We start from the raw sequence: 262,128 nt of genomic DNA, 5'->3' as shown, positions 1-262,128 counted from the left end.
AGTACCAGCTCCTCTTTGTACATCTGGTAGAATTCAGCTGTGAGCCCGTCTGGACCTGGACTTTTTTTGGTTGGTAGGCTACTAATTGCTGCCTCAACTTCAGCCCTTGTTATTGGTCTGTTCAAGGTTTCAACTTCTTCCTGGTTTAGGCTTGGGAAGGTGCAAGTGTCCAGGAATTTATCCATTTCTTCCAGGTTTACTGGTTTATGTGCATAGAGTTGTTTGTAGTAATCTCTGATTGTAGTTTGTATTTCTGTGGAGTCAGTGGCGATATCCCCTTCATTGTTTTTTATTGCATCTATTTGATTCTTCTCCTTTTTTGTTTTTATTAATCTAGCTAGCGGTCTGTCTATTTTGTTGATCTTTTCAAAAACCAGCTCCTGGATTTATTAATTTTTTGAAGTGTTTTTTTCTGTCTCTATCTCCTTCATTTCTGCTCTGATCTTAGTTATTTCTTGTCTTCTGCTAGCTTTTGAGTTTTTTTGATCTTGCTCCTCTAACTCTTTCAATTTTGATGATAGGATGTCAATTTTAGATCTTTCCTCGCTTCTCTGGTGGGCATTTGTTGCTGTAAATTTCCCTCTAGCCACTGCTTTAAATGTGTCCTAGAGATTCTGGTACGTTGTTGTCTTCATTCTTGTTGGTTTCACAGAACATCTTTATTTCTGCCTTCACTTCATTGTTTATCCAGTCGACATTCAAGAGCCAGTTGTTCAGTTTCCATGAAGTTGTGTGGTCCTGAGTTAGTTTCTTAATTCTAATTTGATCTCACTGTGATCTGAGAGACTGTTTGTTATGATTTCTGTTCTTTTGCATTTGCTGAGGAGTGATTTACTTCCAATTATGTGGATTATGTTAAACAACCAAACCTAAGAATAATTGAAGATTCTTTCTTTCATCCTGACTTTGAATAACCTGATGACTATGTGCCTAGTTGATGATCTTTATGTGATAAATTTCCTGGGTGTCCTTTGAGCATCTGGATGTCTAGATCTCTAGCAAGGCCAGGAAAATTTTGTTAATTATTGCCTCAAATAAGTTTTCCAAACTTTTAGATTTCTCTTCTTTCTCATAAAGACCAATTATTCTTAAGTTTGGTTGTTTAACATAATCCCAAACTTCTTGGAAGCTTTGTTCATTTTTTAATTCTTTTTTCTTTGTCTTGGGTTAATTGGGTTAATTTGAAAGCCTTGTTTTTGAGCTCTGAAGTTCTTTCTTTTAGGTGTTCAATTCTATTGTTGAAACTTACCAGTGTATCTTGCATTTCTCCAAGTCTGTCTTTCATTTCCAGAAGTTGTGATTGTTTTTTATTTGTGTTATTTCTCTGGAGATTTTTTTTGTCCATATCCTGTATGATTTTTAACATTTCTTTAACTTGGTTTTCACTTTTTCTGGTGCCTCCTTGAATAGGTTAAAAACTGACCTTCTGAATTCTTTCTCTGGCAATTCAGAGATTTCTTCTTGGTTTGGATCCATTGCTGGTGAGCTAGAGTGATCTTTTGATAGTATTGAAGAACTTGCTTTGTCGTATTACCAGAATTGTTTTTCTGGTTCCTTCTCATTTGGGTAGACTATGTCAGAAGAAAGATTTGGGGCTCAAGGGCTGCTGTTCAGATTATTTCGTCCTATGGGGTGATACCTTGATGTGGTGCTCTCCTCCTTCCTCTAGGGATGGGGCTTCCTGAGAGCTGGATAGTGATTGTTATTGCTGTTGTGGGTCTAGCCACCTAATGGAGCTTGGGCTGGTACTGGGGGGGATCTCCAAAGAGTCCTGTGATGTGATCTGTCTTCAAGTCTCTCAGCCATGGATACCAGCACCTGTTCCAGTGGAGGTAGCATAGGAGTGAAGTGGACTCTTTGAGGGTCCTTGGTTGTAGTTTTGTTTCATGCACTGGCTTTCTCAAATGCTGGTTGTGCTAGCAGTGAAACTGTCACATGGACAGACTCAGGACCTCTGGTTTGCCAGGATGTTACAGGCAGTGGAATTAGCTGTTGTTTTCTCTTTTCTTGTAGCAGGTTTGTTCTTTTATAAGTTGCTGTAATGGCCTGAGTTGGTTGGGCTCCAGCCAGGAGGTGATGCTTTCAAGAGTGCATCAGCTGTGGTAGTATAGTGAGGATACAGGCTTGCCCTAAGGTTGCCTGCATAAGTATTTTGTTTTCTCAGGTGATGCGTGGGGCCATAGAGCCCCCAAGAGATAAAGTCTTTTGTCTTTGGCTATCAGGGCAGGTAGATAAAGACCATCAGGTGGGAGGAAGGTTAGGGATGTCCAAGCTTAGACTCCTTAGGTGGGGCTTGCTGCAGCAGCTGTGGGGGATGGAGATGTGGTTCTCAGGACAATGGAGTTATGTTCCCGGGGGGATTATGGCTGCCTCTGATGCATCATGTAGGTCACCAGGGAAATGGGGGAAAGTCTGCAGTGACAGGCCTCACTCAACTCTTCTGCAGCCAGCAAGCCCAGTCTCACTCCCTTTATGCCTCCTCACCCCCGACAACACCAAGTTTTTATCCTGGCAGCCAGTGATCAGGGCTGAGATTCCCCCCAGGCTACAAGCCTCCCCTGCTGGGAAAGCCAGCAGGGCTTTTAGGCCCCACCCCTCCCAGCCTGCCACTGCTTCTGTGCCCTATCTGCACTTTCCATTCATCTCCCTCCTCTGAATTCTGCACAGGAAAATTCATACTTGGTCAAAATTATTACAAAGCTCATCTGTAAATTTCCTTCTCTGTGTGGTCCTTCCCCAATTCCACTGGCAGCCTTCTCAAAGGACCCCAGTGAGATAAAGTCAGAAATGGCTTCCCTGGTGACTGGGAGTACCTACAGGGTTCTTTCTGCTGCTGCATCTACTTTTACATTTTGCTCAGCTCTCTAAATTGATTTCAGCTCTAGGTAAGGTGAAATCCCTCTCCTGTGATCTGGATTTTCAGGTTCCTCAGTGAGGATGTGTGTTGGGTGGTAGACTTTCCCCCTTCACACTCACCATTTTTCAGCTGTCTTAGAGTTTGTAGCCACAAGTCACATTTTCAAAGGGTCTGTGAATTTTTTCAGTGTTCTTGGTATGTTCCTGTGATAGTTCTTGAAGCAAAAGCTCATAATGTCTCCATATACTGTTCTGTTCATCTCAGTGGGAGCTGTAAGTTAGTCATGCCTCCTATCTGCCATTTTTTTCCTGGAGCCTGACTTTTTAAATACATCACTGAAAGCACGATCCATGAAATAAATAATTGATACATTAGTCTTTATTATAATTAAAAACTTCTGCTCTGTAAAAGATATCATCAAGAGAAAGAGAAGACAAGCTGCAGACTGGGAGAAAAATACTTGCAAAAGACATATCTGAAAAAGTATTGTTATTCAAAATATATACAGAACTCATATATTTTTGTTTTTGAGATGAGGTTTTGCTCTATTGCCCAGACTGGACTGCAGCCTTGAACTCCTGGGTTCAAGCAATCCTCCCACCTCAACCTACTGAGTAGCTAGGATGACAGGTGCATACCACCAAACCCAGCTAATTAAAAACATTTTTTTCTTTCATGGAGAGAGGATCTGTCTTTGTTGCCCAGGCTGCTGTTGAACTACTGGCCTCAAGTGATCCTCCCACCTCTGCCTCCCAAAGTGTTGAGATTACTGGCATGAGCCACCGTGCCCAGCCTAAAGAACTCTTAAAACTCAACAATAAGAAAATAGACAATCCCATTAAAAAATAAGAAAAAGACCTGATGAGATATCAAAGTAAAGAAGACATACAGATGAAAAATAAGTATATGAAAACACATTCAGCATCATATGTCATTAGGGAATTGCAAATTAAAACAACAAGATACCACTACACACCTATTAGAATGGCCAAAACCTGTAATACTGAAAATTCCAAATACTGGCAAGTATATGGAGCAAGAGGAACTCCCATTCATTGCTGGTACAAATGTAAAATGATACAGCCACTTTGGAAGATCAGCAGTTTTTTACAAAGCTATGCTCTTCCCATACAATCCAGCAATTGTACTCCTTGGTATTTTAAAAAAAGGAATTGAAAACTTATCTACACAAAAACCTGCATACAGATATTGATAACAGCTTTATTTATAATTGCTTTATTTATAAATTAAAACTTGGAAAAAAACCAAAAATGTCCTTTAGTAAATGAATGAATAAATACACTGTGATATATCCATTCAATGGAACATTATTCAGTGCTAAAAAGAATTGAGCTATCAAGTCATGAGAAGACAAAGAGGAAGCTTAAATGCATATTACCAAATGAAAAAAGCCAGGACTAGCGTGGTGGCTCACGCCTGTAATCCCAGCACTTTGGGAAGCTGAAGTGGGTGGATCACAAGGTCAAGAGATTGAGATCATCCTGTCCAACATGGTGAAACCCCGTCTCTACTAAAAATACAAAAAATAGCTGGGTGTGGTGGCACACACCTGTACTCCTAGCCACTTGGGAGGCTGAGGCAGGAGAATCACTTGAACCTGGGAAGTGGAGGTTACAGTGAGCCGAGATCATGCCAACACTCCAGCCTGGCAACAGATCGAGACTCCATCTCAAAAAAAGAGAAAAAAGCCAATCTGAAAAGGCTACATACTGTATGATTCCAACTATATGACAATCTGAAAAGGAAAAACTTGTAACAGTAAAAAAGATGAGTGGTTGACAAGGGTTGTGGGGAGGGATGTATAGATGCAGCACAGAGGATTATTACAGTAGTATTTTCATCAGTTTGGGCTGCTATTACAGAATACTACAGACCAGGTGGCTTAAGCAACAGAAATTGATTTCTCATAGTTCTAGAGGCCAGGGAATCCAAGATCAAGGTGCTAGCACAACTGGTATCTGGTGAGGGTTCACTTCCTAGTTTGCAGACAGCCATCTTCTCATTATATTCTCACATGGTGGAGAGAGAGAGATCATCTCTCTCCTATCTTTTCTTATATGGGCACTAGGGTACTAATTGCATTCATGAGAGCCATCTCCAAATATCATCACATTGGGGATTTAGCTTGCAACATATAAATTTTTGTGAGGGCGGGGGGATTGGTAAAGTAGGGGCAAACATTAAGTCCACAGCAGGCAGTCAAACTATTCTGTTTGATACTATGGTGGTAGATCATGTCATTATACATTTGTCAAAACTTACAGCCTGCACATATGAGTGAACCCTAAAGTAGGGACTTTGGGTGATGATTTGTCAATGTATATTCATCAGTTATAACAAATGTACTACTCTGGCATAGGATGTTAACCGTGTGGGAGAGGCTATGCATATGTGGGAGCAGGGAACATATAGGAACTTTGTACTTTCTGCTCAATTTTGCAATAAACCTAAAAGTGCTCTAAAAATAGTCTATTTTTAAAAAATTAAAGTAAGAATAAATATTTTATAATACATGGAACACAGCCACTCTCTTCTTTATATATGATGTACAATTATCTTCACACTACAGGGTTAAATAGTTGTAAAGGAGACAGTACAGTGCACAAAGCCTATATCTGACTTTGTGCAGAAAACAAGCCAACCCTGAATTATAAGATAACTTGCTGAAAACTGGCTTACTTGATGTTGAAAAATTGAGGTCCATTAATATCTCCCACCACATGCAAAGTTGAAGTACAATGGAATTTGATATGAAGGATGAAACTATTACAGAAAATGCAGAAGAATGGTGAATTAGGGGTAGAGAACAGCATCTTTAAAAAGATCATAAAAGCACAAACTTTAAGGATTAATATACTTAATATCGATGTCATATATCAAAATTAAGGACTTTCATCCAAGGAAAAACACAATGGAAAAAGAGATAGATGACAACTAGAAGAAAATACTTACAATGTTTAAAACTGGCAAAGAATTAATATCCACAACATACAGAACACTACTTGCACATCAAAAAATTTTGGAAAGGATGTGAAAGTAGGTAAATAAAAGGCATCATTTTTCTCCTATTTTATTCTATTTTCTCTCCCCATATTCTTCACAATAAACATTGTTTTTGCCCGTGCATCCTAGAAAATTGTTAAAATTGTGGCATTTTTACTGTTTCACATTTTCTTTTCTTTCCTTTGTTGTTTTTTACTTATTTATTTATTTTTATTTTTTTGAGACTGGGTCTCTGTTGCCCAGGCTGGAATGTAGTGGTGCAATCTTGGCTCACTGTGACCTTGACCTCCCAGGTTCAGGCAATCCTTCCACCTCAGCCTCCCAAGCAGCTAGAACCATAGGCGTGGGCCACCATGCCTAGCTAATTTTCATATTTTTGGTAGAGACAGGGTTTTACTATGTTGCTCAGGCTAGTCTGGCACTCCTGGCCCCAGCAATCCACCCTCCTTGGCCTCCCAAAGTACTGGGATTACAGGTGTGAGCCACCGTGCCCGGCCTATCTTACATTTCTAGGCTACTTTAAAAAAATTCTCTTTTAACACTAAATCAGTGAAACTTCCACATGAAGACAAACTGCTAGAGAAATTCAAGATCTTTAGGTTGTAAATTTAAAATGCCATATTATAAAACACTGTTGAGCAAAAGATTCTTGTGTTATTTGGTTATTGGTCATTACGAATTTGAATCAGGGCACAAAGCTTTTTGTGCTATGATATACAGAACAGAGCACAGATGCTTGAAAGGATTAACGCAGCACAAAACAATGTCCATTACTGCCCACTGAAAAATGAGCCACGTTCTTTTACCATAAACAAGTGACTTTTTGAAAGCTAAAAACTTAATGCCTACCGTGAACTAAATTTGCTAAGTAAGAATGATTAGATGGCTGAAAACTTTAGTATGTACTATATTTATAATAAATCCTTCAGCCATCTGACTCCAGTGATTTTCCACTCTCACTCTTCTCCCTTCTTCTCCACCCTCAATTCCCGCACACACTCAGATTAAATGTTTCTTAGAACCATGCTACTTACAGAGTGGGACCACCAGCAGCAGCAGCAGCCGCAGCAGCCACTTCTTGCTAGAAATGCAAAACCTCAGGTCCTACTGAATCAGTCTGCTTCAATAAAAACTCTGGTGACTCATGTACACATTAAAGTTTGAGATCCCCAGATCTCCCTTTTGAAACTATTTATCATTCTGCAGGGGTTCCCAAACCCAGGCTGCAGACTGGTACCGGTCTGTGGCCTGCTAAGAACCAAGCCGCACTGCAGGAGGTGAGCACTGAGCAAGAGAGCAGCGGTTCCGTTAGATTCTCATAGGAGCAGGAGCCTTATTGTGAACTGCGCATGGGAGGAATCTAGGTTGCAGGATGTGTGCTCCTTTATAATCCCTCTAATGCCTACTGATCTGAGGTGGAACAGTTTCACCCCAAAAACATCCTCCCCAAATCCCCTGTCTGTGTAAAAATGGTCTTCCATGGAACAAGTCCTTGGTGCCAAAAGGTTGGGGTCTCCAGTCTCACTATGTTGTGCAGGCTGGAATGCAGTGGCTATCCACAAGCTGGATGATTGTGCACCTGATGAAAAGGGCTCAAAAACAAGGCATTTTTGCCTAATAATCCTTTGGAAGTGACTTAAAAGAGGGTCAATCACGTATGCTTTCATATACATCGTCTGTCCAACTACTTCTTCCTGGACACGCATATTAAGATAATTAGCTGGCAGAATATTCTTTGCCTGAGCTAAACCCAGAGATCTTTTAAACACTTGCTGACTCACAGAACCTGGCACTCTGGGCTTCGCTGCTGCTACCTGGTGAAGAGGAGGGGTACGAGCTCTAGGAGGCCGTCGGTCACGTCTAAACTATCAAGCCGACAGGACTAGGAGCCGAACACCCCTTTTGGTCATGCACTGCCGACTCTCATTTTTAAGATTCACGACAGATTGTTCGGTTTCTCACAGGCGTCTTCCTTTCGTGCACCAAGAGGGAAGAGCAGCGGCGGCCTCAGCAGGGCGCTGGGGTTGCGAGTCCAGCGGTGGGGCCGGGCGCCCTCCCTCCGCGCCCGCCGGGAGATGCGGACGCTCGCTCCCGGCTCCCCGCTGTGACTCCCGATGCGAGCTCAGGGAGACTCGCTTCTCCTATTCCTCGAGCGCTCGCCGCACTTTCTAACATCTCAGAAATATGACCCTTGTCACAGACTTTCGTGATCGTGCACTTTAAAGAAAAGCCAGAATGAAAAAATTTGTCCGAATGAATTTGTCAGTTTAATGTGACGTCCTGGAGGGAAAGGACCATGTCTTTCTCATCCCAGCTACTACAGCACCCAGCAGTCGACCTGGCGCTCAGTATTTCCCTAAGCATCAAAACAAGAATGACCAAAGAAACAGAAAAATGAATGCATGTAGAAACAAGAAATGAATGCATGAAAGAGTGAAGAAAAGAAAGGGCCAGGCGCAGTGGCTTACACGTGTAATCCTAGCACTTTGGGAGGCCGAGGCAGGAGGATTGCTTGAGTCCAGGAGTTCAAGGTTGCACTGATCCATGATCGCAGCTCTGCCCTCCAGCTTGGGCGACAGAGTGAGACCCCGTCTAAAAAAAAACAAAACAAACAAAAAACCCCACAAAAAGAAACAAAAAAAGACAGGATCCCCCAGAGGGCCGCGAGTGCCGGGTGCCGCCGCCCGGGGCCGGTGCGCAGGGTGTGTGGGCCACTTTGTCTTAGCGCCCACCGTCGGACTCCCTCTGTAAGGCGCTTCTCCGGCAGACACCCCAACCCTAAGCGGGCCGCACAGCCTCGTTGGGCCCTTAGTAGGAGAGCGTGAGGGCTGCGGGCTGGTGCCCAGACAGGTGCAGCCGTCCCACGCTTGGCGTCATCCTGCGGCTCCCAGGCCGCGCCATGCCTCGAGGCATGGAGGCGCTGGACCTGCCGGTGCGGAACTGCGCCTCGGGCCTGTCCTGGGGCCATACCACAGCTCAGTGCCCCAGGTCGCCCCTTGGTGCGCCCCACGCCTCGCTGGGGGCCCCACCGCGGCCCCCTTTCGGGACTGCTTACTTCCTCGGCTCTTACAGCGCGCGCGCGTGCCTTGGTTCCATTCCTTACGGCCCCCACCCCGCCTCCGCGTCACCGCCCCCAGTCTCCCGGGGCGCGGGGAGGCTGGTCGGCTGACGGGTGGAATAAGGGCCCTAAGTGGGAAAGCTCCGGTTCTGGGTGGGAGGCGGCGGGGCGGGGCGGGGCGGGGCCTTGGGGGCGGGGCGCGAGCGCCTGGCCACGCGCCGCATCCTGCTCGGAGCGCACAGAGCAGCCTTTCAGACGCCCTAGCAGGGCCCGCCGCAGCCCGCCACCGCCGCGCCTGCTCTTGGTCCGGAGTCTGCGCGCACTGCACGGCCGGTAGGAAGAGTAAGAGAAGGGGGACCCGCTTAGAAGGGCTCCAACTTCAGCGGACGCGTTCCGGCGAGGGCGGAATGAGTCTGCTGTGAACGATTTTTCCTGCTCGGAATCCCGAGACCCATGGAAAGTTTTGAAGGAGGAGGCGTGGCCCGGCAGCCTTATCGTTTTCCCCAGGCAAGGATTCCTGAGAGAGGATCAGGTGTTTTCAGGTTAACCGCCAGGTGAGGAGTCTGGGCTGCATCTTTCAGGATGCTGGACTCTGGAGAAATCCTCCTAAAGTCGATGGCTTTACTGTCCTAGACTAGAACTTGTTTGCTGCCTTGGGAATGCTTGTATTAACTGCTTCCAGTTAGTTAAATAAGGCTGGGCTGTGCCTTCCGGAACAAACAGGCCTTTCCCTCAGGTGGGAGGAGGGTTGTAGTGTGGCTAACCCCAGTTCCTCGGCCTTTATGAAAAGGCGCACAGTTCAGCCGGTTGACGCTGCTAGCGGGCTCCTCCTCTGTGGTCAAAGCTCCAGTTACCCCAGCACAGTTAAGAGAGGTTGTGAGTACAAAGAGGCCTTGGCTCCCTCATTCCCTGCTCTCCAAACAGATATATATATATATAAATCTGAAATATATGTGTATGTGTGAGTGTGTATGTGTGTCTGGTGTACAGTACTTATGGGAAACAAAAGTGTGTGTCATAAATTGAAAATAGAAGAAAAGGTTAGCACGAGAGAGGTGGGAGAGGTTTCTTATGGGTGTCAGGATGCCGATTCTGATATTTTATGTTGAAGGAACCAACTACATAGTTCTCCCCAGAAATGGGATGTGGGTTTCACACTCAGCAGCTGCTCACCACCTCTGTGATGTGATAACCAAAATCGGGCAAGTTTTGGGAAATTTGATAGCTTTCTCCTATTGAGTCAGAAGTTTCTTGAAACTTTAGCCCGTCTTCCTCTTCATACCTTAAGAGGAGTTAAACGTCCTCTGCCGTGAACTTTCCACAGGCACACCCTTCTCCTTTAGCAAGCCCTTCCTAGGTCAGTTTCTGTGGCCAGTACTCTAAAAACGACACATTTTCCATACAGAAGCCATCATAATACCAATTTTATTTAAGCTCCTGTAATAAAAACTGGGTGATTCCTAGTAAAGTGTTTGAGGTAGCCACATTTTTTTTCTGTGAGAGAGAAACTATCAAAAGTGTTGTTTTTAAAAATAGAGTAATAGATAGATATAAATATTTTAATGAAGCAAGTGAGAAGAACTGAGAGACATAGTTTGAGGAGAGGGGCACAGAATACAGAACTGAAAGTCAAGAATGATCATATTCAAAAGCTGATCTCTTTGACTAGGTCTCTGTCAGTGAAGCGAAACCTAGAACAAGACAATTTTAAAACTGGTGGAAAAAGAGATGGCTTTGTGACTATAGCTTTCAAAGTAAAAATAGTGGCCAAAGAAAACTCTTCTGTCCATAAAAAATTAAAAGTGGACTTCCCTGAAGCTGGGCTGTTTTCTTTAGCTAAGGCCTAGAATCTAAGTTCCTTTTTTTTTTTGGAGATGGAGTCTCATTCTGTTGCCCAGGCTGGAGTGCAGTGGTGCAATCTCGGCTCACTGCAACATCTGCCTCCTGGGTTCAAGCGATTCTCCCACCTCAGTCTCCCAGGTAGCTGGGATTACAGGTGTGCCTCACCACACCCAGCTAGTTTTTTGTATTTTAGAAGAGACAGGGTTTTACTGTGTTGCCCAGGCTGGTCTCGATCTCTTGACCTTGTGATCCGCCTGCCTCGGGCTCCCAAAGTGCTGGGATTACAGGCATGAGCCACCTCGCCCAGCCAAGTCTAAGTTCCACGTGTCAGTTCTGAAGAATTAAATCAGTCTTTAGTGAGCTCTTATGTCATATGTTAAGGGGTTCATAGAAAAAAGTGCAGGCATACCTTGTTTTATTGTGCTTTGCTTTATCACACTTTGCTTTTTTTTTTTTTTTTTTTTTTTACAAATTGAAGGCTTGTGGCAACCTTGTATCCAGCAAGACTATGGCACCAATAGACCAATATGGCATTATTATTATATCTGTTATGGTGATCTGTGACCAGTGATCTTTGATGTTACTGCTGTAATTGTTTTGGGGTGCCATGAACTGTGCCCATATAAGACAGGGAACTCAATAAATGTTGTATGTGTTCTGACTTTTCCACCGACTAGCCATTCCCCTGTCTCTTTTCCTCTCCTCAACCCTCTTTATTCCCTGAGACACAACAATATTGAAATTAGCCCAATTAATAACCCTTCAGTGGTCTCTAAGTGTTTGAGTGCAAGGGACAATCACAGGTCTCTCACTTTAAAGTTAGAAATGATTAAGCTTAGTGAGGAAGGTATGTTGAAAGCCGAGGCAGACCAAAAGCTAGGCATTTTATGCCATTTAGCCAAGTTGTGAAAGCATATGAGAAGTACTTTTTTTTTTTTTTGAGACGGAGTCTCGCTCTGTCACCCAGACTGGAGTGCAATGGTGCAATCTCGGCTCACTGCAACCTCCATCTTCTGGGTTCAAGCGATCCTCTTGCCTCAACCTCCCGAGTACCTGGGACTATAGACACATGCCACCATGCCCAGCTAATTTTTTGTATTTTTTAGTAGAGATAGGGTTTCACCATGTTGGCCAGGATGGTCTTCATCTCTTGACCTTGTGATCCTCCCTCCTCAGCCTCCCAAAGTGCTGGGATTACAGGCATGAGCCACCGTACCTGGCTGAGAAGTTCTTGAAGGAAATTATAAGTGCTACTCCAGTGAACACACAAGTGATAAAGAAGCAAAACAGCCTTATTGCTGTTATGGAGAAAGTTTTAGAGGTCTGGATAGAAGATCAAACCAGCCCCAACATTTGCTAAGTCTAAAGCATAATCTAGAGCAAGGCCCAAACTCCCTTCAATTCTCTGAAGGCTGAGAGAGGGGGTGAAGCTGCAGAAGAACAGTTTCAAGCTAGTTGAGATTGGTTCATGAGCTTGAAGAAAGGAAGCCATCTCTATCACATATAAGTGCAAGGTAAAGCAGCAAGTGCTGATACAGAAGCTGCAGCAAGTTATTTGGAAGATCTAGCTAAGATCAGTGAGGAAGGAGGCTACTTTAAACAACACATTTTCAATGTAGACAAAACAGTCTTCTGTTGGAAGGAGATTTCCATCTAGGACTTTCCTAGGTAGAGAGGACAAGTCAGTATCTGATTTCAAAGCTTCAAAGAGCAGAATGACTCTAGTTAAGAACTAGTGCAGCTGGTAACTTTTAAATTGAAGCCAGTACTCATTTACCATTCCATAAATCCTAGGGCACTTAAGAATTATGTTAATCTACTCTACCTCTACTTTGTAAATGGAACAACAGAGCCTAGATGACAGTACATTTGTTTACAGCATGGTTTACCTTTTAAGCTCATGGTTGAGACCTACTGCTCACAAGATTCCTTTCAAAATATTAATGCTTATTGATAATACCTCTGGTCACCAAAAAGCTCTGATGGAGATGTACAAGGAGATGAATGTTGTTTTCATGTATGTCAACACAACATCCATTCTGCAGCCCATGGATCAAGGAGTAATTTCAACTTTCATGACTTATTATTTAACAACTACATTTTTTAAGATTATGGGTTGTCATAGAAAATTATTCATCTCATGAATCTGGGCAAAGTAAACCCTCTGGAAAGGATTCATCATTCTGGATGCCATTAAGAACATTCATGATTCATAGGAGGAGGTCAAAATATTAACATTGACAGGAGTTTGGAGGAAGTTGATTTTAACCCTCACGGATGGCTTTGAAGGGGTCCAGACTTCAGTAGAGGAAGTATTAGTCAGTGCAAAAGTAATTGTGGGTTTTGCTGTTACTTTTAATGGCAAAAAACACAATTACTTTTGCATCAATCTACTAACCATAGATGTGGAAATACCCAGAGTACTAGAAGAGAAGCCTAAAGATGTGACTGAATTGCTGCAATGTCATGATCAAGCTAGAATGGATGAGGAGCTATTTGTTATGGGTGAGCAAAGAAAGTGGTTTCTTGAGATGGAATCTACTCCTAGTGAAGATGCTATGAACACTGTTGAAATGGCAACAAATAATTTAGCGTATTCCATAAACATAGTTGATTAAAACAGCAGCAAGTTTTGAGAGGACTGTCTCCAGTTTTGAAAGAAGTTCTACTGTGGGTAAAATGCAATCAAACACCATTGCATGCAACAGAGAAATATTTTGTGAAAGGAACAGTTAATTGATATATCAAACTTCATTGTTGTCTTCCTTTAAGAAATTGTCCCAGCCACCCCAACCTTCAGCAACCACCACCCTGATTAGTCAGCAGCCATCAACAAGGAGGCAAGACCCTCCACCAGCAAAAAGATTACAGCTTACTGAAGGTTCAGATAATTGTTAGCATGTTTTAGTAATGAAGTACTTTTAAATTAAGGTTTTTTTAAAAGGACATAATGCTATTGCAGACTTAATAGACTATGGTATAGTGTAAACATAACTTTTATATGCACTGGGAAACCAAAAAATTTGTGTGACTTGCTTTACTATAATATTTGCTTTATTGTGGTGATCAGGAACCAGACTTGCAGTATTTCTGAGGTATGCCTGTAATTTTATTTCCAGATTTCATTTTATCAAACTGCAGTGTTCTGTTCAATATTAAATGTTTTAAAACTGTGTTTTCAGTTTGTTTATTTGTTTGCTTTGGCAATCATCTGAATTTTTTTTTCTCCCCTCTCTTCTCAGCCTGCCTATAGCTGAGCTTTCTACTCTGTTTTGAGCTTGGGCCTCAGCCCCTTTTATTCTGGTATGAGAGACTGTGTCCAGGGAATGTTGTCCATATTCCTTTTCCCCCAGCTGGGTGGGTTGTTTCCTTTCTTCTCTTTTGAAGGTTGGGTTTTGTTTTCTCCCCTTGAATACTTCTCTGTAGTTTCAGCCTAAAACATCTGCCAGGTAATAACTGGTAAGTCATGAGGCAGAATATTCTCAAAAATTGTCTTTGGTGTAATTCTAGAAGACCCACAATTTAAATGGTGGCCTTAAAAAAATCATACTACTTTAAACCAACTACAGGAATTTGGTAGAGATAGAATATAGGGATTCACCAACATGACAATGAGGCAGGCTTGTCCAAAATTAAGGCAACCTCAATGCTTTGAGGAAAAAATGATGAATTATTTCTTTATAACTTCTTTTCCTTAGGGAGGGTCATCACCTTGACTTTTATGAAGTTGGGCTCTTACTGAAAATGTTGAAGAAAGAAAAATGTTAGGAAATATCATAATTCCAGTCATTTTCCTCAGCTTTAATGGCATGTGGAATCCTTTATTGCTGAGAAATGGAGTTTCCCTTTCTTTATCTCTGCCTCAGAGAACTATTTCTTCAAGTTTCCAAAGGAGTGTGGCTTGTTTAGAAAAAGAACTTTAAAAATATGCAGCTGTAGTTCTGCTTTCCTGGTGTTCTGAGGCAGCCAAGTGGTGCTCAGAGGTGATTTTTAGGAACTTGGTGGCACGGTTGTCAGTAGGGAAACTACTGAAAAGTTGGCATGTGCATCTTTCAGGAGTGGCTCTAATGGAAAATGAAAAGCCCCTATGGCCTTCCTTCAGGGGGCGTCTTAGGATTAGAATGACCATGTCATTTATGTTCTGAGAGCTGTGCTGAGAAGGGAACCAAAGTTTTCTTCTTTGCCTTTTTTTCCCCTCAACTTCATTGAATTGAGGCCTAGCTACCCTACTCAGCTACCTCAAAACCTCAGTTGGCTAGTCATTTTTCTTTCTTCCTCTCTTGTGAGACTAGCAGATCACGAGGAAATTTGTTTATAGTAGGAACTGGAGACTGAAAAAATGATTTGTGAGTTGTTAGGATTGGTCCAAAGTCTTTCATTTATTGGACTGCCCCCGATGTCATCCTGGGGCCAACATAGTTATTACTATAGAAACATTGACTTTTAGTCACTGTATGTATCGCTCCTTCCACCCTCTACCCCAAACCAATCACACACAAAGTAAGGCAGGGAAATACCTGACTACCTGATACATATCAGACTCTTTCTTTTTGAAATAGCCCATTTTAACTCATAATGATAATTCAAGAATTTACATGTTAATTACCAAAAATGAAGAAAATGCGAAAAACTTGAAAAAGAAAATTAAGATTACCTATAATACTTCCTCACAGAGATTATAAAAATATCAAGTTTTTTTTGGCTGGTTCATGTTCTTCTAGACTTTAAAATGTCTACACACACATATAAACGTTTTTTTTTGTTTTCCAGCCTGGGTCTTGTTCTGTCACTCAGGCTGGAGTGCAGTGGCACAGTAATAGCTTATTGTAGCCTCAAACTTCCAGGCTTGAGCAATCCTTTTGCCTCAGCCCTCTAAGTAGCTGGGAATGCACGTCCCTGCCACCACTCCTGGCTAGCTTATTTATTATTCTTATTTGTAGAGATGGGGGTCTCCCTATGTTACACAGGCTGGTCTCAAATTCCTGGGCTCAAGGGATCCTCCTGCCTTAGCTTCCCAAAGCTCTGGGATTACAGGTCTGAGGCACCATGCCGAGCCTATGCTGATATTTCAGGTCTGAGGCACCATGCCTAGCCTATGCTGATTTTTGAAAAATAGCAGCATAGGCTGGGCATGGTGCCTCAGACCTGTAATCTCAATCTATTCTGTAACTGAAAAAATTACAATATGTCATAGACATCTTCAAGTCAGTGCAAAGTTACAAATAGGGCTGCAATTAACATTTTTGTAACTATCTTTCTAATTCATTATTTTAAAAATTGTATTATAGATCCATAGAAGCTTGATTCTTAAGTCACAGATACTTTTATAGATACTGCTCAAGTGCCAAAGTTTACATTTCTTTTAACAGTTTTTAAATCATTCCTCATAAATAAAAATTAAGATAGGTTTTTACCAATCTGATTGTTAGTAAATTTTTATTGATAAATGTTCACTGGCTTGTTCAGATCCATTGCCTGTAATATTGGATTGTCTCTTTCTTACTAATAGTCTGGAGCTCTCTACAGGTAATAATAGATAGTTAACTTTTGCCTGTGTAAACATATTGCATATTTTTTCCAAGTCTGTTTGTCTTTTAACTTTTTGAAGTCTTAAATTTTTATGTTAAGAGCTGTCAGTCATTTTTATATCTTCTAAATTTTTTTGTATTTAAAAAGGTACGTTACTGGGCATGGTGGCTCATGCCTGTAATCCCAGCATTCTGGGAGGCCGAGATGGGTGGATCACGAGGTCAGGAGTTAAAGACCAGCCTGGCCAACATAGTGAAACCTCATCTCTACTAAAAATATAAAAATTAGCCAGACGTGGTGGTGGGCGCCTGTGATCCCAGCTACTCAGGAGGCTGAGCCAGGAGAGCCGCTTGAAACTGGAAGGCAGAGGATACAATGAGCTGAGATCATGCCACTGCACTCCCGCCTGGGCAACAGAGTGAGACTCTGTCTCAAAAAAAGAAAAAAAAAAAAGCCATGTTAAATTATTTTTAAAAATCCTGTATCTTATACTACTATCAATTTTATTTTAAAAATATGTCTACATTTTATTTTTGTATTCAGTTTGAGAGAGTACTCTAATTTTCTCTTTCCCAAATGGATAGAAAATTATTATAATAAGAACTCATTGGATAATTTATTCTTTGGAATACTTTAGGAATAATGAGTAAAACAAAGCAGAGTTTCTATCATCAGCAACCAGGCAACTAAATTACCTACAGCTCGCTAATGTATGTTGACTAAGCAAGACTTACTTTTGAATATATTTTTAGTTCACTTTGTAATATTGATATTTTAGACTTTCTATTATTTTTGTTATTAATATTGTTGTTATAATTTGATCACAAAAGGTATTAACCAAGGAAAAGTTCATGTAGTCCAGGTTGATGTCTCATTATTGATTCATTTCTTTTTTCCAACAAATTTTCATCAAACACCTATTATGTGTTAGATACTGTGCTGTATGCTGGGCTATTTGATAATAAGCAAGACCCACCCTTCATTAGTCCCTTGTAGGAAAGACCAATAAAGATTGTGATTGTAATTATGAAGGAAATAAAGTTATGATAGAGGTGGTGGGGAAGGCCACATTAATAGAGTGGTCAGAGAGCCCTCTCTACAGAGGTATCATTTGTGCTGAGATGAAGGATGACAGGAAGGAACGAGACACACAAAGAGCTAGGGGAACCGCATCTGAGCTGGTTTCATATTTTTGCAGTTGCAAATTGTGTTGCTATAAACGTGTGCAAGTATCTTTTTTCATATAATGACTTTTTTTTTTTGAGACAGAGTCTCACACTGTCACACCGGCTGGAGTGCAGTGGCGCAATCTCCACTCACTGCACTCTGTGCCTCCCGAGCTCAAGTGATTCTCCTGCCTCAGCTTCCCGAGTAGCTGGGATTACAGTCATCTGCCACCAAGCCCGGCTAATATTTTTGTGTTTTTAGTAGAGATGGGGTTTCACTATGTTGGCCAGGCTGGTCTTGAACTCCTGACCTCATGATCTGCCGCCTTGGCCTCCCAAAGTGCTGGGATTACATGAGCCACCAAACCCGGCCCATATAATGACTTCTTTTCCTTTGGGTAGATACCCAGTAGTGGGATTACTGGATCAAGTAGTAGTTTTATTTTTAGTCCTTTAAGGAATCTCCACACTGTTTTTTCCATCGTGGTTATACTAGTTTATATTCCCATCAGCAGTGTAAAAGTGTTCCCTTTTCACTGCATCCCCACCAACATCTATTTTTTGAATTTTTGATTATGACTATTCTTGCAGGAGTGAGGTGGTATCACATTGTGGTTTTGATTTGCATTTCCCTCATCATTAGTGATGTTGAGCATTTTTTTCATGTTTGTTGGCCATTTGTGTATCTTTTTTTGAAAATTGTCTATTCATGTCCTTAGCCCACTTTTTTATGGGATTATTATTATTATTATTATTGCTGATTTGTTTGAGTTCCTTGTTGATTCTGGGTATCAGTCCGTCCTTTTTCAGATACGTAGATTATGAAGATTTTCTCCCACTCATTGGGTTGTCTGGTTGTCTATTTACGCTGCTGATTGTTTCTTTTGCTGTGCAGAACCGTTTTTTTTTTTTTTTTTTTTTTTGAAGACAGAGTTTTGCTCTTGTTGCCCAGGCTGGAGTGCAATGCAATGGCACGATCTCAGTTCATCGCAACTTCTGCGTTCCAGGTTCAAGTGCTTCTCCTGCCTCAGCCTTTCAAGTAGCTGAGATTACAGGCATGTGCCACCATGCCCAGCTAATTCTGTATTTTTAGTAGAGACGAGGTTTCTCCATGTTGGTCAGGCTGGTTTCAAACTCTCAACCTCAGGTGATCCACCCACTTTAGCCTCCCAAAGTGCTGGGATTACAGGTGTGAGCCACCACACCCAGCCCAGTTTCATTCTTCTACATGTGGCTTGCCAATTATTCCAGCACCATTTGTTGAATAAGATATCCTTTCCCCACTTTATGGTTTTGTTTGCTTTGTCAAAGATTAGTTTGCTGTAAGTATTTGGCTTTATTTCTGGGTTCTCTATTCTGTTCCATTGGTTTATATGCCTATTTTTATATCAGTACCATGCTGTTTTGGTGACTGTGGCCTTATGGTATAGTTTGAAGTCAGGTAATGTGATGCCTCCAGATTTGTCTTTTTGCTTAGTCTTGCTTTGACTATTCAGGCTCTTTTTTCGTTCCATATTAATTTTAGGATTTTCTTTCTAGTTCTGTGAAGAATGATGGTGATATTTTGATGGGATTTGAATTGAATTTATAGATTGCTTTTGGCAGTATGGTCATTTTGACAATATTGATTCTATCCACCCATGATCATGGGATGTGTTTCCATTTGTTTGTGTCATTTATAATTTATCTTAGCAGTGTTTTGTAGTTTTCCTTGTAGAGGTCTTTCACCTCCTTGGTTAAGTATATTCGTAAGTATTTTATTTTATTGCAGCTATTGTGAAAGGGGTTGAGTTCTTGATTTGATTCTCAGCTTGATCTGCAGCTGAAGCATTTGGGTGAATGTGTACAGATCACTAGTTTGAGCAGATGGGTGGAGGAACAGTTGGAGGGCAGCTTTGAGAGACCAATTAGACCTGTAGATGGAGCTTAAAAAAAAGGATTGCAAAAGAGAGATTTGCTGGATATGCAAATATGGAAACCCACATCATGTGGAGAGTATTTAAAGTCATAGCATTGGACAAGCTGTTCTAGAACAAAGGATGGAGACTAGAGGAACCCATACTGTGCCCCAAGGTACTCTGACATCAAGAGGAGGGAGGTGTCCTGGACACTGACAGAAGAGGCTGTCCCAAGGAGGCAGTGGTCAGCTGTGTCAAATGCTGCTGAGCCACTAAGCCTGAAAAGTGTTTGTTAGAATCTATAGCAAGAGATGGTTTACCCTGAGTGTTTTAATGGAGTGATAGAAATGGGAACCCAGTGTTTTGTTCTAGAGAATCTAAGTCAGCTTGAGGAGGTAAATGCTGTATTCATTCCATCAGATGGCTTTACTTTTTTTTTCTTCTCATTTTGTTAATGTGACCATGTAGAAGTTTCCTGAATGTATGGACTAGGATGGCTGTTTGCCAAAATGTCACACATTTTTAATTTTAATTTTATTTCAATTTTTCTTTTTGAGACAGAGTCTTGCTCTGTTGCACAGACTGGAATGCACTGGTGTGATGATGGCTCACTGCAGCCTCGACCTCCCCAGGCTTAAGTAATCCTCCCACCTCAGCCTCCCAAGTAGCTGGGACTACATGCCCAGCTAACTTTTTGTATTTTTGGTAGAGACGAGGTTTTGCCATATTGCCCAGGCTGGTCTCAATCCTGAGCTCAAATGATCTGCTGCCTCGGCCTCCCAAAGTGCTGGGATTACAGGCATGAACCACCACACTTGGCCATATTGAGTTATTTTATCCTTTGGTATTAATATGTTGCTTGCCTTCAACAAAATAGGAAGAAGAGAGGAATGGATACTGATAAAGTTATAGTTGACATGCAGAAAACTAAACAAATGGGGAAAAGGGTAATTAACTCCAGGAAAATAGTTCAGATGAGGAATAGTATAACATTACAGTATGTGAATAGCTCAACTATGAAGAGTTTTTGCATATTCACTTCATAAAATCTGAATGTTAATTTATCCAAAATTTGTATTAAAACTTTGTTAGGAAGATGAGTGGGGAGGCGAAAATAAATCTGTATTTTCCAATGGAGGATACGAATTGATAATATCTAAAATGAAAAAATAGTGGCGTAGGTATTATTTAGAAATTTTAAAGTAAATGACTTTTAAAAGACAGATAAAAGTAGTTGCACCTAAGGAACAGAAATCAGAGGTAGAATTTATTAAAAATTCATTTAAAATTATGTACAGGCCAGGCACAGTGTCTCACACCTATAATCCCAGCACTTTGGGAACCCAAGGTGGAGGGCTCATATGCGTCCAGGAGTTTGAGAGCAGCCTGGGAAACGTGGCAAGACCCCATCTCTACAAAAAATTTAAAAACTACCTGAGCATGGAAGCACATACCTACGGTCTCAGGTACTCTGGAGGCTGAGGCAGAAGGATTGCTTGAGCCCAGGATGTTAAGGCTCCAATGAGCCATGATTGCATCACTGCACTCTAGTCTGGGTGACAAGAGTGAGATCCTATCTCAAAAAAAGAAAAGAAAAATACCGTTATGTACATTATTAAATTTGTTTGGGGGAAATAAAGATGGTGGGGAATTAGGTGAGACCAGATCGTACAGAGCCACACAGATTCGGGTTGCTGGTATGGGGACCTGGGAGGCTGGTTTTACCACTCACTGTAATGAGGATACAGAATGAAGGATGGATTTGGGAAGTGGTTTGCCCTGCCTACCCTGCCTCATCCTCTGAAGCTGGTAAGATATATTTGTGAATAAAAAAAAGAAAATTCTGGCCGGTCTCAGTGGCTCACACCTGTAATCCCAACATTTTGGGAGGCCAAGGTGGGCAGATCACCTGAAGTGAGGAGTTCAGACCAGTCTGGCCAAAATGGCGAACCCCTGTCACTAGTAAAAATTAAAAAATTAGCTGGACGTGGTGGCAGGCACCTGTAGTCCTAGCTACTCTGGTGGTTGAGGCAGGATAATCGCTTGAATCTGCAAGGTGGAGGTTGCAGTGAGTCAAGATCATACCACTGCACTCCAGCCTAGGTGACAGAAGGAGACTTCATCTCAAAAAAAAAAAACAAAAACAAAGTTCGTGTGCTGCTACACCAATATATGATACCTAAACAGATCTGGTAGGAAACATGATGCCTATTAAAATTATTTTCTATTTGTTTGTTGGGGTTAGGGAAACAAACATCAATTTCTTAAAGCTAACAAGTTTATAATATCAACTGGGACAACAAAGAACAAACTCAGCTAAGGTGTGGTCAGAGCTCTGAAACAATAAGGAAGTAGTTCCAAATGTTTTTTATAACTTTTTCCCATCAGTTAAAAGAACATCCACCCTCTTTAAATATGTATTCATTTACATATCATATGCAGAACCATATGTATGAAACAGATAAAATGAACATTTTGAGGAATGGGATAGATGAGGATATTAAAAATGAATTGCCAGTCTGGGCATGGTGGCTCACGCCTGTAATTCTAGCACTTTGGGAGGCCAAGGCCTGAGGCTTGCTTGAGGCCAAGAGTTCAAGACCAATCTGGCCAACATAGCAAGATCCCATCTCTATTTTTTTTTAATTAAAATAGAAAAAAAAATGAATTGCCAAATGCAGCAACTTCATATTATGACTTCATAGTGTCATTAGCAAATATCTTATGGTACTATATATACTTAGAGCCATACACCTCATGGAGCAATCATAGTTTTCTTGATAAATCTGCTTTTTCTCCCCAGCTTCTTTTCAGATCAGATATGCTTTTCACATTTTATTTAAAAACCCATGGTTAACAAAATTTAGAGTGTTAGCCCTCCTATTTTTTTATATTAATTTGGGCTTACATTAGTTTTACAATAAACCTAATTTTTTGCAATAATTCTTTTTATTTTTAATTTTGTGGGTACATTGTAGGTGTAATATGGGATTACATATTACATATTGTAGGTATAATATGGGATTACACCTACAATGGAGATGTTTTGATACAGGCATGCAATGCATTATAATCACATCATGGAGAATGGGGTATCCATTCCCTTAAGCATTTATCCTTTGTATTACACACAGTCCAATTATACTCTTTAATTATTTTTAAGTGTACAATTAAATTATTATTGACTATATTCACCCTGATGTGCTATCAAATACTAGGTCTTATTCATTCTTTTTCTTTGTACCCATTAACCCATCCCTACTGCCCCTTCACCCACCAGCTCTCTGCCACACTATTCTTCCCAGCCTCTGGTAACCATCCTTCTACTCCCTCTGTCCAACAAATGAATTGTTTTGATTTTTAGATCCTACATATAAGTGAGAACATACAATATTTATCTTTCTGTGCCTAGCTTATTTCACTTGTCATAATGATCAGTTCCATCAATGTTGTTGCAAATGACAGTATCTCATTTTTGTGACTGAATAGTACTCAATTGTGTGTATGTACCACATTGTCGTTATCCATTCATCTGCTGATGGACGTATAGATTGCTTCCAAATCTTAGCTACTGTGAACAGATCTGGAACAAACATGAGAGTGCAGATACCTCTTCGATATTACTGATTTCCTTTCTTTTGGGCATATACCTAGCAGTGGGATTGCTGGGTCATATGGTAGCTCTATTTTTAGTTTTTTGAGGAACCTCCAAACTGTTCTCCATAGTGATTGTACTAATTTACAATCCCACCAACAGTGTACGAGGGTTACCCTTTCTCAACATCCTCACCAGCATTTGCTATTGCTTGTCTTTTGAATACAAGCCATTTTAACTGGGGTGAGATGATATCTCATTATAGTTTTGATTTGCATTGCTGTAATGATCAGTGATGTTGAGTACATTTTCATATGCTGGTTTGCAATTCGTATGTCTGCTTTTGAGAAATGTCTATTCAAATCTTTTGCTCATTTTTGGATCAGATTATTAGGTTATTTTTTATAGGATTGTTTGAACTCCTTATATATTCTGGCTGTTAATCCCTTGTCAGATGGATAGCTTGCAAATGTTTTCTCCCTTTCTGTGGGTTGTCTTTTCACTTTGTTGATTGTTTTCTTTTCCGTGCAGAAGCTTTTTTTTTTTTGAGATGGAGTTTCGCTCTTGTTACCCAGGCTGGAGTGCAATGGCGCGATCTCGGCTCACCGCAACCTCCGTCTCCTGGATTCAGGCAATTCTCCTGCCTCAGCCTCCCGAGTAGCTGGGATTACAGGCACGTGCCACCATGCCAATTTTTTGTATTTTTTTAGTTGAGACGGGGTTTCACCATGTTGACCAGGATGGTCTCGATCTCTTGACCTCGTGATCCACCCGCCTCGGCCTCCCAAAGAAGCTTTTAAACTTGATTTGATTCCATTTGTTCATGTTTGCTTTGGTTGCCTGTGCTTGTGGGGTGTTTCTCAAGAAATTTTTGTCCTGGAGATTTTCCCCAATGTTTTCTTGTAGTAGTTTCATAGTTTGGGGTGTTAGATTAAAGTGTTTAATCCATTTTGATTTGTTTTTTATATGGTGATAGATAGGGGTTTAGTTTCATTCTTTTGCATATAGATATCCAGTTTCCCCAACACCATTTATTAAAGAGACTGTCTTTTCCCTAGTTTATGTTCTTGTCACCTTCGTCAAAAATGAGGTCACTGTAGGTGTATGGACTTGTTTCTGGGTTCTCTATTCTGTTCCATTGGTCTGTATATCTGTGTTTGTGCCAGTACCATGCTGTTTTGGTTAGTATAGCTACATGGTATAATTTGAAGTCAGATAATGTGATTCCTCCAGTTTTTTTTTTTTTTTTCTTTTTTCTACTGAGGATAACTTTGACTATTCTGGGTCCTTGTAGATTCCATATCAATTTTAGAGTTTTTTTTTTTCTATTTCTATGAAGAATGTCATTGGTATTTTGATAGAGATTGCATTGAATATGTAGATTGCTTTGTAGTATAGACATTTTAATGATACTGATTCTTTCAATTTATGAATGTGGAATATCTTTCCATTTTTTGGTGTCCTCTTCAATTTCTTTCATCAGTGTTTTATAGTTTTCATTTAGACCTCTTTCACTTCTTTGGTTAATTTCTAGATATTTAATTTTATTTGTGGCTATTGTAAATGGGATTACTTTTTAATTTTCTTTTTCAGATTGTTTGCTCTTGGCACATAGAAATGCTACTGATTTTTGTATGTTGATATTATATCCTGCAACTTTACTAAAATTGTTTATCAGTTCTAACTGTTTTTTAGTGGAATCTTTAGGTATTTTTCCAAATACAAGTTAATCTCATCTGCAAACAAGGATAATGTGACTTCTTCCTTTCCAATTTGGATACCTTTATATTGCTGTAGCCAGGACTTCTACTACTATGTTGAATAACAGTAGTGAAAGTGAGTATCCTTGTTGTGTTCCATATCTGAGAGGAAAGCCTTTCCGTTTTTGCCCATTCAGTATGATACTGGCTGTGGGTATGTTGTATATGGTTTTTATTATGTTGAGGTATATTCCTTCTATATCCAGTTTATTAAGAATTTGTATCATGAATCAATGTTGAATTTGATCAAATGCTTTTACAACATCAATTGAAAAGATTGTATTGTTTTTATTTTTCATTCTGTTAATATGATGCATCACATTGATTGATTTGCATATGTTGAACCATTCTTGCATGCCAGGGATAAATCCCACTTGGTCATGATGAATGATCTTTCTAATATATTGTTGAATTTGGTTTGCTAGTATTCATACATGTGTATAGTTTCCAAAATTCCTTTTGTTATTACTTTCTAGTTTTATTCTGCTGCAGTCAGAAAAGATACTTGATATTATTTCAATTTTATGAGTGTGAGGGTAGAACAAGTCTGCTGTTGATGAAATCCCTCATCTTTTGTTTGTCTGGGAAAATCTTTATTTCTCCTTCATGTCTGAGGAATATTTTCACCAGACCTGCTATTCTAGGGTAAAAGTTTTTTTTCTTCAGCACTTTCAATACATCATGCCTCTCTCTCTTGGCCTTTAAGGTTTCCACTGAAAAGTCTACTGCTAGATGTATTGATGTTCCATTGTATATTATTCTTTTCTCTTGCAACTTTTAGGATCCATTCTTTATCCTTGATCTTTAGGAGTCTGATTATTAAATGCCTTCTGGTAGTCTTCTTTGGATTAAATCTGCTTGGTGTTTTATAACCTTCTTGTATTTGGATATTGATATCTTTCTCCAAGTTTGGAAAGTTCTTTGTTATTATTCCTTTGAACTTTCTATTCCTAGATCTTTCTCTGCCTCCTCTTTAAGGCCAATAACTCTTAAATTTACCCTTTTGAGATGATTTTCTGGATCCTGTAGGCATGCTTCATTATTTTTTATTCTTTTGTCTCCTCTCACTGTGTATTTTCAAATAACCTGTCTTCAAGCTCACTAATTCTTTCTTCTGCTTGATCATTTCTGCCATTAAGAGAGTATGCTGGGTCAGACCCGAAGGCAGCACAGCACTGGGTCTTGCCCAAGGCCTGCTTTAACTACTCCCTGGCTACTGCCTATAGTCTGCTCAAGGCTCTGGGACTCTACAGTTAGCAGGCAGCAAAGCCAGCCAGGCCTATGTTCTTCCCTTCAGGATGGTGCATTCCCCCAAGTCTCTGGTGGGTTCAGAGGTGCTGTCCAAGACTCAGGGACTAGAATAAAAAACCTTAGACGTCTACCTAGTATTCTGTTGTATTGTGCCTGAGCTGGCACTCAAATTACAAAGTGCAGTTCTTCCCAGTCTTCCTTCCCCTTTCCAAAAGTAGAGGAGCCCTTCCCCATGGTCATCACCACCAGAGTCCCATGGGCAGTACTGCCAGACTACCACTGATGTTCTTTTAAGGCCCAAGGTCTCTTAAGTCAGCTTGTCATGAAGGCTGTCTGGCCTGGGACTCATCTTTCAGGGCAGTGGGCTCCCTTCTGGCCCAGGGAAGGTCCAGAAATGCCATCCAAGAGTCAGCTCTTAGATTTGAGGACTCCACTTATTGCTTAGCCCCCATAGCCAAGATGAACCTGAAGCCAGCAAGTCTCAGAGACTCACCTAAGGCCCTTGACGTAGTACCTGGGTGTCGCTGCTGCTTATTCAGTGCCCAAAGGCTCTTCAGTTAGCAGGTGATGAATGCTGCCAGGACTGGTCTTCCCTTCAGGGCAACAGGTTCCCTTCTGGCCCAGGGTGTGCCTAGAAGTGTTGTCCAGGAGCAAGGGACTGGAACAGAGCCCTCGGAACAGAGGCCTCATGACCCTGACCCATGCCCTATCCTGCTGTGTCTGAGCCAGTATCCAAGATGCAAGACAAAGCCCTCCCCACTCTTCTTTCTCCTCTTCGCAAGCAGAAGGAAGGGGTCTTTTTTGGAGCCACTAGTTGTGCAGCCTGGGGTTAGGGGCGAGGTGATGTCAGCACTCCTTTAGCTGCCCTGGCAACTTGGCAGATTGCCCGCCCCTCCAGTCCACTGTCTCTGGGCCCAGTACAGCACAAGGACTCACCTAAGAGTTGCTTAAATTGTGGCTTAAATTGCCTTTCAGATTCACTTAAGAGACCCAGAGCACTTTAGCCTGCAGTAGTGAAGTCTGTGGGAACTCAAGTTCCAACCACAGGGACCTGTGACTCCCCTCTGGCTAGTGCTGGTTTAAATGTTCCCTCCATGGGTGGGCATCAGCTGAATTTGGTCCAGTTTTCCTTTCTGTTCTAACAGGACAGCACCGAGTTTACTGCCTCATAATTGCTGTGCTCTCCCTCCCCCAGCATGCAGAGGCACTCTCTGTACCAGGTGGCCACTGCTGGGGGTGGGGGAAGGATGGGTCAGTGATTCAGAACTGTTTTTCTACCTCTTCAGTGCCTCTTTCAGCAATACAAAGTTAAAAGCTGGTAGTGTGAGTGCTCACCTGACTTTTGGTTCTTATGAAAGTACTTTGCTTACATAGATAGATGTTAAATTGGTGTCTTCGTAAGGGGATGATGATTGGAGCCCTCTCTTCCGCCATCTTGCTCCACCTCCTGGGCTTTTGCAAGAATCTTTATGTCCTTTGCCTATTTCGTAAGGGTTATTTCCACGAAAACTAGATGATAGATTCTAAAAATGCTTAAATTGGCCCACATAAACCATAACTGATAGGAATATGCTGAAAGTCAATGGGGGCATCACCATCAACCTCCGAATTTGGGAAGCTTGAACAATTTCCCCAGGATGCCTCACATACCTAAGTGAAACACAGGCACCTGATGTTTTGTTTTGTTTTGTTTCGTTTCCTTGAGATAGGATCTTACTCTGTTGTCCAGGCTGGAGTGCAGTGGCACAATCATAGCTCACTGCAGCCTTGAACTCTTAGGCTTAAGCGAATCTACTGCCTCTGCCTCCCGAGTAGCTGGGACTATAAGCATGCACCACCGCACTGGGCTAATTTTAAAAAGGTTTTGTAGAGACAGAGTCTCACTATATTGTCCAGGTTGGTCTTGAACTCTTGGCCTCAAGTGATCCTCCTGCCTCAGTCTTAAATCCCAAGTGTTGAGATTACAGATATGAGCCACTGTCCTGTCCTATCTGATGTTACTGATCAAGTGAGGGCACCTTAGGTATGATAGGTAATAATTCATATATTAAATCTTGGGAGATCTTAACTTCTTTGTTTTCTAAGTTAGCACAATTAGAAGCTCTAATACTTCCTTCTCACATACCAGTGAATGGTCTTGCATATGTCCTTGTGCACAAGGACCCCGCTTTGGAGACCACTGCAGCAGGGGATAAAAACAACTTTCAGGCCCCTTGTCAAGTAGGGTGAGGATCACATAAGCCAAAGGCAACAGCAGCCTGGGTTGGTCAGCTTATTTGCTGACAAAGTATCATCACTGAAACTGGTGTGTGTATTTTCCTGGGGCAAAGGTCAAGAGCCTTGTTCTGTTCTCATAGGGGTTTATGACCCCAGTAAGGTTAAGAATCACTGGTATCTTGTTTTGTTTTATTTGTTTCACAACTTCAGGCTTCCATAGACTCTTAGTCATTGGTTTGATAAAACTGAAATTGCCTTTGATCATATGACAGCCTTAAACTTAACCAATGTCACACACTTCTGATTATCTGTGGAGAGAGTAGGTTTTCTGAATGCCAATGTCACATAGTCCTGATTATCTGTGGAGAGAGTAGGTTTTCTTAATACCTGACAATAGCTTTGTTGTGCCTCTCTCCTGTTTTCTTACCACAGTACCAGTCTCAGCCTTCTTTTCTTTCATTTTCTATTCCAGTATCTCTAGCTTTTATTTAGCTCACTGTATGGGTGGCTCTCTATTCTAGTCCAGATCTTATTTTTATGCCTTCAAATACTGTGCTTTTTTTCTGATATTTTGGTCTTTAGTGGTGCCATTATTAAGCTTATAAAAAATCCAGATCATGCATTTCCTATGGTTTAATGAAACATAAATAATTCATAAGAGCTGTGATTGCTCTTATTTATTTCATGCAATTTCAATTACGTGACAGCCCTGTAGCTGATGGGTCAGTGTAATTTAGATCTTCATTGATTTCTGTTCCTTAAGTGGTTTTATGGTGCAGTTACTTTCACTTCCCCTGACTTATGTTAACACAAGTTAGCAGCTTTATGCTTTTCTTAAACTGTTGGTGATTTTCATTTGTGATGGAAGTTGCAGTATTTCTCCCATCTGCTGACCTATTTGTTTGTTTGTTTGTTTGTTTATTGTTGTTGTTGTTCTTTTTTGTTGCCCAGGCTGGAGTGCAGTGGCACATTCTCAGCTCACTGCAACCTCCACCTCCTAGATTCAAGCAATTCTTGTGCCTCAGCCTCCTGAGTCGCTGGGGTTACAGGTGTGTGCTACCACGCGCGGCTAATTTTGTATTTTTGGTAAAGACAGGATTTCGCCACGTTGGCCAGGCTGGTCTTGAACTCCTGTCTGTCCTCAAGTGATCTGCCCGCCTTGGCCTCCCAAAGTGCTGGGATTATAGGTGTGAGCCACCACCCCCAGCCTCTGCTGACCTAATTCTTGCTTATGAAGCTGTGGTTGTAGCTTAAGCCTCCTGTAAAACACCCATCAGAAGGTATATAGGGTAAATATGTATTAAATAAAAGGATGTTTTAGTCCTATGATATTGTCTTGTCTCTCTCTCTGCTTTTAAAATTTTTTTCTCTCTTCACTTTGCAGTGAATCATCCTAAGTGCCCATCAGTGACAGATTGGATAAAGAAAATGTGGTACTTATACACCATAGAATGCTATGTAGCCATAAACAAGAATGAGATCATGTCTTTTGTGGGCACATTTTTTATACAATTTTATTTTTGTTATAGCAATAAACTATCGTGTGTGTGTGTGTGTGTGTGTGTGTGTGTGTGTGTGTCTGTTTAATACCCTTCATCTACCAGGACAAACCTACAAATGGGGAAGAGGGAGGCAATAAAGAGCCCTTAGAAGAGTAAAGTTAAGAAAGTTTATATATTTATATTTTCCTTGAGATACTAGAATTTTTAAACCAAAATTTCATTATTGTTTCCTCCCAAATGTACATAGTATTTAAAACTTAAATTGGGCTTGTTAAAAAACAGCTATTTCATCATGCACCTTTATTATTCATTATCAAGTTTTTTCCCATACATTTCTATCATTTTATCATCAGGTGACTAGTACTAGCCTATGTATCACCAGTTGGTGCATGTACTCTTGAGGGAAATGTTTTTCCTGCTAGTTTTTTCATTTTTCATGTTTCACATTGCTAAAAGCATTACAACTTCTCTGTAAATACCCAAAGGAAACAATTATGGAAGGATAGATAGTATAAATCACGTAACACAATGAGTGATCTGACAGTCATTATCTGCTACTTTGACTTTTTTTTTCTTTTTGCCTGAGACTTCTTAACCAAGTTTCTTAGGGCAATGCTAACATCAGTTATCATTTCTTGAACACTTAGTGGCCACTCAGTCAAAGGAACCCAGCAGTCAGAAGAATTATTTGAAGGCTCTTGAAGCAATTAGGCTGCATCAAGTACTCTCTGTTTCCAGGGCACTCAGTGCATATTTCCAATATAACTCTTAACACATTGTATCATACTTTTATCTATTCACGTTTGCTCCTGGAAGGCAGGAAAATGTCCCCAGCAGAGCATGGCTCACAATTATTTATTTATTTATTTTTATATTTATGAACGAGACTGAGTCTTGCTCTGTCGTCCAGGCTGAAGTGCAGTGGTGCAATTTTGGCTCACTGCAATCTCTGCCTCCTGAGTTCAAGCAATTCTTGTGCCTCAGCCGCCTGAATGGCTGGGGTTGCAGGCATGCACCACCACACACGCCTGTAATTTCTGTTGTTGTTTTTTTGTATTTTTAATAGAGACGGGGTTTCACCATATTGGTCAGACTGGTCTCAAACTCCTGGCCCCAAGTGATCCACCCACCTTGACCTCCCAAAGTACTGGGGTTACAGGCATAAGCCACCATGCCTGGCCAGTATTCTTTAAGTATTTGATTAAATGCCTTATTTTGTACCACTGTTTCGAGAAAACAACTTCTTCCTCCTTCCGTTCAGCATTTCTCACCCAGAGGCTGTGTGTGTGTGTGTGTATGTGTGTGTGTGTTTAGGTGTAGGTTCTATGGCTTTATTCTCAAGGGCTTAAGAATTCAGTACACACCATTACATATGCTCTTTTTATTAAATGAAAAAGCATATTGTGAATCATCAGGAGGGATGCTTTAGCAACACTGATCCACTACAGTGGTGGTGGTTAACACTAAATTCATTATTGCTGAAATGTGCCCACAAGAGCTTCTTATAGGGATGTTCTCAGGAGGCCTGAAAGTCCATGTTTAGGGATGTTGCTCTCAGGCACAGTTAAGATGCACCTTTTTCTTGGAAATGCCTCCCTCAATGCACCCAGTCACGTAGTCACATGCCCCTGTAGCACTTACCGCACCGTCTATTATGACTCTTACAGGCTTTCCCACCAGCTCTCTCACCCCTCTCCCCAGAGTCAGAACTCTACTTCCATAATATTTACTTATTTTACAGCATTCACGGAGCTCTTTGATAATTATGCATTGACAAGTCTGTCTCTCCTACTAGACACTAAGAATGTGCAGTTCAGGGCTGTCCAGCCTTGTGTACCCAGCACAGTGCTTGCTCCATGGACTAAGTGCTCGTTAAGTTGGTCAGATTGAGTCAAGAGGTGACTGTGTCAGGCTTAGGACAAACACATGTTTAAGGTCTTCACATTCTCTTGAAATGAGACTCATTGTAGTGATTTGTTTTTCATTTCTTTCTTTCCGTTTTTTTTTTTTTGAGGTGGAGTCTTACTCTGTTGCCCAGGCTGGAGTGCAGTGGTGCCATATCGGCTCACTGCAATCTCTGCCTCCTAGGTTCAAATCATTCTCCAGCCTCAACCTCCCAAGTAGCTGGGATCACAGACATGTGCCACCACGCCTGGCTAATTTTTGTATTTTTAGTAGAAATGGGGTTTCACTATGTTGGTCAGGCTGGTCTCAAAATCCTGACCTTAGGTCTCAAAATCCCCACCTCTGCCTCGGAAAGTGCTGAGATTATAGGTGTGAGCCTCCATGCCCAGCTGCCTCTGGAACTTCTCACTGCCAACTTCAAGTTAGGGTTCCCATGACTCCCTCTTTGGGTTTGATTAATTTGCTAGAGAGGCTCACTGAACTCAGTAAAACACATTTACTGGTTTATTGTAAAGGATATTACAAGGGATACAGTGAAGACATACATAAGGTGAGCTATAAGGAAGGAATGCAGAGCTTCCGTGCCCTCCCCAGGTTCAACACCCTCCAGGAACTGCCATGTGTTCCACAAGCTCTCCCAACTCTGTCCTCTTGGGCCTTTTATGGAGACCATTGGATAGGCATGATTGACAATCATGTAGAAATGTGACTGACAAAAAGAATATGATTGAACACTAACAGACTGAGTGGAGAAACCCAGCAAGGCCTGTCTGTTCAGATCCTTCTGGCCTCTTTATGCAGCTTTCCTTCTTCCAGGGTTTGGGCAGGACCCCTTCTGAAATGGGAGTCTTGTGACCTACAATCGGACAGGGTAGGTCAGAGAATTTTTTTATGGCCGGCTCCTACACAGCAAGGTGGGGAAGATGCCTGTCTTTGGGACAAAAAGGAGCAGGTGAAAGGATATCAGGAGAAGGTCGGAGAGAGAGATTCTGTTTTCTGAGGCCTGCTCCTGAGGACTTAAGGTGCCTCAACATTATAACAAAGGCCATGAGAGTTATGAGCTAGTAGCTGTGGACAAAAACCCACATATATATACACGTCATGATATCATAGATGGTAAGCATGGTTATTTTCTAATGTGTCTAATTTCCAATATACTTCATCCTGTTTCTGTCTTTAGTCTGTTTCATGTCACTTGGTTTCCTCATGTGCTTAGTTATATTTAACTACCTGCTTGTCATTGTGTCTTATAAGTTAGTTGTTAGAGTGTAAAGTCTTAGGATGAACCTAAGACACAGAGTTCTGTGTGTATTTTCTGGGATATGAAGAACAGTTCCAGTGTGGGGCCTCCAGAACCAAGCAGGCTCACAGTTTGAAGTTCCCTGGCACACCCAGGTGTGAGGCTCAAAGGTTTATGAGCCTTATTTCATGATGGCCTGGTTTATGGGCATTCTTTATCAGGATGGGTCTATTTTAAAATTTCCTTTTTCTTTTCTTTGATTTGGAACCACTCTGGCCTTCTCTGTAGCCCTCTAAGTTTGAGGACAGGCAGTTTTGATGCCTTTGGGCCTAGAATCTTGGCTCTGTTGTTCCCCTTTCCTGAGGCCACAGAATGGAAGCTGAGTGTACTTGAATGGCAATTGGCTCTTACTTCTCTAGGTATCCCCCAAGATTGACCCAGGAGTTCTTGCTCTCTTTAACTCTTCAGTCTTTTAAAGGTAGTTCCTCACCCACTTCAAGAAGTATGTATTGTATCTAGGATTTTTCTTTTCCTTCCCTCTCTCCCTCTCTCCCTCTCTCCCTCCGTCCTTCTCTCCCTCCCTCTCTCTCTCTCTCCCCCTCCCTCTCTGCCTCTGTCCCACTCTCTCTTTTCCTCCTTCCCTCCTTCCCCTACTCTTTGTCTTCCCTCCTTCCCTCTCTCCTTTTATTCCTTCCTCCCCTCCTTTTCTCTCTCCTTCCCTTCTGTTCCTCTCTCGCTCTCTCCTTGTTTTCTCTCATTCTTTCCTCCTCCTTTCCTTCTTTTCCAGCAGGATAGTTCTGAATAACTTAGTCCACTAATCCTGGAAACAGGAGATCTAAAAATCTATTTAGAAATAGTAAATTATCAACAACTGACAAGAAGCCTTAAAATGGGTATCCCCTTTGGGGATTCTTTCAGACTTGTCAGTCAAGGCAGAGAACATAGAACATGAGTCAGTATAAAAATATGTCACTTACATATTTCCAGTAAAAAGATCCTTAAAAATGACCCATAATTATAAAACCTTTCCAAGAAATGAGTAACTTGAATGATTAGCCTAACTTACTAGAATTTATTCATTACACTTACCATCAAGATACTTCCTAAGGCAAGAAGCCAAACTTAAACTGGCTTAAGCCACAAAGGGTATTTGTTGGCTTGAATGGAAGACATGGGATGGATTACTTCAGGAACAGGTGGATCCAGAAATTCAAATATTACCATTAAGCATAGTATCTGTCTGTCTGATCTGTGTTAGCTGTAGTCTCTGGCAAGCTCTCCTTTGGTGGTGAGATGGGTTTTAGGAACTCCAGACTCACAGTCTATTCTCGAAGTCAATGATCTCCAAACTTTGTTGATTATGTACCCAGTAATAAAAGTTGAGCATAATAGTCCCAGTGTGTATATATTTCTTTATACATGATATGCTACTCAATACTACTTTTATATGTTATATAATATATATTCTTTGTTATGTTGTACATGCTGTAAGTTATATTGCTATGTTGTATGTATATTCTATGTTAATACTAGTTATGGTGTTCAATTTTTAGTTTTTAATGTAAAGAATGAAATAGAAATACTAATATTTTTTATACTCCCAATGGATCGTTTTCTACAACCCACTTTGGGACTATAATAACAGTCCTGTGAACCACGTCTCATTGGTTCTTTTTAGCCTAGCTTGAGTCATGTGTTCATTCCTGAATCCAGAGTCCTTGAAATAGTAAAAGCAAAATTTTATTAATATAAAGGGACAAATATCTGAGTAGGCTTAAATAGAGAGATGCTGTTTGTCTTTTTGAAGCTACGTATATTCTGGAATCATATAATCACTGATATTTTATCTAATAAAGGGATCATAGTCCTTCTCTCCAGTACAGCATCACAGAACAAAGATTCTCTGCTTCCATAACAATCTAATTCCATTAGTTTATACTAAGTTTCTGTAATGTCATACCTGGAGTATCATGAAAATGCCCTATCTGGTTTTTGTTCATATACTCACTCACACACACTCACACAAACATAAACATACATACTTTCTCCAGTGACAGATGAATGCTCTATGTTAAGGTGTAGGAATTGATGAGTCTTGCAAGTAAAATCCATTTTTTATAATTCTTAGCTGTTTTGTTTTTAATTTTTAATTTTTTTTTGAGAAAGAATCTTGCTCTGTCACCCAGGCTGGAGTGCAGTGGTGTGATCTTGGCTCACTGCAACCTCCACCTCCTGGGTTCAGGTGATTCTCCTGCCTCAGCCTCCCGAGTAGCTGAGATTACAGGGACTCACCACTACACCCAGCTAATTTTTGTATTTTAGTAGTGACAGAGTTTCACCATGTTGGTCAGGCTGGTCTCGAGCTCCTGACCTTAAATGATCTGCCCGCCTCGGCCTCCCAAGTGCTGGGAGTACAGACATGAGCCACTGCACCTGGCCGAGACTGGCCGTTTTGAACAAGTTTGGTAGCTGTCTGGAAAGGTAGGAGATAGAGGGTCTGGAATAATTTTTCAGATTTTTTTTTTGAGACAGAATCTCATTCTGTCACCCAGGCTGGAGTGTAATGGTGTGATCTCGGCTCACTGCAACCTCTGCCTCCCAAGTTCAAGTGGTTCTCCTGCCTCAGCCTCTTGAGTAGCTGGGATTACAGGTGGGCACCACCACCCCTGGCTATTTTTGTTGTTGTTGTTGTATTTTTAGTAGAGACAGTTGTATTTTTAGTAGAGTTGGTTAGGCTGATCTTGAACTCCTGACCTTATGATCCACCTGCCTTGGCCTCCCAAAGTGCTGGGATTACAGGCATGAGCCACCACACCCGGCCAATTTTTCAGATTTCTGAAGAGAAATGGAATTCCCTGGTTGGAGAGAGAATTCTGTTTAAACAGGTAAAGCAAGTGAATAGAAAGTATTTTTTTCATGAACTGAGGGACAGACTTTGCTGGGTATTTAAAATTGATCTTCTGTGGCAGAAATGCAATGGCACATGATGATTCTGAGATGAAAGAAGGATGTCTAAGGGAAGACCTGAAGTTTTACTTCATGAGTCCTTGTGAAAAATACCGAGCCAGACGCCAGATTCCATGGAAACTGGGTTTGCAGATTTTGAAGATAGTCATGGTCACTACACAGGTAACTTATATTATTTTCTCATTTGGTTTTTCCCTTACCCCCAGACAAACTCTTTTCATGTGTTCTGTACTTGACTTTTGATCTGAAAAGTTTACACTCAAGTTTATAAAACTAAAATTATATTGAATCTGGAGAGCAGAGGGTAGGTTGAAGTTCTGTTTAGAAGATGATCTTGTCTTACTAACAGATCCTGAGGTCCTCTGTGTACAGATTCTGTAAATACTGAATAAATGTAGATCTGTGGTGAGGGGTTTCTATATCTGAGTGGCGCACATTTGTGTTCTTGAAATCTCTTTATTAAATACACCTTATTCAATATACTTTCAAAATCCACGTTTTTGTCTTCAGACTTACCGAATCCTAAGTTTTTCTTTTATCATACCATTGTGCTCTATCTAAGTAAATACTGATCCCAGGCAGTATCAGGATTATACAAAAGCTACATTTGGACCTTTTATTTGTGTTCATATTGTTGAGCTCTTTATTACCGGTATCAAAACAGCCATCAGAGTTTTCCTCTAGTTTTGGGCCTGTATTGCTGAACCAGTATTGGGGAGGCTTCTCTGTAGGTCAGGGGTTCCTAACCCTGTTACACAGCAGGAGGTGAGTGTAGGCAACGGAGCAAAGCTTTATCTGTCTTTATAGCCACTCCCAATGGCTTGCAGTACTGCCTGAGCTCTGCCTCCTATCAGATCAATGGTGGCGTTAGGTTGTCATAGGAGCACAAACCCAATTGTTAACTGCACATGGGAAGGATCTAGGTTGTGTGCTCCTTATTACAATCTAATGCCTGATGATCTGTCACTGTCTCCCACCATCCCTAAATGAGACCTTCTAGTTGCAGGAAAATAAGCTCAGGGCCCACACTGATTCTACGTTATGGTGAGTTGTATAATTGTTTCATTATGTATTATAATCAAATAACAATAGAAATAAAATGCACAACAAATGTAATGTATTTGAATCATCCTGAAACCATTACCAGCCCCCTCTCCAGTCCATGAAAAACTTGTCTTCCACTAAACCAGTCCCTGTTGCCAACAAGGTTGGGGATCACTGCTGTAGTTAACTGTATTTGAAACACATGCCCTTTTAAACTGATTTGGGGGTATTTGGCTCTATTGGCAAATAATCATTCTGTTATCAGTGTAGAAGTGTGTAAAGATGTTATTTCTGGAACATAAAAATAAATACTTAAAAAATACCTTCATGTAGTTTTAGAAATGGGAGAAGATCCCTGCCATTACTAGAGTTGCTTCTTTATTCTGTGTCATAAAGAGGCTTCTCAGTGTATGACATGCCATATGTACCAACTCATCAAGTTTAGGGAAAGCAAGTTACTTCAAAAGAAACAATAAAGTTGAGATGCAAAGACATTTTAAAATGTGTATACTTATTATTAGTTTGTTTTCATTCTTGGATTTGAAGTTTTGATTTGGTAACCAGTAAAATAGATACATTGATACATTGTTAGTATTATTTGGAAGGAGAAGAAATAATGTCCCCTTTTGTCAGTTGGTTAATTTTAACTGTTTCCCAATTTCTTTTCTTGTTAAACCAACTTCCTTCAATTATTTGATCTATTAACATTACTAAAATTATAATTTACTCAGGCATAAAATATCATTGCCATCTATATTAGTGTGTTTTCCCATTGCTATAAAGAACTACCTGAGACTGGGTAATTTATGAAGAAAAGAGATTTAATTGACTCACAGTTCTGTAGGCTATACAGGAAGCATGGCTGGGGAGGTCTCAGGAAAATTACAATCATAGGGGAAGGTGAAGAGTAAGCAGGTACATCTTCATATGGCAGAGCACAGGAGAGAGCAAAGAGGAAGGTGATACACACTTTTAAATAACCAGATCTCGTGATAACTCACTCACTATCACGAGAACAGCAAGGGGGATGTCTACTCCCATGATCTAGTTAACCTCCTCCAACATTGGGGATTACAGTTTGACTTGAGATTTGGACAGAGACACAAATTTAAACCATATCACCATCTTTGACTTGCCTTCTTTTTCCCGATACCTTCTAAATCTTATTGATTCTTCCTTCAAAACTGCATTGATTTATGTTTTCCCACACTCACTATGTTCTCCCTAGCACAGACTCTGTAGTTAATTAAAAATAAATGGAAAGCATCTCATATTCTGGGCATTCTGTTTGGAATACAACTGTGACTGTATTACCAGTGCTGCTAACAGCTAATAGTTAGCTTGGTGTTTGCCACGTCCCAGGCACAATATATGTTTTGTGTACATCAACTTATTTCATCCTCATTACAACCCTGTGAGGTAGGTTCATTTATAATACCCTTTATATGGATGAAGAAACTGGAGCAAAGGGAGTTAAGTAATTTGCTTACAGTCCTTCAACTAGTAAGTGACAGAGCTAGGATTTGAGCCCGGACAGTCTGGCTCTGGCGTCTGTACTCTTCTCATACTGTTTCTATTCTAGATATAGGTCCTGTCTTTAGAGTTTGCGGTGTAGGAATATAAAGTTAGTTAGGCTGCTTCTAGCTTTGTCTTATGCCTACCTTTCTTATCGATGTACATTCAATGCTAATATCATCTTAATTTTTTGTAGAATAGCTTTCATTGTGTCACTCTCCTAGAAGGAAATTTCACCTCTTTAGTCTGGAATTCAGAGTTCCAATCTCCTTCAGCTTGTCTTTCCAACAAGTTTTCATCTACTGTTTCTTACCCAAATCCCAGCCAGAGAAGCCAACCCAGTGATGCTCGTCCACATCCTGTTTGTTCCTCCAAGTCCAGAGTGATTCTTTTTCTCCCTCATCTTTCAGGTACTATTTGAAGTTTCATCTCCCCTGCTGGGTCTTGCCTGACCATCTGGCACACGGTTTTCTTTGGTACATCTTCCTGTCTACATCACTAATTTTATTTTTTCTTATTTTTTCAAGATGGGAGGTCTCGCTGTGTCAGCCAGGTTGGAGTGCAGTGGCACTATCATAGCTCGAGTTTGAGCATTATTGCAACCTCGAACTCCTGGGCTCAAGAGATCTTCCCACCTCAGCCTCTTAAGCAGTTGGGACTATAGGGACATACCACTGCACCTAGCTTTTTTATTTTATATTTGTAGAGATGGCGTCTTGCTTTGTTGCTGGGACTGGACTTGAACTCCTGGCTTCAAACAGTCCTCCCACCTTGGCCTTCCAAAGTGCTGGGATTACAGGCATGAGCTACTGTGCCTTACCTACTAATTTTACTTTTAATAACAAAATATTTCTGGGACCTATGATTTACTTTTCATGTGGACATACCTTGTTTCCCCTAATAAAATTGGGAAGGATTAAACTTTTGTTTCCATATAGGATCATTCTAACAAATTTTGCTACTTGGGTGATATCTGATTGGAGCAGATGTTTTGATTACCTTTCCTTCCATAACAACTCACTTTTCTCTCCTTCTCTTTTTATGTCTTTTTGTGCTCCATCCTCAAGTCTAATGGGATGGGTATGAGGGTTGAGAAAAAAAATTTTTTTTAATTTCTACTCTGCATTCTGCAGTAATTTATAATCTTGAAGGAGGTGCCTATATTCTTTTGCTAGTTCTACTCTTTCCCTCCCATATACTTTGGACATAATTAGAGCAGTATCTTATTTTTACCTGGTACAGAATATTTTATCCTACATTGATTTCATAATAAGGTCTTAAATTCACAACCTTTGCCAGACTACACTTATAAGTAATTATTTTTCTGTCTTGTATCATACTTTCAGCAAACCTTAATGTCTAATTAGTGGGACTAGGATGCATTTTGCTGTCAACTCCTTTAAAAAAAAACCCAGTCATTTGGCCAATACCATCATCCCTTACTCTTGCTCTGCAGGGAGTGTTTGGTTCTGTCCTAGCAAGAAAGGCATTTTGCACTTTCCTCCACAGGGTTTGTCTCCTTAGGAGATGATTTGAAAATCCCAAACTTCCCCAGTGCTAGGCCATACATTTTGATCTTGGCTTGTTCTGTGACTAGAATGGAGGAAATTTCTTGCTCCTGATGCCAGATAGGGGAGATTCCAATCAGAGATTACAATGGAGTTCTCTCATTCCCAAAGCTGAGTTTCGATGAGCTTTGAGTTTAAATAAAGTTATGGCTTCAAATATCAGCAAACTATATACCACTTTCATGGTCAATTTGTTCATTCCCTAATTCACATTCTCTTTGTATTTCTTTAGCTTCACTACTAATGTGGGAGGAATGGGTCTAATATCCCTGCCTCTAGAGTTAAATTGGCATCATTTCAGTTTAAAAGGTTGTGGGACCAAGAGGTTGAGAGAACAAACAGACTAGAGTCAAACAGACCTGGGTCCAGATCCTTACCCTAACGCTTTCTGGATATTCCAACCTGGATAAATTACTTGACTTCAGATTGCATATGTATAGAATGGGATTATATTCATCAACTGATTGAATATTTGACACTGCGAAAGGCATTATTTCATTTCCTGAGTATATGATGGTAGGGAAAAAGGAAAAACATTCCTGTCCTTGCAGAGCCCTGTGTAATAGCTCCCTCACTGGGCATTGAGAATTAAGTGAAAAATAATAATTATAAATTTTAAGCACAATGCTTGGTTCTCAGCAGATAAGAGTTGTTATTCAATACCATGCAGTGTTGTTCTTGCCAACATTGTACCCTAGCTTGGCTTAGAGTAAGCACCCAGCAAACTTTGAAGAACTTCATTCATGTGTGGTATGTGTACCTGTTTTTTTCATATGTGTCAGTAGTTTTAATAAAATTTTGAAACAATCATGTATGTGTTGTTTTCCTGGTTGACATTTTAGCTTTCAAAGAGCAACGTGACATTTTCTGGTTTCTCCTACAGGTACCATTGGCAGACATCACATGCTTAGAAGAACTTATAACCTTCTGTTGCTTAATTTTCAGCACAAATTGGATGATGTGGGACTTCTTATCTGATGTTTTCCTTAGAATAGCTGGGTTTTAGCAGTTGCACAATCCTTTGACATGGTATTTGGGGAATGTGACATGGTGAGATTCAAATGCTGAACAGTAGCGTCTGTGTACATTCTCAAGTGATAGTTGCCTTTCCTAATTCTGAAAAGCTAGCACTTAAATTTTTTATAAGAAGCATCCCGAAGAACTTTTTCAGCAGAAGAAAGTTGTTTTTATAGCATAACAAAAAGGACTTAGGAATTAGACTTGGTTTCCATTCTGGTTAGGTGACTCAGGCAATTCAATGAGGCTAAATCTCAGTTTCCACATATGTAAAATGGAATAACAGTAGTAACATTTTCACAGACCACTTGGGGTAAATGAGACACTGCATGTAAAGCAGTTAGCACAGTACCTGGCACATAATAATTGCTGAAAATGGTGGCTATTTTTCCTAATTGTTTTGTATTTTTTTAAAAGTCAGACAACATATAAAAGCTAAAAAATAAAAACCACTAAAAAAATCTTATGCCTATATGTTGTTTGCATATGCAAATTAATATTAACTTTTACTTTATTATTTTTTTTTTTAGAGACAGGTCTTGCTTTATTGCCAAGACTGGCCTTGAACTCCTGGGCTTAGGTGATCCTTCCACGTTGGCTTCCCAAGTAACTGGGACTACAGCCACAGGCTGCCACACCCAGCTAAATTAACCTTAGTTTTATCTGAATTGTTCAGAATTGATATCTTGTATATTATTGTTCAGATGTATCATCTTGAACCATGGAATGACAACAAATAGCAGAACTGTCAGGGTCATCTAGTTATACCTGCTAATTTCACATAGGAAGAAAACAGTCCCCAAATTTGATGGCTTAGTTGAGTGAAGACTTGTAGCACATTTTCTAGTCTCATTGTTTTATAAGGCAGCTGAAGTGATCACTTAGGGAGGTGGGGAAAGGTGTGTGGGATGGGGCTTATAGAGATTTGACTACCATCACTGCCTGTGTGTGTATGTAAAAGAGACAGGATGCCAATGAGAGTGCATGTGTGTGAGAGAATGTGATTGCACGCTTGTATATGTGAGAGTGGATGCATGATGGGGTATGTGTGTAGCTCTGTTTGTAGTTTCCTAGGTTTTTTGTAAACTTTTGATACTGACTAATTTCCTCCCTTTATTGGGTACCAAGAAGAAAACTTTCACTTTCAGTGAAGAGAGCTCTTGGGTTCCTAAATTCTGCCAGAATACAGTGAAAGGGAGAATAAGTGGACATTTTTTTGGGACTAGGTAGATGCTTGGTGACAATGAATGGGTTTGACATTATATAAGTAAAGCATGCTCTGTTATTCTTTCACGTGCTTTGATACTGTAGAATTTGGTGAAAATTCTTGCAGAGCTGGGTTAGTTGAATTCCTTTGACAACTATTACCTCCTAGCCAGAGTAAGTATTTATGTAGACTACTGTCCAAAAAACACTTTTAAAAGCCATGTATAAAACATAGTTGTGATTTTTAAAAAAAATACTATCATTTCTAAATTTTAAATCAATACAATGAGTTATTGCTTTACTAAGTAATCAATTTTGAAAACAATTAATTTGAAATCTAAGTGTGAGAAAAATGGATTTAGACTTAGCTGATTGGGATTCTTTCTTTCTTTAACGAAAGGCCAGTAAGGTTACTAGTCATTGAGAGTGGTAATCTCTTCTAATTTTATGCTATTTTGAATTGCTGGTGTAGCTTGATGAGGTTATTCATCTTTAGGACTTGTATTTTCACATTGATGCTATTAGTATAAACCAAAAAAATTGATATTATTTTCTGATGTTTATAGGTGATGGTTGATGATAGTGAGACAACATTTGCCTCCCCTGATAAATGATATAATTCATGTATTTCTATTTTATTTCTTAGCTTGTTCGGTTTGGTTTAAGTAACCAGCTGGTGGTTGCTTTCAAAGAAGATAACACTGTTGCTTTTAAGCACTTGTTTTTGAAAGGATATTCTGGTACAGATGAAGATGACTACAGCTGCAGTGTATATACTCAAGAGGATGTCTATGAGAGCATTTTCTTTGCTATTAATCAGGCAAGTGTTTTGTTGTGAATGATCTATACTTTAACAATGTATTGATACTTGGCTTTGTCTTAACAAACACACAAAAATTAAACATATGTTAAAATATTCTAATGTAAGTTTTGCATAGTCTGCCAAAAAATGTATTTTGCTATTTCAGAAGCTATTTTCACACAAAAGGGTTTGCCTATTTTGACTTTTTAAAAAAGATCTGTCCTTTTAATTTATCACTTCATACCTACTGCTTTTGGAAAATTACCCCAGATCAAATAGCAAGAGTAGATTTTTAATCTCAGAAGGCTTGATGAAAGCTTAATATAAAAATCAAAGATTCTGGCCTTGATGTGGTGGCTCATGCCTGTAATCTCAGTACTCTGGGAGGCTGAAGTGGGTTGATTCTTTGAGTGTAGGAGTTTGAGACCAGTCTGGGCAACACATGAACCCTATCTCTACCAAAAAATATATATGTATATCAGGGATTCTATGGTCTTAATTGTGATGTTTTAGCATTAGTAACCCTAGCTGAATCTTAAGAATATGGAATATAAAATAGTTGTATCTAGACAGGTGTGAGAAAGCAGATTGGTAGACTTGAAGAAATAATTTAGGAAAGAGAAACCTTTCCTGTTCTTTTTCATTCCTTCAATAAATATTCAAGTATCTAATATGTAGCAGGTGCTATTCCAGACATTGTGGATGCAGCGGTAAATAAAACGACAAAACGCCTTCCTTTGTAGAGCTTAATTCTAGAAGGAAGAACTAGATAAAAAGGAGTGAAATATGCAGTATCAAATGTTGGCTCCCTGAAAACACCATGCAAAAAACATATTGATGAGCAAAGCTGAGCTTATTACTTACAGTGGTAAGGGAGATGCTATCTTGATCAGATGCCATATTGCCTTGGGTGAGGAGGGAGTTCTTCAGTGTGAGGGGAGCTTGATTAGAATTAAGTAAGGATGATAATAATAATAGCTTAGGACTGGTGGACATGGCAAGGTGAAGATTGGGGAGGCAGTTTCAAAGAATCTTGGAGTTGTTTTCAGACAAAATCTTCCAATTGATATCTATTTCCATGAGGTTTTTTTGGATGTTCCTGAGATAATACAGGAACTCTTATGGTCCAGGGCAAAAGTTTTCTGGAATAGTAAAGTCATATTAATGAAGACAGGGCTACTAAAGCCCTATTAGTTCAGAGAGCCAACAGTAAAACCATGTTAATGTAAGCTCAGGTAAGCTAATGTTTGTTCATGTTAGTCAATGATGTAAGCTGTGGAGTGTGGATGGCTCATGTCCTCAGTAGATGTTAGAAAGTAGTAACTGCTAAGGAGTAAAGCAGGGAAGGAGATGGGAAGTGCCTGCGTGTGGTGATGGATGTTTGTGATTTTCTTTATCTGTTTTTACTGCATTTATTTTATTTTAAATTGGCAGGACATAATTATATACATTCTATAGTTATGGAGTACCATGTGATGTTTTGATCTATGTTTGCAATTTTCCTTGGCTTGGGGAAGGAAGGCCTCATTGAGGTGCAAAATTGAGAGCTGAAGGAATGATTAAACCAAGCAGGTGTATATCTCCAGGCAGAGGGAACAGCTAGGGCCAGAGGCAGAAATATGTGTGGGAACTCCAGGAACTGCCTGGAGGCCAGTGCAGCTTTGTGGGGTGGAGCCAAGGGACTGGAGTAGGAGATGGGACCATAGAGATAAGGCAGGACCTTGGCTTTGGTTTAGTGAAGTGGGAGCCGTCCATCACCGTGTTTAGTTTCGAGTTCTGTGAGTCAGTGTCTTGCTAAACAACCTGAGAAGATTTCTTTGTAGTATTTCAAATTGGGAAGTTCTATCGAGGGCTGTGATGTAAATAATACAAAGTAGCTAAAAGTACATTCTATATGCTATAACCTCTGATCAAAGTTTTAAAAGGTCATATGTGCTTTTTATTTGACTATTTTTTAATAGTATTATCATCTAAAGGACATTGCCCTGGGGACCCTTGGTTATGGAGAAAATGAAGACAATAGAATCGGCTTAAAAGTCTGCAAGCAGTGTTACAAGAAAGGGAGCATGTTTCCTTCTAATGAGACACTGAATATTGACAACAACATAGAGCTCGGTAATGCAGTGATAATTTCATGATGTGCTTTTATTATCATCTGGTAAGAGCAAAAATGCCCTCCTGTGCTAGCAACCCACATGGAACAACTTTGCTTTGATGAGAGCTAACGTGTTAGGGGCTAGCACTTTAACATTGGCCTGCAGAGGGCTTTGGCTCGGGAAACTGTGAGGTTGTGGCGATGGGACAGGCCAGCATTTGTGAATCTCTTTGGAGCAACTCAACATTGTTGGTTTTGCTGTAAATGCACAGGTCCTGTGTTTTAGTTTTTGTTTTGTTTTTTCCCTATGAGGGAGTGATTAGGCTTTTTGAAAAAATGGTCTGTATGTGTTAAATGAAATAATATACGTAAAGATGCTTTGTACACTTGTTTTTATTATTTGTAAAATATAGAAATGCTCTTCAAAGGTGAATTGTGATTAATAACTCATTTTCTCTCTTAGGAGATCCCTTGGCAACAAGTTAATGGCTAATCAAGTTGAATTGTTTTGTACTATTTAGTTAACAATTTAGAGCATACCATATGTAAATGCGAGGTGTTTGACTTAAGACTTTTTTAAAAAATATATTGTTTTATTATTTTATTATATTGTTATTCACTCAACAAACCTCTGGTGTGTAGTCATCATGTCATGTCCAGAGCACTCAGTTTTATTGCTGGGGTTGCAAATTAATCAGTTGTGGCTCCTCAAGTACCAACAGTTCAGGAGTAGGGGTTCTAACAGCAGTTTAAATTTGGAATGGTTTTATTAAAATTAGAGCTTCACATTGATGAGTTCATTTGATTGTACTTCCTATAATCTGATCTTAAGGTGCCTTAATGACACAACAGGAGAGTACCCTATAAGACAGAGGTTTTAATTGTTTCTGTAGGCTGCCCACTCAGAATCTCTTGGTGAGTAAAATGTGTCATGTGCTCTTGACTCTGAAAGAAGCAACCCATGAGCCGGCACCATCAAGGACACGTGTGATATCTGGTTCCCATGGTGCTTTCAGAGAACATCTGGAGGAAAGTTGCCTGGTTCTGTAGCCAGCAACATTGAAATGTCACTTGTCACTTGTCTTATCTCCCTGGAAGCTGCTGCTAACCTGAGATCTATTTGGTAGTCCACCTACAGGGGCTAATCCTGTTTTAATCTTTTACCTGGGTGGTCAGCTATGCTCCTCCCTGTAGGTGATTCCAGTCAGTAACTGTGACAGGAGGACTTGTTCTGTTACCCTCTGTTTCAAGTAAGCTATCTGTCCCTTGCCCTTTTAAAAATAGGTGACTCAAATTGGATGTACCACACAGCAGTTTTGCAGTGATTCATTATTGTTTTCCTCGATTCATTTTTCTTGGAAAATCTATTAAAGAAATATGGCCAAAGTCAATCTCAGTAGCTAGATAGCACTGGCAATGCTGGAAAGCAGGATTATTTCCTGACCATTGGACAGTCTTTGCCTTGTTCATTTCTCTCAGAATATGGAATATGTTTAACTAAATGGACAGAGGTTGGTTATTATTTGACTTTATTATTATTATTATTTTGAGATGGAGTCTAACTCTGTCACCAAGCTGGAGTGCAATGGCACGATCCTGGCTCACTGCAACCTCTGCCACCCAGGCTCAAGTGATTCTCCTGCCTCAGCCTCCCAAGTAGCTGGGACTGCAGGCATGCACCACCACACCCAGCTAATTTTTATATATTTTTTAAAATTAGAGACGGGGTTTCACTATGTTGGCCAGGATGGTCTCAATCTCTTGACCTTGTGATCCACCCCCCTCGGCCTCCCAAAGTGCTGCGATTATAGGCCTAAGCCACCACACCCAGCCTGATTTGACTTTAAGAGAGATTGCTTAAATGTGTTAATTGTATGCTTTGACTTATTAAATGTAACTTGTCAAAGAGAATCTTCAGACATATCTAAAAGGTATAATGAAGATTCTTCGAATATATGATACTGGATTTTAGGCTCTCTTTCCTTGGATCCACTGAAGGCAGCCTGCAGATATAAATAGGATTGAGTTTGACGTCATTCATTTGGCACTCTAATTGATGTAGGTGAATTAGCAGAAGCTGTTCCAGATTAACTACTCATGAATTTTGCACTATCTTTACTATTAAGGGAATCTTCCCTCAGTGTTCTAAATGCAGATATCTGTCTATATGCCCAGGTTTTCTGGTGGGCTTATATTTAACTGCACAACTGATTGTGTAGATCAAATTAGTGTTTCCCTTAACTTATGCTAATGGGTATATCCCTCCTGGTTCTGCCTCTAGAACTACAGCTTTCCAGGTCAGCCTCATTGGGAGGACTGTTATGAATCCTGTTAAAAAATGTTTGTTTATTTGTTTTACAACATTTGGGTAACTAACATTTTAATATAGTGTTTCATTTTCTGTAATACAATTTTTGAATGTCTTATATTCTTCTTTTCCACATGTTCTTAGCATGAGACATTATGACCATTTCTTCATTTCTCCTGCTGTTTTAAGAACAGCAGGAATCTACCCCCGCTTCCCCCGCAAAAGGATTATTTCTTTGACTGGAATATTCTGTGAGATTCCTATTCATTTGAATTATGAGGCTGTTACTGTAGATATCAGTTTCTTCTGCTTGAAGTGTGATGTTTTACTTAGGGCTTTTGCTATCTTGAAAAAAACCCTCAAAACTCAGTTTTGTTGCCACGAGGTGCTTGATGGCCTCGGTAGCAATGACTGTAAGTGGAAGGTCAGCCAGACTTCAGAGAGTTCTGAATGAGTATTTGAACAAAGTATAACCCTATAATTACAAAGTAAGACAAAATTTGAACAACCAAACACTTTTATAAGGCAAATTTTACAAATAATATAAAATTAACTAACAGAATTCTGTCCAATTTCTGTGAATCTAAGATGCCAATTTTTTTAAAGACTCATCTGCTTTAGAGATGTTTAAAAGTGAGAAATGTTACATCTCAGAATGAATGAAATACAGGAGAAAAAGGCCTATGACAGTGCGTGGCATAGGGCTCTTGAACGTGTTTCTTCTTTCAGAATGTAGTTGTCTACTCAGATCAGTTTTACTTTTTTTTTTTTTTACTTCACCTTAGAATAAGAATGTTAGAGGTAGGAGGACTTTAAATATCATAGTTTGACCTTTACAGTTGAGGAAACTGATGCTTAGTCAAGGTAAGCAACTAGGTCATGTAATGATTTGTTGACAATAGCTCTTTGCTACTGAAAGACCAGCAACATGGGCATCAGCTGGGAGCTTATGAGAAATGCAGAATCTCAGGCCCCACCCTAGAGCCACTGAATCCAAAAGTGCTTCTTAGCAGCAAGTTCCCCAAGTGGTTCACACACATGAAATGTTTGAAGCACTGGTTCAGTGCTCTCCAACTAATGAGCTTTGACTTCACATAGACATCTTTTTTTTACTGACTTCATCCCATTCTCCACTGTTCGTCACAACCTCCTGCCTTCAGTGCCTTCTGGATCCAGCTAAGCAAGCTTTGTGCATCAATATCACATTACAAAAGCTGGCAGAATGCTTGCCTCTCCTGCCTTCTCACCTGGATCCACTCAGTCACCATTAGTCCCCAGCCTCCTCCATCCCTGTGCCCAGCACCCCAGTAGCTGATGCTTACTGGAGAAGTGTGCCAGATCAGAACACTCTCATCTTCCTGCCACCATGTCTTCAAAGCTCCTTGCATAACTTCCTTCCACTTCTTTTTACCCTTGTGTTACAAAGGAGCACAGAGGTGAGGCCACAGTTAAAACCCTCACCAGAGCAGTGGGACCACTCCTTTCAGTTTCAGAGGAGTCATGCCTTTTCTCTAGAAACGTATACCCAAATTTCCATCCCTAATCCAAACTTCCCTGAGCTCCATGCTCCTCATATATCCAACTGACTACCTGACAACTCCACTGTGTTGCCGAATAGGAATTTCAAAACCACTATGTCTAAAACAGAACATTTTAAACTTCCCCCATCTCCCTACGTACCCTGTGGCCCAACCTGTTTCTTTCTTAGACTTTCCAATTTTGAAAAATGATATCAACATTTTCATATCATACTGTAATATTCCCAGTTATTCAAGCCCTGTACTTGAAGTTGCCAGTTTCCCCATTTTCACTGCCGCCACTGTCATCCAAGCCACTACTTGCTTAGGTGGTGTCCCTGCTTCTGGTCTTGCCTCTACCAGCCCCTGCCCTGCCCTGCAGAAACCACAGTGGTAAATCAGGTCATATCTCTTCCTGGCTTAAAAATCATTAGTGGCTTCCCATCCCATTTAGAATAAAATCCACAAGTCCTTATAGAAACTAGCCCCTTGCCTGCCTCTCCAGACCCCTGTCTTTGTTTCTCTGTTGTAGCATCGTTTCTGTTTGTTGAGCAAGCCAGGCTCTTTCTTGCTTGGAGGGCTTAGTGCTTGATTTTTTTCCTATTTGGATCTATGCATAGCTGGTTCTTTTTCCTTTTAGGAAAAAGGTTTCAGTTCAAACATCTTTCCTACCTTGAGAGTCACTCCCTAACTATCTTTCCTAAGGTGGACTGTCCCTCTGTATTAGTCTACTCTCACATTACTAATAAAGACACACCCAAGACTGGGTAATTTATAAAAGAAAGAAGTTTAATTGACTCACAGTTCTGCATGGCTGGGAAGGTCTCAGGAAACTTAGAATCATGGTGGAAGGGAAAGCACACACATCCTTCTTCTGGTGGCAGGAAGGAGAAGTGCCAGACAAAGTGGGAAAAGCCCTTTATAAAACCTTCAGATCTCATGAGAACTCACCCATTATCACAAGGACAGCAGCATGGGGATAACTAGCCCCATAATTCAATTACCTCCTATGGGTCCCTCCCATGACATGTTGACATGTGGGGATTATGGGAACTACAAGGTGAGGTATGGGTGGGGACACAGCCAAACCATATAACCCTCCTAGTTATTCTCGTTTATTTCATCTTCACAGTACTTGTCACACTGTGAAATTATCTTGTATATATTTTTACTTATCGTTATCTCCCCCACTAGAATGTGAGCTCCATGAAGATGGTGACCATGTCTGTCTTGTTCATTGCTTTACCTTCAGTGCCTAGCACAGTGCCTGGCTTTCAGCAAATATTTACTGCATAAATGAATGAGTTGGGTATAGAGCCTGTGTCTTTGATGTTCTTCTGAAATACGTGCTCAGAGGTTAGCCTCCTCAGTGCACTGGCAGAACTCAGGCTCTAGAACCAAGCACAAGTAGATTTAACTTTTGGATATCCAGTAGCTAGCTGTGTGACTGAGGAAGGTTCTTGGCCTCTCTGGGCCTTGGTTTGTTCATTTGTGAAATGGCCATAATAGTACCTATCTCACAAGGTTTCTTTGAAGATTAAATGGGATGATGCATTAATTGAGAGAACATATAAAGTCCAGCACAGCATCTGGTTTAGAGTTTTTGCCATTTTTATCATTAGTCTTTTCCTAAAAAAAAGTTTCTTTTGACCAGCTGCCCTCACTGTACTAATTAAGGTCAGGAAGGCCAACGTTGTGTTGTTCCCTGACACTAATACTCCATCTACCAAACACAGGGAGACACAATCTCTGCAACTATCTTTTAAAAATATGTCTATTGAGTTGTCTGTTCAGCTCTGGGCCCTGTTTTTGGCTCAGGACATCTAATTTTCATTAAATATAAGTGTATCCCGTGTATCAGGACATATTTTGAATGCCAGGTAGATGCCAGGCCATGGGTGTTTAACAAGGTGCGACAAAATTGTGCTCTCAATCTCAGAGACCTCATACTCTAGTTGGAAGGATATAAGCAAATGAAGAGTTGCAGTTGTGGAATAACACTTTTAAATAACCGATGAGTTTGCCAACTTTCATGAACACCTACTAGGTGCCAGGCACCACATAAAGCCCCAGCTTTTCCATTTCAAAGTCAGCACGGAAGGGGCTGCAACAGCCTGGGTGAGGGCCACCCATGCTGGTTTCATACCAGTTGTGTCACTAGGTCTCTGTGGTCTTGGAAGGTGCTTGTCTTTAGAGCTCCTTGTTTCATGCCCTGTAAAACAAGGGTGTTAGCCCACACAATAATGAGACTAATTGTTATGTGAGGTTCTTGGAATCATTCTTCTATCATTTACAGCTCATAATTTGTTTTTTACTTGAATACAACCTGTGTTCCTTTTGTTTCTCTTTATTTTTTACTTTGAAAAAGTGCCAGACTACCAGAAAAGTTACAAAATAGCACAGAGATTTCTTGTATATGCTTCATCCAGATTTCGTCAATACTAACTAACATTTTATTACATTTGCTTGATCATTCTTTCTATGCATAAATATTTCTCCTGGAGATGCAGACATGCTGTTCCTTTGCCTCTAAATACTTCAGTGTGCATATCCCCAAAACAAGAATATTCCCCTACACAACCACTATACAGTGCTCAAAACAATGAGTTAACATTGAGACAATACTATAATCTACAAACCCTATTCACATTTCATAAATTTTGCTAATGTTCTTCATAGTAAAATAAAAACTGCACCCAACTCCAGGATCCTACTCAGGATAACATCTGGAATTTAGTTGTCATGTCTTTTCAGTCTAAAATTTCTTGGTTTTTATTTGTTTAACTTTTATGATCTTGATACATTTAAAGAGTAGAATGTCTCTCACATCGGGTTTTCTGTTTCTTCGTGACGAGATTGAGGTTATACTTTTTTTTTAGCAGGAATACCACCCAAGTGATGTCATGTGATTCTCAGTTCATTGTATCAGGAGGTACATGTCTGTTTATCTCATTACTGTGATGTAACTTTGATCACTTGGTTAATGTGGTGTCTACCAGGTTCTCCACTGTGAGGTTACTATTATTCTTTCTGAATAATTGGTAAGTATTTTCTGGGGAGATACTTTGAAACTCCCTAAGTAACCTGCTTCTTGTCACACTTTTGCCCACTAGTTTTAGCACCTAATTCTTGCCTGAAACAACCATTTCTTGTTCTTTCATTGCCCTAGATTGTGTGCACTTAGACCTTCAGGCTCTCTCCAAGGACCCTCCGGACTGGAAGAACTCATCATTCTTCATACTGGAATTTTATCGGTAAATACATATTAAAGTGTTATTCCCAGAGGTGAGGGTGGGAGAAGGAGAATAGTATAGTAAGATTATGACAAGTTATACCTTTCAATGTATTTTATTCAGGCTCTTACAGGTTGAAATCTCCTTTCATCTTAAAGGCGTTGACCTACAAACAATTCATTCCCGTGAGTTACCAGACTGCTATGTCTTCCAGAATACGGCAAGTATCTTAGTTTTACTGGCCACTTCCTTTTATTTTTCCCTACATATTTTGTTGATGCAGAGTATAAAACATACCAGCCTACAGTGTGTTAAATGCAGTCATGTTTAAAACAGATATAGTGATACAATATGGTACTTTTTTTTTTTTCTGACACATAGTCTCGCTCTATCACTCAGGCAGGAGTGCAGTGGCGCGATTTCAGCTCACTGCCATTTCTGCCTCCCAGATTCAAATGATTCTTATGCCTCAGTCTCCCAAGTAGGTGGTGTTACAGGCATGTGCCACCACGTCTGGCTAATTTTTTTGTACGTTTATTAATAGTAAAGGCAAGACAGGGTTTTGCCATGTTGGCCAGGCTAGTCTCAAACTCCTGGCCTTAAGTGATCTGCCTTCCTTGGCCTCCCAAAATACTGGGATAACAGGCATGAGCTACCATGTCCAGCCTCATTATGGTAGTGTTGATCCAGAGACCATTACTTCTGAAGATGAAGCAAGCCCTTTTCAACTTTCAAAAACTAAATTTCTACATTGTAAAGAAGAGTTTAAAAAATTGGCTCTCTACTCTCCTAATACATTTTTTTAAAATGTTTATGAAGGTGTTTTAAATGTCTGTAGTGTTCTTCCAAGCTTTAGAGGAAGGTCTTTGCGAATGTTGTAGCAAATGTTTTCAAACCTTGAGGCATAAACTGCTCCACTGACGTGAAGACCAGTTTGTAAAGGAGCAGTTGTTTCACTTTTTATTTTGGGAGGGGGTGTGTATAGTAGAAGAGACAGTTCACTCACTCCGTCGCCAGGCTGGAGCGCAGTGGCATGATCTCGGCTCACTGCAACCTCCACCTCCTGGGTTCAAGCAATGCTTCTGCCTCAGACTCCCGAGTAGCTGGGACTATAGGTGCATGCTACCACGCCTAGCTAATTTTTGTATTTTTAGTAGAGATGGGGTTTCACCATGTTGGCCAGGATGGTTTTGATCTCTTGATCTCATGATCCACCCACCTTGGCCTCCCAGAGCGCTGGGATTACAGGTGTGAGCCACCACCCAGCCAACAGTTCACTTCTATGGAGAGAGTAAGCTGCCTTCTCATTTTCATAGACTTTCTTTCTGTTTTTCTCTTCTTTCCTGTTTGTTAAGGGCTAAACTGGATGCCTAGCTGAAAGTTGTATATACTGTCATTTAGCAATTCAGAAGAATGTTTCATTCAACTATCAATAAATACTTAATGAGTCTTAACTATGCACCAGGCATTTTGCTATGCCCTAGAGGTACCCTCAGGAAAGCTTACAGCCTAGTGGCGGAAGAAGAAAAACAAGTAAATGAAATAACAGTAACTACAGATTGTGATATGTGTTAAGGAAGAATGTCTCCAGCTGCAAGCTCTCCGGAGTGGGTTGGCCAGAGGAGAACTGAGAGCATCTGCAGGGATGAGGAGAAAGGCGGGAGAGGAGCATGGAGCTTGGTCTGCAAGGATGAGGTCATTGATGACTTTGTCATGATATGGTCAGAAGTCTGGGTTTTAAAATACTGGCTTTTCATTTTTATTTTGTTATTTGGACTTCTATCTGCTTTGAGAAAAGCATTTTAAGGGCTCTCCTTGAGAAGACAGAGACCTTGAGTGCCAGTGCTAGTGGAGGTTTAGTCATAACTCACAGATATAGAAATGAGGATGGTATGGTTTAACTCTCAAATTTCTGGTTTGATTGTGTGATCTTCTTGGGCAAACTTGGCTTGTGTTCAGAGACCAGCAGGTGCACGTAGATTTGATCACCTATATATCCGGCTCTCCAAGCTCTGCCAGTGAACTTTTGGGTTTTCTTAATGTGTTCACCCTAATAAATATTTGGCATCTATCACTGATAAACTGTAAATATATTTTATTTACAGTTGATTTAAATGATTGATTTTAAATGATTGATTTAAATTCCATAAGGTAGAAGATTGAGTGCATATGGACATCTTAAGTTTAGCCTGCAGGCTTTTGTTCTTTCTGAAAGCATTATATGTAGCTCTGGAAACAGATAAAAAAATAAATTCAAGTCTAACAAAAACTAGAATTTCATAACCAAAGAACTAAATTGAAGGAAATGCTTTTATATTCAATTCAGAATAATAAATGAGATCATTGTGTTCTTTCAAAGATTGGTGAATTTGGGTTTTTATACCTGGGACTGGTTGTTTTGTTCTAGGATTTCTCTGAACCAGATATCTGAAATCCTGTATTTAGTAAAACTTCACATATTAGCCCTTTCAATCACATTTGTTTAATTAATAACAGAAAGTTGTGAAGAAATCCTGTGATGTGAACATTTTCAGTGGTATAATTCTCTTTGTTGCCTTATTTTATGTCTTTATGTTCCTTAGCCTCTAATTGTAGTTGTGTTTGTTTTTTACAATTTTGACTTAAGACCTTCATACTAGAGGACTGAGAGATTTATCATTACAATACTGGGGTATTCTGAATTTGATTATAAATTGACCTCTACTATTGAGTTTTATGCTTTCACATGTTTTGATGATTCTAATTATTGTTCTTTTGTTTCCAGTTTTAGTGCTCCCTCAAGCATTTCTCGAAAGGCTAGTCAACTGGTGAAAATTTCCTCAGCTTTTCTTGTCTGGGAAAGTCTTTATTTCTTCTTCATTTCTGAAGGATAGCATTTCTGGATATAGTATTCTTGACTGACAGTTTTTGTCTTTTTTTCCCTTTAAATCCTTTGAATATATCATCTCATTCTCTGCTGGCCTGCCTGGTTTCTGCTGAGAAATGTACTGATAGTCTAATGGAGATTCCATTATGTATGACTTGATGTTTTTCTCTTGCACCTTTTAGAATTGTCTGTCTTTGACTTTTGACAGTTTGATTATAATGGGACTCAGAGAGAATCTTTTTGGGGTGAATCTAACTGGGGATCTTTGAGCTTCCTGGATCTGGATGTCCATATCTCTCCCAAGACTTGAGAAGTTTTCAGCTGGGTTATTTCAAAAGACCTGTCTTCAAGATCAGATTTTTTTTTTTTTTTTTTCTGAAACAGAGTCTTAATCTATTGCCCAGGCTGGAGTGCAGTAGTGTGATCTCAGCTCACTGCAACCTCTGCCTCCTGGATTCAAGTGATTATCATGCCTCAGCCTCCCCAGTAGCTGGGATTACATGACCCTGCCACTGCACCCAGCTAATTTTGTATCTTCTATTAGAGATGGGGTTTCACCATGTTAGCCAGGCTGGTCTCGAACTCCTGACCTCAAATAATCTGCCCACCTTGGCCTTCCAAAGTGCTGGGATTACAGGTATGGCCACTGCACCCAGTCAAAAATTCTTTTTTCTTTCTTTGATGTAGTCTATTGTTGAAACTCTCAGTTGTAATTTTTTATTTTACTCATTGAGTTCTTCAGCTCCAAGGGTTTTGTTTGGTTCTTTTTTATGCTATTTATCTCTGTTGAATTTCTTCATCAAATCATAAATTATTTTTCTAGTTTTATTGAATTGTTTTCCTGTATTCTATTATATCTCACTGAGCTTTCTTAAGATCATTATTTTGAATTTCTTCTCAGGCATGTAATGAATATCCTTTCTTTTAGGGCCTGCTACTTGAGAATTATTGTATTCCTTTGGGTGTTGTGTTTTCTTGCCTTTTTGTGTTTCTTGTATCCCTACATTGTTGTCTATGCATCTAGTGAAATAGTTGTTCTTTCCAATTTTATAGAATAGTTCTCATAGGAAAATACTTTTTACTGTAGATGGGCCCTAGGGTGTTGGTTGGGTATAGTGCATTGGCTTTGGTTCTGGGAAAACTCAGCAGTGTGGTGTCCATGCAGTTTGTTCAGTTGTAATCCTTGTCACTGATGTCTGAGATTGGCTTAGTGGCCTAGGCTGAGAGAGTTTTTAACAGCAATAGCATAGTTTTGCTGAAGACAGGGATGCCAGACTGGTTGTCAGGCTGGACATGTGCATACATGATAAGCAGCAGGTTGTGTGGCAGACTCTTCAACTGGGTGGGGGCAATTGCTGGCTGTCAGGCCAGGTGTGCATGGTTGCAGTGGGCCAATAGGCTGTGAGCCTGGCTCTTCAGAGATGTGAGGTCGCTGCTGAACTGGCTGTCAGGCCTGTGGGGGTATGGAGAGGCAGCCAACTGTGTGGCAACTTCCTGCTGTGTAGTTCTGCCTGTTCCCAGGGTCAGGAGCAGGAAGGGGTTCTGGATAGATTCAGATGTCAGGGTCTCAGATGTTCCATTAGGTCTAGGCTCTGGGCAGCCAGGATCATGGTGTTGCAGGCACCTGTGAACATGGTAGAACAATGGCAGGACTTCAGGGATGGAGAGAGACAATAAGTACTGGCCCCAGGGCAGAACAGGGCAGATCTGTTTAGTGATATGGTTTCAAAATGATGTCATGCCATAGCAGCTTAGGTCACAGAGGTGAGGAGTGCACAATGTGGGCTTCCGCTCTGGGGCAGCATGGCTGCATGAACTCCCAGCGCCTCTTCAAACTGGATTCAAAGCCTGTGAGGACCGGAGGGCTCCCCTGTAGCAAGGACTGCTGGCATTCTGTGGCAGTAATGAGGACCACCGGGAGTCTCTAGCCTAACATTTTCCTCTCCGAAGAGATCCCACCTGGCTCTAAGCTGATCCTGACTGGGGAGACCGTGTGGCAGAGGCAGGGTGCCTTGCTCCCCTTTCTATGTTGCTGCCCTAGGCTTCCATGCTTCACAGGATTTTGCTGCTATCCTGGTGCTCTCCAGTGTACTTCTTCAATGATTTCAGTCAAAATATAGTTGTTTATTATTTTGGTCCCTTTGTGTGTGTGTGTGTGTGTGTGTGTGTGTGTGTGTGTGTGGTGGGGGGGTGCAGGAAATAAGTGTCAGGTAACTCTAGTCAGCCATTTTGCTGGCCTGTGTAATTCTCTTTGGATCAGCACACTGGATGCCGGTGATTTTTTTTTTTCAAAGCAGAGTTGATCTAACATATTATACTTTCTTCTGTGTTGTAACCTCTCTATACATTTGTGTCTCCAGATTATCTTTGACAATAAAGCTCACAGTGGCAAAATCAAAATCTATTTTGACAGTGATGCCAGAATTGAAGAATGTAAAGACTTGAACATATTTGGATCTAGTAAGTGTGCTATTTACTTGCCCATGGGGATTATAGATGACTTTTAACACTTTATTTTGGGGGTTAGGGTATTTAGTTTGTTTGCGTGGTAATAGGAAGAAAACTGCATCTTGAGCATTAGATTCTGTAAAGAATATCTTAAAGCTTTGTATTTTTGTTTAATTCAGCAAATATCTATTCTACACCTCTTAGAAGAGGTAGCATGACTCAGTGGTTAGGAACTTAGCTCTGGAGCCAGAATGCCTGGGTTTCGGTTCCAGTTCTGTTTACTGTGCCTGTGATCTTGGACAAATTACTTAACCTGTCTGTCTCAGTATCTTTCTGTGTCAAACGAGAGTAATAATAGTGCAGTTTGAGCATCCCAAATCAGAAAAATCTGAAATCCAAATGCTCTAAAATTTGAAATATTTGAGCACTGACATGACTGACGCTCAAAGGAGATGCTTACTGTAGCATTTTGGATTTTGAATTTTTGGATTTGGGATGCTCAACCAGTAAGTATAATGCAAATATTCTAAAATCAAAAGAAATCTGAAATACTTGTGGTCCCAGACCATTCTGGATAGGGTATACTTAGCCTAAACTTACCTTCCAGGATATTATTGAATATTAAATGAATTAGTGTATAAAGCAAAGCACTGAACACAAGTGTTGGCATATATTAATTGCTAGGCATTATGTGAAAAGGAAGAAAATGCTTTAGTGAGGGAGACTGACATGCTTATGAAATCTGTGATATGTTACGGAGAGAAGTAAGTGATATATATACAAAAAGTACGAGGAGAAAGAAAGCAAAAGTTTGAGTGGGGCAGAGTGAGAAATAAAATCTAGAAATGATTCTTGGAGAAGGTATGCTTTGATCTGAGCCTTGGACAGTGAGGAAGGGTCAGGGCCACCAGAGCCCAGAGAGCAACCACTGCAAATGCTGGGTCATTTACTCAGTCACTGCTCGGAAAACATCTCTTAATCGACGTGTTTAAAATGGTCTACTACTGAGCGTGGTGGCTTACACCTGTAACCCCGGAACTCTGGGAGGCTGAGGCGGGTGGATCACTTGAGGTCAGGAGTTCAAGATCAGCCTGATCAACATGATGAAACCCCATCTTTACTAAAAATACAAAACTTAGCCAGGCATGGTGGCACACACACCTGTAATCCCAGCTACTTGGGAGGCTGAGGCAGAACTGCTTGAACGTGGGAGGCGGAGACTGCAGTGAACTGAGATCACGCCACTGCACTTCAGCCTGGGGGACAGAGTTAGACTCTGTCTCAAAAATAAGTAAAATAGGCTGGGCAGAGTGGCTCACTCCTGTAATCCCAGCACTTTGGGAGGCCGAGGAGGGTGGATCACGTGAGGGAGGTCAGGAGTTTGAGAACAGCCTGGCCAACATTGTGAAACTTCATCTCTACTAAAAATACAAAAAATTAGCAGGGCATGGTAGCAGGTGCCTGTAATCCCAGCTACTTGGGAGGCTGAGGCAGGAGAATCACTTGAACCCTGGAGGCTAAGGTTGCAGTGAGCCAAAATCACACCATTGTACTCCAGCCTGGGCAACAAAAGTGAAACTCTGTCTCAAAATAAACAAATAAATAAAAATAAGTAAAATAAATAAATAAGATATAATGGGCTACCTATGGAATCTGTTCTGTTTGCTCAGTAACGATTGGGATGATGTAAATGATGGATGCTCAGTATTTTTTACTTTGTAAATTTTGTTTAAATGACTTTCCTTTCCTTTTGACCAGATGTAAAATAACTATGGCTCCTGTTTTAGATTTGTTGTAAACTATATTTGATTTGTGGCCGCCTGCTGCTTTTCAGTTGTATAATATGTCCTGATGATTTTGAAGTTTTGGTTTCAATAATTTCACCGACTGACTTAAGTCTCTGATTACAGTTTTGGTTTCTGTTAAAAAGTGGTTACTATTCCCCAGCATACACCACTTTCTTACAGACACACAGAGATCAGGGGCCTATTTTCCAAGTCCAAGTATAGGCTGCAATTTTCTGTGAAAAGAAACTAACCTTTGTCAAATATGTGATTTGGAATATCATTATAAAGGTCAGAATGGTGGAAATTTCCAAGCTAGTCAGTCAAATGCATTTCCAGAACAGTGAGTGTTTCCTTCTGCCTGCGGGACTCTTTGCAACATAAGGGGTTTTCCTTGCTTGTTCTCAGTAGAGAATATCTCTAGCCCCCTCCTGTGGCCAATGAGGAGAAACACAAGCTTCCTAGACCACTGGGATTTACATATTCTCCTACAGGTGTGTCTTAAGAAACCAGGTTCTATCACTAGGAGAATGTGAATTTAAAATAAAAATGATGTGATGTGAAAGCCTTAAAAAAAATGGATGTTTTTCTTTCTCTCTCTCTTTCTTTCTTTCTTCCTTCCTTCCTTCCTTTATCTTTCTCTTTCTTTCTTTCTTCTTTCTCTCTTTCCCTCCCTCCCTCCCTTCCTCCCTTCCTCCCTTCATTCTTTCCTGACGGAGTCTTGCTCTGTCCCCCAGGCTGGAGTGCAGTGTTGCAATCTCGGCTCACTGCAACCTCAGCCTCCCGGGTTCAAGCAATTCTCCTGCCTCAGCCTCCCGAGTAGCTGGATTACAGGCACGCATCACTAAGCCCAGCTATTTTTTTTTTTTTTTTTTTTTTTTTTTTTTTTTAGTAGAGAGGGGTTTTCACTATGTTGGCCAGGCTAGTCTTGAACTCCTGACCTCATAATCTGCCCACCTTGGTCTCCCAAAGTGCTGGAATTACAGGCATGAGCCACTGCACCCAGCCTGAATGTCCATTTTCACATACAAACCTCATGCTGCCTTTTGTGACTCCCAAGTCCTCTCTCCAAATGTGCCATGTCTTTATTTAACTTGGTTTCATAAATATAGCAGTTTGGAGATGAGGAACTTGGGGAGGAATTAGCAGGATTCCTCCTTGGCGGGATTCTCCATTGATGGGTGATATAGATGGTATTACAGGGAAAGGGTTTTAGTAAGTTTGGGAAGCCCTGGGCTAGAGTCCACAGACAGGCTAGTGGTGGTGCATGAAGGACTTTTCAGGGCCTTAGAGGGGCTCAGTGGTCTGTGGGACTCCCCTAAAAATGTTGACAGGGGCATCTTTCTGGACTAGTGTATTTTAAACCCAAGTTTGGAAATGTTCCTGTGGGATAACTTGGTTTCAATAGAGCACGAAAGCAATTGAGATGTTCATAAAGTACATATTTTTTAGCATACCAAACTAGTCTTCTCAGTAATTCAAAGAAAAACAGACTCCTATACTGGATTCTGTTAGGAGGGCTGGTTTCTGTTTCTAAGCCTGTTTGTTTTCCCATCTGTAAACAAGGTCCAATACAAGCTGTCTTCGAGATTTGTGTTCTAGTTATGTGTCAGAAAGGAAGGTACTAGATGCTGTCCTTGCATTTCATAAGATTTTCAGTCTTATCTTCTCAAGAGCTGCCTCTGTATCCTCTGCCCCATTCCATGGATCCAAGAAAAAAGAGAAAATCTTGCATTATGATAGAGCTAAGTTGTTTTCTTGGCCACCCATTAGATGACACCTCAAGATAATTCTCTTGAGTGTAAAATGGCTAAAGGTAAATATAAATAACTGGGCACTGTTCTAACAAGCGCTTCACGTGGACTGTTCCACCTGGTTCTCATGACAGCCCCAGAAACGAGTACACTTGTCCTCCCCATTTTGTAGCTGGGACATCTGAAGCTTATAAGATGAAATCATTTGCTCAGAGTATTGCATTTACCAGCTGGCTGTCTCTGCTCACCACCCACTGTAGCAGCTGCTTTGCCCTCAGACACTCATGCCAGTGTCACTCACATCTTTGCATTATTAAATCCAAGGCATATCTCTTCAACACCGTCTCTGCAGAGGTGTTGCTGTGGAGGACTCCAGCTGCAGCCTCTCCTCTGAAGGTTGCCTGTTCCTGGTTCTGTTTGCTTCTCTGGCCTTTCTGCTCCATCTCATTCCTGAGCTCATCTCCTTTTCTAATTCTCAAGCATCGCTCCCCACCCCCCACTCCTGTCCTTCCCAGTGGTCTCTCTGAGAGGACATCACACCCATTGCTTTAACTGCCACCAAATAGTCCTCTCTTGTCTTGAATATCCAGAGTGAACTTGGTTTACCAAAGACAGGAAACCAGGAATCCTTCTTGTTCTTCCTTATTCCCCAGATCCAGTTAGAGACCAGGCCGCGACTCTCCATCTCTTGCGATTCTGTGCCTCCTTTCACTCTGCTCAACTTAGCTCAGACCATCGTAAGTTCTAACTTAGATTATTCAATGGTCTTATGTGCTGCTCAGTTCTCTTCATTTATTTGTAAGTATGCTGAAGCATTATGCTAAGCACAGTTTCTGCATTTCGTTCAACACTACTGTCTTAGTCTGTTTTCTGTTACTTATAACAGAATGCCTGAAACTGGCTAATTTACAAAGAAAAGAAATGCATTTCTTTCAGTTCTGGAACCTAAGAAGTCCGAGGTCAGAGGACCACTTCTGATGAGGACCTTCTTCCTGTTTGGGACTCTCTGTGAAGTCCCCAGGCAGTGCAGGGCATCACATGGTGGGTGGGGCGGGGCGGAGGGTGGTGGTGAGCATACTAGTTCAAGTGTCTCTTCCTCCTCTTCTTCCTCCTCAAACCATTCTCTTGATAACTCATTAATTGATAGGTGGATTAATCCATTTATGAGGGCAGAGACCTCATGACCCAATCACCTCCTAAAGGCCCTCCCTCTCAATATTGTCACATTGGGGATTCAATTTCAACATGAGCTTTGGAGGAGACAAATAACTCAAACCATAGCAACTACTTATGGGCCCTGCTTTACAGAGCCAATCACTTGGTGTGGAAGATGGACACTGAATGATAAAATAGTAACCACTGTGTCTGCTATTATTATTTTCCTGAGGCTGTTTTAAGGGGTCTTTTCATATGAATTTGCATAATTTTCACAATAGCCCTATGATGTAGGTATTTTTAAATTCTACCCACTTTTCAGAGGAGGAAACTGTGGTGCAGGGGTTAAGCAACTTCCTCAAGGCTCTACAGCTTCTGAGTGAAGAGCTGAGATTCAGAACCAGGCTGTTGGGCTCCAGAGACTGTGTTCTTTCTCATTCTACACTGTCTCTGTGCACGTGCTGTGCTGCCTTTGTAGTTGTGATTACAAGGTCAGTGTCTGTGGTGCAGAGGAAAGTAAAGATGCTCTGGGTGTGTGTAGTAACCGAGAACCACGAAAGCATATAGGAGGGGGCTAAGAGAGATGAGAATTTAAGGAATTCTGTTCTGAGATGGGAGATTTTTCATTTGGAACTTGAGGCTGAAAATAAATAATCTGAACCATGTGTGTGGGAGAAGTGCTGTTCCAGGCAGATGGACCGGCATGTGCAAAGTCCCTGAGGCGAGAGCAGGAAAGAAGGAAGACCAGTGTGGCTGCAGGGTGGAGAAGGTGGGGGCCAGGCAGGAGAGGGCCGGGTTGGGATCTGAGACAGTATCCTGAAGTCTGAGAGAAACGAAGGTTAGTTTCATCTCCCTCCTGTACATTCCCCTTGCTGCTGTGTGCTCCAAACCAAAAATCTGATTACCACTCCCCTCCTTGCTTCCATTCCAAGAAGCGTTCTTCTCTACATACAGAGAAGGCTTGTAGAATTGCCTCTATGTCCTGGGGAAGTGCACAGTGAGGTTGAGAAGCAGAAGTGGGGATTCTGAGTGGTGGTGTTTTAATTTGTTTGTTCTCTTATTAATGGTGAACTTGATGTCTCTGCTTTTATGTGAAAGAATTCAGAGTATGTCAGGAGTTTTGCCTTTTTTTTTTTTTTTAAATGGAGCCCAAATGGCTCACTTTTTGTTGAATTCTATTTTATGGTAAATGTTTATATGTAAATTTGAGTACATTTATTAGCAGTTCACATGTTTTAAAATGTAGAGCTTTATATCAGGGAATGTTTTGCCTTATATATGTATATCTGAATGAATGCAGTGTGATTTGTTTCTGATATTTACCATTTTGTTTTAACAGTAGGCAAAACATTTTGAACTTTGAAAAAAAGTTTGAACTTCTTTTCACACTGCCATTTTGTTTGGCAATTATTTTCCGGTAAGGTGTGTTTAACATTTGAATTCTGTTTTTATTCCTCAGCTCAGAAAAATGCTCAGTATGTCCTGGCGTTTGATGCATTTGTCATTGTGATTTGCTTGGCATCTCTTATTCTGTGTACAAGATCCATTGTTCTTGCTCTAAGGTTACGGAAGGTAAGAGTGTGTTCACCTTCTCTTCCTGCCCTCTTGGCCCGCACCCTCAGTTTGCCCAAGCAGCGGACCACCGATGCTGTGCCACCTGCCTCTTTTGGAGCCCTTTCACTAAATTAGATTCCTCTGAGTAGTTGCCCCTATGAAGCATTCATCAGCCTGAGGTGTAGGAAGCGAGTAAAGGCTCTGAGTGTGTCAGGTGGGATCAGATAATTATCCTGCTTAAAACTGAGCTGGTAAGTACAGACACACAGTGGTGAACTCTCAGGCTTTTGAATGGTTCCAGAATAACGAGGTCCTCTTCAATTCAGGAATGATCTGAAGAACAGAGTAATAGCATGTGTGGGTTTCATCTTTTGTCTTCAAATCAGAGTTCGTTTTGACAGGGAGGCATGGTAAATGGATTATAATGAAGCATAAAGTACTTTATTCTGTGTTTAAAATAGTTTAGAATTCTCCTCTGAGTTTCATTTTGCCTTTTTACCCTCAGGGCTCTTAGGAATGTATACTTCTGCTCCCCACACATCTTATTCTGGTTTGTGGCATGTGTGCAAATGCACACTGGGGTCAGGGGAAATCGGAAGTCCACAGAGTACCATTTGTGGAGCAGGGACGTAGTCTGCATTTGACTTTCCGTAATCCTGACCTTTGTCAATGTCCTTTGTAAATATCCACCTCTCTTAAATGCTCCCCGATCGCCTTGATGTTCCGAATGCAAGGTTAAGGTCCTATCCCTGCCAAGGTGAGGGGCCTTATATTCAGAGCACACGCTCTGGAGCCGGCCTGCCTGGGCTTGGATCCTGGCTTAGCCTCTTGGTGCCTCAGTTCCCTCCTCTGGATCATAGACCTGCCAGAACCTGGTTCATTGGGTTGTCATTGGAATGAACGTGTTGATAATACGAAGAGTATTTGGAACGTACTGTGTTCTAGTTATGACAGGAGCCTGCTGGAGTTAGAGCATACGTATTTCATGTTTGAGGTAGCTTCACAGACAACTGAATGGTTACTCAGTTTACGGGGGAAAGTATGTGCTGTAACTTCCACCTTTGAGGTGGATCTGGCGAGTTGGAAACGCAATACCATGTCCTTTGACAGGTGAGAGCACTGTTTTGCACTTGCCTTCTCCTTCCAGAGGGCAGTGTGGTTTGTAAGAAACACTTCTTTAAATGTTTGCCGTAGAGATTTCTAAATTTCTTCCTGGAGAAGTACAAGCGGCGTGTGTGTGATGCCGACCAGTGGGAGTTCATCAACGGCTGGTACGTCCTGGTGATTATCAGCGACCTAATGACAATCATTGGCTCCATATTAAAAATGGAAATCAAAGCAAAGGTGAGGGAAGCCCATTTAAAGTCTTATTTTCTTCATCTTCTCGCGGGTGGCCACAGGCATCTTAAGACGTACGATCCTTTGGAGACCAGTTGATTCCTGTGTGTTCCCTTTTCTCACAGCAGCACAAGTGAGGCCTCTCCTGGCTTGGTTCCTCGTGAAGGGAAAGTAGGAAGCCGTGGAACAAAACTTGGCGATGGCTCCAGAATAGTGACTAAGCTTGAGAACACTGGTTATTTGGGCCTCATTTTTCTTTTTAAGTTGCAAAAGGAGCAGCTTACCCATAAACCAGTCCCTTCCCTGAACCTGCATGCCAGGAGCCTGTGGGGAGGATTTGTGACCATTGGGTGCTCCGATGGATGGGGTGAGGGCAGGAATGTCAGCGTGGCTGCTACAACCTGGCCCTTTGTACAACTTAGTTGATTTGATCTCCTAACTAAGCCTCGACGACTCCTTCACCGCACTGTTTTTCTGTCCACTCTCTGCTGTTTGCCAGAGGTCCCACCAGCCTTAACTCCTAACCCTAACGCACCCACTCTGCCCCAACCTGGCTCCGTCTGGCTTTTTCAGGCCTCTTTCTCTTTGGCCAACTGTGACCACAGCCTCCTCACCCGCCTTCCCATCTTCCGTTTCATATCCCTGAGATCCGTTTACACAGGGACTTTTCTGGAAATGTCTATCTGGCTATTATCATTCTTTCTACCTATTAGGGCCTACTTTGGGATGAAGTGGCCTCCCTCAGCATGGCCCCTGGGGTCATCACCATCCAGCTCTGCCTCCCGCTCCTGCCTCTGCTCTAACCCTGTCCCTCTAGGAGGTCTTGTCAGCATTGTGCCTTTGTTCAGCCTTTGTCCACTGACCTGTGACGCTTCCTCCCAGCCTGTCCTGCAGGCCCACCTTTGCTCTGGGGTGGAGTCTGTGGCGGTCTCTCTGTGATGAGCTAGGCATTGTGTCTTTCATTGCATTTAGCATATTATATGAGAATCAAGTTTGTGTTTTGTCTTTTCAACTAGCCCTAGATTTTCCTGAGAGCAGGAGCTGTGTTAGCAAATCATGTTGGAATTTTCTTTCAAAAGCAGCTGAATTGTATTGTTTGATACTTAACAAACACCGTTAATTTATGTCCTCGAATGCCTAGGTCAGTGATAAATGCAATTTCTATTTCGGAGTATTATTTGGAAAAAAAATTTAGTTCAACTAATTGAAATACTGAAAGAAAATGAGAAACACATTTGGAATTATATTCTCTGTTTTTCTTCTTCTTTTCTTTAAAGAACTCTTACTATCACCTATAGGGAGGCAGATAGTTCTTTTTTTATAAATTGGTTTAAAGTAAGGTTAATAAGCTAAGTGAAATCAAATATTTTACTCATTTGTCTCGTTTTCTTGTTTATTTATTTTTTCATTCCTTAGAATCTCACAAACTATGATCTGTGCAGCATTTTGCTTGGAACGTCTACGCTCTTTGTTTGGGTTGGAGTCATCAGATACCTGGGTTATTTCCAGGCATATAATGTAAGGATGTGGCACCGGGCAGTGCCACTGCACTTGAGACTCATTTATTCTTTGGGGTCTAGTAGCTACTTTTCCATTTCATCCGTCCTGTTAATTCTTTTTTTTTTCAGGTGCTGATTTTAACAATGCAGGCCTCACTGCCAAAAGTTCTTCGGTTTTGTGCTTGTGCTGGTATGATTTATCTGGGTTACACATTCTGTGGCTGGATTGTCTTAGGACCATACCATGACAAGGTATGTAGCACAAATTCTTCCTTCTGCACATGGGCACGTGGGACTCTTGATCATGGGTTTCTAGCACTCACTGGCTTCTTAATCTTCTCTATCACGTAACCTTGACATCAGTAAACACATATCTTTTTATCAGTTTTTCTTTTTTTCCTTTTCAGGATATAGAAGTGACTATAGGATATTGAACCAAGAACTGTACAAGACTAGAAAGCATGGATTATAGTTGTCTGGGACTGGCTTAAGGGGTCACATAGTTACCCAGTGATCATCAAATGGGAAATGTTTGGAGATGAAATCACTATATTAAAAATGAAAATTAAGTGAGGAAAATTCCTATTAAAAATTTCCAATTTAAAGTATTATGTTTTTCATCCAAGTTAATTGAGAAGAATGAAGATGGGCAGAGACGGCCTGGAACAACCATAGTAGGTTTATGATTGAAATAGTGACATGCCTTGTCTCTGCAGATGGTTTTGGTTACAGCATCATCTTTGTGCCTTATTAAAGATCAGTATCTGAATTCTAAACTATTACCAAACTTCAGTTAGCATTATAATCTCAGGGACATCAAAGTTATGCTAAGATGTTCTTGTTATAAAATGATACATTTGATTGGTAGATACATCAGGAAATGAAACTAGGTAAGCCTTGTTTTTAACCCAAAAAAGTAAAAGGAGTTATTTCATCTTATGGCTTTTCCTCCATGGGCCTGTGGCAGTTGGAACAATAGAAACAACAAAAATAGCAGCAGCTAACACTTACTGCTTGTGTGTTAGACACTCTGCTGGGCTTTTCTGTTTTCTTTCTTACTTACTCTCCACAACAGCCCAGGGTACTGTTTTCCTCACTTAGATGCTCTGCAAGAAGAAAAGAGGTTAAAAATGGCAAGTATTGCTTCCAAGTTTGTATACCAGTACAGCCTTAAGTTTTGACCTTGTTAGCACCATTAGCCAAAGAACATATGATAAAATCTGGTTTACAAACTGTTAACGAAGAGTAAGCTATACATTTTTAAGATTAATGTATAGCTTACTCTTCTATCAGAAGGTTTAAGATTAATGTGTAGCTTACTCTTTGTTATTAATGCATAGCTTACTCTTTGTTATTATTCTGATAGCTGTCCTATCAGAATAATGCCAGGTAACCGGGCACAGTTGGACTTTCTCCTTTTCAAGTGTCACATTTAATATGTCTAGAGAGAATTACTGTTTTTCCTATTTGAGATATTATATAATTAACAAAGTGACAACCTCTGGGTTAGTAGTAAATCTTGGTAATATTATTGCTCTTCAAATTCCATGTCACTGCTTTAAAGGTGACTCATGAGAAAAAATTATTCTTTGCTATGATATCTCTGATTTGGAGAACTTACTGTCAGAGCCTGGAAAAATATATTTTTCTTCCTTACTTGCCTCATGCTCTGAAAGCTTTTCCACCTCTTTGTCACTAGAGGGCAGTGTTGCACTGTGTGGAATAAATACTGTGCCTGAGGATTTGGCTTTAATTCACTGACCCCAAGGTCTCTGGACAAGTGGTCCCATCTCCTTTGCACCTCACCCCCATCTCCCCTACCTTATTATTATTCTGGAAGGTGCTCAGATAAGATTGCTTGAATTTTACTAGATGGCTACCATTCTCAAATGCTGTCTGTTAGGCATAGTGCCCAGGATTCTTCATCTCCCTTGTTGTGTTAACCCTTTCCTCCCCTTCTCTGTGAGGAAATCTGATGATCCTTTCACAGAATATAGGCACCTTAATATATTAAATAATATTCCTGAGATTACCCAGCTAGAAAATGGCAGAGATGGGATTCAAACCCAGGTCAGCCTGACTCCAGTACCTGTGCTTTGACCCATACTCTGTAAGGCTTTTCTTGGTATTATCTAAAACAGATCATTGCAGGAGAGCATTTAGTCTGACAAAAAACAGGCTTGTACTTGGAGATCAACCGTGATTGGACAGCCATGTAGTCAGTCTCATTCTCTCAATGATGTCAAGGTCACCTCGTGAAAAATGAGGTTACTTGTTTTGTGAGCCTGATTGCATTTCCATATGTTCAGTTTTGTCCTTTCAAAGGATCCAGGTGAAATTGGGATGTTCTGAACCAGCACCATCCAAGAAAAATGCAATTTTGGCTATAACTGAGAGCTTTGCCTATACTGTAAAATTTTCTAATATCCACATTAAGAAACAAAAAACTGATGAAATTAATTTCAATGATATATTGTAAGCCTAATATACCTAGAACATTATTTCAGCATGTATTCATTATAAAATATTGAAATATTTTACATTCCTTCATACTAGTCTTTTTGATCTGGTGGATATTTTATCCTCACGGCACATCTCAATTTGGACTAGCTACCTATTGGACGCTGGCTAGCCACATGTGGCTGGTGACTACCATTGTGGACATTGCAGCTCTAAACTTATGTCTGTCACTTAATATCAGCTTTCCCTTTATCCTCCCGCCCCTGGAGGAGTGGAGGGATAGGGGGTGTCTGTAGGGTTGCCGGTAGGTCCGTTTATGGCATCTCTCACCAGGCGGATATATTGGGGAAATGCACAGCTGAGTTAATTCACCGAATGTACAAGTCAGGGGAGAGAAAGAAAACGTTAGTCTGGTTTTGGAATTTTGTGTTTTTCTTCTCCATATTGCTGCCTCTTTGAATCTGAAGTTAGAATATTTTATTGCCCCTTGCATCCTTACCCCCAAATTAATCCAAGCTGTCAGCATGTTCAGGCTCTGCCAGTGTCTGAATCAGAGGACTTTCAGGATTACCCGAAGCCTTGAAAAGCTGAGCATTCCAAGCAGGCATTTTTGTAGGATTTTTAGAATCACAGCAATCTTGATCATGAAAGCTATTTTTTTCTTTAAAACAAAACAGCTAAAAAGAGACATCAGGAAAACTGTAATTCTATACTACTGTTTGACTGATAGCTGGGGTCTCATAACACTTCAGCTTCCTGTCTTCCTGTTAAGCATCTGATTGCAGGGTCTCAACGGTAAGAGAGTCAAGATACAAACAGTATCCTGCTGATGTGCGTTCCCAGCACTAATGGACTTTGGCGCAATGCCCTTTCGAAATGTCTGGACACCAAGGGCGAGAGACAGACTGTTAATGTTCTTCCAAACCTCATCTTGAATTATTAAACATTACTCTAATGTGGCTTTTACATTTCCAGAGGACTTTTTTGGTCTATGAGGAATAAATCCTAGCCTTGCTTTGTCCCCATTTTACAAATGAGAAGACCGAGGCTTGAAAAATTGTTGGACTTTGCTTGGTGCCGTGGGTCAAAGTTCAGCAGACTCTGCATTACATTTTCCTCCTTCCAAGGCCTCTGGTTTTAGCCAAGTACCTCACATTCAAAAGAACCATTAGCCAGCTAAAACATTTTGCCTAAAGTTTGCATGAGATTCTTGGCATCAGCTCTTAAAGCAAATATTTATGTCATTCTCTGACATAAGCCATTGCAGGTTATGTTTTCATTGAAATGAAAGGTTTTTGGCCCAACTGCAAAATTACCATTTGTGAAATGAATGGTTGGGTTCTTGCTGTGGTCCCAGAGAAGCTATGGGGACTGTTTATGGAAATAGCCATTTAATATGTATTAAATGTCTACCGTGCACCCAACATTGCTAGGTTCTTGTAGACCAAGTTCTTGGAAGGCAGGAACTATGGCTTGTTTCTCTTTACATTCCCAGTCTCCAGCTCAGTACATAGACCATAGCAGGTGCTGAACAAGTTTGTTGAACAAACAAAAAGCAATGAGAGAGAGAGAGAGAGCGAGTGAGAGTGTAATGCCTGCTTTCCAGGGGCTGTGATCTCTCAAAAATCAAAGGAATGCCCTACAAATGTGGTCCTTCTAGACTGGAAGCACATTAGGACCTTGAGTATTTTTAAGCTCAATTCTACTATGGCATTTGGCCACTGAAAGGGACTCTGATTCACAGCCACTTCTTGTACAAAATGGCAGGGTGTTACCAAACACCTAAAATTGACTGCGTATCTGTTTTAACTCTTTGGTGTGTTAAAATAATTCTCATGTTTACAAGAGGAGGAGGAGGTAAAATGGTTATGAATAATGTTAACGTTGAGACAGATATTGTGTCTAGCCTGATAAGTAACTAAACAGAAAATTAAGAAATGAATGTGACATGTACTGACCAACTAGCTATTTGCAGTTGAAACCTGAAGCACAGACAGTTGTGCTTGGAGTTATGGGTTCTTGCGACTAGAGAAAGGAGTTGACTGGATTCCAAAAGAAACTGAGAAATATGAATTATTAATGATGCTGTCAGAGTTGTAATTGACATCCATAGAAACCAACTTTAGTGTCAATGTTTTCAGCTTTAACTTCAATGTTTTAAGGCTAGTGTAGGGTATGGAAAATATTTACTCTGGCAACACCCCTGTTTTACTGTTAAATAATCTACATATTGTTAAATGATTTGTTCAATTGGATATTTCCTCTAGGTTTTTATGGAGAAGGACTTGAGTTCTTCAGAGTTTTTGCTGGTGCAGCAAAGCCATGAGTGCGATCCTTGTTTGGGGTGCATTTGTGGACCCTCTCCCTTGGCCACCAATTTGGCTTGCCTGGTCCAACCACGTGGCTTGGCTAGTAGTGTAAGGCGTGGTGTTTGTATCTAGTTGCAGGACAGGGAATTGTGTATAAAAATAATTAGAAGACCATCCGTAGTTCATTCTGTGATTCTTACCGATACAGAGTGCAGAGAAAGGACTAGAGATGCCAGGGCACTCTGTCTTGAAGTACACTCTGAATTAATTCTTGAACATTGGCTTAACTGGACACAGAGAAGAGAAGTATACAGCAGGTGAGGAGAATAAATTCCATGAGGGAAAAATGTAGGGATGGGCCTGGTGTTGGAGGAGATAAGCACAGCGTGTTAATATTGACAAGGAGGAGGCCGGACATGGTGGCTCATGCCTGTAATCCCAGCACTTTGGGAGGCTGAGGCGGGTGGATCACAAGGTCAGGAGTTCGAGACCAGCCTGGCCAATATAGTGAAACCCTGTCTCTATTAAAAATACAAAAATTAGCTGGATATGGTGGCACATGCCTGTAGTCCCAGCTACTCAGGAGGCTGAGGCAGGAGAATCACTTGAACCTTGGAGGCAGAGGTTGCAGTGAGCCAAGCCCATACCATTGCACTCCAGCTTGAGCGACAGAGTGAGACTCGGTCTCAGAAGAAAAGAAAAATTGACAAGGAGGAGATGTGATGAGGCTGCATGAAGGAGGAACTTACCACAACCTTCTTGGTTTGGACTTTTATTTTGCATCCAGACTTTGTATAATCTCAAGTCTGATGAGAAATCAGACAAGGGAGAAATGACCTGAAAGCCATCTTCTTCAAGTACAGGTTTTCCTGCAGCTTCAACTGGGGAGAGTGAAGAGATTAGAGTAAAAGAGACTTACTTGGAAGTTTCTGTAATAATTCAGAAATTTGTGTTGACATCACAGTAGAGTAGAAAGGGCAGATCGGAGAAACATGTGATAGGAACGGACAGGCCTTAGAAGACTGAAAGGGAGAAGAGTAATCAGTTCAACACAGAGTTCTAAGGACTTAATTATTTCGGAGTGGTTCTTTGGTAGGAAATTGGAATCACTGACAGAAATAGGGCAATTTAGAAAAAAACCTCATTTTTCTTTTTTTTTTTTGATTTAATAATATATTTTATTCAATGCAGTAAGTCCAAAATACTATCATTGCAACATTTAAGCAACATACAAATTATTAGTAATGTGTTTTATACATTCTTATTTTTGTACTAAATTTTTGGATTAGCATGTATTTTTTATTTACAGCATATGTCGATTCAGTCTAGACACATTTCAAAGGCTCAATATCTACATGTAGCTAGTGGCTACCGTATTGATAATGCACCATTAGACTAAGAGGAAAGCATTGAGTTTGTTCAGAATATTGAAATCATTCAATATTTGACTTCTTGGATAATCTTGCTTTTTTTTTTTTTTTTTTCTTTTAAAGCAAACGAGAGCTTTACAACTTGCAGAGAATGTTGCTTACTAAATTTGAGACAAAGTAGGTATGTGGGGAGTAAATACCTGCCATTATTGTAATGTGTACCGTTGAACAATGCTTTCTCATATACTACCCTTTTTGATCCTGGTCAAAGTTCTGGGAAATAGGGTGGAATGAAGTTCCATTTGCTTTTGAGGAAGCAGACCCAGAAAGTTCACTACATTCTTCTCTTTAGGCTCCTGGTATCATGATCCATTGGAGATCACAATTTGAGGTGCAGTTATCAAATAATGAGCAAGCCAAACTAGACAAAATATAATGTGTCCTAGCATTTTCTTGCCTTTTTACAAAAGCATCTGTTTTGTGGGTGTCTGAAAGGGCTCAGATTTGTCCCACATCTCCAGTTTTTTGTTTGTTTGGATCCAGCATAAAATGAGAACAAAGTTTTTTGTGCTTAGGAATATTTTGACTTATCCAAGGTGGCGACAGAAGGGATCCTCAGGATGCCACCCACGTCTCAAAGTCCAAAAACCATCTCACCTCCAATACTGTGATCCTTTGATAGGTCAAATATATATATCATTTCACCATAGATCTTTCATAGAACTTAGAAAGAACACCTAGCATATCATTTAGTGCTGAGCTAGGTGAAGAAGCAAGCAATGTTTTATTCTAAAGCGATTAATTTTTATGACGCTATCATTTTTCAAGGAACCCCCTAACAATAGTAACACCAGTATTTTTTTTTTTTTTAATTGCATTTTAGGTTTTGGGGTACATGTGAAAAACATGCAAGGTTGTTGCATAGGTGCATACGTGGCAGTGTGATTTGCTGCCTTCCTCCCCTTCACCCATATCTGGCATTTCTCCCCATGCTATCCCTCCCCAACTCCCCACCCCCTCGCTGTCCCCCCCACTCCCCCACAACAGACCCCCGTGTATAGTGCTCCCCTCCCTGTGTCCATGTGTTCTCCTTGTTCAACACCCGCCTATGAGTGAGAACATGTGGTGTTTGATTTTGTGTTCTTGTGTCAGTTTGCTGAGAATGATGGTTTCCAGGTTCATCCATGTCCCTACAAAGGACGCGAACTCCTCGTTTTTAATGGCTGCATAATATTCCATGGTGTATAAGTGCCACATTTTTCCTGTCCAGTCTATCATCGATGGGCATTTGGGTTGGTTCCAGGTCTTTGCTATTGTAAACTGTGCTGCAATGAACATTCGTGTGCATGTGTCCTTATAGTAGAACGATTTATAATCCTTTGGATATATGCCCAGTAATGGGATTGCTGGGTCAAATGGAATTTCTATTTCTAGGTCCTTGAGGAATCGCCACACTGTTTTCCACAATGGTTGAACTAATTTACACTCCCACCAACAGTGTAAAAGTGTTCCTATTTCTCCACATCCTCTCCAGCATCTGTTTTCTCCAGATTTTTTAATGATCGCCATTCTAACTGGCATGAGATGGTATCTCAATGTAGTTTTGATTTGCATTTCTCTAATGACCAGTGATGATGAGCATTTTTTCATATGCTTGTTGGCCTCATGTATGTCTTCTTTTGTAAAGTATCTGTTCATATCCTTCGCCCACTTTTGAATGGGCTTGTTTGTTTTTTTCTTGTAAATCTTTTTTAGCTCGTTGTAAATTCTGGATATCAGCCCTTTGTCAGATGGGTAGGCTGCAAAAATTTTTTCCCATTCTGTTGGTTGCCGATTCACTCTATTGACTGTTTCTTTTGCCGTGCAGAAGCTGTGGAGTTTGATTAGGTCCCATTTGTCTATTTTGGCTTTTGTTGCCAATGCTTTTGGTGTTTTAGTCATGAAGTCCTTGCCTACGCCTATGTCCTGAATGGTTTTGCCTAGGTTTCCTTCTAGTGAAAAAACCTCATTTTTCCGGTTAGGGTGGTAGAAAGTTTTGTTGACATTTCCAAGGAATGGTCTGTTACATAACAAATGTCAGCTGGGCGCCATGGCTCATGCCTGTAATCCAAGCAATTTGGGAGGCTGAGGTGGGCAGATCACCTGAGGCCAAGAGTTTGAGACCGGCCTGGCCAACATGGTGAAACCCTATCTCTACTAAAAATACAAAAACTAGCCGGGCTTAGTGGCACACACCTGTAGTCCCATCTATTTGGGAGGGTGAGGTATGAGAATCACTTGAATACCAGAGGCAGAGGTTGCAGTGAGCTGGGATTGCGCTGCACTCCAGCCTGGGCAGCAGAGTGAGACTCCATCTCAAAAAAAATAAAATAAACAAAAAACCCCACAAATGCTCTCTAAGTATAGAAAACATAAGAAGATGCTTATGTTAATTAGGAGAAAAACTGGGATCTAAATTGTTAGACGATATGACCACAAATATATAAAAAAATGCATCAGGGAAAACTGAGAGAATTGTCAAGAGATTAACTTTGAGAGTATAGAGAGGAGAGTGTGTGTGTGTGTGTGTGTGTGTGTGTGTGTGTGTGTGTGTTGCCCTGTCCCTCAGGCTGCAGTGTAGTAGCACAACCTTGGCTCACTGCACCCTGAACTTCCTGGATTCGAGATTCTCCCACCCCAGCCTCCCGAATAGCTGGGACTACAGACACACACCATGCCCAGATGATTTTTGTATTTTTTGTAGAGATCGGGTCTTGTAATCTTGCCCAGGCTGGTCTCAAACTCCTGGGCTCAAGTGATCCTCCAACCTTGGCCTCCCAAAGTGCCATGGGATTATAGGCATGAGCCACTGCACCTGGCTCAGAGGGGATTTTCGAATAATGTTTTCCTACTTCTTCTGGTGTTCTAGCATCTTAAAATAGATAAGTTACCGCTACTACAAATGACAAAAACAGTGTTAACAAAACAAGCTAACTGGATACTGTCGGCTTTTTAGAATACTCTATTTCAGAACCTAATTTTTATTTCTCCCTACAGTTTGAAAATCTGAACACAGTTGCTGAGTGTCTGTTTTCTCTGGTCAACGGTGATGACATGTTTGCAACCTTTGCCCAAATCCAGCAGAAGAGCATCTTGGTGTGGCTGTTCAGTCGTCTGTATTTATATTCCTTTATCAGCCTTTTTATATATATGATTCTCAGCCTTTTTATTGCACTTATTACGGATTCTTATGACACCATTAAGGTAAGTAATTATCAGTATTTGCTGCCAAAAAAAAAATCATTGCAAATTCTGTATAGATTATAGGAAAATACCATATTTTAAAAACTTACTTAAAATATTACAGTTCAGATTTTGAGGTAGACTTTTTAAAGGCCAGAGATGAATTTTAGGACATTGTCCCTGTTACCCACAGCACGGTGGATCGGTTTGGAGGGGTGGTGGGAAACAGAACGGAAATGGGGTAAGGATGGGTGGAAGGGGGTGAGTCAGGTAGTTGGGCTACTGGTCTCAGCCCTGACAGATAAACCTGCCAGTGTGGCTACCTGAAACTTGCGATAGAGTCCTAAGTTTCAGGGATGAGAGGTGACTGGCCCCCTCACAACTCTCAGATATTACTACAACTCACACTGGAAGATATGGCTACTGTCATGGCGCAGGTTTCCTTTAAATTTTGAAAACTAAGGCTTTTGTGACTGTTTAGCTTCTCCCTCCCCTCCCCTCCCTTCTCACCCTTCTCTTCCCCTTCCCTCCCCTCTCTTCCCTTCCCTTCCCTTCCCCTCCCTTCCCTTTCCTTTCTTGGAGTCTCACTCTGTTGTCCAGCCTGGAGTGCAATGGCATGATCTCTGCTCACTGCAACCTCTGCTTCCCAGGTTCAAGCGATTCTTCTGCCTCAGCCTCCTGAGTAGCTGGGATTACAGGTGCCAGCCACCATGCCTGGCTATTTTTTTTTGTATTTTTAGTGGAGACAGGGTTTCACTGTCTTGGTCAGGCTGGTCTTGAACTCCTGACCTCATGATCTGCCCATCTTGGCTTCCCAAAGTGCTGGGATTACAGGTGTGAGCCACCGTGCCCACCCTAGCTTCCTACTTTCTTAAGCTACCTGATAGGTTCTGTATCCTTTCAGACTAGGCCCATTTAACTGATTTGGGTGCTGGTATCATCTTTACAGCAGATGGTCATACTTAGAAAACCCTGCTTCAGGGTCAGTGACTGAAAAACCAGGGGTGCCTGCCTTTGTCAGGGCTGTTTTCTGCTTAACCACTTTCTCAGAATAATGCAGAAGAAAGCCAGTCCATTGGGAAAACTCCAGAATACCTTTTGAATGTGTGGGGAGATAAGGTTCAAGTGGGAATAGTAGTTGGCTCTCGTAGCAGGGCTTGCATGGAGAAGGAAGAGGTGCACAGTCCTGCTACAGAGGGGCAGGGGAGCCTCAGTGTTGAAGTGGGTTGTCTTATTAAGCATGAAGGGAGGGAGCCTTTGTGTCTTCTTGGAAAAATCTACTGTCTTCTGTCCCACTAAGTGACCAACTTCCACTAAAGTAGAGGAAATAGTGATTACTTCCCAGGCAGAGTCTACATTGCCAATGTGTATGTGGAGTGGGGAGGTCTTATCTAGTCTTGCTGTTAGCATTAAAGTTTAAGACTTTTTTTTTAAGAGAGAGGGTCTTGCTCTGTTGCCCAGGCTGGAAGACAGTGATGTGATCCTACCTCAATATAGCCTCCAACTCCTGGGCTCAGTCAATCCTCCTGCCTCAACCTCCAAAGTGGCTGGGACTACAGGTGCACACCGCCATACCCAGATAATTTTTGTATTTTTTGTAGAGATGGGGTCTCCCCATCTTGCCCAGGCTGGTCTCAAACCCCTGGGATCAAGCGATCCTCTCTCCTTGTCTTCTCAAAGTGCTGGGATTACAGGCACGAGCCATTGTACGCAGAGTAGACTTTTGACTTTTGATTATTTCCTTCATTACCTTTTTTAAACAAACCTTTCCTTGGGTCTCCTCTGCTTTCTTTCTGAAGTTTTTCTCTGGATTGTTCTCTGTTCCCACAGTGGCCCTGGCTCGGTGTTCTGGGACTGACAGATTGATTCATCATTGTTAATATCAGTTCTTGAATCTGAGATAGCAACGTGGGAGAGTTTTATTTTAGTAAAGGTGGGCTTGGTTTGTTGACAAAAGAGCAATTTCTCATGCTCTATAAATAAGGTAACGACATTGTGTACTTTCTAAAGAAATTCCAACAGAATGGGTTTCCGGAAACGGATTTGCAGGAATTCCTGAAGGAATGCAGTAGCAAAGAAGAGTATCAGAAAGAGTCCTCAGCCTTCCTGTCCTGCATCTGCTGTCGGAAGAGGTCAGTATCACGTTTAAGCTCCATGCTTCTGTAGTGGGCTGCTCTGTTGCCTTAAGAAAAAGCCCCTGCAATCGTGGGAAATAATTCATCTTTCTCTTCTTTCCTCCCACTGAAATTCGCTTTAGAAATGAATTGTTTCTTCTACAACAGGGTTGTGTAGAAAGCTACATGATGTGATTGTAATCTCTTAGGAATACTATAAGACTATTAAGAGAAGGCATAAATTATGTCCCTAAAGTCAAGAGGCTGAACTCTTAAGTGGCCCAAGTAAGAGGTCAAAGCTCTTATTTTTAGAGGGGGAACTCTGGGAATGTCAGAGGCATTTTCCCTTTTCACAGTATGTGGTTCAAGCAAGCTTTCTTGATCAGAGCAGGAAACCTCCCTGCGAGGAGGCTGTCCAAGTGCTTGGTTAGCAATGCACACCTGTAGCTCTTCCTTGCCCAGCTGTGCTTTGCCTGCTGTTCGTCAGGACATGTAGGGAAATGGTCTAGACCTCAGTGGACAAAGCATATTGCATAGTAATTTGTGGACTAGAATGGGGGTCAGGTGAAGACTATTTTTTTTTGATGTGCCTATGTTTGCTTTCATCTGAAGTCAGGGGTACCAGTTTGTAACTAAAAGTATACCCTACACATGTTTTTTCTTTTTGGAAGGATTCTTTAACCCATATTCCTGAAGGAAGCTAGGAGAACATAATTGCTATTTAAAACCACAGGATGTATTTTTCTGTTCATCAATTCATATAGCATCTTGGGACTTACAATGATGTGATTGAGCAGATCGAGAGGATGTCTGGTAAACAGAAAATGAGATCTGAGAAGAGCTGTTTTCAGAACCACACCTTATTTTCTCAGAGCACTAAATCATTGCTGTGAAAGCTGGGATTAAAGGAAATTAATTTTCTTAATAGGCAGTTGCCTCCTAGGAGGTACCTTGTGTAAGGAAAGTCTCTCAAAATCTCTTTTTTACTATAAGGGGGAAAAAACTTCATGGGAAAATGTAGTCATGAATTCTAAAACATAGCTGATAGGTCTTTGGTGTTTGTGACACACGAAGTCCTGGGAGGTTGTTAAACGTTTTCTCATGCAGCCCTATGGAACAAGTGAAAGATTTAAGGTGTGGACCCGAAGACTTTTGGGTAAGATTGGGTCTGAGCGGTGAGACACAAGGAGCAACAGCAGCAGACAGTTCGCCCTAAGGTGTGCTGAGGGTTGTTGCAAAGATGCATGGTGAGACAGAGGGTCTGCTCCTCATGAACAATGAAAGAATTCAAGGGAACAAGAGAATCTACCAAGGAGATCAGCTGCAGAACTAGGATGATGAAAGTTTTGAAGAAGAGAATATCAAAGAATAAAGACAGAAGTAGCTGTAACTATATTTGGCCAAATGATGGTCCCAGGTGAAGTCAGCTATGACAGTTTTAGTGGAATCATCAGACCAGCCTAGATCCCAGGACCCTGCAGAGTGAATGAAGGTCCTAGGCCCTGATGGAAGGAAATGGATTGTAATGGAACCTTGAGAAAAAGTGATGGCTTTGACTCCATCAAAAATTAAGTATAGCTTGATGTGTTTAAAAGCTAGGAATGGGGCTGGGTACAGTGGCTCACGCCTGTAGTCCCAGCACTTTGGGAGGCCAGGGCAGGAGGATCACTTGAGCTCAGGATTTTGAGACCAGCATGGGCAATGTAGTGAGACCCTGACTTTTTAAAAAATAAAATAAAAGCTAGGAACAGAAGAATGCACTGAAATTGAGGAAGGCTGTGAATGGAGGGTAAAGAGGAATATAAAGATTCAGTGCTGCAAAGATAGGTCTCTATGCCCCTGTCTGGTGACCATGACAAATGACACCTGCTATCCCAATGCTACTTCCTGTGGAGAATGGCTGTGGTCACTCCTCTTCAATAGAGCAATCCAACAACCAGCATACATTTGATCCTCCTTTGAGTTATTGACAGAGCCTCTAGCCTGAGCATCAGAACACCTGGGTTTTTCATTTTGGACACTGCCATTAACCAAGTGTGTCCTGTGACCTCTCCTAAACCTCTTGGATGGACCAGATGACCTCTGAAACCTCTTCCACTTCTAAAAGGATGTGGTTCTTTGGAGAGAGATGCTTGGTTGAACAGATGCAGAATTAACCTTTCTCTTCTTCTACTGCAGTGAAGGAGGAAAATTGGCTGTTCTAGTCATTGATAAGGCCTTGTTAGCCAAGGGACATGAAGATTTCTTTTTTTTTTTTTCAGAATCAAACCGATATACTTATTGAGTAAAACATAAATGTGACATGTTTTTCTTTTTTGAAAAATTTTACTTTAAGTTCTGGGATACGTGTGCTGAACGTGCAGGTTTGTTACATAGGCATACATGTGCCATGGTGGTTTGCTGCACCTGTCAACTTGTCACCTAGGTTTTAAGCTTCACATGCATTAGATATTTGTCCTAATCCTCTCCCTCCCCTTTCCCTTAGCCAAGAGGCCCCAGTGTAGGATGTTCCCCTCCCTGGGGGCACGGAGGTTCTTAAGAGACAGTTGACTCCTCACAGTGTTTCCAAAGCATCTACTCAAACCTTAAACAGCATACATTGTCCTTCTCTATTATCTGTTTACTTATTTATTCTGAACCTTGGTAAATAATCAGAATACGTTGCTTGTCTTAATTTTTCTTCCTCTTTTATGTTTCACTCAACATGTCTATAATCTGAGCCTAGAATACAGAGTATTCTTATTGCTCCTCAAAGATTTTCAATTATTGTGTTTTCTCTTTTCCCCTTTCCCTTTCTGTTACAGGAAAAGAAGTGATGATCACTTGCTACTTATTAACTAAAGTTCTTCTGCTAAGGATGATTAAAGTTCAGGCCTCCTTATTCAGTGGCTGGGCAGAGGAACCCCAAATGACTTGGAGCAGCAGTTCCAAAATAACTCTCTTATTTACTGTGGAGTGGGAAAGAGGACTTGTGGTTAGCCAGCTGACCATGACTGAAGTTCCAGATTTACTTTTTATAAACTTGAATGATGAAGAATGGACCATAGGCTACTACTGGGCATTAGTGCAATTGAACAGCAATAATAAAATTATCTATTAGTCTGTTAATCTATGACATGATCTTGGAATGGAAAAAGATCACGTTTCAGAGTGTGCAAAACAGTAGTGTTTAAATTAAGGCCATGTCATAAATATGTGTGTTTATTGTCAAATAAGGATTTGTTTTAAAGGTGATTCTTGGGTTTGAAGACATTTGTTAATTCATGATCTGTACAGAAATGAAGTTGGTTGCAATACCAATCTAGAGACTCCAAGTTGGTGAACTGTTAAACCATTTAAACATCACCCTTGGCCAGGCACAGTAGCTCACACCTGTAATCCCAGCACTTTGGGAAGCCTAGGCAGGCAGATCATTTGAGCTCAGGAGTTTGAGACCAGCCTGGGCAACATGGCAAAACACCATCTCTACAAAAAATTCAAAAATTAGCCGGGTGTGGTAGCAGACATCTGTAGTCCCAGCTATTTGGGAAGCTGAAGTAGGAGGATCACCTGAGCCCTACAGGTTGAGGCTGCCGTGAGCTGTGATTGTGCCAGTATCCTCCAGCCTGGGTGACAGAGTGAGACCCTGTCTCAAAAAAACAAAAAGATCACCCTTAAATAAACAAAAAGGCCTCATACTCATGCAGTGGACTTTTCTTGGCCTGTTTTCCTGTGTGTTTTCTTCAGCATGATATGAAGCAACTGTTGGCATAGCCAGTGGGAATCATTTGGCTGCCTCATCACTGTGCTGATGGTCGTTTGTACACACACGACATGTGGAAGTGACCTGCAGCAGTGGTCACTCATTTCAACAACTGAACTCCACTGTGTTGGGTATTTACCTTTGTCTAGCCAAGAAATATGGTATAGTTTCTCTAAATAAATTTATTTTTATCATTCCATATGGCACTATTACTATTTTATGCAGTGTCTCTAAACAACTTCCTAGTGAAAAATTCAGATCGCATCTCTCTTAACTACTTGGTCTCCAAAAGGGATTTCCCAATTTCTTAAAAGCAGTGAAGGAGATACAGAGCCTAGGACATAGAAGTTATTCAATACATATTTATGATGATAGCTTGAGAGATGAAGATCACTTCATGCATAGACTTATTTCATACTTGAGCTATCTCAGTGGTCACCTATTTAAAAGTTATTGGTAAAGAGGAGAATTTGAATTAAGCAGGACCCCCTTCCAGGGCTCTTCCTCTTTCTCCTTGGCCTCAGTCACCCCTCCCCACAATCCCCTACCCAGTTTTCCTCCTCCTGTCACCTTCCCCCTCCTTGCTCCGACTCCATTTCATATGCCTGTATCAAATCTAGGAAGGGAAAAATCATGCAGTTAATACCATTGAAGTTTGTTAAAAGAGTAAATGACTCATATCTACACACAGAAAATTCTGCTAAAAATTATCATTTTAAACTTTCTTTTTAGCAAAATATGTGAAGAGTTATGTTTGATTTTTAAACCAAGACACCATTAAACTCGTGGTTTGGGGGTAATTTGCATGACTCCAGAATCAGATATGTAATTGGACCACTTGTTAACTTCTGAGTATATTGTCATATACTTAGTTTTGTCTCTGAAAAGAATTGCTATTTTTTTTCTTTTTTTTTTAGAGGGAGTCTGGCGCTGTTGCCCAGGCTGGAGTGCAGTGGTTTGATCTTGGCTCACTGCAACCTCTGACTCTTGGGTTCAAGCAATTTCCCTGCCTCAGTCTTCTGAGTAGCTGGAACTACAGGCGCGCACCACCACGCCCGGCTAATTTTTAGTATTTTTTTAGTAGAGATGGGGTTTCACCATGTTGGCCAGGATGGTCTCAATCTCCTGACTTTGTGATCCGCCCACCTCAGCCTCCCAAAGTGGTGGGATTACAGGCGTGAGTCACTGAGCCTGGCCCAAGAATTGCTATTAAAAGTCTTTCACTTATTGTACAGCTGTGACTGCCATTTGAATAGAAGATTAATGATGGTCTTTCATGCGCATATCATTCTTTTATTGGCTTTCATGTTTTCTTTTATTTCTTTCTCTCCAGCTGGACAAAACCGTTTTAAGAAGAAAAATGTTTTTCAGGGTTACCCCACATCTATATCAAACATTGTTTTCTCCCTTTTTAATAATGTTACACAATTGTCACTTTACCAACTGTATTGTCTTTTTGGATTTTATTGAACAATATTGTCTTATAATTCTACTAATAGTCGCATCTGGGATAAATCATTTTCTCTCTTATCATTAGCCTCCACTTAGAGAGTTCTCTGTGAAAGTTAGGAGACACATCCTTTCTGCCTGCTGGTTTCATTCTGGCATCTCCAACCCTTGAATTCACTTCCTTGGCTAGTGGTGACACAGTCAAAACCATATGCAACATCTTGAAGCTTGTTCACTTAGGGTGGTGGGAGAGAGTGCGGGCGTAAGAGACATCTAGACAGACTTAAAGTTCCAGCTTAACAGCTGAGTGCGGTGGCTCATGCCTCTAACCCCAGCACTTTGGGAGGCTGAGGTGGGTGGATCATGAGGTCAAGAGGTCAAGATCAGCCTGGCCAACATGGTGAAACCCCATCTCTACTAAAAATACAAAAATTAGCTGGGCCTCTAACAGATGGTGGGCCTCTGTAATCCCAGCTAATCAGGAGGCTGAGGCAGGAGAATCGCCTGAGCCTGGGAGGCGGAGGTTGCAGTGAGCCGAGATGGTGCCACTGTACTCCAGTCTGGGTGACAAAGCAAGACTCTGTCTCAAATAAAACAAAACAAATAAACAAAAATCCAGCTTAACTTTCAGGCCTTGAACAAGTTACTTTCTTCCTCTAAGTGATGATAAACCTCAACCAAGACTGGCACTTAAGTCATGTAATTCATGCAGAGCCTGGCATTGAATTCATTTCTGAGCTGTTGTTTCCCTTTGATTTTCTCCCATGTTTGCAATAGTTTCCATGGAAGCATGGAATAATCCAGATACGAACGACTTTGCTTCTGCAACCTGTCTGCCTCCGCTGTCCTCCTCCTCCTACTACCTGAGTCTCCTTGGACAGGTCACACCATGCATCGATTTCCTTAACCATAAAATGGGGGGATTATGAGGATTAAATAAGTCAAATGTAAAGTGCATGGAATAGGGCGTGACTCCTAAGTGCTTAATAACTATTAGCTCTTCAAAAAAATGCCTTACTAACGTAGTCTACAAATGCACAAATCTAATTCATCTGGGCCAGCCAGGAAGATTTTTATCTTATAATGAGCTCACCGCACACTTCAGGTGGACTTCGTTCTAGTTAGAACTTTAGATGTACAAAAGTCTCCCATCCAGCCCTGTCCTGGAGGCAGTGATCAGTTCAGCCCTGAGAAGCTCACACTTAGCCATAGAGGAGCAGCAAGGAGAAGCAGCCTAAGTGCCTGGGGCACAGCTTTCAGTCCTGTTAGAAGAGAAAAGGTCTAGGAGGTGCACAAGCTGTCAAAAAGCCGCAGCCCTTCACCCTGGGTGAGACAGACCCTCAGTCCTCTACTAAGAGCCTAATCCCTTAACCAAACTTGTCAGAATGTGTGAAATTCAGGCCCACTTGCTTCTCAACCCATTGCTGATTCAAAGTGGTGAATGTAAAAGAGTGAGAGAGGGTAGTTAGGAAAAACTCCTCATGCAATTCCAGGCACTATCCCCCACTCCTGCTGAGGACCTATACCCCAACAATTCTAAGAAGGGTACACTGAAAGGGTACAGTGGAAGCCCACGCTTGGAATCGTGGGTTTATGAAAAGCACAATAGCCCAGCCTTTTGATTTAGGGGTAGCCAGTTGCTCTCTTGTCCCTGTAGACCTTCATGTAAAAACAGCCCAGCACTGTCATTGATGTTCAGGGGCCTTTCTAAAGTCATTGGGAAGGTATATTCAATAAACTACCGCCATGGTCTTGGCCACAGAGTTGTTTTTTGACAATATCAAGAGCTGTGATGTTTACAGGTATGATTCCAGATATCTGAACAATTCACTTGTGACAGCCACATATTGCAGTAACGTTAGATGAACAGACCTCATTTTACTGCTAAATCAGTTCCATCTTTATTTTCTTGTAACTTGGGCAAATTTTATTTTGCTTTGCTTCACTTGAAGTTTGAACATTTTAACCATGTAGTCCCTCCTTGTTCACAGAGAATATGTTTCAGGACCACCAGTAGAGGCCTTAAACGCTGAACAGTACTGAATCTCACATAGGTTAAGCATCCCTAATTCAAAAATCCAAAAGCTGAAATGCTCCAAAATCCGAAGCTTTGAGTGCCAACATGGCTCCACAAGTGGAAAGCTTCACAACTGACCTCATGTGATGGGTCGCAGTCAAAACTTTGTTTCATATACAAAATTATTTAAAATATTATATGAAATTACCTTCAAGCTATGTATATAAGGTATATATGAAACATAAATGAATTTCATGTTTAGACTTGGATCCCACGCCCAATATATCTCATTATGTATATGTTAAAACGCCAAAAGCTGAAAAAATCCAAAAGCTGAAACACGTCTAGTCCCAAGCATTTTGGATAAGGGATACTCAACCTTTATATATGGTGTCTTTTCCTATACATACATACCTATGATCAAGTGTAACTTATAAACTAGGCACAGTGAGAGATTAACAACAATAACAAAATAGAACAATTATAACAATATGCTGTATTAACAATAGTAAAATAGAACAATTAAAACAACACTATACTGTAATAAAAGTTATATAAATGTGGTCTCACAAAATATCTTACTATACTGTATTCACCCTTCTTATGATGTGAAATGACAAAATGTGTATGTGATGAGATGAAGTGAGGTGAGTGACACAGACATTGTGATGTAACATTAGGCCACTACTGACTTTCTGATGATATGTCAGAAGGGGGTCCCGGATCATTGAGCCATGAGCATATCAATGGTTAGGTGTCAGGAGCAGACGATGCTGATGACTAATGGATGGGGAGGGTCTCAGAATGGACACGCTGGACAAAGCGAGGATGCACGTGCCAGAATGGATGGGATGAGACAGCATGAGATTTCATCACACCACTCCAAATGGCAGACAACTTAAAGCTTATCAAGTATTTATTTCTGGAATTTTCCATTTAATATTTTCAGACCAATGGTTGATCTCTAGTAACTGAAACCACAGACAGTGGATAAGGGGCGCCTACTATATTGCAATGAGATTATGTTTTTCTCTACCAAATATCTAGAATTTCAGTTTGTAAAGCATGCATGAAGTAGCTCTTGGGTGAGGAGTGATGAGGATCTCACAGGCTAAACCCTAAGCACAGCATTCTGATATCAGGCACTTGAGGAAGGACAAGAGGCACAGGAACAGGAAACCAGTGTTTTCATGTCTTGATGCAGATGCTGACTGAGCACCTCTGCTTTTCTTCTTTCCACTTGAGATGTTCCAGGCTCTGGAGACTGCTGACATGCAGGCCAGCTCTGTGGCTATGTAATCTGTGCATTCTCAAAGACCCTTGTGCTTGGCTTAATGGTCCACCATCGGTCTTGAAATTCTTAATGTTTCTTGAACAAGGGACCCCACATTTTCATTTTTCAGTGGGCCCCACAAGTTATGTAGCTAATCTTGATGATGGGATTATATAACTCAGTGATTAAAGCATGATTTTTTAAAGAGAAGGCTAGGAACCCACGAATGTACTTTTAAATTTAATAAATTAATAAAAGAAAAACGAGAACCTGAGTTGGAATTGCTTTTTCAAAAAACAGACTTTATTTTTTAGAGCAACTTTTGGTTTACAGCAAAATTGAAAGGCAGGTACAGAGAGTTCTCATATCCCTCCTGCCCACACATGTGCACAGCCTCTGCCGTTAACAGCATCCCACACCAGAGTGTTATATTAGCTACGATCTAACCAGTGAGGCTGCACTGGCACATCATCACCACCCAACATCCATAGTTTACATTACTGTCATTCTTGGTGTTATACACTCTGGATTTGAACAAATGTATAACATGTATCCACCATTATAGCATCATACAAAGTAGCTTCACTGCCCTAAAATCCTCTCCTCTGCCTCACTACCCATTCCTCCCTCACCACCATCCCACGTCTGAACTCCTGGCAACCTCTAGTCTTTGTACTGCCTGTAGTTTTTCCTTTTCCAGAATGTCATATAGTTGAAATCCTATAGTGCGTTGCTTCTCCAGAGTGGCTTCTTTCACTTAGTGATATGCATTTATGTTTCTGCCTCCTCTTTTCCTGGATTTGCTTTTTAACAGGCATTTAGGTACACCATTTTCTTCTGTGCTCACAAATAAGTGACTGTGGAGCCACTTCCTACCGTACAAAGATGGAGATTAAACTTCGGTGGTTGGTGATATTGATCAAGGTTCCCACATTGTGCCTGCAGGCTGAGTGCTGAGCCGCTCTCCCTGGTCCCATGCCCCACCCTCCATCAGTGAAAAGCCTCAATTTCTGGCTTTCCATTTAATGTTTCCTCCTTCACAGAGACTTAGTTTAGGGTGGTTCACATTCTAAACTCAAGCATGTTTGCCCAGTTGCCATGTGACCTCCAGCCTTGTTAGGGAAAATACAACTCATGGTTATTTTACTGTGGGCTCATTTATAGTAAGTGCTGCTGCAAACCAGTGCGTGAAAGAGATGGCGAACGTTTCTCTTGCCATCTGTCTCTGCCAGAGAACCAGGGAGTCAATATGAAGCTAAATGAGTTACAGACAAGCATTTCCACACCACCTTACATAACAAGGACAGCAAAACTCTGACTTCTTAAAGACCTCCGGGAGCTATTGGCTATGGTGAATGGGAGAGACAATTTATTAGGGTGATGTATGTTTCTTAGTTTCTAATGATACATAAATTATCCCATGAGCCATGATACATATGGCTTAAAGAGAATTTTAAATGAAAGCAATTTTTTTTTCTAGCATCACTAATTGCCTAGCAGCAGTAAATTACTCATCCCTCATGGCCTATGGGCTGTGGTCATTACTCTCTTCTCGAGGTTGAGCAGATGTCCCCCAAGAGGAACGTTTGCTCTGAAAAAGTGAATTTATATCCTCACTTGTGAGCCTACCATGCTAGGTCTAGGGAGGGAGAGGGTATTAATCATGCCTTTCGGACGTAGCACTGTGTTTGTGCCTTCCTACATGTGTTATCTACAATGGCAGGACAGTGAGTTGAGTCTCAGCTCTTGGTTTGCCTTTGGGGGAAAATCAGAGGGCTGCTATCAATAATTAATCTCCTCTGGCTGGTTTGGGGGAAGGGTGGCATGGTTTGAAGGATAAACTTGGCTAATAAGCATGGAAGTTTCCTAGATGACAAGTTAAGCAAGGGAAGTGATAAGCAACATTAGTTTTGGGAAACACTAGATAACTACATGATATGTAGAAGGAAAGTGATGGTGCTATCAAGGACCATTAATTCAGCACATTTTTGTTGATTTCCACTACTGTGATAAATACTAGATATGCAAGGAATGAATGACACGAGTCCTGCCCTCACCAAGTTTGGTGTCTAGTGGGAGAGACGATCACAGGAAAAAACAAAGATAATACAAGGTCAGCCCAAGGTACTATATGAGAGCAGAATGGAGATAGCTTCTGCCTGCTTGTTGAGGAGACTAGGCAATGCCAGAACTTAGATTTGAAGAATATGTTGTATTTGACCAGGCGGCCATGGTGTGGGATGGAGGAAGGGCTCTCTGGACGTGGGTAACAATGGCAAAGGCCTGGACATCAGAGAGAGAGCCTGGTCAGTTAGGAAAATGATGCTTTGGCGTGGTCAGAGTATAGGCTGTATACAGGGGAAAATGATAGCCAGGACTAGAGAAGGAACAAGGCAAGGCCACAGGAGTATGTATGCCATGAGAAGGAGGGCTTTACATCTAAGAACTGCATGACCAGAGAGGGCAAAACTGTGGAGGATGGGCTGAGGTGGAGGGAGGCAAGCAGAGAAATCAGTCACAAAGCTGCTGTAATCATCCAGATTAAAGAGAGAGAGAGAAATGCCATTACCCTGTAATTAAACATGATCAAAACACGAGAAATGTGCCTTAAAATTATCTCTCAGAAATACACCAGATTGGTGTGTATGTGTACGTATATATGTATAAAATAAGTATTATATATTATGTGTGTATGTATTATATATGTATATGTGAGTATATACGTATGTATATATAAGTGTGTGTGTATATACATATACATATATATATGTTTTATCCATCTGTATATGCTGTTATCCTCTGGTATCCATGGACAATTGGTTCCAGGACCCCTATGGAAACCAAAATCCGTGAATATTCAAGTCCCTGATATATAAAATATTTGCAGCTAACTACACATATTTTCTCATATACTTTAAATCATCTTTATGTGACTTAAATACCTAAAATAGTTGTTATACTGTATTCAGGGAATAATGACAAGGAAAAATGTCTCTACATGTTTGTTACAGAGGCAACCATCCATTATTTTCTGTTGGTTGAATCCACGGATGTGAAACCCATGAATCTGGAGGATCAACTGTATATTTTCGTTTCTCAAAAGACTTTTCCGCTAATTACCCTGTCATTTTCTTAAGGGTTCATGCTTTTGAACTATGCATTTGGAGGGGAGGGTCTCCTTTTGTAGCCTATATTATTGAGAAATTTATATTTGTTAGGACGAATGGGTTGAATGTATATTTTCATCACATGCATATTGCTTCTTCTCACAATTTTAAGAAGCATATCCAAAAGTTTCTGTTTCTGCATCATCCCTTCCCCATAATTCGTATACCCACACACTCTGAGATGCTCTGACCTTGGCCACCAGCAGTTTTGTGTCTATTAAGTTGTCAAGATTTGGTGTAACCACTAACAAAATCAGCTTGACATCCGTATTCTGATGCTTACAGACTGCATAGGGACTTTATAAGGACTACATCCTACCCTCAGCCTCCCACCTGTGACCACAGTCAAGATTTGGGAGTGGGATCACAAAGGTTTAGAGCATGATGAGGCTGCCTGGGAAAGGAGGCTGTTGCAAGTAAATGCCAGGAGGTGCTTTGCCTCTGCCTCCCTTAAACTAGGGCAGTGTGTGGGGGTGGCCACGGGGAGACGGAAGGGAGGGTGAACTGATGGAGGGACTCTGAGACAGGACTGCTTCGTGCCCACTCCCACTACTGTCTTCATTTGGAGGGTGGTAGTAAATACAGCCATGTTGGAGGAATGTTTCTGGGCCAAGGTAACCTGAGACTGGGGGAACAGGCAAAGAGAGCAGCATGTCCCCCATCTCACAAGAAAAGGTGAAGCTGTATAAATGGCTGAGTGCGTGTAGAACTGATCTGCCTCCTTCCATCCAGACCCTGCAGAGATGGTCAGTAGTTTGTGTTGAGACCAATCCCAGTGATGCTCCTTCAGACTCTCCCAGCCCCAGTGACTGCACCCCACAAGGATCAGAGGTGGCAAGCTCCTAACATTTCCTTAATTAAAACCCATTTATGCTGGAAGTTGCAATTTTTTGAATTTTTGTGTGAGTGAAATATCAGACCTTGGCAATGACCTTGAGCAGCAGGATATAAATAACTCTTACATGCTTAGTGTTCCAATAATGGAACACTAGGCATAAGTGGGTTTAATGTATGAACCATATGAGGTACAGGGACAGAAAAACAATCATTAGGATTTTCCTCATTTCTCCAAGCCAGGTCAGGGGAGCCAGGCTGGACATTGATGGTGAGAGAACTCTCGCCATCCTGCAGGCTTACTACAAAGCAGAACACCCATCTCCAACCCTGAGGGGCACAGTGGGCAACCTGGCACAGACCCTGGAAGCTTCAGCTCTTGATAGCATGCTCAGGCAGCTAACCCACAGCCTTAAGGTGATTCACTCCAGCACAGTGACCCTGCATGACCAGCAAGGCCCGATGAGGGGAAGCCATCATTGTCCAAAGTCATTTCTGAACAATGAGCCACCAAGTCCTGGTTTGATCTCTGGGAAAAATGCATTTCAGCCCCAAGCCAGAATAACATGAAGACTGCTTCCCATATCTTATCTCTTGACAGCCAAGTTTCTTGAACAGCTTTTAAGGAAATATAGTAACAGTTGGAGGAAGGGGCGAGTGGATCGGTGATGATCCGTCTACTAGACTTTTATCTCCCTCACATAAATGGCTCCATGGCCCACCTGGAAAAGGTAAGCATAAGGAGAAGAGATGATAGGCAGATAAGGGAGGTTTAGGGTGGGGAGTTCACAATGACATGACTACACACCTCTCTCACTTTTCTCCAGGATGAGGGAGGTCCTGACTTTTAGCCTTTATGCAAAATACTCTTGTCAAAGTTTCCACATTTATGGAACTGTGATAAAAGAGCCGACATTTATTACCTTACATTAAAAATGAAGCAACTAAATAGGATAAAACCCACAGATATATATTTCTTCCCCACTGGCCTTTTCAAAAGTGGCAATCCATTTTCACAGCAGGCAGCTTAGAAGGTCAAGTTATTGGGACAAAAATGGGTAAAAGCCAGCTGAGCCAGTATCATCAACTGGTGTCATCCGGATAACTATTCAGCACCTTAGGACCATGTAGCCGAATAAATTCCAGATAGATTATAGAGTTAAATGTGAAAATTTAAGCCTATAAAAGAACTAGAAAAAAAATTACAGATAAACGTTGATCTGATCTCAGAAGTCAAGAAGGGTTTTCTGAGTTTAAAGCTGTACAGGCTGGACGTGGTGGCTCACGCCTGTGATCCCAGCACTTTGGGAGGCTGAGGCAGGTGGATCACCAGAGGTCAGGAGTTTGAGACCAGCCTGGCCAACATGACATGACGAAACCTTGTCTCTACTAAAAATACAAAAAAATTAGCCGGGTGTGATGGCGGGCACCTATAATCCCAGTAACTTGGGAGGCTGAGGCAGAAGAATAGCTTGAAGAAGAATTGCCTCCGAGAGGCGGAGTTTGCAGCACTTTGGCAGGCTGAGAAAGGAGGATCACTTGAACTCATGAGTTTGAGATCAGCCTGGGCAAGATGGTGAGACCCCTCTTCTCTACAAAAAAAATAAAATCGAAATTAGCCAGGCATGGTGGTCCACGCCTATAATCCCAGCTACTCAAGAGCTGTGACTGTGCCACTGAACTCCAGCCTGAGTGACAGAGTGAGATCTCGTCTCTTAAAATAAATACATACATAAAAACAAAAAGCAGACCGAGGAAAAAACCATTGCAGCATATATGACTGACTAAGCATCCATACTGTATTAAGGTATTAAGTACCATTACTAACTCCTGGAGCCCCTTCCGCTAGGACTGTTTTCTGTCTCTGTGTTTCATGTGCCTATCAAGGTTCCTGGTGAGTAGCAGGCCGTCAACGAATAACATATTTTTAAAAAGCTGTATTTGGTTGAATGCACACTATGTCCATGTATTATTGCCACTCATCTCAGCAAACATACAGATTATATAACAGGATCTCCATTTTACCAAAGAGAAGACTGAGCACAGAGTAAGTGGAGAACCTGGATTCAAATTCAAAGCTTCTGACTCTGAAGCTTTCTCCATTCTTCCCTTTCTGCTGCCTCCCTTCCAAATGAATGCTTATTGAATAGAATTGAATGGCAGAAAAAAATGTTTAGCCTGCTTAATGGGAAATGTGACTTCTATTTTCAAACCACACCTTGTTAAGCAACATTCCTTGAACTCAAACAATGCTGGTGTTCAATGGAAAATAATTTTTAAGTTGGTGGAGGAGTTGAAAGCCCCATAGAAGCTCCAGCTCTAGGCTGGGCGCGGTGGCTCATGCCTGTAATCCCGGCACTTTGGCAGGCTGAAGCAGGCGGATCATGAGGTCAGGAGTCCAAGACCAGCCTGACCAACATGGTGAAACCCTGTCTCTACTGCAAATACAAAAATTAGCCGGGCATAGTGGCGCGTGCTTGTAATCCCAGCTACTCAGGAGGCTGAGGCAGGAGAGTAGCTTGAATCTGGGAGCTGATATTGAACTACTGCACCGCTGCCTGGGTGACAGAGCAAGACTCCATCTCAAAAAAAAAAAAAAAAAAAAAAAGAAGCTCCAGCTCTAATACTAAATTGTTTAGTGATTTAGACAAGTTGTTAAGCTGCTCCAAGTCTCAGAATCCTTATCTGTAACACAGGGATAATAAAATTGAGAGTACGGAAAGGTTACATAATTTGTCCAAGGTTACACAGTAGTAACTGCCTGAGTGAGCAGCTTGTCTTTACAGCTGGGTAGTTCACAAGGTTGATGTAATATCTAGGAGAAAACGAATAAAAGCAAGCTTTGAAAAGGATAAACTGGACACATTTGGTGAATAGAAAGAAAAGTTAAATAATAAGCCTGTTTTTGTGCAAGAATTATGAAAATTAGTTTGATATGCACATCTCAAATTTCTGGGTGTGTTCTTCTTGACCTGCTATTTATTTTTAAATTTCTATAGCTTAAAATACACACTGGTAGCCTGACTATCCCCTCCCTTCTGCCCCCTTACAGTAAACCAGTCTGGCAGTACTGATCAATGAATCAAAGACAGCTTGCCCACAATTATAATCTTATCTAATTAGCTCTTAAAAAAAAGATAATTGCATTCACTGGGGTGGAGTTTCTGGCATGTACAATAATGAATCACCAAATCGTGATTTTTAAAAGATAGTTACCTCATAAAATCTGGACTCAGCCCCTCTTTCATCTCACTGGCTAGAAGCCAGGAGACTCAGTGTTAATAATATGTTTTAATACCACTTATGTACTTTTCATGATTTGATGCAGTATTTGATCATTGATGAAGTCAGCAGTTGGACATGCATCTCAATTACTGTACTTTTCAGAAGACACCCTTCATATTATCTCTCTAATTTACAGAATTTATTTTACTAAACTATTCAAGAGAAGGTTGCATATACGACTATGAAAGGGGTATAATACAAATATTATAAGGCATAAAGAGGATGTCTTATACTTCAGTGAGTATTTCCTAAGAACAAGAATAATCTCTTACGTAATCACAACACAATATTCAAATTCAGAAACTTTAATAATGATGCAATGCTTTTATCAAATCTGCAGCCCACAATCCAGCTCATCGATCGTCCCAACAATTCTCTTTATACCATTCTTTCCCCTCTCACACAGGATCCAATCCAGGGTCGCTATTGAAGTTAGTTGTACCTCTTTTGTTTCCTTTAATCTGGAACAGTCCCTCTGCCTTTCATTGTCTTTCATGACACTGAGATTTTTGAAGAATACTGGTCATGATTTTACACATAGCCCCTTAACCTGGATTGGAGTTTTCTCATGATTAGATTCAGGATATGCATTTTTTAGCAGGAATACCATAGAAGCACTGTGGTGTCATATCCAGAGGTACATGCATTGGTCTGCTCTCATTAGCGATATTTATTTTCATCCCAGTCACGGTGTTGTCCGGCTTCTCCATTGCCGTGGTGGAGCACAACCGGGGATGGCCACCTCGATCTCCTGTTGTGAGGAGCATAATTGATACGATGTCCTGGCTGATGCACTCAGATTCCATCTGCATGGGGACCACGCTTCCCACTGACTTCTTCTGGACAATGATTCTATTAGTATCCCAATTACTTTCTTTTATTTTGTTTTTGTTTCATGTTTTTTTAACTCTTATCAGCCACCCCAAGAATTCAGAATAGGGCCCAGTGCGGTGGCTCATGCCTGTAATCCCAGAACTTTGGGAGGCTGAGGTGGGAGGATTGCTTGAGCTCAGGAGTTTGAGACCAGCCTGGGCAAGAGGGCAAAACTCCGTTTCTACTAAAAATACAAAAATGAGCCAGCTGTGGTGGCGCATGCCTATAGTCCCAGCTACATGGGGGGATGGGGGCTGAGATGCTAGGATGGCTTGAGCTGGGGAAGCAGAGGCTGCAGCGAGCTGAGATTGCACCACTGCACTCCAGCATAGGCAACAGAGTGAGACCCTGTCTAAAACCATAGCAAGGCATGGCAAGACATTCTAGTCTCATGCTTGCAAGAAAAAAACATTTTTTACTAAAAAAAAACTAAGAAAAAATATTTATTACATTCAATACTTACACTAGTTTTTCTTCATATGTAGCATGTTCAGTGATACAGAAAGGTGAATGGTGAGAACTCTTTTAACCATTATATTTACTTATGTAAATATATAAATGATGGTAGTTTTACTCTTAAAGGTTAGGCAAAGTGTACAATAATTGGTAAGTGAGCTATTACAGGCATGTTTAAGAAGTGGTAGGTAAAGCTTTTAATACTAACAATCCATCATTGGAACATGGGTTCAAAATAAGAATAACACCCTACACTTACGTAGTAAAAACGTTTGCAAAAGGCTTTCACATATATTATTTAGTTTTATCCTCACAATAGCCCTGTGCTAGGTAGAGCAGGTATTGTTACTCCTACTATATTTATATATTTTGTTTTGTTTTATGTTTTCTAGCATATATATTCTACTATATATATATATATATATATATATATATGGTTACAAAACATAAAACAAAACAAAAAATGTATATATGGTAGGGATAGGGATGTATGGTAGGGATATATGGTGGGGATACATGGTAGGAATAACTATACACACACACACAGACACACACGAGATAATCATATTATTTCACAAATACAAAAATTAAAGAAAGCAAGCTAACTGAAATGCCCATGGATTGTAAAAGACGTATTTGAAACCTGGCATAAGAAATGCCTACTCTGTTTCTGAAACTACCTACTCTTAAGCCTGGAAATTTTTCTTTTATAATATTGAATATAATTGCTAATACACTAGAATCAGTATTTCCAACCTGCAGAAAACCCTCACTTAAATCTGCAATTCCTTTTGCTGCTCTTTGCAATTAGGATTTAATAAATAAAATAACACAAGTACTGAACATGAATCCTTTTCCTTTGATATTTCTGAACATTTTAAGCAGCTTTTAGAGTGCTATGGGGTTAACTAAAAAAGAAAAATGAGAACGAAACTTAGTAATTTTAGATATGATTTATTTAGGAGGTGGGATACGAAGGTGTTGTTATTTTTTTGCCTGTTAAAAATACTTCTCTAAATGTTGCAATGAAAGTTGTGAGAAAATGGTTTTACAGACAAAATCTTGCTTTTTAGCAAAGTAACTTTTTGAAGAATTATTCTATTTGTGGTGATTCCCTTTATCCCAAATAACACATTTTGTCTTACAGTATCTTTTGATGGACATTAATGGAGTTACACAGGCTTTCTTTTAGTATTTGTTCAGTATATATTTTTATTATGATGATTTAAATGTATCTCATTCAAGTAGCATGTAGCTGGATTTGTTGGTTCAATTGCAATATCTCTATTTGAACCCAGTTGTTTATTTTGCTTACATTTTTTGTGATTTCTGATATATTTGGATTTATTTCAATAATCCTAATTTGTGTTTTCCATAAATCATGTTTTTTTTTCTTATTTATTTGCCTCTTCCTTTCCTTCTGTTGGATTAATGGAGTTTGTTTCCTTCTATTTCTTTTATTTAGTATTTACTCTTAACCTCTACTTTCTACCTGACTTAGAAAAATTCAAAGTTAATAAAAAGTCTCTATGCTACTCTTCAATAATACAGGAATCTTAGACTTTTTGCCTTAGGCCATCCCTAATCTCCATTCACTCTCTCTTATATGTTTTTCTTGCCTAGTATTTTAGTTCCTTTTTTCATCTCCCTCCCTGATTAATTGTTATTTGACTTATTGTCTGGTACAGGCAATGTTTATTTGAACTTACTTATCTTTTATAGCTTATAAAAGTGAAAAATTTAAAACACGAGTTTACTCATGTTTTTACCATTTACCGTAGGAAAAATGCTTTTTATGCTTTTTGCACACGCTATTTCTTTTTGGATTTGATGTTATTCTTTCGTCAGTAGCTCTTTGAGTCTTTGTCTTCATCTCAAAAATCCTTACTTAACCTTTAGTTTTCAGTAATTCTTTACTTGAAAAGTAAGTTCTGGCCTGGCACAATTTCATGTATGTGAGGTTTTTTATTTTTTAAAAAACTGGGGATTCAAAATAAGCCTTCACAAACCTATGATCTTAAAAATATAAGATTTACTTATATGGGTTGCTGGCTCCAATGGTGAGCACCAAATGCCCCTGCCTCCCGTCTTTGCTACCTGCTGAGGATGCTGATATGTGAACTTTCTGGGAAATGAAATCTCTTTATGAAGTCTTTTTAGGATTCATATCCTTTGACCACTTCTTGATGGGGTTGTTTGTATTTTTCTTGTAAATATGTTCAAGTTCTTTGTAAATTCTGGATATTAGAACTTTATCAGATGGGTAGATTGCAAAAATGTTCTCCCATTCTGTAGGTTGCCTGTTCACTCTGATGATAGTTTCTTTTGCTGTGCAGAAGCTTTTTGATTTAATTAGATCCCATTTGTCAGTTTTGGCTTTTGTTGCAATTGCTTTTGGTGTTTTTGTCATGAAGTCTTTGCCCATGCCTAAGCCCTGAATGGCATTGCCTAGGTTTTCTTCTAGGGTTTTTATGGTTTTGGTTGCACTTAAGTCTCTAAACCACCTTGAGTTAATTTTTGTATAAGGTATAAGGAAGGGGTCCAGTTTCAGTTTTCTGCATATGACTGGCCAGTTTTGCCAGCACCATTTACTGATAGGAGTTCTTTTTTTATGCTGAACTATTTTCTTTTTAAAGTGTCTTGCTATATTTTTAATTTTTTTAACAAGATCAACTCACATGTGAACAAAAGATAAATACGCTATTTCCCAAATTAACCATTTAAACCTAATATATAGCCTGGCCTTTTACCTACCATTTGGGTGAAATATTGGACAGGTCTCATAAATATTCTAATTTTTATTAGATAGCTAGGCATCTCGTGATTATTTTTAGACAGAAAACAGTCTTGTTTCAGTAACTATAATGACCTACCTGGTATAATGATTAAATTTCTGAATTTCAGTCAAAGTTAAACCTCTCCTTCCAAGGTTTGAGTTTTTCAAGGCAGGAAACTGAAACGGGGAAGGGAGTCTGTGTCTTTCATTTTCTCCTCCTTGTCTGTGTCCCTCTAGTCAGTGGCCTTGGTTTCTAATTTCTCCATGGTCTAACCCAGGAGGTAACAGGACCAGGAGAAAAGGTATATTCTCATAAGGCTTGTACTGTCTGTCTGGTACAGGGGCTCTTTTAATATTCAGTTGCTGTCTCTTTCTCATAGGATGCTTTCCTGGGTTTCCCAGAGATAAACTCCTTCCCTCCCCTGACAATTACGATAAATTCCCATGAGTCAGCAATGCCTTACTTGTAGTTAATTGCACACTTCTCCAGTCCTGACCCTAGCCTCTTGTAGTTTTCACCTATGAATCACATTGCTCTCAAGGAGGCCTCTGCAGCAAAGTCCCCTTAAATCCAGCCTCAAGCTGATAGCACACTGTGTGAGTATTTTTTGGCTCATGAAAACATGAACAGCCTCTGTGCTGCCATGAATGAAAGTGTGGCATGCTCCCAACGTGACCTTTTTCTCCTCTCTGCTCGGCCATCTCAGGGCAACTTGAGCACAGCTCCTCATTCTAGTCCTTATGTTCGCCTAAACTCTAGGGCAGTGGCTCTCAAGCTTTAATGCTTATACCAGTCACCTGGGGAATATCGTTAAAATGCAGATTCTGATTCGGCAAATCTAGGTTGGGGACTGAGATTCTGCATTTCTAACAAGCCACCAGATGATGCCTATGCTGCTGCTCCACACACCACACTTTGAGCAGCAAGGCTCTGGGGCATATATGTCAGGTTTATTGAATGTTATGTTGTTGTTCTAATTTGCTTGAGATCTAGGGGAATCGCCCTTCTCTTTTGCTTTGGAGTGGGGGAGATAAAACATCTATTTCAGTTATATTATTCAAAGAAATTCCCTTGCTTGACCTTTTCCACTTGCATTCTTTTATACACCGGAGGGGACAGATTGCCAGTGCTGGAAGAAGTAGTTTTACAATCATTTATCATACTTGCACAAGTGTGGTCTAGCAGGTTATTTAAGAATACAGAGTCCTGGTATCTATTTTATTCTAGGCTTTTGGGACTTCATCCACAACTGAAATGGAAAAAAGCCATTAAAATAACTTATTATAATTATTTTATATTTTATAGTTTTTATAAAATTTTATTATGGAAATGAAAAACTAAACCCCAAAGTAGAGAGAATCATAACAAATACCAACTTTTAATGGGAAAATCAATGATTTTGAAAAAATATCATAATATAGAATATTTCCATCACCCCCAGAAGTTGTCTTGTGACCCTTTACAGTGAATCCCTGTCACTTTAATTTCTCTCACTGTACTTTAGTTTTGTTTATTCTAGAACTTCATATAATGGGTAAAGTTCTAGAACAACACACTAAGCACTCTTTTATGTCTGACTTCTTTCATTCATCTTAATGCTTTTGATATTTGTCCCAGCTATTGTGGTATTTATAGTCCATTACTTTTTTTAAATGGAGTAGCATTTCATTATGTAGTTGTACAATTTATTTATCCATTCCACTGTTGATGGACATGTGTGTTGTTTCCAGTTTTTCCCAATTACAAATAGAGCTGCTGTGAATGTTGCTATACAAGTCTTTTTATGGACATGTGTTTTCATTTCCCCTGAGTAAATAATTATGAGTAGAGTTACTAAGTCATAGAGTACTATGGTTAAATTTGTAAGGAACTGCCAAATAGGTCTTCAAAATGGTTGTACCATTCATTGACAATGTATGAGACTTCTAGATGGTTTATTTTCACCAACATTTGACATTCTTAGTCTTTTCAATTTTAGTCATTATAGTATATGTGAAGTGATATCTCATGGAAGTTTTAATTTGTATTTACCTGGTGACTTTTGATCATCTTTCCATGAGCCTATTAGCCATTCATTTACATTCTTTTTGTTAAGTGCCTGTTAAAGTATTTTGCCCACTTTTAAATTGGGTTATCTTTTTATTATTAATTTTTAGGAGATCTTTGTGTATTTCAGATACAAATCCTTTATCAAACGCATATAGAACAAATACTTTTTCCCACTCTATGGATTGCATTTTCATTTTTGTGATGATATCTTTTGAAGACCAGACATTGATAATTTTGAAGTCTCATTTATTAATTTTTTCCTTTTAGTGTTGTTTCTTATCTCATAAAATTTTGCCTATCTCATTATAGTCTCCTCTAACCTTTCTTCTAGAAATTTTATAATTTTATCTTTTGTGCATAGGTCTATGATTTGTCTCTAAAAATTTTTGGTATGAAGTTAAGGTGGAAGTTATCTAATTTTTCCATATAGATACCTAGTTGTTCAGGTACCATTTGTTGAAAGACTACGCTTTCTCTATTGAATTACGTTGGCTCCCGTGTTGAAAATCAATTGACTGTATATGTGGAAGTCTATTACTGGACTCTACTCTGTCCCATCGATCCACTTAACTAACCCTGCCTCAATATCACACTGTCTTGATTATTGTAATTTTATGGCCTTGAAATAAAGTAGTATGAATCCTCCAACTTTGATTTCTTTTTCAAAAATTTTTTGATCATTTTAGGTCCTTTGCTTTCTTCCTTTCTTTCTTTTTCTTGAGAGAGAAAACCATGGAATAAAGAAGTTTATTTTTACTTTTTATTTTATTTTTTAAAAATTATTATTTTTCAATTTTACTTTAAGTTCTGGGATACATGTGTTGAATGTACAGCTTTGTTACATGGGCATACATGTGCCATGGTGGTTTGCTGCACCTATAAACCTGTCATCTAGGTTTTAAGCCCCACATACATTAGGTATTTGTTTTAATGCTCTCCCTTTCCTTGCCGCCAACACCCCGACAGTCCCTGGTGTGTGATGTTCCCTTCCCTGTGCCCATATGTTCTCATTGTTCAACTCCTAATTATGAGTGAGAACATGAGATGTTTTGGTTTTCTGTTCCTGTGTTAGTTTGCTGAGGATGATGGTTTCCAGCTTAATCTATGTCCCTGCAAAGGGTCCTTTGCTTTCTTACATAAAATTAGAATCAGTTAGCCAATTTCTACAAAAAGGCCTGGTAGGGTTGTGATTAGATAGCATTGATTTTACAGATTGAATTGGGGAGATTAAAATCTTAACCCATCAACATGGTGTAGCTCTTTATGTATTGCCAATCAGGATGACTTTTTATTTCATTTAACATGTGCTAAATTATACCTGTGCTTTTTTGCACAGGTAGAATTTCCTGTAGAATGTTAAATAGAAGGAGTAAAAATAAACATCCTGGCTTTATTCCTGATCTTACATATAAAGTGTTCAATATTTTGCCTTTAGCCATGCTGTTAGTAGTAGGTATTTCATAGATGCCCTTTATCAAATTGAGAAAAATGTCTTCTACTTCTAATTTGCTAAGTTTTACTTTTATTTTAATTTTATTTTGAGATGGAGTCTCACTCTGTCGCCCAGGCTGGAGTGCAGTGGTGTGATCTCAGCTCACTGCAACCTCCACCTCCTGGGTTCAAGCAATTCTCTGCCTTAACCTCCCAAGTAACTGGGATTACAGGTGCCCACCACCACGCCTGGCTAATTTTTGTATTTTTAGTAGAGATGGAGTTTATCCATGTTGGCCAGGCTGGTCTTGAACTCCTGACCTCATGATCTGCCCGCCTCAGCCTCCCAAAGTGCTGGGATTACAGGCGTGAGCCACTATGCCTGGCCTATTTTTTATTTTTTTGAGGCAGGGTCTCGCTCTGTTGCCCAAGCTGGAATGCAGTAGCATGATCTTGGCTCACTGCAACCTCCACCTCCTGAACCCAGGTGATCCTCCCACCTTACCCTCCTGAGTAGCTGGGACTATAGGCATGTGCCACCATACTGGCTAATTTTTTATATGTTTTGTAGAGATGGGGTCTTGCCATGTTGCCCAGGCTGGTCTCGAACATCTGGACTCAAGCAGTGCACCCCCTCATCCTCCCAGAGTGCTGGGATTATAGGTAGATGTGAGCCACTGTGTCCAGCTGAGTTTTTGTTTTTGTTTTTAAATGAAAAAGAGGGCCAGCCATGGTGGCTCATGCCTATAATCCCAGCACTTTGGGAGGCTGAGGCAAGTGGATCACCTGAGGTCAGGAGTTCAAGACCAGCATGGCCAACATGGGAAAACCCCATCTCTACTAAAAATACAAAAATTAGCCAGGCATGGTGGTGGGTGCCTGTCATCCCAGCTACTCTGGAGGCTGAGGCAGGAGAATTGCTTGAACCTGGGAGGCAGAGGTTGCAGTGAGCTGAGATCCACCACTGTACTCCAGCATGGGCGACAGATTGAGACTCAGTCTCAAAAAACAAACAAACAAACAAAAAATGGGTGTCAGCTTTTGCCAACTGCATTTTCTGCATGAACTGAAATAGTCATATAATTTTTACTCTTATTCTATTAATCTGGTGAATTACTGAAATTTGATTTTTCAAAAGTTGAAACAACCATATATTCATGAGATAAATCTTAGTCATGATATATTATCTGCATATGTTGCTACATTTTATTTGCTAATTTTGGGGGGAATCTATTTCATAAGTTCATGAATGATGTTGCTCTATAATCTTCCTCTTTTATAATCTTCTAGTCAGGTTTTGCTATTAAAGCTATGTGGGCCTCATGAAACAGGTAGAGAAATTTTCCTTCCTATATTTTCTCAGAAAGTTTTTATAAGATAAATATGAGTTCCTTCTTAAATAGTTGATAGAATTCATGAGTGAAGCCATCTGGACTTAGAGTTCTGTTCATGACGTTTTAAATTGCACATTCAATTTCCTTGATAGGCATAGTGCTAGTCAGACATCTTACTGCTTTTTCTATCAGTTTTGGTGAGTCATGTTTTTAAAAGAATTTGTTGTTTTCATCAACTTGTCAAATTTACCTAATATTATTTTTTAACTTTTTGATGTGTGTAGGAACAATAATGATGTCCCCGTTTCATTGCTGATATTGACAATTTGTGGGGGTTTTTCCTTATCTTGACCAATCTCCTATGAGAATATCAGTTTTATCAGTCTCTCCAACAGGACAACTCTTGGTTTCCGTGATTTTCCCTGCCGTTTTCTCTTTCATTGCTTTCCATTGTTTTTTACTTTTCATTTTCTACTTTCTTTGGGTTGATTTTTGCTCTTCTTTTTTCTAGCTTTTAAGGCAGATATTTAGATCATTAATTTTTTCACATTATGTTTTTTCTAATATGGAGGGTACCTATGGCTTGACTTAGGATTTTTGTTTAACTTTAAAATTGATCTCTCTGGATATAGCCTCATCATAAGTAGAGAAGCAGCTGTATAACCAATTAAAACCATAAACCTCCTTTTAAGTACTGCTTTGGTTGCAGCCCCCCAAATTTTTATATGTAGTGTTTTCATTGTTATTCTGTTCAAAGTTTTTAAATTCTCTTGTGATTCCTTCTTTGATCCATGGGTTATTTATATGTGTGTCATCTAATTTCCAAATAATTGGGGATTTTAAAGATATCTTTTGTTGTTGGCATCTAATTTACTCTCATTTGGTCAGATAATAATTTAAATTATTTTAGATGTATTGAAACTTGCTTTATGATTCAAAATATGGTCTATCTTCACAATGGACTTTGGGGACTCATGAGGAAAGGGTGGGAATGGGGTGAGGGATAAAAGACTACCAACTGGGTTCAGTGTCTACTGCTGAGAGAAGGGTGCACTAAAATCTCACAAATCACCACTGAAGAACTTACTCATGTAACCAAATACCACTTGTTCCTGAAAAACCTATGGAGAATCAAAAATTTTAAAAATATATGGTCTACCTTAGTGAAGACAGACTTTTTATTTATATCTGTTGTGATAGAACTAGTATAGTAAAGGCAAATAACAATGACAGGTAAAAAGTATTTTTTATTTTTTCTTAGTGAAGATAGACCATATATTTTGAAGGTTCATTATTTGATGAGTTGACTATTTTATCATTATAAAATAATTGTTTTTTTTCCAGGTAATAAGCTCATTTAAAAAATTACTACAGTACATTATCTCTTTTTAATTTCCACTGCACTTGGAGGTAGGTACTATTATTCCATTTACAGTTATGGAGACTGAGTGAAATTGGCCAAGGTTGTATAACAAGTAAACATGGTAGAACATATAAAAGTTTTCAAACCTGAAGGCTGGGTGCAGTGGCTCACACCGGTAATCCCAGCACTTTGAAAGGCCGAGGTGGGTGAATCACGAGGTCAAGAGATCAAGACCATCCTGGCCAATATGATGAAACCCTGCCTCTGCTAAAAATACAAAAATTAGCTGGGTATGGTGATGTCTAATACAAAAATTAGACAGGAGAGCTTGATTCTCCTGTCCCAGCTATTCTGGAGGCTGAGACAGGAGAATCGCTTGAACCCACGAGGCGGAGGATACAGTGAGCCAGGACTGTGCCACTGCACTCCAGCCCAGGTGACAGAGCAAGACTCCACCTCAAAGAAAAATTTTTTTTTAAACCTGACAGTGAGTCTTAGAAGTCATGGGCACTTTATTTAAGTCCTATAAGATGTTTTATTTGTATTATTTTGTTTTTCACAACTTTTTACTTATATCTTTATTCCTACAAACATTAGTCATTATTTTCCTCACTCATATTCATACTTTTTACCTGTCATTGTTATTTGCCTTTATTATGCTAGTTCTATCACAACACAACATAATGAAAGTAAGCCATGTCTAAGTAATTTAAAACCTAATGTTGAACCTCCTAGAAAATCTTCTATTATAGCAAGATAATTTATCATGACATATCTTCTTGCTGATAAGTAATAACTAACTTCTTTCAAAGTGAAGTATAAAATTATGTGATTTACTTGTTATAATATGTATCTTTTATATTATATAGTCCTATTTAATCTTATTTTTTTTTATTTTGAACTGTATGACATTAAAGGCTGAAAACTTCTTAGCCCTTGGTCTTCCATTTTAAAGGCATCAACCGTCTATTTTAGAGGAACTAAGGGTTAAAGCTCAGATTTATACTTTTATAGTGCATTCATATTATCTTAGTCTCCTGTGTTAGTATTCAAATTACACAAAAACATTAAATATTAATCTGACCAGTGCCCCTCAAATCCAATTGAAAAAAAATCAATCCCGGAGATGAGAATGTTAGTGTCATATTACAGCTTTCTTTTGCAAAACAAGGAAAAAGGTTTAGTGCATAGAATGCAGAAAATTCTGGCAGGATTTATTTACAACTATTTCCTTTTTCTTTTTCAGGTTTACTAGAATAAATATTTGTGCAGCTGAACGTGTTGCTAGAAGCAGGTCCTTGATGGCTGCCTTAGGCAAAGCCAATACCTAGGCATAGCATGGCATCAGGCTTGGGAGAAGGTAGCGTTACACAAACTGCTATCATTGTCTACACTTGACTTCATCTTTCCCTGGGTGGACCCTCAGCACTCCATAGTTGTTGAACTCATGCAATCTCCATAATGTTCTCTTAAAGTATCTTGGTGAAGTGTGTATACATTTCTCAGGCTGCAAACAGGCAGGCAAACATACAACTATTTTTATAAAAGTGGATCTGAATTCTATCTTGAACCCCCTATTTCTCTCACTGACCAAATAATTTAGTCTTATGACTTTCCAGGTAAACTCAGGCAAATGCAGCAGTCTCAGTCATTTTAAGTTTATACTTAGGCTTCTGCTCCTTTCATTTTCTCCCCGTGTGGCCTCTAGGTTCTGAAGGGACTTTAAGGTGTTCAGGTGTTGGCGTAGAGTGGGTGGGTGATAAACACCTGGCTCACTACATTCCTTTGGGAGTGATTCTCCTTCCTCATCTTTGGATGCTGGCCTCTGTCCTTGCTGCATTCACTGCCCAGGTTTCCTTTTAGATATTTAGAAGCAAAGAACTGACTTGAGGGCTGTTCTCCATCACTCTGAGGCTCACAGGAAAACTGGATTCAGTCCCTTCTGTCTATTTCTGCTGTGTCACTACTTCACTACTGCTGCTCCCCATATCAGGATGGTATGAAGCACTTCCATTAATATTTTCTATCCAAGTCTCAGATGGAAAGCAGGGCACGGTACTCTATTTCAGGGGTCCCTAACCCCAGGGCCACAGACCAGTACCAGTCCACGGCCTGTTAGGAACAGGACTGCACAGCAGGAGGTGAGCAGTGGGCCAGTGAGTAAAGCTTCATCTGTATTTACAGCCACTCCCCATCACTCCTATTACCACCTGAGCTCCACCTCCTGTGAGATTAGCAGTGGCATTACTATAGATTCTCACAGAAGCCCAAACCCTATTGTGAACTGTGCATGCAAAGGATCTAGGTTGCGTGCTCCTTATGAGAATCTAATGTCTGACGATCTGTCACTGTCTCTCATCATCCCCAGATGGTACCATCTAGTTGAGGAAAAGCAGCTCAGGGCTCCCACTGATTCTACATTATGGTGAGATGTATAATTATTTCATTATATTTTATAAGGTAATAATAATAGAAATAAAGTGCACAGTAAATGCAGTGTGCTTGAATCATCCTGAAACCATCCACCTACCACCTTCATCCATGGAAAAATTCTCTTTCACAAAACTGGTCCCTGGTGCCAAAAAGGTTGGGGAACCTCTGCTCTATTTGTATCAGTCAGGATAGTCTACATTATGCTGTGGTAACAAATGCTTTCAAATCTCAGTGGCTTAGAAAGACGAAGGTTTATTTTTCACTTGCCTGGCTTTGCTGGGGGAGCTGATATTGCTGATATTAGGGTAGAGGAAAAAGAGAATAAAGTGAACCTTGTGCTGGCTAGAAAAGCTCACACTTTATTGGCCAAAGCAAGTCAAATGGGTAAGCCTGACATCAATAAGGGAGAGAAGTTGAATTCTCCTCTGGAAAAGGGCAGCTTATATTTTTAAATAATAATGCAATCTACCACTTTATTCCTGGGTTCTTAAACTTAAGGAGAGACCTAAGTGTCTCTAATAACTTAGCCTGAGGAGTGGTGAGGGGTCAGAAACATCATGCTCATGGCTTTCTGTGCTATCTCTTCTTCAATTCAAATTCTCCTCCCCAGGTCAGGAAACCCTATCTAACCTCCAGGGAGGGCGGTCTCATTCTTTATCTGCTCTCTTTTGATTGACTGTTTATGGACAAAACATTTATGTTTCACTTCTTTCTGCACTTAAGCCCTTTGAAGCTTCAGAGAACCCATATTTTGCAAATCATAAACCTTGGTGTTTAAATTAGTTTTTCTGCTATGAGTTTAAGAAAATCTATTTACAAGCTGAGAATTGATTTCTTTTGTTCTTTTTCATTTCTTTTCTTACTTTTTCTTTGAGACAGGGTCTTGCCGTGTCACCCAGGATGGAGTGCAGTGGTACAATCATGGCTTATTCTACCTCCCGAGCTCAAGCAATCCTCCCACCTCAGCCTCCCGAGTAGCTGGGACCACAGGTGCACATCACCATGCCTGGCTAATTTTTGTATGTTTTGTAGAGACTGGATTTTGCCATGTTGCCCAGACTGGTCTTGAACTCCTAGGCTCAAGCGATTGGCTCACCTTGGCCTCCCAAAGTTTTGCTTTCTGATTTTTCTTTTCAAAGTTTGTTGGGGTTTTTTTTTTTGTTGTTGTTTGTTTTTATGTCCACGCTTGATAAATGCTCTCAGAAAAATAGAGTCTCTTGGCTCAATGAGCTGAGGAGTCATGAGGGCAACAAGGAATGGTGGTAAAAGAAAACCTCAATTATTGTCTCCAAATAGAATTTCCTCAAAACTGGAAGGTAGGCAAAGTAGTTGTGAAAATAACTACTTTTTCACAAAAGTAGTTTTGTGATGGGAGCTCTAGGGCACTGTTGCCCTGACTGACTGTTCTAAAGTATGCTTACTGTAGTAGTGGTGGATTATCACTTTCCATCCCATAATCTCCAATGCTCTTTATAAAGGATTTGTAAAAGATTTACAATGCTAGCTTCCTATTTTCTGCTTGAAACTTCCCTTTGAGAATTACAATATTTGCCCACAGTGTTGCACTAGCGAAGCTCACAGGTGTGCTAAAATAATACTCAAGTGAATATACATGAAATTACAATGAACCAGAAACTGAGTAAAATAGAAAACTTACCTTAGATTCTGATTTTTTTTTGGGACAATTTACATTTAACAGAACCTCAAATTTCTATTTGGCTGTATACATTTTTCTTTATATGTATTTGTTTGAAAAGGCATGACTTAATTTACGGGAGTTCACTAAAATATTATATTTTAGAAATTTGTGATATAAATGTTTTATATATTAATTGCAGAAAATTTTGAAAATATGCAAAATAATACAGAAAATTAAAAATAACATATAATGTCACTGTCCCCAAATAACTACAGTTAACATATAGGGATATTTATTTGCAGTATTTTTTTCCTTCAAAGGAACACACGCTTTAAAAAAAGAAACAGAAACAGATTTGATTATATAGTTTTATATTCTTTTTATTAAAAAACTTAATTTGAAGTGATGAATATGTCCTATGTCATTACATATTCTTTGGAACATGCTTGTTACAGCTGCATAATAGTCTATCTGGCAGATGGCTGGTAATTTATTTGATCAACTTCCTATGGGACTTTTAGGTTTGGCTTTTATGTTCTTTTTAACATTTCAATTATATAAACAATACTGAAATGTTTACATTTGTAAAAATCTTGGTGTGCCTCCAATGGTGTCTGTAGGATACCTTTCTGGATGGCAAACTACTGGGTTAAATGGTATATTTTTGATATATCATAGTTCGTCACATCCAAGAACCTTATAAATTATAAGATGCATTATTATTTTATTTAACACTAAGAAAGAAAATACCAATTAAACACCACTTATATCTTTTGTTTTACAATTTGAAAGAGTTTTCTGGACTTATCGAAACATAAAATGAGTAGTATATTTTATGTTCGTGTATCCATAAAGTGGAAGCTGAAACTTTGGTGAAGGTATTCACTCCTAAACTTATTCATTCTTCTGAATCACTTGACGACTGCATGTGGTCCATGATCTGAGTGCCATAAGAAGCCTTGTGATGCTGCATTTTAAAAAATGTGCTTTATGAGGTCAGGAGATCCTGGCTAACGTGGTGAAACCCTGTCTCTACTAAAAATACAAAAGATTAGCCAGGCGTGGTGGCAAGTGCCTGTAGTCCCAGCTACTCAGGAGGCTGAGGCAGGAGAATCACTTGAACCCAGGAAGTAGAGGTTCCAGTGAGCCAAGATTGTGCCACTGCACTCCAGCCTGGTTGGACAGGGCGAGACTTCGTCTCAAAAGAAAAAAGAAAGAAAATGTGCTTTATGCATTCCTCCAGGATTTTCTTCCAATCACTGACAGCTATTCTTTAAAATTTGGTGCATAAGGTCAGGCAAGGACAATTAAGCCACAACTGCTGCCTGCCTGACAATGATCATAAAACACATGGTAATGTAGAGAGATTTAAACAGTTTTTTTTAAATTCTGAGAACGAATTAAATATGTTATACTGCATATTGCCCACCAGGAAAGTTTTACCAGTTTGTATTCCCACATGAAGTTACCTATTTCTCTTAAACTTTAGTCAGTACTGGGAATTTCTGTAATCCAAAGCCTTTGCAAATCTGATAGGTGGCAATTGACATCTCATTTTAATTTATACTTCCTTTACTGTTAGATCATTGGAACTTTATTTTCATATCATTTTGGTCATTTGTATTTCTTCTTCTGTTCATTGTTCATATTTCTGCCTTATTTTTCTGTAGTGATGTTAAGCTTTTAACTGTGAAGCTGAAAGAGCGCAATGTAACACGCGCATACTGGGGCTTTGGGAGCTAAAGGCACTCAACCCTAGATGCTGCTGTGGGGTTGGAGCCCAGAAATGCTCCCCATGACCTGCCTGTCTACACGCTCCACCTAGGGGTTTGAGCAGCGGGGCATTGAAGAAGTGAGCCACACTTCTGGGACGGGGGTAAGGGAGCCACACCCTGTGGCACACCCTGGGAGGGCGATAAGGGAACTTCTCTGGTTTCAGAAGTATTAGAAGCAAAACCCTGTCTCAAACAAACAAACAAATAAACAAACAAAAAACAGAATTAAATAGTGACAGGATGAATATCTAAGAAGTATTTTTATTTCTTCATATATAAAGTTATTTCATACTACATATGATACATGGTTTGCTCAATCTAAATGAACATATGTTGATTGTTATGTTTGTTTCTTTGTTATTTATGGACTATTTCCATAACTTTCAATTGAAGTTGCTCACATGCTACTGAGAGATACTCCACAGGGCCACCTACCTTTCTTGTACTCTCTTTGCCAGTGGTTTCTATGGAGTTAACTGTCTGCTCAGTCTTTTCTCAGAACTGTTACTTCAGGTACCACTTAAATATCTCACTTTACAGCTCCCATTCTACTTTCTCACACTATTCATCTGCTATAGGCATCATCTTTGCTGATTAGTACAGATGAGCAAAATTCAGCAGAGATTCAGTTCAGATACTTCACAAAGTTAAGAACAACAAATCTGTGAATTCCTGCCCATATGACTCAAGCCCCAAGCTGAGCTGGAGACAAAGGAACATGGCCTCTTTCCATAAATCCAGAGAGAAAGAAACCTTGCCTGAGTCCAACATTGCTTCTCTCACTGTGGCAGGAGGCAGTTTTGTTTGTTTGTTTGTTTTTTGAGACAGATTCTCACTCTGTCCCCCAGGCTGAGTGCAGTGGTGTGATCTCGGCTCGCTGCAACCTCTGCCTCCAGGTGCAAGCAATTCTCCTGCCTCAGCCTCCTGAGTAGCTGGGATAACAGGAGCATGCCACCATGCCCGACTAATTTTTTGTATTTTCAGTAGAGATAGCGTTTCACCATGTTGGCCAGGCTGGTATCAAACTTCTGGCCTTAAAGTGATCCACCCACCTCAGCCTCCCAAAGACCTGGGATTACAGGTGTGAGCCACCACATCTGTCCCCAATTGTTATTTCAGCCATCACAATTCCATTCTGTCAAGCACAGTGGAACACTCCTTTCACTCCCTTACAGAAACAATGTTATAACTCTTTGTGTTTCCAGGAACACAAAACACAACACTTGTATACAGGGAGCTGACCAACAAATGTTTGTTGAAAGTTTTGAATGACTTTCCAGCCAGTGATGTCTAAGACAAAGTATACCCTCAGCCTTCATCCTCGTCATTTTGATGTTAATTTTAATTTGGCTTTGGTAATAAAAACATTTTGGTAGAGAAGTGAGACACCACGGGCTGACCAAGGATTTGTAAGCGGTTCTGGTGGATAATCCCTGGGCTACCTTCTAAAAACTAGGATTTGGGAGTCACATCTTTCTTTTTAGTTATCCTTTGCTTCTTGTCTTTTCTTTCCTGGTTCTGTCCATAAGTTTTTTGTTTGTTTTGTTTTGTTTTTTGAGACAGAGTCTCACTCTATTGCCAGGCTGGAGTGCAATGGCGTGATCTTGGCTCACTGCAACTTTCCGCCTCCCTGGTTCAAGCGATCCTCCTTCCTCAGCCTCCCAAGTAGCTGGGATGACAGGCACATGCCGCCACACTTGGCTAATTTTTGTATTTTTAGAAGAGACGGGGTTTTACCATGTTGGCAAGGATGGTCTCAATCTCCTAACCTTGTGATCCACCCGCCTTAGCCTCCCAAAGTGCTGGGATTACAGGCATGAGCCACCGCACACAGCCCTTAAGTTTTTTTTTTTTTAATCACTGCTCTTACTCTCTGAATCTGTTTCTCTGTATTACTTTCTGGCCTTCCCCTCACATCTGACCCACGTTTGTTAAAAACTGTCTAGCTAGGCCAGGTATGGTGGTTCACACCTATAATTCCAGCACTTTTGGAGGCTGAGGCAGGTGGATCACGAGGTCAGGAGTTCAAGACCAGCCTGGCCAAGATGGTGAAACCCGTCTCTACTAAAAACACAAAAATTAGCTGGGCGTGGTGGTTGGTGCCTGTAATCTCAGCTACTGAGGAGGCCAAGGCAGGGAATTCCTTAAACCCAGGAGGTGGAGGTTGTAGTGAGCCTAGATCACACCACTGCAATCAAGCCTGGGTGACAGAGCAAGACTGTCTCAAACAAACAAACAAACAAACAAACAACCATCTAGCTAGAATGTCTCTCCTTTTGCAGCACAGCTCCTCATGCCCTCTTCACTTTTTAAGGATTCAGTTTCAACTCTGTGGAATTCCTGTTCTGCTTTGCAATTACCTCAACTTCAGAGAGTTCCCAAGGTACAACATAATGCAACATAATATGTTTCCAAAGTGCCTTTGTTAGCAAGTTGTTTGGATTCAGAACAGATTTTCCCAGCAAAAGGCTCTTAGTGGTGTTTACAGTTTAGCCTACAACTTACTCAACATACTACACATTTGATGAGTCAATTATTCACTAAATGCTGGTGGTTGAGTATTTCTGTGTTTACTGGGTTGCCTTTCAGCACCATGATGTTTGAGCTGAGCTGTTTACTCCCTTGACCGAGATTTTTTTTTTTTTTTTGAGACGGAGTCTCACTCTATCGCCCAGGCTGGAGTGCAATGGCACAATCTCCGCTCACCGCAACTTCCATGTCCTGGGTTCAAGTGATTCTCCTGCCTCAGCCTTCCGAGTAGCTGGGATTACAGGCATGCACCACCACACCCGGCTAATTTTTTGTATTTTTAGTAGAGATGGGGTTTCACCACGTTGGCCACTGAGCTCTTTCCATCATATGCAAGGCTTCTGCTTGTTCTGGTAAACACGTGATCTTTCCTTAGCCCTAGCTTTGCAAGTTGTACTTCTCTCAACACAGTTCAACTGCAAGACACTGCAAAAATTTTCCGAATATTCAGATGAAACAATAATTTTCACGTGCTGATAAAAACTTAGTTGTAGCCCTGTGGAGGTTTGAGACACAGTAGGCTATTATTGTCTATAGGATGAGACCCACTGGTAAGGGATGTAACCTTATTAAAACATCCTCTGCAGAGAGAACAGAATCTCTTTGATGGTAGGGGACAGATTATCTAACAGGTTGTTTGCAAGGATGTGGTTCCTAGCTGGCACACAGAAGGGCCCAGTAGTAATGTTGAATGCAAGATAAATGAATGAATGGATGGATGGATGGATGACAAGGGGTCACAGGAAGACATCTGGACACATCACTCTCTTTTTATTTATTTATTTTTTTAAATAGAGATGGGGTTTCACCATGTTGGCCAGGATGGTCTCATCTCTTGACTTTGTGAACCGCCCACCTCGGCTTCCCAAAGTGCTAGGATTACAGGCGTGAGCCACCACGTCCGGCCCCTGGACACATCACTCTCATTGCTTCTCAAGGGCTTGAAGCCTGAGTGGGAAGGACGTCACCTCACAGTATTTGCTTTTTGTAGGGTCACCAGGAAAGCACAACTTTGAACATTTCTGTGACTTCGTTATTGCTTTGCAGAATTTAGAGAGAACAACGCCTTCATGACATTTGTTTTACTTTGCATCTTTCTAATTTACTAAAGGTGGGTCAGTGGAGGTTTTATATTTCCACTTTGAAAAACAAAGCATTCAGGACTATTTGCCTCAGGAGGCCAAGAAATCTCTTAAAAGAAGCTTAAATATTTTTGGTTGCCTCTGGGGGCTGTCTGCACCCTGGGGTAGCTTTGCGTTTGAGTTCTCCAGTTGGGGTCGGGCCTGGCCTGGAGCCTGCCTCCCACGGGTGGTGGGTGTGGGCTGCACTTCCCGCAGCCCCTTCAAACAAATCTCTGAGGCCAGAGGGACAGAGGGACTGCGTTCTAATTCGGAGCTCCGAGGTATGGCTCCGAAAAGCTTGGGGTGCTAGCGGTCCTTTAGTGGGCGCCTCTCCCGCTCAGGGCGAACCACCCACCTGGGGACGATCCCAGGCAGGAATTCGTCAACAAGTGCGCGCAGCTCGCGGCCTTGCCGGTTGGGGGCGCTCTCCCGTGGGAACGTCGGACGCGCCCCGCAGGGCTGGGTAGGGCTGGGTAGGGCTGGGTAGGGCGGGGCAGGGCGGGGCAGCTGCCCCTCCGTCCCTCCCTCGCACCGCCAAACTTTCCTACTGTTCTGGCTGAGTCGCGGCGGCGCTGGAGAAGAGGCGCCTCGCCGCCCGCCCGCCGCGTCCTCCGCTGCTCCTCAGCTTGTCGAAACCCGGCGCCCGGTCACCCCGTCGCGCTTGGCCCCGAGGGCATGCAGCAGCCGCAGGGGACCCCGCTCCCGGGCTCGGCGGCGCGGGTGAGCGTGAGCGGTGAGTGAGGGTCCGGAGCGGGGACGGTTCCCGGAGCCGCAGTCGCTGGAGCGCGCGTTGGGAGGCCCGGGAGCAAGGGCGCCCGCGGGGCCCAGCCGACCGCTTTTCGGGGTTGCCTGGCGTGCAAGCCTGGGCTCCAGACCCACTCCAAACTCCTGGGACAGGCTCTCCCGGCGGGTGTGTGGCACAACCTACTCTTTTCCCACCTTTTTCCCCTCTAGGAGCAAAAAGCAATCTAGATGCAAAACCGGCGTTGCGTCCGTCTCCGCTGAGGGCCGGCGGGCTGGGCGCCGAGGCGAGGAGAGCGCGGCACGGGTTGCCTCTGCCCTTGCACAGGTGGTTCTTTCCAAACTCAGTCTCATTGCCGTCGATGGTGATTAGGAAACGGGGTTGGGATGTAACATTTTTCAGCCTCCAGTTACGTCTGGTATGGGGTGTGTCCGTTGGGGAACAGCTTGAACCGTGTCAGGCTTTTAAAGATTGGGGAACTAGTAACTAGCAACACTGTCAGGGTTGTTTGTTCAGGGTATGGCCCCCTCATCACTGTGACAAAAGTGCTTTGTTCTGTAGCAGAGTTACTTTATCGCTTTCCCTCAACAAGTTGCAGTTACACAAAATTGCTTAGAAATTCCTCAGGCATGTAATTTGAGGAGTGACTGTGAATATTGGAAACAATTTAGTCTTATTAAGGTAATCAATAAAATAGCCCTGAAAAGCATTTGCAGGTCAGTTTTTTTAAACTGAGTAATTTCCACGAAATATTTTCCCCTGTAATTTGTTATTGCCATTACAACGCATTTCTTCCTCCTGCTTTTCCTCCTAAAGTAGCATTACCTGGTCTTGGGATGACATTTAGAAATAAAGGACCTTCTCATGGTTCCGACTTAGTCTGTATCAGTCGGAGAATAAAGTAAATGTCCGTTACAAACAGACAATCTCCTCTTTGCAAATAGGTGATTATTCCATATACCCGCACAACGTTTCGTTAATGCATGAACTTTTGTATTGCTAAGAATTACTGGGTGTTCCAGTGATCTATCAATAGTTGCTAACCCTGCTTCCCAGGGACAAGTGGATCCGATATTGTTTAGCAGTCTGAGTCGGGTAAACAGTTTTCCTCCGTTTTGGACAGAACGATACAGTTAGAAACACACACCTTGGCTTCTTTAACCCCACGCGTGTCTAAACAAATTGGGCTGTTCTAAAAAGACCAGCAGGCAAACCCTACCACTGAGGGTTGTGTAATTGAGATAATCTTCCAGAGTCGTCTCTTGTGCCTTGAGACTGCAAGGACCTCGTTATCCTGTGGAGATCTGGGCGTCTAACCGTTTGGACAACACTTATATTGATTGTCACTACCATATAACTAGGAAAATAAGTCATTTTGGCAAAATTTTTTTACCTTTTTTTGTCTTCAGAATTCAAAACTTTGAGGTTTTGATTTAATGACAGATGGGACTCCTCTCATCTAAACCTTTCAAATGCATTTATCAACTACCAGACTCTTTTTAAAAAAAAAAATCAGATCAGACCTATTTTAGGTATCTCACCATTTTTCAAGATACTTGTTAGAACAGGCCTGTATATATTTTCTATGAATGGAGACTGAATTGAAAACATTAAAATATGAGATTGTTTTTCATGTGTGTACACTGGAATCTATTTGAGAAACTACATGTTAACTCTCTAATTTTTCTAAAACATGTGCACAGTGGAAAACATGCACACACAGCATTGTAGCCAGGCAGCACCCAGACACACACTCTCAGCATCACTTGTACACACATGCCTAAGGCTGGCTGCTGCTTCTCCAAGTTTCTCAGCCTGCTGCTGAGGAGTAGCAGTGCATGATAGCTTAAGACCAACCTCTTATTTCTTTGGTCTGGGGCAAGGGGAATCACTATAACTCAAATGGGAATTACTATAACTCAAATTACCCATTAGCTATTCTCCTTGGAGTATACATTCGTTCAAATGCTTTCTGGCCTGTGATTATACCCAGCAGAGTGGTTAAGTCTGATTGCAAGCTTCCAAATGGCAGAGACCAGGCCCAAGACATTATTAATGTGGCATAAAGGAAAGACCAGGGCTTTGCAGTCAGACCAGCTTTTGTTCCAGTCCAGGCTTTGTGACCTTGGGCACATAGCTTCACCTCTCTAAGCCTTAATTTCCTCATCTGTAAAAATGAAGATTATACCATCTTCCAAGATTGAAAGAGAAAGCACTGAGCATGGTCTCTCATGTACAGGATGTACTCCTTAAGTGTGGGTTGCCCTCTTTTCCTCCTAGATAAAAATTTAAGTATTGACATTTGTGTAAACATGGGTGCAAATAGTAAGCCTTAGGTGACTTAGAGATGTTATACACACTTTTCTTACTTGTTTTCTCTTTTCCTGGCCATGGGCCTTTTGCTCCTCCCTTCTTCATTCCTCCTGCAGGTACTGAGCCTCCCCCTTTCTGGCCTTGATGATCCTTTGTCCCTTATCCTGGATTCTATATTTGTGGAGGAGTCCTGCTATGGACGTAAGAGGTGGTGGTGGGCCTGGAGAGCTGTCTGCATATGTGCTGAGATTTTGTGCTTTTATAAACGGTGGACTAGAGGTACTTGGAGTACAGGGGTCTGTGTTTGAATCCTAGTCCCAGTTTTGTGAGTTCTTGTGACCCTGAATAGATTGTTATGTTTGAATAAGTTTTTTCATTTATATAATGGGGATAATAATTACTTTTCTACCTGTCTGCATGGGTTGTTGATGGAGTCCATTAACTTATGTATGTGAAAGAGCTTTGTACCCTGTGAAGAGCATATAAATGTTGGAATTAAAGAGGCAGGACATCCAGATGTGGGCTGCCCCAGGCAGGGGAGTTGGCGGTATCTCCATGAGCAGGGTTTAAGTGCTGAGGGGGCACTCCTGCAGTTCCTCCACATTCCTCCCTCCTGTCCTCTGACATCATACTGGACTTTGAGAAGGAAATCGAATCAAAGGTTGAGAAACTGCTCTGTGGGGAATATGAGAGGAAGATAAATTTCAGGACTGAGGTTACCCAACACTACATGATAGAAGGCACAGGGAAAACTTCCAGAGAAGCTTTAATTTCATCTTGGAATTACATGTACTGTTTGCATGTCTCTGTTCTTAGTGGACAAACACCAACAGCTGGCCACCCACCCCATGCATCAGGAGGAGAGTGCTGACGGCAGTGTTGGACAATGTATTGGGTCCACCTACGCCATCTTCACTCCACTGTGCCTTCTTGCTGACTTGGATCTCTAGTTCACTCTGCAAAGCTCTACACTGACCCAAGGCATTGCCCCCCACCCCTAAATTAAGCTAATTATTTAATTTGGTCTGAAAGGTGTTTATTGCTATCTGCCTGTCCTGGCAAGCCAGGGGGTAAGTACCCATTGAGAGGGAGGCTCTGACATCCTGGGTTGTACCCACCCTGCTCTTCATCACCCCCAGTCATATGTCCTCTATTCCTCTTCCCCTCCCTGCCTGGCCTCTTGTCGTATCTGTCTACAGCCTTGAACTCCTCCCTTGCCCATGACCCTGATACTGCCCTACTGTCATGAACCTTGTTACCCCTTCTTAGATGTAAATCATTTGTACACCTCAGGCTGGTCTAGACTGAGTGTCACTCTGGAAAGCAACCTGCCCAGCACAGCCTGCCCTACCCCTTCCTGAGGATGTTTAGCAGCCTCCCTAATTACTCATCAGCTAGTTCTGTGTCTGCACTGTTCCCTGGGACATTAAGCTGGAACTTCTCTACCCCTGGCCTTGACTCTGCCATATGCAGATTGACCAAGGTGTTATCAAGGGATGACTTGGCAGGTGGCAGGGCTAGGTTGGAGGGCACATTAGCCCCTCCATAAGTGCACTAGTTTGTCCAAAGGCCTTCCAAGCAAAGATGCAGTCTAAATAAAAGTAGCGTACTTGCTTTATAAATGCAGCTTTGAGGCAAGCCCTGGATCTCCCCTTTAAGCCAAGCTGTCCCAAAGCACATTCTCTGTAGAAATTCTGGAGCTGCCCCCAGACAGACTCAGGCCATGTAATTCAAAGATGGGCAGTGGAGTCTGTCAGCAGCATTCACTCCCTAAGAAGGTAGAAATCCAGACTTAAGGCTCAGAGCCATTGGCAGTGACTAGTTATAGAAGACCAAAGCAAGGGATCAGGTATAGAGTTTATTGGGAGCACATCAGTGAATTATTTACCCTTTGCCCTGCTTGATTTTTAATAAGTCAGTTATTTGAATGAGGGTAAGGAAGGCCTTTCTCTGGACAAAGACTATCACATGGGTCTGGTGAAGAGAAAATAAGTAGTATGATCATTTTCTATGTCTCTATGGTATTAGGATTGAAATCTCAATCTCTCCCTCTCTCCCTCCATCCTTCTCTCTCTCTCTCTCTATATATATATATATATATATACACACACACACACACACACACACACCATATACATCATTAGTCTTTATGCTGAGAGCAAGTTGTAGATGTTATTCTCCATCACTCTTAAACACTCCAGCATTAAACACAAAACCAAAAACAACACTCTGGGCTTCTGTGTAACCAGCATACACCCATCAAATCAGGAAATGGACATTGGCACAACACTGCTATCCAATCCACAGAGCCCATTCCTGTTTCATCAGTTATCCCCCAAATGTCTCTTCTACCTGTCTGATCTAGGATTCATGTTACATTTAGTTACCATGTCTCTTCTGGAATAGTTCTTCAGACTTTCCCTGTTCCTAAAGTCCTTGCAGTTGTATAGGTCCTACATGCTGTAGGATGACTCTCAACCTGGGTATATTGGGTATTTCCTCAGAACCTGACTGAGGTCATGTATTCTTGGCAGGAATCCTTCAGATATGAAACTCAGTTCTTCTCAGCTTCTCACAGCAAAAGGCACATGGTGCCATCCCATCCGACCACTGGCCTATTGACCTCAATCACCTGGTTATGTTGGTGTCTGCCAGATTTCTCCACCTTAAATTCACCATTTTTCCTTTGAAATGTATTGGTGTTTGTGGGGAAGTATTCTAAGGTTATGCAGATAGCCTGTTCCTCATTAAACCTCTACCTACAGACTTAATGTTTATTGATGACATCTGCCTGAATCAGCCACCTCTATGAATGTTGCCAAATGGTGATTCTTTTTTATTTTTTAAGGCAAGATCTCACTCTGTTGCTTAGGCTGGAATACAGTGGCATGATCTTGGCTAACTGCAGCCTCAACCTCCTGCGCTCTAGTGATCCTCCTGCCCCCCAAGTTGCTGGAACTACAGGTGTGCACCACCACGCCTGGTTATTATTATTATTTTTTTTGTATTTTTTGTAGAGATAGGGTTCACCATGGCACACAAGCTGGTCTTGAACCCCTGAGCTCAAGTGATCCACCTGCCTCGGCCTCCCAAAGTGCTGGGATTACAGGCATAAGCCCCCTCACCCAACCTCACATGGTGATTCTTTATTGCCATCACTCTTTCTACATTTGTTTGCAGGCGTTCTACTATAATGAAGAACTAACTTTCTTTTTCTGTCATGTTTTTATTTGGAAGTATTCATGGATTATTTATGTATTCAATAAGTTGAAGTCTCACGATTGTTTTTTTATTTTAATGCTCAAATTGTGCTCAATTTGGCCAGTGGAGACCCCTTGGAGCTGGCGCCTGTGTCCTTTTAACACATCCCTATCATTCATTGAGTATTTCCTTCCTGGCTTCACCAGATGATCTAGGCTCATCTTTTACTTTCCTTGATGTAGTTAGGCCTCCCTTTTAGTAGAGAATAGTATTTTTGTCTTATTTTTATTGTATATATTTAAGGCATACAACATGATATTTTCACGTATTTATCTTGATAAACATAAATATAATGAAGTGATTACTACAGTCAAGCAAATTGACATGCCCATCATCTCATATAGTTACCTTTCTTATGTTTGTGATAAGAGGACCTAAAATCTGCTTTCTTGGCAAATTAGCAAAACACAAGATTTATTACTTTTTTTGGAGACAGGGTCTCTCTGTCCTACAGGCTGGAGTGCAGTGGCGTGATCATAGCTCACTGCAGCCTCTGACTGCGAGGCTCAAGCAACCCTTTTGCCTCAGCCTCCCAAGTAACTTGGACTTTAGGTGCTCACCACCATGCCCAGCTAATTAAAAAATATTTTTTAGAGGAGGGGTCTCACTGTGTTGCCCAGGCTGGCCTCCAACTCCAGCCTTGAATCATCCGTCTGCCTTGGCATCACAAGTGCTGGGATTACTGGTGTGAGCTACCATGCTCAGCCTCAATACGGTATTAGTAACTGTACTCTGCACTACTTGTGTTGTATATTAGTGGAAGCAGGGAAAAAGGGAAGATGTAGATCAAAAGGTACAAAGTTGCAGTTATGTAGAATGAATAAGTTTTGAGATCTAATATACAATATGAGAATTGTATTTAGACATGAATACATAGAACGTTGATGTGCCCATTGTTACTGGGGTATTATTGCTTCTAGATCTCTCAGAGGACAGAGCTAGGAAATATATGTGTATATGTGTACACACATAACATTTATAAATTTTTCTGTATTAGGCTGTTTATTATACAATCATGATTCATACTAATACCTCCAATTTCAATCTAACACCCAAGGAGCTTTCTGTTCTACCTTTATATGTTTGTACATATCTTCTGTGCAGTTAGAAATCCTGCATCTCATTATCTTCAATATTTATGCTTATTTGCCTAAAGTAACCAGTCTTCGAAATGTGAAGGTCATCCTGCCTCCTCTGTGTCCACCACCTTTGCCACTGCCTCTTGTCCTTGGCTGCCAGGCCTGCTAGCCTGTGTCTCTAGGCAGCTTCATTGTCAGCCTCCAGTTCCTCTAGCTCACAGCTCTCTGGGGCTTCCCAGCCATAGTTCTAGTCTCCATGTACCTTCCCAACCCCAACCGCCCCTCTCCACCACCTCATATTGTATTCCCAGCTGCATGCTGATTGCTCTGTTCTGTGGAAGGAAGAAAAGACAAGGGAAAAGAAGAGAGAAGATAGGAATGGAAGGAAAGCAAAGATAGGAATAGTATATATATTTTAAACTCTTTCATTATGCATTGCCAAATTGCCTTCCCCCAAAGTCCTATCAGTTTACATTCTCACCAACATGTTGTGAGGGTACATTATCCCCACATTCTTTTCAACACTGAGTAGTAGCCACCTGTTTACATGTTGTCAGTCTAATAGCACTCCACTTTTACCTCTATTACAGCTCTGCCACACTTAACCCTGTATTACATATCTCATCTCACCCTCTAGGTTAGGATTTCTCAACCTTAGCACTACTGACATTTTGGACTAGATACTTCTCTGTTGTGGAGAGCTGGCCTGTGCATTGTATCATGTGCAGCAGCATTCCTGGCCTCTGCCCAGTAGATGCCAATAGTACCCCCAGTCATGAGTAATACAGATGCCTCCAGATAGTGCTAAGAATCCCTGGAAGGAGGAGAGGATTGGCCCTGGCTGCTCTAGATAATGAGTTCCTGGGGGAATTTTGCATCTTTATACATGTCTTCATATACTTCTGTCTTTGTCTTACATATGGTGAACAGTGAGGGAATGTTAGTTGGACAGGGTTGAGAAGAATAAAAGGTTAGGTAGAATCCACTACAACAGGACCAGTGGAACTTGTTCACTGTAAGTATGCAAGTCTCCACAAATGCAAATTCCAGGAGCATCCAACAGAGGGAAGTGAAAAGGAATGTCAACAAGGTTAACTTTCCATGGATTGCTAGCCGGTTATTATTTGTCTTTCTCAGTTCATTTCCACCCCAATTTTGTATAGACTGACAATGAGATCTGTGGCTGTGGCCTATTTCAACTGATACACTGGTTTTTTGTTGATGGGGAAAGTAAGATGCTTTAGGAGAAGGTGTTAATTAATGTCATTTAAAATTGTAGAGGTAAACTGAGTTTCTCTCTTCTGAGCTTTCTCCAAAACAGGCAAACTGACTAATGGTAATTTCTATGATGTATTTAGAGTTTTACTCTGATATTTTCATTTGATTATATGGATTTTCCCCCATAAACTCTTATAAAAAATTCTAAAGAGAGATGTGCTGCAAGATTTTTATTGACATTTACCACAATCATTATATTTCTTCTAGATTCAGTAAATGTTTGCAAAAGGCATTAATGTTATTATGGAGAACAAATCTACATCTGTCATTTATCTGGGGGTCAGGTGGCAGAGACTTTGCTTCCAAAAAGAGGCTCCAATGGTCAGTATTGTTTTAAAAAAAAAAAAAAAAAAAGCCCTGGACCAGAAGGATGAGAGCTGGTCAGGGTGAATCAATCCTCCATTTCTAGTTTTCCACTCTGTAAATGGAGAATGCTGCACTGCCCATCTCACTGAGGGATCAAATGGGGAAAGAGATGTAAACTTTGAAATTTGTTCACTGGTATGTCAGTGAATGTGTTTTGGTGGATTACTCCAAGATCCTGATGGAGTGGCTTAGAGGAAGTGTGGTAATATGGTAAGAATGTTAAACATTAGGTTTTCAGCCCGGCTGGCTAAACCCCCTTTTCCTGATTCTACACATTCATCTGGAACTCTGGGACTAAAAGGTAGTGAAAAACACTAGCTTGTGACTCTGACTAAGGTGGTACAATATTCTCTGTTGGGGCCCCCTTTTTCCAGCCTTTTGGGAACAAGCTTATCCTGGAGCTCAGTGAACTTTCTCTGAGTCCTCTAGACCTTGGAGTGGAGTGGGGCTTTACATTTGCTGCGTCATTCACTTTGTCCCAATAACAAGTTAGATCTTGTCTCCCTTTTACAAAAAATGGAAATTGAGGCTCTATTTCTCAGGCCCCACCGATAATAACAATAATTAAATTAGAACTATTTGTTAGGGGCTATTCCAGGTACCTCCTTTTAATCTCTTATCAGCCTTAGGAGGGAGTTACCCTCATTATCCCCATTTTGTAGATGAGGAAATTAAGATAGAGAAGTTAACTAACTTGTTGGTAAGCAAGGCTTTAGACTCAGGCTGGCTTGCTCCAGGGCTTTTTTGCATGTGAATATCCACTTTTTGCTAGCACCATTTGTTGAAGAGACTGTCTTTTCTTTGTTGTGAATTCTTGTGCCCTTGTCAAAGATCAGCTGATTATGTGTGTGTGTGTGGGTTTGTTTATGGGCTCTCTATTCTTTTCCATGGGTCTATGTGTCAGACTTTATGCAGTACCATACTACTATACATAGCTTTTTAGTATGTTTTAAAACCAGGAAGTGTGAAGTTTCCACCTTAGTTCTTCTTTCTTATGATTCTTTCAGCTATTCAGGGTCCTTTGTAGTTCCATATGAATTTTAGGATTTTAAAAAAATATTTCTGTTAAAAAATGCCACTCAGATTTTTATAGGGGTTGCATTGAATTTATAGATTGTTTTGGGTAGTATGGACGTTTTCACAGTCTTCTGATTCATGAACATGAAATGTATTAATCTTTGTTTGTGTCTTTAAAAATTTCTTTTATCAGTGTTTTATAGTTTTCAGTGTATAAGTCTTTTGCCTTTCTGGTTAAGTTTATTTCTCAGGGTTTTATTCTTTTTAATGCCATTGTGAATTTAATTGTATTCTTTATTTCCTTTTTGGATTGTTTGTTGTTAGTGCATAGAAATAAATGCAACTAATTTTTATATGTGCATTTTGTATCCTGCAACTTTACTGAATTAGTTTATGAGTTCTAATGGGTGGTTTGGTGGAGTCTTTGGTGATTTCTACAGATAAGATCATGTCGTTGATGAACAGAGATAATTTTACTTCTTCCTTTCCAATCTGTATGACTTTCATTTATTTATTCATTTTTCTTGCCTAATTGCTCTGGCGGGGACTTCCATAGAGACCTCTATGTCAAATAGAAGTGGTGAGAGTGGGCATCCTTGCCTTGTTCCTCATCTTGGAGCAAAAGCTTTCAGTTTTTCACCATTGAGTGTGATGTTAGCTGTAGGGGCCATGCTCTCGATATACTCAGCTCACCTGCTTATCTGCTAGTGTTTGGACCTGAATCCTGTGTTCTTCTGTCACACTGCATTGCCTCTCCTCTCCTCTCCCTCCTCTTCCCCCCTTCCACTCCTGCCTCCCTGGTTTGTTTCAAGCAACAGGAGAGTAAAAATGTCAGTGTCTTAAGCTTCGTCACTGCAGCACTGAGCTATACTCAGGCAGGGGGAAATTCTTTCTTGGACTATAGGTATTTTAGTGTAGTTACAGGATGATTTTGTCTCTGTTCCTTGTTAAATTGAGGTGGTAGAGCATGAACAGTTAATCTCCTGGAATGCCAGAAAAGTTCTGTTTCACCAAACTTTTTTGAAATTTTGAGTTATCTAACCTTTGGAAGTGCTGTCTGCCATTTATTGAGTACATCCTATGTACTAAGCATCTCGCTAAGCACTGTAGAAATATTGCTTTAATTTAGGCCTTCCAACAATCCTATACAGTTGTCATCATGATTGAGCCATTTTTAGAGAAGGAAAAGGTTCTGGCCAGATCGGCAGTGTGCCAAGTAAGAGCCACTGCTGAAAGTGATGCACCTGCATCTGACCCAGGTCCAGCTGATGCCGAAGCTTCCCCTCCTCTCCCCTTACCATCCTGCCCCTACTGTGACTCACAGCCTCCCATGCTTTCCTTCAGCATGTAGGTGACCCCAGAACTCCACAGGTCTGACTGTCCTTTCTCTATCCTCTGTTTTAAATGCCCACTCTAAAATGTCCTTTCTTTTCTTTGTTCTGACAAACATCCACTATTTAATGGACGAGTAGAAACAAGAAAACCAAAATAAGACCTACCGTTTAGAAGAATTGAAGACATTTAACAGGGGCCTAAAAATAATGAAGCCCTGCTGGAGTCAGTTCCGTGGTTGGTCCATGCTTTTACTTTCTGGGTGGGGCCTCCCAGAAGCCCTGACTTTGTCTTTGTCCCCTGGGAAGTCCTTCCTTGTTCTTTACCCTCTGTGGCCACATCTGAAGGGTGTGGAAAGTGTGTATTCCTTGTGGGAGAATGAACATGGGCCTTTCCAGGCCAAGCTATGGCTTCCCTGGCACTACAGTTCCTTATAAACTTGATAGACTTTTAGTCAGTTCGACAGGTCTGTTACCACATCCAAATCCCACTCTGAGTCATGCTCTTAAGCATGACTTATTTTCCAGCTTCTGTGCTTGGCTTATCTGTCTCTGCCTCTCTTCAGTAGTGTGTACTCTGAAGTTCTCTGAAGCATGGGCTTGGGTGGGAAGATGCACCCATACTCCAATCGTTACTGCAGGCCTGACTGCCATTGTCCTTTGCAACAGTTTACTGAGAGGCCTTTGAGATAGGCTGAGAGTGGTAATACTCTTTTCTGCTCTTTGGAGCTACACAGGCCAGTTGACTTTTCAGATCCTCCAAGGCCCTTGGTTTCTGGACACCATCCATTTGTTTCCACCTTTGCTTACATACTTGCAAACAAGTCTTGCCTGAGCTCTTCTCTTTCTTGTCTTGCTAGCTAAACACTGTAAAGAGCAGCCAAAACAGGCTCATGTTCTGGTTCTTCCAGCTCCTTCACCTAGAGCTGCAGACTTCTTGGGCAAAGAGGCTCCAAACTACAATGACTTGATGGAGACAGAAGTTAATTTTTCTTTCATATTAACAGTACTGAGGTGAGTTGTTCAGGTTCAGAGGGTTCCCTTCGTTTTGCTTCTCTGCCATCCACTGGGGCAATGCTTCCCAAACCCTCTGGTTGAATACAGGTATTCTTTACTTCTAATGAAGAAGTAATTTATTTCTGTCAAAGACCAATACTTTTGGTGTATACTCTTGTTCAGAGACAAATCCTCTGATCATGTACTCTTATCTCACAGAAATGTCAAATTGGTATAAACATTTATTTAAAAAAATTTTTTTAAATTACAATAAGTGTACATAATGATTTGATAAATGTACTATATAGTGATCAGATTGATCAGATCAGGGTAATTAAATTGCTATAAACTTTTCTAAGTGTTTATTCTCAATTTCTATACTTATTTTCTTGTTGATGGAAATGAGTCCATGGACTACTTGGATTTAGGCTGCCCAAAGGCTTTGCCTTGCTGAGTGTTCAAAGTGGATCACAGGCCTGTTTATGTTCCAACTTGCACGTAGGGAAAGGAGCACGGAGGAGGGCACCTTCATCATTTGGGCTGACCTGGCAGCAGCACGCTTTATTTATGCTCACATTCCATTGGCAAGAACTTAGTTATGCAGCCACCCTAGCCACAAGGAGGCTGGAAAACGGAGTGTCCAGTGGGCATCCTGGTGCCCAGCTATAAGCCCATTACTCTGTAAGTAAAGGAAAATGTGATTTAGCAGTCTATGCTGCAGAACGTAAAGCTAAATAATAATTCAAACAAAGAATTACAAAAGAAGTCATAGGGCAATATGCAATTATGGGGAAATGAGTTAGAACAGCTGTGAGTTTAGTGTCATACCACTCGTTGCAGGACTTCTTGGAAATGGAGCCTGGGGTCCTGCTGCTCCTTTAATGTAGCCTGAGGGTTGGGCCCGAGGTTAACAATGCAGAGTTCAAGTGAGAAGAGGCTAAGAACTATTCTCAGTGGGAAAGTTCAGAAACCCAGTACCCAGGTTTGGAGCAGTGTTTGAATTCACAAAGCTAAGTCCAGAGTGATTGGTCAGGAGCAGATTCAAAGGCAGGGAACACTGTAGTAGTCAGGACTTAATGGGGCCTCGGGCATGTGGGAAAAGAACAGTTTCTTACTCATGATTGTGCCCCTCATGTCTCCAATAGTCTACCCTGAGCCCAAGGAAAACACCAGAGAGAGGGAGAGTGAAGGGTCCCAGCCCATGTAGGTTGGACGGAGGCTTCCAGTTCCAGACCATCTTGCCAATTTGCCAATGCTTTACTACAAACAACCCTGGGGCCTGAAGTCACCATGATTTTTTCCTCTATTTTAAAATCCTGGTGTTTAAAGTTGAAACTTTTTTCCATATTGGGGCCCCATTGTCTTCAACAGCTGAATTGAGGGAGGTTGAAAATTCATTTGAGAGTGCATACATGCTGCCCTCATGGTGCCTTTCTTCTTGTTTTATCTCCAAGTCACACTGGGTTCCTGACATGCTAAGTGGTAGCTTAGCATGAAAGAGGGCATAAGGGGTGTTGGGGCTTGTGGTCATTATTTGGGGTCATCCACGTAAAGGAAATAATTTAAGCAATAATATTTTTGGTGGAAGAGAATTTAAAGGGACAAGAAGAGAGGGCTGAGAACCAAGTCTGGATGTGTCTGCAATTCAAGGCTGGTGGAAAAACAGGAGATAAGAATACTGAGGACATAAGGAAAAAACCAGGAGAGTGAAGTCACGGAGGTGGCAGGAAGGGAGTTTGAAGAAGGGAATAACTATTGTCAGCTTCCACAGTGGAACCATAGAAAATAAGGACTGGATATAGAAGATTTGGGAACTATCCAATAAAATTGAATACTTTAAAAAAATTTTGTGCCAGATTCTGTTTGTGGTTCAAAAATCAGAGAGACAGAAGGATACCAGCCCTAATCCTAACAAGTTTAGAAGTAAGGTTAAGACAAATATTTAATAAAATATGTTGAATGTCATGAGAGGTCACAAATATTTCTCAGCCTTTTTTTTTTCAAGTGTACCCTATACTTGCTTTCTTCTTCGGTATTGAACAATGATGACATTGTTCAACACAATTGTCATCAGGTTTCCAAATCCTCTTATATCCAACTAACTGAAAGTAATTAACTAACACATCGACTAAAGATTTGTTGTGCATCTACTACATGCCACTGTACTGGACATGAGGGGCACAATCATGACTAAGCAACTGTTCTTTTCCTTAAGAAGCTCGTGGTCCGGTGGTCAAGGCTGATACGTAAGCAGAGATTGCATATGCAGTGCAACATCAGGGAACTCCCCACCCACCCAGTGGCTGAAAGAGTCCGAATCTAGTAAATAAAAATCCACTTTAGGAGCATCAATGTAACATGTATAAAAGTTCCTGTTGTACAGATTACAGAGGTTCCAAAGATGAGGATTCCCTCTGATCTTCCCCAAGCTTGTTTATATTCAGATTGGGAGGAGCAGGTGGAGGAGCAGAAGTTAAGAATGCTACAATGAGATGAGGCTGTGGAATATGGAAGAGCTTATTCCTGAGTCCCCTTCTCAGTGCTCTGAACCCCCAAGCTGCTTTGTCTACTTAGGGACTATGTCCCCAGGGTCTAAAGATCATCCGCCATGATAGCAGTTCCACTAAGGCGGCAGGCAACAGAGCTTTTCTAAGAGCAACACTTATCCAGCATGCCCCGTCGCTGGCCAGTCATGGAAACACCACTGTGTAGGATGAACCATGGTGTACACCTAGGTGTAGCTCTGTAGCTACATTTGATTGCTTTTGCCTTGCATCGGGCTGCAGTGTCCCTTGGCTCAGGTTGTCATTACCTCACCCCTTGCCAGATAGCTTAAGAAAAGTCTATTGCTTCCTTCTCTGTAGTGTCTAAATTCAAATCTGGCTAATCCTTAGAATTAACACATGTATCCATATCATGTATGAAATTTCCATGGTACAAAAGGCTGGAATACAGTTAGAGTTGGAACTGATTCTGAATGACACTGAAGGATGTTTGTGAGGTAGACTTTAGTGTGCAGGAAACCATGGGTAGATCACTCATGTATTGAATCACTTACTGTCTGCAGAGAAATTTACTAGGATTTTGGCATTTGTGAGGGCACATTGAGGACATCAAAAGAATTGTGATACTGGTCCATGCTCTTGGGAATGTGATGTATTCCTCATTCTTTCTCTGAGAGTTGTTATATTTATAATTAGGAAATGTGTACTAAATCACTCTAAAATATTTAAGAAAGTCCATAACATGTATGACTTTTCAAATAACAGTTTATGATGTTGTTACAATGTACTTTAAAAGACAACTGTAGAGTTCCATGGGAAAGAGGTGATATACTCAATCTGGAACTGGAGCGGCAGGGAGGGGTACTATTTACAGAGTAAGGGCAGAGATCATAGAAACCAACAAGAGATGGTATAGTATCTCTGAGTTAGAAACAGCAGGGAGCGGTTAACACCTCTCAACCTGTAAGCTAGGGGAGGGAGAAGGGGAGGTTTCCTGTATGTAGAGGACTGCCTGACAGTGGTTACCCAGCCAACCTACAGCAACCTGGAGGGGAGGAGGCAGGAGAAATCAGTATCCAACCTTACCCTCCTCCCTCCTTCCCATCTCTTGATGTGCCTTTCATTGGCAGAAGCTGGAAAGCAAGGAAGCAGTCCCTAAGGGCCAGCCCTGTGGGATACAGTGTGGGGAGGGGAGCTGGAGGATGCACGTGATGAGATTAGGCCCGTGATGAGATTAGGCACAGCCTTCAAATGTGCATTATATTCATTTACACGACCTGGGTACCTTTACTACCAGACAAGGGTAGGAGAGGAAGGGAAGTAGAAGAGGAGGGGTATGAGGTATGAGCCTTCCTCTCCGGTGATGGACCTGCTTTCTGATCAAGGCATAGGATTCTTGAGGGCCTCCCTGGCTTGTTTGTTTAGCAGTAACAGTGCTTTTCTTTAGTATCTTTGAAGCCTTGATTAGAAGAACTCTTTCCCACTACAGCTGCATGCTTTAAACATATTATTTTCCTTCCTATGTAGAGTTTGAGGATTCAGACAGGCAGTAACCTGGGTGTGTATGATCTCCAGAAACAAGAAGGAGATGCCATAGGTCACTGTTAACCTGTTGCTGGCAACAGGATTGTTTAGAATAAACCATGTGGAGCAAGAGACTCCTGACTATCCTCAGGACTGGAGATGGGAGACAGGTCATGAAATGGAGTGAGAAAGGGAATACGGTACCACAGTTCGATTAGGACAAACAATTTAAACCAAAATTTTGTCTGTTGTGAATTTTACAATATAAAGAAATAGAACTTCCTTTTCATGGAAATTTGCCTTGGTTCATTTTCTGATGCTATTAAGCAGAATACCAAAGACTGGGTTATTTATAAAGAGAAGAAATGGACTTCTCAGAGTCTGGAGACAGGGAAGTCTAAGAGCATGGTACTGGCTTCTGGTAAGGGTCACCTCATGGTGGAAAAGTGGAAGGGAGAAGCGAGCATGTAAGACAGAGAGGAAATCTGGCCAGACTCATTCTTTTTGATCAGGAGCCCACTCCTGCGATAACAGATCCACTCACAATAACAGAGGTAATCCGTTAGTCCACCTCTTAAAAGTCCTACCTCTCAATACTACTGCACTGGGGATTAGGTTTCCAACACATGAACTTTGGGGGACATATTTATGCCATAGCAGAAGTCATTTGGTATAAACAAGCACTTTGAAATGTCTCAAAATATATTTTTGCATATGGCAAGGTCCTTTGTATAAGAAGAATATCTCTTTCAGCTATGAATGTTTGCACTTTAAAATTTGACATTCTTGACCAGGCATGGTGACTTACGCCGTAATCCCAGCACTTTCAGAGGCCGAGGCAGGTGGATCATCTGAGATCAGGAGATCGAGACCAGCCTAGCCAACATGGTGAATCCCGTCTCTACTAAAAATACAAAAATTAGTGGATGTGGTGGCGTGGGCCTGTAGTCCCAGCTACTCAGAAGGGTAAGGCAGGAGAATCATTTGAACTTGGGAGGTGGAGGTTGCAGTGAGCTGAGATTGCGCCACTGCACTCTAGGCTGGGTGACAGAGCTAGACTCCCTCTCAAAAAAAAAAAAAAAAAATTGGCATTCTCAACCCCTTCAAATAGTACAGCTACTGAAATGTGATTTTACAATGGTCTAAGGATTGTTTCCTGAATAATAGACCATGTGCAGTTATATATAAATATTAATTTTAAGTGTTTTGATTAGCATGTTTACTTTTTCTGTCCTTTTATGAGTCAAAGGACAAAATGTATCAGTCATCTTTATAGCCTAATGAGTTAGACAAAGATTAAAATTATATAATATATAAAGCAAACACAAGTAAAGATTTTTGTTATGTTTGGATAAACTAAGTCAAGGCATTTGCTGATCACATAAAATTCATGTGTCACCTTTTTAATTCAATTCTGTTATGTTTTCATGTTTGCTTTCCTGTTTAATCAAGAAGCTTAAGATAGTCTTCAGCCATCAGGAACATCTGGGGAACAATATCTTTGATTCTAGTTGTTTATTAAACAAGTCCTAGGGTAGAAGCTGTGTATATATACCAAGGCCTTCTATAAACCCCACTTGATTGGGAGACAACAGTAGGTGAGTCCCCTGACATGCCACAAGCTGTCCTCCCTGCTGAAGGCCTCCAAAACTTGAACTGACACAAGAACCAACCTGTTTATTCTGCTAAGCTCAGGCTGCAGTTTTTTCCTGGCATGTCACCATCTCTGAGCTGAAGATGACCTGAGACGCTTAAGCTTAACATTTGTATTAAGTATTTTCCCAAGCACACCCATTGTGTGCTTGCCTCTTTGTGGCTTCTCCTCTTGAAACCCCTACTGACCAGTGTACTATGGAGACTTTGTTGCTACATGAAACAGGATCTAGATCAGAGCAATTTTAGATGTCCAAGTTTAAGATTTCTAAAGAATTCTAAAGAGTTCTAAAGAGGCCAGGCGCCATGGCTCATGCCTGTAATCTCAGCACCTTGGGAGGCCGAAGTGGGTAAATCACTTGAGGTCAGGAGTTCTAGACCAGTCTGGCCAACATGGTGAAACCCCATCTCTACTAAAAATACAATAATTAGCTGGGCATGGTGGCAGGTGCCTGTAATTCCAGCTACGATGGAGGCTGAAGCCAGAGAATCACTTGAACCCAGGAGGCAGAGGCTGCAGTTAGCAGGGATCTTGCCACTGCATTCCAGCCTGGGTGACAGAGCAGAGACTCCTCTCAAAAAAAATAAATAAATTGTTCAAAAGAAATAGAGTAACCAAACTTTAGCAATGCTGAGGGTTTAGCTTTCTCCAGAGAAATGATCTAGAATATAAAGGTAGGAAAACAGAATTGTAGCCCTACCCTTAACAAGGGTAAAATAAACATATTCACTTTATCCAAGAATATCAGAGGCATCTCATTCTCAGTTACAGACAATATCTGTTTAAATTTAATCTTGAACAAATTGCTACTCCTCTGTTTATTTTACCACATCAAAGAGTAAAGTAACTGCTTATGAAATACCGGGGCTTTATTTATTTTTAAATTACTGTAGTGTAGTAGAGTCAATCACATACCTCCTCTTTAAAAATTATTTTTAATATTTGTTTATTTACAGAGCAGTCTTCTATATACAGAAAGATTGAGCAGATAGTACAGAGAGTTCCTATATTATACCCCCTCCCACATACAGTATCCCTTATTATTAAATCTTACATTACTGTGGTATATTTATTATATTAATGAACTGATAGGGATATGTTATTATTAACTAAAATCCTACTTTGTTTAGATTTCCTTAGTTCTTACCCCTGTCCTTTCGGTATTCTGGGATCCCACCCAGGATGCATATCCTATTTAGTCATTATGTCTCCTTAGGTTGCTCTTGGCTGTGACAGTTTTTCAGATTTTCCTTATTTTTGATGATCTTGACAGTTTTGAGAAGTACCGGTCAGAAATGTAGATTTGTTCCCCAGCTGGGATTTGTTCGATGTTTTTCTCATGATTAGCCTGGGGTTATGGGTTTTTGGGAGGAAGATCACAGAGTAAACTGCGATTTACTCTGTGATCTCCATCATGGAGTAACACATCAAGATTACAGACTAGCAACATGATTGATCACTGTTGATGCTGACATTCTCAACCCCTTCAAACAGTAAAGCTACTTACGGCCGGGTGTGGTGGCTCAGGCCTGTAATCCCAGCACTTTGGGAGGCTGAGGCGGGCAGATCATGAGGTCAGGTAATCGAGACCATCCTAGCTAACACGGTGAAACCCTGTCTCTACTAAAAATACAAAAAATAAAATAAAATTAGTTGGGCATGATGGCGTGCACCTGCAGTCCTAGCTACTTAAGAGGCTGAGGCAGAAGAATTGCTTGAACCTGGGAGGCGAAGATTGCAGTGAGCCTAAATTGCGCCACTGCACTCCAGCCTGGGTGACAGGGTGAGACTCTATCTAAAAAAAAAAAGAAAAAAAAGAAAAAGGAAACAGTAAAGCTTCTGAAATGTGATTATACAATGACCTAAGGATTATTTCCTGTATGATAGACATGTGCAGTTATATATAAATACTATTAATTTTAAGCATTTTGATTAGCATGTTTACTTTTACTTATCCTGAAGTAGTGTTTGTCAAGTTTCTCTGCGGAGACATCACTAACCCCCCCGCCCCATTTCCGTACTGTGCTCTTTGGAAAGAGGCCCCTGTGTGCAGCCTACATATAAAGAAGCTGTGCTCCCCCTCCTTTACAGTGGAATATCTATATTGTTTATTTGGTATTCTTCTGCCCAGGAGATTTGTCTCATCTTTCCATTTATTATTTTATTCAGTCATTTATATCAGAATGGACCCATGGATGTTGATTTTGTACTTTGGGTTATAATTCAGTACACTTCATTTTGTTGCTTGGGTTGTTCTAGCTTTGGCCATTAGGTCCCTATCTCTTTTGAAGTATTATTCAAAGAAGAATCGTTGTTTCTTGTGTTCATACTAACAGGGAGAGGTCTGTATTGTGGGACTGTCCTTCAGGCTGACCCTGACTGGTCTGCTCAGGTGAGCTGCTTTTCTGGAGGTAGGGAACCCACTCTTCATGCCTCTCAGCTTGCAGGACTTGGAACCAAGTCTACCCAGAGGAATGAATGAGTCGTGAGACCCAAATTAGATACTATACAGAAGAAGTACAAAGTAATAATGCTCAGTTTAAGTAAAGGTTAGGGGGCCTTTAGGCATGAGTGCACAAGAATATTTCATTTAATTCTACATTTAACAAGTATTTACTGAGTGCCTAATGTGTGCTGGGCACTGTTGCAGGCATCCTAACAACATACATTCTGCCTTCCTAAGCGTACCTTCTATTTGGGGAGAATGACCATAACACAAGTAGATAGTTGAGGTAGGGAGAAATGCTGTGGAGAAAAATAAAGCAGGGTAAATGGCTTAAGTGCAGCAGGGGGTGGGGTCATGTGGTGCTCTTTAGAGAGTGGCAGGGAAGGGATCTCTGAGGAAGTGAATTTGAGCAGGAATGAGGTAGAGAAATGAGCCCCCTGGGTATCTGGGGGAAAAGGCTTCTGGGCAGAAGGAATGGCAAGTGCAAAGGCCTTGAAACTAATGGCTAAAATGAACCTCCAGGATTTCATGTGGATTTAAATCTTCCATGCTATCCTGATTTTGCCATTAACATGAATTATTAAAAGGAATTCAGTGAACAGACTATGATTGCTTACCCAGGATTGGTTACTAGAGTACCAACTAACCTAACATCCAACTCCCATTTGGATGGGGTTTCCTGAGAGGAGAGGACCGTTCTACATTTGTGAACCATAGAGAAAGAAGATATGCACAGTATTGACTGACCATGTCTTTGATGCATCATACTTCTTCCTAGGAGGAAGAGGAAAGTGTTACTGAAAGCCAGCTAAAAGGCCAGGCAGCAACTTGTCTCGTAAGATGTAGCTAGAAATAAAAGCTGCTTGAGTGGTTTTCAGATGTCTTAATTTTCATAATTGTTTCCACATTCTGGGCTGCCTGGACGTTTTTTCGGGGAAGCAAGTTTGGAAGAGTCTAAATGAAAGCTTTGCTCATGAAGTTTTCATTTGGATTCCACATATAGACTTTCTAAACCATCATTTTATGAAGTCTTAAATTACTGAAGTTTGAAATTGTGGTAATTGCTCCAAAGTTTAGCATCTTTTGTTTCTAGGTTAGAACTATCAAACCTTCTAAACCTTTAGTAGAAAAACAAACAAACAAAAAACAGCTTGGGATTTGATAGAAGTAAAGTTTAGCAGTGTTAACCTGGTCCTGAAATTGACCATATTGTATCCTACTTACCATAAAAATTGAAAACATATTTTCAGAGAAGTGTCTTTTCTACCCTTCTCAGGATTATTTAAGAAAAAAAGAAAAGGCCAAAGGCTATTTAGAATGGCCCCAGTTTTTTATAGTATGGGGCAGTCTTTTGATGTGATTTGATCAGATCATTCTATTTTGGTAATTCTGTAACTATTGTATGTATAAATATAGTTCTTGGTTCTGTCTGGCATTTCAAATGCCCGTGGAGAGAAAGCTGTGTTGCAGATAAGAATGCAGGCTGTACAACGAGGCTGCCTGAATAGAATCTCTAGCTGTGTGACCTTAGACAAGGGTGCTTCAGTTTTCTCAATTGTAAAATGAGTGTAATAATAGTATCTACATCATTGTTGGGAGGATTCCATGAGATAATTTATGTAAAATGCTTAGTTCAGCACCTGGCACAGAATAAGCGCACTCAAATATTAATAATGAAAAATAGTAATAATAAAGTAGAGATATTAAGTAATGTACCTGAGAACAGTTAATAGGTGACAGAGCTCGCTAATTGTCATATTTAGTGATTGATGTGTAAGTCCGCAAAGGCACTTCACAGAAACTTTTCATTTTAGATATGGAAAGAGATAGTGTAGGGCAGAGATTCATTCTTTCATTCATTCAACAAATACTGATGCTGTAGAGGTGAGCATAATAGGCAAGTTCCCTGCTCTGTTGGAGTGGAATTGTCTAGGGGTGGGAGATGGACAATACATGCTTAAACACAAAAGAAAATATTGGGTCACAGGCAACTGGATAGCTCTGATGGAGGTAAACTAGGACTTTCTGAGAATGAGAGCTGCGGATCTATCTTGAATTGGTCAGAGAAGGTATCTTTGTGGAGGTAACATTTAGGCTAGGACTGAAGTAACTTATTAATTTGTTGAAAATTACAGAATCATGTTTTAATGGTTAAGAGAGGCCAGGAGATAATGAATCAGTCATTTGTTATAAGCTTGCTAAAAGTTTTTGGTAATTTCTAGCTAAGACAATATGGTGATCTGTAGATAGTATGTTATGTACTGGGGAGATCTGTGGTGATAGTATTAGGAAATGTTTTATAAGAGAATTGGTGAAAGCTATGCCCTGGTGTGGTCAGGGTTTAGCAAGCCAGGTTTTGGTTTATGTGAAGATTAAGTAGAAAACTATTTTATTTTTGTTGTCACTGAAAAACCCTAAAGTATGCTGTGCTGGTAAGAATAAACTGACCATATGCAAATCTTTGAGGCATTTCCTTTAAACATTAATTTTGATTTTTCAAAGCCATAATTGTAGAAGAAAGATAGAATACATTAAGTAGAATATATGCTCCGGATTAAAAGTCTTGATTTACTTATTACAGAAAATGTAGTAGGTGAAAAAAAATTGGAAAGAATTTTTAAAAAATGACTCACAGTTCCACCATTCTTAACTATTCATGTTTCGAGATTTTTTTCATTATCTTTTTCTATATCATTTAAAATTGTTAACACACACATAAATTTTTATATGTGTATTATATATTAAAGTAATGACATGTATATCATTTAAAATAGTTAACACACACACATAAACTTTTGTGTGTGTATTGTATATTAAAGTAATGACATGGGCCTTTTCTTATATTACTGCAACTTCATAATGAGTATGTATTTTATGGACTGTATAGAATACCATTCTGTGGAATCTTTTTCACCAATTTCCTATATGAAGTTTTTTGCTCTCATTCCGTTTCTCCCAAAAGTGCCAGGGTACGGCACTGCTTAGTGGTAGTTCTGGCTAATCATAGTTTTTCTGTGATAACTTTGTAAGACAAAATTGCTTCTCAGTCTCAGGGCAATTTTTGCTCAAAACACGTCTTAAACCATTTTGGTTTTGACAAGGGACAGTTGAATTGGGAAACTTTTGAAGTAAAAATCATTGAGGTTTTAGTGCTTGATATAATTAAAAATTCAACCAAACATAAGAAATAAAACTAAAATTTTAAGATCCCTTGAAAATAAAATTAGGAAAATTTGAGCAGTACTTTTGTAGTGTCTTAATTCCAGTGTCTTTGTGACATATTCATCTTTATATTTTTAATAAATTAGTCAAGGATAATCTGAATTTTAAAATTAGAAATGTGTTTCTCTTAGATATATAGAGCATGTAACAGTAAAATACATACATTATTTTTAATTAGAAAAGACACATAATAATTGTATTATTAAAATTTCCCATGTAGTGTCTTAGTCTGTTCCTGTTGTAATAACAAAAGTACTTTAGGTAATTAATAAATAAACAAATTTATTGCTCACTTTTCTGGAAGCTGGGAGATCCAAGATCAAAGCATCAGCAGATTTGGTGTCTGGTGAAGGCCTGGTCTCTGCTTCCAGAAGAGGGGCAAATACTGTGTCTTTGAATGGTAGTGTTGCAAAAAGAGTCTCGCAAGTTCCCTCAGGCCTCTTTCAACATGGTTGAAAGCTGTATTTCTCTTTAAATATTTAAATTGAATTTCACTAGATTAGTAACTTTGGATTTAACTCTCATATGCTGCTGGTAGAGTTAAAAATATGATCTCTTAGGCCAGGTACAGTGGCTCACACCTGTTATCTCTGCACTCTGGGAGGCTGAGATGGGCGGATCACCTGACATCAGGAGTTTGAGACCAGCCTGGCCAACATGGTGAAACCTCATCTCTACTAAAAACACAAAAATTAGCCAGGTGTAGTGGCACATGCCAGTAGTTCCAGCTACGTGGGAGGCTGAGGCAGGAGAATCACTTGAACCTGGGAGGCAGAGGTTGCAGTGAGTTGAGATTGCACCACTGCACTCCAGCCTGGGTGAGCAACGGAGCAAGACTCCATCTTGAAAAAAAAACAAACAACAACGACAACAACAAAAAGATATCTCTTAAGTGCAGTTTGACAAGATGTATCAGAAACCCTTAAATAGATTTATATCCTTTACTTCAATTTGAAATCTACGGGTTATTCCTAAAGAAATAATTGGCCAGGTATATAGAGATTAATGCACAAGATTGCAGCCTTGCTTATAAAAGTGAAATACAGGAAGCACCCCTAATGTCCAGTATTTAGTATTAATTAAGTAAGATGTGGTCTATTCATATAATAGAATATTGTGAAGCTATTAGAATTATACTTTCTGTATTTTTAATTTGGTAAAATTATGATATAGTATAAATATATGATATTTTATGAATTTATTTGATATTTACAGTTAAATATTGGTGACTGTCTGCGAAAGAGAGTAATTTTTATGTTGTCATTATGAAAATTGAGTCTTCCTTTCTTGTAATTGAAAGATACTGGAACCATTGTCTACTGTAATTGTCTTTTCTTGTAATTGAAAACCATTTGTGTTTCTTGTAATTGAAAGACCCTGGAACCATTTGAGACTACTCCCAGTTTTGTTTTTTAAGCTTATAAAATGATATTTACCTCCCATTTGCTGTGGCAGAAAAGCAATATCTAATTCATGCAAAAGTATTATTATACCATTAAAATGTAAATTAAAAAGAAGACTGAGATGTATTTCTATTTTGTACTACTTTTAATATTATTATTTGGTCTCCTTGATTCTGGTTGTGGGATTAGATTTTAGAATTTCTGGGAGCTTTAAAACCTGGGGACTTCTACTAAGCTTTTACTGTCATAGCCACTTCGTTCACCCCTAGAGAGCTGCTTAGTCCCTGTGCTGACTGAATCTCTGCTTCTCCAGAGAATAAATTGCAGCCTCATTCTCAGTGAGGGAGCAGATGGTCATTCTTCCCAGAAGCTAGAATCCTGACCTTAAACCCAATCTTCTTCCATAGAACCCTTCGTGGCTGTGACCATGTCACTGTGAGACAGAATACTTGGTTTTCCCCACCACATGTAGACAGATTGGCATCCGTGGGGCCTCCGCCCAGCCCTTCCTTGGCCAGGATCCCCCACTTTTGGGATTCAAGAGATCTTTTACTGAGAGGATTAGTGTCTTCCCTGTCTGCCTGATATCCCAGTTTGGGGTCTTCTTTCAGAAAAGTGTCCCAAGGACATGCCTTCACTTAGTAGGTATGTTCTTACATTGAGTTGGAGATCTGCCCCAATTCCAAATCTCAGTCTTGCCTATAGAGGCCCGATCCTCCACCAGCTACCGTGTTGAGCAAGTTCACATTGGTACAGTTTGGGTTAGGAAACTATATGGAAGAAGTGAACAGAAGGTAAAGGAGGAGGGTATTGGAACCAAAGTCTCCATCCCTGAATCATATGCTTAATAGATGAATATCAGAGTTGTCTCTTAAGGGGGATCAGGAGTGAAATCAGAAGTCATGGAAAATCGGTCTCTTGGAGAATCCATTTGGTTATGTGAATGGTAATTCAACTCCCATTGTCTTGGGAAGAATGTACCTGGAATTACCAACCTCCCCTTGATCAATGAACATATCCATAAACAAGAAATGAACTGGGAGCCAGGAGGAAGCATTAACATAATGTGTTGTAATTGTTACCAGTGCAGAGTGGATATTGCAGGGCTCAGCACATTTGCCCTGTTGATGCCTCCATGAGCATTCATTCATTCAGCCAGCCAGCCAACCAGTCAACAATTACCCCTCATGAGGCAGCCAGAGCAACGGAATCCTATGGTTATAATGGTGAACAAAATAGAGATATACCCTCCTAACCTGAGCAGCCCAGCATGGGAAACAATGAAAATGTGAGCTAAATGCTCTGGTAGAAGGTCAGAGGCTGGGTCCTAGAGCAAGGGACATTTGCACTGAGACCTTAAGTGATTGATGGGAGTTGCCAGAAGGGGCTTAGAAATAGCAATTGATGGTTTAGTGACTGATTTTACAAATGATATTTGTTTCTTCTTTAAATTTCTTTCTAGGATGTTCACTTCTTCTCCACAATGAATGAGTGTCACTATGATAAGCACATGGACTTTTTTTATAATAGGAGCAACACTGATACTGTTGATGAGTGGACAGGAACGAAACTTGTGATTGTTTTGTGTGTTGGGACATTTTTCTGCCTGTTTATTTTTTTTTCTAATTCTCTGGTCATTGCGGCAGTGATCAAAAACAGAAAGTTTCATTTCCCCTTCTACTACCTGTTGGCTAACTTAGCTGCTGCAGATTTCTTCGCTGGAATTGCCTATGTATTCCTGATGTTTAACACAGGCCCAGTTTCAAAAACTTTGACTGTCAACCGCTGGTTTCTCCGCCAGGGGCTTCTGGATACTAGCTTGACTGCCTCCCTGACCAACTTACTGGTTATTGCCGTGGAGAGGCACGTGTCAATCATGAGGATGCGGGTCCACAGCAACCTGACCAAAAAGAGGGTGACGCTGCTCATATTGCTTGTCTGGGCCATTGCCATTTTTATGGGGGCGGTCCCCACACTGGGCTGGAATTGCCTCTGCAACATCTCTGCCTGCTCTTCCCTGGCCCCCATTTACAGCAGGAGTTACCTTGTTTTCTGGACGGTGTCCAACCTCATGGCCTTCTTCATCATGGTTGTGGTGTACCTGCGGATCTACGTGTACGTCAAGAGGAAAACCAACGTCTTGTCTCCGCATACAAGTGGGTCCATCAGCCGCCGGAGGACACCCATGAAGCTAATGAAGACAGTGATGACTGTCTTAGGTAGGTAAGAGGAACCAAGCAAGCCATCATTCGTATTCATTCAGCAAATCTTTACTGAGCATCTATGATGTACCACGCACTTACTAGGCAGTAAGAATGCAGCAGTGAACAAGAACAAACATAAATCACCACCCATCTGGAGCTTACACTCTAATAAGGAAAGACAAAATAAGTATTCTAATGGGGGTAAACAAAATAAGTAAAATAAGATGAGTCTCCTGTGGAAAAATGAATCAGGTAAGGAAGGAAAAATAAAGCAGGGAAGGGAGCTGAGGAGTGCTAAGCAAAGCAGGTATTGTTAGCACTTTAAAAAGTGTTGTGAGGGATGCCTGGAACATGACTTTTGGGCAGAGCTGTGAAGGCAGTCAGGGAGTGAACCATACTGGTGTCTGGGGAAGGGTGTCCCAGGTAGGAGGAGTGGTAAGCACAGGAGCCCTGACCAGCAAGGATGCCACTGTGGCTGCATGGAGTGAGCAGGGGGAATAGGGAAAGATGAGGTCAGGGAGCTGATGGGGTAGGGGGTGGGCTACTCAGATAATGGTAGGGTTATGTGGTTATAAGGACTTCAGCTTTTTTCTTTTCTTTTCCTTTTAGTTTTTGAGACAAAGTCTCACTCTGTCTCCCAGGCTGGAGTACGGTGGCATGATCTCAGCTCACTGCAACCTCCACCTCCCGGGTTTAAGGAGTTCTCCTGCCTCAGCCTCCTGAGTAGCAGGGCTTACAGGCATGTGCCACCACACTGGCCAATTTTTGTATTTTTAGTAGAGACAGGGTCTCCCCATGTTGGCCAGGCTGTTCTCTAAGTGAGATGAGAAGCTATGGGAAGGTTTTAAACAAGGGACATAATCTGAGTTATATTTTAATGGTATCTTCCTGGCTACTGTTTTAAGAAACTGCTAAAACAGAAAAATTGTTTAACCTACTTATGCCTAATATTCCACTATTGGAACACTAAGCTTGTGGGAGTTGTTTGTATCCTACCGCTCAAGGTCATCACCAAGTTTTGATTTTTCACAAAAAAATTTGCAAGCTCTGGCATAAATGGGTTAATAGAGTATTTCAGTACTTGGGAGAGATCACCATGGCCAGATGGTAGTTGAAGGGGATGGTCAAATTCTGGATTTCTTTTTTTTTTGAGACTGTGCCTGGCTCTATCATCCGGGATATAGTGCAGTGGCACAATCTCAGCTCACTGCAACCTCTGCCTCCTGGGTTCAAGCAATCCTCCTACCTCAGCCTCCCAAGTGTCTGGGACTATAGGCCCATGCCACCAGGCCTGGCTAATTTTTGTATTTTTTGTAGGAACAGGATTTCACCATGTTGCCCAGGCTGGTCTTGATCTCCTGAGCTCAAGCCATCTGCCTGCCTTGGCCTCCCACAATACTAGGATTATAGGTATGAGCCACTGCACCTGGCCAGATTCTGGATATTTTTTAAAGGATTTACTGATGGATAAGGTAGAAGGGAAGATAAGAGGTGGAGGTGAAAGTGAGGAATGTCATTAACCAAGATGGGGAAGACTAAAGAGGAGGAGGTGTGAGGGGAAGATCAGGAGTTTGGTTTTGGACAAGATAAATTCAGGATCCTATTAAGACATCCAATGCTATTGAGTGGGCAGTTGGATGTATGAATCAGGAATCAAGATTTAGGTCTGGGCTGGAGATGTACATTTGAGAGTCCTAGGGGGGAAAATGGTATTTTAAATCACAGGACTGTATGAACTCACCATGAACATGAATGTGGATATGAAGGAGAAGAGGACCAAGGAAGGAGTGTCAGGGCAGGCACTGCAATGTAAGGAGGTCAGGAGGCAAGGGGCAGCCAGCAGAGGAGCCCTAGAAGGAATGGAAAACCCAGGAGACTCTGGGGAACTAGAAGCAAGAGAAGAAGGCAGTCGAGGAGAGGAAGCATTAGCAGTGTTGGTACCCCTGAGAAGTGGCATGAGACTGGGTGTTGCTGGCCTTACCAAAATGGTGGACTTGTGCTGATCTTGAGATGGTCAAATTTGGTGTAGCTAAGAGCCTGACTGGAGTAAAATTAAGAAAGAAAGGGAGAGCCTGGGCAATGTGGTGAAATCCCATCTCTACAAAAAAAAATGCTAAAATTAGCTTGCTGTGGTGGTGCATGCCTGTAGTCCCAGCTGCTTGGGTGGCTGAGGTGGGAGAATTGCTTGAACCCGGGAGGTTGAGGTTGAGTGAGCTGTGATCGCACCACTGCACTCCAACCTGATGACAGAGCAAGAGCCTGAAAAACAAAAACAAAAACAAAAACAAAAAAATAAGAAAGGGAAGAGAGAAAGACTGTGAGCCCTGTATCAAGAAGATATGTGGTTTGATAGAATTTTCCCTTTCTATTGTTTTCTGAGGTAGGTGGCCTACTGCCCCACCTCCCCAGTGCTAATTATGGGTTAAAGGTAGAATTTGTAATGTGTGGGCAAACAAGAACTTTTGTGGTTTCACAGACCTTGTCTTCTAAGGCAGAGAGGCCATTTCTCACTGTGTGTGGCTGCAGCAATGGGGACTGTTGCCGAGAGAGGTTCAAGAGTACACTTCTGTCCATTCCTGATGAGAAGGAATTATAAAATGAATTATCAGGCAGCAGTTCGTAGTGGAGGATATATAGTGAGTGTGTGTGTGGTGTGGTATAGAAACCCTCACAATGCCTCTAGGTCCTGCTAGTAAGATTTGGAGGTCAGCAGATATAGAGTGTGATTGTTAAAATAATTTCAAACTCAGGATTTATTTAACAAATATTTATATGATGCTTAATATGTGCCAAGCATTGTCCTAAGTGTTTTCACAAACATTAACTTATTTAATTTTCATGGAAACCCTGCGAGGTCAGTGCTACTATTATACCCATTTACCAGATGAAGAAACTGAGAGTTTAAGCCATGTATCCAGTCACTCAGATGTTAACCAAGACTCACTGTGCAGCTGGCCTCCAGAGTTCGCGTGTTTACCACCATACTCTGATTTATTGGACTTTTTACTGCCCATCTTTTTGTCCTGTCTTCTGCTTTGACACCATTGACACTTTAACAAGGAAATGGGCAAGAACAAGAAAGAGAGGGTTCACATTAATCAGCATTTCCACTCGACCTGGAGAAGATATTGATGTTTTTGATAAAGAATGAACTTCCGTACTTACAGATAGTGTCAATGAACTGTGCTTCTGTCCCTGCTTAACTTGTAGGCATAATCATTTGCTTGGCTATGTCTTAAGAAATTACCTGCCCGCTTAAAGAGAAAACTTTCTTTTCTCATCGTATTATAATACAGCATACAGCATGGTATAGACACAGATTCCAAAAGCCTAGGTGGAGAAACAGGTCTCTGCAAGACAGTCATGGTCACAGGCTTCAGTTTTGTATGTAACTGTCTGCAATAGTTATGCAAAGGGTTAAAAGAAAGGAGCTAGGAGGTTTTGGCAGGTGTGGTATTGGGTAAGAGGAAACCAGAATCGACAGTGAAATTGCCAAGTAGGAAAAGAGAAATCATGCAATTGAGATGAGACAACATTGGGGAATTGGTTAATGGAAGGAAGACAGTTTAGTGTCAGGGACCTAGGGAGATTCCTTAGTGGTAAGATAGAGGAACTGGTGGAAGACAGGAAGTTCAGGGGCAAGGGAAATGAAACTCAAGAGCTAGGTGGTGTCAGGCTTAAGACTCCTAGCTCCTGATTTCTCTGGTTAACAGAAAAATTTGGGTTTTACCCCCAATTCTTTCATTTTCTGCAAGGATGATCTGAAGTGCATCAGCTAATCTTTTCTTGGTTAGAATTCCTTATCAGGTGGCATAGGTCATCTTTAAGTTCTTTACAAGTTACAAAGTTGAATTATCCTATTATAACAGTAACCAAAGGTGGGAATGAAAAGGAAGAGCGGGGCGAGAGAGAGGAGAGAGAGAGATTGAGGGAGAGAATGTGAATCTTGTGGGACAGCAGCAAACACAATTCTGTGGATCAAAGCACAGAGCCTCTTTCCATAATAGCAGCAACTACCACAGTATCTTACTAGGGAGAAAGCCCCCAGTTCCCTATCTACTACCTGTAAGAATTCAGTTGCCAAAAACAGCCATCTCCCAAATGATAGTTTATTAGAAAAATCAACAGTGCTGGTATTAACCGTCATATAATCACTGGTTCTGATCATGTGGAGATGAATAGCTTAATAGTCATGTCTTTAATATTGCAGGATTTAAATATCTTTATGATAAAATGCTAAACCTTTCTATTTACTCCTTGATACATATTTTTAAGAAGCATTCAATTAAGATTAAATCTGGCCAGGTGTGGTGGCTCACGCCTGAAATCCCAGCACTTTGGGGAAGCTGAGGCAGGTGGATCACTTGAGGTCAGGAGTTTGAGACCAGCCTGGCCATCATGGTGAAACCCTGTCTCTACTAAAAATACAAAAATTAGCTGGGCATGGTGGTGGGCACCTGTAATTCCAGCTACTCAGGAGCCTGAGGCAGGAGAATGGTTGAAGCTGGGGGCGGATGTCACAGTGAGCCGAGATACCACACCTGTACTCCAGCCTGGGTGACAGAGTAAGATTCTGTATCAAAAAAAAAAAAAAAAAAAAGATTAAATCCTAAAGTTTCTTACAAACACTCTTCTTTTTTTTTTAAATTTATTTATTTTACTTTAGGTGCATACTATATCTGGCATTTCTCCCCGTTTTCCCTCCCCACCCCCCCCGCCCCCCGCTGTCTCTCCCCTACCCACCCCAACTGCCCCAGTATGTGATGCTCCTCTCCCTGAGTCCATGTGTTCTCGTTGTTCAAACACCCACCTATGAGTGAGAACATACGATGACAAACACTCTTCTTTTAAATATTAGAAAGTCACTAAGTACATATTAACTGTCTATTAAACACATGGTTGCATGAATTCAGTGAGCTTAATCTCATTTCAGAAGAGAAAAGGATGGACAGGGACTGTTGAGTATGGAGATGGCTTCTTAGTGGGCTAAGATGTAATCTGGAAGGATAGATGGGATTTGCATGGGCTGGAGAAAGACACATTCTAAGAGGGAGAAATTGCATACTCAGAAGTGTGATGGTAGAAACATTTAAAGCTTGTGCGTTGCCACGAGGAAGGCCCCACAGAGCACAAATACTTGCTATGGTGCAGTGGAAAATAACTCACCTGTGAACCGGCAAAGCTTAGTTGGCTATCCTCTCTTTGGAAGGAGAGTAGACCAGATAACCTTTGTGTTCCTTTGCAGCTTTAGGATTTTGGTTGAACACAAATGCTAACAGAGCGTAGGGATGCAGACTCTTTCCTTGAGGGTGGTGGTAGTAGTGATGATGGTGATGTGAATTTTCAATCTGTGCATGATTGGAAAGGCATCTAGGCATCATGTTCCCGTTTCAGCAGCCCTGAGGCAAAATGCTTGGTCACTTGAGTTAGAATGTATGAAGGGCCCTTTATGTAAAAAAAGTTGCTTATTCAATGTTCTCATTGAAAAGACATTGGAGACATGCTTTTCAAAGAGCACCAAGGCCCTGCCTAAGGAAGGGTTTTGAAATCCTATTTGTCAACACGCCTAATCAGCTACAGCAAACAAACACTCAAGAAACCCCACATGGAAACGTCTCATTTGTTGTCAAACAACACACCATGTGAACTGTGCACACACAAATGTTTTGTTGTTTCCCAGAAAACGGGCTGGACCTTCCTCTATTTTGCAATGTCTTAAAATACAAGAGAAAAGAAAGAGTGAAGGGATTTGCAAATCATTCTTTTGAAGTCTTCCATGAACCCTCCTGTCTTTTAGTGATGTTTTTCAAACTATTAAGTTTTGATGCACTGATGAGATTGTAAGCAATACTTTTTTAAATGACGTAAAACAAGAAAAGAAAATGTCAGAGTACATTGCATTTAACAGGTATCAGTACTGTTTTATAACTTTTCTTTGTGTGCCTGTGTGTATGCTGGGTTGTGATATAAAATGTATTTCTTAGGCCGGGCGTGGTGGTTCACGCCTGTAATCCCAGCACTCTGGGAGGCCGAGACGGGTGGATCACGAGGTTAAGAGATGGAGACCATTCCGGTCAACATGGTGAAACCCCATCTCTACTAAAAATACAAAAAATTAGCTGGGTATGGTGGCGCGCGCCTGTAGTCCCAGCTACTCAGGAGGCTGAGGCAGGAGAATTGCCTGAACCCAGGAGGCGGAGGTTGCGGTGAGCCGAGATCGCGCCATTGCACTCCAGCCTGGGTAACAAGAGCGAAACTCCGTCTCAAAAAAAAGAAAGAAAAAAAAAATGTATTTCTTATCCTGCGTTATTGTCAAGAACGTTTGAAAAACCATGATCTTTAGGGTCAAGATTTCTTTTTCTGCCAAAAAACACTGAACTCTTTTAAAATATAAAACCTTATCATTGTTAAGGGACTTAGAAAAGAGACTTAGGGTTTGTGGTAATTAAAACAGGGAGCTGATTGTTTTTCTTCTCACTTCTTCCTCCCTCCTCTCCACTTAGATTCATGCTAAATCATTCTCTTCCTTCTCTTAGGGGACAGAGGAAGGAGGCAAACTGGCAGTAAGCAAAGAAACAATAGCTCAAGTTCTCATGCTAGGAGGAAATGGGTGAAAATTAAGTACCATAAAGAGCCTTGCTAGAGTACTAATAATAATCATACATGATGTTTCTGCAGTACTGTGTCTTTTTCAGCGTTTTAATACACTGTTCTCTTTGGTCTCGTGGAAATCCTGCCAAGTAAGTAGTTAAGATATTATTATTCGATTTTCCTGCCACTCCCCTAGGTGTATCTTATACTCAAGCTATAATGAATTATTTATACGTCCCCATTTTGCCTCTCTAAGCCTTTGCAGATGTTAGGATACCTTTCTTCTAGTTCTGCCTGGGAAATTCTCATTCATCTTGTAAGACCTAACTCAAAGGTCTATCTTCTTTGAATCTCTCTTTGCCCTACTGGAGTAAATGTGATTACTGCCTCGCTTGGGTGGCCTGTCAGTCTTGTTCAGACAACAGTCAATGTACTTAATTGTTTACATGCCTTTATTTTGCAGTAGAGTGTACACACTTTGGAAGTCAGGGACTGTACCTTATTTATTTATCTGTCTTTGCCTATCTAACAGCTGGTACTCTCAGCTAGCACTCTGTCTGGCACACACTTGTTGAGATGTACTACAATGAATAAATGAGGAAATTGAGGCTGAGGGGAAGGTAAGCGGCTTTTCAAATGCTGGAGCTAAAAGCAGAACACGGGTTTCCTCACTTCCATCTTGGCCTTTGATGGGCTCTGGCTGGGACATGCCTGTGAGATAGACAAAGGCATGGGAATAAGTGAGAATCATGTTTTTTAGGTTTATTTTTTTTGAGACAGTCTCGCCCTGTCACCCAGGCTAGAGTGCAGTGGCATGGATCTCAGCTTACTGCCATCTACACCTCCTGGGTTCAAGTGCCTCAGCCTCCCGAATAGTTGGGATTATAGGTGTGCGCCACCACACCCAGCTACTTTTCTTATGTTTTTAGTAGAGACAGAGTTTCACCATGTTGCCCAAGCTGGTCTCAAACTCCTGGCCTCAAGTGATCTGCTCACCTTGGCCTAGGTGAGCAGTGCTAGGATTACAGGTATGAACCACTGTACCCAGCTGTTGTTTTATTTTATAATTTTATAATATGAGAAGCTGAGGTCTCTGAAAGTTAAGTGATAGTATTATCCTGGGAAGGAGAAAAGAAATGAGCATTTTTTGAATGCTTCTTGTGATGAGATCAGTGTGTTCCATGCTTTTAGGATTTTATTTTACTTAACCCTCATAACAACTCTATGCAAATCTATTTTTAAGACAAGGAAATTCAAGTGGACTTAGCCTCTTGCCCACAGACCCATATTGGTAAAATTATTAATAGTTAATATTCATTGTGGGCTATACATGGTTCTGAGTAATTTACGTGTTTTGTTTCACAGAATTCATGACAGCCCTTAAGGGAGGTTCTGTTATTACCAAATGAGGAAATTGGTAAAATTATTAATAGTTAATATTCATTGTGGGTTATACACGGTTCTGAGTAATTTACATGTTTTATTTCATTTAGTATTCATGACATCCCTTGAGGGAGGTTCTGTTATTACCAGATGAGGAAACCAAGGCCCGCAAAGATTCAATGTCTTGCTCAAGTTTAGTGGCAGAGCTGAGATTCCAACCCAGGAGATTGGCCCCACACTCTACTTTTCATGGTCAGTTAATAGCCTTTTGTAAGTGATGGGGCTGGAATGATGTGGACCCAAGTCATGAGGTTTATAACTTGTATCTCCCTGGGTTTCTATAAAGTTTATTTCTATAAAGTCACATGCTCTTTCAACATTTAGCTCTCCCTTGATCCAGATATTTTACTCTTTAAACTTTATGCTTATTAAAATCGTTGGTAAGAGTAGGGGCTTTGAAGTCAAGGGGGGAACTGGATTTAAATCCTAGCTTTGTCAAGTCCAGGTTGTGCACCCTTGAGCAATTCATCTAACTTGTTTGTGCCTCAGTTTTCCCATCTGTAAGAAGGATAATATTCGTATCTTTGGTGTGGTGAGGTTTTGAGGATTTAATGAGATAACTGACATACAGCACCTAGCATAATGTTTGGTACATAGTAAGTACTAAGTAAATATTAGCTACTCTTCTTAGACCTCAGTTTGTCTCTAAAGAACCATGCTTTGTATTCAAGCAGAATGCCCTTTTATGTCCAGTAATATTACCAAGTATCCTGGACACAGGCACTAGAAGCCTACTGTTGGTGCCATCATGATGGCAGATTTTATGAAATGGACAAGTAGCCAGGAGGAAGCTGACTGGGTGTGCTTTGCAGAGGCTGCCTTGACAGATGGCAAATGGTACCAGCTCTGTTACTGGAAACCCAGGACAGTCTGAACACATGGTCACAACAGAACTGAAAAGCTCTGTGCTTGCATCGCTAGTCCCCATAAACCACCCTCTCCCCCATGAAATTCTGTTAATGATTCCTGTCTCTGACAGATGATCTTTCCATTAATAATTCATTACACTGTTGCAACATTTATGAATAAAACATTATAAATGAGACCTTGGCCACCAAACATTAGCTTGACAAGAGTCCTGTGATACAGCACCAACATCTTGTGTATAGAGCTATGTTATAAGACGGTCCTCATAAGAAACTCCCCATCTTGCTAACAAATCCTTCAAGAGTAGCTAGTTCGTCAGCTGCTATTATCATCTTTGCTAGGATTGGAAAGTTTGCCCTGTGACTGAAAAGAATTGTGACGAAAACACAGACCTTTGGTATCGTTCATGGGCTTCATCAATGAACTGTTCTTGCTCCATTAAAAAAGAGACAAAGAAAAAAGTACATGTGCATAAGTTCGTGAGGAATTCTGAAACATTTGTTTTCAGCTTCTGTGGCCTTGTAGTTGCTTCTGCAACACAGAAGCCTGCTTTCAATGTTTACTGCCTGCATGCCTTAGTAATCAAATATCTGTTAAAAAAAAAGAATAAACCAACAGTTAAAGCTTTGCCTTAAGAAATGCTGAGTGAAACGAACAGATTGTTGGCACACAGGGGCTCTCTTGTTGCTGTGCAGAGAGTCATATCAGATGGAGAACGATTCTTTTCAGAGTTAAGCCATCCAGGCACCAGTACTCAGTACATTGAGTCCAGGGGTGTTCGGACTTTTGTCTTGAAACAGCTAGTCTCAAGAGCACCTTTGTTACAGATGATTCTCCTGTGTGCTTCATGGCATTGCTGCAAGGGCCTATGGGAGGGAGGTATTTGCTTTCAGGGCAGACCATCAGTGGATAGGTGCAAAAATGTAGTTGCCACTCTGTTGCTGCCTCTATGCTGCTGTTTGACACATCCCCTCCTGTTCTGAGGGGGAATGTAGGGGCTGAGATGACCTCTATGTCTGATGCTAGAAGGAAAACAGCTTTAAATTAAGAAAGAAAATCCCTCATATGGCACTCCATGCCATCTTGACACCTCTTCCAACACCACATTTCCAGCAGTCTGTCTTCTTTCCTCTGTCTCTGCCATATGTAGCCATTTGTTCCCTCAAGTCTGGCTCTTGGTTCTTTCTTTTTCCCCCATGCCACTGTTTCAGACACCACCCTTTGCAGTCAGTTCAGAAGTGCTTTTCCCAAATCAGTGTTCTTGTTTCCAATGTAACCACTGCCCTGCCCTCTTCCTTCTTCCATCTCCTCTGGTCTAGACCCTTCAGTTCTGTTACAGCAAATGCACTTGGCTTCTTTTATCCTCCTCTCATGCTCCCTTCTTCAGAACTTCTGTCTGGCTTTTCTTCTTTTTAGAAACCTGAAACCTTCCTCCTAAGCTGAAGCAAACAATTATTGAATATTTTCTGAGTGCAAGGTACAGAAACATGTCTCAAATTTGACCTCTTTGGAAAGAAGGTTTGGAGAGAAGTTCCAGTACCCAACTACATCCAACCCTCCTGCCAACACCCAGCCCCCTGGAAGGTTTTATGTTCCAGAACTCAGGAACGCCCTCCCTCTGGGCTTTGATTTTTGCCAAAGGAGAAATGTAGTCATCGTCTGTGACTCAGGAGTCACATCACCGGGCTAATGTAACATCTGGAATGGTGTGGTGTGTGCTGACCAATGGTAGAATTTTATCAAATTCCATGTTAACACTGTTTGTACTTTGAAAATTTCAACTGGGGACTACTGTGTTCAGTGTGTGGCTATGTCAAACATGGGTGGGAATTGGCAGTAAAGGGTGTTTGCTGGAATTATGCCCTATCGTGGACCTAGGGGTCAACACAGAAGCTGGGATAAAGGGTAGGGGAACCAAGAGTTGTTGGCTGGGGTCATCTTCCCTTGTGCACTGACAGTTGTCCCTCCAGCTCAGCCACCTGCTCTCGCTCATCACCAGATTGTTGTTAGCTCTGCAGAGTATGTGGTGGAAAGATCCCATTACCTCAAAGAATCAGTATCTGTTGAGAGATTTGACCAAGTTTACCTTGTAAATTACTGCAGCGTTGTGACTGGAGCTCTGGACTTTCTAGTTCTTGCCTCTTTTAGTGGGTTTCAACTTCTTGCCTTGGCAAAATATACCTGTCCTTGGATTCCTGAGTGACAGTGAATCACAACAGGGGTTGTTTTCATCAAGTCAGAGAATTCACTGCTCAGTGGTGAGCGTATTTTATTCTTTATGTTTTCTGAGCAAGAAGAGATTTCTGCATTTTATATTTTCTCATCATAAACATTTATTGACTACCTTGCTAGGTTTTAGGCAGTGCACTAACTATGAGGCATGGCCTCTACCCCGAAGGCATTGTGAATCTGTGCTTGCTGTAGTGTTTTATGGTTGTCAGGTGATGACCGAGGGTTATGAGTCAACGGTTGTGTCACATGAGAGATGACATGGAGGCTCATCTGTTCTGTATGGCTTTTCCTGTGTATGACTAATAGAGAACCCTATTTCCAGGCTTATCTGGGGAAATGAGAAACTTACTCAAAAGAGATGACTGAAGTCACAAGGAAATATACACAAGGGCCAAGTGAGGGGGCCTAGACTGGAAAATCCTGTGGGCTGGATGGTCCGTGGAGGCCTCTTCAATGAGGTAGAATATAAGCCTGATTTTAGTATAACAGGTGGAGAGGAAAGGGCAAGGCATTGCAGATAGGAGGCAAGGCAGGGCGGGAGATAGGCATACACATATACCTAAGGAGGTCACGCCAGGACCGTGGGTAGACAGGGGAGGCTGGGCGGACTTATTTCTGGAATGAGGAGTTGGAATAGTAATGACAATCTGGTTTGAGAGGCATACCGGAGCCAGAGAATGGAAGGCCTTGGATCCTAGGGTCCTGTGGACTTTATTGTCAAATATCTAACAGAGACCAGGCAGATAACATGGGTATGTGAATTGGGTGTGGAGTGGATATAAGGTAATAGGGAGGGGTGGTGCCTGTGGCTAACTAGACAGATCATGCCCTGTGTAAAGACATTCAGTTTCACTTTTTGTTAAAAGACCATGCAGGTCAAATTAAATAGGCCTGTGGCCAGTCTTCAGCCCACGGCTGAACTGCCTCATCTGGCAAGGAAGAGCTCATGTGGGATCTTGAGGGTTGAGAAGGTGGGAGTTGCAAAATGCAAAGCAGGGTTTTAGAAAGACGAGATGTGGGTTTGAGAGGGAGAGACACTTAGGAGACTGTGGGAGAGTCCCCGGGATCTGGGGATGGGAGGTAGCTCAGATGCCAGACAGAGGCAGAGCTGGTCCATCATGGTAGATGCTGCAGGAAGGCCTGTCAGGGGCTGCAGAGGAGGAGAAGAGAAGCAGGCCAGTGGGTTGTGAGCTTATGGAAATCTAGTGGGAGGCAGAGATGGAAGAAGCAGGAAGAGGGATCCATCATGGGAACTTAAATTCAGAGACAGGGTCAGGCAAGAGCAAGACCTAATCAAGCCTTGCCACTGTCCCCAAGGTCTTTGAGCTTTGCCCTTTCTCCTTCCCCAGCTGACCTCCCAGTATTTGCTTTCTTCATCTGGCATGATGCCACATCCTTACCATCCTAGCTTTTCACTAGGGCCTGTTCCTTCCAGCCAGGAGCTGGGAGCCATGAGCCTACTCTCATCCTTATTCTTGTTTTCCTATGTGCTTGATCACTCAAAAATGTAAGCTTTGACCTTAACTCCCCTTCTAACTACTGCTGTCTCTCCTTTATTAGCAGATTATTACTCTTTTTTTTTTCTTTTCTTAAATAGAGATGGGGTCTCCCAGTATTGCTCAGGCTGGTCTCAAACTCTTGGGCTCAAGCAATCCTTCCGCCTCAGTCTCCCAAAGTACTGGGATTATAGGCACAAGCCACCACACCCAGCAGATTTTTTTATTCTTGTTTATCTTCTTTTCTTAATACTTGAAACCATAGTAAGCTAGCTTCTTCCTATACTATTCTAAGAAGACTGTGTTTGATTAAGCCACCATTGTGTTCCTAGTTGCCAGATTCAGTGATCTACCTTAACCTTCCTGCTGTGCGGCTGCTTGTTTCATGCTCCCTTTGATAGTATCTTCCTCCTTCTCTGCTGCTTTTTCAGTCTCCCATTTGTGACCATTTCTGAAATGCCCTTTGTTCCTTCTCCTTTGGTCCCCCAAGTCCTTTCCAGGTGATCTTACTCCTGCAGCTTTAACCAACCCCTCCATGTGAACATTTCCCAAAGCAGACTCTCCATCCTTAGCCTCTCAGGAGATCCCAATCTCTGTTTCCAGCTACTGTCAGGTGCACACCTGGATGTCCTGGGGGCGCCACAAGCATCAGCTGTCCTGCAAACCTGCTTCACCTCTTATATAGGATCTCTACAATGGGTTCCATCTGCCTTGCTTTCCAAGCTGGAAAGCTTAGTAGTACCATCTCTCTCACCACCTATAACCAATTAATCACCAAACCTAAATTAGTCACCAAATCGGCTGGGCACAGTGGCTCACACCTGTAATCTCTACTTTGGGAGGCTGAGTGGGTGGATCACGAGGTTAAGAGATTGAGACCATTGTGGCCAACATGGTGAAACCCCATCTCTACTAAAAATACAATAATTAGCCAGGTGTGGTGGTTTGTGCTTGAATCCCAGATACTTGGGAGGCTGAGGCAGGAGAATCACTTAGGCCCAAGAGGGGGAAGTTGCAGTGATCCGGGATCGCACCACTGCACTCCAGCCTGGCGACAGAGCAAGACTCTGTCTCAAAAAAAAAAAAAAAGAAATAAATTAGGCACCACATCTGCTTCAGTGGTGTCTCAGATCCTACTACATGCCTTTAGACCACAACTTGCTGTGCATTGCTAATGGTCATCTCCTTCTGCATTCCCTCCTCCAGCTTTTTCCTGTTCCAGGCCTTACCCCACCACCAGCTGAAGCATTTTCTTAAAAAGCACAGTTAGCTCTGATCTTTTCTCGTCTGCTCTTGCAAACTGGATAAAGCCCAAATTAGTTGGGATTACAAGGCCGCTTTCCCAGTCTTGTTCCCAGCCTCCTTTTCCATGCACTCTCCCCACACGGCCCCTGCTTCTGTCATGCCAAGCTTCTCACTGTCCTGCACATGTGCAGTGACTGCTTGAGGCTCCTCCCGTTTTTTGTAGCATGGCAAACTCCGGTCCATCTTTCAAGATCCAACTCAAGAGTCTGCCTTCTCTATGATATTTTCTCTGACTCCCCAGGACAGAGTTAATTATCCAGTGCTTCTGTAGTATACTATTTGTATATTAAAAGAATTAACCCATAAAAGTAACCCACTCTATTAAAATTTATTTGCTAAGTGCCTCTATCTTTTACCAGACTGTGAGCTTCTCAGGGACAAGACTGTGTGTGTGTGTTTTCACTTGTGCAGTGCCTGACACACAGTGGACACTCAGTAAATGTTTATATAATGAGCCAATGAACATGCTTATTGGGTGGGCCCTGGGGTGGGAACTGGCAGTTAGTGGAGGGTTTGGTCACAAGAACAAAGGTCAGAGGGACCGGAAAGGAGAATGAAGAAGAGAATTGATGTTTATGAAGCACTTTGAATTGTCAGGCATTTTTATGTATAATTGTCTCATTTCTAATAACAGCTCATTTCTAATAACAGCCCTATGAAGAAAAAAGGATTTTAAAAAACTGATCACGACTTCGTGCCAGGCATTTATATATACTCTGTTTAATCCTCTTGGAAGTTGCTGCCGCCATTATTTTAAATATGAGGAAATGGAGGGTCAGAGAGATGGAAACCTGCCCTAGGTCATATGTCAAGGTGTGCTAAAGGCTGCCGCTGGCCCAGGGCATGCTTTCCTCACGGTGCTGGGAGCCACCATCTCAGCAGCACCACAGTGGTTGGGAGAGGCAGCCTGGGTGACAGTCAGTGGTTCCAGGCTGGTCTACCCAGACTGGCTCAGCCTGGGTCCTTGTACTGTTCATAACCCCAGGGACTGGATCTAGGTTGCCCAGGACCCCTCTTACTCTGCGCATCGGCCATGAATTGCTTCCTGGAATGCAGGCCTCCTGTGTCCTGGTTCTCCCCAGCAGTTATCTTGGCTCAAGCTGGGGGAAGCTGAAGAAGGTACTGAGTTAGCCTGGGTGTGGAATTGACTTTTGTGCGTGACCCTAAGGCATGAAAGATTTCTTTGGTGGGGTTGGGACTAGAGGTTAGGGGATCTCCAGAGTCCCTCTTGATCATTAGTTTTTTGTTTTGTTTTGTTTTCCTATTAAGGCAACATCTGGCTCTGTCACCCAGGCTGGAGTGCAGTAGCACAGTCTCGGCTCACTGCAAACTCTGCCCCTGCCAGGTTCGAGTGATCCTCCCACCTCAGCCTCCTGAGTAGATGGGACTACAGGCATGTACCACCATGTCCAGCTATTTTTTTTTTTTTTGGTAGAAATGGGGTTTCACCATGTTGTCCAGGCTGGTCTCAGTCTCCTGGTCTCAAGTGATCTTCCCATGTCAGCCTCCCAAAGTGCTGGGATTATAGGCGTGAACTACCACACCCAGCCAGAACTTTTCATACGAGTTAAATAACTCTTCCCTTGGAAGGTCTGTGTTTTCCTCCCCAGGATATGTTCCAAGCTCCTTGGTTCTAGGGCGTCTTACAATAGGCCTGATGTTCTATTGAAGGATCTCTAGACATTGTACTGTTGTTGAAGGATGCTCCAGAGGCGTCGTACTAAGTTTACTTCTGAGGGTCCATATGTTGCAAAATATGTAGCAGAGTTCCTAGGATCTGCATGACTGCTTAGACATCCCTTTGTGACTCCGGACATGTGGCAGACTTATGAATGTTATCTCAGAGTGGAGCTCAGTGCTTTCTGCTGGGACAGAGAGAACTAGTGAAGATGCTGAGGTTACACAGCAGACCCAGGTTGTTCTAGAGGCTCTAACTGAATCTGCATGCAGCTTAAAACTAAAACTGTGTCTTCTCAGTTGCATGGAGTAGATCCTCAGAAGATTGTCTTACAAGAGGTTAATGCTAATTTATGTGGTAATAACTGGACCCTTCTTCATTTGTTCCAACTTGGGAAGGAAATATTGTTTCTCTGCTTTAAGGCAACTTGCAGCTCGGATTGGAGAATATTTACCTTTCTTGATTCTTCTTTGCTGGCCTCTGCATGACAAGGGAATACATGGGGCCTCCTGGCTCAGGGAGGCTCTCTGAATGTGGTCTATAGGGACAGTGCCAAGAACCAACCACTGGATTCTGTACTTCTATCATTTGGAAGGGAAAGTGGCCAGCCTCAGGGCCCAGCAGGGGCATTCGGGGGTTCTTAAGTTGAAGGCTTTCTTGGCAGGACCTGCATTAAAGGTGAAGGAAGCCATATAAGATGGTGGCTGGCCACATCCAGATGGACAACACTTGTCCCTTTCAGCAGCCACTGTCTGAGCTCTGCAGTGGGTGGAAGCCTCAGGTGACTGGCGGGCTGTGGCCAGGCTCATTGAACAATTCAATGGAGGGAAGGAACTGGCTAAATCTGGGCATACTCATAAAGGCCCATACCTGCTGTTGAAGGTGGTGTTAAGAGAATGCTGCAGACAGACCAGAGTTAAGTAGCAGCTCCTAGATGACAGAGCAAAACTGCAGTTCCCACAAAAACATGGGCCCTAGAATAGTGCCCAGGAGCCACCAAGGAAGGGGCGGAACCCAGGCAGGAGATTCGAGGACCACAGATTCCACTTCCTTTGTCAGATGCTTAAGTCCACTTTGGGCTCTGTAGTTGTAATTCAGGGTCAGGGAAACCTGGCAGCAATTAATGGGGCCTGGCCATGAATGTAGGGTAGCTTGGGAATCAGGAAGGGTAGATACAACCTCTGGAGTGATGGTAAGTCCCTGAAAGACCTACAGGAGTTAGGGAGGGCCCTAGTGTCAGCAGAGCTAGAGTACCTGTCAGGCTACCCTGGGAACCCTAATTAGTGGAGCTAGGATATAAAGCAGATGCCCAGGTCACAGTCAGCGGGCACAGCTGAGGACTGGGGGGTCTTCAGATTCCCTGATCAGAGATGGCCTCGCTGTCTGGACCTGCTGATGGACTCCAACTGGCTTCAGGCACTTGGGTTTGGAAGTTTGCCAAAACAGAGCCAGCCAGACAATTCTTCACAGAAATGTGGTTTTAGGAGGTGGTGTGGTGCTTTGTATCAACATCACCAGGGCAACATGCCCAGCGTATGCATAAACTCTCCCTCTACTCCTACACACACATGCTGGTTTCTAATCTAGTGGTCCACTAGTAGAGCCCTGACATGCCTGTTTTGAAGAAACAACTGAATGCCCTTACCCTAGGCACAAACATTTCAGAAGCAAGAGTTACTATGAAAGCAGAGAGAAAGCAAAAGGAAGAATGGATTTAAAATACATTAAAATGTTAGAAGCTTTGGTAGGTGGTGACACATTGAGCCTGACGGGAGTAGCAAAAGGATGAATCCAGCTTCAGAGTTTTAAATTTGGATGACTAAAAGAACAAAGAAGATGGTGGGTTAAAAATGGAGGAAGCCCAATGAAATAGAGAAGTACAAAGTGGATTCTCTGATGTCCCCAGAGAACATAAGATAGAATTTCTTGTAAAGCTTTTCAAGATACCTCATCCCCTCCCATTTATAGGAGAATAAACTACAGGATATCCCCCTCAAAAATTTTCAGATAGCACATTAAAGCTCTTGTAGGACCTATTTAAAAAAATACGTTTCTTCTCTTCTGCTTGTATGTCATAAAAAGACTTTATAATTTTTTGTCACTGTCTTGTTCTTCTAGTTGTTAGGAATAAACTATTAGGTTGAAATTAGCCAGTTTGAATTTGGATGGGATCTCATTTGCTCTGACACAAATAACTCCTTTGTGGGTAATGAAAACAATTTAATGGTGTGGTCTGAAGGAGAAAACAATATTACTCAAGCTATTAACACCAGGGGACTTTTCACTGACCTCTTACAGTGACCTGCAAACCGTGCTTCCAGTATTACTGCACTCTTGAGGAAGCATGGAATGAAGTTTTGCCCAAAAAATATTTTAGAGAATGCTTCATATGGAAAGGCATAAAGAAAAGCAGAGAAATATAAGTAGCTATAAATGAGAAGGGAGAAGGGACTTGTAAAATTAGCCTGATGACAAAGTTTACTAGTTTCAAGCAGAATGTCACCAATCTGAATTGGACACAAGAGTCTATCACTATAGCATCATGAAAATAAAAAATTGTATGCAGTTCTGCAATATTGTGTTTTGAGACTCTCTAATAAGACTGGAACTTTCAAGGAAACACAAAGTAGACAGCATTTCTAACCTTAATTGGAGCAATGTGATTTGTCGTTCTCTACTGTCCCTTTATACAGCTGAAACATCTTTAAAATGCCCTTTTTAACATGAGAATTTGTCTGGAAAGTCTTTTTGATATCTTTTATAATCAATAAACTTACAATCCTGAATTTGTTTATTTTCTTACTGGACCTGTGGTACTGGGAAATTGATTGTAATATCAGACTAAAATTTGCTTACTTGAAGCTGAGGGAATTGGAGCCTACTCACCTTATTTAGAAATAAGCCCTCTTATGTGAAGCCTTGGTAAGAGTAATGACAGGATTGCGGCTGTGTGGAATTGGTAGAATGTGTCCTGTCGCTGTGTTTGTATACCTTGTTTGTATATATGGGTAGTATTCTTGTAACAAGCAAACTCTCAGAAACTTCCCAGTGGATAAAGTATCCTTTTCATAGCTTGGTGAATTCATTGCCCCTACTTTTTTCTAGAAATCTGATTTTTCCTCAAGTAAGCACATGTTGAGTTTTTCAAAGCCTACATTTTCTTTTCTTTTTATAAAACCTTGAATATATATTCTGGAGAGGTTTTCCTAAACCGTTCTGATTTCTAGTTTAGAGTGCATAAAAAGGTTTGAGCATAATTAAAAAGATTAATTGGTTTTGGTAATGATGGACCAACACAGTGCAGGATAAGAAACATACAATTTTTTCACTGCAGTTTTATTTTCTTTTCTAGTTCAAAAGGTGCTTATTACTGCTCCTGACTATAATCCTAGTCCCTTTCATGCTTGACAGATTTATAGTTTACACGGCCTTTTTACCTACCTGCTCTCTGAGTACTGTGGGAGGTGGAAGTGGGATAAAGTGTGGAATAAAGTCTGAGTGTTTGATTCTAGTTCTGCTTTCCAAGGAAGAAATTCAATTTCTCAACACCTCAGTTTCCTCATCTGTAAAAGTAATAATACAAAGTCCTCCTAGAGTATATTCTTATGAGTCAATGAAATACAGGTAGAATGCTAACAAGAAGCTTCAACAATTTATGTAATGGCCACTTGGACTTTATTTAGTAATTTAAAAATGTTTTTCAATATTCTTCCCATTGATTTAATTTATCCATCCAATAACCCTAAGCAGTAGAAGAACAAGTATTCTTAGCCTCATTTTATGGATCAGGAATAAATAAAGCCTGGAGAAGTGACCAGATTTGTTAATGTGAATATTGGGCCCAGAGCTCAGGATTTAAATAGTTTTACAAATATTGAAGTGTGTTGGCACCAGAATTTAAATGCAGTTTAAAATCTTCATTGTTTTTGTTATTGTTGATATAATTTGCTTGTTTCTAAAATGTACACATTGTAGAATTTATGATTTAGAAAGTGGAAGTCCCCCTTAGTTCTCTCTTTAGAGAACCAGTGTTAACAGGTTAATATGCTGTTTTGCAGACACTTTCCCTGCAAATAATAAAAGACTCCGGCGGGGCGGGGCAGATATGTGTGTGTACAGTACTCATACACAGAGTAATGATTTTTGTATAGAAATGTGTTAATAGTCATAATAGTTCTCCATCTTTTTTCACTTGACAACATATGAATATTTTTTCACGTCTCTGTAAACATATGTCTAATTCTCTTCAGTGGCTTTATAAGGTTACATCGTATTCCACACTGATTGATATTTTATAAGCTGTTTCTAATTTTTTGCCTTAAAATATCCCTGCAATGAGTGTCCTTTTATATACATATCCGAGTGTTCCTGGGTCTATTTTTGTGAATTGTATTTATTCAATAATTAGTAGGTCAAGAAAATACAAGTTTAAAATTTAGTTAAGCTATCTCTAAATTGTCTTCCAACAGATTGCATCAGTCTCCACTCCCACAAACAGTGCAGTAAATCTTTCACCTTATGCTTTCCATAAACATCAGGTTTCTATAATTCACATACCTTTAAATGAAACCTTTCTGCTGCAGCACAAGACATTTGAAAAGACAAGAGCTATCTGTCAACGCCTGTCAGCAAACCAAGGGCAGGAAGCATAGAAGAGTAAATTAAAGCTGACAGAGAAGTGAGCACATGTTAAGCTAGAAATTGAGATATCTGGCCTCCATTCTTATTCATGCATTCATATAACATTTCCTGAGGTCTGCAATGGGCCAGGCCCTCTTTAGACCCTGGGAACAGAGTGATGAGCAAGACAAAGTCCCTGCCTTCATGAGCTTGCATTCTAGTGTAGGTGAACCATCAACAAACACATTAGAACAGAATGTCAAGAATTGTTAAGACCTCTGATAACAAACTGGGGAGAGGGGTAAGGATGGCGGGATGAGGGTAGGGAGGCTACTTTAGACTGGGTGGTCATGGACTTCTTAAATAGAAACCCAAATGCAAAATAGACTGAGCCCACTGGCAACCTGGGAGAGCCCATCCAGGCAGAGGTGGCAACAGCTCTCCAAAAGGCCTGAGAAACAAACCAGCTTGATGGGTTCCAGGAATAGCCCCAAAGCTGCACTGACTTTTGATTTGCCAGAGAAGATAATTGGGCTACTTACTTTCTTTATAGATGCCATGTTTGGACAAATGAACTTGTGAAGCACTTAGGTCTCTTTAGAAGAGTGATGTTATTAGCATAGGGTAGGATTTTAACCACTAAAATCCATCAGCGAGTCTCTGCCAACACCCAGCAGGTGTGGTGTTACATGCAACCCCACAACTCAAGACCGTCCTTGTTGAAACTTATATCAGTGCAGAATAGACCCACTGCACCTCCAGCTTGGAAAAGTCTAGAATCAACACAGTCTCATGACTGGCAGGTCCTTCTTCCTGCTGTTTTGCCTTATAAGAACCCAGTTCATTAAATATGTTTTAATACCATTGGAGAGAAGAAATCAAAGTTGAAAAAAGAGGTTTGTTGGACGGTGGTCACAAAGAGAAACTTCCACTTACTAGGCCTGGGAAGTTTCTTGGGTATCTAAGAATGGTACACCACACCCTACTCAGGATTCCAGTATTGGCTGAGAGCAGGAGATGAGGCATAGCTGTGTGGAGGGCAAAAGAGGAGGGGACAAAAGAAGAAAGGCAGTTTTAAATGTGAAGGTGAAGGCAGGAGTTAGATTTTTTGCAGGCCAGAGCCTCCACAGGCATTGCACTTGTGGCTCAGTGCCGTCTTCACCCCAGGCTTGGTTGACTTTTAGCAGCATGAAGACCAAGGCGGAAGCTCACTTTCTCTTTGGTACTTAGTCCTCGTTCTTTCTGACCTCATCTTTTAAGAGGAGGATTGAAATTGCCTTGGCAGAAAGCTTACAGATACTGAAGCACTGCTTATCGGGTGGCTTTCATTTCCTGCACTCTAATTCTTCCATGTCTCAACATGTAGGGAATCTTTTTTTTTTCTTCTTTGCTCTCCTACGAGAGTCTTATTTAAGAAGGCTCAAACAAGAAAAACCTCCTTGTGAACAAAACAACACCCCTGGAAGACTTTGAAATTCATGCCAAATGTGATCTTGAACTTGAAATTCAAACATAGGACTGTTATGATTATCTTCTACTTCTGAAAAGAACTCCCAAGTCTACCTTCAGTTACCTACATAAAGAAAAAATGTGCTTACTTATAAGTACTTTAGCAGATAAATTGTTTTAAGAAGACAGTTTTAAATTTAAGAGTGCTATGAATAAGCAGACTGATGAAGTTTATAATTTGCACTAATACTTTTTCATTTTATCAAAATGAAAACTAATCTACTTAAGTGCATTTCTTTTAAAACATCTTTTTGAACCTATAACTTATGGAGCTAAAAGAAATGTAAGGAAGATGATTTCTGCTTGTTATTTGCATGATTAAAATTCAGCTTGCATAACCATACGTTATAGGTTTGTTTCAAACTCTGGGAACTTTTTGGCTTTTGACCAGCGGCTGAATTTCTTTAGTTTGGGGCTCTAAAATTATAGCAAATGATTGATCCAATAGTGGTGGTTATGACTTCTCTAGAAGGAACTGTGTATTTCAATTTCTTGCCCTATACTTAAATGTAGAATTTCACTCATTGTATTCACTGTACTTTTGATTCCAAAAACAGGAACCAACTCACCTCAGCTTAAGTGAAAAAGGAGAGGAACACTAGTGTCTCATAAAACCCAAGGGTGTGGGGATTACAATGCCTAAGGAACATCCTGGAACCAGGTGTTGCAAAGCCCTGTTTGTTATTCAGGAAATTATCTCTATTCACTTCTCATCTGAGTTTCTTTCCAAGTGCTACTTTTATTCTTCCTCTCTAAACTTTTTTTTTTTTGTCCTCCTTCTGTTTAGTTGTACAAAACATGGCAGCTAGTAGCTTCTAAGTGTATATATTGAGGTCTCTCTCTTTCTCTCATTTGCAAATTCTCTGGGAACAGACTCCATTGCTCCAGTCTGGAATCAGATGGCAACCCTTAGATCATTCAAGTCTGGCCAGAGATAGGGTCCAGGGTGGGAATTATGATCAGTCTATCTCAGGTGCTTTGAAGTTAACAATTTTGGTCAGGAGTGAAATTAGGTTTGTCAGGAGCCTCACCTGTGTAACCATATGAATGGAGGGATATGTTTGTGTAGCCACATGTGAGAGAGTTTGATTGAGACGAGTGTGCAGATAGAAGCAGTTACCATAGAAGGGGGAATCTTTGACTTGTAGGTGTCTATCTTATTTTTTATTTTTAGTTTCTCTAGTATAATATTGAATAGAAGGTGCCAATTTTAATCTCAAAGCATGAAGTTGTAATATTAAATTACCTGAAAGTATAGATGTAGACGCTTGAAGACTGACTAGAACCATTGAGAATTTCCTAGATGCTCACAAGGGTTTCATTTATTTTTCTTTTCCTCCAAACGACAAACTCCACAGTGAAAGGGACTCTCCAGATTTTTAGTTGTAATGAGTTGTTTTTGTTTCAAAATGTTTTTAATAATGAGTACAGCAAACCTTAGCTTTCACAAGGTGCCATTGGTTGTCCTTGTAAACCTCTCAAGTAAATAAAGATTTTCATGATTATGCTGTGTTTTAAGTAGGATTTAATATGTATCACAAAAACGGGAAATGGAGTTTCAGGAATTCGTTTTTGATCTGTGATCTAGAAAGAAAAGACCCCTCAATGAATACTTATTTTCGTTGCCAAAGGCTGGGTAACTGTTAAAAACTGAAGGGCTGGTTACCGTTTGAGGTAAAAGTTCTAACTGTTTCACAAGCAAATTCCAGTGAGCTTTGAAATATATTGTAGACATGAGGATCAAGGCTTTGGCTTGCTCAGAAGAAGGTCTACAGTGAATAAAACTTTTCTGTGTTTCTCTGTCTTCTTTGGTAAAAACTGACCATTGTTTTCAAGAAATGGGGTTTCCATTCTGGTAATCTTTGAGCAAAAGACTGTGTCCCTGACGAGGAATGCAATACTTAATTACACTACAAAATCCTGGCACAATGATGACTCCTTTGATTATATTTTTTTCTTAAACAAAATTATTGTTTTAAAGAGACATCTGCTTCACTTTGAAGAATATACAACTTAATCCCCTGTCAAAGTCTGAGGATGCCATTTGTTTTCACTGTTAGAGAATAAATTATTCCAAAAAGTTTCCTCATAAAATGGCATTTCTTTGGTCCTAAACATTCGCAAAATCTGAGGAAACATTTCCTTGTATCTTTATTATAAATTTGGTCCTTATGCATAGAAGTTATTTATGGAAGTAAATGGGTTCTGACTGATACTTCTAGATTGTTTCCTCTTTAGAGTTTGCAAGGAGCCTACTCATTCATCTGCTGTTGTTGGTTTTTGTTATTGTTAAAAGTCTAAGTTGTTTTTTTTTGGCTCATTTTTCATTTTATTTTATTTATTTTATTGCATTTTAGGTTTTGGGGTACATGTGAAGAACATGCAAGATTGTTGCATAGGTACACACATGGCAGTGTGATTTGCTGCCTTCCTCCCCATCACCTATATCTGGCATTTCTCCCCATGCTATCTCTCCCCAACTCCCCACCCCCTGCTGTCCCTCCCCTATTTCCCCGAGACAGACCCCAGTGTGTGATGCTCCCCTCCCTGTGTCCATGTGTTCTCATTGTTCAACACCCGCCTATGAGTGAGAACATGCGGTGTTTGATTTTCTGTTCTTGTGTCAGTTTGCTGAGAATGATGGTTTCCAGGTTCATCCATGTCCCTACAAAGGACATGAACTCATTGTTTTTTATGGCTGCATAGTATTCCGTGGTGTATCTGTGCCCATTTTCCCTGTCCAGTCTATCATCGATGGGCATTTGGGTTGGTTCCAGGTCTTTGCTATTGTAAATAGTGCTGCAGTGAATATTCATGTGCATGTGTCCTTATAGTAGAACGATTTATAATCCAAAGGATTATAATCCAGGAATGGGATTGCTGGGTCAAATGGAATTTCTCTTTCTAGGTCCTTGAGGAATCACCACACTGTCTTCCACAATGGTTGAACTAATTTACACTCCCACCAACAGTGTAAAAGTGTTCCTATTTCTCCACATCCTCTCCAGCATCTGTTGTCTCCAGATTTTTTTTTTTTTTTTTTTTTTTTTTTTTTTGAGATGGATGTTCGCTCTTGTTACCCAGGCTGGAGTGCAATGGCGTGATCTTGGCTCACCGCAACCTCCACCTCCTGGGTTCAGGTAATTCTCCTGCCTCAGCCTCCTGAGTAGCTGGGATTACAGGCACGCACCACTGTGCCCAGCTAATTTTTTTGTATTTTTAGTAGAGACGGGGGTCTCCAGATTTTTAAATGATCGCTATTCTAACTGGCATGAGATGGTATCTCAATGTAGTTTTGATTTGCATTTCTCTAATGACCAGTGATGATGAGCATTTTTCATATGTTTGTTGGCCTCATGTATGTCTTCTTTTGTAAAGTGTCTGTTCATATCCTTCGCCCACTTTTGAATGGGCTAATTTGTTTTTTTCTTATAAATCTGTTTTAGTTCTTTGTAGATTCTGGATATCAGCTGTTTGTCAGATGGGTAGATTGGAAAAATTTTTCCCATTCTGTTGGTTGCCAATTCACTCTAATGACTGTTTCTTTTGCCGTGCAGAAGGTGTGGAGTTTGATTAGGTCCCATTTGTCTATTTTGGCTTTTGCTGCCAATACTTTTGGTGTTTTGGTCATGAAATCCTTGCCTATGCCTATGTCCTGAGTGGTTTTGCCTAGATTTTTTTTCTAGGGTTTTTTTTTTTTAATTGCATTTTAGGTTTTGGGGTACATGTGGAGAACATGCAAGATTGTTGCATAGGTGCATATGTGGCAGTGTTATTTGCTGCCTTCCTCCCCTTCACCCATATGTGCCATTTCTCCCCATGCCATCCCTCCCCGACTCCCTACCCCCCGCTGTCCCTCCCCTATTTCCCCCCAACAGGCCCCAGTGTATAGTGCTCCCCTCCCTGTGTCCATGTGTTCTCATTGTTCAATACCCGTCTATGAGTGAGAACATGCAGTGTTTGATTTTTTGTTCCTGTGTCAGTTTGCTGAGAATGATGACTTCCAGGTTCATCCATGTCCCTACAAAGGACGCGAACTTACCGTTTTTTATGGCTGCATAATACTCCATGGTGTATATGTGCCACATTTTCCCTGTCCAGTCTATCATCGATGGGCATTTGGGTTGGTTCCAGGTCTTTGCTACTGTAAACTGTGCTGCAATGAACATTCGTGTGCATGTGTCTTTATAGTAGGGTGATTTATACTCCTTTGGATATATACCCAGTAATGGGATTGCTGGGTCAAATGGAATTTCTATTTCTAGATCCTTGAGGAATCGCCACACTGTCTTCCACAATGGTTGAACTAATTTACACTCCCACCAACAGTGTAAAAGTGTTCCTATTTCTCTACATCCTCTCCAGCATCTGTTGTCTCCAGATTTTTTAATGACTGCCATTCTAACTGGCGTGAGATGGTATCTCAATGTAGTTTTGATTTGCATTTCTCTGATGACCAGTGATGATGAGTATTTTTTCATGTGTTTGTTGGCCTCATGTATGTCTTCTTTTGTAAAGTATCTGTTCATATCCTTCGCCCATTTTTGAATGGGCTTGTTTGTTTTTTTCTTGTAAATCTGTTTTAGTTAGTTGTAAATTCTGGATATCAGCCCTTTGTCAGATGGGTAAGCTGCAAAAATTTTTTCCCATTCTGTTGGTTGCAATTCACTCTAATGATTGTTTCTTTTGCCATGCAGCAGCTGTGGAGTTTGATTAGGTCCCATTTGTCTATTTTGGCTTTTGTTGCCAATGCTTTTGGTGTTTTGATCATGAAGTCTTTGCCTATGCCTATGTCCTGAATGGTTTTGCCTAGGTTTTCTTCTAGGGTTTTTATGGTGTTAGGTCTTATGTTTAAGTCTTTAATTCATCTGGAGTTAATTTTAGTGTAAGGTGTCAGGAAGGGGTCCAGTTTCTGCTTTCTGCATATGGCTAGCCAGTTTTCCCAACACCACTTATTAAAGAGGGAATCCTTTCCCCATTGCTTGTTTTTGTCAGCTTTGTCAAAGATCGGATGGTTGTAGATTTGTTGTGTTGCCTCTGAGGCCTCTGTTCTGTTCCATTGGTCTATACCTCTGTTTTGGTACCAGTACCATGCTGTTTTGATTACTGTAGCCTTGTAGTATAGTTTGATGTCTGGTAGTGTGATGCCTCCCGCTTTGTTCTTTTTGCTTAGAATTGGCTTGGCTATGTGGGCTCTCTTTGGTTTCATATGAAGTTTAAGGTGGTTTTTTCCAGTTCTGTGAAGAAGGTCATTGGTAGCTTGATGGGGATAGCGTTCAATCTGTAAATTACTTTGGGCAGTATGTCTATTTTCACGATATTGATTCTTCCTAACCATGAACCTGGAATGTTTCTCCATCTGTTTGTGTCCTCTTATTTCCTTGAGCAGTGGTTTGTAGTTCTCCTTGAAGAGGTCCTTTACATTCCTTGTTAGTTGTATTCCTAGGTATTTTATTCTCTTTGTAGCAATTGTGAATGGCAGTTCATTCTTGCTTTGGCTCTCTTTAAGTCTGTTATTGGCGTATAGGAATGCTTGTGATTTTTGCACTAGATTTTGTATCCTGAGACTTTGCTGAAGTTGCTTATCAGTGTCAGGAGATTTTGGGCTGAGACGATGGGGTCTTCTAGATATACAATCATGTCGTCTGCAAATAGAGACAGTTTGACTTCCTCCTTTCCTAATTGAATACCCTTTATTTCTTTTTTTTTGCCTGATTGCTCTGGCTAGAACTTCCAGTACTATATTGAATAGGAGTGGTGAGAGAGGGCATCCTTGTTTAGTGCCAGATTTCAAAGGGAATGCTTCCAGTTTTTGCCCATTTAGTATGATATTGGCTGTTGGTTTGTCGTAAATAGCTTTTATTATTTTGAGATACGTTCCGTCGATACCTAGTTTATTGAGGGTTTTTAGCATAAAGGGCTGTTGAATTTTGTCGAAGGCCTTCTCTGCATCAATTGAGATAATCATGTGATTTTTGTCTTTGGTTCTGTTTACGTGGTGAATTACATTTATAGACTTGCGTATGTTGAACCAGACTTGCATCCCTGGGATAAATCCTACTTGATCATGGTGGATAAGCTTTTTGATGTGTTGTTGCAATCGGCTTGCCAGTATTTTATTGAAGATTTTTGCATCTATGTTCATCATGGATATTGGCCTATAGTTTTCTTTTCTTTTTGAGTCTCTGCTGGGTTTTGGTATGATGTGGGTCTCATAAAATGATTTGGGAAGGATTCCCTCTTTTTGGATTATTTAGAATAGTTTCAGTAGGAATGGTACCAGTTCCTCTTTGTATGTCTGGTAGAATTCGGCTGTGAACCCATCTGGACCTGGGCTTTTTTTGGGTGGTAGGCTTTTAATTGCTGCCTCGACTTCAGACCTTCTTCTAGGGTTTTTATGGTGTTGGGTCTTATGTTTAAGTCTTTAATTCATCTGGAGTTAATTTTAGTGTAAGGTGTCAGGAAGGGGTCCAGTTTCTGCTTTCTGCGCATGGCTAGCCAGTTTTCCCAACACCATTTATTAAGCAGGGAATCCTTTCCCCATTGCTTGTTTTTGTCAGGTTTGTCATAGATCAGATGGTTGTACATGTGTGGTGTTGCCTCCGAGGCCTCTGTTCTGTTCCATTGGTCTATATCTTTGTTTTGGTACCAGTACCATGCTGTTTTGATTACTGTAGCCTTGTAGTATAGTTTGAAGTCCGGTAGTGTGATGCCTCCCGCTTTGTTCTTTTTGCTTAGAATTGACTTGGCTATGTGGACTGTCTTTAGTTCCATATGAAGTTTAAGTTGGTTTTTTCCAGTTCTGTGATGAAGGTTATTGGTAGCTTGATGGGGATAGTGTTGAATCTGTAAATTACTTTGGGCAGTATGGCCATTTTCATGATATTGATTCTTCCAAACTATGAGCATGGAATGTTTCTCCATCTGTTTGTGTCCTCTCTTATTTCGTCGAGCAGTGGTTTGTAGTTCTCCTTGAAGAGGTCCTTTATGTTCCTTGTTAGTTGTATTCCTAGGTATTATATTCTCTTTGTAGCAATTGTGAATGGTAGTTCGTTCTTGATTTGGCTCTCTTTAAGTCTGTTATTGGTGTATAGAAATGCTTGTGATTTTTGCACATTGATTTTGTATCCTGAGACTTTACTGAAGTTGCTTATCAGCTTAAGGAGATTTGGGGCTGAGATGAAGTCTAAGTTTTTTTAAAGAAATTCTTAAGCTAGATATTGCTTTGTTAGAAATTTTTGGGTGATGATATTAAATTCTAAGACCAGCACATATTTGACAATTGTCACTTTATCTTTGTCAATTCCTATAGCCTGTGAAATTGCACTAATGATATTCATTTAGTTTTGGTGCTTTTGGTTTCTTCATTAACACTAATGCTAATAACAGCAAGCACTGGCCCGGCACGGTGGCTCATACCTATAATTCCAGCACTTTGGGAGGCCAAGGCAGGAGAACTGCCTGAGCCCAGGGTTTGAAACCAGCTGGAGAGGCCTCCATCTCTACAAATAAATAAATAAATAAGCCAGGCATGGTAGCACACACCTGTGGTCCCATCTACTTGGGAGGCAGAGGTGGGAGGAGTGCTTGAGTCCAGGAGTTCAAGGCTGAAGTGAGCTGTGATTTTGCCATTGTGCTCCAGTCTGGGCAACAGAGTGGCACCCTGTTTGAAAAATAAAATAAAAGCAAACACTTACATAATTGTATTTGCCAAGAGCTTAAATAAGCACTCTATAGATATTTACTTCTTTAATTCTTATATGAAGTATGTATTATCATCATTCCTATTCTAGGCAGAGAAGTTACATAACTTGCCCAAGGTCACACAGTAATTGGAAGAGCTAAGATTTGAGTGCACTTTGGTCCTAGGATGTGCACCTAACCTTTATGTCATATTGCAGTGTTGTCATCTTTATTTTATTTATTATTTATTTATTTAGAACAGGGTCTTGCTCTGTCATCCAGGCTGGAGTGCAGTGATCATAGCTCTCTGTAACCTTGAACTCCTGGGCTCAAGTGATCCTCCCTCCTCAGCTTCTCAAGTAACTAGGAATACAGATGTGTTCCACCATGCCCAGCTAATTGTTTCTACTATTGTGCAGAGACAGGTCTCATTATGTTGCTCAGGCTGGTGTTGAACCCTTGGCCTCAAGTGATCCTCCAGCATTGGCCTCTCAAAGTACTGAGATTACGGGCATGAGCTACCATACTCAGTCCACATTTATTAATTCAGCAAACATTATTGAGCTTAATCTAGGAGACCATAAAAAATCAGACATGTCTTTTCCCTTAAGGATCTATGGTCTGTGATGCAAAAAATTTGGAAAACAGATCATTATAAAAACACATAATACTAATTTTTATAATAAACACTGGGAGCTCTGGGAGCACACAGAAGATGCATATGATCCAGCCTTGAAGATCATGTGCTCGGTTTCCACACCAAATGCTATCTAAATGGTGCCAGTTTCTTGATCTATGAAAAGAGACTGTGATGACACCTACCTCAAAGTGTTGATGTGAGGATTAAATGACAGAATGCCTAAAAATGGTTTGAATGGAACCCTGCACAGTAAGTGTAAGCTACCATTTTCATGAGACAGAGCACTGAAACCTGCGGTGGTGTATGGGAACCTGGATTGTGGACCTATAAGGCATGTTGGAAGGCAAAGAGAGCTGCAGGGACAAAGCCCAGAAATGAAAGACAGCATGGCCAGTCTGGGGCACTGCAAATGACAAGACAGGAACAAAGGGTCAAAGGAGAGGTTAGAGGAGCGGGGAGGCAGGCGGGTCGGTCGGGGAGAAGTCATGAAGACCTGCCTATCCGGCTGTGTCCTTTGGCTGGAATTCTTTGAAGCAAGGAGGTAGCTCTGTCAGACTCATATTTAATATAAAGACCATTGACCACACTATGGAGAATGAATTAGAGTGGCTGAGACTGGAGACAAAAAGACCATTTGGCTATTAAAGTAATTGAGACTCAAGATGATAGTGGTCTGGTGTAATCACCATCAGAGGGATAGGATGGTTAGAAAGAAATGGATGGATTAGGGAGATAACTGAGGAGGCAGAACCAATGGTACTTACTGATTGTTCACATGTTTGGTGGGGAGAGGGAAGTCAAGGATGACATCCAAATTTCTAGCCTGGACAACTGGGTGCACAGCGATGCTCTTCACTGTAACTCAAAGCATGTTGCCCATGTATGAGTGCAGATTCTGTAATCGTTGAGAATGGGACCATGAGAAGATGGTGGAGTATACCATGCAAGAGGGTGATCTGTGAAAGAATCCACCATGGATCCCCATGTCAGTGCTGGCTGGCACAAATTTCTTAGCATTCATGCAGAGAGGCTAATGGCTAGCGTATTGGCACAGGGCTGTTAGCAACAGTGATCCTCACCCTCAGATACCTTTTGCCCCAAGGACCCCCTGCTTGTCTCCAACCCCCAAGGACTGCTTTTGTGGAAGGTGAGTACAGCTTATATCTCCAGGAGCTGGCTTGTGCTCGTTATGCCCCAATGCATGCTAGAACTGTGTTTTGCAGAGCTCTAGTGTCCTAAGGAGATGTTTTAATCACATCGCATTTTACCAGTACGAACCATAGGTGCCATCTAGTTAAACCACTTCACGATATTTCACAAGTAGGTGTCCTAGAAATGAATTATGTATAATCGAAGGATACCATTTCTGAATTGCATCATTTTTCTTACATCTCCAAATAACAGATACCCTGGTTTTTGTGCAAATAGGAACATAAATTTCTCTTCAGAGATGGAAACCATATACCCTTTGATTTTGCAATGGCCCAGAAAGAAGTGACATATAAAAGAAAGTGAAGTTTGATTACAATACACACAAACTTCTAGCCTTACTACCCTTCTGTTTCTTTATCTCATTACCACCATTAGTATTTCAGCCTTTCTTTTCAGTGTCAACAAACTTATGAATATTATTTATGTGTGGGCATGTAATAACATGTGTAATAAAGACTTGTGAATGCACTGTATTTTCATGTTTTATAATGAGAAACTTCTGCCTAAGTTTGGCTGTATATACACTCCTCTGTTGACTCTATCAGATTTGATGTCGTCTTGTTTTTCTTTTCTCTAGTGAGAAAAGACTCCACATTCTTGCTGGCCCCAGACTGGCTCAGAACCTGCAGGGAAGCATGCCTGCTGACCATGTGGGATCAGCCTAGGGGAATTTTCTTTCTTTAAATACTTAAGGTGTGATATTCATATCAAGTGTGGTTTTAAAATATTAAAGTGATAAAGTAAGGTTTTTCCCTTTAGTGATAAATTATTTTTTTCTTAAGAATATAAGGCTTTTGGATATACCAACTACACTGAGTGGATCATTATACAACATATATATGTATCAGAACATCTAACTGTAAACCATAAATATGTACAATTACAGTGTATCCATTTAAAACAAAAATAAATAACAGGATTTTAATTTGCAGGATGATATTAGCTTTCATTGTATTATTTGCTAATATTTACTTAGCTTCAGTCTTCTAATCTATAAAATGAGGCAATTAGAAAGGACAGAAATAACTGGTAAATTTCAGAACTGTGGTTTCATTTTGTTTTGGTTTTACTAAAAGGCTGTCTCAGCTTCAGAGAGAACTATGATTTTAAGATTTTGTTCTGATTTTCTAAATTAAATTTCAAATAAGTTATTATAGTTGATTGAAAATGAAATTCTTATTCTTCCCTATGACATAGCATATATTTGAGAAGAAAGGAACATGTCAGTTTTAAACACAACTTTAAGTTTCATTTTCTAGCCACCTTCAGAAGATTGGAAATATTTTATAAATGAGTGGTTTTATATTATACATGAATTTATATTTGTTAACTATTTGAATGTTTGATGACAAGTTTTATATGCTCAGCAAAATATGTGTGTGTGTGGGTGTGTGTGTGTGGGTGTTTAAAGACAGGGTCTCACTGTGTCACACAGGCTGGAATGCAGTGTCGCAATGATGATTCACTGAGGCCTTGACTTCCTGAACTCAAGCAATCCTCCCAGCTCAGCCTCCTGAGTAGCTGGAACTATAGGCGTGTGCCACCATGCCTGGCCAATTATTGTATTTTTTTGTGGAGACAGAGTTTTGCCATGTTGCCGAGGTTAGTCTTGAACTTCTGGGCTCAAGCAGTCTGCCCACCTTGGTCTCCCAAAGTGCTGGGATTACAGGCATGAGCCACCACACCCAGCCATGTAGAATGGGTTTCTAAGCAAAAATTTTAAAAAAAAAGTGATATTCATACAACACCAAGTAAATTAAACAAATTAACTCAATTTACATTTTGTGATAAGGTGGCTAAAGAGAATGCTCTAGAAAGTATGTAGTATGTGGATGTCAAGAAGGCCTTTGATAATTGGATGCAATATTCAGTTGACCAAGAACTGTGGGCAGGGTGCTAGAACAGTTAGGAGATTCATCAATAATTGAACAGTTACACCTGAAGATAAGACAAGATTGTTGTCAATCTAGCAAGAATCTTAAGGAGTGCCAGCGAAGTCTGCAGTTGGTCTGTATTTCTTGAGCAAAATAGTAATATTGGACTTGTAGAAGATATTTTAAAATTTGCACATAAGTGGTAAAATATGTGAGAAGAATAGCTAGTATGTAGGTTGGAGGTTCCAGATCTAAATAGCCATCAGTGGAGTAGAGTGATATGCCAAAACAAGCAAGAACAACATTTTAAGATAGTAGATATGCTCATTATTTAGATAAAACACACATACACACACATACACGTTTGCAAATCATAACTACACAAAGATGAGTAAGACCTTCTTGATAACAGTGCATGTTCTGGAAAAACAAAAGACTTAAGGGTTTCTAAGAACCAGAAATGCTGTGGGGTAGATGACATCATGCCAAGTGGTTGTCCAAAAAGGGAAATGCAATTGCAGACACGTGAATCAAAGGTGTAGAATCCACAGTTGGAGAACATATTGTTTTGCCTTCTTTGGACACAAGTCAGTCCATGATGCATCTTAAGGCCAATTCCGGCCATCATATTTTAAGAGGAATTTAGTCAGTGGAGTAGGCACCTGTAGGAAGGTAACTGGAGTTTTGAAGGATCCAGAACAGATGAAGGAATTGGGAAAGTATCACCAAAGAAGAGAAGAAATGGCATAGCAATTCTCTTAAAACATTTTAAGAATTGTTACCTGGAAAAGGAATCTTATTTCAGAGGTCTGGAATTAAAATTAGGACCAAGTAGAAGTTACAGAAAGAATATTTTAGCTCATTGTCAGAAGATTTTTCTAAAAATCGGAGCTACTCTCCAGTGGAGCTGGCAGCCTGGTGCAATGGGGTGAATTCCTTGTGGGAAGTGTTGGGTAGATATTGATGACCCTTGTGTGTAGTGCTGTTTAGGAGATTCCTTCTAGCCTTACTACCCTTCTATTTCTTTATCTCATTACCACCATTAGTATTTCAGCCTTTCTTACTCTTCTAGCCTTACTAGCATTGGAGGATAGATAGACACCCTCTAAGAATTCTTGCAAGTCTCAGAGTCTGTGATTCTACCGAAAAAAAGTTTATGAGATTTATTGCTAAGACTTTTTATAAGAATGGGATGATGACCTGATCTCATTTTAACTAGGCACAAACATCAAATACTTTAATTGCATGGGTATGTATTATAAATCATCTTGTACACACACATACAAAGAAAAGGAAAGCAGTCTTGCCAAAGGCCCCATGAAATACATTTGCTCTGGCTGGACTAACTAGAATTGCCAAGCAAACAAGATGATTCATTATAAAACCTCTGTTCAATAAAATAGACCCATAGGAACTGTAAAATTGATTTTCCAGGGTATAGTAACATCACTTCTGCTCATCTGTCTTCTCGTTTGCTATCGACTCCCGCCTGGTTACCTAAGGGTCAAATTCTACTCCATTAGTATTCAAAGGTCTTCTTGCACTTGGGCACATAGCTACCTGTATCTTCAGGTTATTCATTTATGCACTCATTTGATCATTTACTCATTAATAAATATTGATTAAATGCCTGTCTTATGACAAGCACTGTGCTACACACTGGAAATATGAAAGTAAACGTTACCAATGTATAGTCCCAATCCCTGATATCTATATGACCTAGTTGAGAAAGTGGACTTAAAATTAAAAATATATATTTGCATCATGGTTAGGCTGTAATAGAGGCATGCTGAATGGCTCAGTCTCAGCACACTACTTCTGCCATTCAGGTCTTTTTCACTTAGCTGCATCTGGACAGCTTTGTTATAAATGACTAAATTAATTTTTAAAAAGTCAACACCCTCTGGAATTACTTAGAAAAGAATAGCTAGTTTCTGCATCTCACTTATCTCTGGTTTCAAAGCATTTTTCCAGCTCTTCCCAACTCTTGAGTTTGATTCTGACCGTCTTTAAAGCTGGAGAGCAGTGTCAACCGCAAGAATGACTGACACGTAGAGCCTTACTCTGCACCAAGCACTGTTCTGGACACCTTGGGTATCATAAGTCATTTAGCCCTTTTGGCCACCCTTGCATCTGGGTATTCTTACTTATTATCTCCATGTGACAGACAAGGTAACTGAAGTACAGGTGGGCTAACAGGTTACATACACTTTGCCTAAGGTCACCCATAAGGAAGTGATAGATTTGGGATTTGAATCCAGCAATCTGGCTCTAGAAGCCACAATGCTGAAACACTGTGCCATATCACCCCTCTGACCAATGCTGTTCTAGATTTTCAAATGTCAGACCCTAAGAGGTCTTTTCTGGAGTAATAAAGCAAGCTAATGATCATGATGATGACCCAAGGCTTGATGGCTTATACCAATTCTCTTACTCAGTCCTTACCAATCCCAGGAGGGGGATTTATTGCCTCTGTTTTACAGATGAGGAAACGAGGCTTAGGGAGTATTACCCAAGTTTGCCTAACTAGTAAATCTTTTTCAGTGTATCTGTATCATTACGTAAAAATGCCAAGTGAGTCATTGTATATAATAATAAACACATTTGTTTCAGGAAAATAAAAAGGAATATGTTGAAACAGGAAGTTTTAATGTTTTTCCTAGTGGGTAGTGGAAAAGCCTAAAGGACATGAATATGAACTTTTTGTTATTTGAGTCTCATGATGTCTTTAGTCCACAGTTTAAGAGAGATGGTGTACCATGTTCCCATTACTGAATTTAGGGTGTTTGATTTCTCCCATATCCTCGACCAAAGCAGACGGTCTCTAATTCAAAGAAAGAAACATTTAAACTTTGATCTTTCTCAGCCTCTGTATTTATGTAGTTTAGAAGTTTCTTCACTGATTAACAGTTTACAAAATATTTATTGTTGTTTACACATTTCGACTTATTCATCTCTTTTATTTACTAGGATAGTACAAGTAACTTTTTAAATAGAAGATTCTTTCAAACTATGACATAATGTGGTTTCAATATATTTGATTTACCCAAATGTGGAAACCCATGGTCTGTAAGAAGAGCCTAACACTCTTCTGTTCAAAATTAGAGGAGAACCCCTAGCTGCCCAGCCACCTGCGATAACAGTTTCTTTGGGTGAAATGTGCATCGGAAGGTTACCCAGCTTGTTGTTATTATACCAAGGGATGGTGCCTGATCTCGAAGGTGTTTGCTGTATTTATATGTTATTGGCCAGAGGGGTAGAGGGACAAATTGAGAGTACTCTTTTTCCCTAATAATTCAATTCCTGCAACTCCTTCATGACCCTGCCCCTAAACCCTATCTTCTTCTTCATGTTGTCTTCAATTACCTCAACCTGTGATATCGTCTCTTAAGTTCCTGACTCATTCACCTATTCCATTAATACAATTTGTGTCATTTACTGCCTATGACAGTTATTTCTATGTGTATGCCCATTTTGACTTACTAGAGGGCAAACACTTGGAGGGAAGGTATTGTCTTTCAAACCATCTTGACTTCCCAACAGTTATTACAGAGATTTATAAATGAGTTGATGGTTGTAGGAAGAAACAAGAGAAAGCACGTTATAATTTTGTATCAGTGTTCCTAGGTGGGTAGGGGGCCTGTTTATGGCTGACAACACAGATTGGAACTGTGACTGTCCTTTCACGGGGCATCATGGTGGATCGGCAGTATAGCACTGTTAGTGCAGGCGGTCCTTGTGTTTGAGCTTGCTGCATGCTTTCTAGAACAAAGTGATAGAAACTCATTTCAGTCAAATTTTCAGTAGGAGCAGTGTCTTAATAGGGAACTGTGTTTCTACCTAAGGGCCTGAAATGTTCAGTATTTCTCTAATGGGAATTTTTACCAATACTCTATTTTATTGACTCTGAATTACCTATACAACATAAAGCAAGCATGTATCTCTAAAGTGTGTGTGTGTATATGTGTATGTATAGGTATCATACAGTGCAAAGAGGGTAATCAGTTACATGTTTTAAGATTTAATTTAGCTTATTTTATTTTTTTAGAGATGGAGTCCTGCTCTGTCACCCATGTGGGAATGCAGTGGCACAATCATAGCTCCCTACAGCTTCAAACTCCTGGGCTCAAGCCATTCTCTCACCTAAGCCTCCCGAGTAGCTAGGACGACAGGTGTGAGCCACTGCACCAGGCCAACTTATTTTCAAATACAGAGGCATAAGGGATATCTGGAGTGGTGGGAAGGACTGAGGGGTCTTGAAGAAATAACCAAAAGACCAGAGACAGACTAATTCTACTCCTTACTGGAACTGGCAGGGTCTTATACAAGGTGAGGTTCACTGTTTGAGAGGAGACTATTGGAACTTCTAAATATTAGCAAGGGTAAAAACGGTTTCAGTGGCCAAGATTTAAAAAACAAACAAACTACAAATTAAATTGCTCTAAGTCTGGAATTGCCTATAAAATAATCAACTATATATGGGTGAAATAGGCTTTCCTGAGTGACCTATGAGCCACATTTATCAGTGTGTTCATGATAGTGCCTTTTAAATTCCAAACAATCAACTTGCAAAGCTTGGGAACAGAATTGGCTATTGGGTAAATCCATAAGGTGGGTCTCCTGTGGCGCTGTGGCTTTGCTCTCACCTGGGGATAAGGTAAAAGTGATCAGGGTCGATTGCTTGAGAAATGTTCCATCTGAAAACAGTACAATGGAATGAGTCATTCTACATGATATCCTGTCAGGGAGCACATTTAATTTTCCATTGCATTACCTCTGTGTTTCCTTTCTGACATTTCAGCTCTCCTTTGCTACCTCTCTGAAAGTTGAACAACTACTTGGCATCTGGTCTGATCAGGTGTTGAGAATCCAAGCTGAAAAGAGCAGTGTTTCTGCCCTTGAGGTGCTCTCAGTCTAGCTGGCCAGATAGAGGGATAATTCACCGATGGTGTCTGATATGAAAGTAAGTGTGTAGAGTGTGCTGTGGAATGGGAATTCGCACACAGGTGACAAGTGAGCTGGCTTTCAAAGAATGAGGAGGAGGTCACCAGTCACTAATAGTGGTGGGGGAAGAACGTGAATGAGGGATGTTCTTCCTCATTCAGCTAATTTGCCTCTTTCCCTCCTCCCTTGGCCTGCCCTGTCTCTGGGTAGTGTGTTTATGTATCTAATTAACTAGAATGGGGATGTATTTATTTGGACAGAGGAAATATGATTACCAAGGGGTTCGGATACTCAATACTTGGCAAGTCCAGTTAAAAGCAGGTTGCCTTTTGAAGAGAATCAGAGCAAGAGAGATATCCTAGCTATGAGAACAGGCTGACCTTGACCAAGAAGTTTTCTCCCTGGGAATTGCATAGGGTCCTTCTTGACATCCCTGGCTCCAAGGACATTCTTTCTTCTGATATGTCATTGCCTTCAGTCAGATTTCAGTAAAGGTTTTACAGGTAAGGGACTATAATATCTCTGTATGGTGACTTCGGTTTAGGGCTTAACTCAAAGAGCAGCCTTCTCCCTTCGGATTTTTATGGGATGCCTTAATGGTATTGCCCGGTACTGCTTGCCCTGTCTGTCCTTGCTTTCCTTCCCTTGCTGTGTCTTACACATATTCTACTTACGTCCTGTGCCTTACTTGGCCGCTTTTTGCTTTCTTCCTTACTCTACTCCCATTCTCTCATATTCCTTCTGTCAAACTTTGAAAGTTTGCTCAGTACAAACTAAGAAAACATTTTCAAATAATGTTTCTTTTTCTGGATGCATATTTTATTCATCATAGTATGTTATTAACCAAATTGTGCCTTACCAATAATTTTTTTCTTAAGCATGAGCCTGACATGATCTTTTATAAGTTCCTATAGGCCCATGCCATTCATTATTTCCAAGTGACATTTCCCAGGAGCCTCCGGAGTGTATCAGAGATGAAGATACACTTTTTTTTCCCCAGCAGAAGGATCCTCCAATGGGATGGAAGCAGATATGGTCATCAAACTTTGAGACTGGCAGATGAGTTAGAGATCTGGGTTTGTATAAACTCTAGCACTTCCCACTTTCACCTGAGCATGAGAATCCCTCAGGGAATTTGGTAGACATTCAAATTCTTGGGCCCCATTCCAGATTCATGGAATCAGAATTCTAGAGGGGAACTAGATAGCACACCTTACATGGAAGGTACCTATAGATGAATTGAATGGGCAAAGTTCCCAATTTCAAGTTTACTTTCCAACTGGGGTAAAAGACAACAAGCAAATCAGTCCATCCACCAATCAACCAATAAGCAAAAAAAAAAAAAAAAAAAAAAAAAAAAAAATTGTAGAGAGGAATACAAGGAAATCAAGCAGAATAATATTTTAGGGAATGGCTGGGCTGGGTACTACTTTATGTGGCACAAAGGAAAACCTCTCCAAAGATATCCCCTTGTGGCTGAGACATAAACTATGAGAAGGAGCTGAGGAAGTCAGGAGCTAGGGATAGAGCTTATGTCCACCTTGTGTACCTGTGTCCTGAGGGTTAGCACTAACATTGGTTCCTGGTGGGGGTGCTTAATAAATACTTGTTGGATGATGCATGAAGTCCTTGGACAGCAATGTCATACCCATAACTGAACAATGGAATCAATGGAGTGCTCTTGAAGTTCGAAGGGATTACTAAATTAAGAGAGGTTGCTATCACAAATAGAATATTTGCAGAATTCCTGAGGAAAAAGAGAAAATGAAGTGTATAAAGGAGAACATGTGAGAAAAGAGGCCTGGGGGGCCATGGGTCAGCTAAGGAGCTGAGGAACGAGGAGAGGAAGAAAACAAGTCCATGCTTGCACCTCTGGCCTATGTCCTGCTATTCAAAGGGTAATCAGTAATTATTGCCATATTCTTGGGATTGAGCAGTGTGCTCTTACTTACATTGCTTTGTATATTACAAAGTAAACTTTTAAAAAGCCTTTAGAAAACAGAAATGGTGTTATATTATATCCCTTTGAAGAAAATGAGAGTAAATGCCAATTCTAACAAGCTTAGGGAAAAGTTAGATATGATCAGAAGTAACATATTTCAATAGAATTTGAATGGTGCTCTGAATCAGACCCCTGCCAAGTTAAGACTATAAATGATTGCCATTTGAATTTTTTCCCTTCGTGGCAGCAGAAAGCATAAAAAAGCAAAATGCATTATTGGAGAAGCTATTTAAGAATTAGCAGGGTACACTCACAGCAGAATATCTCTACATCTGTGTCTGTGTCCAAGGCTCACTTAGCCTGCTTTTAGTGAGGGTTTGGAATAGAAAATAAAAAGAGAGAGAGAGAGAGAGATAGAGGAATGTGTTTTCCTGTGTCCTAGTGCCAGTGTCCAGATCTCAGATGAAACTTTGTAACTGAGCTATAAATACTTGCTAAATAATTATTTCTTCTTCTCCCCCTTCCTCCCCTCCAGCCTCTCTTCTTTTAGTTTAGCTGTTTTTTGTTTGTTTTAATTTTCAGTAGTCATAATGGTCGTATGTTGTCCATCTTTTATGAGAGAGAATGAATTTTTAAAATTAGCCCATGTAGATATGAATTGTGTGTTCTCGGTGTCCCTGGATTTATTTAATCTATAAAACAATCTTCTGGCACCTACACCCATGGTAGAAAATGTCCTCTGAACACAAATGGTTGTCTCAAAGTCTTTCAGTGTGCCTTCTTCATGATGTCATTCTTCAGAGCTTGGTTGACTTTATTCAGTTGCAGTTCTTACCAGATCTGGTTATTTGCATTCTAAACCAACCATAAATTAGCAAACTGAATGGTCAGCACTGCCTGTTAGGGGCACAGGGACCACTGGTGTAGCTCCATCATGAGGGCACAAGTGAAGGGCAGCACTCCAGTGATAATGCCCACTCTGGGAGTAACATGCTCAAGGTGATGACAGTTTGTCAAGAAAAGACAGAGGTGTGATCAGTAGGCTCTACTTCTCAAGGATGGGAGGATATGCTTCTATTTGAAAGTTTTTTAAGCTTTGGTTATCTGGAAGATGGAGTCATATGGACCTTCATCCTCTGACAACCTCTTCCCCATAATACATAATCTGTAGTGACTTCCATCTCCCCCAGCTCCTGTTTTCAGAAGGGGACCAGCCAGAGTTGTGCTCTTGGAGAGAAGGGGAAAATTTGTGACTTTTGGCTCAGTGTACAGTACAGTATGTTGCCCTGTGCTTTTTGTGACTTAATATACAATTAATAGAACAAATTTTAAATTAATAATGCAGTAAAAAACTGCACATTGTACACAATTTTTATTGGTTCCACTTCAAGGATTATGTTGTGGTTTTACCATTGAATGACTCCCTCAGACTGTTGTGGTGCATTTTTCTATTTAGTAAACTGTGGATAAAATTAAGTGAAACTGCCATTAAAAGATTAATTGGGAAAGTCAGTTATGACTTTCGAGTTTCTCAACTTGTATCAATCTTACAGTGTTTCTTACTTTAGAAATCTAGTGCATGCAAATATATTTGTTCCCAAAATGGAAACGGGTAGTTTTAGTGAGGATGTATTACTTAAGAGAAAGACATGCTCATGGCAAAAAATTAAGACAATAATGAAAGATGTAAGGAAGAAGGTGAAAATCATTTGGATCACATTGCCTAAAGATTATGTCTGCTAGGATTTGCGGATATCTGATCTTTTCTAAGCACATGCATGCACAAATGCCTGCTTAATTTATTAATCAGTTTATTTAATGAATTAATTTAGCCAGAATGGAATCATACTATGCATAGTGTTTTGTAACCTTTTTTTTTTTGTTAAAGACAATATATGATAAACATCTTTCATATCAATATTATTTTCAATAGCTGCATAGTATGTCACTGTTTGGCTAAATCATAATTTTCAGGGGTGTTAGCTGCATTATAAAATTCCTAGATATAGCTGAGTTTACTAAATTTATAGATGTTCAGATTTTACAGTTTACTAAATTTAAGATTTAAAAAAAAAACAAGTTCTGGCAACCGTTCAAAGAAAATGTCAGCTAGAAAGGAAAAATAGTCTTGAAAACCTATGGTATTCTCAGAGTATTTCTGACCTAAAAGCTTAGATAAAGTTCTTGTTGAATATTTCTGATATGATTTCATCAAAAATAACAAATACTAGCATGATGAAATGAGTGAAATTCTTCAGACTACCTGTAAAAATCACATCTATCCTTAAGATATAGCTGTTGAGTGCTACTGACCTATAATACATATTATTTGTTGCTGTTATACATAATTTAAAAATATATGTGAGAGGCTATCCATTCGTCAATAATCTATGCTAAAATTTTGCAATCTAGTCCTTTTTCTTGTGCTCTCTGTATTGCCTCCTGTAACCTCTACAATCGTTTAGAAAGTTATAGGAGAGTTCTGTTAACTATTATCATGGACAACTACTTGATTGACTAAATATAAAAGAAGATTAAACTTCTTTCTCAAGAATTCTAAAATTATATTTAGAATTTGATTTAATAAGCATTTACTGAGTACCAACCATCTGTATGACTCTAAACTGAAAATGCAGAAAATAAATAGGTATATTGATATAGATATGACTGATGAGAAGCATGATTTCAAATTATATTGTGTATCAGATTTAACTGGGGCTCATATTAGTAAGGTAGAGTCTGTCATCCTGCTGAGATTTTTCCAATTCAGTAAAGCTACATCAGCAACCAGAAATAAAAACTCAAATACCTAGACCAGTCTAACTATTCCATGGCCATACTTGGAGAATTACTGACCTACATGAAAGAAGTAATAGAAATGTAAATTTTAAAAACACAAGGTAACCTTGAATGTCAAACTATGGAGGAAAAGCAATATAATTAGTGAGGAAATTCACTTTATGGATTCAGGACACCTACATTTATTTATTTGATTTCTTGTTGCCAAATTTTTATGTGTGTGTGTGTATACATATATGTGTATTTTATTGCATTTTAGGTTCTGGAGTACATGTAAAGAACATGCAGCGTTGTTGCATAGGTCCATACATGGCAATATGGTTTGCTGCCTCCATCCCCATCACTTATATCTGGCATTTCTCCCCATGTTATCCCTCCCCAACTCCCTACCCCCCACTGTCCCTCCCATAGTCCCCCCTAACAGACCTCAGTGTGTGATGCTCCCCTCCCTGTGTCCATGTGTTCTCATTGTTCAACACCCGCCTATGAGTGAGAACATGCAGTGCTTGATTCTCTGAATCAAGGTCAGTTTGCTGAGAACGATGGTTTCCAGGTTCATCCATGTTCCTACAAAGAACAAAAACTCATCGTTTTTTATGGCTGCATAGTATTCCATGGTATATATGTGCCACATTTTCCCTGTCTAGTCTATCATCAATGGGCATTTGGGTTGGTTCCAAGTCTTTGCTATTGTAAACAGTGCTGTAGTGAACATACTTGTGCATGTGTCCTTATATTAGAACGATTTATAATCCTTTGGATATATACCCAGTAATGGGATTGCTGGGTCAAATGGAATTTCTATTCTAGGTCCTTGAGGAATAACCACACTGTCTTCCACAATGGTTGAACTAATTTACACTTCCACCAATGGTGTAAAAGTGATCCCACTTCTCCACATCCTCTCCAGCATCTGTCTCCAGATTTTTTAATGATCGCTGTTTTAACTGGCGTGAGATAGTATCTCAATGTAGTTTTAATGTGCATTTCTCTAATGACCAGTGATAATGAGCAGTTTTTCATATGTTTGTTGGCCTTACATTTTTCTTCTTTTGAAAAGCATCTGTTCATATCCTTTGCCCGCTTTTGAATGGGTTTGTTTGTTTTAGTCTTGTAAATCTGTTTTAGTTCTTTGTAGATTTTGGATATAAGTCCTTTGTCAGATGAGTAGATTGCAAACATTTTTTCCCATTCTGTTGGTTGCCAGTTCACTCTAATGATTGTTTCTTTTGCTGTGCAGAAGTTCTGTAGTTTAATTAGATCCCATTTGTCTATTTTGGCTTTTGTTACCAATGCTTTTGGTGTTTTAGTCATGAAATCCTTGCCTATGCCTATATCCTGAATGGTTTTGCCTCAGTTTTCTTCTAAGGTTTTTATGGTGTTAGGTCTTATGTTTAAGTCTTTAATCCATCTGGAGTTAATTTTAGTGTAAGGTGTCAGGAAGGGGTCCAGTTTCTGCTTTCTGCGCATGGCTAGCCAGTTTTCCCAACACCATTTATTAAACAGGGAATGCTTTCCCCGTTGCTTGTTTTTGTCAGGTTTGTCAAAGATCAGATGGTTGTAGATGTGTGGCATTGCTTCTGAGGCCTCTGTTCTGTTCCATTGGTCTATATCTCTGTTTTGGTACCAGTACCATGCTGTTTTGTTACTGTAGCCTTGTAGTATAGTTTGAAGTCAGATAGCGTGATGCCGCCAGCTCTGTTCTTTTTGCTTAGAATTGACTTGGCTATGCGGGCTCTCTTTTGGTTCCATATGAAGTTTAAGGTGGTTTTTTCCAGTTCTGTGAAGAAGATCATTGGTAGCTTGATGGGGATAGCATTGAATCTATAAATTACTTTGGGGAGTATGGCCATTTCCACAATATTGATTCTTTCTAACCATGAGCATGGAATGTTTCTCCATCTGTTTGTGTCCTCTCTTATTTCCTTGTGCAGTGGTTTGTAGTTCTCCTCGAAGAGGTCCTTTACATCCTTTGTTAGTTGTATTCCTAGGTATTTTATTCTCTTTGTAGCAATTGTGAATGTTAGTTCGATCTTGATTTGGCTCTCTGTTTGTTATTGGTGTATAGGAATGCTTGTGATTTCTGCACATAGATTTTGTATACTGAGACTTTGCTGAAGTTGCTTATCAGCTTAAGGAGATTTTGGGCTGAGACACTAGGGTCTTCTAAATATACAATCATGTCGTCTGCAAACAGAGACAGTTTGACTTCCTCCTTTCCTAATTGAATACCCTTTATTTCTTTTTCTTGCCTGATTGCTCTGGCTAGAACTTCCAATACTATATTGAATAGGAGTGCTGAGAGAGGACATCCTTGTCTAGTGCCAGGTTTCAAAGGGAATGCTTCCAGTTTTTGCCCATTCAGTATGATATTGGCTGTGGGTTTGTCATAAATAGCTTTTATTATTTTGAGATACGTTCCATCGATATCTAGTTTATTGAGAATTTTTAGCATAGAGGGCTGTTGAATTTTGTCGAAGGCCTTCTCTGCATCTGTTGAGATAATCATGTGGTTTTTGTCTTTGATTCTGTGTATGTGGTGAATTACGTTTATAGACTTGTGTATGTTGAACCATCCTTGCATCCCCAGGATGAACCTACTTGATCATGATGGATAAGCTTTTTGATGTGCTGTTGCAATTGGTTTGCCAGTATTTTATTGAAGATTTTTGCATCTATGTTCATCATAGATATTGGCCTGAAGTTTTCTTTTCTTGTTGAGTCTCTGCCGGGTTTTGGTATCAGGATGATGTTGGTCTCATAAAATGAGTTGGGGAGGATTCCCTCTTTTTGGATTGTTTGGCATAGTTTTAGAAAGAGTGATACCAGCTCCTCTTTGTATGTCTGGTAGAATTCGGCTGTGAGCCCATCTGGACCTGGGCTTTTTTTGGTTGCTAAGCTATTAATTGCTGCCTCAACTTCAGCCCTTGTTACTGGACTATTCAGGGTTTTGACTTCTTCCTGGTTTAGGCTTGGGAGGGTGTAAGTGTCCAGAAATTTATCCGTTTCTTCCAGGTTTACTGGTTTATGTGCATAGGGTTGCTTGTAGTAATCTCTGATGGTGATTTGTATTTCTGTAATCTGTGGTGATATCCCCTTTATCGTTTTTTTATTGCATCTATTTGATTATTCTCTCTTTCCTTTTTAATGTATCTGACTAGTGATCTATTTTGTTGCTCTTTTGAAAAACGAGCTCCTGGATTTATTGACTTTTTGAAGGGTTTTTTGTGTCTCTATCTCCTTCAGCTCTGCTCTAATGTTCTTTATTCCTTGTCTTCTGCTAGCTTTTGAATTATTTTGATCTTGCTCCTCTAGCTCTTTCAATTTTGATGATAGGCTGTCAATTTTAGATCTTTCCTTGCTTCTCATGTGGGCATTTATTGCTATAAATTTCCCTCCAGACACTGCTTTAAATGTGTCCCAGAGATTCTGGTACATTGCGTCTTTGTTCTCACTGGTTTCGAAGAACATCTTTATTTCTGCCTTCATTTCATTGTTTATCCAGTTAACATTCAAGAGCCAGTTGTTCAGTTTCCATGAAGTTGTGTGGTTCTGCGTTAGTTTCTGAATTCTGAGTTCTAATTTGATTGCACTGTAGTCTGAGAGACTGTTTGTTATGATTTCCGTTCCTTTTCATTTGCTGAGGAGTGATTTACTTCCAATTATGTGGTCAATTTTAGAGTAGGTGTGATGTGGTGCTGAGAAGAATGTATATTCTGTGAATTTGGGGTGGAGAGTTCTGTAAATGTCTATTAGGTTTGCTTGATCCAGGTCTGAGTTCAAGTCCTGGATATGCTTGTTAATTTTCTGTCTCATTGATCTGTCTAATATTGACAGTGGAGTGTTAAAGTCTCCCACTATTATTGTGTGGGAGTCTAAGTCTCTTTGTAAGTCATTTAGAACTTGCTTTATGTATCTAGGTGCTCCTGTATTGGGCATATATATTTAGGATCGTTAGCTCTTCTTGTTGCATTGATTGTTTTACCATTATGTAATGCCCTTCTTTGTCTCTTTTGATCTTTGTTGGTTTAAAGTCTATTTTATCAGAGACTAGGATTGCCAACTCCTGCTTTTTTTTGCTCTCCATTCACTTGGTAGATCTTCCTTCATCCCTTTATTTTGAGCCTATATGTATCCTTGCATGTGAGATGGGTTTCCTGGATACAGCACACCCATGGGTTTTGACTTTTTATCCAATTTGCCAGTCTGTGTCTTTTGATTGGGACATTTAGCCCATTTACATTTAAGGTTATTATTGTTATGTGTGAATTTGATCCTGCCATTTGGATGCTAGCTGGATGTTTTGCCCATTAGTTGACAGTTTCTTCATTGTGTCGATGCTCTTTACCATTTGGTACGGTTTTGGAGTGGCTGGTACTGGTTGTTCCTTTCTATGTTTAGTGCTTCTTTCAGGAGCTCTAGTAAAGCAGGCCTGGTGGTGATGAAATCGCTAAGCAATTGCTTGTTCATAAAGGATTTTATTTCTCCTTCACTTATGAAGCTTAGTTTGGCTGGATATGAAATTCTAGGTTGAACGTTCTTTTCTTTAAGGATGCTGAATATTGTCCCTCACTCTCTTCTGACTTGTAGGGTTTCTGCTGAGAGATCTGCTGTGAGTCTGATGGGCTTCCCTTTGTGGGTAACCCGACCTTTCTCTCTGGCTGCCCTTAGCATTTTTTCCTTGATTTCAACCCTGGTGAATCTGCCTATTATGTGCCTTGGGGTTGCTCTTCTTGAAGAATATCTTTGTGGTGTTCTCTGTATTTCCTGGACTTGAATGTTTGCCTGCCTTGCTAGGTTGGGGAAGTTCTCCTGGATAATACCCTGAAGAGTGTTTTCCAGCTTGGATTCATTCTTTCTGTCACATTCAGGTACACCTATCAAGCGTAGATTAGGTCTTTTCACTTAATCCCATATTTCTTGGAGGCTTTGTTCATTTTCTTTTTACTCTTTTTTCTCTAATCTTGCCTTCTCATTTTATTTCATTGAGTTGATCTTCAATCTCTGATATCTTTTCTTCTGCTTACTCGAGTTGGCTGTTGAAACTTGTGTATGCTTCACGAAGTTCTGGTGTTGTTTTTTTCAGCTCCATCAATTCATTTATATTCCTCTCTAAGCTGTTTATTCTCGTTAACATTTTGTCGAACCTTTTTTCAATGTTCTTGGTTTCTTTGCATTGGGTTAGAACATGTTCTTTTAGCTCAGAGAAGTTTGTTATTACCCACCTTCTGAAGCCTGCTTCTATCAATTCATCAGACTCATTCTCTATCCAGCCTTGTTCCCTTGCTGGTGAGGAGTTGTGATCCCTTGGAGGAGGAGACGCATTCTGGTTTTGGGTGTTTTCATCCTTTTTGTGCTTGTTTCTTCCCATCTTTGTGGATTTATCTACTTGTGGTCCTTGTGGTTGGTGACTTTCAGATGGGGTCTCTGAGAGGACATCCTTTTTGTTGCTGATGAAGTTATTTCTTTCTGTTTCTTAGTTTTCCCTCTAACAGTCAGGCCTCTCTGCTGTAGGACTGCTGGAGGTCCACTCCAGACCCTGCTTGCCTGGGGATCACCTGCAGTGGCTGCAGAACAGTAAGGGTTGCTGTCAGTTTCTTCTTCTGTTATCTTTGTCCCAGAAGAATACCCACCAGATGTCAGCCTGAGCTCTCCTTTATGAGGTGTCTCTTTGGTTATACAGGGATCAGGAAGCTGCTTGAGGGGACAGTCTGTCCCTTATAGGAGCTCAAGTGCTGAGCTGTGAGCTCCATTGTTCTGTTCAGAGCTGCTGGGCAGGTACATTTAAGTCTACGGCAGCAGAACTCATAACCACCTATTTTTCCCAGGTACTCTGTCCCAGAAAGGTGGGTCTTTATTTATAAGTTCCTGTCATTCTGCTGCCTTTTTTCAGAGATGCCCTGCCCAGTGGGGAGGTAGCCTAGTCACAGTCTGCCAGCAGAGGCATTGCTGAGCTGCCATGTGCTCTATCCAGCTGCTGTGCAAACTTCCTTGCAGTTTTGTTTATAAGGATATAGTTAGAACTGCCTCAGTAATGGTGGTCTGCCTGAGTAATGGCGGACTGTCTCTGTAATGGCGGACTGCCTTGGTAATGACGGATTGCCTTGGTAATGGCGGACTGCTTCGGTAATTGTAGACTGCCTCAGTAATGGCAGACTGCCTCAGTAATGGTGGGGTGCCTCAGTGATAGTGGACTGCCTTGGTAGTGGTGGACTGCTTCGGTAATGGTGAACACCCTTCCCCCGACAGAGCTGGACTGTCCTGGGTCCAGCTGTGCTTGCTCTGAAACTCTCAGTCCAGAGCGTTTCAGATTACCAGACTTTGTAGGGGTGGGACCAGTGGAGCCAGATCACCTGGCTCCCTGTTTCAGCCCCCTTTTTTTCAGTTGAATGGGCGACTCTGTCTCCCAGGTGTTCCAGTCACCAGTTGAAACTGTGCCCGAATTTGTGTGAGTTTTTGTATGGAGACCCACTGCATCAACTGAAACAGCCACGCTGGAGACTCATGGCACTTTTCTGCCCAGGAATCTCCTGGTCTGTGGGCAGTAAAAATTTGTTTGGAAATATGGTGATCACTCACCATCTGCATTTTTCACTGGGAACTGCAATCCAGAGCTGTTCCTATTCGGCCATCTTGGATCCTCCCACTCATAACAATATTAACATTAAATGTAAATGGCCTAATGCCCCAATCAAAATATACAGACTAGCAAATGGTAAAAAGTCAAAACCCATCGGTGTGCTGTATTCAGGAGACCCATCTCACATGCAAAGACACACATAGACTCAAAATAAAGGGATGGAAGAAGATCTGCCAAGCAAACGGAGAGCAGAAAAAAGCAGGGGTTGCAGTTTTAGTCTCGGATAAAATCGACTTTAAACCAACAAAAATCAGAAGAGACAAAGAAGGACACTACATAATGGTGAAAGGATCAATACATCAAGAGGAGCTAACTATCCTAAGTATATATGCACCCGATACAGAAGTGCCCAGATACATAAAGCAAGTTCTAAATGATCTACAAAGAGACTCAGACTCTGCACAATAATAGTGGGAGACTTTAACACTCCATTGTCAATATTAGACAGATCAACGAGACAGAAAATCAACAAGGATATACAGGACTTGAATGCAGAACTGGAACAAGTGGACCTTATAGACATCTACGGAACTCTCCACCCCACAGCCACAGAATATACATTCTTCTTAGCTCCACATCTCACTCTAAAATTGACCACATAATTGGAAGTAAATCACTCCTCAGCAAATGCAAAAGAACGGAAATCATAACAAACAGTCTCTCAGAGCACAATGCAATCAAATTAGATCTCAGGATTAAGAAACTTAACTCAAAACTGCACAACTTCATGGAAACGGAACAACTGGCTCCTGAATGTTGACTGGATAAACAATGAAATGAAGGCAGAAATAAAGATGTTCTTTAAAACCAACAAGAATGAGGACACAATGTACCAGAATCTCTGGGACACATTTAAAGCAGTGTCTGGAGGGAAATTTATAGCAATAAATGCCTACATGAGAAATGAGGAAAGATCTAAAATTGACACCCTATTGTCAAAATTGAAAGAGCTAGAGGAAAAAGATAAAAAAAAATAAAAACTCAAAAGCTAGCAGGAGACAAGAAATAACTAAGATCAGAGCAGAAATGAAGGAGATAGAGACACAAAAAACCCTTCAAAAAAATCGATAAATCCAGTAGCTGGTTTTTCAAAAAGGTCAACAATATAGACGGACTGCTAGCCAGATTAATAAAAAGGAAAGAGAGAAGAATCAAATAGATGCAATAAAAAACAATAAAGGGGATATCACCACAGATTCCACAGAAATACAAACTACTATCAGAGATTGCTACAAACAACTCTATGCACATAAACCAGTAAACCTGGAAGAAATGGATAAATTAAAGGACACTTGCACCCTACCAAAACTAAACCAAACAATCCAAAAAGAGGGAATCCTCCCCAACTCATTTTATGAGGCCAACATTATTCTGATACCAAAACTCAGCAGAGACTCAACAGAAAAGAAAACTACAGGCAATCTCCATGATGAACATAGGTGAAAAAATATTCATTAAAATACTGGCAAACCGATTGCAACAGCACATCAAAAAGCTTATCCATCCTGATCAAGTAGGCTTCATCCCAGGAATTCAAGGCTGGTTCAACATAGGTAAGTCCATTAACGTAATCCACCACATAAATAGAATAGAACCAAAGACAAAAACCACATGATTATCTCAATAGATGCAGAGAAGCCTTTGACAAAATTTAACAGTCCTTTATGCTAAAACTCTCAATAAACTAGGTATTGATGGAACCTATCACAAAATAATAAAAGCTATTTACGACAAACCCACAGCCAATATCATACTGAATGGGCAAAAACTCTAAGAATTCCCTTTGAAATCTGGCACTAGACAAGGATGCCCTCTCTCACCACTCCTATTCAATATAGTATTGGAAGTTCTAGCCAGAGCAAATTGTCTCTATTTGTAGCTGATATGATTGTAACAGACAAACACCAATAACAGACAAACAAAGAGCCAAATCAAGAGTGAACTCCCATTCACAACTGCTACAAGAAGAATAAAATACCTAGGAACCACTGCTCAAGGAAATAAGAGAAGACACAAATAGATGGATAAACATTCCATGCTCATGGTTAGGAAGAATCAATATTGTGAAAATGGCCATACTCCCCAAAGTAATTTATAGATTTAATGCTATCCCCATCAAGCTACCAATGACCTTCTTCACAGAGCTGGAAAAAGCCACTTTAAACTTCATATGGAACCAAAAAAGAGCCCTCATAGCCAAGACAATCCTAAGCAAAAAGAACAAAGCTGGTGGCATCATACTGCTGGACTTCAAGCTATACTACAAGGCAACAGTAATCAAAACAGCATGGTACTGGCATCAAAACAGAGACATAGACCAATGGAACAGAACAGAGGCCTCTGGAGCAACACCACACATCTACAACCATCTGATCTTTGACAAATCTGACAAAAACAAGCAATGGGGAAAGGATCCCCTGTTTAATAAATGGTGTTGGGAAAATTGGCTAGCAATATGCAGAAAGCAGAAACTGGACCCCTTCCTGACACCTTACACTAAAATTAACTCCAGGTGGATTAAAGACTTAAACATAAGACCTAACACCATAAGAAACCCTAGAAGAAAACCTAGGCAAAACCATTCAGGAAATAGGCATAGGCAAGGATTTTGTGACTAAAACAGCAAAAGCAAGGGCAACAAAAGCCAAAATAGACAAATGGGATCTAATTAAACTTCAGAGCTTCTATACAGCAAAAGAAACATTAGAGCAAACCAGCAACCAACAGAATGGGAAAAAATGTTTGCAATCTACTCATCTGACAAAGGGCTAATATCCAGAATCTACAAAGTACTGAAACAGATTTACAAGAAAAAAACAAACCCATCCAAAAGTGGGCGAAGGATATGAATAGACACTTTTCAAAAGAAGACATATATGAAGCCAACAAACATATGGAAAAATGCTCATCATTGCAGATCATTAGAGAAATGCACATCAAAACCACATTGAGATACCATCTCACGCCAGTTAGGATGGCGATTGTTAAAAAATCTGGAGAGAACAGATCCTGGAGAGGATGTGGAGAAGTGGGACCACTTTTACACTGTTGGTGGGAGTGTAAATTAGTTCAACCATTGTGGAAGACAGTGTGGCGATTCCTCAAGGATCTAGAAATAGAAATTCCATTTGACCTGGCAATCCCATTACTGGGTATATACCCAAAGGACTTTAAATTGTTGTACTGTAAAGACACATGCACACACATGTTCATTGCAGCACTGTTTACAATAGCAAAGACCTGGAAGCAACCCAATTGCCCATCAATGATAGACTGGACAAAGAAAATGTGGCACATATATGCCATGGAATACTATGCAGTCATAAAAATTGATGAGTTTGAGTCCTTTGTAGGGACATGGATGAACCTGGAAACCATCATTCTCAGCAAACTGACACAAGAACAGAAAATCAAACACCACGTGTTCTCACTCATAGGCAGGTGTTGAACAATGGGAACACTTGGACACAAAGAGGGGAGCATCACACACTGGGGTCCGCTGTGGGGGACTACGGGAGTGATAGTGAGAGGGAGGGTGGGAGAGGAATAACGTGGGGAGAAATGTCAGATACAGGTGATGGGGGGATGGTGGCAACAAACCACCTTGCCATGAATGTACCTATGCAACAGTCTTGCATGATCTGCATATGTACCCTAGAATCTAAAGTACAATAAAAAAAAAAAAGGCTTGTATCAAAAAGACAGGAAATGACAGATGCTGGTGAGGATGTGGAGGAAGGGGAACCTTCATACACTGCTAATGGGAATGTAAGTTAGCATAACCATTATGGAGAAGTTTGGAGGTTCTTCAAAAAACTAAAAGTAAAACTTCCATATGATCCAGCAATTATACTACTGGGTATATATCCAAAAGAAAGGAAATAAATACATTGAAGAGATACTTGCTCTCCCGTGTTTATTTCAGTGCTATTCACAATAGCCAAAATATGGAGTCAACCTAAGTGCCCATCAATGGATGAATGAATAAAGAAAATGTAATATATATACACAATGGAATATTATTCAGCCATAAAAAAAGAATTAAATCCTGTCATTTGCAGCAACATGGATGGAACCAGAGGTCATTATGTTCAGTGAAATAAATCAAGCACAGAAAGACAAACATTGAATGTTTTCACTCATATGTGAAAGCTAAAAAGTAGCTCTCATGAAGGTAGAGAGTAGAATAGTGGTTACCAGAGGCCAGGAAGGGGAGGAGGAAGCAAGGGGGAATGGAAGGGAAAAACAGAAGATAAATGTGTTTATTACCACTGAACTATCTACTCAAAAATGGTAAAGATGGTAAACTGTATATTTTTTACCTCAGTAAAAAATAAATAAAATTTTAAAGACTAAAAAAAAAATTAGCTGGGCGTGGTGGGCGCCTATAATCCTAGCTACTTGGGAGGCTGAGACAGAAGAATCTTTTGAACCCAGGAGGTGGATGTTGCAGTGAGCCGAGATCATACCACTGCACTCCAGCCTGGGCAACAGAGCAAGACTCTGTCTCAAAAAAAAAAAAAAAACCATGGAGGCCCTGCAGAGAACATTAAATTCAGCCCTTGTGAAGACAGGCAGCGTACTCTTACATCATCTTGGGTATATCTTGCATGGAATCATTTAATCCTCTGTTTCCTTATCTTGCTATTCCCAGTGATGAGCACAGTGCCTGACACTTAACAAATGCCCACTGAATGTTAGAATTAAATATGGAATATCTGAGGGCATTCCTGTACTCCATCAAGGTCCCAGTTTCTGCTGGAGTCATGTGATATGCGTCGTAAGTTTTACCATAAGAGTCTCTCACATTGCAGTCTGCAGAGTATCCATGTTTGCCTTTCTCCTCAATTACTAGCACTGCATGTTGGCTGTGACTAAAGGAAGCTATGAGAGAACCCCACAACCATCAAATGTAAGAGCAGGCAGGACCCTTACGGACATTCTCATCCAATCCCAGTAACATGTAGATGAAGACACTGGAAGCAGAGAAACAGAATGGCCTTTTAAAACTCACACTCTAGTCCAGGATCTGGACTTGAATCAAGACTCCTTACTCCTTCATTCAGCAAACATTTATTAAGAACCACTAGGTATATGGCACTTGGCTAAGCACTGAGTAATCTAAGTTGAATAAGACACAAAAGACTTCTCTGCTGAGGGTGTCAGTCTAGCAGGATAGCAAGATGCATGCAGAAACAGGGCAGAGTGTGAGAAATTGTGTGCTCACACAAGTGTGGGCACACAGCAGCAACTGAAACACTCTCCCAGATCTGCTTAAAAGTTGCCTAAGAAGGACAGCAGAGGAAATAACCAACACTATCTGGGTAGTCAGAACTAACACTTTCTGAGTGCTTTCTGTGTTGGACACTTTCCCCATATTATCTCATTAAATTTTCCCAAAAATCCTGTTGGGTCATATCATTATGCTCATTCCATAGCTAAGAAATGGAGGCCCAGGAAGGTGATCTGATTTACCCTTAGTAATCTTAACCAGGATTTCAACTCAGGATCTGCTTGATTTCAAGCCTATGCTTGTTTTACTACAACAGGGATAAGGAGGTTTCATTTCAAGGCTGATTCTATTTGATTGCCAGAGACTGCTTGGAGCATTGTGCTGCAAGGGATTCTAGGTCATATCTGGGCCCAGAAACAATTAGTGTTGTGGTTTATTAACCACGAGTGTAGGGTGGGAAGTGGTAGCCCGTGTCAGGACCATGTCATTCCTGAGCTACACCATGTTGTAGTCCTTCCAGGCCCATCTCTGTAAGGCAGCATCGTTTCAACCCACTCCCCCAGTGCCTGCTACTTCATTCATATTCCTTTCCTCTGAGCTCAGAATGATATTTTGTGCCATCTGTTATGTCCGGAATCTTGTGTCCTAGTTAGGTCAACTTTCCTGTGCAATGTTCAATGCTGTAGTCCTTTCAAAATTGTTTAACCCCATCAGAGATGTCTCTTATACATTCCCCCAGGGCCCTGTTCTGTGCTAATGACAGTTTATGTGATTAAATATTACATGCCTACAGCCTAATATGTTAGCATTTCTAGGTGAGTTGCAACAGAGGCCTTCTGAATCCAAAGGAGTGACTTCAGCAGGAAGAACGTCCAATCTTTGGGAAGGTTAGTTGGGATCTGTCATTCTTTAAGATTATACCAGGCAAATAGCTGCTACTCTGTCAGTACACACAGCTGACCTCACACCTTTTCTTAGCTGCTACAGAGCCCTTGATATAATAGTTAGTGAAGTATTGAGGCATTGCTGTTTAGTACATACAACATTTAAAGTGGAATCTGGAGGTAGAGATGGTGTTTTCTTACATGGTTTATGACTTCCAGCTGTTGAATGTAGTTAAACACTAGAATTAGTCTAGGCAGTGGTTCTAGCTGGTATGCCTCTGCTTTAAATTTTATCTTTTATTGCCCTTGGTATCAAGATTTTCAGTTTTCCAAAGCTGGAAAGCTGGCCACAAATTTAAAACAGGTTTCTAAAACCAGTTGTTAGGGTCAAAATATCCAACAGTAGTAACAATAGTGTTAAATGAATCATTTGTGGAATGTTTAATTGCTCATCATCTATTTGAAGCATCTTAGTGTTCTATTTTATGCAGTAAAAATATGTCACATTTACTAAAGGTATATATTTTCATTCCTTTCACATATGTGACAATCTATTTTCTGTATTATTGGACTTCTGAAATGCCGTGGGTAACTGAATATGAATTTGACTGTACACCACATCTGAAAGTGTTATTTTTAAATTGTTAAACAAATTCTTTAATGTTGTAAGAGCATTTTCACTTGAGTATTCTGTTAATGTGTGACTTACACATTATAATGCTTCTAACCAAAAGTAGATGCTTACTTTGAAATTCTACTTTAAAAATTCCTTTTCAAATAAGAAGAATGCTTCCCTAGGATGAGGCCCACAAGCCTGATTTTTATGTAGAGTTATAATTTTCTATTTTAGTAAATCAGATGGCCCTGCGGCTTACTAGGTTAGTATTATTGCTTGTGCCCTGCTGCTTTTTCCTGGACTAGAAACAAAGAATAAGAGAGTGAACAGATTTAAAATATATCCTCCCATTTGATGAAATTAGTAGTCTATGTGCCAAAGTGAGAGTATTCTGCGTGAGTGATTGTTTTTATCATTGTGATGTTTTGTGTGCCACTCATGTCAACATTCTTTGATTAATTGCATGGGTAGATTTTTAAACAGATGGAAATATGGCTGCAAGCCTAAATAGAAGGAACAGAAAAGTTTCAGTGTTGAACAGGCCTTGTGTAACTGAGACCTTATCTGTCACCAAAACCCCAGGAGTGCTGAACCATCTTAAATACATTCCAGTGAAGGGTGCTTCCCCAGATGGGAGGGTGTTCTCCCTTTCTATTTCCTATAGTATGGAGATGAGTTATTAACAAAGATACCATTTGAGATGTTTTATAAACTTCCAAATTCAGCTGGGGGAGTTGGTATTGAGTATCTAAAAAATAATGTTGACTAGGGACTTTGCAAGATCTTTTATTTCACTTGTCACCAATATATTCATTTGTAATTGTACCTTCCAAAGTGTTAGATATTCCTTAATTTGATGTTTCTGATTACCTTAAATTGCAGTCATTAAGATAGCATCTCAGTGCTGTAATTGAATATTCTAGCATACTATTCACTAAACTTTAAAAATTAACATTGAACTCATGTTATTGATATTTGAATACAGCTCTCAAACTAGTTTATTTAATTACTAGAGGAAAGCTTATTTGTAGTCTAATTGAATGAACTCTTAGTGAGTCTCTTAAGCAGGTACTGAAAGAATGTAGAACATCATTAAAATAAAAAAAAATTGCTTCTTATCAATATAACTGGCCTGTCACTTGGCCACAGAAGGAAATAGGTTTGTTACACAACTCATCATCATGAAGGCATTCACTGGCATGAGGTAGGTAATTGCTTAGTTAATATTTCTTAATAGAAGGACATTTGCCTCAGTTGCCACCTACTGCTGATGACACCCAAGTCAGCATTTCAGTTTGGAGTTTTCAGAGTTCTGATCCACACTCCTGGCTGCCTTCTATACATCTCCAACTGGAGGAACCTCAGACACTCTACGTGCCTGACGCCTAAAACTGAACACTGTCTCCTTCTCCTAAACCTGTCCCTCCTGTCTCCCTGCTTAGTTATCATAGCCACATGCTACTTACTCACCGTGGAGTCTTTCTTCCCCTCAACTCCTAGATCCAAATATTCAGGTCTCATGGTTCCTTCCTGCTTACAACTCCTCTGAGCATCTCTACAACCACTGCTTTTTCAGATCCTGATAGTTTCACCTGGATTTTAGCTAGTCTCCAGATGAGTCTCCCTTTGTAGGCCATCAGTTTCTCATTTGGCAGGACTAAGTTTTAAGAAATGTGAATTTTAAGCAGGCAGCCAGGATGATTCTGATGCAGGTTGGAGCTGACTTCTAGTTCCATAAATACCTCTAGTCCATCCTGAGCACTCAGATAAAAATTTGTTCTAAAATCTAAGATTTGTTCACATCCTTGATTCAAAAATCTTCAAAGAACTACAATTCTAAAACAGTATTTATAAAATAGTGGTCAGTAGAGTTGCCAAGGGTCCCTCAGGGGGGCCTCAGTGTGTGGACATGTATGGAGAGCGGGTGTTTGGAGTATGAAGGTGAGAGCCCATTCTGTTACATAGGGCTTTCGTCAACACGCCTTCCTCCATCTCTTTCTTTAGTCAGAGCAGCTCTGATTTTGAAGTTTAACAAGATATTTCCTTTGGGAAAAGTATTCCTCTGCTTTAAAAAAGTGGTTTGAAAACCACTGATCTGTAGAAGTGGATTTCAAACTTTTTAAAAATCAGGACCCACAGTAAGAAATAATGTACATTTTGTATCACAGCCCAGTTCACACACTTGTTTTTCTGTGTAATTGAAACAAGTTTCATGAAACATGGCCTTACTATATTTGATGCACTCTGGTGTTTTCTGTTTCTATTTCATTTTTTTAAAAAATTGCTGGTTGCAACTCACTAAATTGATTTCACAACCCACTGAATTGCTGCTATGTTTGAAAAAACTTTGATCTAGCCTTTCTCAATGGGGTTCCTTTATGAACCATGGAACATAGAAATACATTCTTAATCTTTTCAAAGATGGTACATAACTCACACTATTCTAGATGCTTGGAAGTGTAGTTAGTTCATACACACAATGGGTGCCTAAGGGCATTCAGACTTAATTTTCTGCATGAACTCCTGGTTGAAAAAGGCTTATTAGTATCTGATCTGTAATAAATCCAAACTCTTGATTATCGCACATAGGGCCCTTCTGAATCTAGCCCTGTGTTCACCTCCCAGACTTTATCTTACTTCCTCAATCAGCTTCCTGGGTTAAAACCATCCTGAACCACTTGGAATTACCCAGATGCATCACACTGTTTCTCACCTGTGCACAGTCATTCTTGCCCTTAGCACCAGCTCAACTGAGTGTCACTTCGACTGAGACCCTCTTTGACAGGAGTTAAGAGTGGTCAGGTCCAGGTTCTGTCCCTGTCAATCCCTGAAGGTATTAATAAATTTCAATTGCATTCACCTGGCTCATCTCCTGTGCTACTGAGAGTGGGGCTCGATACTTAGTTCTGAGAAGACAAACGCACATTAGTCACAGCCTACATGTTTAGGGAGCTTAGAACACACCTGAGACACAAGACATATGTATTAAAAACTACCTCTGGTGTAGCTCAATGCTCAAGAGTTTGCATAAACTTCAAATTTGTAATATGTTAGTCTAGGATAATAATAAAAGTAGCAACTTTGTAGGGCTGTGAGTTTTACAGGGGAAGTGCATGTAAAGCCCTGAGCATATTGCCTGACCCAGAGCTCTCAAGAAGTGCTAGAGAGGAATTAAGCAGGTAATATGCCCAGTGCCATGTGAATGCTATGAGTAGAAAGTACTACAGGAGTTGACAGGAGGAAATGGACACTGTGGTTGGAGAGATGGGAGAGCTCCAGTGGAGAAAGTGGAGTATGCACTAAGTTTAGGAAGAAAAGCAGACCTCAGATTAGGAGGTGAGAAGGCATTCCTGGCACAGTGAGCCAAAGAGCAGCAGAGGAGGACTGTGGATGCCTTGCCTATAGACTAGTTTCACTGCCACTCTTTGTATATTTATTTTTGCAAATGTACTCAAACATTTTTCCAGATGCAAATTGAAGATATTGACCTTTAGAGATGTTACTTTCTCATTTGAAAGAACTCTGTTCCCTCTCTCTTTTCCATGGCTTTTTGCTAAGTCTATATGGCATCTGCAGTTTTGCTTATGGAGTCAGCTTGATTAAACCATTTTGGGTCGGCATGAAGAAATAGGTTACAACATGATCACCCAGGGAACTTTTTAGGCTTTTTTTCTATGTCCCACCCCAGAGATTCTGACAATTTGATCTGATGTGGGACCAGGGAATACGGTTATTTTGAAAGTTCCTTTCTTTTTCATTTGGCTTGGTCAAAAGTTTGAAAAACACTGGTAATCTTTAAGGACTTATCCAGCTCCAGTGATCTGTATTTCTCATAATAGTTACACTTTTATTCTCTCTGCTATTCCCAAGAGAGGGTTACTGTGTTGTCAAGAGAGAAAAACTAAATAAGCCAGACATCAAAAGCTATAGCTACCAACTTTGATGTTAAGAGTCCATTCTATATGAAATTGTATAATTCCAAAGAAATCCAGGTGGGAGTGTTCCAAGGTCCTTGTGTTGATGGGAAGGAAGGACAAACACTGGACAACTTTATGCTTTGTTAAATATATAAGTCGAAATTTAGTGGGGTCTCTAACTTCCAAACCAATGGAAGGGGGAAAATGAAACCAAAGGAAATGAACAAAAGATCTCAATACAAAAAGAGAGAGGAGGAGAACAAGCAAAGCATAGAAGAAAATGAAACAAAGAACAAAATAAGATGCTAGAAATGAATTCAAATATGTTGATAACCAAAATCAATGTAAATCATGGTACTGTTAAAAAACAGATCAGTCTAAATACGATGTCTAACATTACATCCATATATTGGAAAACCATGAGAAAAAGCAAGAAGATGATTAGCACAAAATGTATGATATGTTTATCTCAACAGGAGAAAGGGCTGCTGGGGTGGGCACCCAGGAGGCTCTAAAGATATGATAGGGTTCTTTTAAGTTGGGTGGTAAGTAAACAGGTATTACTCTTTATTCTTTTAAGCATTACTTTTTAAAGTTCACATATATTTTATGTAGTTTTGTTTGAATAATATAGTACATCCCCTGCGTGTGTGCACATGCACACCACACTCAATAAAAGGATAAAAGTAAATTGCCAACGTTTTTCTAAAACCTCACTCTCATAGTATTAGATGTGAATTTTTTAATGTGATTTATTTTCATTTTTTAATGAGGTGATTTTTTTTATCATGAAAGTTTTCTCCCCAGTACAAAACTCTGTTTTGAATTAATCACATGACCCAACACTCCAAATAAGTCTTCAAATAGATGCCATTTGTCATAATATGGTAATTCCTACATATTTTCTCTTTCCATTGAATTACATAAAATAATTCATTCAATCAAAACCTTGTAAGCTTTTTATTGAGCAATGATTTTGTGTCTGTTTTAATCATTGTATTTGAATTAATCCATTGAATTTTTATAAAAACCCTTGGAAATGGTACCAATACTGCCCTCATTTTAAACCTGAGGTAACTACAGCACGGAGAAGTTAGGTGATGTGGTCAAAGGCACACAACTGATTGGTGGCAGAGCCAGGATTTGAACCCAGACAGCCTGTCACCAGAGCCGTGTTCCTGTTCTTAACCTAGGCTGCTGAGCTGTGGGCCACAAAACATCTTACTACTAAAGAGAGTGAAGGAGGAGTGGGAAGGTACCTCTGCACTTCAAGGGCCCCTCCGTAGTATGTCACGTCTGACTGTGAAGTTACGTATATCACAATTATGTCATTCTTTGGTTTGTTAAAGGAAAGATTTTTTTCTTCTGGCCAGGAAAGGAAGAAATGGAGGGAGGGAGGGAGGGAGGAAGGAGGGAAGGAATCCAACAAAAATATTGGCTGATTGGCTGGCCGTGGTGTCAGAAGAGAAATAAAAACCTGCTGACCTTATCTTTATGCTGTTTCCATGAACAACAAAAGACAAATCTTCTTTGACAGAACAGCCCAAACGTACTAGGCAGCTAAACTAGAGAACAGGCGCTTCAGAGATGCTGCCTTGAGCAGATGCTTTCCGGCAGTTACCCTGGGAAACAGCTGATCCAAGCCTCTTCCACCTGGAGGTCAAGCTCTCTCTCTAAACACGTCTCAGAAGAGATGCACAGTTTATCTAACAGTTCATTCTTTGGGGGGTTTTACTGTATGTCAGCAGTTAAATATAAAACCTCCCCACACAGCCCCACACCATGAGCTCTGTAATCTTGGAGAATTCAGAGAGAATGTGGAGATGTCAGGAATATACAAAAAGGTAACTGGACTAATTCTTAAAAGTGAGGGGAGGGTGTGTGTGTGTGATAGATCCTGGAAAATATATATCAGTCAGTACGCTACCAATCTGCATAAATTCCAGAAAAACTAAAAGGAATGTATTTAGCCTCAATGCTCAGACTATGACTGCTGAGAACCAGCAGGTTTCAAAGAAGAGTTTGTGCGAGGCCCAGATTACTTAAAAAAAAAAAAATCTTGGCATTAACAAATATGAATGTCCAGAGGTATACATCTGGGAATCAGTAGACAAAGTTAGTATGTGTCTCCTGGAGAAAAGGCTGAAGAAAGACATGAAGTGTTAACCATCTTCAAAAACCTGAAAGGCATGACATAGAGGAAGCATAGACTTTTCCTGGGCTATTTCAGAAAGTCACACGAAACAAAGGGAAGAGTTTTTAAGTAAATGCAAGCCTTTTTAAGTAAATGAAGGTATATATATATATATATATTTTTTTTTTTTTTTTTAAGATGAGGTCTTGTTCTATTCCCCAGGCTGGAGTGCAGTGGCACAATCTTGGCTCACTGCAACTTCTGCTTCCTGGGTTCAAATGGTCCTCCTGCCTCAGCCTCCCAAGTAGCTGGGACTAAAGGTGCCTGCCACTATGCCTGGCTAATTTTTGCATTTTAGTAGAGATGGGGTTGCACCGTATTGGCCAGGCTGGTCTCAAACGCCTAACCTCAGGTGATCCACCCACCTCAGCCTCCCAAAGTGCTGGAATTATAGGTGTGAGCCACAGTGCCCAGCCTACATGAAGGTATTTAAGAGAAGAACCCATTGTTCAGCAGGTGAAGAGCCTCCCTTGACCTGGGCATTTCCTTTGCCTGGATGGTCCTGAGATGTACAAAGGGAAGGTCTTTTTCCTATGAATGAAAGATAGGGCTCAGCAGCTTCTGAACTCTTTTCCAAGTAGGAAACTGCTGAATTCTGTGAAACTGTGGCTTTTAACTCACCATAAAACTCAGACAAATTTGACTTGTTTATTTCTTAGACACAATTATCAGGTGGTATGGCTAAAAACTTACCAAGATGAATTCTCAAGCTGGTAGTTCCAAACTTGGCTGCCCATCCAGTTCTTTTGTTTGTTTCTAATCAGTCTGAATAAAACAAAAAAACCTGTCTGAACCTGTCACATTGATTGCACACCCACTAACGAGTTCTGACCCACCACTAGAAAAACCCAGACCCAACCTAAAGTCAGTCCTCAGTTTACGGCTGAGGAAGCTGAGCCCAGGGTGATGACATGGGTCTTCCAGAGTTGTTCAGAAAGGTAAGAATTAGGATCCAAATGTCTAATCTCTTATCTCCAAGTCCAGTTCTTTATTCACATATATCAGCCAGACAAAAAGCAATACAGAGCAGAGAAAAAAGGGAACCACTGCCGAACTGTAATTATGAAATAAAGAATTCAACCCTCCTGCTAGCTAGTAAACATCTATTCTTTGTGGAAACAGCACCTCGTGATAACCACTGCTCAGTGAACCCACCACACTGTTGGGCACCACTTTCCTCTGATACTCACAACCACCCCTCACATAGTTGGGTTTATTAACTTTATTGTGTAAAGGAGGGAATGGAGGTTGAGAAAAGTGAAGTAATCCCCATAGTTTGGGTTGCTCATAGGTTGGGCTGTGCATACGTGTCTGACCCCAAAGCTCATGGCTCTTCCCTTCCTTACACTGCCTCTCTATAATCCTTGACTTGCCCTGCTTAGGATTATATCTCGTAGAAGTAAGAGAAAGCAACAAGGGAAATACTGTGCAGAGCTGATTCTAACCAGTAGAGTAGTTGGTGATATGATTTATAGACTTGCTTGTTTATCGTCTCCTCTGTTAGTATTTTAGCTCCCTGAGTGTGTGGCCTTCACCTCGTCCACTGTCCAGTACATTGTAAGCTTCAGGTGAATATTTATGAATGAACAAGCAAGTGCATTTAGAAATGACAAGGACATTCAGCGAAAGCAACCACATCATACTACAGAGGTGGGTCACATAGTGACCCAGAGCACAGCCCATGGAGAAAGATGGCCTCTGTTCAAAATCGTGTCTCTTAAGAGTTATTTGATCACAGGCAAGTTACTTAACTTCTCTTGTGCCTCAGTTTCCTGGGGATAATAATAATGCCAGTGTCATAGTATGGTCCTGTGAGTTAATGAAGGAAAGCATTTGCACCAGTCCTCGCTCATAGTAAGTGCTTTATAGGTTAGTCGTTATTGCTATCTGAGGTCATGATAATAGTAGGGCAATAGTGGACTCATGTCTTATAGGAGAAAAATATCACGAAATTTAGAGGTAAGGTAAGTATGATCCTGTGGCTAGAGACTCAGAAGAGATTACTGTTCATGTTCAATTGCAGAGTCTGAAAAGTAGATTTCTAACTATCTCATCATGAAAGATTTATTTCTGACCAAAAAATCTAAATGTAGAGCAGATGATTATGCAGATGGCCCATGAATATGTCAAAAAGAATATAGTGCTTACTAAGCATCCACATGAATTTATGAGGAATGAAATTTATGAGAGGTAACTTAGTTAAATCACTAGCAGAATGCCATAGACTCATTGTGTCTTTTTTTCAAGAGTGCATATAAAAAATCTGATTTCAAGAACAGCAGAATGTAGGGTGAAGTATGGGAGCCCTGGAGTCAGAGTTCTCCCCTCATCTCCCCCTAGAATTGGGCCCTGGTTTTCTTGTCTGTCCAATATGGATAATGAGTGCAGCAGCCTCCCAGTGTGGTTCAGAGAACTAACAGAGATCATGCATGTGCAATGCCTCCTAAGCAGAATGCAAATGTGAGCCTCTCATAATCACAAGACGTGGGTAAGCAGAAAAGAAATTGAAATGAAATGTGGCTGATAGTCAAGGAGGCTCCCAGCTATTTGCCTGTACCAAGCCCAGGTCTTGAATGCCCAGATGGTAGGTGGAAGTTTGCTTTGCAGTCGTCAGAACAAATTGTGAGGGTCCCTTGATGTCACTGACTGAAGGCTGGGAGAGAAGAAAACCTGAATAAGCAGCCTAAGGTCTGAGCATGTGTTGCTTCCTCTTCTCTCCTTGCAGGGGCATTCGTGGTATGCTGGACTCCGGGCCTGGTGGTTCTGCTCCTCGATGGCCTGAACTGCAAGCAGTGTGGTGTGCAGCATGTGAAAAGGTGGTTCCTGCTGTTGGCACTGCTCAACTCCGTCATGAACCCCATCATCTACTCCTACAAAGATGAGGACATGTACAGCACCATGAAGAAGATGATCTGCTGCTTCTCTCAGGAGAACTCAGAGAGGCGTCCCTCTCGCATTCCCTCCACGGTCCTCAGCAGGAGTGACACAGGCAGCCAGTGCACAGAGGATAGTATTAACCAAGGTGCAGCCTGCAATAAAAGCAGTTCCTAAACTCTGGAGGCCTCTCCACCCACCCAGGCCTCCTGTGGGAAAAGAGCTGTTAAGAATGGTTACCTGTCTCTAACAAAACCCATGTACAGTGTTATTTGAGGTCTCTATTAATCAATGCTAGATTTCCTTTAAAATTTTCTTTTCGTGGTTTGAAAGCATGGGCAGTAAAGAGAGGACGTGGTGCATTTAGAGAAAGCACAGAAATGGGAGAGGCACGGCCAGTCCCTGCTTGTCCTGTGAACTGCTTGGAGCTGCTGCCAGCCCGGCTGGGCCTTCTGGGTTCTGGTGCCATTTTGTAGCCATTCTCCTTGTGTTTTAAAAGGATGTTATGAAAGAGTTTAGACCAAAATAAATAAATAATAATGTTACTTGAGCCATCTTATACAGCTGCTTGGAACGTCTATGTAGTTCTTTCTGCATGCATTAAGAATGTTTAGAAATGCTTCAGCAGTGGTATTTTTTTCCTCAAAGAAACCATGGCCAGTAGTTCAGTAGGAATCAAAGAAAAATCAGTAAGAGCTCCAGATTAAACCTGATTTTTAACTGAAGGAACATTCTGAGGAAAAATACTTAAAAATAACAAAAAAGGTCAATGTGAAAACTCTTTTTGACCTAAAAAAGGCCTTGGTATGGTCCTCCGTGCATGTGTGTGTATATGCATGTGTGTGTATATATATATACATTTTTTCAGTTTTTACTGATTTTTATTGATTTTATTCAAAGATACCTAGGGACAGGATTAGGGAATACTTAATCTGACTATTGGAACAAACATGGATCCCTGGAGTATTTCAGATATGGGGTTACCGCCCCAGACTGCCTCCCACCAGTCCACATCAGTTCTCATTTTCCCGCATGATGATGAAAAACGGTGGGGAGCTAGTAAAGGGTTTAATGCAGAAAACAAGAAGAGAATATGAAGTTTGAAGTGCCTGTGGAACATCCAGCTGATAATCTTGCCTAGTAAGAGAAAAAGAAGCCAAGAGAATACCAACGTTTAAGGAGCAGGTAGAGAAAAACCAGGAAAGGGACAGAGGAATAAGAGGATGAAAGAACGTGTTAAGAATCAAGGAGAGAGGCCGGGCGCCGTGGCTCACACCTATAATCCCAGCACTTTGGGAGGCTATGGCAGGAGGATCACTTGAGGCCAGGAGTTTGAGACTAACCTAGGCAACATGGTGAAACCAACCCCGTCTTTACTAAAAATACAAAAAATTAGCCAGGCATGGTGGCACATGCCTGTAATCCCAGCTACCTGGGAGACTGAGGCACAAAAATTGCTTGAACCCAGGAGGTGGAGGTTGCAGAGTGAGCCAAGATTGCGCCACTGCACTCTAGTCTGGGTGACAGAGCGAGACTCTGTCTCAAAAAAAAAAAAAAAAGGGAGAGAGAATGTCAGGGAGCGCATGTATGTATTTAAACAACTTAACTTTGCATTTAAAGACTGAAAGGACAGTGATGGTGAAGTCAATTTTCGGGCCACCTAGACTTTCCAGTCTAGGACTAGAGCCGTAGCAATGATCTGTGTGCTGTACAAGAAAAAAGAAAGAGGTGTTCATTAAAAAACAGATGCTTTTATACATCAGAGTAAAAACTGTATTGACAAGTAGGCTGAATCCCTTTCCTATATAATGAAATATGAGCTTGATTCCAGTCCTTATCTTCAGTTACCTCCATACCAACTGGTGGCTTGTTGGATTTAGCATGTAGAATAATTTCACGTCTCATATTTTGCCCAAGGTTAATGGCATATTTCTGATACGTGGCTTACATGTGAACTGAATTTTGATCTGGGTTCTATTTTGAATTTTTCTCTTTCTGAGACCTGAGTAGGCAACATGAAAGGCAAGTCAGTAAAAAAAAAATAATAATGTTTCATACACATAGGCTGTGCTCACCAGAGTTTTCTATGTAAAAGATTTAGAGTGTGTTCTGATTTAAAATGAGGATAACTTCAAGGCAGATATTATAATATTTATGTAGTTTGCAAAACAAGTTTACATTTTTTTGCTATTGTGATATAACATTTATGTGCAAGAACTACTTGTAATAAAAGGATTTGAGAAGTCATGCTTTTAAATATAATAGCCTAAAATAGACAGTATGATGATTTGAAAGTGTAGATTTCACAAACTCTGTATAGTATGTGGGTCTATCTGAAGCTTCTATCAAAGCTACCTATAAAATAAAATTTAAAAAGATCTGTTGTCTCTTGTTGAGGTGCATTATTGCTTTGTGTATTTTCTAAGTAAAAATACAGTTTGTGGTAACTACAGCACAAATTTCTATTGAAGAAGAAAAATCAAATTTGCCATGAAGTACATACTCTGGATGTTTTATGTAAGCATTTTGAATCTACAGCTGGCCAAAGGGTGGAGAATTGAAATTGAATTCCAGTCCCCAAATAGCTACTAAGGGATCTTTAAAGGTTTTATTTTGAGGAAAGAACCATTTTTAGTACCCTGTAGCAGAGTGTCATATTCAGAATGGTGTCTGGAGGGGGTCCAAAGTGTGGAAACTCAGGGTAGAAATACATAGTTTTTGTTTGTATGCACACACACACATCTCAGCAAGGGCGCAAGAGTAGAGAAGTCGGGAATGTTTAGAAATGACGAGCGGCAGGGGTCACAGAGCTCACCAAGGACCCCTGATAGACCTGGCCCTTCCTGTGTGTTTGTGTGTTCTCAAATTCTAAGATCCAAAGCTTATCTGCAGGTCATTCATCTAGACCTCATCAGACCAGCTCTTGACCCAAAGCAGAGGCTACTCCCCAGCTAAATGAGATTTAATTTTCTTCTTAGATTTGTAGCACTGTATAAGGTGTTCCAATAAATCTGTATGGTGAAAGAATTTAGTACTTCCTGAAGATAGCTTGCTTGCAAAGAAATAATCTTTTGGAAATAAATTGTTGAATTTTTTGGTGAATTTCTTTTTCAAGTGAGTAGTAGACCTGGAACCAGTTTGTGACCTTGAGAAGCCCTAAACATGGAAATGATTATGGCACCACCCTGCCCCCATTCATGTAATTCCAAATAAAAACAATACTAGACCGTAAAATAAATGTAAGCCTCCAATGAAGTTTTAATTTTCCTCACACTCAGCACTTTGATGCTTTTTATAAATACTAATTAAAATTTAGAAATTCTGGTGCCCCAGCTTCATTGGCACACTGAGCACATGCTCAGCCCGTGGTTGGATGGCCCAGGACCAAGGACCCAGTGGAGTCGGCAGCGGCAGCATCAGGCGGTGCTAGGGGTCCAGTTCTATTCATCTGCATATGTCACCCCACGCAGACCACAGAGCATGCCATGCTCCACGTTTGTAGACTAGTGTTCCTCCTGAGCTTGAGAGTGTTTTGTTTAGCTCATTAATCCTCTAATCATTCTGGGAAGGGGCAATAAGATTACTTGGCTCTCTTTTCTAATTTATTGAGCCGACATAATGAAGGTGAGGCCCATGAAGATGCCTGTGAAGGTGACTTAGTGACAATCTCTGGCCCTGTTAGTGCCTGGAGTAGAAACACATGATGATGCATGTCACTGTATACTAAAAGGAATTAAGAACATGCAAAAACTGATCTCACATCTAGGAGACTCACCAGAGAATTATAACCCTTTGTGGGCCAAAAAAATGTGGTGTTAAATTGGAAACCCCTAGGGCTCCTTCCAATTTTACACATTGTCTTTCAGGCCTAGGAGTAAAGACCAGAAGAGTTTTTGAAGTCAGGGAAGATGCATTTTTCTGTGAGGGATGCCCTCCGGAACACATCACATGGTTTAAAATACAGTTTAAGGCTAGTTTTCACAGAGAAATAAACATTAGATGGGAGCTGCTGTTGGTGTGGGTTATTTTCTTTTTTTGGCTTTAATGCTAAATTTTATCTTTACAGCGTTCTCTTAAGTGCTTTTTGGTGTGTGCCCGCTGTTAGTAGCTAACAGATGGTAAGCTACTAATGGCAGTTGTTAGAGGTTAAGAATGTTATATTATCTATAACTTCTGAGTTAAAGGTTTATAGTACAGGCTGGGCATGGTGGCTCATGCCTGTAATCCCAGCACTTTGGGAGGCTGAGGCAGGCAGATGATTTGAGCTCAGGAGTTCAAGACCAGCCTGGTCAACATGGAGAAACCCACCGTGCCTCTACTAAAAATACAAAAATTAGCCAGGCGTGGTGGTGCATGCCTATAATCCCAAGTAGCTGTACTTGGGAGGATGAGGCAGGAGAATTGCTTGAACCCAGGAGGTGGAGGTGGCAGTGAGCTGAGATCATGCTGCCGCACTCCAGCCTAGGTGACAGAGTGAGACTCTGACTCAAAAATAAATAATTTAATTAAATACAAGTTGATAGTGTCAATTAATTTAATTAAATACAAGTTTATAGTGCACATAATAGCACAATGGTCACTGGAATCACATGCAGGCAGGTTCCAGTGCACATCAATAAAAGTATGGGTCACATCATACTAAGGAAATGCAGTGCCTTTGCATAACAGTCCATGAATGTGGTTTGCAATTCACTGTACCAGCCTATTTTAGAAATTGCAGTTCTTGGCAGCCATTTAGAAAGTTGCAATTTTATGCAGCAAAACTTTGTAATTTTTTTTGTTATCAGCAATTTCAACTTTGTATAATTCAAATTTTCTTAAAATCCATCTGTATTATATTTTGTTATTGAGATTAGAGCCTCCACACTGTATATTAATAATAAGATATATGAAAGAAAAACATGCCACAAGCCCACGTTACATCTTTTTGGATATTAGAAAAATGATATCTCTTCCTCAAGACGCTTGCATCTATTGGAAAAACTTCACTGCTGCCAGCCAGAAAACTCTGCTAATACATATGCCTGTCCACAGTACGGTTGATATGTGGAGATAACACATCGGACTGAAGTTCAAAACACCTGTGTTCTGATTTCTGTTCTGCCCTAAACTGCCAAAGAAACTCTAGATATGATTGCTGATCTCTTAAATGAGAGGCTTAAATTAAATGATCTGTAAGGACCTTTTCAGCTCCAAAATTTGGTTTCTGTGCATCATCTCCCAAATGTGAATCCTGGAAAAGAGACCCAAGTCTTTAGATTCTGTCCATTTCACTCTTGCATAGAGATTTCAAAGAAGAGGAGATCTGTTTTCATTTACTGCAGTGGTTCTCAAGCTAAGGTTTAGTGTGCATCATAATTACCTAGGGAGACAACCTAAAATCTATACGCTTTAGGCAGATGCAAGATGTGTCATCATAAATTCATCATCAATACAGGGGAAAAGGATTTTCAAAATAAAATGGAACCACTATCCCATATGGAAAACGTAAGAGCTTGATGATTTACTTATGTTTCCTGTGTGAACTTAATTTGATATGTGTGAGCTGCTGTTTACTCCATGAAGCCAAATAGAAAACCACAAATTTGTTTTACATTTAATTTAACCAACATCTTTAGAACATTTCCTAGGTGCTGAGACCTACCCCCCAAAAAACCTGCTCTTAAAAGAATAAACAAAAATAAAACATACACAGAAATGCACAAATAAGAGAACTAAAGTGAAAGAGAGGTGAAAATATGAGGGATGGACATGTATGTATTGCTTTAGCTACCCTCAAGGCATTACACTGGAACACTGGTGATAATGGCTATTGGCATTGCAGTTTTTAGATTGGGCCTCTGTAATTTGATATAGAATTATCTGAGATCTAGAGGAAGAAAAGGAAATCATGTAAGCAGGCTTCTTTTTTTTCGAGATGGAGTCTCATTCTGTCACCTGGGCTAGAGTGTGGTGACACGATTTCAGCTCACTGCAACCTCTGCCTCCCAAGCTCGAGCAATCCTCCCATCTCAGCCCCTTGAGTAGCTGGGTCTACAGACACACACCATAACGCCTGGCTAATTTTTGTATATTTTGTAGAGATGGAGTTTTCCCATCTTGCCCAAGCTGGTTGTGAACTTCTGAGCTCAAGCAATCTATCCACCCACCTTGGCCTCCCAAAGCGCTGGGATTACAGGTGTGAGCCATGGCGCCCGGCTAAATAGGCTTCTTTTTGGGCTAAAGACATTTTACGTTTTATGGTTTGGGGATCTGATACTGATCATGTAAACTAGACTAATTTGTTTGTTCTGTTTTATCTTGCTTAGGTGAATGTCTGACCACAGGTTTATGTAAACCTTAAAGATGGGACATATCAGTCAGTATTCAGTCAGAAAAACAGAAACCATTCTGGGTATTTGAAGCAGGAAGGTATTGAAAACAGACAGATACTTATAAAATAGTCAGAAAGGCTAGAGGGAGCAAAGGCAAAGGAAGCCATAGTTAGCTCTCAGGTTTGCAGCTAACTTTTAGGGAATTGTTGCCACACGGGTCAGAAACTTCTGGAAAGTGCCCCCTGAGGCTGTGACTTGTGGAAAGATGCCACAAGCCACTCCAAAATCTCAAATCTGCTGCTAGTACAAGAATATGGCTTCTGCTTCCCTCTGTCCTCTTCGTCTCTTGAAATTGTCTGGTGCTGGCAGAATCTAAACTGAGATATTTACTGGCTGTGTATTCTGGAAAATATAGTTTCCAGGCTTCCAGCGTTTCAGATGCAGGGGACAGCATAGAAAGGATCAGCAATAGAACTGACTGTCAGCAGACAAGCCAGGACACAGAGAAGGAAACAAATGAAGGGGAGAGGGGTCTTCTTGGCTTCTGGAACTTTCTTTTTTCTAAGAATAATTGTATTCATTTTTTATGACTGAGGGAAGAAGATAATATAACAGTTCTAGAGTAAGGTGAAAATCTTCTTTAAAATGATATGCTGGTACACATAGCATAGGAGTTCCACATTGTAGTATAGGGATCTTCCAAAAGCTGAATGGAAAAAAAGACCAAAAAGAAGATAACATCAGGCTGGGCACAGTGGCTCACGCCTGTAATACTAACACTTTGGGAGGCCAAGGCAGGCGGATCACGAGGTCAAGAGATCAAGACCATCCTGGCTAACATGGTGAAATCCTGTCTCTACTAAAAATACAAAAATTAGCTGGGCATGGTGGTGCTGCCTGTAATCCCAGCTACTTGGGAGTCTGAGGCAGGACAATAGCTTGAACCAGGGAGTCAGAAGTTGCAGTGAGCCGAGATCACACCAAGGCACTCCAGCCTGGCAACAATGTGAGACTCTGTCTCAAAAAAAAAAAAAAAAAAAATCATAGTTCATTTATCATTAGCTATTTAATATCCAAATCTGTGATATCAAAGTTGAAATTAAAGCATGAGAAATAAAATATGTGCAAAGTCACTTTAAAAGTCAGACTCAGTGTTCCTAAGATCTTAAAAGATGCAATGGATCTAAACTTTCTTAGGCTGGAACTATAATAAATCGAAGTTTCAAGGTTTGTGGAAAATAAGACTAACTTTCTTATATAGAAATAAGAGTCTGATTAATGCGTCTTGGGGGAAGTTGTGATTTAGGGAATATCTTGATTTTGCAGATGAAGAAAATAAAGACTGGAAGATTGAATGAGGAGGATACATAGTGATTAAACCAATGATCAAACTTTGCTCTCTAAGCTCTCCTTTAAGTCTCCTTCTCTATTCAGAAAAAAACAAAAACAAACTAGTTTCTGAATAACTAGACATAAATTCAGATTTCAAAGAGCCAATGTTTACTAATAATTAGCCTATTTTAGGGATTAAGAATGTTTGTGCTTTTTGAGTAATTCAGCTCCTGAAAATGTATGCTGAAGAAATTGTTCTAAATTAGGAAAGGCTTTGTATACAAAGGTGGCTAACACAGCGTTATTTATAGCAACTGGAAACTTCTAAACAATCTAAATATTCAAGTACAGGATAAATGTAAAGCACTGTAGTCAAGTACACAGACTCTGGAACCAAATTGCTTAGATTTTCACCTTAGCTCTTTTACTGACTAGCTCTGTGTCTTTGGGCAAGTTCCTCTGTGCATCAGTTTTTATTGCAAAATGGGGATAACAATCATACCTATCTCATAGAGCTTTTGTGGAGATTAATTAAGCTTTATGTAAAGCACTTAGAATAGTGCTGGGCACTGTATATTTGCAGTTATTGTTATTGATGGATTCTATACAGCAGTTTAAAGTTGTAGGTGCGAATAATCTAATAATATTGAAGAACATGTATAATGTAGAATTTGCTGATGGATTGGCTATGGTATCAAGAGATGTGTTTTAAGGATGACTTCAAAAATTTTGGTTCTAACTACCACGAAAGTGGAATTGCTTTTTTCTGAGATAGAGAAAATACTAGGAGCAGTAGATTCGGGAGTGGGTGAGAGTCAGGAATTCCATTTTAGATTCGTGACACAGAATGTCACAGAGACACAACCAGGTGAAGATGTCAAGAAGGCAGTCAGATAAATACGAAGCTCAGGGAGGAGGTCCACACAGGAGATAGCAATCACCAGTGTATGGATGCTGTGTAAGGTCATGAGGTTGGACAAAACCGCATGAACGGTGAGTGTTGATGGAGATTATAACAGGTCTGAGGGTTTCCAATGTTTGAAGTCAGAGAAATGAGAGTTGGTTAAGGAGACTGAGGGGGAGAAGCCAGTGGCATAGGAAGAGAGCTAGAAGTTAGTGGAGACCCAGGAGAGAACAGCCGTGTCAGAGTCTGCAAGTCGAGGCTTGAGACATGACTCGATTTGGCCCTGGAGGTTATTGGTGACCCTGACAAAGCTGTTTCTGTGGAATGAAAGGGGTGAAAGCCGATTTGGAAGGAGTTCAAGGGAGAATGAAAGGAGAGGACTGGAGACAGTGAGGACGGGCTATTTTTGAGGTTTGCGTTTGTTTATTCTTGACAAGGGACCAGAGATATATGGCAATAGCTAAAGGGACATATGAGGTCGAGGGAGGGGTTGATTTTAAGATGGGAGTTATTACAGCATATTAGTTCTTGGTGGGAAGGACCCAGTGTGGGAAGTATACAGGTGGAATAAATGATAACTCAGGTGAGAGGTGACAACTGCTGGAAGGAATGGGCTCTAGGATATAGGTGGACGAGGCTGGTCTTTAACCTGAACAGGGACATTCCATCCATAGCAAGAAGAGGAAGATAGAGTATGCATGCAGGGAGTTGGAAGACAGGGAGAGAGTGTTCACTGTTTTTTCTCCTATCTTATCAGTGAGTGCCCCAGATCATTAGCCGAGAGTAATGGTAAGGGAGGGGGAGTTGAAGGTTTGAAGAGAGGAGAAGGGCAGTGAGTGTGCCAGGAGACTTAGTAGGGCTGCTAGACCAAGGCCCCTCAGTGAGGCTGAAGGGCACAGATTTAAGGTACTACCATTCAGAAAGGCCATGTGTCTTCTCCTGCCCGTCTAGCTGCCTGGCTGTAGTGATGCTGCAAACAGAGTTGAATTATTTTGTCAGGCGATGTCTGGGTTCCACTAATTAAATAAAAATATCTGGGGTTTGGGCCCAGCCATAGATACACCCAAAGTGATTGTCATGTGTAGCCAGGGTTGAGAACCATGGATTAAAGCAAGAAAGTGAAGGGAAGGTACAGTGAAGAGCCTGAGCTCCAGGAAATACAGCTGTGAAGAATTCAGTGTATGTTTAATTACATAAACATGAGCTATAAACATAACTGCTATTGTAATTCAGGGAACAAGGGCCAAGGAGGGGGAACCAACATTGATTGAGTACCTATGACGGGTTAGGAATTGTGTTAAACACTTTATGTGCTTAGTCTTCAAACAACTGTTAGAGATAAGAATTTTACTCTCTACTTTAGAGTACATAAGCTGAGATTGAGAATGAGGATGTGAGTTGCACACAGGTCCACAACTAATAACGAGTAAAGCCAGGATTTGAATCCAGAAGCAATTTACTCTAAGATTATTGCTTAAGATTTTGTGGTAGATGTGTGACTTGAGTTGTGTGTTAAAGGAGCAGTAGAATTTTTATTTTGGAGACACAAGAGGGTTTCCTAGCTAGAGGTAAAAAAAAAAAAAAAAAAAAAAAGAGGCCTGGAGGCAAGAAAGAACATGAGGAATTCAGAGAATATTCAGGGAGAAGGATGCCTCCTAGGGCCAGATGGGTTGCAGTAAATGAAAGAATAAGTGATCTAACCAACCAATCAAGGAATAAATGGATTAGGGGAGTGTCTGTCCTCAATGGCGAGCCGGCTGGGCGGCTGACAATGGACTCAAGACCCAAGGAAGCTGCATTGCAGAATAGCTAAGTGAATGTTCCCTGCATTGTTTGCACCATTCATTATTTTAAAAAAATGATAGCTGTTGGGTTCCGTTGAGATAAAAGATGGCATCTGAGTATAAGCTCATTATCATCTGTCACCATGGCTTGGGAGCTTTATGTGTCCACAGAATCTCAGAATCTATATTTTCCCAGCTTTAATCTCAGGGTCGATATCCCAACATAGCACTACTCATAACAAATAGCTAGTATTAAATGATAAAATAGGCTACTGTGTTTTATTTTATTTGGCTTTCAAGCCAATCAATTTTATACCTGTCTGTCTGAATGCTGAATAAAAAATTCTAGAGACAGTTAAGAATCATATGAAAAACTACAATATGCTGACAAAACGAACCTTTATCTTCCCCACTTCTCCCACAGAAAGAGGCCCTTGGTAGACTGCTGATGATACACCTAATAAGGCAGATGCTTATGGAAATGGTCCTTTTGACTGGTTTGCAGAGTAACTCTATTTTATGCCCCTTTGGCCTGCAGATACAGCTCCTCATGTGCCCCGTGTGATGTGCTTAGTGACAACAGTGGTTTGCTTGCCTTCTCACAGAGATTATTTTTTTGCTTTGATAATATGGAAAATCGTAATTCCTGAATTAGAACATGAGAAATAAAATATGTCTGGTCATAGTTGATATAAAACCATGGCCAAAAAATGGGGCTTATGAAAAATAAACTAGCATCTGTCCTCATCAGCACTGCTGATTAGAAAGCTGCATTTCTCGGGAGAGAGATCCAAGATGGCTGATGATTAGCAGCTCGTGCACGTACCTCCCAGTGAAAGCGCAAAGAACGAGAGGACGCCACACTTTCAGACGAATATTTGTTGCTCACGGACCAGGACATTCCCAGTGGAGGAGCTCCACGGGTCGCCAGGGCGACTCTTGTGGCCGGCGTGGCGGTTTTGCTGGTGCCTTAGCACGCCAGTTCTTGGTGCAGAGTCCGGAGATTCCAGGGCAGAAAAGCACCATCAATCTTAACACCGCTGTTTTGGCCAGCTCAGTGGATTGCTCAGATTTCGGCGCAGGGAATCAACAAATTGGACGTCAGAGACCCAGTTAGAAAGTTGGTAATTATAAAGACGACAGACGGACAAATATATAATGAAGGGAAGAAACCAGCGTAAAAAGGTAGAGAATACTCAAAATCAGAATGCCTCTCCCTCTACAGGGGATTGCAATTCCTCATCAGTAACGGAACAAGGCTTAATAGATTACACGTGTGTTCCAATAACAGAAGCAGGTTTCAAAACGTGGGTGATAAGAAACTTCTGTGAATTAAAAGAACTTGTTCTAACCCAATGCAAAGAAACTAAGAACTTTGAAAAAAGGTTTGACGAAATGTTAACGAGAATGGACAATTTAGAGAAGACTATAAGTGAATTGATGGAGCCGAAAAACACAACACGAGAACTTCGCGAAGCATGCACAAGTTTAAACAGTCGAATTGATCAAGCAGAAGGAAGGATATCAGAAGTCGAGGACCAGCTCAGTGAAATGAAACGGGAAGACAAGAATGCAGAAAAAAGGATGAAAAGGAATGAGCAAAGTCTCCAGGAAATATGGGACTATGTGAAAAGACCTAATTTACGTTTGATAGGTGTACCTGAATGTGATGAAGAGAATGAATCCAAGTTGGAAAATACTCTTCAGGATATCATTCAGGAAAACTTTCCCAACCTGGCAAGGCAGGGTAATATTCAACTCCAGGTAATACAGAGAACACCACAAAGATATTCTTCAAGAAGACCAACCCCAAGGCACATAATCGCCAGATTTATTAGGGTTGAAATGAAGGAGAAAATACTAAGGGCAGCCAGAGAGAAAGGTCAGGTTACCCATAAAGGGAAACCTATCAGACTTACAGCAGATCTCTCAGCAGAAACCCTACAAGCCAGAAAAGAGTGGGGACCAATATTTAACATCCTTAAAGAAAAGAACTTTCAACCCAGAATTTCCTATCCAGCCAAACTAAGCTTTATGAGCGAAGGAAAAATTAAATCTTTTGCGAACAAACAAGTACTTAGAGAGTTCACCACCACCAGGCCTGCTTTACAAGAGCTTCTGAAAGAAGCACTATACATATAAAGGAACAACCAATATCAGCCTTTCCAAAAATATATCAAAAAGCAAAGAACTTTAACACAATAAAAAATTTACATCAACTAATGGGCAAAACAGCCAGCTAGCATCAAACGCCGGTATTAAACCTATATATATTTTAATTGGATAAAAAGCCAAAACCCATCGGTATGCTGCATCCGGGCCCATCTTACATGCAACAATACACAAAGACTCAGAGAGAAGGAGGAAGATTTACCAATCAAACAGAGAGTAAAAATAAACTAATAAACAAAAAGCAGGAGATGCAATTCTCGCCTCTGATAAAGTAGACTTTAAAGCAACAAAGATCAAAAGAGGCGAGGAATGACATTACATAATGGCAAAAGGATCAATGTAACAAGAAGAGCTAACGATTCTATAGATCAACGAGATAGAAAATTAACAAAGATATTCAGAACTTGAACTCAGACCCGGAACAAGTAAACTTAATAAACATTTATAGAACTCTCCACTTCAAATACACAAAACATACATTACCACCTCACACCTATTCCAAAGGTGACTATATAATTGGAAGTAAATCACTCCTCAGTAATCGCATAGCATTTCATAGGTTTAAATTAAATATTGGTTGGCTGTTTGTTTGTTATTTTCTTCCCTTATTCCTTCCTGACTACATCATTAAGTATAATTATCAGTATAAAAGAGGTTTTCAATACCCATTACTAAATTGCATTCTAGCCTGGGCAAGAAAGCAATACTCCCATTCTCTCTCCCTCTTTCTTTTCCTTCTCCCTCCTCCTCATTCTCTCTCTCTCTTTCTCTTCCTTTTTCCAAAAAAAAAAAAAAAAAAAAAAAAAAAAAAAAAAGAGTTGGAATGAGAGGAAGAGATGGGGCTTAGGGGAAAAAAAAAAAAAAAAAAAAGAGAAAGCTGCATTTCTCCTCTCTTTGCCTAGGTATTCCTTTGGGAAATATATGTGGTTCAAATAAGGTGGCAGGTATTTTGCCTGTCCTTGGGTGGAAAGCATTCACTTTTGAGGGTTTTTTTGTTGTTGTTGTTGTCATAGGAAAAAAAAAAGGAGTACAAATGACCCAACCAGAAAGTATGCAATAAATTTAACATAAAGGACAACTTCTAATTGTTACGCTTGTCTGGATTTCAGTTTCTGTCCAAAAAAGTCTTTTTAGTTTAAGTCACTCATTGATGCAGCATGCACTATTCAGACATTCATAGAGCAAACTTGCATAAAGTATCTACCATGGGCTAAACAGTGTGCTGGGAACCAAGAAAGATAGTGAGGGAAATAAAATGGACTCTGAGCTCAAAAAGCACTTACATTAATGACTAATGTCATTAAAGGCTCTTCCAGTAAGTTTATGAAACGAAAAAGGAGCTACATACTCACCAATTGCCCGCACTGTCTCTCACCACATTTGTGACTATCAAAAAGTCCTGTTTGGATTGCCTTTATATATTTTGCAGCATATTGTATAAAACTTATTATGCTATGGAACCAATTAGAGTTTTCCAAAGAACCAATGACTTCAAGGACATTTGTATATGAGATACACATGTTCTGTAGATTATATAAATGAATTACAGACTTTAAAAATTGTTATTGCTCCCCTGAAGCATATTCCATGATTTTTGTTTCTATTATTTTTTAATTATTAAAATCCATTTGGTTCCCTTACAGAAGAATACGGAAAGGCAAAAGATGTTTAACTAGAGAGAAAGAGTTAAGGGTAACTGGGAGTGCTAGGACTGGTGTCAGCTGGACTGCTAAGGGGTTGACTCCATTGTCATCACATGGAGGAACTTCCCACACAGTTAAATGCAGACTCTAGCACCACAGAGGACACAGCTCATTGGCTTCCAGGATACCACATTCTCTTGGTTGCCCCTTCCAAGTCTGTTCTACTGGTTTCTACTCTTCTCCCTGGCTTGTAAATGCTGGAGGGCACTGCCCCTGGCCCAGTTCTTTTTTCTATCTACCCTCACTCTGTTCGTGATCTGATCCAATCATATGGCTCTAAATAACAGCTATATGTGGACAACTCTCAACTTTCTATCAATGGCCAAGGCCTCTTCTCTCAAACTCCAAACTCATGATGGGGGGATGGAGGCAGCAAACCACCATGGCATGTGTATATCTATGTAGAAATCCTGCAAGACCTGCACCTGTACCCCAGAACTTAAAGTATAATTTAAAAAAAAACTATAAAACAAAACAAAAAAAAAAAAGAAAGAAACTTTCACTTAAACAGCTCGCATATATTCCCTACCACCACAATCAACTACCCGCAGTCCTTCCCATCTCAGTTGATGGTAACACAGATCTTTAGATTGCTCCAGTCAAAACTCTCAGAATCCTCTTTCACTTCTTCTTTTTTCACACTCCTCATCCAATATGTCAACAAACTGTCTTGTCTCTTTTTAATGTAAAGGCAGAATCTGACCACTTCTCACCACCTCCCGTGCTGTTTCTTGGTCTGCGCTACCATGATCTCTTGCCTGGATTCCTGCATACCCTCTCATTGGTCTTCCAGCCTCTACCTTTCTTCTCCTGTGTCTGTTCTCCACACTCCAGCCAGAGTGATCCTTCTACGATTCAAGTCAAGTCATGTCACTCCTCTGCTCTGAACTTTGCAATGGCTTCCCGTCTTATTAAAGTGATGTCAGCGACCTTCATGATTTAGCCCTGTCGCGTCTTTACCTCTCCTCCTTCTACCTCCCCTCACTCCCACCACTCCCATTACATCATCCTCTTGCTTGTCCTTGACCATGCCGGGGATCTACTCCCTCAGGGCCTGTGTGCTGTTGATTCCTCTCCCACATATCTGCACATGACTTACTTCCTCAGCTCCTTCAAGTCTGTACTCAAATGTCTCCTTCTAGGTGAGACTTTCCCCAACAATCCTATCTAAATTGTAGGTAGGTTCTGACCTTCCCCCTTCCTCTGCTCCATTTTTTCATAGTACTTATCATTTTCGAAAATGCTTCCCCCACTAGAACCTAAGCTCCATGAGGCAGGGCTTTTTGCCTCTTATGTTCAGCGATCTATCCCAAGCACTTAGAACAGCCTGGCAGATAGTAGGTGTTCTATAAATACTTGGATATAAATAATAATGAATGGATGTATAATATACAGGAGGGAACCTCCTTTTAAGAAATATTTCCATCTGCTGAATTTGTTTTTTAAGCTTTACTAAGGTATAACTGACACCAAGAAGATGCACATGTTTAAATGTATACATTTGATGAATTTGGACATATGCATACATCTGTAATACCATCATCAAAATCAAATACTAAGCATAGCTATCACCTCTAAATCACCTCTAAATATTTCCTGGTGTTCTTTTGTCTGTGTGTGTGTGTGTGCGGTAAGAACACTTAACATGAGATCTATCCTCTTAACATATTTTTAAGTGTGCAATACTGTATTGTTTCTTTCCATTGAATTTGTGTTTGTATAGTCCCTAAGAGATCATGGGAACACTCTTCTGAACAACTGCTAGGCACACAAGTTCAAGTATTCTTTTTTTTTGTTTGAGATAGAGTCTTGCTTTGTCACCCAGGCTGGAGTGCAGTGGCACCATCTCAGCTCACTGTAACCTCTGCCTACCAGGTTCAAGTGATTCTCTTGCCTTAGCAAGATTAAGTAGCTGGATTACAGGCACCTGCCACCTCGCCCGGCTAGTTTTTTTGTATTTTTAGTAGAGATGGGGTTTCGCCATGTTGGCCAGGCTGGTCTTGAATCCTGACCTCAGGTGATCCACCTGCCTCTGCCTCCCAAAGTTCTGGGATTACAGGTGTGAGCCACTGTGGCTGGCCAAATTCAGTATTCTAATCACTAACACTTGTCATGTGTTTATAAGTTGAGCCCTGTGGGAAGCATTCTGCATGCACCATTTCCTTAAATTCTCACAATCCGATGAAGAAGCTTGGAGTGATGTTACCTCCATTGTATAGACAGAAGTACACCAGTACACCAGATCAGAAAGGTTAAGTGATTTCCCCAAGCCGCACAGCATATATATGTATATATAAATGACTTTCTTTCTTTTCTTTCTTCTTTCTTTTCCTTCCTTCCTTCTTTCCTTCCTTCCTTCCTTCTCTCTCTCCTTTCTCTCTCTTGTTCTTTCTTTTATTCTTCTATTCTCTTCTTTTTTTTCAAAACAGGGTCTCACCATACCACCCAGGCTGGAGTGCAGTGGCATGATCATAGCCCACTGCCGCCTCCAACTCTTGGGCTCAAGCCATCCTCCTGCCTTAGCCTCCTGATACAGGTGTGGGCCACCATGACTGACTAATCTTTTTTTTTTTTTTTTGTAGAAATGGGGGTCTTGCTATGTTATTCAGGCTGTTCTCAAACCTCTAGCCTTAAGTGAACCTCTTGTCTTGGCCTCCCAAAGTGCTGAGATTGAGTTTCTTCATCACTCTACAATTCTACCTCCTTTAAGCAAAGGCTTATTGTCAGGATTGGTTCTTTGGTATTCCTTTTCCAACAGTTGCCCAAAGCCCTAAATGAATTCTTACCCAGCTACTTGAAACAGTGGAAAGACTTCAGAAGTGTGACCAATTAGTCAGGCAATGCCACAGGAGAGGTGCCAGAATTCAACTGGATGTCATTTTAATAACCCTAAGAATTAATTATCTTAACAGTTTGAAAGGATATTAAACGAATACAGAACTCTATCTATTAAGTTCAAATGTCTTTGGAGAGAACCAGAAATATATATATATATACACATATACACATACATATACATACCCCTAATCAAATGAAGTGTGCAGTCCAAGGAAGTGGGCGGGAGTGGTGCAGGCTTCTGTGAAGAGATACTCGGTAAAGTAGAATGTGAACTTGGGGCCATGGACTGTGAGACACATCATCTGAAGGGCATTGATAGCGCTGCTATAAATAGAAGTAAGCATGTTCCAGCAGCACTGCTGACGGGAAGGCACTCAGCTTCCCAGACACCACCTCTGGGCGTTACCATGACTCATGGGAATGACAGCTAGCTCTTTTGTGGGTGCAGTGGTTTGAATGGTGGCCCCTAAAAGGATATATTTATGTCCAAATCCCTGGAACTTGTGCATATTAATTTGGAAAACTGATCTTTGCAGATGTTATGAAGTTAAGATTCTTAATATAAGATTATCCTGGAACACCTGACAGGGCCCTAAATCCAACGATAACCATCCTGGTAAGAGGTGAAAGCAGAGACACATGGAGGAGAAGGTGCTGTGAAGATGGAGCTAGAGATAGCAGTGATGTGGCCACAAGCCAAGGAAGCCCGGAAACGCTGAGAGCCACCAAAAGCTGGAAGAGGTAGTGAAGGATTATCCTCTAGAGACTCCAGAGGTCATGGCCATGTTGATACTTCATTTTGGACTCCCAGCCTCCAGAACAGTGAGAGAATAAATTTCAGTTGTTTGAAGCCACCTGGTTTATCATGATTTGTTACAGCAGCCCAGAGAAACTAATACGGTATAGTGGGTAAGCATCACTCAACCCTAGGCTGATTTCAATACAAGTATGGATGTGTTTAAGGAAATTAACCTGTTGTATATTACACATATTTGGTATCTCACGTGCATGTAACATTTAAGACAATTTTGCCTAATATTAAAATGAACAGACTTTAGATTCCACTTTACAATGTGTGAATAATTGATTTAGTTTTTAAGTTATAATTTTACTAAGTTTATATAGATTCTCGAAATAGTTAAAGGAACTTAAAGTTAACCTTTTATGAGTTTGATGTATAGGTGTTCTGTGTTAAGTACTCAGAAAGATTATGTCATTTTAATCAGAAAATTGAAGAAATTTTAAAAGAGAAATAGAATATGTTGATTTACAAATTCAATTAAAAATGCTTGAAGTTGTTAAATTAACTAAGTGTATAAATAGGGTCACGTATTATTCCAAGACCCTTAACACAGTTCTTGAAAATATGACAGACTGCGTACAATGTACAAGAAACAGTAAGATTTGATGCAGAACATAAAAGCTTTAGAGAAAATAAGGTTTCTTAATCTGTAACTTTAATAATTTAAGATTAACTTTTAAAAGCAACATTAACCTCTGAATAGTTTTTCCTGCCCTCAAAACCACTCGAGGGCACCAAAAAAGCTCACATTTAATAGAAGCAACATAAAAGAAACTTTCTAATTATTCCATCCTTCAGGAACAGGGCCAAGGGAGGCAGTCAGCAGAAATGAAGCTCCGTCCGGACGGTGTGAAGGTGATCTATGTGGTGATCAGAACAGCAGAGGGCTATGAACTTTGCCGGTGAGTATCTTTGTTCTGAGTCAAAGTGTTCCTTGGCACGTGAAGGAACATCAGGTCCAAGGGCTTCTAGTGACTCAACAGATAACATAAATTCCATCAAAGCTTGGCTTTTGCCCATCCCAACCTCTCCTCCCTAAGATAGTACAGTGAGTGTGGCATCCAGGCAATAGTCTGATTTTCTGTTTCTTCTGTTCAATTTGAGGAACCAACTCTGTCCCTGCAGAGAAAACCACAGAATGATTATTTTGCACTGGCAACCATTTCTGGCTTTAGTACTTCAGTTCCCATTTATTGCTGTCGGTATCCTTGGTTTTCTTCTGTGTGGTTGCTGGTCCTAAAATCTCCATTTGCTTCCAAGTTGGTTGATGGGTCGGACCCTTTCTCCCTTGAGTGTGGCCAGGCTGTGACTTTAATTTCAACTAATGCAATATGGCAAAGGTGAGAGGATGTCCGTTCTGGGTTACATTACCCTGACAGAAGCTTACAGAGCTGACATGTTCACCTTGCTAGAAGACCCTGCTGGCTGTGAAGAAGCGGGCTAGAGTGCAGTGGCATGATCTCTGCTCACTACAACCTCTGCCTCCTGAGATCAAGTGATACAAATTGGAAAGAAAGAATAATAATTTAACTATAGGTTTAAAAAAATATGCTCCATAGGCAATCATGTTATCTGCTAATGATGATTATTTTATTCTTTCTTTCCAATTTGTATACCTTTTTATTTTCCTTTTCAAAATATTACTGATGAGCATCAGTAGAATAATGCTGAATAGAATGATAATATTGAGCATCCTCTACTTGTTCCTGATTACAAAGGAAATAGTTGCAAGTTTTATTATTAAGAATTATTATCTGCCATAAATTTTTGGTTTTGACCTTTTTCCTGTTAAAGGAGTTATCTTCTTAATTATCATTTTCAGTGTTTCTATCACAAATTAGCTTGCTTTTATCAAATGCTTTTTGCCATCTATTAAAATGATAAAATTATCAGTCAGCTAGGTGTGGTCGTTCACACCAGTAATCCCAGCATTTTGGGAGGCTGAGGCTGGCAGATTACCTGAAGTCAGGAATTCGAGATCAGCCTGACCAACATGGTGAAACCATTTCTCTACTAAAAATACAAAAATTAGCTGAGCATGGTGGTGCACCTCTGTAATCCCAGGTACTCAGGAGGCTAAGGCAGGAGAATTGCTTGATCTCAGGAGGCAGAGGTTGTAGTGAGCAGAGATCATGCCACTGCACTCCAGCCTGGGTAACAGAGTGAGACTCTGTCTCAAAAAAAAAAAAAAAAAAAAAAAGAGAGAGAGAGAAATGATAAAGTTGTCTTCCTTCTCTAATCTGTTAATGTAAGAAATTGCATTAATTAATTTTACAATGTTAACTCAGCTTTGCATTCCTGGGATAAACCCAACTTAGTGTGATGGATTTTTTTTTTATATATACCCTGCTGGATTTGGTTGATAATAGTTTCTTTAGAATTTTGGCAACTTTGTATATGAATAAGATTAGCCAATAATTTTCCTTTCTAGTACTGTTTAATTTGATTTTAGGATCAATGTTACACTGATCTCAGGATGAAAAGGAAAAGTTTAAGAATGGTGTAAAAGGATGTTAAATTAAGTTTCGATTGAAGTACCAGGATTCAAAAGATGTAAACTTCCAAAGTGAGATGTTAGACCAAGATTGCCTTTTCAAAGGAAATATCCAGGAATCAATTTCTCCACATGAACAACTCCTTGCCCTGTCAAGCATATAAATGTCTAGAAAGTGGGGTTTAATGGAGATTTAAAGAGAATTTCTTTGGAAAACTTTGCTAGTATGAACTGAGCCAACTGAGATGGGATTCAATTGTTCCCCACGGAGAGCTTCACATGCGTCCTCTCCACCTACTCAGGTCAGCACACTTGAGTCCGGCTCCCATTTAGAACACAGAAGGCAAGAAAAGGATGGGCTCGTTTGGTGATGGATTGAAAGAAAGATGCTGCTGAGCTTGAATCAGGTTGTAATCCCCAAATTTGCCTGGACAAAGCAGTATGATGGTTTCCTTGGCTCATATGTGGCTAGATACGCACAAAAAAGCTGGGCGTTGCGTCATCATAGATGAACTCAGAGTCAGGTCAGGTGGAGAGGTGAACAGATTTCATTACAGCGTGAGCTAGAGGTGGATACTGCTTTCCTTGGCAGTAAGGGGTAGTAAGTAAGCAACTTCCAGAACACAGTGCATTCATTCAGAGCAAAGGAAATCAGCAGTGATAGGGTAAGAAAATAGGTTCTCCTAAGTACGCATGAAAGCATTCCATGAGAGAAAGAATCAGCTTCAAACACCTTGCAGATCAAGAGAGAGCAAGGCACTCTTATATACCAGTACCAGTTCAGTAAGGACTTTCTGCTTCTCTTCCTTCCTCATCTCCCAAACCCGAAGAGGATCAGAAACAGCAGTAAATGGATGGGGGATATGTGAGTTATTAAGTTACTGTCTTTTCAGCTCAAATCCACTCTTTTATTCCCTGCTTTGTGGTGCTCAGGCAGGAACCCCAGAAATCACATTTCTGCTTTTCCCTTCCTGCTGGGCTCTGCCAGTTGGGGTGCTAGAGGGAAACTGCAAGGCTGGAGGAGCAGAAGGAATGTGTTCCTCTGGTTGCTTCCTGTGGACTTCCTTTCTGCTCTTAGTTTTTGTGTCACTCCAGCACTGCACCTTCACTGCATTGGTGGTAGTTTCTTCCATAGCAGCAGCTGATCCAGTTTGCCATTTCTACCAAACTTGTAGGACCAGACTTGTCACTTCACCCCTTCAACCTGAGACATGACTACGTGCTGGCCAGTGCCTCCTCTTCAGAGTCCTGGCCCAGCCTCCCCTGGCTGCTTCTCTGAGCTGAGATACCACTATTAGTCAAGCATCGCCCCCTCCTCAGGGTCAGGGCTTCAGCTCAGCAGGATCCTTTGTCTCAGCTTTTCAATTTCAAGAATGCCAATCTCTTCCTTTTATTTCCTCAGCCTTGGGAATGATAGCTGTTTCCTAAAATGATTGCTTATGACCTCTTAACATTCTCTTCTTCTCTTTTCTGTTACCTGGTTAGTAGCTTTACATCCAGTTAATAATTCTTTATGTGAAATTCTTTCTCAAATAACTGGTGTGTTTTCTGTCCCCTGACTAGTATAGGGGAAGGTGATTGACAAGGTGAGAAAGAAAAACAAAAGACTTGAATTTTATGTCTTTCCCAAAAACAGGTGGTCTCCTTGCCACAGCCCCTAGCTGGGGGACAAGACGTTAGAGTGGAAAAAAGTCTTAACTTTTAAATTGAAATCTTGACTTTTTATGTCAAGTTACTAATTTGAGTCTGGGTTTGTGTCTGAAAGTGAATAAAGGTATTTCTATTACTCAATAACAACTATAAAAGTGAATTTTTATAGTTATTTTATATAGGACTTGCCTGAGTTTTCGTCCAATGGCAAGGGAAAAATTGCTTTCACTAAGAAGATTTAAAGGAATTTAAAATTGCTTTCACTGAGAAGATTTAGGAGACAAAACTAATAACTTTCTGGATTATATCCCATCAATTCTGCTTCTTTAACATACTATAGAATCTTCAGCTGTAGTTGAAATGCCTTGTAAAACTCACAAATAAAACTCTCTGAGCCAAGGATTTATTTTGTGGGAAGATTTTTTACTGCTGATTATACAGCCTTTCTATTTCTTTTTTGGTCAGTTTTGGCAAATTATTTTTTCTTGTATTTCTATTATCTTTTTGATCATTTGTATTCCACTTTCCCTGCTAATATTGTTTGTGTCTTATCTCTTTATATATATTTTTAGTTTCCTTATAATCTTTCCAGAAGTTAGTCTCTTCAAAGTGTCAATTTTTGGCTTCGTTGATTGTCCTTATTGTATCTGTTTTCTAATTTAAGGTTGTCATTTCCTTCTTTTTATTTTTTGGGGAATTTTCCGTTTTCTGTCTACCTTCTTGTGTTTGATGCCTAGCTTATTAATCTTATGTTTTAAGTAGCATTATTTCCCAAATAAACATTCAAACTTATACATTTGTATTTATGCACACTTAGGAGAACTCATTGCCGTCCTCTACCACAGCTGATTCTCACCTGCAGATCCCTTGGTCTGAATAAACGCACTGCAAACTGCACGTTTTTAGTGTAGTTGTATATGGTTCTTGGATTTTTTTATTTTCCTGTACAAATTCTTTTTGACCCATGAGTTATCAAGTAATTTGTTTTCTTTTAATTTTTTTTTTTTTTTTTTTTTTTTGAGACGGAGTTTCGCTCTTGTTACCCAGGCTGGAGTGCAATGGCGCGATCTCGGCTCACCGCAGCCTCCGCCTCCTGGGTTCAGGCAATTCTCCTGCCTCAGCCTCCTGAGTAGCTGGGATTACAGGCACGCGCCACCATGCCCAGCTAATTTTTTGTATTTTTTAGTAGAGACGGGGTTTCACCATGTTGACCAGGATGGTCTCGATCTCTTGACCTCGTGATCCACCCGCCTCGGCCTCCCAAAGTGCTGGGATTACAGGCTTGAGCCACTGCGCCCGGCCTCTTTTAATTTTTTCTTTGAAGCATAACATAGAAAATGTAAATGTATACATTTAATACAGAAAAGTATACATGTTATAAGCAATTAACTTGAAGAACTTTCATAAACTATACACACCTGTGTATCCACACATTACAATTTAAACACAGAGATATGAGCACTTTTGTCCTTGTTGAGGTGAAATTTACACAGCATAAAGCTAACCTTATTAAAGTATACAAGGCATACTTTCGTGGGATTTAGTACATTTACAATGTTATGCAACCACCACCTCTATCCAGTTCTAATACGTTTTCATCACCCCAAAAGAAAATCCTCTACTCATTAAGCAGCAATTCCCTTCTCCTCCCAGCCCCTGGCAACCACCAATCTGCTTTGTCTCTACGGATTTTTAAATGATGTGTTTTAAATTTCTAAATATACAAAGATTTTTAATTATGATTTTCACTTGTTTCTAATTTAATTGTGTTGTGGTCTTATGATACTTATTCTCTGAATGTGTTGAGATTTGATGTTTGCTTTATGCCCTGATACACAATTTAGTTTTTGTAAAGGTAATATATGATTTTATAAAGAATGCATATTCCCCAGTGGTTGAGTGCAGTGCTCTATGTAAGTCATTTATATCAAACTTGTTAATTGTCTTGTTCAAATCTTTATAACTTTACTGAATTTTTTGGCTGTTTGATCTATCAATTACTAAGAAAGTCATGTTAAAGCTCCCACTCTGATCACAACTTTGCCAATTACTACTTGAAGTACTGTCAGTTTTTGCTTAGTGATAGACTTTTCAGATAACATGGAGGGGCGCTAATCAAAGCAGAAACTTCAGATGTGCTAAACGTGCAAAAGACTACCAGCTGCGTTAGTTTTTTTCTGCCATGTTAGCATAGTTTGGTCAAAGTCTTCCCAGAATAAGGAAGTCCTGGCTTTGCACTCTTTCCCCTTCTCTTTTCCTTCCTCTCGTTCCAGAAACGCATATGAGTGAAATCAAGGAATGGTCTCAGAAGATGTTGAATAAAAATACTCTAGATCCTTGGAATTTCCTTATTTTATTTCAGCAGTGGAGCTGAAAATATCTTTAAATAATTGTTTCACTATTTACCGTAGAACTTCATAATTTCCCATTTTCCACAAGGGTCACTGCACCAAGGGTGGTGCTGGACGGAGCATAGGCTGAGAACTGTTGGCATCTCATGTCTCTATGCTGCCTCTTCATCAGGCAGTGAATGATGAATTGAGACTCAGTCCACTTGCGGGGAAAGGCGCCTATCATCCCACAGCTGAATTCACTCTATTTACTGCTACTTTAGCTAGAACAAGAAAGAGAAGCATACGTGGTGAGTTACTGAACTTAGTTCAGCGTCTTTATTCCTCATTACCTTCTACATCTAATTCAATTGCTAATTGAAATAATTCCTGTCTTTACCTGGTAACAAAATTCTATTTTGCTGGTAAGACAGGCTGACTGATGTGCTTTGAAAAAGGAGCAAAACATCTTTCACCATGCTTGGATTCATTTCCCTTAGCAGATGATTGCAGTAACTTTGCATCATTTTTCATCTGGCAAGTCAACAGAAGCCAAGTTTTGAGAGAAATAAAGCTTGTTCCTTGGAGTGGAACAATGCCACAGAAGGTGAAACAACTTCATTTTCCATGCAGACATGCAGGCCCGTCTCGTACTTGCAGAGAGAGGTGCCTGGATTTGCTCAAATCAACTTGTGGTGCTCATACTAATTGGTTGTTTGAAATGGGCTGTCCAGCTGGCAGCTGTCAGGGCTGCTGGAACGGCCCTGGGATTGCTGATTCATTTCTCTTCCTAAGACTGAATGGTCTATTATTTGGAAGGGAGGGAGAAGCCAATGTAGTCTGCCCCAACTTGTTGCAAGTGATACCCAAGAAGGGGGCCGCCTCTCCAGGCCTCTCCTGACCTTTGGAGGAGTCATATGCACCTTAGCACAATAAATGCCTGGGGAACTGGTGCTGCCTCTGGCACCCTGGAGCCTGGAAGTCAGAGCAGTTCACGAGATTTCCTAGACCAGTGTATAGTGGGAAGCAGAGACACAGTGATTAGCTGGGGTGTGTGAACCGGTCAGACAGCGTAGTCTGCAGTCCTTTGGGCTCATTACCCACCTCATGAACTTCTGTCCTGCTCATTTTCCTGATGTGGGAAGTAGTGGCAAAGACAAGGACTGTGGGGCAGATTATCACTTGCTGAGTATTATGATGATTCACACTTTAATACTCACTTATAGAGCCTTCCAACATTGAGTCAATCTAGATCTACTTACTATCTATGACATGTTAGAAATAGTGCTGGACGGCGAAAGAAACAGTCAATAGAGTGAATTGGCAACCAACAGAATGGGAAAAAATTTTTGCAGCCTACCCATCTGACAAAGGGCTGATATCCAGAATTTACAACGAGCTAAAACAGATTTACAAGAAAAAAACAAACAAGCCCCTTCAAAAATGGGCGAAGGCTATGAACAGATACTTTACAAAAGAAGACATACATGAGGCCAACAAACATATGAAAAAATGCTCATCATCACTGGTTATTAGAGAAATGCAAATCAAAACTACATTGAGATACCATCTCACGCCAGTTAGAATGGCGATCATTAAAAAATCTGGAGAAAACAGATGTTGGAGAGGATGTGGAGAAATAGGAACACTTTTACACTGTTGGTGGGAGTGTAAATTAGTTCAACCATTGTGGAAAACAGTGTGGCGATTCCTCAAGGACCTAGAAATAGAAATTCCATTTGACCCAGCAATCCCATTACTGGGTATATATCCAAAGGATTACAAATCGTTCTACTATAAGGACACATGCACACGAATGTTCATTGCAGCACAATTTACAATAGCAAAGACCTGGAACCAACCCAAATGCCCACCGATGATAGACTGGACAGGAAAAATGTGGCACATATACACCATGGAATATTATGCAGCCATCAAAAACGATGAGTTCACGTCCTTTGTAGGGACATGGATGAACCTGGAAACCATCATTCTCAGCAAACTGACACAAGAACACAAAATCAAACACCACATGTTCTCACTCATAGGCAGGTGTTGAACAATGAGAACACATGGACACAGGGAGGGGAGCACTATACACTGGGGTCTGTTGCGGGGGAGTAGGGGGGACAGCGGGGGGGTGGGGAGTTGGGGAGGGATAGCATGGGGAGAAATGCCAGATATAGGTGATGGGGAGGAAGGCAGCAAATCACACTGCCACGTATGCACCTATGCAACAACCTTGCATGTTTTTCACATGTACCCCAAAACCTAAAATGCAATAAAATAAATAAATAAATAAAATAAATAAATAAAATTAAAAAAAAAAAGAAGGATGTAAAAGTATAAATCTAACAAGATCCCTGCCTTCAAAGTCCTAACAGTCTAATCAGGAGGCCAAGATGTAAACACAAAACATGAAAGAACAATACCAAAGTAATTAACATTAAAAACCGCCAAATTTATTTCTCACAGTAGATGAATTTCTCTCTATCCTCAGAGGCATAAATGACCTGAATCTTTGGCAGAACTATCCTGTTAATCATAATGAACATAGACAATGTTATTGAGAACTTACTATAGATAGGGCATCTTTAAGCACTTTACTCATTATTTTATTCAATCTTCAGAAAAGTCGTTAAAACATAGCAGAAATCTTAAAGAGTGAGGCATGATCCAGGTTTAAAACTAGACATTACAGGCTGAGCACGGTGGCTCATGCCTATAATCCCAGCACTTTGGGAGGCCGAGGAGGGTGGATCACGAGGTCAGGAGTTTGAGACCTGCCTGGCCAGCATGGTGAAACTCCATCTCTCTTTGTATTTTTAGTCTCTACTGAAAACACAAAAAAATTAGCTGGGTGTGGTGGCATGTGCCTGTAGTCCCAGCTACTTGGGAGGCTGAGGCAGGAGAATCACTCGAACCTGGGAGGCAGAGGTTGCCATGAGCCAAGATTGCGCCACTGTACTCCAGCCTGGGTGACAGAGTGAGACTCGGTCTCAAAAAAATTAATTAATTAATTAAAAATTTAAAAAACTAGACATTACAATAGACACCACTCTTTTGAATGTCAGCCTTGGCCTACCTTGCGCCCAAGCCTGAAGTCGATTCTTTCCTATGCTGTAACATATTGCTTACTGCATTTCAGAAGTTGATCCAGGACATCATATAATAATATTGGTCCATTAGTGTACAAACAGGACTGGGTACTCGAATGTGCAGAGGTGTGTTCATGATGGTAAGAGTGCATTGTAGCAGTTAAGGTCAGGAGGTGGAAATAAACTGTTTGTAGGAAAGGTTTGTGGAGAAAGCATTTCAATAGAATTTAAAAGCTCTGTTTACAGATTAGGAACTAAGGTAGAGACTAAACATTTCACCCTATAAACTGTCGACCAAGTATCTCAAGATTAGCTATCTAGTTAGCCCATTTGTTGGCTGAAGGAGCACCATGGTTATAATGTGGCTGGAGAGTAGCTGCTGCAATTCCAGTATAGGAGACTGATCTTAGAGTGCAACTCTTCAGAGTTCTTAGGAGGCTTCCTTAGGGTAGCGGAATAATGAGCAAAGAAGGTGTGAAGCCGACGATGTCACTCTTTTGCTTCAAACTCTTGTAGGGTAAAGTCTTGTAAGATAAGGGCCCAGCACTCAAGGCCCTCCTCGGGTTCGGGCTTCAGCCCCTCTTCAGTGCCATCTCCCCCCACAGGCCAGCGTTTGCACACTACTAGCACTGACGGCTGGCTACCTATTCCATCCATCAGCTCAGTGCGTGTGCTGACCACCTACTGTGTGTCAAGCACTGTGCTCACCTTGGAGGCATGTGCCACGCTGTCCCATGCCCACCACTCTCCAGTCCTGGGGAACCTGCCACATGTCTGCTAAGGCCAACCTCAGGCTCCCTCCTTTCCAGGAAGCCTCGGTTGAGTCCCAGTGCCCTCTGTCCTCCCATTTGTTGGAATGATGCCTCGGGGTGTGACTTACTCCCTAGTCTGCTCCTTAAGAATGAAGACACGTCTTAATCATTTTGGATCCCCAGCACCTGGCATAGGACTTGGCACATAGTAGGTGTTCAATAGACATTTGTTGAACTGAACTGAAGAGGAAAGTTCGGTTGGGGTGATAGGAGAGGGTCGTGTAAGCAAGGCCCCTGGGAGAGGTGGGGGCGGGGTAAGATGGGGCAGTACACGTGTTAAGTGACTGAAGTGTTGTGTCCCTGGGGAGGAGGGAGAGTCACAGATTACGTGGCTTCCCTTTTCCGGTCAGAATAATCTCAGATTTCTGTGGGCTCATGTCCACGCCCACCAGAGGCATGTCCTACTCGAGAGGGTGTATGTAGACCCAGGCCCAGCCCCACCCTCCCACATGGAGGGAGAGTAAAAGTGAGAACTATGTGGACCAAAGATGAAGATGTGAACACAGGAAAGAGGGAGGTTTGAGTCACAACCCAAGATGCTATGGCCAGTCGTGTGACGAATTGTTTAGTGATCATTGTCAGGAAGCCTCCTGTGGAAACTAGAGGGGTAGAAGTTCCCCCAAACCGGGTGGCCCCACTGTCTGCCAGTAGCTAGCACTAACAATCACAATGAGAATTACAGAACACTGCCTCTGTTCTAGGTGCTTTATGTATGCATTTAACAGGAATTGCAAGGGAAGACTTGGTCCACGTCTATGAAAGGAGGCCTCTGAAACATTCTGACTTCACAGAGGAGAAGGAATGAGCTCAGTTTCAGGCACCTCCTCAGGGGCGGTCAAGAGCCGAATGAAGGGGAGCAGGTACAACCCTAGGTTGGCCTTGAAGAATTAGAGAAGCCTCTGTGCCCCTCCCCCAACCTGTCCCAGCCCAGAGCCTTCACTAGGGAGAGCCGTGGAGACCTGATTTCCTCTGTGTTGCCTTTGCTCATGGATACCCCATGGAGTTCTGGGCAGGCCCCTGTGGAATGGCCCCGCTGAGCCCTGGCCCCTGGAATTTGCCCTTCAGAATTATGCTCCCTGCTGGGAGAAGTATAAATATGGATGGAGCATGGCATCTTTAAACGTGGCACAAGAGGAGAAGAACAACCAGGTCCAAATGATAATATTTTGAAACGCCACAGGGAGCCTCTGCTGCTGTTGAGTTAGAATCGCTTCTCTTTCATGTGATTAAAGAAGCCCTTGTGGGTTTTTTCTTTTCCTTAGAGACATACCATGGTTTCTCCGCTCCCACTACAGCACTGAAGGATTTTTAAGGTTTCTGAGTGCACTGCATTTACATTTCCTACTCATTCTCTAAATGAAAGGCAGGCTAAAACACATTAATGAACCTCCTGATTACCGCAGCCCTTGAGAAATTAATTAATGACAATGCAGCCTACACTTAACATTCCTCCTCCTCTCTGAGCTTGGAGAGCTGAGGAGCTGCACTTTAATCCACGTCCAACCAAGAGCCACCATGTGTCTTTAGCCGAGGAGTTGGTTTGCCAGGACACATTTCAGATTGCCTCTCCTAGAGAAAAGCCATTCCCTCAATAATTAAGTGACAGCACCTTTTCAGCACCTAGAATTTTTTTTACCCTAAATTAGGTGGTTTAAGCTGATAGATGTTGGGTATGTCTTGTTTCTTTTCTCTTTTTAAAGTAAACAAGTGTCAAGTACCAGCGTTCACCTGGCCCTTCCCTTATAATAATAGTGAACACTTTAATGTTGCTTAATTTGTCAGGGACTGTTCCAACTGCTGTCCCCCTCTCCCTTTCTCCGTGTGTACCTATTTATTATTAAATCTCACAATAACCCTGGGGTAGGTGGTATTATTATCCCCCGTTGACAAAGAGTGAAGAAGAGGCACAAGACATATCCAAGGATCTACCAGCTAAAACCCCCTAATTTAGGATGTTAAAAATTCCTAAGCCATGAGAAAAGATGCTATCACTAAAGATGATACAGTAAGAAAGTGGCAGAGCCATGATCTGAACTCAAAGGCATTGGCTCAGAATCCATGCCTTAACCAGTAATCACATCCGCAGCCACCTGTGTGTACATTTGTTTCTTGAGTTGTTTTTATTTTTTAATTTGTGTGTTTGTTTTATTATTTTCTACTGTATATCTTTAAGGTATACGACATGATGTTTTGATATACATGTGCATAGTGAAATGATTATTACAGACAGGTATGCAAATTAACATATTCCTCACCTTCCCCACCTTCTCTAGTTACCCCGTTTTTAGTAAGAGCACCTAGAATCTAGTCTCTTAGCAACTTTTCAACATACAACACAGTATTATTAACTATAGTCCTCCCACCGTATGTTGGATTTTTAGATTTATCCTTCCCACATAACTTTGTACCTTTTGACAAACTCCCCATTTCTTCCCCCTACCCCACCTTGGTAACCACTGTTCTACTCTGTTTCTGTGTATTAGACTTTTTGTTAGACTCCACATACAAGTGAGATCGTGCGGTATTTTTCTTTCCGTATCTGGCTTACTTCTTAGCGTAAAGTACTCCAGATTCATTCATGTCGCAAATGGCAGTATCTCCTTTTTAAAGGCTGAATAGTATTCCATTGTAGGTACATTGTAGTATATATATCACAACTTATTTATCCATTCATCCATCAATGGGCACTCAGGTTGCTTCCACATCTCGGCTATTGTGAATAGTGCTGTGTTTACTGAGATGTTTCCCATTTATCTTTATTCCACGTGCCTTCAGTGCTGCTTCTGCCTGCAGAGACTCCCTCCAGTCGCCGTGCTTTGCCTCCGGTAGGCTGGCTGAGGACAGAGAACAGACAGCACACACAACCACTGTTAGAGCATGGGTAAATCCCGGAGTGATTTTATAGCATGCAGCCATTTCACATCCAGCAGACAGGCATTGGGCTTTGCACCATGCATTTCATGTTGTTTCCTCCTCTCTTCTGGGGAGAGATGAAGGAGATCTTTTGCAAGAAGCATATTCTCTTCGGGGTGTCATCACTGCTGAAAACAGTGGACAGAGGTTAGCAAGACTGTTCCTATTGTTACAATGAGGGGCCTGAGGCTTGGAGGACTGCTGACTGACTTGCTCAGGATCGGGCAGTTTGGTTACTCTGTCTTCTTGTTTTTGTTTTGTTTTTTACTGGACTCTGCAGACATGTAAACTGACTGATTCCAAACTGCTTTTCTTTCTTCTGCACCACACTGTGTCCATGTGGTTCTGGGATGGGCATGCGCCAGGTGGCTACCCTTGGAGAGTCCTTTCTGGTCTCAGAGCTGGCATAAGAATGAAGCAGCCTTACAAGTGTGAGTCCCAGGTGCCAGGGTCTTGAAAGAGTTGCACAACTTTCTGGCAGCCCCAGTAAGCCCCGAAACAAAGCTGGAGACCCAAGTGGACTTTGTGGGCATCCCGGTAGCAACAGCATTCACCACATAAAACAATGAAGCCACGAAGACTCAGGAAGCCACCCAGAGAAGCAGCTTTGGCTGGACAATGTTTCCGAGCAAGAGAGAGAAAACAGTCACAAAAGAAAGTGGGTTTTCACGATGAGCAAAGCTTCTTCCAGGCAAAGTCAGTCTCAAAAGCGTCCTTTCCTCCACACAAGGTGCTGCAGGCCTGTGAGTGCTCTCCGACTCCGCAGCCTGGAGCAGTGGGCCTTGGAGGAGGTTGGGAGCGGGGAGTTTAAGACACAGATTCAGGCTTGTCTCAGCTCTGCCATTTCCTAACTCTGTGACAGGGGTGTCCGGTCTTTTGGCTTCCCTAGCCCACCTTGGAAGAAGAAGAATTATTTAGGGCCACACATAAAACATACTAATGATAGCTGATGAGCTAAAAAAAAATCACAAAAATACCTCATAATGTCTTAAAGTTTATGAATTTGTGTTGGGCTGCATTCAAAGCCGTCCTGGGCTGCTGGTTAGACAAGCTTGCTCTGGGGCAGACTTTGTTATCTTTCAGCCTCTGTTTCATCATCTATAAAATGGAAACAGTTGGATCTAGGTCACAGGACTGTTGTAATAATTAAATGAGACCATGTTTGCATAGAGCATAAGAGCCGTGCAAAGTGCTTGATACATAGTAAGCATTTAATAGATAGTAGCTGCTTTTTAGAGTTCATAATGCTCCCTGCCAGATTCTTCCTTCTGCTCAGCACTGGACCAGTGGCTCCCTCTGAGATGCTCTGCCCCAGGCAGTCCCAAGTCTTGCACCCGCTACAGTCAGGACCCGCTGCTTAAAGGTTGGCTCTCCAGAGACGGCCCCTGACCGCCTGACGCAGAGCAGCTGCCATCCTTCCACCTCATTCTGCATGTTTCTCGGTGCCTCTCGCTATGGGAAGCTGTGCTGTAGATTACTGTGTTTATTTGTTTATTGTCTCTCACCTTCTCCTAAAACAGCAGTCAGCAATCTTTTTGGCACCATTGACTGGTTTTGTGGCAGACAATTTTTCTACGGACCCAGTTGTGGTGCGGAGGGGATAGTTTTGGGATGATTCAAGTAAATTACACTTATTGTGCACTTTATTTCTATTATTATTACATTATAAATATAATGTAATAATTATACAACTCACCATAATGTAGAAAAAGTGGGAGCCCTGAGCTTGTTTTCTTGTAACTAGATGGTTCCATCTGGGGTTGTTAGGAGACAGCATCAGATCATCAGGCATTAGATTCTCATAGGAGCCACACCTAGATCCCTCGCATGTGCAGTTCACAACAGGGTTTGTGCTCCTATGAGAGTCTAACCCTGCTGACAATCTGACAGGAGGTGGAGCTCAGCGGGTAACACAGGTGATGAGGAGCAGCTGTAAATACAGATGAAGCTTTCCTGGCTCACCCACCACTCACCTCCTGTTGCGTGGCCTGGTTCCTAATGGGCCATGACCAGCGATGGTCCGTGGCCTGGGGGTCACAGACCCCTGCACTAGAACATTAGCCCCATGATGATAGCAACTGTGTTGTGTTCACTACTGGATCCTTGGTGACTAAGGCAAGTGTCTGGCCTAGGGGAGGTACCAAGTAAATTGTTCTCGAATATATGTGAATACATGGCGTCCCTCCTGTATAGATTGTGAGTCCTTACAACGGCACAGCATAAAACGGTTCATCAGTTACAGAAGCTCTTGCAGATCTGGGAAAGCCTTGGGCTTCAGAGCCACCAGCATAGTGGTAAGATGGCTTGACTCACCCAGGCACTGACCTGTGCTCTAGTGAGCCCTACAGCCCTGAAGTGGAAAGCAATCACTGCATCGGGCTGGAGGGGATCTGAAATGGCTCAGCAGTTTTCTTTGCCAGGAAGTTATAGCCTGGAGTGACTACACGCAGGCGCTCCCCGTGCTGTGTGCTTCCCTGACTTTGCCTCTCCACCCTCCCTCCAGGATTCCTTATTAGGTAATGCCACTTTCTCAAGGACAAAAAAACACGTCTTAAAACAAACCTGTGACAGTGGATAGTTTACAGCTTTTAAACTTGGAAATTGCTATTATTATTATTATTATTATTTGAGATGGAATTGCACTCTGTCACCCAGGCTGAAGTGCAGTGGAGCAATCTCGGCTCACTGCAACCATCAGCCTCCCGAGTATCTGGAACTACAGGTGCCCACCACCACACACAGCTAATTTTTTAAATATATATTTTTAGTAGAGATGGGGGTTTCACTATGTTGGACAGGCTGGTCTTGAACTCCTGACCTAAAGTGATCCACGCGCCTTGGCCTCTCAAAGTGCCGGGATTACAGGTGTGAGCCACCACGTCAAGTCTTGGAAATTATTTTTTAACAGCACCACATAGCTTATCTCATGATTTTCAATAAGAAAAAGCAAAAGTGAGATTTGCTCCTGGCCCTCCCTGGCTGCCATCGTGGAGCTGCAGCAGCCTGCCCTCACGTCACAGCCCCATGGATGGCACCTGGTAGATGGAGATGGGGCAGCTCCACGGACCAACAGCTGCCTCTTTACTGCTACTGCCTGGCAAAGACCAGAGTAACTGAGGGTCAGTAAGCACTAAACATGCTGGCACTGCCCTGCCAAAGCTCCTGGACTCACACACTCTGTTAACATCCAGATCAAGGGTGAATAAAACACAGAGTTTGAATCGAGCTATACCATAAGCACCTGAGAGCCACCAGTGGAGATGGATTTACAGGCACTTCTAAAGGGCATGGAGTTTCTCCAAAATGTGAGACTTGGATATTGCAAGTACTTTCAGAGTTTGCAATAGGCAAATGTGTGGCTTCACAAAGCCCTCACAGATCAGAGAAACTGAACAAGAGGTAAAAATGTATAAAATAACAAATAGCAGAAAGGAAAGAAAGCATGTTCCAGGACCTCTAGCATGGCCCAGCAGTTGCCATAATTCAAGTTGGAATTTTGTTTCTCTATATCTACCATGAGCAGTGAAATCAGCAAGGCAAGTCGAGCTGCCTTTGGTCCTCGGCTTTCAATTATTATCTATGCTGTAGGAATCACAGGCAGCAGTGCCGTGTCATTTCCATGTTAATATATGTGATATGTAAAAGGTAACTCTGGCAGTAACTCTGTTGGAAAAGGTTCATGAAGGGATGCCATCACTAAGAGCTATAAAACCTGAATCATGGAACTGGGCATAGGGAGAACCACAGTTGTCATGATGGGGCAGGCCTGTGAATGTGCAGTAAAAGTGTTTTCCCTTAGTCATCCCACATAAAATCACACGTCTGTGGTCTCACTAGACAAACCAGGCTGTATTTCCCAGGCGATATTCAGGTCTTTGACTATGTATGTATGGTTTCTTCTTTTTCTTTTATTCTATTTTTTTTTCTCCCCAACTTGGAGTGTTTCCTTGACAAACACAGCGCTTATCGAAGCAAACCTCTATTTGGGGTTTCCTGGGCAGGGTTGTGCCCCAGAAGGAGTGGCCTCTGTCCAGGCACTTATACCCTCCCATGCACAAATATAGCTCCCATTGTGGACAAGTAAGATACTGACAATCTCTTGTCCTACCCGTCTCCCGGGAGCTTGGATAACTCGACCCATCCACCAGATGCTGGTCAAACAGATGGGCAGGCAGAAAACAGGATGCCTGGCACGCAGATCTAAGAGTACACATAAGAGCTGCGTGTTAACTTTTACCCGCAAACCAACTCCAGATGTTAGGTGTTGGGAGGCTTCCCTGGCCCTTCACCCTCAGTTCAATTCTCTGCCCATCTAGGAAATGACTGCTTCCCATTCTGTGCTCCCATGGAGACTAATACTTAAATCTACCATAGCACCTGCATCATTTCGTACTTTTCTTTTTATATCTGAAGGCCCCTTGAGGATCCACTGGAGACGCTGAGCCTGGCACAGTGCTGGGAACATAGTAGACACTGAATAAATGTTTGTTGAATGAATAAACCTTCATGTTTTTGTCTGAGGACGTTTCTCCAGAGGATGGCAGGGAGTTTTGCACAGGAACGGCCTCTGCCTTATCAAAAAAATGCAGAGAACTGCATGATGGATCTGAACATGAAACATGGCCACACGGGTAAGAAGCTTGACATGACAGCTTGGGTCAGGAATCCTTACAAAAATTACCTTATCCAATCCCAAAGGCCAGGATACCTTGAGTAGCTGGGATTCAGCTCAGCCAGAACAGTGGAACGTGCTTTCTTCTCTTGCAGGGTCCTTCATGGAGTCCTTGGAGACAGGAACTTCATCCCTGGTCTCAGCTGGTTTAGAGCAAGTTCCCATTTGACAGTGACTTAAGGTCTCTTAGGACCCAAATCATGTTCAGTTTATAACCTCTTGGTGATGTGGTGTGGAAACACACACAGCTCATGTGCTGCAGATGTCCTGCCTCTTGGGATTTCCTTAGTAGAGGAATGTGTGGTGATGGCAGCAAAGAAAGGAGCAACATTCCAGAAGAAAGCCCAGGCACTCTGGGGTGTGAGTAACTACTGGGCTCTTTTTGTTATCAGACATCTTGGTGCATCAGAACCAGGACCTGTAAAGGGTGACACCTCGTTAGCTCCAAGAGCCTGGTGGGAGCAGGGTGTTCCCTGTGTGTGAAGTAAGTGTGTCTCCCGCTGAGAGGCGGCACTATGGAGAGGATGGAAAGGCCTTGCCCTGAGGCACGGACTGGAAGGTGAACCCGCGCTTCTCCACTGCTCTGAGACTTGGCTCTGGTCATTCCTCACTCCTGAGTTGCCTGCCAGGCAAGGGAGCTGCATGTGTTGGGGGAGAAATCCCATCATGATCAAGAGCCAGGCCCAGGCCTTCCCTGTAGAGGGTTTATAGCCTGCAGAGCTTAAGGAATTCCTCCCTAGCAGCAAGTCAACGGCACCCCCTTTACCTGGGATTTTGGCAGCATGGATGCAGATTTTATTTCATTGCAATCAAAAGAGGCATTCAGACTGCAGGGCCCTCTCCTCACTGGCAGCATCCTCCCAGGCCTGGTGAGAGCGCTCCCCACAGACCCTCAGGGCAGGCCACACTGCCTGCCAGATGAAGGAGAGGAAGATGGATGGACCACCTCGGGCAAGCCTGCTCTGTGGGAACACAAAGCCCAGCATCTGCTCGGGGCAGAATTCCCAGGGTGCCCCATGAGAAAGACGTCAGAGCCCTTGGTGTGCAGTCAGGGGAAGCTGATGGGTTGGGCGGCCACTGCCAGTCAGGGAACACGGTATGTTCCTTCACAGTACAGTGAGTCCATCTGGGCAGGGGCCCTCCACGGCCAGCCTCTCTGGGAATGTGCCTTTGACATTTGGAAGGCCAAGAGCCATCATCGTTCATTCAGATGCCCCCTGTGAGGCCTAGGAGGCTGGTCCATTGTTCCGACCTCCCCGTTCCCTCCGTCCTCCCACCCGCAGCCTGGGATGCGCCTCTCCTCCTGCTCCCACCTGTCAGTTGTGCAAGGCAGACCTCTTAGAAGTCTCTCTTGGAACTGAACAGAAGGAGATAGGTATGTTTTAATAGGGATGTAGGCATTTGGTGTGTTTACTGATGTTTCCTGGTCAATCTCTTGTTAAAGGCTGAGCCTTTCTGTGTCTTAGAAAGGGAGAAACGTGTGGATATACGCATTGCTGAGAGAGCAGGCAGAAAGCTGCTGCCAGACCATGCGTTTCATCCTTATCATCGGAAAGCATCTTCTAAGCACCTTATGGCCCATCACGCCAAATAAAGACGAAGACTTGAGTGGGAGGCAGCTGAACTTGAAGGGAGGAGGTGTAGATTCCTATCCCTGCTCTGCTTCTAAGCAGCTCTGTGCCTTTTCACCCAGCATGGCTTCCCTTGCTCCAATCCCACAGTGCTATCCAGATACAGCCCTTGCCCTCTGCATTCCCCAGCCCCTGCCCACGGTAGACATGGCTAATCAATCATGCTCCCATGGTGCCTTAGAGCATGGCCTCAGAGACATTAACACAGAGCTCCCGACAGCCACTGCTCACTGATTTGAAGGGCCCTCAAGATGAAACCTATTTGCTATCACTTCCCTAAAGGAATTTATCACCTGGGAAGGAAATTCTATACCAAAAACAGTCCGGTCACTGAAAAACAAAAGGTTACAAACCACGAAAGCAATAAGCCCACCTGAACAATCTGGACTGGCTGGGTAAGTCATACTTTGGCAAAGACAGATAGCCTTGCTTAATCATTTTACTTAGACAGATCCAAGGTTAGAGAAAGTGAAACACACCCTAAATCAGAAATGCCCTTTCTTTCACACGTGGAGTTCTGCGAGGGAAGGTACCTTATTCCTGCTCCCTTCACTTCCTAGATGAGGAGAGGGAGGCCTCAGCGGTGTGACTTCCCAGGACCCTTAGTTTGGTGGTGACCTTGTCAAACAAGAACCCAGGCTTTTTGGTCCCCAGCCCAGTGCTCCTTCCACCCGCTGATACCCATTGTCTTGCTAGGCAAGGGAAAAAACTCCACACTGCTATTTAAAGCACAGGCAATTAATGGTTTTCAATAGTGTTTGTGATGAAAATTAATGAACCACGAACCACAGGCCCCTCATTGAGACCATAAAAACAAATGCCCAAACACCGCGTGATTGAACAAAGGAGTCAGAGTTCCTTTATGTTATTGTAACTCCACCACTCCCTTTGGTCATCTGGGGAGTCACCTAACCTGTTTTCAAACCTTGGTTTTCTTGCCCGTACAATGGGCACCAATAGTGCTGTCTGCACTTGCCTCACCAGGACACAGAAGCCAAAAGCAAATGACATGGAACTTCCAGATCCAGATTAACAGCAGTCACCATGAGCGGCGTGACATGATGTCCACGATCAGGTCGTCAGCTGCAGTTCCGGGATCACCAGCAACATTTAACAAATGCCAGGATATGTGGGGTAAGTGCACCACGGCTCAGAAGATTCCAACTCTGAGGATCATGCGGGCTTCAGAAGTGGTTTTTATTTAGATGGGAGTGTCAGGAGGAACTTAGAAAGACCTTCCATCAAAGAAGGATTTCTCCAGATCAGCAGGACACCCAAGGGGTCTCCTGCCTCTTTTTGCTTCAGATGTCTGGAGGAGGGTTCTGACAAGAGGCTGAGGCCCGGGAACAAAGTGCTGCATGCATGCCTAATGACTGTTAACCAGGGAGCAGCTGAGAGCGATAAGGATCAGCATGTAACAGATCAGCACACAGAGAGTAACCCAAACACTTCTACTCTGGGTGGCATTTATCAGGGCACCTCACTGGGTGTTCTTGACATCAGGAACCTGGCTTTGTAACTGCATGCCCACCACACTAAGGCCTTTGCCATAAGGAGTGGCAGTGTATTCACACAGCATATCTTTCTAGGACATGAATTAAACATGTGTTCCTCCCAGGTCTGGCAGTTTGCCACAGTCCTGCAGAGGGCTGAAATGGCTTTGTTCTTTTGCTTCAGTTGAGGCAGGTGAGCGCAGAAGGGAAAAAAGGCTCCTCAGTCCACCACTAGGTGGCGCAAGAGCTCTACGGATGAGCCTGGCTGGTCCAATGTCCTCTCAGGGAAATTCTGCAAAGGAATTTGAAGCTTCCAAGGATTTCAAAACAGAATAGAGCCTTAGAGGTCATCTAGTCCAGCCCTAACATTTTAAGGCCTGGAAAGTAGAGCTCAGAGAGATGAAAGATCTTGCCTGGCGTAAACAACTGGTTAAGTGCAAAACTCTAGTACTCTAGCCAGGACTAGAAACCAGTCTCCTCCTTACAATCAATCTCATTCCATCAAGCCACCATTTCCCCCTCTTCAGACATGTTTGTCTTGGACTGCAACTGAAGCAGGAGTTGGCTTTGGTGTTGAGAATTAAATGCAGAAAAGGGGTGAAGTTGCCAGGACTGCTTTCCCGCAGTGTGGACAGGGCCTCTCAGATGACCCACAGGCGTGGGCTACGAGGTGCAGAGAATCCTCCTGCGGCCCTGCCCATCTGGGCTTAGTCTCTGGGGATGCTGTTGTCCTGCCCTGAGATATACTTGGTCAGATCATGAGGGTCAAAAAGGATGGAGTCTAGCTAGGAAACCTTGATTCCAGCTCCACTCTGCCTACCACTGGCCAAATGCAAGTTGCTCATGTCCCTAAGTCTTGGTTCCTTGGTTTACTAAAGCAAGACGCAAAGAGAGAGTGAACCCCACCATCAAGTTTCCAGCCAAAGGCCATGGGGATCCAGAAAGTGAATCTGCAGTTATTTTTGTTTTATTTCATTTTTCTATATTTGTTATTATTTTATATATGTCCTACCATGTTCCATAAAGGAACTAAGTACAACCAAATGCTACAGAAATTTCATAGAGACCAAGAAATGTCTGAGGATAAGGACGACTCTTTCAACAAAATCTATCTAAAAATATTTATTGGATTCCAAGTTTCTTGTTATAGACAAGTCTACTTTATCGGACACTCCATCAACCAGAAATCACATTTATCCAGCACGTCTGCACATTTTCTGCCAAGTAGTAATTATCATATTTATAATAAATAAGGCATTTGCACTAGTGGAGAGGTTAGGAGTACAGAATCTGCCCTGGTTTAAGCTTTTTCTCTGCCAGTTCTGAGCCACGTTATGTTGAGCACTCGGGTACCCTCACTGATCTCCACACTTTTCATCCTAACACAAATATATTTTGATTCCAAATTATCTCTTAGTGATAAATAATGCCACATAGTTCCCCAATCTTGCTTTCTAAATATATTTTCCCATAGAAGAAACCAGGGCTCCTTTGAATAAGGACTAAAACAAGAAATATCCAAAATGAGCCTGGAGACTGTGGTGGTACCAGAAAGCAAGGAAGTACCCCAAAAAGGATGATGGAATCTCAGACGAGCATGAAAACTCACCTGAAAGAGCTTCCAGTGGCCAGAACTGGAACAATTTAAGCAGCAAAATAAATAACCATAGTATTGGATTATAATTTATAGAATAAAATTAATATCTATGAATCAATAATTATATCAATAAATAATAGAAGAAAATAGGAGAGAAAAGACTAAATCTTCCTTTCTAAAGAATTACAATTAATAAATAAGGAATGAGAAACGTAAAATCACCTTTAGAATACCATAAGCAAGATCCACAGATGGATGCTAATTTTAGTGGGCAGGCGTTTGAAGGCAGAGAGAATATTTGAATAGCCTCAGAGTATCTCCCCTAAGACACTTACTAATTGCAAAGGGAAAAGGTCATGACTTTACAGTGGGAAAGCCAGCAGACACCACCTTAACCAACGGCTCAGGGTCATCATCACCCTAATAAGACATATTGCCACCATGTACCCCTGCCATCATGAGCTGAGAGGAGTGCGTCACTTTCATGGCATTCCTGCCAAAAATATATGATCTCAATCTAATCATGAGAAAACATCAGACAAACCCAATCTGAGAGACATCCTACAAAAATACCCGAACAGTACTCTTCAAAAGCATCAGTGTCATGAAGGAGTAGGAAAGATGAGGCTGTCACAGATTGGAGGAGACAGAAAATATGACAGAAAAATGCAGTGTGGGATCCCGGATTAGACCTTGGGGCACAAAAAGACATTAGTTTTCCTGGAAGAGAGGATAGGAAAAGAACACGATCATGGAGTCAGCCAAGATGTGGACCCTTCAGCCTCTGGCAGGAGGGAGCCCAGGTCAGCCAGCATCTGTTACCCCCCATGCTATTTGAATAATACCACTTTGAACATACGCCACAATGGGAAAGAAGTTGAACAGCACCAAGGTTGAGAACCAGACTCCAGAGAACCATCTACTCCCCCTCCTGCTTCCATCCTGCAGATTGGCAGAGGGCCAAGAGTAGCCCTGGAAATCAGTGACTCCAACCAGGCTAGGGCTGGTGTTCTGGGCATAGCCCATACATATCTTGTGGGCTCCAAATTGGACCTAATCTCATTTTTCAGAGATGGCTTAAAACTTACTAAAACATACAAGATAATAGGGAAAACACTAGAATAAAACATACTGAAGTTTAACTTTCACTGTCAGCTGTGTAATCTTGGGCAACTTACTTAACCTCTCTGATCTTTGGTTTCCTTACCCATAAGATGGGGAATAATAATGGCACCTCATAGAGATGTTGGTTGGAAGGATCAAAAAAGGCACAATAAAGGCTCAATTAACAAATTGTTTGCCTCTTTTTTCTATTTTTTTCTTTCCTTTTTTTTTTTTTTTTTTGAAACGGAGTCTCGCTCTTGTTGCCCTGGGTGGAGTGCAATGGCACAATCTCGCTCTTTAACAAGAGCGAGACGCCACCTCCTGGGTTCAAGCGATTCTCCTGCCTCAGTCTCCTGAGTAGCTGGGACCACAGGCATGCACCACCATGCCCAATCAATTCTTTGTATTTTGGTAGAGACGGGGTCCCTCCATGCTGGTCAGGCTGGTCTCGAACTCCCAACCTCAGGTGATCTGCCCACCTCAGCCTCCCAAAGTACTGGGACCACAGGCGTTAGCCACTGCACTCAGCCCCTCTTTCTACATTAGTATCTGTGATGGTGTTGGCAAATTAATAGCAGGCTACCCTGGAGGCATTAGGCTTCTGTTTAAGTTAAGAGCACAGTCTCATTGGGTGGAGTTGCTCAGTCTGATTGAGGAGCATCACTAACAATGCCGCAAGTGGTCAATCCATACAGAAAATAAATAATAAACATTAAAAGCAAAACACTGATTTAAGGAAAAACTCAAACCCAAACAGATCAGAAGCCACAACTTAGATAAGTCTTGGGGGTGAAACAGAGCAAGCAGAATAAAGATAGGGCAAGGCATATGCCTGTTGCTTCTATGTGGTATTTATTCTCCCAGCTTCCTCAGCAGTGAGCTACAGTTATGCATCATGACGCCACACCCAGCAGAGAGACTACGTCTCCTAGCTTCCCTTGCGTATAGTTCCCGTAGGCTAAATTCAGGCCAATGAAATGTAAGTGGATGTTGTTGAGTGGGACCTCCAGGAAGGCTCTTTGAAGAGGGAAAAATAGTTGAGATACGATCTTTATCTCTTCCTCCTCCTCCTTTTTTTTTCTTCCTATCTGTAAGGCGGGTTTAATGACTGGAGTTATCGTAGCCGTATTTGAGAGATGAGGCTGGCTCGAGGATGGAAACCGTATACTAAAAGAGAGAGACAGAAGAACTTGAGCTCCTGATGACAGTGCAGCACTGCCAGACCTGCGCCATCTACCTCCACACTATACGCTTATTACACATTTTTTTCAGTCTGTTATTAGCAGCCAATAGAAATTCCTAACTGATACAGGAGAGTGAAAAGATATAACAGAGTAAATTTTGATGGCTGACGCTGATCATCACAGTGTAAATCTGTTTATCATGAACGGAAAAATTCCTATGCATAAGGAAGAAAGAAACCTTGGAGGTAAGAATGGACTGAAAACATACACACACACACACACACATATACACACATACACACACACGTTCGCGCGCACACCATGGCTCATTTGCAAAGATAAGGGATATCAGGCTATACGGGAAAAAACAAGTGCTATTGACTGAGCCAATCGATCAGTAGCTTCAAAGCATGTTATGAGTATTTGCATTGATCCTCAACTGTGGATTCAACATCTATCCCCAAATTTAGCAACTTCTTTTGCAAATGAGAGAATAACTATAGCCACTCGGAAACTGTATTATCTTGTCTAGCAGAAACCTCAACAGAAGTCGGTTATTGGGAACAATCTTTTTGTGTGTGGCCCTGATACTTATAAAGAAAACATCATCACTTTTTCTTTGCAGTAAGCAATTTTCTTAAAACTCCCCTGTGCTAGTCATCTGCTTCCTCTTGGAAAAACAAAGTCACATTTTATAAAAGCCTTACAGCATATTTAGACATTTCATCAAAGTAATAGACAACCAGCTCATGCTGGGCTGGGAGAACACTGGATTGTGTTTTTTGCCCAGGTGGGAATCTCCCTGGGTAGACTATAGAACATCACTGGTTAGGGTTTCAAGGTCAGAAGTGCCAGATTCTCATAAAAGTCTGACTTTGTTTTTCATCATGTGTGTGTGCTATACAGAATGAGAGGATACCAGGCCTGATGCTAGGTAAGAAGGGATTCTGCAACTGGCTCTGGGGTTAATTCACTTGTTCATCTGTCCCCTCATTCATCCATTCACCCAATCACCCACCAAAAACACCAACGGAGAACACTCTATGAGACAGGCACAGAGTTTATTGATGAATAAGACTCAGCAACTGGCCTTGAGAAATTCCTGTTCTAGAAATACAAACAAGGATCTAACTATTCAACAAGTGCAGTTGAGCCTGTGAGACTTCACTTCGTTTTTCAGCACAAGCATAAATTGGTGAGCTAGTGAGGTTGAAAAGTAGGAAGTTAACCAGCAAATAATACTATAATCCCAGCACTTTGGGAGGCTAAGCTGGGAGAATCACTTGAGCCAGGAGTTCAAGACCAGCCTGGGCAACATAGTGAGACAAAAAAATACAACAATTAGTCAGGTGTGGTGATGCATGCCTATGGTCCCAGCTACTCAGGAGACTGAGGTGGGAGGATCACTTGAACCCAAGAGTTCCAGACTGTAGTGAGCTATGATCTTACCACTGTATTCCAGCCTAGATGACAGAGCAAAAACCCTGTCTCTAAAAAATAAAATAGGCCGGGTGCAGTGGCTCACTCTTGTAATCCTAGCACTTTGGGTGGCCGAGGCAGGTGGATCATGAGGTCAGGAGTTCAAGATCAGCCTGACCAAGATGGTTAAACCCCATCTCTACTAAAAATACAAACAATTAATTGGACGTGGTGGCAGGCACCTGTAATCCCAGCTACTCGGGAGGCTGAGGCAGAGAATTGCTTGAACCTGGGAGGTGGAGGTTGCAATGAGCCGAGATCCCCCACTGCACTCCAGCCTGGGCAACAGAGTGAGACTCCATCTGAAAAAATATATATAAATAAAATAAAATAGACAATTACAAGCCTGGGAGGTCAAGGCTGCTGCAGTGAACTATGACTGTGCCACTGCACTCCAACTTGCGTGACAGAATGAGAACTGTCTCAAAAGGAAAAAAGCAAATAAAAGTATATCTTAATTTTCCCCAGGTATTAAGAAGAAGAATTCTAGGTTCTCATTTATTGGAATAATAGCTTTGTGCCAGGCACCTGATATGCATGATCTCAGTTCCTCTTTCTCCTGAGATGGGAATTTGTATTGGTTAGAATGCATTAAGACTCAAGAATCTGAACACTCAGCCGACAGTGGCCTAAATCATAGAGTCATTTAATCTTCTCCCCTAACAAAGAGGTGAGCAGTTCCAGGGCAGTTTAGCAGCCAGGACACGGGCTGGGCGTCTCTGCATTCTCTTGGCTTTGTCTTCCTGGTGACATGGTTATGGCAGCCACAAATATCACTTTCTCACTTAACACCCTCCAAGGCGGGAGAGAGAAAAATAAGAGAAAGAGGAATCTCCTCTTATGCCTGTGATTATGGAGAAAATGATTTCCCCAGGGCCCCCAGCAGATGTCCACTTTCATCCGGGTGGCATGGCCGCCCCTAGCTGCAAGGGAGAAGACTCCTGGAGGAGTGTGTGTCTGCTGCATTCAAGGCAAGGAAGAGGCTTTGAGTACAGCGCTGGGTAGCAACCACTGCTTCCCGCCGCAGTTATATTGTTATCTTCCGTTTACAGACAAGGGGGCTGAGACGTGGAGAGGTTCTGTTTCTATTTGCCCAAGTCACATACTTGAAAATGGCAGATTTAGGATTAACATTCAGGAAAGTCTGACTTGAGCCCAGATTCAATCCACTGTACAAGGCTATAACAGCTTTCCCATTAATTGTACTTCCCTGCTCTTTCCATTAACCTTAGATTGAGGTCCCAATGTTGTAAATTCTTTCTATAAGGCAAAGAGGCACGTGCTGTGTCTCCACAGCATAGTGAGGTAACTGAAGCAACCATTGAAATAATAAAACCCTTAGGAAGGGAGTGATTTAGCACAGCAATAATAGAAGGATGAGTGTGGGCCAGGTGATGCAGTGAAATAGTAAGTTCATCACAGTCACTAGAAAACCACCATTCGGGTGAGGCCGGGAGATGCATGTCTGCTGTTCAGCAGCACTTTTGCCATAGAAATGAAGGTGAAGGCGAAGGGCATGTCTCAGCCACCCAACAAACCTGTTTAACACATAGTGGACCTTGAGCACAGTACAATTGTAGTGATTTCTCTTTGTGATTATTAATGCTGCTTTCATTGGAAAACGTATTTTAATTTCTGACAGGGTATGCCAGGACTCAAACACGCCTTGTGTCACAGTGATTCAAGGACTGCTTCTAGCAAGTGGATGAGGGAAGAGAGGGCAGGGGAAATAGTTTATTAACTCTCTACATCTGCCAAGCCCTAGGGAGAAGCCAGACTTCAGGCATAACAGGGAAGAGTTATGCCTCAGGGGGCCCAAATTCATGGGTATGGGCAGAGGGGTCCACACTCCCGGCGAATCGTCTGTCTAGAAGGTGGCAGAAGTGTGAGGCTGTCCCAGGAGTTGCAGTATTTGAGCCAGACAGATCAGTGGATGAAGAGGCAAGCTCAAATAAATGCCAGCCACGCCATCCATCTGGTAAAGAAATGCCAGCCTTGCCCTCTCTGGTCCCATCTGACTCACCTTCACTGTGGCTCTGGAGCTCCAGCTGCTGGGACAGCCTAGTGCTTCTGACACTCTGGCTGCTGAGACTGTAGGGAGATGTGGTGGGCAGAATAATGGCCCCCAAAGATGTCCATGTCCTAACCCCGGGATCCAGTGAATATGTTACCTTACATGACAAAAGGGGCTTTACTGATGTGATTAAGGATTTTAAGATACAGAAATTGTCCAGGTGGGTGCAATGTAATCACAGGGGTCTTTATAAAGGCAAAAGGGAGGCAGGAAGGTCAGAGAGAGGTTTGAAGATGCAACACTACTGACTTTGAAGATGGAGGAAGGTGCCATGAGCCAAAGAATGTAGGTGGTGTCCAGGCGCTGGAAAAGTCAAGGGAATGAGTGTCTCTTAGAGCCTCCAGAATGGACGAAACCCTGCCAACAACCTCGATTTAGCCAAATAAGACCCATTTTGGACATCTGACCTCCAGAACTGTGAGAGAATAAATGTGCTTTGTTTTAAACCACTCAGTGTACAGAATTTTGCTACAGCAGCATGGGAAACTAATTCAAAGGGCCGAGGAGGATGCAGGCACCCCGCTGGATGCCCACAGACAAGGCTGAGATGGTCAGGGGATGGGCACACAGGGAGCGAGGTGTGGGGGTGGGGGTCTGGGTCCGAGGACACAGCCCCAGCTGCCCTGTGCCCTCCCACATCCCCCTGTGCTGCAGGCTAGAGTTGCAAACGCTCCTCATTTCCCAGATGCCTTCCAAAGGCACATGGACTAATCACCCACCAGCAGTCTCTGTGCTAGAAATACACTACGTAACTTGTTTCAGGGCTAAAGGGCTGATGGCTGGTTCTTGATTTCAAAGTTCCTGCCCATGTTGTGCGCCATACTATATTGTTCCGAAGTGCTTTCCTTGCTCTAGTTTTAAATGATCCGGCTGATGGGACTGCTCTCTCTCTCTCACTTCCCTGGGAGGCTTGGTTCATTACATCCATCAGCACTTCCCCATTTCTCCCCAGCAGGAGATTTTAAAAAGCATCAATTCAAATGGCAGCCGCCTCCCCTCCAGCGGAGCATTGGCATCCAAGCTCCGTTCTCTTCCCCTCCTTGTTCCCTGGCAGTGGAGACATCCCAGGCAGTCCCTCACACTGGGAGGTGTGTTGCTGGTTAGAGAAACCTGTGTGCCCCTGGGCTTTACAAGGAGTGCATTCCTTTGCAATGGTTGTTCCCTGATTGGGAAGATAATCACTTTCAGAGCCTATGGAGAAAGTGAAAGAAAAAAAAAAAAAAAAAGACCCAGAGTGAATAAAACCTGCTTTCAGCCTCAACTCGGGAGGTTTCCTTCTTTTACCTGAGTTGACTTTGATCACAGGACACTGCGTGGCCACCTGACTTGCATTAGAAAGAAACCTCATCCTGTAATCCCAGCACTTTGGGAGGCCGAGGCAGGTGGATCACGAGGTTAAGAGATTGAGACCATCCTGGTCAACATGGTGAAACCCCGTTTCTACTAAAAATAAAAAAAAATTAGCTGGGCATGGTGGTGCGTGCCTGTAATCCCAGATACTCAGGAGACTGAGGCAGGAGAATTGCCTGAACCCAGGAGGCGGAGGTTGCGGTGAGCCAAGATCGTGCCATTGCACTCCAGCCTGGGTAACAAGAGCGAAACTCCATCTCAAAAAAAAAAAAAAAGAAAGAAAGAAACTTCATTAGGAATCACCTGTACCGAGTCAGAGGACCTGGCTTGAGCTTCAGGCATAAACTGCCCTGTTGTGGGCACCCAAATAAGAATGAGGGGAGGTATATTTAATCTTTTGCAAGAGCATTTTGCTCTCCAAATAGCTGTCTGGAAATCAGACCGTGCTTCATTGTTAAGCATCCAGAACACGTTATTAATTGAATGTAGAGACAGCATTAGGCAGGATTAGCTCTGCAGACAATCAGCAGCATTCAAGGCTCAGAGCACTGAAAACAAAAATTCCAAATAATTATACTTAATCGTTCCAAATATCAATGGAAGGGATTAATACAGCTGCTTTTTGAAAGATTTTATTTTTGCTTGTTATTTAGCCAGAGCTATGGATGATAGGAACTTTTATGCAAGTGCAAGCCTGCAAGAATCTGTAGGCCAAATGTGGATGAAGTCAATGAGGACAACACACAGATGAGTAACTGTAGCAACCAACGGCATATTATACTGATGGAAAAAAATCATAAACAAGCTGGGCACAGAGGTTCACACGTGTAATCCAGTGTTTTGGGAGGCCAAGGCAGGAAGATTGCTTGAGGCCAGGGGTTCAAGACCAGCCTTGGCAACATAGCAAGACCCTATCCCTACAAAATTATTATTTTTTAATTAACTGGGCACAGTGGTGTGAACCTGTGGTCCTAGCTACTCAGGAGGCTGAAGTGGGAAGATCGCTTGAGCCCAGGAGTTCAAAACTGCAGTGAGCTATGATTTTACCAATGTACTCCAGCCTGGGTGACAGAGCAAAAACACTGTCTCTAAAAATAAAATAAAATAGACAATTAAGATTACATTAACAACCACACAAAAAAAGTATGTGCCCTTTGGAAGTATCCAGTGAAAGGATGGAAAAATGGCATGCATGTTGTCATTCTCCCCTGTGACTGCAGTAGACATCATGAATGAATCACCATGCTTTTCCTGGTAGACCAAAATGTTGCAATAAAATCCTTCTTTGCACTGTGCTGTAGCTGGCTGTTATCAGTGGACAGGGTTTGGCATGCAAGATAAAACTCTGGTCTGCAAATTAGAGTCATCCATTAGCAATTTCATTCAAAATCACTTCATGATCTGAGGATCTGGCTCACAAGGATGCCTGCATGTCTAAGGCAATGTGCTAGGTACTGGAAGAAAAGGAATACAATGGATGTTTTGTCGAGCTAAGTGGAACAAATGTCTAAGTTGGGGTAATCTTATCAGGAAAAATAATATTTGAGTTGGACCTAAAAGGAGAAGAGGGAGTACAGACCTTCAGGAAATGGGCAAGATCATGAGAAACAGCCAATAGAATGAACGTACAGGCTTCTGCCTGTAATCCCAGAACTTTGGGAGGCTGAGATAGGTGGATCACTTGAGGTCAGGAGTTTAAGACCAGCCTACCCAACATGGTGAAACTCTGTCGCTACTAAAAATACAAAAAAATTAGCTGGGTGTGGTGGCACATACCTGCAATCCCAGCTACTTGGGAGGCTGATGCAGGAGAATCGCTTGAACCCAGGAGGCAGAGGTTGCAGTGAACCCAGATCGTGCCACTGCACTCCAGCTTGGGCAACAGAGCAAGACTCTGTCTCAAAAACACAAACAACAACAACAACAACAAAACCCCTACACTTCTGGGATATTCTGGGATACAAAAGGATGAGATGGGGCATGAGGCTAGAAAGGTAGGCTGAAGTCATTCTGTGAGGGGCCCTGAATGCTGTGCTGGGACTTTCCAGTGGCAAATGGAAAGCCAATGATTTGTTGTCGAAGAGTAACCTAACGCTATCCACGTTTTAGAATAGTAACTCTGTCAGCAGCGTGCAGGGGGGTTTGCACAAAGGGGCCTGGAGAAAGGAATTGAATATCTTAAAAGAAAGATGTAATTCCTTCATCTCCCTTCCTCCCTGCCGACACTGCAGAGCTTCATGGTCAGTTCACTTCTGAGCTGATAATCTTTAAATTGTTCCAGATGCCTTCTTCTGAGTTGTAAGATCCCTCCTCTGCTTCCATTTCCTAAAAGTCAGGGGATGTTGAGCCCTCCAGTGACCTGGGTCGCTCTAGACTGAGCACTCGGTGGCAAGCTCCCTGAGGGCAGGGACCAGGTCTTCTGTCATTCTAGTACCAGCCCGTGCCTGGCACACAGCGGGCACCCGCAGAAGTTTGTTGAACTAATAATTGCAGGGTTTCCTCTTTTTATTAAATGCACCCCTGCTGCATGTTCTGCCCCAGTTGGGCAGAGCTCAATATTTTCCAAGCAGAAAAACCTTCTCCAGGCTCCTTTCTCTAATCCCTCTCCAGTAGAACAGAAAGGCTCCCCTCTTCCATTCCCACAAAACACAGCTCACACTCGCCCCTTTTAAGAAGTCTGTGCTGATGACAGGCAGACCATGTAAGAGCCATGTACTCTTACATGTCAGAGCACAGGCTTCATGAACCTACGGGGTCTGGGCCTACTGTGCACTCATTATAATGCCACTGTCTTAGAGGAAAGGTTTGCTGCCGAATTTTCCCCTAAAAGCTCTGTTAGCTCAGACTCATGAAATGTCCTAGCTGGAAGCAAATGGATGGTAGAGAAAACTGAAGCCCTCTGTTACCCAACTTGTGAGCAGCAGAGTCAGAACTAATACTGGGTCTCCTGAACCTGAGTGCTCTCCACCCGCTACAAAAACTCACAGCTGCCCATTCTATTCATTGAGTGCATGATCTGTGAACTTTTAGGAAACAGTTGAATTAAGGGAGGTAACAACTCTGTATAGATTACTGACTTTCAAAGAAGTAACAATTTTCACAGAAAATCAGTTTTACACTACAATGGCATGGAACATGAATGTTAGGGAATGGTGGTTCTTCAGAAGGCATTTGTCCATCTCATGGTGTTTACATAAAGCCCAGTTGATGTCACTGTATCTGGCAAATGGAATTAAGACAGGTTACTACTGGACCAGCACAGTTAGTAGACAGAACTGACTGAAGTGACAGCTATCAAACCTACCACAGGGCTGGCCCACACGTAAGTCTCAAAACTGGTCATTTTGTTGTCGTTATTGTTGTTAGTATTTACAGATGCTGCAGCTGAAGCCTAAGATGTTACCAATTCATCCCCTAAAAAATCCCAGAGAAACTGTGGGAAGAGCTGGACCAATGGTTTTAGGAAACAGCTACCATTCATTAAGTTCCAGCTCAAAGCCAGGGACAGTGCCTGAAACTTCTGAATGTCATTTATTCCTCTCGAAACCAACAAGGCACATGTTGTCCCTCAGGTGGACTTCCTGATGCTGCTAGTACCTCAGAGCCTGGTTGTCAGTTACATGCTAGTGTTGCAAAATTGTATCTTGTGTTCATTTATTCAACTTTGTATTATGCGCACTGTTTAAAAACATAAATTGTTTTCACTCACGGGTTTTCTTTCTGTGAAAAGGGTTAATAACAGTTCCTATTTAATAGTGCAGTCATAAGGATTACATGAGTTCGTGCATGTAAAACACTCAGAACAGTGCCTTCCACGGCCATCCGCTCGTTTCTTTATAAATTGCAGTTACTGTGATGAAGATGATTGATATTGCTTTGGCTCATTTTTCCTTCCCGTCAGCATACTCTTCAGCCCTGAGACTCATAAGACAAATGTTACATGTTTGCTTCCTTTTCCAAATGAAGCTATTTTTTTAATAATAAAAGCAATGCATGAAAAGCAGAAAATAGGGACTAGCAATAAATAATATTAAACATGATTAATACCTTGAATAGATTATTTTATTTTATTAGATTAATAGAACTTATTTTTTAGAGCAGTTTTAGCTTCACAGCAAAATTAAAGCAGAAGGTATAGAGAATTCTCATATACCCCCTGCACCACACATGCACAGCCCCCCCATTGTCAACATCCCCCTAGAATGGCACATGTGCTGCAATCAGTGAACCTACATTGAGACATCATTATTGCCCAAAGTCTATAGTCTACATTGCAGTTCACCCTTGGTGCTGTACATTCTATAGACAGATTATTTTAGATTCTTTTTGTATACTTATATGCAAACACACACACACACACACACACACACACACAACCATGTGTTCCCAAAACACATTTTAAGAATTTAACCCAAGAAGCAGTCATTCATTTAACCACCAATTCATTTATTCAAGAGAAATTATCGAAAATGTATGATGTGCCCGGCACTGCCGGGCTCGAATAAGTGGTGAGCAAGGCTGTGCTGCCTTCTCTGGGCTTAGGGGTCTCTTCACAGCTTGAAGTGTGTGACTTTGAGAATGTGCAGGATTTCCGGAGGAGAAACAAAGCTGGCTGGCTGGTGGCAGGACAGACCTGGAGGCTCCTTCACTGAACTGTTTTCCTCACGAGGCCACGAGGCCATTCTGCCCCGGCTCCTCTCCCTTCTGCACACACTCCGGCCTCAGCCCTCCCCTCCTGCCTGCACACACATTGGTCAAGGGGGTGGGCCACCCATGGCTCCAACGACTTTGCAAGAAGCTATTTAGATTGTGTGAAAACAAATATCTTAACTTTTTAAGGAAACATGATTTTTTTTTTCAGGGAAAAGCTGATAAATACTCACTGATTAAATATGAGAAAAGCATTATTTATGGTCGACAATTTGAATCAGACTTAATCCATCTGGTGGCCAAGACCAGCACTCCTACTCAGCAATGCTCAGGGAACAATTGGGGCACTTTGAGCCACAAGGACTGCCGGCAAGCTCTGCCCAGATTGCTGGGGAAGGAGTAGTGGGTGTGTATTATTTATGTTCCCCTTTCAAAACAAACCCATCAAAAGAACAAAGCCTCCCTTCTGCTGGCAGCGGCGGCAGCTCTGACATATGGCGCTCCCTGGTTCTTGCTGCCGAGGAGTGGGCGTCGGGGCTGCGCGAAGGTACTGCCTGCAGCCATCTGCTGAGCGCCAGCTCTTTCCACTCCGAGCTGCATTCTAATTGTGAAACAGGGCCACGGGAAGGAGGTGGGGAGGGTGCTGGGATACAAGACACAGTTCTGTGACAGAGGAAATGTGCCCGTCCAGATTGTCATTTCTTACGCACGTGGTCCAAGTCCGTTCCCTGGGAGGAGTGTGAGATCTTGTGTGTGAGAAAAAAAGAGGTGAAGGGCAGAGGTATGGAGCGAAGGGGAAAGAGAGACACTAAAGGGAAGCTATTTATAGGTCCTGACCACAGTTTAAATGATATCTTGATATTTCTAGTCTCTCTCTCAGATGCTTGTGAAAATAGTCACAATGAAAGTACCCACAGTGAGTGATAGTTATTTGGGTCACAGAATGAATGTTTAGTAAAATGTGATGTGATCATAATCCTTTTTTACTCGGGGGTTTCTAAATGGAGGACAGGGAGAATCCACGCAGGGCTTGTAGCATTAGTTTGGCTACAAGTAAACTTTGCTCTGTGTCCCTGTAATCTGACAAAAAGGGTAGGAGGCAGTGGCAGAAGTCACAGCACTGAGCTGGGGTGTGTGTGTGTGATGCCTTGAAGCAATTAAACATACCATGTGTGATTCTTCGTGTCACGCGCTGCCTGCTGTTATCCACAGAGGACTTGCCCACGTCTAGGCACCCTGCCGCAGGAAAGACGCAAGCACACACAGACACACATTTATAAAACCAACTGGAAACACGAATCCGTTCTTGGGGAGAATGAAATCCTCCGAAGACTGTTGCTCTGACTTGAGCAGTGGGATTGATGACATTAAGCTACTATTAACTGGGTTATGTCAGGGTTCCCTTCTGCTTTGTTTGTCTTTCTCACAGAGACCCAGAAATCACACTGGCATTACTGAAGCCATCACCTCACACCTGGGAGAGTCACAAGACCAGCCATTTTCTTCTTGCCTCCCGGCATGCCTGGAGACCAAAGCCTTTCAAGGGTTGCTAATCCCTCAGCAAAGGCAGAACAGGAGGAGATGGCATTTCTCTAAGCTAAGGGTTTTTTCCCCCCAGACTTAGAGGGAAAAAAATAGAAAAAAAATTGAGAAAACTATGAACACTTTTATTTTCTAAGGGCATTTCTCTTTTAGGGTAAAAATAATATAATGCTCCCTGGCCTCTGTGTCTACCATCAAGAGATGATGGCCTCACCTCTACCACCTTCCCCGATGAACCCCTAAGGACGGCCGAGAGTTTGCTGGACCTTGTGTGTGCCATTGTGGTAAGGGGAGGTCTGGGTGGCTTTGAAATGTGCCCTGTTTCTGCTATTTACGTAGGGAAGCACACTGAGTTGTCTTTCTCCCTAGCCAGTGAATAAAATCTGAAAGTATAAAATTTAACTTGTAAGACTGAGAAGTATGAAAGCTGATATTTGTATATCCCAGCAAGCATTACCTAACACTACATCAAGGCTGATTTCCAGAGACGGTCAGTATCTAAAAGGATGCTCTACTCTGGCCACAGAAAAGCAGTTTTAATATCGAGTCATTTTAAAGAAGTCTTCATGAGAAAATGAGGTGTGCTCAGTTCCCAGAACCTCAGAGCTGGGAAACAGCAACTCCTTAGAGTAGGGGTTGCCAAAGTTTTTCTGTCAAGGAATTGACATTTTAGGCTTTGTGGGTGGAGGCAAAATTGAGCAACTATTCTCACTGAAAGGCCTTTTTTACATTTTACAATTTAAGTTTAAAATGCAAAAACTATAATTAGCTCTCAGGCTGTACAAAACTTGCGGCAGTCTGGATTTGAGCAGCACGTGGATATTCCAAGTCCCTCTGTAGCGTCCTCATAGGTGGCTGTCTGTACTTAGCTTACATTCCTCTAAGCCACAGGAAACTCACCACCTCCCAAGGTCACTGAATCTGTTTTAAAGGAGGCTAAAACACTTTTTTATATTGAACTAGAATTTGCCTACTGCATCTTATAACTGAATAATTACTTTAAGAAAAGATTTAAATTATTTTAAGAATTGATTTAAATTTCTAGAAACAGTTTTTGTTGGAAATTATTCTCTATTACCTATTCTCCTGCCTAGTAGCCATGTTGTAAAGTGGTCTTAGTGTGTTTGAGTCATTAGGAAAATAAATTACGGTATTGTGCTGTAATGCAAAGAAACCCTCGAGACCACGGGGGTTTACAAATCTATTTGCCTTTATACTAAATGTCTCCACACTGCCCTGCTCCATGAATTCTTGTTTCTTTTTTTCAGTTTTTCTACCTAATTACTTATTACAGGGATGCTATCCGTGTCTCTTCTTATTGCTGTGTGTGTGCCTACTGAAACAGTGCACCTCCTAATTAAATGTTTCTCATCTTCCCTGGTCTAAAAGTAGCTCTCCATGAGAAAAGACCCCAGGAGCCCCGGGGCCTTTGGTATTTGACTTGAGAACTTTCATCAATAAAGTATTTAAACCACTTGGAGGCTCACTCTCTCTGTCTCTCTCTCACACTCCCCCAATACTAGACAGGCTTTTGAGTAAACGTGAAAGTTTTCTAAAAGTTATTATTACCATCTGTGAATTTTGCTGACTACAAATTCCTTGAGGGCAAGTGACTTCCTTTGAACTTCACAGCCTTAGATCCCAGGCCAGCGCTTCACATACAGTAGAAGTTCAGTAAATGGTTCTGAAAGAATAAGAGGTTTGAGGGTCATGCTAATTTGATTTGCTTCAACATAGCTCAATTTTTAGTGGAGGTTTATTGTGTTTGTTTTATTAACACTACGATTAGGGCTATTAAATAATATAGCTTAGAAACCAAAAGAAATCAACCCTCAGGGGTATCATTTGATATAACTAGAGGTAGGCAATTTCCAGTATGATCTCTAGTTCTACAGATCCAACTCGGGCTCTGGTGAAACCTGAACCTATGAGATTTATGTAAATGTGAACAGGCTGCCCTGGGCTCGTGGATCGGCTGTGTAGAAGTGGTCTCGTTTGTCGTTCAGATGTTGGGAGGTAACAGTGAGCTTTAACTAATTACACCTCAAATCACCCCCAGGAGGTAGGTAATGATTATAGATGTACTTGGCTGAAGTAACTCAGAATGTCTTAATAATCACTTAATAGAATCTTATCA

The 262,128-nt window shown here is 41.1% G+C and overlaps 2 protein-coding genes and 3 long non-coding RNA genes across 8 annotated transcripts; 3 read left to right on the top strand and 2 right to left on the bottom strand.

Moving 5' to 3' along the window:
* The first annotated feature begins 9,176 nt into the window (after positions 1–9,176).
* Positions 9,177–81,664, top strand: MCOLN2 (mucolipin TRP cation channel 2). Of its 3 annotated transcripts, none has more exons than XM_021667727.2 (14): positions 9,177–9,493; positions 35,814–35,973; positions 42,808–42,981; positions 44,925–45,078; positions 52,053–52,137; positions 52,240–52,336; positions 57,343–57,442; positions 63,583–63,695; positions 64,872–65,021; positions 66,432–66,533; positions 66,644–66,766; positions 75,690–75,896; positions 77,886–78,007; positions 80,794–81,664. In XM_021667727.2, exons 1-14 carry the CDS (start codon positions 9,393–9,395, stop codon positions 80,828–80,830), a joined length of 1,725 nt encoding a protein of 574 aa, XP_021523402.2. In that variant the 5' UTR covers positions 9,177–9,392; the 3' UTR covers positions 80,831–81,664. The 3 variants fall into 3 exon arrangements, with proteins under 3 accessions (XP_021523402.2, XP_064228645.1, XP_064228646.1); XM_064372576.1 differs by lacking the exon at positions 9,177–9,493 and adding an exon at positions 35,653–35,729; XM_064372575.1 differs by lacking the exon at positions 66,432–66,533 and having other exon boundaries at positions 9,287–9,493.
* Positions 81,665–140,148: 58,484 nt separating this feature from the next.
* Positions 140,149–208,440, top strand: LPAR3 (lysophosphatidic acid receptor 3). Its single transcript, XM_012442826.2, has 2 exons — positions 140,149–140,891; positions 205,921–208,440. Exons 1-2 carry the CDS (start codon positions 140,156–140,158, stop codon positions 206,244–206,246), a joined length of 1,062 nt encoding a protein of 353 aa, XP_012298249.1. The 5' UTR covers positions 140,149–140,155; the 3' UTR covers positions 206,247–208,440.
* LOC135273422 (uncharacterized) lies at positions 142,347–144,188 on the bottom strand. The gene is made up of 3 exons (XR_010341219.1): positions 143,821–144,188; positions 143,355–143,452; positions 142,347–143,135 (listed from the first exon to the last, which is right to left on the bottom strand). It is a non-coding gene; the product is annotated as an uncharacterized LOC135273422 (long non-coding RNA).
* Positions 147,916–203,961, bottom strand: LOC105710452 (uncharacterized). Of its 2 annotated transcripts, XR_010341218.1 has the most exons (4): positions 203,889–203,955; positions 171,705–171,896; positions 170,163–170,280; positions 147,916–148,178 (listed from the first exon to the last, which is right to left on the bottom strand). It is a non-coding gene; the product is annotated as an uncharacterized LOC105710452 (long non-coding RNA). The 2 variants fall into 2 exon arrangements; XR_010341217.1 differs by lacking the exon at positions 171,705–171,896 and having other exon boundaries at positions 203,889–203,961.
* Positions 208,441–223,550: 15,110 nt separating the features above from the next.
* Positions 223,551–260,530, top strand: LOC105710465 (uncharacterized). Its single transcript, XR_001105796.2, has 4 exons — positions 223,551–224,025; positions 224,717–224,820; positions 244,503–244,652; positions 260,145–260,530. It is a non-coding gene; the product is annotated as an uncharacterized LOC105710465 (long non-coding RNA).
* The last annotated feature ends 1,598 nt before the right edge of the window (positions 260,531–262,128 follow it).

This window comes from Aotus nancymaae, unplaced genomic scaffold, assembly GCF_030222135.1.
Source record: "Aotus nancymaae isolate 86718 unplaced genomic scaffold, 86718_ANA_hifiasm-v0.15.2.pri h1tg000007l, whole genome shotgun sequence".
Classification (NCBI taxonomy): Eukaryota; Metazoa; Chordata; class Mammalia; order Primates; family Aotidae; genus Aotus; species Aotus nancymaae.
The sequence above is the reverse complement of the archived record's forward strand: the minus strand, read 5'-3'. Positions and strand labels throughout refer to the sequence as shown.

Coding starts and splice junctions, on each gene's coding strand:
- MCOLN2 (XM_021667727.2), top strand. CDS start 9,393: ATGGAAAGTTTTGAAGGAGGAGGCGTGGCCCGGCAGCCTTATCGTTTT. Junction 52,138..52,239: donor TTCATACTGGAATTTTATCG/GTAAATACATAT, acceptor TATTTTATTCAG/GCTCTTACAGGTTGAAATCT. Junction 78,008..80,793: donor TGCATCTGCTGTCGGAAGAG/GTCAGTATCACG, acceptor TTTCTGTTACAG/GAAAAGAAGTGATGATCACT.
- LPAR3 (XM_012442826.2), top strand. CDS start 140,156: ATGAATGAGTGTCACTATGATAAGCACATGGACTTTTTTTATAATAGG. Junction 140,892..205,920: donor GACAGTGATGACTGTCTTAG/GTAGGTAAGAGG, acceptor CTCTCCTTGCAG/GGGCATTCGTGGTATGCTGG.